We start from the raw sequence: 288,358 nt of genomic DNA on the forward strand, positions 1-288,358 counted from the left end.
ACTACAAATATATTCAGGAAAAAAACTTGGGAATTAGTGGTAAATATTTCGAGTTTTAGAAAAAATAATAATTAGAATTTGGGCCAATTTTTAGTATTTGGGAATTTTTAAAAATTACCCCAAATTTTTATAAAAATTTAAAGTTTTGAACTAAATTTTATTCATAGTTTGTTGTACAAAATTTATATCATTATATACATATTTTATATCGTTTTTATCCGAGTTTGCTCTTCAAAGTTCCTTCCAATTACAAGTAATATAATACAAATTAATGGTATTTACCTTTTGTTTTCTTCCTCTCTTTTTTTTTTCAAATTCATATTAATAATGTTTGTTTTATGGTTTTTTATGGAACATTTTCATTATAAAATGATAATACAAACTTATGAGTACTTTTAATAATTATTAAAATTTATGGGTATAAATCATTTTTTTTTTACATCAAATATTTCTATTAAACCTATGATCAAACGCATGGTGAAACTTCATCCAAAAATAACTTGAAAAAATGAATTATACTCTAGATATGTTAAGATTTTTGTCCTTATAGAGGTGTGTTTAGTAGGTCCCAAAAAGTAAGTGATTTATTTATTTATTGTTATTTAATAAATAAACAGAAAATATTATTCCATCTAATACAATTATGGATAATATTTCTTGTTTAATGTTAATTATCAAGACAGTTAAAATGCTTGAATATGAACAAATTATTTAATTTTCTTGTTTTGATCAAATTTATATTTTCAAGACGGCTAACTCTCAAGGATCAAATTAAACCTATTTTATGTTCACATACAATTTTATTTTTTTAAATGACCCTTTTAAATCACCCTAATTTCATGAATTCTCATTATACTCCCTCCATCCACAATTGTTTGTCAGGGTAAGGTCATGCACATCCCTCAAGGAAAATTTAATACAAGGTGTAATTTGACTAATATAACCCTACTATATCAAGAATACCAAAAGTCCACATAACTTTTCAATTGAACTACACAATCATTAAGGGCAAAATTGGAAAAAAGTGACTAATTATTTCTTGGTTGTTTAAATTGACAATTAATTTTGGACATCTATTTTTAGTATAATTGACAAACAATTGTGGACGGAGGGAGTATTATACATTGTCACGCCGGCAGCTATATATGGCAATTAAGAAGAATTCAACTCAATAGTGTTCACACTAATAAAAACACGTGTCGGCTTTAATTACCATTGTATTCTTATTTCATGTTCTATTGAAATCAAGTTTCAATAAATGATCAATGAATATGAACAAATTACTTAGTTTTCTTATTTTGATCAAATTTATACTTTCAAGACTGTTAACTCTCAAAAATAAATTAAGAAGAATAATTTCATTTATGCATTGATTTTATGAAAGACAAAAATATTAAGGAACATCTATTTTAATAAAGATGACATGTAAACAGAAACGCATAGAATAATAATGTTTGTATTATATTGATCATGGCACACTATATAAATATTCTCGAAATCTCTTATGCAAATTCATAGAATAATAATGTTTGTATTCTATTGATCATGGCACACTATATAAATATTCTCGAAATCTCTTATGCAAATTCATCGCTTATTTATTGCTATATACTTCCTCCGTTTAAAAAAGAATGACCTTCTTTTCTTTTTAGTCTGTTTCAAAAAGAATGATCTCTTTCCTTTTTTGATAACAATTTTAATTTCAATTTTTTACGTGACATGTTTAAAGCCACAAGATTGAAAGGCAATTTAATATATTTGACATAACTTTAATTTAGGACCACAAGATTCAAAAGTTTTCTTTATTTTTCTAAAACTTCGTGTCAAGTCAAACCGGGTCAGTCTTTATAAAACGGATGGAGTATTAATATATCACTTTCAATTTTTTTCTTAAATTTCATACCAAATTAAAATAAAATAATCAAATTAAAATAAATAAAATATCTTTTAATTATACACAACTTGCTAGAGCACCAAAAACCATAGAAGAAATGAAAAACAAAATGTACATAACAAAACAAAAGATTGTGCATCCCAACGCATCCACCAACGGTTGAATTCGCACCACATAAAACCATTTGAGAAAACAACATCATTCACGGCATCATATTATTTTTCAAGGATGAATCATATTGAGCTGATCAGGTTCAATAATATCCTCACATTTCCTTCGTACTCACAAATCCTTTTTACTTGTCCGTGAAGTTATTACAAAATCTTCAACTTCAGAAATTGATGAATCAACAACACTAAAGTAATTTCTTCTAATCAAATAGTATGTTTTAACATATGATCTCAAAAACACTAAAAGCAAAAATTCATTAAGCATTGAATTAAAAAACCAAGCTCCCATTCCATTACATCCACCTTTATAAAAATGCAACAAAAGAACTCCAACATGACAAGCCAAATTACACCCCAAAAACACCAAATGACAATTCATCACGAACGGAAATCGGGCTCTTCTGAGCCCGATTTCCGTCCAAAATCGATACCCATAGACCAAAGCGAAAACTAAAGTCATAAGTAAAATCGCTATAACTTGAAAAGACTGTGAAAATTCAAGCCATAAAAACGACATACAAATGAGAATCGAGTGATTGAAAATTTGAAAAAACGATAAATTACGACGCCGTATTATAGTGAAGAATGTGCGAAAAATATGAAGGAAACGAGAGAGATAAAAAGTATAAGACCAGAAGAACACGCGCCCGGAAGGGCGCGTGCCGATCGGGAAACAGAGTAGCCATTGGAGCGGCGTTTTCGAACGCCGCCATATCCACCGCGTGTCGCGGATCTCCGCGACAGCGGAGGATAACATTCCGAGGAAAATAGTGGCGGAGATTAACGACATGGAAAGGCTATGGAGGGCGGGGATAGGTCCGAGAGGGATAGGGCGGCGCCGCCGTATAAGGAGGAGGAAGAGGTGGAGGGTGGTGGAGGTGAGGATAAAAGCGGAAATAGATAAAATGAGAAATGACCATGTTGACCCTAATATAATTGGACTCCATTGAAATGATGTAATTGATGGTTGTTCTGATAACAAATAGTTGATTCTTTGTATTGTTGTTGATGCTAAATTCATGTTTTTTTTTTTGAATTAATGTGAGATTTTTTGGTTCATTATAAACTATGGGCTATAGCTTATTAGTCTATTGAATAATAAGTTGTATAATTTTTTATTTAGTCTATGGTTTTAATTTTATCTTTTCTATATTGTTCTTTTCAATATTGGCTGTTATGGGGTTTAGACATTGACATTGCTGCCAAGAAGAGTCTCTTCTAGAATTTTAGTAGTACAATTTAAGACCTTGTTTAGTTGAGGAATAAGTTATTTTTGAAACTAATTATTTTAGATTAGTTATTGAATCCTCGATGTAGTATAAAAATAGCATTATAATGTCGAAATAATTATTTTGAGGATAAGTGGTTCGATGATTTTATTTCAACCAAATATGAATAAATTATTCTAAAATTAATTATCTCTTATCTGTTTTACCAAACGAGAGATAAGTATTCCTCGTTCATTGAGAAGCTTAATTTTCATCTCTAATATTAATAGATTTAGGCAGGACATTATTGTATGTAAAAGATAATCCAAGTGAAAGAGACTTTTCTATCAATTTTCAACAAGGAAGAAAAATTAATGCCAGGAATTTGCTATCATGTACTGGTAAACATTGGCGGGCGGATGATGCATAGTAAAATTGAGACTTTTCATTGTTACAATGAATTTAATGACTTATAAAGTTATATAAAAAATGAGTATTGAGTTCACATGAACCTGATATTTTACATATATATTAACATTACTAAAACTTAACAAATATTAGATGGAATAATCTGACCGCATAGTTTAGAAAAACTAATAGGTTCAACTGTAACAACTTAAAGTTTGAATTCATCAAATTAAAATTCTAGATCCATCTATACGTTGTTTGGTAATGCCCGTTTAAGCTCATATGTATGACAATCACAATGCATATGGAAGGCAGAGCAAATATTATGATATGTCTACTTCGATCTTTTGCTTTTTCTTAGCGTGTGCTATTTTCAAGGTGCTGTTCATCTTTTTATTTGAGAATTGAGACCAATATTAGTGGAGTTGGACCCCAAACATAGGAGAGTTGGAATATCATCTACTTTATATAGATATGTGTAGGAAAATGCAAAATCATATCATATATGCACAGTGTGATTTCCTAGTGCCAATCCAGGACTTCACTCAATTGACAAAAAGTTGAGGGACTTGAATTTTAGGTCACAAATTCAAATCCAACATCTTGCAAGTTAAGTTCAGTATTTAAACGAAGATGGTTACGATTGACTCAAAGGTTTGGCTCCATAAATTTGAAGGTTGCAATTGACCCAAAAGTTTGACTCCATGAACAGATTTTGAAAGACTACGATTGGTCCAAATTTCATTTAAAAAGCCCATCATTCCAAGTTTCAAAAGGCTGCACAATTAGCCCAAAGGTTTGTGCTAGTTTTTTGAACACTATATATCAAAAGGGATCCTCTTTTGGTTTGTGATTTTGAGAGGATTCCTTTTGATATGTAGTGTTCAAAAAATGTTCGTTTTGAGGCTGGCCTTGACTCTAGACAAATTTCTTTAAATCATAAAACAAAAGTCCTAGTTACTTGATAACGACGCTGGTGGAATGTAACACATATTAAGTGAAACAATCGAGAGATAGTCAGGACACCATCATAAATGTATAACCAATAACTCAATAGCTCCAATAAATCTAATTGAAAGATATCTTATCCATATATTTCATCATTTGAGAGTCATACATACCTAGGCAAAGGTTATTGTCATTGGAACTTTACTTGTGTATATGAGTGACAATTTCCACTACTCAAAAGTAGGAGGCCATTACTGTCTTTTTATGCACATGGGCTGGTCATGTCACATACCCAAAATTAGTTACTTTCAATTATTTCCAGCACTTATAAGAATTATCCAGTTTGTTGGTGTCCCCAATCTTCAATCATGTTATGTGAGACCATCTCCAACCCCACTCTATTTTACTCTCCATTCTCTATATTTGGAGAGTAAAATAGAGAAAGGGCTCTCCAACCACCCTCTAAATTACTCTCTATTCTCCATTTATGGAGAGGTGAAGAGTAGTACTCCAAATTTGGAGAACTACTATTCACTTCTCTATTTCACTTTTTAATTATTTTATTATTATTTTCTATTATTTTGTAGTTAACATATTATTTTTCATATAGACCATTAATTATATCTCTAATATTAGTAATTCATTTTAAATGTAATATAACATTTTTAAAAAATATATTATTTAATATATACTACTTTCATCCCGAATTAATAATGTTTCAATTTTTTTTAATTTTCGTCACTTTAATATAGATTGATATCATTATTATTTTCACTATGAAGAATGCACAAAATTAAAATGATAAGATGAAAATTTTAATTTAAAAAACAATATATGACATATAATTTAAATACAAGATAACAATACATAACATAAAATTTTTATCACAACGATAATTTAGTAATCCGGTAGGTCATTTTTTAGATTTAACAATATTCGGAAAAAAATAGTGTATGATCTACATAATTAGTGTAGTTGTGATTGCGGTTGTGCTTGTTGATTTCTTTTTTCAATTATTCGTAGTTGTTCTTGTTGAATGAAAATCTCTAATTTGAACAATCTTTTGCTAGACATAAAATGATTAAGGACAAAAATGTTCATTTTAAACTCCGTAATGCATTAATAGAGCATTTATGAGAGCAATGTAATAATCTTGAAAGTAGAGTATTTATGTAATTATATTTCACTAATAATTTCACTTTTATTTGAATTGTCCATTAATTTGTATATTATATAATATTAACTTGCAATTTATGTTATTTATGAATTTAGGAAAAATATAATTTTATATTAAGTAATGAATTTGAAAAAAATAAATTTTTATATTAAGTAATGAATATGAAAAAAATAAATTTTTATATTACATGAATATTAAATAAAGTGATTATTTGGAAAAAAGGAAATAAAGGATGTGTATCATGAAATAAGAAAATAATAATGAATAGAAATAATAATATAATATTAAGGAGAAAAAAAAAAATTCTTTCTTAGAGAGTAAAATAGAGAATTGGGTTAGAGTTGACTATTTGAAAAAATAAAGAACTCTATATTTGAAGAGTAAAATAGAGATTAGGGTTGGAGAGAAAGGGTCATCTAATGAGCTAAAGGTGTTGTATCATATGCTTAACTGTTTTGTACTTGATACCACAACTCATATTTAAGCGCGTTTTTCTTTCTCTAGTATTTTATTAGCTCTACTTTTCTTTCGAAAAGACCCAAAAAAGCATAAAGAGAGTGTCAGAGAGTGCAGACTCTGCAAAAATGATTACAAACTTACAGCAAATTGAAATTTATGCAACAAGATATTTTGGTTTAAAAATAATTCAGGTAGAAATTTGTAGTATAGTAGAAAATAATAACGTGTGAATTATAATGTAGAGATTTAAATATTCCTCCCCTATCAAATTATATACAACTCCCTCCGTCCCTATTTACTTGTCCATATTTCCTTTTTTAGTTGTCCCTATTTAGTTGTCCATTTTGACAAATCAAGAAAGGACAACAAATTTTTTCCTATTATACCCTTATTTACACTTCTTGAAATTTGTAAAAGTGTATGTTGTTTCTCTCCAATTTATTTCACTTGAATTCAAATAAGTGGTTGTAATTTTGAAGTGAAAAGTTGTCATAAGGATAAAATTGTAACTTCACTGTGCTAATCATTGTTGCCTTAATCTGTGTGTCATTTCTAAAGTGGACAACTAAAAAGGGACGGAGGGAGTATGTTTCTTCTTTAATTGTCCATGAAGAATTATTAAATAAGATGATGAATTTCGTGGTAAAACTCGAAATCTTAAATTCGTAGAATTAAAAATTTAGATTTGTCTTTGCTTCATATTAGTTATTATGAGCCATGTGATGGGGTCTATGTAATTAATGACTTGTGGGACTTAAAGTTACATTCATGCTCCGTATACATGCCCTAAATTAAATAACTAGTGATGAAGGGAAACATATCATACGTAATTGCATTTGTCAATTTATGAATGTGAACATGCACAATATGGCTACGTTTTTTCTACATACGTAAATTAAGCATGGAGACGAAGTCGAAACCATGTGCTCGATATACAGATGTATGTCTAATTATGTAGTATACCACATTTTGATATGTTCAATTCGATTCAACTAAAAATCAGGGTAAATAAGTAGTCAAATTGATGCATGTTAAAATGATCTTGTCGGAAAAGGCATTTGTATTTTTAAGAAACTTAATTTCCTAGAGAAAATATTTTTTCCAGAAATTTTGATTACTCGAACATGAAATAATTGGAAAACCTTCGTGCGAAACGCACCTTGAGTGATTTAAAAAATGGAAGGTAGTACCTATAATTTTTGGAGGGTAGAGTTGGTACAAATTACAAAAGGAAGAATGACTTCAAAGATAACCTGGCTTGTAGAAGCATTGTTAGGGTGTCACGTCTTAACACACAAGTATTGGTAAAATAATATCATACTCTTCAATTAATTCACATTGGTTTATAATAGTTCTAGTTATTAATCTTGCAATTAAAGCCACGAGTTTTCAGTACATAGTACTTTCTCCGTCCCATTTTATGTGGCACCATTTCTTTTTTGGTCAGTCCCAAAAAGAATGTCACATTTCCTTATATGGTAAATATTTAAAGGTACAATTCCTCTTTTACCCTTGTTGATTCCACTTAATCTTAAAGACAGTACTCCAATACATTTATGAGGAGAAAGAAAAGTGAGTCTACTTTTTAATATGACTATTTTTTGAAAGGGCAATTTGGTAAACATTTCAAAGTCTTCATTTATTTCTTAAACTCCGTGCCCGGTCAAATGTTGCCACATAAAATGGGACGGAGGGAGTAATAACTTACGTAAATGATTAAGATACCTCTGAAAATGAATTTTGTTTTAGTTTGAAAAAAAAGGAATAGGCGGATTCAGAATTTTATTTGATTGGAATCCCCCCACACCGTGGAGCTTATTATGTGCAAATTTGAATAATTAATTAATTGGGATTAGTACGTAGGTTTCAAATGTCAAATGTCTAAGGTATGTTTTAAATGAGCTTGGAATCCAACTTTCGATTCCAACTCGAGATCCAATCTCAACTCGGGTCAGAATTGGGTGTCGGGTCCTAGATCATGGTTGGGAGTCGGGTCAAGGGTCGAGGTCGAGGTCGAAAATCCGATCCTGGTTCAGGGTTGAGAGTTGAGTCATTGATTGGGATTAAGAGTCAGATTAAGTTTAGAGTCGAGAGTCATATCCTATATGTCAGGGTCTTGGGTCAAGATCGAGCTCACATTCAAATCCCGTATTGAGAGTAAGGTCTTGGATCGCGCATCCAGTTGAGGTCAAAATCTCGAATTAGGCTTAGGTTGGGAGTTGGGGTCGGGTTCAAATTTAGGTTATATATATATATCAAATAGGAACTGGGATCGGGAGTCGAATTTTGAGTCAGAGTCGAGAGTCAGGCCACCAAGAATCTGGTCCTCATGAATCGAGATCGAGAATCAAATTTCTAAAGAACCTACCAATCTTGTCTGAAATCTCAATATTAACAATATTATGACTGTATATTTAATTATCACACACTCTTCAAAATATTTTCCTCAAATACTAAACAAAGAACATAAATATGATTAACAAAGTGAAAAAGATTAATACACCTCTATATGTTTTTTTTTCTTCTCAATTAAATTAATTCACACACATGTAATTCTTATATACCACTAGGGCATTTAATTTTTGATTGGACATGATATGGACCCATGCCATTCTGACATACAAAAGAAAACAAAGTCATTGTTCAAAGTTGTTTGTGTACATAGAATGTGAACGAGGTACAATAACATGATGATACTTTTAATTTTGAAACTTCTAAGAATTTTCACATTTTTTGTGCCACATGGGTGTAATGACTAATAATATGTAACTCCATTTAATATACTAGTACCCCTAAGTTGAATAATATATATACTATCATCATTCTGACATAGGAATTCAATGAATGATGGAAAATACATGTCCATTTTCTTGTGAGATATTTCAAATTGGCAATTTTAACTATGTGGTATACAAAATTCATTCGATCATTATTTCAAATTCATGTCAATTAAGTAGGGTCGGAATTATAATAATAGATAGATATAAATCTGAAATCTAGTTATTTATGTTTAAATCATTATATGTGACATTGATAAATTTGACACGAAATCGTATATTCGTATTGTAACTCGTTCAACTATGTGACTTATAGATTGAATGGTGATAAGTTAAATTAACGTTCTCCATCAAAAATTAAATTATAATAACAGTTATTATTGCATGTATACTTTTCACGTGAAATATTTAAGATCATGTTGCAAACCAATGAACGTGAATGTAAAGAATATAGCTTTGCTTGTGTCTATAATTAGAATGGACCAGCATATTGTAACCACGTGCCAATGGTCCATCAAAAAGTCTTGCTGACCTTTTTTGACTTTTTAGCTACATACATAAAAAATTAATATTCCAATCAATTACTCTTAAGTAAAAGATATGTTTGTTTTTTAACCCAAATGTAATTTATTTTATTTTTTAAAAAAGAATATTGCAAAGCTGAAGGTTAGGTCAAAATTCATTTTCATTGTGTTTAATGTGTTTTTAAGCAAAGTATGTTGCTTATGCTGAATTTGGAAAATTTTAAATCGTAGTTGAAATGTCCTTATTAGAAACTTTGAAAAATTAATTAGTCTATTTTCAAAAGCCTACTTATTTATATTTATTTTTAGGAGCATGGTTGTTTTCACTATATGGCATCATGTCAACATACAAAACTATATATTGGTAGAGTCTTTACTCTTCAATAACCTAATAATTAAGCACGGTTATAAGTGAAATTTTAGGATATTATCATGAATTTTACCCATGATGTTTAATTTGAGATTCTATAATAATGATTATTTTTAATGGTAAGAATGCTATTATAAATAAAAAGCTACTAATAGTTGTATTTGAAGTTTTGAAATTTATCGCATGAACCGTCCCAATAAATCAAAGTTTTGATCAAAACTCATTGTTATTCGAATCGCAGTAATTTGTATATACCTTATTTAAAATTTGAAACGAATAATAAACTAATTGAGATTTTTTTTTATTTGTTTGTTTTAGAATCTATAACGTACATTTTGCTCTGCTTGTGTGAACTAGTATTCAAGTTACTAGTTCTAAACTCGATAGCTAATATAAAATTAATTAATTTATAAGTTTTGGTATACATAATACGATTGTTCATAATATAAATCTTGCACAATTCATTCCTTACGAGCTAAAGGCAAAATGCCAATTTCTTTATATTCAATAATTGTATTTACTTATAGATACAAAATTTACGTACAGGTCTAAACTTTATTTTACATAAATCATGTGTAATATTTTGTTGATATAAAAGGGGTGAGAATGAAATAGAGATGTGTTTATATTATTTTCTTCACGTCTTTTGCTTCCCTTAATTCGAACAACCAATAGCAACAAGAGTTTGTGGTGAAACGCTAAGTACTTCTTCATTTAACCTTAATCAAAGGTCTTGAGTTTGAGATATCTAGATGTTGTTTGTGTTAGGGAGCGTTTTACTCCTAATATGAGATTTTCTGACGCAAATAAGAATGTAGTCGGACTCCAATATATGAATATTGAACACTGGATAGTAAATAAATAAAAATTCCCCCAACAAGGAAAAAAAGAAAGAAACATAGGATTGATTGCAAACGTAAAAAGAACTTATCTTGACTAGTAGATAATTTATCTTTTTTACGTACAAATTAACAAAGTTCACAATGTGTGACAACTTGAATATTGAGAGTATTTTATTGAATAGATGATTAAACATAATATATAGTGCTATACTAATTAATGACCTCATTAAATTCATTTCAATATGAAATCAACCGACTCCCCTTGGCTTTTTCCTTGTTATGAAAAAAGTTACCTTATCATGGATAAAGGAAAAAAAGGTTTACATCCCATGTCTACACAAAATCAACGAATGCGAGAATCTTATTAGCTCAGTGATTAAGCTAACTAAACTTTGATTTTGTTTATGAAGATTCAATTCAGACAAAGAGAAATTAAAGATAAATTCTTAAGTCATATTAAATATCCCATAAGTCGACAATAACTCTCTATAGTAGGTGGTGTACACCTAGCTACATAGATAGACTACTAGTCATTAGCTAGAGGGCAATCGACCTATCAGAATCAAAGACAACCGATAATATTAACGTCCCTTTTAAAAAAATAAAATAATTAGTTGAAACAATGAACAAAATTGAGCGTCTTCCAAGACTGTTGACCTAAAGCTTTGTAAACTGCTTATGGAAAATTTAGGCATATCACCCAGTCCTTATTTTTAATCTCTTTTTTTTAATTTTCATTTCTCCTTTTCATACCCAAAAAATAATAATTAAACTAATAGATACAAGTGTAGAGGCCTCGATTTTACCCCTACATGACCTAAAAATGAGTACTTATATCTTCAAGACACTATTTTTTTCTTTTTAGATTCTATAATTAGTTAAACACCGTCATTTTAAATAAAACAGACAAAACATATATTAATACTAAATTACATTTAATGTCAACAAATATGTAAGTTCATAACCGCATTTGTATTTTTGCACTTGCGTACTGACTAAAAAATTTCTTCTCTGCCTTTGTCCCTTCGCCCCCCCCCCCCCCCTCCCCCCCCAAATTTTTTTTACCTCTATGTAATAAATACTTCATCCGTTTCATATTATTTATCAAATCTTTTTCTTACATAATTTTTCAAAAAATCATAAATAATATAAAACTTTATCTTATATATTTGTTGCGAATTTTTTAAAACTTATTTTACAATATTTATAGTTTCAAAAATTAATTAGAGAAATTTTAATTAATTCTACTTTAATTTTATAAATTAATAAATATTTTTTAAAATAAAATCCTTAATAATTGGACAGGTAATATGTGACAAGGAGCGTCCTCATACTCCCTCTGTCCCTAATTACTTGTCCATTTTTGAATTGACACACCTATTAAGAAAAATAATTATTGACATAGTGAGTTTACCATTTTACCCTTATTAATTATGAAGTGAATGAATTAAAAACAGGGGTCGTTTGGTAGAGTGTATAAGAATAATGAAAAATATAGTGTATTAGTAATGCTTGCATTAGTAACGCTTGTATTAGTTATGATAAGATTTTTTTATACAATGTTTGGTTTGGTGTACTAAAAATATTATGCATTACATAGTTTTTTTTAGAAAAAATATTTGTTTACAAAAATACCCTCAACAAATATAATGGAAAGGATGTAAAAAAAGTTTTTGAGGGCAATTGTATCTTTAATAATGTTAATGCATGCATTAGAACCGATTGCATTACTAATGCATAGAAATAGATGGTATTAGTAAATACACTCTTCAATACACAATAGAGTGTATTACTAATACAAGTATTAGTTATGCATAAGTTAGAAAAGTGTACCAAACAAGGTACTAATAATACATCAAGCTAATGCAATCATTATTTTCTCCAATACACTCTACCAAACGAAAGATTTTCATTCTACCTTTTTCAAAGTAACTAATTGAAGGTATAAAAGGTAAAAGAAAATTTCTTTCTTGATTTGTTAAAATGAATAAGTATTAGAGATAACTAAAAAGAAAAAAAATGGACAAGTGATTAGGAAGAGAGCGAGATTTTTTTAGTAAATAAGATGGATAGGTAATATAAAATGAGAAAAATACTTAATTGTTTTAGTAAATAATGTAAATAGGTAATATGTGACAAGGAAATTACCTCGTTTTTAGTAAATAATGTGGACAAGATAATATGTGACATTGAGAATGCTCACCTTTTTTTAACTCACCAAAAGGTCCAAAAAACCATATCTATACTTCAAAATCAAATTATTCCCCCCTCCCCGACCCCCACCCCATCCCACCTAAAACCCAATGAAATAAATATGCCTCTCTTCTCATTCTCCAACTCTAAAATCATCACTCCCCCACATGAAGCCACAAAGACAGCTCCCCTTACTATTTATTTTCATTTCTTTTTTCATCACCACCGCCACCGCCAGTATTCGCAATGCTGCCGCTGCGCCACCGCAACAGTTCAGAGAAGCTCCTGAATTCTACAACTCAGCTGAATGTCCTTCAATTGAAAATACCCATGAATTAATTTGCTCCGATGTTGCTGTTCATGCAGCAATGACTCTTGATTCCGCTTATATCCGTGGATCAATGGCTGCTATTCTCTCTATTCTTCAACACTCTTCTTGCCCACAAAACATAATTTTTCACTTCGTTGCTTCCGCCTCCGCAGACGCGTCACAACTACGCGCCACCATTTTAGCTTCCTTTCCTTATTTGAAATTCGAAGTTTATCGATTCGATGATTCCTCTGTTTCCGGCCTAATTTCTACTTCTATTCGTTCAGCTCTCGATTGTCCTTTGAACTATGCGAGAAGCTACTTAGCTAATATTTTACCTTTATGTGTTCGGAAAGTTGTGTATTTGGATTCCGATTTGGTTTTAGTTGACGATATTGCGAAACTATCAGAAACTCCACTTGGGGAAAATCAAATCCTTGCTGCTCCTGAATACTGTAATGCGAATTTCACTTCGTATTTTACTCCAACTTTCTGGTCTAACCCATCTCTATCTCTTACATTTGCGGATCGGAAAGCTTGTTATTTCAACACAGGGGTGATGGTAATCGATCTCGATCGATGGAGAAATGGTGATTACACAAGGAGGATTGAAGAATGGATGGAATTACAGAAACGTATGAGAATTTACGAATTGGGTTCGTTACCGCCGTTTTTACTTGTGTTCGCCGGAGATATAGCTCCGGTAGATCATAAATGGAATCAACATGGACTTGGTGGAGACAATTTTCGAGGACTCTGTAGAGATTTACATCCAGGGCCGGTAAGTTTACTGCATTGGAGTGGAAAAGGAAAACCTTGGGCTCGTCTTGATGCTAATCGGCCATGTCCGTTAGATGCTCTTTGGGCTCCTTATGATCTGTTAAAACCTCCATTTTCGTTTGATTCTTGAAGATGGAGATTCGAATTTTTTTGAGTTCAGAACGAACAACTCAACAATGGTGGAGAAAATGAAATTTAATCGCTGCAACTGTAAAGAATTCAGCGAAGAAGATGATGAAGAAGTTGGGTTTAGAAAGAAAAAAAAAACAGAGGATGAAAGTTTTTAAGATCCAATAATTCAAAATTAATGGAAAGGATTAAAAAATATTCATTTTTCTCCTTTTTAAAATAAAATTTACAATACATTTCTGGTTTTAATTTTTTTCTTCTGAATGATGTATGTATCTTTGAGCTTATATTGTACAGGAGGAGTTAAATTTTTTGGCTTCTTAGATGATATTGCTTCTTTTTTTCAATTCCAATTAACAAATATTACTCTTGTTGAACGGTGTCTCGTTTATTCTTCTTTACTATTAATGGTGCTATTTGTTGTATTAACTCTTTGTTCTCTGAGTTTGGTTATTATTTGTGTGTTTTATTCTAGCTTTGATTATAGTTGTACCTTGATATGATTTGGTTGTTTGTTGTATTTTGTCATGACTGTCTCATTTCTTCTTTATACTATTTTGGATTATTTTTTCTTGAGTACGAATTTATTGGTAACAATTTCTTTACTTCTAAGATAACAATAATTAAGGTATGTGTATATTATATTCTTTCCATACTTTACTCTGTGTAATTACATTGCGTATGATGTTGTTATGTGATATTTTCTGCATATTGAAACAATTTAATTAATCTTTGAAATTATATTGAATTAAATTAATTTAATATTTTAAAATTATAAAAGTATATGAATGTATGCTAAGTTTCGTCACAAGGTAGGGTAAGATTATATCCACATATTAACGTTTAGGTAAAAAGAAGAAGATACATTGTTTATATGATGTTGTTCCTTTTCGGAGCTCACTTTTGAGCTTATAGAGTATGTTGTTATTGTTGTATATAGAAATACGATAAATTATAATTCTTCACTCATTCAAATATATTATCAAAATTTATATAATTTGAATCTACGAGTGTCACGTAAATAGAGGTAGAGGGTGGATGAAGTTTCTCCTTAACACTTTCGATGACTTCTCGAATACCAAAGAGAGAAAATAAATGAAAAGGGTATATTTCAAGTTTAGGGTTATTAATTGTATACTTTGCTTTCCCGCAATTGGGTTCCCATTTTGGAAACGATTACTTCGATATTAAGGTATGTTAATTAATGGCATTTTGATAAGTACTTTAGTCTATAATTAGCGTAATAAATCACATTAATGTATCTTCCAAGAAACCTAGTGTGATTGAGCCCAAAATAAGTGTAATTCATAATACTTTCTCTCAAAATTATTTGAAAAAAGGTTTTTGATTAAACGTGTGAATACATATTGTAATGAATTTAATTAGTTTTATTCAACATTTTATACATTCATGTAATTTGACCGATTTAATCCTCTCTCTTTTCAATGATATAATTACCTATATTTATGTTATACATACCATTAACTAATACACACAATAATAATAATAAGAAAAGAACTTAAGTTATATACATATTGAGAGGAGGTTCTAGTAAGGAGTTGTAAGAGTCTAATCAATTGTAGCAGATTAAAGGAGGTAGAGGTAAGCTAAAGAAAAATTTAACGTCATGACACATTTTCAGCTTACTGAGAACATGATCTTATATATGAAGGTCGATGATTATTAAGATAGTACGATAGTAGATAATCGAATGTTGAGTAGTATTTTTTGTGTGAGAGATAGTGGGTAGTCTCATCTTCTCATAATATCTCTTCTTCAATTTTTACTACTACATATTACATTGTTTATTTTATTTTTAATCCTGTTTTGATTACACTTTTTTTAAGTCGAGGGTCTATTAGAAACAATCTTTTTACTTTATAAAGGTAGAAATAAGATCTGCATATATTTTAATCTTCTCAATTCCTTACTTATGAGGTTACGCTCCTCAATATGATTGTTGGTGCTTAAATTTATCATATCATACTTAATAGTTAATACGTACGGAAAATTACTTATTGTTGGTCAACTTTATGGTATAAAAACACTTAAGTACTACTTATCAGTGAACACAATTTGTATTAATCTAAATAATATTTACACTATCATAACAAATCCAAATGAAGACTTAGTCTTAGATATTTTTACAACCAATTAGTAGTGAATTAACAAATATAAGTAAAGAGAAGATACTTTAAAGCTGGCATGTGTTTTGATTTCAGAACCTTCTTTATTTATTTTTAATTTAAGTATCCAAAATATTTTTATAATTATTAAACTATAGAGTATAATTAGCCGACTGCCAGCTAAATTTAAGTGTCTGATTGACTTTTTCCTAGAATTGTTTATACCTTTTTGTCTTCCAATAGACTTTGACATGACAAACCTAATTATATAAGTATTGTTTTTATGTATTATACTCCATAGAACACCATATTCTTTACTACTTATAGTAATTAATGCATCCCTAATAAGGTTAATAAAATGCTCATATTATTTCATAAAAGATAATGTAAACAAGAAAATCTTCATTTGGTTTGAAATCCCATCTACTCCTAAGTTTCAAGTTTTTGATACATTTTTATTTTCTTAAAGATTTACCATATCAAACAATAACGAATGGAAGATTTTCATCAAAAGAGTTCATCATTTATTATGTATATACTAAAAAAATTACCTTTTATACATACTTGTATAATATATTTTCCAGCGAAGAAAGTTAAGATAAAAGTGTAATATATTTTTCGTCATTTAATATCAAGATATTATATGTAACCGTCCAATCTATATAAGTATATACATTTTGAGGGAGGGTACTATGAATGTATATACAATAACAACTTATTTGTATCAAGTGCTTACATCAAATTTATCATAGATCATACACTTGTTGTACTACCTTTAATTATACTAAATGTGTACTTAATTACTTTCATTAGTGAAAGATGTATACTTCCTTCGTCCCAAAATGAATATCATCCTAGCACAAAAAATAATTAAAAATCTTAAAATAAGTGTCACATCAATAATTCAACACAAAAATTAGTATTATTTTTTAAAAAAAATAGTATGTTATTTTAACTATATATCTATTATCTATACCCTCATGGTCAATTTTTTAATAGTGTTTAATTTTTAAAAATATTTATTAAATAAAGATAAAAATAATTAAAAATCTTAAAATAAGTGTCACATCAATAATTCAACACAAAAATTAGTATTTTTTTTTTTAAAAAATAGTATGTTATTTTAACTATATATCTATTATCTATACCCTCATGCTCAATTTTTTAATAGTGTTTAATTTTTAAAAATATTTATTAAATAACTATAGTTTATTCAATTACACATCATATTAACTTATTGTTTTTTTTAATCAACTTGAATTTTGCTAAAATAATTCTTATTTTCGGACAAAAGAGTATGATTTTTTCATCCGGTGTTTGGTATCCGCATCGAAGCCCGATTAAATTTATCTTTATGTCAGGATGAGGGTAAAACACTTCCAAACAAAGATCACTCCGTATCTAACGAGACACGAACCTAAAACATCTTATTAAAGATAAAAAAACACTTATTAATCCATCATAATCCTTATTGGTAGTATATCGGGATTTCATTTATACTAACATGGGAAGTAATTAAATAAAAAAGTTTAACTGTCGGTGAGAATGAATTTAGGATGGACCAAAGGAAACTTCAATATTAGAAAAATCTACTCTATGAATATATAGATTCTATTTAATCTAATTAAAGCATGATATTTGCAGACGTGAGAAACCAAAGACTTTTAAGATCTAAATATACATATAGCATGTACGGCCTGCAGTGTGAGAATGACACTCTCACCTAGTCAAATTATTCAATTATTGTTAGGTGATGATGAAAAAAAATAAAGTCGTTTTTCTTGTGTGGAATTTTAACTAAAAGTTAAATTTATGAATATAGATTTATGACTTATGAGGTACTTTTTTTCGTCTTAATTTGTTTGATTTAATATAAATAAGAAATACAATATTTAATTTTAAATACATTAAAAAAAAATATGTCTGATAAATTGAAACGAAAACTATATTTTTAGTTTTGTCGTGCTTCGTACCACTTGTAACTTACTAAATTTCGTTAGGCATAATGCCTACAACATCTATAAATTATCCTATAATCTTTTCACGCGGTTCTGTCTATATATTATACTATTTATATAATTGTGACAAAAAATAAAATCAAGAGAAATCTTACTTATTGGATTTTCAAATGTTGCAGTGATCTCTTGAACTAATTAAAATATTCTAACAACTTACTTATATTTTTGAGAGGTTTATTACTTATTTCGTTTCAATTTATTTGTCTGATTTTAACTTCTTATACAAAGTTTTAAAAAGTAAAAGAAGATTTTCGAACCTTATGACTTTAAACTAATAATACATGGAGTGTATCAAAATATTCTTTAATCTTGTTGTCTGATGTTAAATACGTTATGTTGAAAGTTGAAACTAAAGAATTTCATAAAAAAATATTTTTTAATTAAAAAATAAATTTAAAAGGAAAATAGGACAAACAAATTGAAACAGAGGAAGTACGATGTTTGACGCCTATATTCCTAGTAGGGTATTTTGGGGAAAAAGAGGATGAATTGGAGGAGTTGCTTATAAATTAAAAAATAATCAAAGTGCAGAACTATTTGTATAATCCAATTCATTTTATCTCTTAGACGTGATTGTTGTTAACTCTTGAGGAGATTTATGGTCTTTTGAAATAACGAGGGACATTTTTTATCCCTAAATATAACGAAGACTATAAGTAATCTATTTTTTACATAGTTCGAGACAATTATGACCCTTTTTTCATTAAATAAATGACTATAATATGTTACACCAAATAAAGAGTAGACTACATGTTTGAAGTCTACGTGCCCCTAGTGAGACACACGCTTTATTAGGTACATTATGTTTGGTTAGGTATAAAGAGGACTTGGAGAAGTTGAAAAAAAAAAAAAAAAATCTATTTTACTTATTTGCAAAAAAAAATAAATTAAAAATTGATCTCGAATTTAAATCTTAAATACACAAAAAGTTTTAGAAGAAAATAGTTTCTTCTTATCTAAATCTTATGCAACACAAATTTAAATTAATTGCTATTAACGGAAATTCATCTAAACCAAATAAGTAAATGAACGTGCACACAAGAATCAATTATTTAATTATTATATATCTACTAGTCCAAGTTAGTGCTATTCAATGAAGACCAATTGCTTAAAATATGCAAATTAAAGTTACTAATCAGTCAAACTGATTAAGTTACTTTTTAATACCTACACTTGGTTTAAATTAAGTTAACTATTAAGATCTATAATCCATTATAAAGCTTAGATAAAGACTTATTTTAGTCAATTACAAGTTAATTTTAATACGTAAACTTGGTTTGGTTGTTGTATTAATAACCTATTTTTCTAATTGTCATGCATGTGATAAGATTTACTACATCATGGTATAATTTTCTTTATTTGAGAAGGTTAATGATAAACAATAACTCTTTTATCGAACACAACTTATAACTTTCATCGTTATAAATATAATGTTAACATGAGATGTATTTAAAGATGGAACAAGTCTAATGAGATCATTTATATAATCGATCTTAAATTATTTGTGAGTATAGTAAGTATGATCAAATATAATTTGATCCATTTGTCTATTTTTTCAAATTAATGCATGCTTAGACCAGAGTTATTGTGAGTTATGACATGTCTAGGATCAATCAATGGAAAATTAAATCATATTTAATACATGAATGGTGATTTTTCTAACAAAAATTAAGTTTCCGATGATGTATCATTTCTTATTCAACAACTAAATGAAAGCTTCATTGCCTCTTATATTCTACTTTGATAGACCTAGATTGTGACAAAGCGATAAATATTTTTTTAATTACATATTTCGAATATGCAATCTTTTGTGTTATAAGAGTGCTATACCTTTTGATGTGGAATTTTCTGAAGGTCAATATAAATTTAAATTTAATCAAACCTTAATACGAATAGCAGACATCAGATGAGAAATCAAAATAAATAAAGCTTTAAGGTAAAAAATCTCATAGTAGATGCCTCTCGCTTTAAGTCATAATATGATGCTTGTTGAAAATTTGCCTTTCACTTCTTACAAAAATTGACATTCTTGAAAAGGAATTGCAACCTAACTTGATTAACTTAGGTCTATTCTAAGTATTATAATTAGTGTACTAAGAAAAAAAATATTTAACCAATACAAAAAGAAAAGATAGGAATTTTTACACAGATAGCTAAACAAATTTATTGTATACTACTTTTTCTAGTCAGTATATATTATATACGTATTTATGTTGGTCATTTATCTTCGCAATTATTTATTATCCAATGATTGTAATTGATGAGTGTGATGAGAAGATTAATAGCCATTCGTCTAAAAGTTTCGAGTTCAAATCTTAAAATTAAAGGAATAATCCGTGGAAGGATTCAAAGATCCTATTGACTCGGCTAATTCTCATGATTAGTGTATTATACAAAAGCTGTCGGTTCAACTTTTATTTATTTTATAATTACTAATAATAACAATATTAAAGTAATCTTTTTACTATCAAAAGGATCTACAAGGAAGTCAAAATGATGATTTCCACGGTTTCAATCAATTACTATTAAATTTTCCATCTGTGTCATTTGATGTGGTACACAATTGAATTATTGAAACGCTTGACGTTTTTTGAAATAAAATTTATATATTTGAAAATTATGTAAAAATTATTATAATCACAATGATTAACAATTTAAAAGACATAAAAAGTTATAATTAAAAAGAACTTGTTGACTTTAGATATTCAACGATGTCATATAAATTGAGACAGCGGAAGAACGATAGTACTCTTTTCTCTCTCTTTATTTTTACATTTTCCTCCCTCCTTTTTAACATAGTGGAGTATTAACTTTAGGAAAAGTGTCAGTTTTAACATAATCATCACCACGTTGCTTATTTCCCATTCGATGTCAGGTAGTTGAATTGGAGTCTGACTAGCTTCAAATTCGTACTTACAAGTCTTGCATTGAGGTTTAAGTGTTCTCTAACAAAGACAACTCCGTAACTATGATTTAAATCCAAAACTTTTGATTAAGAATGCAGGACTACTTACCACTACACCACAGTCGTAACCGGCTATCTTCTTTTTCTTTCTCCACAGGTTTACCTTTACACTTTGACATTTCAATTTTACTATAACTTAACCAATATATCCTAACTCAAATAATAAAAGTGTAACCCAAACACTCATTATTCAAAGGGTAACATAGTATAAAATAACATGACAATGGAGTACCAAAATTGTCCAATGATCATTTTTGTTACTTCACTTCCCCTGAATCCAGTGTGGAATTGATGTTATATAGAATGTCATATGCTTATTGAACTTATGAGAACATACTATGAGAAATGAAAGTCAACTGAAGATTGCAACTTCATGTTCATTGATGGCAAAGTTACATCTACTTACACTGTGAAGATTATCATATATGGGGCAGGGCATAAGCTCGACCCTCTCTTCTCGTAGAGCTTTATAACATCGATGAAATTGGTGTACTGCGCCTGCTTACATATAAGCCTGAAAGAGATCCAGAAACCTACAGCCGGAACATAAATATTAAAACTATCTCCAGGTTCAAGAAGCACTAGGCTCATTGTATATTTGTCAACTTTGATTAATGAATTGAATAATGCCTATGGTTTAAAACTAATGAACTATATAAACACTATGAGCCAACAACTATTAGGTGCATGGTGAAAATTACTGGACGTTTACTTTTGATCAAGCTTAGCTATTTATACATATTTGAAGGAAGAATGATACCTTGGAAAACTGCTCCTTCTGCACTTCACCATCACCTTGTTATCAGTTTTAAGTTTTGTATTATCCTGGTTTAACAGCCTTGAAGCTACACACATAAATAAGACCTTGTTACAATCAGTATGAATTAAGAAAGAAGAAAATGGAAAACATAAGAACTTTTTCGACACAAATTCACAGAAATTTTCCCCAGATAAAACACTGATACACTTCAGATCTCCCTTTTTTAAAAACAAAAACAACACACAGAAAGTGACCTAGTGCCGGATAGACTACATCAGTTATTACAAAAAGCATATGGTTAAAAGATGTTTAGGAAAATGCAAGCCAAAAGTTAACCATCCAGTGATTTTTGAAGAGAAAGTTAAGCACACAGTATTTCACTAGCCTATCTAATCTCTAGTACAGGTTAGAAGAAGGATAGTGGACTTAATAGCTCAAAAAAATTGTTACAAGACCGTATTTGTCATCTGATTCAGAAGGGTATTAGCATACATTGCATGATGACTTCAGTTATGTTCTCATACTTGGGGAAATAAATATTGTTTTAGGACAAAAAGCAAAGGAGTATATCCAATTAGGGGTAGGATGAATTTATATTATCTTTCAGTGATGTGTCTCTTCTACCTCAGGTTATAAATGACGATCGTGTGGACTGTGGATAAACGTGCATGAATGATTGAAGGAAATATTAAAATGTCTTCTGTTCCCCAGAATATTACCTCTGTGAATCGTTTGCTCTACTAGATGCATATTAAACCTGATAGTAATCCAGTAACCAATTAGTAACAATGATAGCAGAAATAACATGTTCTAGCAAGAAATTTGCAATATAAAACTTAATAGCACAGAAAAAGCATTCTGCAAAAGTAGAAAATCAAACTAATAGACTTCATTAATTTTCTAAAAGAATGGATTTTTGCTGTGTCTATTCCTTGTTTGTTGTGTCAAGATCACACTACAGAGGTAGGAAAAATATATCTTTCCTCAACTTCTAAGGTATTATATAATATGGCAATGGTCCAAAGCACTAATATGAATGGACCAAAGCTTCTTTCTTGACAACAAATGAATGTCAGTCTGTTTCTAACCTTGTGCTCAATTTGGAAAGGTTCCTGTCATCCGAGTATGATCCAACATCCTTTCTAGTCCATATTTAAGCACTGCCTGGTTACCAGCTCTGAATCCGTTTCCATAAATTGGCGAGGTGTCTGATTCATTCTGGTGTTTAAAGAAATCCTCGAGTTTCCTCTCGAAAGGAGATCTAATCCCCTGCTTTGATGATGATGACACGCTGCCTGATGAGATTGAAGCACCATTGCTCCTTGAAATGGATTCAATTTGGGTTTCGAATCACATATGTGCTAGTACTGGCAAATGCCTTCTTCAACGTCTTGGCTAAGTGTTCGATAACCTATCATAGATGGAGGACATATCGAACACATTAGAAACTCCAAGAGTCAATGATTGTAACCAATAATATGCACAGATATCAGGATGACAAACTCAAAAAAGGAAAGAGTTTGTGTTCCTACATATGCAGGAGGAGTTTAGACAGTCAACTGAAAGTTTTTTCTTTTCCTTTCCCTTTTTTGCATGTCCGCGCCAAAAGAACTTGTACTGGACATGCTACTTTGTATTCTAGACTTTGTGTGTTACTTCTTTTAATCTTTTTTTTACTATGCCAATGATGATTTACTTTCCATTTATCTAGAAAAAACATCTATGTAACTAATAGGTGTACTTATTAAGTTTTCGAATCATATTGAAAGTCTACCTGCACTTTTCTCTTCTTAATATTTGTGCTTTACAATGTTTTGCTCTAAATATGACATCCCTCGATTCTTTTGCTTTGATTTAGGATATACAAGAAAGTAAGAGGGATGTGAGAAGCAAAAGTGGTTCCATAATAGAATCTTGTGCTATACAATACTGTTATTTACTGCTATTTTGGAAAGCAGACATTGTATTGGGGAACATAGAAAAAGATGGGCACTCAAATTAAGAAGGGAGTAGAAGAAATGAGTGAGCACCTCTTAGTCGAAGCCATGCATGCATCATCTCATGCGCAAGGATTGACCCAGTCAGGAACCTGCAAAAATTCATGTCATATATTGAAACCAAGCTATGAAACTAATGCTCGGTTCCACTTGCAAAAAAGAAAATTAATGCTTCCACTTGGAGCATAAATACATGTACGTGCTGCTTAAACCTAAATTACAGAACAAATCTTGTTCTGTTTCATCCACCTCACCTCCATTCTCTCACAGCTACAGTAACCGGGTGTTCCATCATGAAAAGGACAATACTTCTGGGACCAAAATGGATGTGCACTGTATTCAATAAGTCCAGCTGCATTTGTTGGAATCAGAATTGATTAAGTTATGACGGAAGGTTTTCTTCTTCTGTCATTCTCTTCAGCAGTTGCACGGCTTCACTAGTTTTACCAATCTTATAGCATCCATCTATCAGAGTGTTAAAAGTTATAACATTGGGAGATAACCCTTTCGAATGAAGCTTATTGAAAAGACTAAATGCTCGTTCAATGTTCCCTGCTTTACAAAGGCCATTTATTAGAGCATTGTATACTGCAATATTTGGAACAAGATCCTTTATTAGCATCTCATCACGCAAATTGAAAGCTTCATTAACTTTACCAACCGACGACATGCCATGGACCAAGGTGCAGTAGGTAAACTCATCAGGAGTAAAACCTTTTAGTGAGAAGTGGTTTATAACATCTCTTGCATCATCGATCTTCCCCAATTTGCATAACCCTGCCACAACAATATTATACAGGACATTATTGGGGACAACACATTTTGTTGCATTTCCATCAAGGGAATCTGCAATTTTCTGAGTATCAGGCAGCCCTGTCTTAACGTTTGAGAAACCGTAAATATGTTTCAGGTCGGGATACAACTTTACATCCAGTATTTTCTGCAGGAGCATATTAGCATCATCAGTTCTACCAAGTTTGTATAATCCATTAACAATAGAGCTAACAATTATGACATTTGGATTCAATCCGTTCTCTCTCATATCAAAATATGCTTTAAAAACTTTCTCAGGCAATCCTTCTTTAAACCAACCAGCAATAAGGGCTCCATATGTAACAATGTTAGGGGTTAATTCCCTATCATGCATTTCATTAAGAAGATCTTTGACTTTGCTAAACATTCCAGCCTTTATAAGTCCACTAATAAGTGAATTAAAATTTTCAACCGAAGCAGGAATATTCTGCAGTTCCATGACATCCTTTAATTTTAAAGCTTTTTCAATCTCTCCTGCTTTACAATACCCATCACTTAGGGTCCTATAAGTTACTCCATCCGGAGAACAGCCAAACTCCTCCATTTTGTTAAAAAGGAGCTCGGCTTCAACCATTTTCCCCATCTTACAGAATCCTTTGAGCATTGTATTTAGAAGAATCCTGCTTTTGGTGTGGTGCCCTCTTGCTAGAATATGTTTCCACAAGACCAAAGCCTTTTCAAATTCTCCCATGTTAAGAAATACATCCAAGAGAGTACTATATCCAACTGCATCAGGAATTATACCTCTTTTAAGCATCAAATTCCAAAGATGCAAAGCATCAGCAATGGCCCCTTCCCGACTTAATCCTTTTAGCAGAGTGTTGTAAGTGACAACTGTTGGATCGATACCACTCTGAATCATCTCATCACAGAGGTTGAGTGCATTTTGCATCAGTCCTTCCCTACAATAACCATCTAAAAGGGTATGATAACTATAAGAATCAGGTTTAAGATTCCAGTCGATCATGCTCCTAACAACCTGTTCGGCATTGCTTATTTTACCAACTTTGCAGTACCCATTTATCAAGGAATTACAGATAAACAGATTCATGTTAAACCCTGATCTCAGAAACTCATCCCGAATCCTAAGTGCATCATCCATTTTCCCCATCTGACAAAACCCATCAATTAACACACCATACACCTGCTCATCCACCTCCTTCATTTCTCTGAACACTTTCTCTGCTTCCTCCATCTTACACAGCCTGCAATAACCCTTAATCAATAACGTGAACGTAACTATATTTCTTGAAATTCCTCTTTCATCCATCACCCTCAACACTCTTTCAACACCCTTAAGATCCTTTTTCTCCACATACCCATTAATCAAACTATGATAAGTAGCAATACTCAACTCTAAACCCATCTTCTCAATTTCTTCAACAAAAATTTCAGCTTTATCAACCTTCCCATCCTTACAATACGCATTAACCATTATGGTACAAGTATATATATCAGGAGAGAACCCCATCTTTATCATCTGATCATATACAGAAAACACAGTAAAAAAATCACCTTTTTTCACCAAACTATTCAACAAACTATTACAAGAACCCAAACTAGGCACACGGCCACACTTAGGCATATTATCAAACACGTACAATGCATTCTTGACCAACCCCTTTTTCGCATAGATTTTCAAAACCATATCAAAAACTGTAGGAGAAAACTTGAACTCTCTATATACTGTCATTAATTCGTCCCAAACAAACGACACAGGTTTCTTATTTCTAGAAAGTTCTAGAAGCTCCGATAAATAAAACCTAGCTTCATCGAACATTCTCGCTCTGGATAGTATATGAACTATTCTGCAGTAAGATACTACATGGGGTCTAAAAAATTGCCGCCCTGAAGCTAATTTGAAGAAATGCAATGAAGCATTAGGATGAAGTTTGAGTTTTACAAGAACAGAGTCCACAAGATTGTTGGAGAAATCGAATTTGAGACTGTCAACTGCTGTATAACGCTGAAGAATCAAAAGACGGCATATTTTATCGGCGAGTTCGTGTGGTTGGTTAGTCGCCGTAGAATGGGTGGCATACCGGAGTTGTAGATGACAAGTATAGAAAATTGGTTTTCCTACTTTTACCGTCGCCGCCATTGCCGCCGGCGCCGTCGACAGCTATTGTTTTTTTTTTAGTGTTTTTTATATAGAAACCAATTTGTCAGCGGCAATTTTCAGACATTTACTTCTGCTACTTATAATCTAAAGATAGTGCTTGACTCGATATAGAATGATGTTTGATAAAAAAAACTTTTGGAATTAATTATTTAAAATAAATGATAAATATTTATATAATTACAAAATAATACTTTGCGATAGGGATGGTATTTGAAAGATGTGAGTGATCAACAAAGAAAAATGAGTCAAGAAACATCAAAATGTGTATTTGAAAGATTATGTGAATGTCCTCGCGATTTCATTGAGGTGTTTATGTTAATGTAAAAGAAATATCTTTTGTTTGTTATTGTCATGTTGTAGAGTGAGTGTCCTCATAATTTCGTTGAGGTGTTTATGCTAATGATCAAAGAAATATCTTGTGTGTTACTCGTAGAATTGTCTTTTAATCTTGTTTAGTGTTGTTATTCAAAGTTCTATCTGAAGGTCATTTTCAAAAATAGTCGATAAGGATAAAATTTGCGTACACTTTACTCTCTCCATAGTCAGCCTATGGAATTACATTGAATATGTTGTTGTAATAAACAAAATGGACGAAGGCCAATGGAGCACATTCACATGATCACATCCCGTGCTACACATAGAGCCGCAAGACGGTTTATCTGAATCTACTTCGTTCGGAAATTACACTATACAAAGGTCAAAGCTAAATTTTGTGTAGATATAGCAAACGTTCGACTCCTCTTGGCTTCTTCCAAGTTTTTTTTTTCTTCTTTATATTTGAATTCAAAATTCTAGCTCCGCTACTGACTTACTGCACAATTCCCTGTTGACTGTAATCCTCTTGATCAGATTTTGTCTAATTGTTACATATTCTATATAATAATAAGCATTCTGTGAAAGTAGAAAATCAAACTAATAGACTTCATTAATTTTCTAAAAGAATGGATATTTGTTGTGTCTATTCCTTGTTTGCTGTGTCAAGATCACTCTACAAAGGTAGGAAAAACATAACTTTCCTCAACTTCTAAGGTATTAAGTATATGATATGGCAATGGTCCAAAGCACTAAAATGAATGGACCAAAGCTTCTTTCTTGACAACAAATGAATGTGAGTCTGTTTTCTAACCTTGTGCTCAATAAGGAAAGGTTCCTGTCATCCGAATGTGATCCAACGTCCTTTCTAGTCCGTATTTAAGCACTGCTTGGTTACCAGCTCTGAATCCGTTTCCATAAATTGGCGAAGTGTCTGATTCAATCTGGTGTTTGAAAAAATCCCCGAGTTTCCTCTCGAAAGGAGATCTAATTCCCTGCTTTGATGATGGCATGCCTGATGAGGTTGAAGCGCCTCCATTGCTGCTTGATATGGATGCAATTTGGGTTTCTAACCACATGTGTGCTAATACCTGGCAAATGCCTTCTTCAACGTCTTGGCTAAGAGTTCGATAACCTATCATAGATGAAGGACATATCGACCACATCAGACACTCCAAGAGTCAATGATTGTAACCAATAAATTGCATAGATATCGGGATAGACAAACTCAAAGGAAGGAAAACAAACATGTTCCTATACATGCAGGAGGCATTTAGACAGTTCCCTGAGAGTTTTTCTTTATGTTCCCTTTTCCACATGTCCACGCCAAAAGAACTCGTGCTTGACATGCTACTATATATACTTTATGCGTTTCTTCTTCTTTTTAATCTTGTTTTTACTATGCCATTGATGATTTACTTTCCATTTTATCTATAAAAAAACATCCCTGTAACTAATAAGCGTACTTTTTTGAGTTTTTGAATCATATTCAATCAGACAGTCTACCTATGCTTTTCTCTTCTTATTATTTGCGCTTTACAATTTTTCGCTCTGAATTTGGCATTCCTAGAGGTTGCTGACGTCCCAGGGTCAGCAACCTCTTGAAATAGATGGGCACTCAAGTTAGGAAGGGAGTAGAAGAAATGAGCAAGCACCTCTTAGTCGAAGCCACGCATGCATCATCTCATGGGCAAGGATTGACCCAGTCAGCAACCTGCATAGACTCATGTCATATATCGAAACCAAGCTATGAAACCAACGCTTCCACTTACAAAAAAGAAAATTAATGCTTCAACTTGAGGGCAAAAATATATGTACGTGCTGCTTAAACCTATATTACAGAGGAAATGTCCAATTCATACTGTCCGTCAGAAACACAGAAATCCTTCAAATTTTCCTCAGAGGTAGAAACGTGTGGTAAAAGAATTGGATTATAGCTAGAAAGCATCAGGAAACAGCAACAAGGTTAGGTATGTGGTGTGCACAGATATCAGATGAAAAAGTTACTACATAGTCCAGAGGAATCTAAGAATATTTTATAAGACTGGCGAAGAAGCCAGAGATTTTAGAGAGCCCAAATCACGTCTAGTCCCACGAATGTGATGGAAAGCTGACTCTAAATGCATCTCAAGTGAATTATTATGCCAAACCAGATTACATTGACCATCCACTATTGACATGGTTACATAGAGTAATATAAAATGTAATCAACTTTTTCTACAGCCCTAGTAAGGGACGTGGTATTTTTGTTTTGCTTAATGCCTACTTGCAATGCATCATCAACATTTAAATAAATTAAATGTTGAATGGACACAAGTGATTCTGACTAATCAAACAGGTCTGTTAAAACGGTAGCACTCAGATTCACAAATTTGCAGAGCAAAGTAACAAAATAGTACCTTGGTAGACCATATAAGATAAGAATTGCAGTCACTTCACAGCGGCGTGTCAATTTATAAGGTTCCGTTCTCATGTCCATGACCCGATTTCCAGCTCCTATTCTTGGCCGTCTTTGTATCTGGCAATTAGTGGTAAGTAAGTGCTTCCGTTTACCATTTGAATAAAAGATATTCAAGTTTTCAGTTTCCAAAATCATGAAGAGGGAGAAGAAATGGATATCACTTGAAGTCCTTACAGTGCTGATAGTTTGTTCCTCAGAAAGGCAAAGTCCTCTTGTCTCAGGCATGTGGTGATAACCCTGGCAAAAGGGATGAAAACCAAATATAAGCAATATATTCTTCACACGAAAACAGTATGAATATGGAGAATACAAGAATGAAAGGAGAAGAAGCCGCAGCTAGGGTCAAGATAACAGTTACATGTCTCTCTCCATCCATAGCCTCATTCAATGCTTGTCTCTCAACCAGAAGCAAAGGAACTTTCTGCTCCACTTTCATATTTAGCCCTTCATAGAATTCTTGTATATCATAATAAAGGGGCTGACACTGACTCGTATCCATTATCGCAGAGTCCAAGCACTCTAGACAGAGCTTTCGACCATCATCAAGGGCAATATATCTTGTATCCCGTGGCTGCAGTCAAATCAAAATTGTATTCTTTATAAAAGTTAATCACAAGAATTTTGCTGAAAGCACAGGTTTCTCCAGAAATCTTGTTCTGTTCCATCCGCCTCACCTCCATTCGCTCACAGCTACAGCAACGGGGTGTTCCATCATGCTCATGAAAAGGACAATACTTCTGGGACCAAAATGGATGTGCTCTGTATTCAATAAGCCCAGCTGCATTTGTTGGAATCTGGACAGACAGGAAACACTTCATGAATCTCAAAGAAATGATACATTTTCAGCAGCTAGATGGATTCTGAACCAACAAGAGATATTCTATACCAAGTTCCCAATGATCTGTACTCGGTGAAATATTGAGACACCTACCATACACTTTATTAGTTTGTTTATTATCTTAGGAAGACGCACGATTAAACTATACAGCCCATGGCATTTAGACCAGAAAAGACAGAACAGTCCATGAAGTCTAGACTAGAGAAGACTTGCGTTTGTTGGAATCTGGACAGACAGGAAACACTTACTGAATCTCAAATAAATTATACATAATCAGTAGCTAGATGGATTCTGAGCCAACAAGAGATAGCCTATACCAAGTTCTCACTGATCTGTACTTGGTGAAATGTTGTGACACCTACCTTACACTAGTGTCTAGGACCACTATCATTAGCAGAGCATTTTAATTAATCTGAGCTTCAAGGAAGGCAGGTATTGGAGAACTACATGTTTTTCTAGTGTTTGGTAGTCTTCTACAATCAAAAGAAAAATGAAGACATGTAAGAGGACTTCTGCAGAAGATTTAAGAGAAACAATCATTTTGTACTTACAAAGTGTTTGCACACATCACATTTTGGGTGATAATGCTCCTTGTAGCATGTTTTGTGATAGGGATAGTTCCCAGACATTGAGAACTGCACATTTAATACATCCAAAAGTTAAAACAGATTTCATGATTATACTTGTCATACAAATTGATGTTCTATCACTTTCAGATGGTTGACAGTTGACGTACATTACCCAACACACTATATGATAATTACCAACAACAATATCAGTACTAAGTTACAGTTACAGAAAGTATTGAACACCTTATGGACGATGAGTGCATATTACTAAAAACTATAACTTGCTACCAGATGTACAAAATTGATTCCTGTCACTTCTCTTATTTCCAAAATGAGCAAATTGCCTATTGATGGTCAGACATATTTTCAAAATTGTATTTTATAGCAAGTCATTTACTTTAGATGATTGTTTCCCCAGTAGATCTGTAGTTATTATTGTGCATCTGCTCCCTGCCTCAATCCCACCCTTTTTCGCGTTTGGTTACCTAAATACCCCAAATCAACATGTGCTTTGACTTGGCACCATTATTATGAAAAATGTCGGATAAGCAAAAGCAGTAATACACCAGATAACAAGACTGAACTAGAAAAATTAAAAATTATGCAGTATTGCACCTCATAATCAGATATTGGCTGGTTACAGGCATGGCATCTAAAGCACTCTGGATGCCATACCGCTCCCATGCAACTCAAAAATCGTCCATGACCTATTTCAGTGCTGCAACCTGCACATACCCTACCACAGAAAAAGATAACATGCATTAGGTCTAAAAGCAGTTGTGTTAAATTTTTTTATTTTATCAGTCATGTTGTAGTGTTAATTCTTAATGTCTTATGACAAACATCTGTATTTGCTTATACAAGGAATTTAGAATGTTCACAGCAATCGACAGGCTCACTTAAGATTTCTTACAGCCCACCATTGAACTCTCTATCTAGTGACACAAGTACACACATGAAGCAGAGTGTACAGCTAGGGAGCACTGGAGAAATACGTAAGAATAACCTAAATGCAGAAATACAATGATAGAAAAATCAATGGAATTGTAGTTCCCTTCTCTTGCCTCTGAACATGCCATCCGCTACTAAATAAAGTAAAAGATATATTTAATATTAAAGGGTTCACCATTTTCAAAAGAAAGTTTCAAAATTAAAATGCTTTGTTCCTCGCGTTAATAATACAGATATCCCATGATACAAATTCTGTATAATGACACCTATAACAAAATTTAGAAAGTGAAAAGAAGAAGAGAGAAAAGAAATCAAGTTCATCAAGAAAGAAGCGAGTAAAATATCTAAGGATTTATATTTATGGCAATTAATAAGTAGCAACTGCAACTTTAGCTAACTAACTCACACGCTTTCAAAGATTAGTCCATTTTATTTTGGATTTTCCGAACTAGCTCTACCACTGTACATATCCACGGCTGACTTCAAAGGAAATTTAAGGGAGCCCAATGACATTGAGTAAGAGAAAGTTTGCTACAATTTTATAAAAACATCAACAAAGATTTTGAATACCTAAAGCTTGCAGAATATGGGAAAGGTACTGGATGATAGAAGTTTCCATTCCCATATACATTCCCGCCTCCATGATCATTTCTGCTTACATGCTGAGGTGGAGATTCGACATTCAAGCTCTCCTGCAGAGCTCTTGCAAGTTGTTCATCTTCTTTCAGTTGTGATTCACTATCTGCTAAAAATCAAAGAAAAGGAACAATTAGAAAATCAAGCAAATATAATTTTTGGTCAAGCAAATAATCAAGTATGGCTGATTCTCAAAAATTGTCAAAGCTAAACTAATAAAAAGAAGCAAGATTCCTCATAGAATGAAAAGTATTTCTATAGAACAACACGCTATACAATGGATGAGCTAAACTACACATATATGAAAGTACTCAGTAGCCTTGAACTACATACGATGGGAAGTTTAAATTCCAAATAATGTCAGCAGTTAACTCAACTACAACTGTAACATCTTGCTTTTGGTTATGACAGTACAGGAGAGACCTCGAAGGAATGCAAACTTTCAGTTTTCATTTCTTCAAGAAGCAACTAATACTCACCAATCACAACTTTCCCTTTCTGTTCCTCCTCTGAGAGAGATATAGCAATAGCTCGATCTATTTCTTCAATCTCTGACCAAGAGTCCTAGACACACAAAAGTTCAAACACAGTATAAAAATATCAGCATGAAATGCTAATTTAAAAAAATATACGGACACGGTATGAATATTACATGTTCGAATGATCTTTTATTGTTCAGGGTGGATCTTGATCCTTTATTGGCAATGGTAAGTGACATATATAACCAACATAATGATCACACTGAGCACATAAAATAAAGTATCAAGGATTTGTATATGAAAAGTCGGCCCTACATATTTTAGTGACTTAATAGTTACAAAATTCAGTGAACAAATATTTTGATGAAAATTTAGTGTATCAACACAGCGGATTATCATGGATTCATGGTGAGCAGGTCTAAATTTTAACACGTTGTAAGTCACTCATCAATCCAATTTACCCTGAAAATTTAAAAATACAATGTGAACTTTGTTTTTGAGATTGATATCAATACGGACTTCTAACATAAACAAATTTATTAACGAGAGAAAAAGACGGAGCAAACTACAAGCAGAACTGAATAAAGCTCAAAATGACTATGCAATCGCAAGAAATTGGAGAAATCAATCTCAAAGCATCCGTACCATCAGTCATCATAGGAGTCAAGAAGAACAGTCACTAAAAACGATTACCAAATGGGATTCATATTGTCCAGAGAAAGCTCAGCATCTAACTCAGTTTCAACTCTAAGAACTTATACTTCAATAGCTATAGTTGAGTTTTTTTTATGAGGTTGGTGTCCTAGAGAGCTTGAGCGGACCATGACTAATTCCACCAGATATCTGCTACCTCCCACCAACATCAACACTGCATAACTCTGCTACCAAAACTTAAGCAGATGGAAAGATATCACCTAGCATTTTTTGTCTCCAAAACCTGAGACGTCATAGTTCTAGTTCTCCCCTGACCACTAAGCCACACTGTTGAGTACTAGGCCATGGTCAAGATTTACCAGCCAGATTCCAAGCACCAATAGAATGTGCACTAGTATTATGTCATTATGTGTTCGTAAATTGAACAAGTTTCATCACTCAGCTACACCCCAAAAACCACATTATAACAAAAATTGAACAGTTGTAGTGAAATTTTGCATTATTTGCCTCACCAAAGTCCTCATGTCTTTGTGCCAGTGGTCTTACAAATAGCCAATTCATATACAACATATATACCAATCGTCAACATAAGACAAAGAATCTCTTTTAAATTCTAACAGCTTCATTATAAGCGTACGATTTCAAAGCCTTCTTCACATTGCCGATGAAAGTTAAGACTGCATGGACAGTTAGAGCTTTAGACAATGTCACCCTAGACTTCAGAAAGGATTTTTAGTATTCAAGTAAGTGGACTTGTAACTTTTAGAACCAAGCAAACGCTAATGCCTTTTGCCATGAACAGCATCAGCAGCATGCCATCTACTTGATATCGACACTACCTACCTGTATCCATGGATAAATAACCAACTATACCATATTACCTATTAAGCTGATAATTATAATCCCTTACACTTGCTAAGTTTTGGTAATCTGAATTCCCAAATATTCTGAGTAATATGAGAAATAAAGTAAACAATTCAAAGGTATGTCAGGTGTCTTAAGAGCTTGCTTAGTAAATACATAGGATAGGATGCTAGTTTATCTGGATGAGGAGCTCATTGGACATTAGTTTAATGCCACACTTACCTCTGCTGTAGATGGGTCATCCCCCTCTGTATGTCCTTCACATCTCCAGTCATATTGGCCTTCCGAAACTTTATGGCTAGAGCCTTTGAAAATTTTGTTCAACCAGCCCATGAGGTGAAATGCTATTGGTTCATTCTCGGCAACACTTTTACCTGCAGGAAAACATGAATGTAGTTCCAATTAAATACATACGAAAAATAACTTTTCAACACAATATCCAGCCCAAGATTTGAGCTGTCAGTCAACAACAACAACAACAACAATATGCACCATTTTGTTTGAAAATAATCCTATAAGGAACTTATCTATCTCTCCACTTCAACAACAATCACATACCCAGTGAAATCCCACAAGTAGGCTCTCGGGAGGTTAGAGTGTACACAAACCTTACCCCTACCTCCATCTATCAAAAATTAATGCTATATGCTTAAGATCTTTTAGCACACGGGATTCCCAATTGACTTAAACGGATTATTCAATGTAGCAAAGATACATAAGACTAAATAGAGCTTGCCAATATGACTGCAAAATTAGGGAACTTGCAAATATGCTTCGATTATCTCATCTAAACCAATTTTGTTTTTCAATCACATTGGTGATCAGACCACAAACATCTAACTCAATACATCAATATAGCATTAAATTTACTTCAACATGTAAATAAATTGAAAACAACAGATCACATAAGAAAGAGATAAAAATCACCCACCACCCATAACAAAAAAAAAAGGAGCTTAAAACTCAAGCATTCAAAAAGGGGTTCTCTAAAATTTGCAGGCAAAGCAAAATTCATAAAAAAAAATAAAGTACTTATAAGCAAACAGCTACAGAGAAAAGCTAGATTCTTCCAGCTCAACATGTCCATTGTTAACAATTAAAATCAGATTAAACAAAATATAAATTGCTCACCATAAACCGAAAAGCACCAATAATCTACAGCAATTAGCGAAAAGAAAAAGAACCCAGATCAAAAAAAGGAGCAATTAATCCAAAAGCAGCAAAAGATTGTTCCTTTTTATTGCCCCTTTTGATTTCTTTTTTCAATCCAAAAAGAATCTTTTACTTTTCTATCAGAAGTCAGAATCCCCCATTCAAGCATTTGAAACAATTAATGATTATTCAAACTCTATTTACTTCACCAAATCGAGCTTCAACAAACCAGAAGAGAAAGAAAAAAAAATTATATACAGAGAGACAATGTATACGCTATTGAAGAGACTTTGAAAAAATTTACGCCATTCTTGCAAAATTTATGCCTAATTATGGACTTTGGTCAATGTGGCATTTAGTTGAACTTTACATAACTTTTTGTAATTTACAAAAGTGTTTATGTTAATTATTCAATATTTTAGAGAATTTTGGATTCCTACCTTATGGGGAGTTTGACTAAATTCAGATTTCGTGTTGGAAAGTCTCACATTAAGGGTAAAACGTTTTTTAATAAAGGCACTCTCTACCTAAGAAAACTCAAATTCAAAATCTCTTATTAAGGATGAAGGAGTGTTGATAGAAAGAAAAAAAAATAGACATAAAGCCCGTTTGAATTAGCTTAAAAAGTGTTTATGTTAACTGTTCAATATTTTTAGAAAATTTTGGATTCCTACACGATGTTCGATATCCACATGGGAGTTTGACTAAATTTAGTGTTAAAGTACTATTTAATAAATGTGATTTTGTACCCAAGAAAACTCAAATCAGAAATCTCTTATTAAGGATGAAGAGTACTAATAGAGAAAAAATAGACTTAGGGCCCGTTTGGATTAGCTTAAAAAAAATAGTTTTTAAGTCAAAAATAAAAATTCAAACTGAAATGACATTTAAGTCAAAAAATAAAAAATAGGGGAGACTTTTTGATTTTTGACTTATTATAATTTTAAACTTATTTTAAGTTATTTTTGACTTATTTAAAGTTATTTTAAATATTTGTCAAACACTTTCAGAAGTCAAAAACTGACTTAAAAGTAGATTTGACCAACTTTTAAATCAATCCAAACACCGTCACTAATACATTATATATATATAGTTTGTTAGTAAATTTTTTATATTTATCAACTCAAATTACATTCTATTTTTTGAATGAGCATCTCGACATATGACAAAATATTTTTATTAAATACTTTTAATTCAAATTTTTTATATACTTTCGTGTGTATTGTTAAGCGTTTAGTAAGTAGTTAGATTAAATGCATAGAGTTAATGAATGTAATTAATTTATTTATATATTGTCTCTTGAGAACATGTATAAAGATGAATAATTTATCATATGTTCGGGTATTTAAATAAAATAAGTTTCAATTTGAGTTTTAAATATAATTTATTAATAAATTTAAAAAGTTAATAATGTATTAAACTAAAACATATACTACTCTATTCGTTCATTTTATATTTGTCACGTTTTACTTTTCCTGAGCAAACTTCATAGATTTTGATAAACTATATTTTTTTAATCATATTAATATGAAAAGGATACTTAAATTAGTCAAAGAAAGAGGTTTATGTTTACTTTTCTATTTTAGATAAAATAAATAAATAATTTGACTTAATCCTCTTTTGGAACTTCCAAATTGGAAAAAAGATCACGGAAGTTTATACGTTTTGTGGGTCCATTTCTTCTTTATATCAATGGCAGGCAAATTTCAATATTTTGTATAATTATATATAATTTTGGAAAGATGACACGTCAAGTTTTTTTTTTAAAGTTTTGGATCTCTGATTTTACGTGTTGGTAAGATTTGAGAAAATTTCATTAGCTTGTGGGACTCATTTTAAGAAATGATTAAAAAGTTAAAAATTTCATATTTAAATCATATTGTATGGGTGTGTATATCTTTGCTTTAAAGTATTATAACTATATGTTATAAAAGTATTGGGTTGGGTGCTTTTACAACTTAGAAATAGTAAATTTAAAACGATAGTATGATACACAAAATATGTATTAAGATTAGAGTGACTATGTGGACTGAAGTGTTTGACGATTACCAACATTTTGATATTGACATCATAAGCTCACACTTCAATGTTGCTAATTTGATTTGCTCATCAATTTTTGTAACAACGAATTTGCCTTCACGATTGTGTTTCCTTTGTAGATTTTACTATGTTTCTTTTTTTACTTTTTTTTTCAGTTTGTTTTGCTCTAAACTATTTTTCGATCGTACAAAACTTGATATACATAATTTTTAATTGATACCCTAAATTCCTCAATTAATGCCATGAAAAATAAAGTAGAAGAGGTTGTAAATGGCCAACTTATCAAAAAACTGCATTGGATTCTAAAATTTACTAATTGGATTTCATTATAGTAGGGAAAATTAAATATAGTAAGTTAGATTCAATAATTACTTAATTAAGTTTTTTCCTTAGTTGATTTGAAGTTTTTAATGGTCTAATATAATCTTAAGATTTGTGAAGTTACCTAATATATATTTTTTGTGATCATTTTGTTTCTCACCATAACTATTTTTGTTGCCATAAGTGTAAACATTATTAAAACCAAAATTTAAAAGCCCCAGAGAACCAATTTGAGGAGAGTTGAAGAACGTTTGGTCAAATTTTTGGCAATCGTAATACTTAAGATAAAAATCTTAAGCAAAATATGAAATGTCAAAACAAAAAAAAACTGTTAATTTGGTTGAAGTTTGACTTGTCAAAATAAACCTCCAATACACATATCTAAAAAATTTGAAACTTCAAACTTATCGGTCTAAAGTTGATTTTGAAATAGTTAGTTACAAGAATTTATGAATTTAGACCGTCTTAAATATGGTTACTTAAGTGGCTATTTCTGCAAATGGCCAATATTGTCAATCTTCGTCTTACATGGCCCAATTAAATACGGGCTGGCCTGGTTATCATGAGGAGTGTAGGGTTAGGGTGTGTTTGGTATGAAGGAAAACATTTTCCGGAAAATGTTTTCCAAATCAACTCATTTTCCTCAAATTTAAGGAAAATGACTTCCCTTCAAAACTTAAGGAAAACATTTTCCAAAACTCTCTTCCAACTTCAAACTACAATTACTTTTTTGTTGAAAAAATCAATTTATTTTGTCCCTACCCTCAAACCAGCCCCCAACCAACCCCCCCCCCCCCCAAAAAAAAAAAATTGAGTTTGTTTTTAAAAAATATTTTCAACTTCAAAATTTTATTTTTTTACCCCTACACTCGATCCCCCCCCCCCCAAAACCCACCCACCCCCTACTCGCCACCCCTACCCCAAAAAAAAATAATTTAAGTTTGTTTTTAAAAAATATTTTCAATTTCAAAATTTCATTTTTTCACCCTACCTTGACCCCCCCCCCCCCGCCTCACACACCTCCTACCCAGCCCCCCACCCACCCCACTCCTACCCAGCCCCCCACCCACCCCACCCCTACGAGCCCCCCCCCCCCCCCCCAAAAAAAAAAATTTTAAGTTTGTTTTTAAAAAATTATTTTCAACTTCAAAATTTCATTTTTTCACCCTACCCTTGACCCCCCCCCCCCCCCACTCCCCAAAAAAATTTAAGTTTGTTTTTAAAAATATTTTCAATTTCAAAATTTCATTTTTTCACCCCTATCCTCGACCCCCCCACCCACCCACCCCCTACCAGCCCCCCCCAAAAAAATAAAATAATTTAAGTTTGTTTTTAAAAAATATTTTCAATTTCAAAATTTCATTTTCACCCCTACCCTCGACCCCACACCCACCCCCTACGAGCCCCCCTCCACCACTACCACCCCAAAAATAATTTTAAGTTTGTTTTTCAAAAATATTTTCAATTTCAAAATTTCTTTTTTTTCACCCCTACCCAGCCCCCCACGCCACCCACCCCCTACCAGCACCCCTGCACCACCCCACCCATCCCCTACCAGCACCCCCGCACCACCCCACCCCCCTACCAGCACCCCCCCCCCCACCACCCCAAAAAAAAATTTAAGTTTGTTTTTAAAAATATTTTCAACTTCAAAATTTTATTTTTTCACCTCAAACCTCGACCCCCCCACCCACCCCCTACCAGCCCCCATTCCCAAAAAAAAATTTAAGTTTATTTTTAAAAATTATTTTCAACTTCAAAATTTCAATTTTTTACCCCTACCCTCAATCCACCCCTACCACCCCCCACCCCACCCCCAAAAAAAATTATTTTATTTTAAAAAAATATTTTCAATTTCAAAAATTATTTACCCTAGTAAAAATAAAAGATATTTCTCAAAAAAAAAAAAATTCATTCATAAATCAAACACTAAAAATCTTTTCTGGAAAATATTTTCTATTGACCAACCAAAACATGAGAAAATAAGTCAAAAATCAACTTATTTTCCAGGAAAACATTTTCTAGGAAAACATTTTCCTGCAAATGGCCAATATTGTCAATCTTCGTCTTACATGGCCCAATTAAAAACGGGCTGGCCTGGTTTTCATGAGGAGTGTAGGGTTAGTCTTTCATGACCCAATTCATTACGTTAGATTTGGCCCATTTTGTGTTTTAGTTAAATACCCGAGGAAATTACAATTCAATATTCTGGACCATCTAATTTATAAAAGGGATAATTGTACAGAATGACAAACTTATAATCTAAAATAAATGGAGTAGCTACTATTTGATTTAATTGCGCCCCGTAGCAAACGTTTGCCGGTCGCTCTCTCCCTCCAAATTCTCGCTCGCCACTCTCCCTTTCTCACTCGCTCCCTCTATGCTCGCCTCTCTCGCTTTATACAACAGAATTGTATAAATTGTGTTTATGTTTGTATAAAGCGAGAGAAAATTGTATATACACATGCAAATACATATATATTCGTCTTATACACTTATAATTATACAATAAAAATATTCCCCTGCCCAGTTCTCTTTTGCCTTTCTCTCTTTCTCGTTTTTTACAAACACAGATTATACAATATAATGTAAAATTTATGTTTGTATAATGTATAATTTATGTTTGTATAAAGCGAAAGAAAATTGTATATACACATGCAAATAAATATATATTCGTCTTATACACTTATAATTATACAATACAAATATTCCCTTGCCCAGTTCTCTTATGCCTTTCTCTCTTTGTCGTTTTATACAAACATAGATTATACAAATATAATGTATAATTTATGTTTGTATAATGTTTGATTTATGTTTGTATAAAGCGAAAGAGAGAGCGATTTTTGATATACAAATATTTTTGTCAACGATTTATACAAACGAAAGGCTAACAACAATTTATACAAATGGTCTGCCAGCGAAATTATACAAATCTGAAGAGGAGCCAACGAATTATACAATTGCTTCTTTTTTTATATATGTATAGCGAAATAGACATAGCTTTCAATTGTATATGTATAGCGAATTATACATATATATGTTTGCTATGAAGCGCAATTATGCAAACTTTGATATAACATACAAATATGATTTTTTTGTTTGCTATATGTGAAAGTTGCTCATTATAAAATATGTACACAATGTATAGTAATATTATATAGAGAAAATTATTGAAAACACCACTAAACTTGGCGGGAATTATTAGTTTCATCCCCGACCTATTGACAACCTTAAACACTCTACTTGACTAATTGAACTTAAATACACCTTCGATCTGCCACATGACATAACAAGTGGTCTCAAAACTCTCGTAGGAGAAATGAAGTTCTTAATGAAATACTGAGAAAAGTGTCCGAAAACTCCCCTAAACTTAATGAGAACTTAGGGTTGTATTTCACTCATGTGGCAAGATTAGAGTTGTATTTAAGTTTAGTTAGTCAAGTAAAGGGGTGTTCTAAAGACTGTCAATAGTGCAAGGACGAAACTAATAATTCGCGCCATGTTTAGTAATATTTTCAATATCTTTCTCTAATATATATGTAATATATTTATACATGTACACAACATATACAACCAAAGTATATTATAATTAGTAATGTAATTTTAATTATATTGATAAACTAGACGACCGGAGGATACATTTGCTCAAGTTTTTCAATACTTAAATCTGAGAATTTAGGACCCGTTTGGCCATAGATTTTTCAAGTAATATTTGGGGTAAAATTTGTCAAATAGTGTTTGTCCATACAATTTGCCATTATTTGGCAAATTTCTCAAATTTCCAAATACTAGTTTTTTCCAGTATTTGGGCCAAATCTCATTATTTGGGATACTTTAAAAATTAAAATTTTACACCAAACTTTTATCTTTTACAAAAACACCCTCTATAGTAGTTGTTTGCGTTGTATTACATATTTTTTTACGTGAACACCAAAATAGTGATGAGATATTCGGTGAATATTAAAGCGATGATATGGTTGTTGATGAAAATGATGAACAATCGGCTCAAGGAAACAAAGTCATGTGTTTTGTCTACTTCACGATTTATGGAATGATGCTTGTTGCACTTACTTTAAAGTCTAAACTATCACATTGCTCCAGTGTCATGGACACTACTTGTTATTTGTTGCAACAAAGATTCAATTGACTTGTAATACAAACTTATGAATAGTTTTGATAGTTTTTAAAAATAATGGGTATAAATCATATTTTTCTAAAAAAGTGAAATATGTTTTCCAAATCTTATGGCCAAATACATGGTGAAATTTCACCCAAATAATATTTGTCAAGAATATTTGGAAATCTATGACCAATCGCTAGCTAAGTGTAGGTAATTCAACGAATTCCTTCCCATTGTATGTAATAAATGACACCTATAGACTATACCTACAGCTAATATATTGGCAAAACAAAACTTGACAGCACTAATATAATTATTATTTTCTTATACTTTCATGTGATTATTTTATTCATTTCATTCATAATGATATTATTATAGTACTAAATAACATGTCATATTGTCATTATGGTTAATGTGCATGCATGACGTACTCACATTACCTAGCATTAGAAGCTACGGGTGTTCAAATATTTTAACTTTTAAATATAAACAGATAATAATAAGATTAGGTAAAGATTTACAACCATCCAATGTGTTTATACCATAACAAATTGAAGTAGAAAAACAAACTTTACTAATGACATTTCACGACGTCATTGTTGATCGTGTCCTCCACCCTCTGGCCTCCAACATACCTCATCGTTATCTTCATCCTTTATCACCTCGCACTCCTACCTCCCCACGACCCCACCTCTTATAGTATATGTCGGCTAAAGTGAGCTCAGTGGTCAACCTCCATTCAAATTACTGTTAGGGGATTTTTCGTTTTTGTCAGACATAGAGATACTATAAGTCCTCCGTCCCAGATTACATCGCCGCTTTTAAATTATATAAAATTGCTTTTACAGTGATAGTTTTTGCTTATCTACTAAAGACAAGAAAATAAATAAAAAAACTCATTTTTCTTCGCACCGAACACACCCCTAGATTTCTCTAAATGCACATTATTGACTTATAATTAAAGACAGGTGCGGACCCATCACACAAGTCATTTTACATCCAATTCTTCCGTACAAAAAAAAGATACAAATATATGACGAACAAACTATATATTAATTTAACATGACCAAATAAATAAATGATACATTTTTATGCTGTTTGCCATTAGAGCAAAAACAAAAGAATTTAGTAGAAAAGCAAAGGGAAATCATCTTTCCACTTTACCTTTTTTGTATCTTTTCTTTTCTGATTTTTTTTCTCTTCTCATAGAAAACAACATACTAAAACTTTAAAATAACATTAAAAAAAAACTTTAGTATAAAATTTTATAATAATATATAATTAGATAAATTTTTGGAGTGCAAGTGGGAGTGGCTGCTTTAATTTCCATCGTTGATCTATCAATAAGTATCAAACACTCTTATTCCATTTGCCCATAACATTTAAATAGTCCATGCTTTATTTTGGGCCCATTAGGCCCAATAGATGGGCCCATTGAGGTGCTAGTGGTGGTAATTATGAATTTGTGATACAGGAATTTGCACAAATTGCCGTTTTAAGGACACTTTTTTATTCAATTTAACATTTTTAGCAAGTTGGCTAAAAGTCTTTTAACCCTCCTAAACTATAATAACTATAATAGATCGTAATCATCGAGAATCTTAAAAGATTAGTTGATTGATTATTTAAATATTTTTTATAAGAGTCATCGTTAATATATATTATTGTAGAATGAAAGTATAATAAATATTATTTAATCAATATAAACATCGGTTATATAATAATAAGAATACTTTTAGGGTGTGTTCGGCATTTGATAAATATTTTCTTTGAAAAAATAAGTTTCATAAGTGTCGTTTCATGTTGATCGAGTACTTCTCACCCCTCCAACATGCCTCATCTTCACCTCCACTCTTGTCGCTTTCATCCCCACTACCACAAATATTTTTCTAATAATATTTTCGGATAGCTTCTCATTTGTTATGGCTCGGTCCTTTTATGGCGGATATTGGTGCACAAACCCCTTTCTTCTATATTTTTCGAGAAAGAGAATTGATATATGACCTATTCGAAGCTGTCACCGGTATGCAAATGATGCATAATTATTTTCGTATTGGAGGAGTGGCTGCCGATCTACCCTATGGCTGGATAGATAAATGTTTGGATTTTTGCGATTATTTTTTAACAGGGGTTGCTGAGAATCAAAAACCACTTAATTACATACTGAATATAAAGAAAATAAATTAATATCACACTTAATTTTTAAAAAACATTTTCTCCGAACCGAAAACACCCTTAATTTTTTTAGGGGGGTGGGTTGTGTGGGGATGGATTTGGCTATTATATGAAAAATGGTAGGGCCAAATAATAATAAAGACAGTTCAATCGACATGTTACAATTACCCCTAAGCTACATCTTATATAGAGTTATATATATCATTATCAAACAGAAAAAAAAAAAACAATTTGTTTCATTTTTATATTTCTTTTTTTCATTCATGCGATTGCCTGACTTAGGTTTTTGTCATTATGTGTTCATTTATTCATCTATAAAATTTCTTATTTTTTTTCTCTCTCATATTTTAATGATTTAATTTAAATCTCTGACTTGGTTATTTTTTATAGGTGCCAGCAATAAATTAAATAGGAATTTATTCACAATATCTTGTTTCTTCTAGTTATTTAATGAAGGATATGATGACATTTCATGGGAGATTTTTCAATGACATGTAACTTTGATTATGATGCTTAGCTAACCCTCCATTTATTCTTAATTGTGTTATCATATATATCTCATCCAAGAATTTAATTAACTCGCCCGAACGAATACATTTTTAATTATTTAATCATGTAGCCTGCAAACACAATAGGAGTATCAAGGACAGAGCTAGAATTTTATTTACATGCTTAACATAATTCAATAATTTTAGCTTTAAATCGAGCTCTAACTCTATGCAACACAACTCTTTTTTTGGACAAAACACGTCTAAATTATTTTTCATTACTTGTGTTTGTTCTAATACCATATTGAATTGTATATTTATCTTATTCAAGAGATTAAATTGAGGTTGTGCTAGCTAATGTTACATTTTACACTTTGTTTTTTTTTTTGTCCTTTAATTAAATTTCTCATTTTAAAGTATTTCATTGTTGATTGTGTCTTTACCTAACTTTTACTAGCTCTAAAACACGAGTAACTCGTTAATAAACTAATCTCTCATGATGACAAGCTGGAGTGCTTTTTAAATGAATTTAATTTATATTATTTTAAGACATAAAATATAAGACATGACATGAGAATGTTGTTGTGAAGTTATAAAGTTTTATTTTAAAATGCAATAAGAGATTAATCCAATCAGATCATTACACGAATTAAAAGAGAAATTGAAATAATCCAAAAAATGGACCCCCAATTCACCAACTCTTGTGGGTTGCCAAAACCTATGGTTACTAAGACAACAAGTTGTTCGATTTTCATATACTTTGGATTTTGCATTAACGTATTAGAAGTTTTTTCTCTTTTTAACTCCGTCAGCGTGAGCTCGTTCACATTATCGATCTTAAATTTGAATAAAAGAAGAGAATTCTCGAAGGACAATCGGATACAGTTTATCTATCTCATAAAAATACATATAAAATTACATAGAGTATATTTTACCTTTTTCAAAAATTCACTTATGAGATTACGTCAGATTTGTTGTTGCTGTATTAGAAGTATTTTTTTTAAGTAAGTGCTGACTCGAGGGTGTTAAGGACACAGAAAAGTTCAACGGCTTAATCCCACTGGTGGATTAATTCTTTGTTTATATTTATTGTCTGTGTCATTATATGCATAAAAGGGAACATATTTAAATATGGTAAATGAATCTAATTGGGACTTATAATTAGCAAATGAACCAATAGTAGCGTATATGAAAAGCAGCATTTTTTACTAATGACATTTTAATGTGTGAATTATTGCTTCAAAAGTATAATACGTATCGACTTATAGTTAAATGTTTTTGAGTCCTATTGTTCTTACAATCAAGCTATTAATTATAAGGTAATTTCAAATAAGTATTAATTGATTTTTTTTAAAAAATCTTGTTCGATGTTTCGTACCTATTTCATGGCCCTTATTAATCCAGTTAGAAGTTATATTATTGACCTTGAAAATTGTGGTCTTAAATTTTTGACTCCTACTTACCTCATGAGTCAAATAAACTTGATGCTTTGTAATGAGAACAAAAGTTCAAGATCACGTAATTTTAAGGTCATTCTTGTAAATCACCACTAATTTTGCCGCGTAAGGCCTATTAAAGGAGGAAATATTCCTTAGTAGACTTTTTTTTTTATTCTCATGACCTCTGATTAGACTTTGGAGAAATTTTGTCCTTTTCAACATAATACTTCATAACATTTAAAAATAGTAACTGATAAAAATATGTCACGAGTACAAGTGTCGTATTTTTACTTCATTCTTATAGCTCAATCTCGAGATATCTGTTTAAGAATAATGAATCCGACCCATCTAACACAACCCTTGGAGATATTTAAAAGTGGTACCAAACCTAGTTTTTTCCCCTTTGCAAATGACCAAGGTCTTTCTTTTTTGGCTTTTATATTTTCCCTTTTCCATTGCCCAATATCACGTGTGGTGAGATAATAATCCACGAAAGTAAACATGTGATAACAAGCCAAATTTCATGATATTTTCCTTCATTCATTCAATAAAGTACCTTTTTTTTTTTATAGTAAATAAACTAGATAACCCTATATGTGTTAAACTTATAACTTCATTATAAGCATCAAATTAAATTCCAAAACCTATGCACGATAAGAATAGATGGTGGTTGTCACCATCTACACACCTTTATTAAAAAAAAAAAAAAAAAGTAGTCCCCCACACAAAGGCTCATAATTTAAGAAGAGAGAGAGGGAGAGGGAGAGGGAGAGGGAAGGGCACATATATACAGTTGTAGGTTCATCTGATATAAGTAAGAAAGAACACCTCATGGAATTCTCCGACACTACAAGAGTGGTCCCTTTCTTATGAAAGTTACTCTTATTACTACTGCTCTCGAGACGGAGTCAGTATTTTAACTTTATGAGTTATCAGATATATTAGAACGATAACTTCAAGTGTTGATAATCGGATACTAAACTTAATAGTTATACATATTTAATGTGTTTCTCAATGGAAATATAGCATTTGAATAAAAAATATTGAATTTGATTGAATCTGTATTTGAGGTTCTAGCTCCGCTCCTGACTGGTATTACGCTCTTTGGACAAAGTAACTATTAGTGTGTGCACACCCTTTTATGGTTCACTTCTTGTTTTTGGAACACCTTTAATTTAAGTTGCCTTTCAATAGCCACTATGATTGAGTATTTGAGTTCTTGAATATGGCAATAGCATTGCTTACTTGGAAAACTAATGATGGGGTTACAAGTGGATACAAATTCAGGATTTGAAGTTAATGATATGTATACACAATTTGCATTGACAAAAATGAATTTTTGATTTAGTTTGAAACATCCTAGATTCACCTCTAATAGAAAGAGTAGCTTAATATGCATATGGTATGTTAACCCAAACTTTTGATCATACAAATAAAAAATTTAGAAATTAGAAAATTCAGAAGAATTGAATTTCTAACTATGTATGCAAATGCCCAATTAACTTCTAGATATTTATTGAAGTTTAAAGCAATAGATTATTCTAATTTCATATCATCACTAATAACCACATCTTAATTATTTTTATTTTTCAAAAAAGGGAAACAATAAACAAACAAAGATACGCTTATGTTGTGTCACCAAAAGTGGTGTTTGTATCACTAAAAATCATATTAAAATTAAACTAATGTGTGTGCTTACCTTGTATGATGCGTGCTTACAAAGGAGACTTCCATTAATTATATTAAATTATTATTAGAATAACATAATCATTTTTCTAAACAGAAAAAGGAAAGTTACATATTCTCAAAAAAAAATTACTAAAATTTTACAAAGCCTTGAACTATGGAAGTAGTGCTTTTCATAGGATAACAAAATTTCAACTTTTATCACCAGTGACTTTCACTAGCCCTGTTTCTTTTACATTTTTTACTTTAAAAGCACATATACAAATGATAAGTTGGTAATTATTTATATTTATTATTAGATACATCAAATAAAAAAAATAAAAAATAAAGTTTCTTTGAAAGCGAAGGGAGCTGATAGTGAAGAAGAAGAGAGAAGGCGACCCATTCTCTCTTCTTCTTTCAGTTTTTTTTTTCTTATTAGTATTTTCATTTCCAATGATTATTAATATTATCACTTCGTTCCTATGAAAAGAGATTTCCATCTTGTTCAGAAGCAAAATTAAGTAAGGAAAAAAAAAGTGTGGTGTGTTGGAGAAGAAAAGTAAAATTCCATGTCACACAGTTTTCATCAACACCAAGGATTTTACAATTTCTCAAATGTATATGAGAGATCTGCAACGACGACGAAGCATGAGGAAATGTTAAGAGTACAAGGTTTTGAGCCGCAGCAAGTTGAAGTAACAGCGGTGGCTGTTGAGCCGCCGCCTACTGCAACGGTTTATGACGATGGTGGGATGTTGACGGAGATTATCAGCTACCCATCTGCGTGGCGGAAAACCGCCACGGAGATATTAGATGATCAGATCCAATCGAGTAATTATCGATCGTGGCCACAAAAGGAGCAGCAGCATCTTCAGCAGCAGCAGCAACTTCTTCCACAATCGATAATAAACGATGCTGAGGTAAATAATTAAACTGTTTAATCATTAATTAGCTAATGAATTTGTATTTATGCAGCTTGTACTCATCAAATCTCGGAGTTTAAAGTACAATTAGATTCATTTTTTGAGGAATTATCATCAATCTACCTTGACCTTGACCTGGACCTCGACCCTCAAGAGTCATGTACTCCGAGTCTGATTCCATCTATTGTGAAATGGAATCGCTTTTTGTTCTTCTTTTCAGTTATTGCTAATGAAAACTTTTGGCAATTTTCATGCAGCTTCCTTTAATGAATCCTCATATTAAACCGTCATCTCCGCCTCGTTCTTCATCTTCACTTCACATGTTACTTCCCAATTCAGTAGACACAAACAACCTTCTTCATCATCAAGGATTTCACTTGCTTAATCCAGCACCCGTGGAAACTCCGTCTCAATTCACATGGGTTCCAGGTAATTAATTAGTTATATCTTCAACACGCCTCTAAGATTCGAATTAATACTTTAGTTATTTCTTCAACAGGTAGTAGTAGTGGAGAGGACAATTCTGCTAGAATTGGAAGAGTTGTGGATGGTCAAGGTCTTTCCTTATCACTTTCTAGGAATTTCGAAGCTGCTGCAAAATTGGAAGACTTGAGAATTGGAAACGGTGAAATTTACTTGCATAATAATCAAGGACTATTAGGTCCGATTACTAACAACAACAACCACCACCACCACCATCATCAACTGTTACATTCAGGAGTAATTATGGATCATCGTACTCCTCCTCCTCCTCCTCTTCCTCCTCACACTAGTACGGGTCATCATCAAATTCATGTTGGATACGCAGCATCATCACCAAGAATATCAAATGCTCTAAGAAATTCACGATATGTAAAAGCTACACAAGAGCTACTTGAAGAATTTTGCTGTGTAGGTAGGGGAAATTTCAAAAATCAAAGGGTGAAGAAATTCGATGATGATCAAAACCCTAATTCCAACTCGGAGAGTGAAGATCATCGTGGTCCCTCTAAAGATAATCATCCTCCGTTGTCAGCTGCTGAGAGATCTGAATATCAAAGGAGGAAAATCAAGTTGTTATCTATGCTCGATGAGGCATGTCGTAGTAACTTCCTTTAATCTCTCTTTCTCTATAATTATCAGTAAAACGTCAAAACTTAGCTTGTTAAAAGGTCCATTTCCATAATTATCAAAAGCTGATTACCTAATTACAATAGTCATTAACAACTAATAATGACATTATTAGAATATTTAATATGGTACACTACCTTATACCTTTCATTATTAGTAAGATTTAATTAGTGCTTCACTTTTTAAAGAAGAGTACATGTCCAACAACAAACGACATGCCTCCATTATAGGTTGTAGTTTAGCATTTAGGAAGCTAATACGAAAATTAATCTCTCTAATTAAAATAAGTAATCAACAAAGATTCATTCCACAAAGAAGCAAATGATTTATCATCTGGTACAGTTGGGGACCATTTCTCTTTTCTTCCCGATTCGATGATTCGAGGTCTTTTTTAAATCATGAATTATTGATGCTAAGCCGCGTTTAATCTTTGTTTAGTTGGAAAAAAATAAATTATAACAACTCAGTGACCCAAAGATAAATTGCCCCCCACGTTCATTAATTCCTATTGCAGTACGGTACTAAGGAAGATGTCAGGCAGAGTGATTAATTTTATAGAGAAAACAAATCTGATGAACGGTATTTCTTTAATTTGTGCTGGAAAAGCACAGCACAAAAATGCTTCGTGCTACGCATATTCCATCATGCACACCATGTGTTTGATATAATAATTTTTTTTTTCTTCTTACTTCCGTTCCAGGTAGATGCAAGGTACACGCGTTACTGCGAGCAAATGCAGGCGATGGTGAACTCATTCGATTCAGTAATCGGTTACGGTGCGGCTGCTCCATACACATCGTTAGCTCAGAAAGCGATGTCGAGGCATTTCCGGTGCATAAAGGATGCAATTGTTGGGCAATTGAAACAGACGTGTAAGTATTTGGGGGAGAAAGATGTGACGGGAACGAGTGGGTTAACAAAAGGGGAAACGCCGAGGTTGAAAATGCTTGATCAGAAATTGAGGCAACAAAAGGCATTACATCAAATGGGAATGTTGGATTCTGATGCTTGGAGGCCTCAAAGAGGATTGCCGGAGAGATCTGTTAACGTTTTAAGGGCATGGCTTTTTGAGCATTTTCTTCACCCGTACGCACTCTCTCTCTCTTTCTCTCTCTATATATCTCTTTTTCTGGTTTAATTTCTGTTTTAGTGCCTGCGGGCTGCGGCGCAGATAGTACAGTCTGATACATATCATATGCACACTGAATAAAGGTTACTAACGATTTTCATAATTGATTTCAAACTTTTGTAACTCTCAACATTCTAAAGGGACATCGTTTGGTTAAAGACTTGGGGCCGCCAACCAACTGAATTATTAAGATTCCTCATTACAAAGTTGATTTTAGCTAATGCCTCTCACCAAAAATTGAATAACTTATAATCCTAGAGTTTAAATCGGAATAAAGGACTCTTTACGCCGTCAAGTATCTCTATAAGTGAGTCTCCTTAAAAATGTGAGATTTGTAATATTAAATTCAAGAGAGGTTATTTGTTATAATAGGTAAAGATAACTTGGTGGTTTGATTTTTTTATTTTTTATTTTTACATTGATGATGCATAAATAAACTTCAATTTAATTATTTGAAAATAACTAGAGATTGAAGTAGATTTTGTATTTATAAAATTTGAATTTTTAAATTAAGTAGCTTATTGCGTTTTTGATAAACTAAAGTAGATTCTAAAACATATATACAAAGTTTGAATCAAAATTACAATTTTTTTAGATTCTATAAGCAAAGTTCTAAATCCGACCATTAAAAGAACTATATATGATTATGATTATATAAAATTAGTAATAATCTATGAAATAAGAGAGTCTAACTTGGAATAAGAATCTAAAAACACTGATAAATGAAATGATTTTTTATATATTGTAGTATTAATTTTATTATATACTTGACACATATCTAGGCCTTTTATGTGCATATTTGATATTCCCATTTCTTTCCTACAAATTCGATTTTTAGAGGTAAGTCAGAAAGTCACAGACCCCTGAATTAATGTGCATCTTTTAATTTGACCAAGAAAGAAAGGGAGATTTCACATTTCCTTCTTGGGATTGGGAAAGGACTGACTTTGCATCATCATGCCTAAAATTTATGCATACTCAAAATCTCATTTTGTGTTAAACACTTGTATATAAATAAATTTTTATTATTTTTTCACACCATTATACTAAGTGATTATCAAGAACAAAACTCTACCCCTTCTTCATGAGGAAGAAATATTTTGTTATCATCTGGATTGACATATGGTACGGTGTGTGTAGCAGGTGTAGGGTCTAACAGAAATATTTTATTTTTTATCCAATAAAAATAAGTTATAATTCAAGCGTCTAAATAAAATTTACTCCACATGTTTAAGGAATTATTGATGTACAACAACAACAATAACAATAATAAAAAAGTTTACGCAAACTTTATCCCTACTTTTCGTGAAAGAGATCATGCATTAGATTAGAATAGAATCTTATATATAGATTGGTGCAGGAATAGCAGGAGATATATATATATATATGTTTATTGGCATGCATGAGTTGTATTTAGTATTGTTGTGTGATTATGAAAAAAGAGAAAAGTGATGTCATTTATAAGTATTTTGTTTTATAACAGGTATCCAAGTGAAGCAGACAAACATTTGTTGTCCAGGCAGACTGGTTTATCTAAAAATCAGGTACTCATTACAATCTTTTTTACACTCTATAATAATAATAATATCAGATGCTGTCATATCTCTTGAAAACGATAACTCATCTTTTCTAATTTGAATTACTTGTCTGCATTCTTTTTTCTCTGAACATATGTGTACATGACATATTGCTCTTTTAAAGTCCAGGCAAAAATGATGAATAGTTAATCAACTAGGCCCAGGTGAATTATACAGTATAAACTATGTTTGTGTTCGGTTGAATTCAGTAATTTTACCTCTATATAATAATATATCAAGAAGTTTGTTAAATAACAATAATAATAGTAACATATTTAGTGTAGTCATATATAGGTGAGGTATGAAAAAAAGTAAAGTATAAGTAGATCTCTTTCTATCCTCGGGGATAAATAAGTTATTTCCGATAGACTCTCTAACGTTACAACACATTTGAATAGTATAAGATTTCGAACCCAATAATTCAAATGGTTAGTGAATTCATAGACATTCTGAACTAATTAAAATATAAATTATGAATCTACCTATGTATTGATTATCACAATCTTTTTTTTTTTACCGATTATCACAATCTGAATTACAATGATAGAGTAAAAGATCTCTCTATATTGTTACCATGTATCCTACTCCCTCTGTCCCTAATTATTTGTCCACTTTTCCTTTTTTAGTTGTCCCTAATTATTTGTCCATTTTGACAAATCAAGAAAGGACAATTTTTCTTACCTATTATACCCTCAATTAATTACTTTGAAAAATATAGAACTTCTTGAAACTTTTAAGTTTTTAATTCATCTACTTCATAATTAATATATAGGGGTAAAATAGTAAAGTCACTAAGTCAATCATTGTTTTCTTAATAGATGTGTCAATTCAAAAGTGGACAAGTAATTAGGGATAGAGGGAGTATTTTTTTTAGTTTAATTTATGTGACAGTTTGATTTGATACTGAATCTAAGAAAGAAATGAAGACTTTTAAAACTTATGGTTGATTAACGCTCAACCACACCTCATCTAATACTAGGTGTGGGCGATCGTAATCTAGTATATAACCCAACGAAAGGTTGGGGTCGAACCCACAAGGAGCGGTACCGTATCGAATTCTATTAGGAAGTAAAGATGCGATTCTAATCGGTTATAGAAGTAGACATTGTCGAAATCAAACAAAATAAGTCAAAGGTTTGACAACGAATGTCAGATGAGGGTTTTAAGATATCAATTAACAACTACAATAATCACTAAAACAGGGGATTAGACAAGTAGGAAGGAATTCTCAGGATGTGACCGATTATAAGCTAATTTCAATATATGGGTAATTGAAGTTTATTAATAAAGTGTTGAATCACTGTGGGTAGGCTAGACTATAGGTGCAATAGTTTTCTCACGAACAACAATTACAGTTCAGGCGAGTTCTCTCGAACCTCGACAAGCTTAACACTACAAAACAACTCAAAACCTTAATTTATCTACTCTCTTAAGCTAGATAGGTAGGAATGAGTCAAGATTCACTCTCTCGAGCTGAATCCATAATGACCCACACACTACGATCATCAATCGATAACCTTGGTTTTAGAACCTCTCTCTCGAGCAAGCCCAAAACACTAAGCTAAAACTGTATTTGCAACTACAATTCATAAATTACTACTCAGCTATTGATCAAACCCACATTAAAACAACATTTAAATCATTAAACAACAATACACATAAGCTAATTAAGCAAATAATCACATGATGATCACACCGCAAGAATTAGGGTTTAGCCAAGCATCATAAAAAGATAGAAATTAATACCAAAAACATTTTCCATGGTCTGGATATTGCAATCCAAGTCTTTAAAATGATCCAAAGTGTTACAAATCAAATACCCACTTTGAATTTTCTTGAAAAATCCTTCAAAGTTGTTTTCCAATGGAAAATACTAAGAAAACTCTCCAAAAACTGGACTTCAATAGTAAAAACCATGTCCCTTGTGAACTCTGTAAAAAAATTAATTTATAGTTTCCCAAATTTCAGCTGAAAAGACCATTAGGCGAGGTAAGTTGAGCGTCGCCGACCAGGTCAGCGACGCACCAATCGCTTCATCTCATCGCCGGTCTTCCTTGTCTTTTAATCCTCAAGGTTCTATGACTTTAGGTGATTCAGAATGTGTCGTTGATCCAGTTGGCGGTCCGTTGAATGTCCAAATCCATCGCCAAATTGGCTTCTCCCCAGGTTGGCAATCTGGAACTTTAGGCGAGCTGAAGTGCCACTCGGCGAGTCGCCGAGTGGCTTTGGCGATTCTCAGCAATGTCAATCATTGTTTTCTTAATAGATGTGTCAATTCAAAAGTGGATAAGTAATTAGGGACAGAGGGAGTAATTTTTTTAGTTTAATTTATGTGATAGTTTGATTTGATAGTGAATCTAAGAAAGAAATGAAGACTTTTAAAACTTGTGGTCTTGTATATGTTGTGACATTTGAATCTTAGAACGTTTAAACCTCGTGGCCTTAAACATGACATATTTCCTCTTTTTCAATTTATGTGTCTTTTTTTTTTTAGTATATTTAGAAAACAATCACTTTTTATATTAATTTATTATAACTCTTTACCCCAATATTCTACCAGACATATTTAATAGCATAAGATTCCAAAAACATTTTATATACGCATCTTTATAAGATCTTAAAATTCAAAAAAATTGTACTTTTTAAAATTATGTGCCCGAATCAAACAAAGACACAAATTAATATGGAGGGAATAATATTAAACAGCACTATTTATGAATTTGTTTGAATAATAAGATATTCTCTGTTATTTTTTTTTAATTCTTCTGCTTACATATGATGTGTCATGTGTGTATAAAACTAATATGGATCTTTAACTAACTTCCTTACCAACAACATATATAGGAGTAAATAATTGATATTATAAATTACATGAAACCCTTAAAACACGTAGAAGATTTATTATTGAATAGGTAGTTAGGATGTGCATGTTTGATTTGACAATAAATATTAGTTTATAAAATAAAATATTTAGAGTAGGAAAAATATGTTTATAAATTATTACTAAATTGTGGTCGAGTGTGAACACATAAAGTGAGCTTGTGGAATTTTTTTTATTTTAATCCCACCAGATTAATCTTAAATATTAAAGATTGTTTAGTTTATATAATTAGTGCTAATACTATTTGCATGTGTCATCTTGTGGAATGTGGAATAACAACTGACATACCTATAAAAGTTAATTAATTGTATCTCTATAGATAGGAATTCTTTTTTCAATTTGATATGAAATATTTTTTATTTTATTTTTATAATATATATGTTTATCAAAGATATAAATACAATTTCTCAAATGTTTTGGTTCAATAATTGTGTTGTCAACTTCTTAATGTGCTATTAAAACCTCTCAAATAAAACTTCAAAGCTTTAATTTGAAGTTAAGGCAAAATGACATTAAAAAAGTGAATATATATTCTCTATAACACAATGACTAGCTTATAATTTTCAAACTTGAACTATCACCTAAGTATTTCAAACATCTACCAAATTAAAATATTGTTTTTAGTCTAAAGATATATACTTAGGCCTTGTGTGTCTTTTTAAGATTACGGCATTCAAATTTAAATAATATGGCAGTGATTGTGAATGTTGATTACTAATAGTAATAGTTAATCATGATAATTGCGGGTAGTATGTAGCTAGTGATAATAATTGATAACAAATGGTTAACAATTGTGATTGTTGGCATTAGTTAATGATGACAACTAATAATTGTGATGGATTATTGTAATAGCATCAATAATGATAATTGACAATATATGACAGTGGTACGTAGTTGACTGTGGTGATTAATGATAGTTATGATAATTGTGTTTGGTATTAATGTTTGTAAGTGAGTGTTAGTGATAGTTATAAATGATGAGGTGATCAAAGGTGATGATTATGGTTAAGAATGGTGGTTGTGAATTGTGGATGGTGATAGTTAATAGTGGTGTGCATTGGCATCAACATACTACATTAAAATAGATGGAATGACAGTGAAATGCCTTGTTTTTGTAAATTTTTGAATGAATAACATCTTAATAATATTATTAGGAATTAATCTGTTGGATCTATTCACATACATTAAGTGATTGTAAAAGAAAATAACAAATTCTTGGTACTGGAGATCTAGATAATTAAAATTCAAACATAAAAAACAATCACTTAATTACTGAAAAATCTAATTTATTAAGATTTATATCTTTATTAGTTAGTGTAATTAAATAAATGAAGTTTTTGGACTTATTTATTTGCACTTAATGAAAATGATAATCATTATAATTAAGATCTCAACCATAATTATTGTCAGTAACTACAATCAATTGTTACCATTACTAATAATCATTTACAATCATCACAACCGACTACAACAACCACTAATCACTATCGACAATATCACCATCAGTCTCTACTATATACAATTAACTACCTTCATCATTCCTCACCACATTAACTATATATCACTACCATTCACTATAACTAGCGGTTATCACCACCATCAACCACTGATGTCAACTACTACCTACGACACCACTATTAGCAAAGATACCATCATCAATGGACACCAACATATATTGTCCATTGTTGGTGTTTATTTAAAAGATTTCTACAAAAATGTTAGTTTATCAATTTTATCTATTGGTGACTACAATCATTATTATCCATCATTTTAAACTATGTATCACCACTCTTAGTCATAACCATTATCATTGTCAATTACTACAATCAATAATCACTACCACTAGTCAACAAATACAACATCACCTTCCACCACTAGTACTGAAACAACAATCAAATCACCATCATAAATTGTTGTTATCGCTTATAACCAAATTATTCATAATCACCATAAGTTATCACTATTATCCATTGTTATTCTATGTTGTCACCTAATGTATGAAGAACCAGTTCCTCCGGACCCTATTGAAATTTGGTTAAGAGATCTAATTTTATCTCCTTATTTCCTCTAACCTCCATATGATTTCTCTTATTTTTTCAAACTCTTTCCTTTTATGCAAGTACATCAATATTTTCTTATTGACCATGAATTCGTGATGCAACACATTTTCTCCAAAAATCAAATTCTTCAAGAAATCAACCTTATAATAGGATTCACTTATGATCAACAGTCTTTTAAGGATCTGATTCTTTTATTGATTGTGTAATACTTCTGCAATCTAGTTATAAGAATAATCAATTTCTCCAAGAGATTTTTAAGTTGTTTATCGATCAAAATAACTATTAAATTCTTATCTAAAACATGTCAAGAATTTGAATCTGGTATAATATTTTTCAATTATCAAAACTTTAAATTCCAGATAATTCGGTTTGACTCAACATCCATCATAACTATCAACCTCCACCACCATTAACCTCTAATACTGCCAATCACCATCACCAATAACTATTACCTACGCCTTGTTAGCCAACACCATCCCTAATTGACGTCCACAAGAATCACTACTATCCATCATCATCATGATCAATCACCATATAATTTTCAAAAAATATTTCCTTGATATTTAATATTAGACTAGATCTTAAAATAATATCTTAATATTTGAATATGTATTCAAATTTAGACTTTAAATCTATATAAATATCTTAATATTTAAATGTATGATAAAATTCAAATGTCTTACCACTAATGGAATCAAATCAAATGAGGCCTAAATCTAATGCCAAACTTAGGAAGACTCCTCCTTTATAGTGTGTAGCCTTATAAGATCTCAAAAAAATAACCTAAGTTATATAGATTAACCACGAATGCTTTAAGCTCCCTTTTTTTGGTCTGATTCCTAATGGAGATATGTTCATCTGATCCACTAAGAATCCCTTAATTTGTTAATGACACTTTTATTGATCCCTTGACATCTAGGACATTTTAATTTTGCTTTAGGGACTCAAATGCTTATTATTCTTGTATTCGGTCTAAACTTTTTAATATTGAGGGATCGTGAAAATATTATCCTACATTTCAAGAACTTATCTAGATAGTTGATAATATAATCGGTGTATCTAAATCATTAGGACCATAGTTTCCTTCACCATATGAACTTATAGTATATAATTGGATGGCGTATATAGATTCATATTTCATTAGAACTATTAGTGTTATAGCTCTATGAATGTGTTGGTATTATGTAATATTTTCATTAGGATATGTTGCTCAGATTATGAATAAAAACTTGTGAAGAACGAACGATATTTTAGTGTTAAATAGACCTCGAGTCTAACTCTACCTAATATTAGCTCATGAGGGAGAATTGTCAAGACCGTATAAAGAGACCACGCGATACATCTCATATACAATCGATATGTGAGATTCTCACACACTCTCATGCCCAATAGGCTGGATATTTGGAGCGTTGACAATTTTAATATGAGAGCCCAACATCGTGAAATAAGAATGGAAATCAGTCCTGCTCCAAGACTAATACCATGTTATGAAATCGATCTTAGGCATAACTCAATCCTAAAAGTTATCTCAACAGGTGAGGATCGTCCAAGTCGTATTAAAGAGTCATCCCTTAAAAGATCGATATAAGACTCTTCTCAAACACACATATCCCTCACGTTCAAGACTGATTATCTGATATGTGAGCAATTAACTATGAGAGTGTAACATCGAAAATGAAGATTAGAAAGAATCTTGCTAATACCATTTAAAGAAATAAATCTAGAACCTAACTTAACCTCAAAATTTAGCTTATCAAAAGAGGATTACTTCAACTAATTGATCCTGTTTGAAAATGGAAAGGTAAAAGACAGCTAATTGACAAATACATCCAACATTTCCTCAGATTTACTGCATATATTTGTATCTTGTAGGGATAGATACAAATTTTTTGTCTGATTTTACACGGTTGACAGTACCCACCAATTTAGTATAGGACATTCTGACTGTTGATTTTAAATGTTGTGTCATTATTTGCATTGATTTGGTCTCTTGTAATCAATGATACCTTCAACAAATTGAGTGCAGTAGCTAACATTTATGACTCCATCCACTTTATTACCCCTACTCAAGGGTACATATTAATGTAATTTAATACTCCATGTTCATTCACTTTTATTTGTTTTATTTCATTTTTAGACAGTTAAATTAGAGAAGTGCTAAATGGCCAGAAAATTTGGCCAAAATTTGGTCAGAAAATTAAAAAAACTATCATATTTTTTTTTATTTTAAAATAAACTGATCTTTTTTTCATTTTTTAGTTAAGAGGTATTAAAGTTAAAAGGGTAAAAATATTTTAAAATGTAAAATAACATAGATAATATATCATTCTGGCCAAATTTTCTGAACTTAGATCAATATTTTGAATATGTTTGCAGCAGTATCTTTTAGAGAGAAATTTTGAAGATATTTCTGAACTTGATGTAGATTGTTAAATTCGTCTTCGAATTATTGACAATCTTAAAAACACCCTTTTATGTAACTAATTAAACATAGATACACACCAATTTGCTATATGACATAACAAGTGGTCTCAAACTCTTGTAGGAGCATGAGACTCTTTATAAAAAATCAAGATAAGTATTAAAAACACCCTAAACTTGGGGAGAATTTAAGAGCGTGTGTATTTAAGTTCAGTTAATCAAGTATAGTGGTGTTTTTAAGGCTGTCAATAGTTTGGATATTAAACTAATAATTTGCGCCGAGTTTAAGGGTGTTTTCAATATTTCTCTCTATTTTTTATATAGTTTTCTTCAAACATGCATCTACCTTCGAAATCTGAAATATTGAACTAATTTGATTCAATCTAACTCTGTAAACTAGTCAAACTGATTCTCGTAAAGCGAAATGTAATATTCTCTCTTTATTATACTCAAAATAGATATTCATTTTTACTGGTACGTTTTGCAGGTATCAAATTGGTTCATAAATGCTAGGGTTCGATTGTGGAAACCTATGGTGGAAGAGATGTATCAACAAGAAACCAAAGAAGAAGAAACAGATCAAGAGCAACAGCAACCAGAAAAACAAGCACAAATCCCAATGCACGACAAGACTACCAACATGGCCACGTCATCAGCAACAACAAAAGCAATAACAATGCCATTATCATCAGTAAGATCCGAATTTAATGCTAATGAAAGAGACCCTTCAAAAAACATCATCAATTATAGGCAGTACGCCTTGGGAAACCAACTAGTAATGCTCCAATCAGACGACACCACAACCGCGTCCACCTCTAATCATCATTACTTCACTGCGGTGGACGCGGTTGATTTGGTGGCTAATTCAAATGCGGCTAATACGGCCGCATTTGGATCTCAGCAAGCTAGGGATGTATCACTCACATTGGGACTAAGGCACTCGGAAAATGTACCAAGGAAGCCAGCCCAATTCCAATTAAGAGACTTTGGAGCTTATTAATTAGTATTATTACTACTTTTATCAACAATTTTAAGTTTAAAGAGTAGAAATAATTAAGAAATGGAAAGTAATGTTATAATGTATGAATTTACTTTATAATAGTATTGGGATATCAATTGTATAAATGGGGAATTTGTAATCGTATTTTAGTACGTAGATTATGTGTAAAAAAAAAGACGTGTTGCGGGTAATTTATGGAAATCTAGTGAGTTGAGTGCTATATTTACAAGCTCTTTTTATATTTCTTATTATGAAGCTATTGTAGAAGTGTATGACACTCTCATCTAAAAGATTACGTAGCAATTCTTTTTAATTTGGATGACGGTGAGATTCAATCTCAGAACCTCTATCTGCTCTGATACCATATTAAAATATGTGACAATCTCATCTAAAAGTTTAAGTTGTTAGAGAGAGCACACTTTTATTAGTTAATGATATTCTCAACAAATATAGCTAGAAACATATGGTGCTATAGTTGTTTCCTCCCCATGTTGTGATACTTGGTTTGAGGCCTCGATGAATCCAAATTTACGCTGGCAAAACTTATTAAAAAGAAAGCGTTTTCCTTACTTCTGATTAAAAATAGATGAATCTAGATATATGATCGATATGATATGAATGGCAGATACATCTTCAATTCTCTTTACATCAAATTTTCTAGCCAATCATGACATATATAAGTACATGATTACTAGAGTGATTCATTCTTTGATTATTCATAGTTATATTTGTAGAATCTAGTAAAAATGGGCACTTTTTGGATTCATTTTATTTTCCTAGCTAGAATGGTCCCTGCTAGTTGCTAATACTGTAAATAGTTTATCAATTCCACATAAGGCATTAAGCAGTTAAATATCCAACGTATTTTATTCGTACGTAAGTGTCGGTGTCCTCTATTTTTTTTGTATTTTTTTTTTTCTTTCCTCCTCTGAACGTTCTCCCATGATAACTCAAATTCACAATTTCAATACAGACTCTAAATATCGAGTAGAAAACAAAAAAAAAATAGTTTCTAAAAGTTATGAAACTTACTTAGGATACATTTTTTAAAATTTTATAAAAAGCATGACAATGGATTAATTAACACAAAATCAGTACATATGTCATTGTCGGTATTAATGAATCTTAATTTTATAATTGTCCTGCCTTGATTGGTTACTTTAGTATTCACATAATAATTGCAGCTTTTCTCAATTTAAGATTAAACTATAGGTTATCCCAGTGGGAGGTTGCTTTCAACTTGCATATATAGGAAAAATGATTATTTGAGTCGATGGTTTAACTGAAACAATTTATTTATCTTTATAAGATAGAAGTAGGGCAGGATCAACACAGGAAGCACAAGTTTATTAGATAGGAAGACAAAAATATGTTGGTTATGATTAATACATGATCAAAAGATCTTTATAAGATACGAATTTACCTGAAACTACTTTCAACCCGAGGCATAAATTATGTGTAATATCTTTACTTATTTATTTGGGTGATATATACTTGGCAATAGTATTGGTGCATTTTCATATAGATGCATCCAATTAATAATGTTGTCTTTGAGAGTACAGTGTGTGGATGGATAATTCAATGCAAAGAAACAAATTTTATATATCATACATCCCATCTATAACTGCGAAAATTAAATTGTATCACTGAACCATTCATATGTTCCCTCACACACGCAAAAAAAAATAAAAAATCCTGACAAAATCAGAAAATTACAACCTATCGTTGCAAACAATCTCATCATAAAATCATAACTCATCCATTCCATTAAGTTTTGACTCAAGTAATTTTTGAGCGAGTTATTAGCTATCAACATATTTTTACCTGCTCAAATTTGGTTCAACTCGCATATTTGTCACCTATTATTATTATAGTAGTAAAAGTTATTCCTTTAAGAAATTAAAGTTGTAATTTCAAAGTACATGGAGATAGTAACAAACTCTATTGTTAATTTGACCCTATCAGAATCTTAAAACAACAATAAAGAAGAAATTGACATCGATTTCGTAAAATTTCTACAAATTTTAGATCAATATTTTGTTAATATATAATAAAAAATTGTCTAAATATGTAAGCATTCAAGTATTCTACGTATGCAAGAGTATGAGATTACTATAACTAAAAAAAGAAGAAGTTAAAGCTATACACATTAGCACTTGGCAGTATAAAAAAAGTATTTACACAATCAGATCACTTATTAAGTAATTAGTAATTACATACAATCTTTTGATAATGTGTAAAAAACTCTTTACATTTTAGGATGGCGGTAACAAAGGTTTAAATTACATTCATAAATTATAATCAATCCAATAGTAACTTACATTTTCTTTCCCATTTGGTGTCCAAAGCTCACATTAGAGCCCTGATTAAATCCAGATCGCGCACTCCAAACCCCATTTGGGGGTGGTGCTCCCAACATGATTGTCTCCGTATGCAAAGTTCAAACCCGAGACATTTAGTTAAGGGTGGAACAGTTCCACCACTCCGAACAGTAACTTACGTTTGGTCACGTACGAGGAAGCAAAGAAAAAGTATGTTGAACCCATAAACGAACAACAATAAAAGAATATTTTCACATGGTTAATTAATTAATTAATTAATTAATCATTCATTAATGTACTTAATAAAAACATTTAATTTTGGAACAAATCGATTAATGTTTATTTGTTGAGGAATATGAATACCAATTATTTGTTCAATTTTAAGCATAGATGAGCTTTGACTGGCTTATGATCAGAGCTTTGAATGCTTTCAATGGCTTCATAAGAATGTAACGTTGCATTTATATTGTTACTGTCTATCTTGAATAATATTCTGTCTGTCCATGATGGTACTCTAACCTGTTCAAAAAAATTAAAACAAACAATTAATTTCAAATCAAAATATATATATTAAGAGAACACACAACTTTATCTTAATTTATATGACGCTCTTTTTCGTTTTTTGTCACTCTAGGAAAGTTTCACGGTGGTTACATAAAAGAGCAAGCGTTAGACACTAGTAATGCATTTTAAAGTTGTAAAATCCTAGGTCAAAGCCAGCAATATTAATGAGTTGGGCTACTATTGATGGTATTAGAATCACTCTGCGTGTAACTTAAACTTTGATGGGACAAACCTCAGTGTTCAATTGAATCTAGACGAATCTCATATATTTGAAATAATGGTGAGACAAATCTCAAAGAGGAAAAACTAAGGCCCCAAGGGGTATATATATGTGACACCCTAAATGAATTTCATATCGATTAAACACATAAGCAATGCTAGATATATAACTAGTCTTATACTCTAATGACATATTTTAAAATTGTGTGGACTTAGGCCCAAAGCAACTCACTAGTGGGCTAGGATATTACAATATTTTAAAAAAAAAAATGAGAAATATTACAGTTTAATGTCTTTAGCTCATATATTTTACAACTTATATACATAGTGTGTATAGGTAGTGTATCATTTATACTATATACATATGTATATATACACAGTATATACAACCAAATGTTATAGTATATACTTAGGCCATTTTCATCCACTACTATACAAGTCAAATTAAGTACTACATCTTGAACTTAACTACCTCAAATGATGAAAAAAAGATGGAATAAAAGGAGCAATTATAAATATTATTAGACTTATAAATTAATTAATTAATTAATTTAATTACCTTGTGACTTGTATCATAACTGCTGCTTCCAATATCATATTTATAAGTTGGTTTGAAATCTAATGCACCTTCACAATAACCATTAAAAATCTCTCCTCTTTCTGCTTCTTGTAAAAGTTGATCTTTACTAGTTAGCATCTACAATATTAGTCAAAACAAAATATTCAAATCTTTATACTGTCAGTGTATATAAAATAGTATAACTTAAATTCGTAAAAATAAATATGCATACTTGGTGGAGATTTCCATGGATGAGATCTCTAGCAGGATAGGAATTTATGCCTTGGAGTCTATAATTTAAATCTCCTAACCATACAGTAAGTTGTGCTGATTTAGCATAAGGATTCCTATTCTTTGAGAAAAGTGAATTTGATATATGTTTGAACTGCAAATTCCTCTCTTCTACATTACGAGCATGAGCTGTAAAACGTAAAATTGAATCGATTAATTGTGTATAATCAAAATTAGACTTGTCTGAGATGATATGAACTATAATATACACATAACATTGCACGTTTTGTCCTTCAAATGACCTGTTTTTTTTTTACCCTTTAGCAATCAAACTAGTTATATCTAATGAGGCATAAGTTCTTTAGAAAGTAGAGACATGTCGGAAATAAAGGATATTAAGATATGAAAATATAAACTTAAGTCATGAAAAACTTGTTTCGTAATAGGGGCAAAAGTTAAAGATCAACACAAAATAAGGCCCAAAGTGCAAATGACCCAAAGATATATTTTACATTGGGCCTAGTGGGCCATACGTATGCCGGAACTATTTAAAAAATGACCCCAAAAAGGTGGAGGCAGTTATACAGTTTGAATTTTTGTGTCACTAACATTGCGTAATGAATTTGAAAACAATTTTTTATGAAAATACACTCCCTAAGTGTCGTCCGTATTAAGTGTCCACATTATTAAAAATAGTTATCCTAGTTACTTATCAATTTACAAAATCGAGAAAAAGAATATAGAAAAAGTGAACAACTAATATAAAACGAAAGAGAATATTTCTTATTATATTTGTCAACGTACTCTAAGCAATTAGGTCCATTATGGGTCCAATCTTTTTACCTACCTAGCTACCACTCTACATACAAAGAATATAAAGCATATACAAGTTAATTTAAATCTAAATATTAAGAAGGCAGATGAGTCAAAAGGTTTTTTGGTTGGATTGTTTGGCCAGCACTTTAATTTATATATATATATATATATATATATTATTTTTTAAATGATTATTCTTAAATTTTCTGTTCAGACAAATACCATCATAATAAGTATATTAGATGGATCGGTGTTGTGTACAACTAAAATTCCCTTCGTTTATATGACGTGAAACATCAATCAGCGAGTGTTTTAAATTTAATATATTAGAAAGAGTACTATATTTATATTTGAAATTATTTAATTATATTCCGAACAGATCAATACGTTTGAGTAATGATAAAGAATGTATATAGATTTAGGGAACTTACCAGAGAGGTGGCAAGAAATAAAAACCATTTGTATGCCTTTGTAGCTAATTTTAATAGCCACTGCTCCTTTTTTTCTTCTGATTAACCAACCCAATCCTCCAACTTCATGCTTATCCACTTTTACTTCTATATAAAACCACATTTATTATACATTAATTAATTAATAACCTCATTTAATCAATTACAATAAAGTTTAGTAATATATATTCTTGGGATAAATAAAAGAAATTAAGAAACTATATACCTCTTGTAAATTGCTCTGAATTCTTGGGGCCAAACACATAGAGTTGTACAGATTGCATTACCGATTTTCCTAAAAGCCTTCCTCACCAAAATTAATGAAAGAATGTCAAAAATATTATAATATTTTAGAGTTATATTAGTATAAAAATTAACTTAAATATAGATATCATGCATTAAGTTACATACATAAGTGAAGGTCAGAATATTTACCGATAACATTATTTAAAAATGTAATTTATAATAATCTTGTGGCTGAATTGAAGCCATAATAAAACTAAATCCACATAGACCTATGTATAATCACAACAATAACATATTTAGTGTAACGTAACTTTACAAATAAGATTTGAAAAGGATGATGTATACACACAGTTAAGATAAATAGATTATATCTGAAAGATCATCAATATACGTAAAACAATTTAAAAAGAAAATACTATAATAAAAAAGTCATATTGAAAAGAATAGATGAAAGAATCATAACAATATAAATATTATATGTCAAGATGCAATGTATATTAGTACTGTTTTTTCCTAGAAATTTAAACATGACCACGAAAATTATTAGTACCGAATATCAAGGAACACATGACTTTTCTAGAATGAAAAACAAAATACAAATTGAAATTGAAACTTAATAATAGAGGGAAAACACGTCAATATTAGTAACTAGTCATTGTCAATATGCTTCTTTATTGTCTTGCTATATTTGAACTTATCGTCTTTGAATTTATTTCCAAAAACATTTATACAACCTAGCTACCCTGAGAAAAACTAATTTAGTAAAAAAAGAAATTAAAATTGATACATTTGAATAATAGAGAAAACGAAAGAGCAAGAGTTTAAATTATATGCACTAGATTGAATTACTTTTACATCATCGAGTTAAGTAACTAAGTAACTTACAATGACAAGTACTTTGTCTGTTCTACTTTATTTGTCTAATTTTGACTTTGTGCTTAAATTCAAAGTGAATATAATCTCAACAATTATTTATTCTGATTCGACATATTAATCATTTTGAAAGTATTTTTTGAATTTTGTGGTCTTTATAAGACAAAGATATTGAAATGTGAATTAAAATATTCTTTAATTTTGTGATCTGAAATATATATGTCAAATAAAAAATTGAAACTAAAGAGTTATTAAAAAAAAGGAAATAAACATTTTTTTAAATGATCTTAAAAAAAACAAGTAAGAAAACAAATTGAAACATAGAGCAACTCCTTTTAACATGTCAAACCAGAATAGTAAACTGAGCAAATGATCATTTGGTACAAGTTGATAATGCAAAAATACCGTATATTATCAGTATATATATACATAACTTAAATTTTTCCTAAAGAAGTGAAAATTAAATAAATTAAAGATATATATATATATATATATACATGCAAAAATACCATATATTATCAGTATATATAACTTAAATTTTTCCTAAAGAAGTAAAAATTAAATAAATTAAAGATAGATATATATACACATACATATGAGTATCAGCCAATGTGTTCTTCAATAACTTGCAAATATTATTTCGAGGTGCCTCTTGCAAACCCATCACCAATAAATCATATTTTCTGTCTTCACCAACTAATTTTGCTATATCCTCACAAGGTACCTTCACATTACACAAAAATAATATATGCAAAAATTATCAAAAAATCACTCTTAAAAGAAAACAGAAATTAGCGACAGACAAATAATTTATACGATTCATAAACAACAATATTCATTGCTAATCCAATCCCTTTAGCAATGAGCTAATTAGTCACAAAATGCTCGTTATTTCTTAAAGAACATGCAAAATTTAAATTGAACAAGTAAAAATGAACGTACGTACCTGACCGTTCATATTCCAAGTGACGAAATAGATGCAAAGATGAGAAGTTCCAGAGAACTCACAACGTTTTTGGATATCAACAGTTTTGATCCCTTCATGACTTGCCTCAAAACTATCTACCATTCCTATTGCTTCAGCTTTATGTCTCTTCATTTTGTACTTTCTTTAGAAAAAAAAATTAAATTTCATTAAAAGAATACTATATACTAATAATATAGCAAAAATGGAAATATTTAGAAAAATTATTAATTACCTTGATGCTTCAAAAAGCTTTACACATAGTCCCTCCATGGAGAAAAAAAAAATGTTGTTTTCTTGAATATTGAGTATTAGTAGTGTTCTTGAATGGGAAACACAATTTTTGTTTTTTGAAATTGTAAGGTATCAAAGTTTTTTTCTTCTCTTCTCTCTCTATATATATATAATAAAATAAATAAATATAGTATAAATATAAATGGGCGGTGAGAAAATATAATTCAATTCAAGAAGAAGAAGTCAAAGGTTTGGCGAAAAGTAGATATAGGAAGTATTTCTTTAGTAATTTCATGACCCGTATTAATCATGGTTTGATTACAAATTTTGAAAATTTAAAATTTTGAAATTAAAAGTTATTATATACATGCATATTTTACTTGGAAATTGAAATTTTATGAGTGATTATTCCAAAAATCTAAAAACTGATCAGTTAATCAAGTCAAAGGATAATATATTTTAAGGTTGTCAATAGTTTAGAGATGAAATTAATAATTCGTGTAGAATTTAAAAGTGTTTTCAATATTAATATTTTCTAATTAAGAAATTCATGGCTAAAACACTAGTTTAGAATTTGTTTTTTCATTGAGTTACGCTTAGATGCCGTCGACATTATGACAAACTCGTAATGACAGCTTCAAGGTCAAGAAAACTCTAGTAGCTTTTTCATGACCATGCAAATTAGATTTATATTATAGACTATTTTTTCATATTAATACGATGAAAGAATACATTTTAAAATATTACTTATAATGACAAATAAATTATTAAATATGTCTATATTGTCAACTACAAATACAAATTATAAAGGAGGGAGCAATTTAAATACTCTTCTGACTTTTTGAGTACTATTTTGTGGTTGAGTTGTAATATATGTTCATACTTGAGATTAATTAGACCTTTGAATTATCAACAAGGGTTGTGATGGAGTAATAAGTATTTTTTCATTCTTATTCAACAGGTCTCAAGTTTGACTTTTGAATCCTCTAAGTTACGGAATTGTCTTTGTTAGGAAACACTTTACCCCATAATATAAACTTTTTAATGTAAATTTTAATTTAGTCGGACTTTAATATGGTACCAAAGCCGGATATGAATGAAAAAAAAATAAAAAAAATTCGACCTTTGAGTCTCAATGCTGTTGCTTCGAGTCCCTCCAAAATCTAATAAATATAGGTAGGTCAATGGGGAATCAAATATAATAGGACACGTGTTCAATTTTGGGTGGAGTAACGTGAGAAGCTATCATAAGTTAATTCATTAGCCTTCTTCAATTTTGAAAATTAATATAGTCAAGAGTCAAATTCATCAAAGCAGTACTTTATTTTCTATTATAGCCATCAAAACCGATACTCAAAGGATATTATACTATTTGTTATCTAGAATTTTTAAAACAATATTTATTTTGAGTTATTATTTTTAAAGCGATACTTATTTTGAAATGGAGAGAATACACATGTACAACAACTCTAGTATCACGTTTGTATTGTGCTTGTATGAACATTCTTTGCTTTAACTAAATAATAATGTATTTCCTCTAGCGATTAAAATATTTAAATAAAATAATTATACAGTTCAACAACAAACCTCTTTAAACTAAAATTAAAGTTATCACTCAAGGTTGAAGCGTAACATCTAAAGGAACAACTTATAGTAGCGCACTCATTCACACCGAAAGGTTATTAGTTTAACATGGCCTTTCATTTAAAATTAACTATACCGTCATCAATATAGAAAGTTATAATAATTATAGGTTATTTTTTTGTAAAAAATAAAAGAAGTGTAATTATTTTAGGGAAAATTTTCAAAATGTCAATATTTTAGTATTTAATAGGACCTCTTATCAACATTTTCAATATTTATTAAAAATGTCAATATTTTAGTTTGTTATTCTTTTAATTTATGTATTTTTTATTTGTTTGAGTTGAAAGAATACAATTATTTAATAACATAACGGAGAAAATCATGGGAGAAAATATTTTTAAAAAAGGAACATATCACTTAAAATTCTCATCAGTTACAATTTCAAAAGTAATTGATTGTATTCATTCCAATATAATGATATGTATATTTGTATTCATTATGATTTTCATGTTTGAGTTTGTATAATAGTATTTGTATTTCTTTATTAGTTTGTATTCATTTTAATAGGTATACCAAATGGATTTGTATCCACAAACAAAAATATAAATAAAATATTTATATCCATATATACTTATGTAATCTATGTTCATTCAGAAAGGATACAACATTGGTTTTGTATATTTTTTAAAAACGTATATTCTTTCTTAAAATTCCAATAAATTTGTATTCCAATTATCAAAACATACAAATCTACAATCTTAGAGACAATAAAAAATTGTATTTCAAAAACTATTGTATTTCATGACAAAAAAATGTATTTTTTACAAATGTTGAGTTAAAAAAAAAAAATAACAAACAAAAAATAATATGAATACAATTTTGTTGTGAATACAATTTTGCAACATTGACTCTCTCTTTCTTTTTCTTCTTCTTCTATGTTCCTTTTTTTCCGATTTTTTTTTCACCAAATCCAAATTGAATCCGTATTCACTTGTGCATTAGTAACCCTATAAGAAAAATTTGAAATTATTAAATATGAATGTATAAAAAAGTAAACAATATATGATGTATGAATGCTAATGTAGATTATTACAATCTACTGAATCTCAAATATGTAAACAAACTCACAAAAAAATGAAAAGAGGACAGAAAATCAGAAATACATAAAATTCGAAATATAAAAATATTTGGTGAATATGAAAACAAAATCAGAAGAAAACTCACAAAATATTTGGTGACTTCAAAATTACCTTTATCAATTGAGAGATTTCTTGAACAAATTGGAAGAAAATGGAAGAGTTAATTTTTCTTGAACAATGAATGAGAGAAAAATTGGGAAAACGTGAAGAGAGAGAGAATATTGACTTGAGTTAAAACCTAGAATGGGATAATGGATAATAAAAGTTTTTTTTTTTTTTTTTTATCGGTTAGTGGTGTAGAAATTGATCTAATGTGGGACTGTTTTGAGAAATAAATAGAAAGGAAAATAGTTATATTAGGATACAAATCATTTTCTAAAATATTGACATTTTAATATTTTTAGTAATTATTTTAAAGTGTAGATGTTTTTACTAATATGTTAGGAATTGTGACTATTTTGCTAATTTTTCCATTATTTTATGTTTAATGACTTATGGTTATCAAGTAAATACGAGCAATGAAGACCATCCAGTTCCTAATGAAGTTAGAACTGGGCTGGGATGACAAATTGTTACATGTGGGCCTTTCGGACTATCCATTTGGATGATTTGCATAATACGGATATTTTGAGTTGCAATTTTTATCCCAAGTTTTGACAAATTCCATCGGTCTATTTTTATTTGTCTGATATTGACTTGACATATCTCTTAAGAAATAGTAGTAAATATAATAATAATTTTATGATATCATTATTTGAATATAATAAATTTAATATTTGAGAAATACTATGAGATTAAGAATAAGGGTAATTAATTAGAAACTAAGTAATCAATTAATTATCTCTTAATTTTTAGAACTAAACCAATAAAAATACATATATGTTTCATTCAATTGACAAGTAAAAGTGATCTTAGACTAAAAACTTAATTAGTACACTCACCTTTTCTTCACCATTCTTAAAACTAGTTGACAATTCAATGTAAATGTTATGCATAGATAACATAATCTTAAAATAACCATAAAAACATTTTTTTTTTACCCCTTAATTAAAGGTTTCAAGTTTGAGCCCTGAGTATGAATAAAATCTTATAAGTTGACAATTCAATGTAAAGTCATGTAGTGTGCGATCTAAATTTAATCGAAGCTCTAATGTGGGCTATGAAAACCGTTAAAAAACAAAATAATTAAGATAAAAATATATCATATTTAAGGAAATACTGATAAAAAAATTATAATGATGCACGTCTTTTATGAAATCAAGCTCCAAATAATTACATCCTAGAAATGTTGAAAAGCAAAACTAAAACGTGTTAAAAGTTATAATCCAACCCAAGTTAAAATATAGTTTTATGTTTATAATTGTACCAATATGTAGAATTTTGTAACTTACATTACAATTATTTATTGTTTGTTGGAACTTGGCATATATTATAGTAGTATAGAACAATACGATATTCTTGATGAATATTCGATAACTCTAATACATCATGTAATAATTATTTTCTGTCTATTACTCCACTGATTCCATGACTATTACTAACATTTTTAAAAATATTGAGAAATATTTTCGAAAATTCATATAATAAGAGTAAAATAGAAAAAAAAAAACATGTCTTCCTTTAGATAGGTTAAAATGAATAAATAAAAGCAAAAATTAGTTTTAATATACTGAATAAATAAAGATAATTGTTTCTATTCAAATTTACCTCTCTTTAGATGTATAAATTTTTATACAACCAAAAAGTATAATTAAATACTTTACACTTTTTACTTTCAAATAAATATATTAAAAGGTGCATTTAAACTAAAAACATCATCATTTAATATGAACCCGAAAAATTAAAGATTTGCCTATTAATATTTATAACTATAATCAATATAAATTCTAGTAGTATGATTGAAATTTCTTCATCCTTAATCAGAAATATCAAATAATACTTTGAGTATAAAAATTTTTTTGTTAAAATCGTCACGTAAAATGGACTCTATATACACAAATAACAAATCGAGTCGACTCCAATACGAATACGGAACATACTCACTATATGATTACTCGGTTAAACAGGACGGGGAGTACTATGCTTAGTAGTTCACACATCATTTGCTTCCATTTTCTCCGGCTGTAACAGATTTATCAAATTCATCAGCCTAAAACAAAGGTATTCTTCTTCTTCTTCTATCTTCTGATTTAGCCCTAATTTTCTGTTCAGCAAGAAAATTGTAATCTTTTTCTTGCTCCATTGTGTTGAAGTTCCATTTTAGGTTAATTTTGGTGTGATTTGAATCATTGATAGAGTCTATAAAACAAAGGGTGTTTGTCGGTGATGTTTTTTTGAGTTCTTATTTGTGTTAATTTCATTTTCTAGGTTATTAGCCCTATAAAGTTTGTGTTTTTTGGGCTATTGATGTGTTTTGTAAGACATTGTTGAAAATTTATATGATTCTAATGTTTTTTTTTCAGAATTAATGATGGTTAATTAGAGGGTTATAGCTTCTTATGTATAACTTGTTCGTGATCCACAGCCATTTGTTCTGCCATTGCTCTACGTGAAGTGATTTAGGTGAGTCATAAGCAGATGTCTAAGTGCTACTATTTCTTTTCATTGACTAATTGCTACTGATTTAGTGTCAGTCAGAAGCTGCGAGTTGCTTCATTTGCCTTGTATCTTGCTGATTTGTTGTCATATTATTCTTGCAATCCTGCTTCGATTACATTTTTTTTGAGCTGGAGGTTTGTCGAAAACAGCCTCTCTACCCTTACAAAGATAGGGGTAAGGTATGGTACATCTTACCTTCCCAGATTCGACTTGTGGTATTACAGTGGGTATGTTGTTGTTGTTGTTATTTTACATAAATGTTGATAAATTGAGTGGCACAATGTACTGGAAGTATTTTAGTGTCAAAATCAAATGATCCATTTGAAGATTGTGTTTCAATTAGTAGAATAACAAGCACAACACCTATTACAACTGAATAAAGAAAATTTTAAGGTGTTTTGTTTTTCTGAAGTTCTTTTGGAATCTTGCGAAGAAATTTTCCAAAAATTGTGTTTCTTTGAATCTTCTGAAACACTTTTTTAAAAAAAATATTTTTTTATGAAGTGTTTTTAGGGTGCTCCCACTCACAGATCTTCAATAACCAACTATCCATAAACATTTAGTCTTTGCATGTTTTAAAAAGAAGATTTTTTGAGAAAACTCTTTCCAAGATCATCTCTAAACATGCAAGCCGAATAGCTCCTATAAATTTCTGTAATGAAAACATTAACTAATTGATGAAATTAGTAATTAGAGCATCTCTTTTCAAACCAGCATTTAAAGTGTTTGCATCTGTTGATGGATGAATTCAATATGCTAATGAATTCTAACTCAGCATTTTTGGAAGATCAGCTTTCGTGGTGAAGGAATAAGCAGTTCTTTTGGAAAATAGTAAGGAGCTATGGCTTGAATGTTTATGCGAAGCGAATGTGTACCTTCTGTTTACTCTATGGATGCTAAAAAATTCTGCTAGTTGCTAAAACAGGATGAGGGCTATGGGAAATAACTTATTTTGTTTGATCCACTCATTTCTTCTACCACTGCTCTCTGTAAAGTGATTTAGGTGCACCAGTTTATTATCCATGTTATAAGCATCTGTCTAGGTGCCCCCATTATGTTTCTAGGATAAGTAGAAGTTCTTGCAATTGACTAGCTGCCACTGATTGATGGTAAATACTTACCCACATTGGGTGTTTATACTTAAATAAACAGTTAACCTTTAGAATTAGCAAATTAAAGTGAAAATGCATATCACTTAACCGTGTTTAAGTGTTACTAAGTGTATATGCAAGATATATGTGTATATTCATTGTCTTGGTGTAAGCACCCATTCGGGTTAAGATTTTACCTGATTTAGTGCCTCTCGGAAGCTTTTAATTGCGATTTATGTTAGGGATTATCCATAAATGTTGATCAATTGAATGTCACAGTGGGATTTGAAGTACTTAAGTGTCAAAATCAAATGATTCACTTGAAGACTGTGCATCAATTAGTAGAAGAACAAGCATAACACACTTATTACAACTAAATAAAGAAATATCTAAGGTGTTTGTTGTGAAAGTTTCTTTGAGATCTTGGAAGAAGTTTTCGAAAATGTGTTTCTTTTGGAGTCTTCAGAAAAGCTATTTCTTGAGCAAGTTATTTTAGGGTGTTCTCCATTCACAAATCTTCAAAACCAACTATCCAAACACATTTTCTGTTTGCATGGTTTTAAAGAAAGGATTTTTCAGAAAACTTTTTTCAAAAGTTATCCGTTCAACTCTTATAAAACTCTGCGATGAATACATTAGCTAATTGTTGAAGTTTGTTATTAGACCATCTGTTTTCAAACCACATTTAAAGTGTTTGCTTCTGATGATGGGTGAGTTCAACATATTAACAAATTCTTACACAACATTTTTAGACCATACGAGTTTGTTGGTGAAGGAATGCACAGTTCTTATGGAAAATAATAAAGAGCACAGTTGAATGGATATGCAAAGTGGCGGTGTGTCTTCTGTTACTCTATGGATGCTAAAAAGTTTTTCTACTTGGTGGCATATTGTTACATTTGTCCCTTTTATATGAATCAGGTGGACCGGCAAAAATCCTCAAAAAGAGCCTTATTTGGACCTTTGAGGCATGACATCTTTTACAATCTCATTACAAAAAAATGAGTGTTATGGTAAGTCATGTGCTTCTTTCATAGTAACTGTGTAATGTGATAAAATGAACCATTTAATCTACTTTCTTTCATTGTTTTCACTGATGTGTGCTTCTTTCGACATTTTCTGACGATAATTAGTCCCCTAGTTTTCAATTTATGTGCTACAGTGCTTGACAGAGTAAAGTACAGCATTTACCTTTTCAGTTAATTTACTATATTTTCTGGCCCAATTTTAGTGGTCAACATCAAACACACTGCCTTGATTGCATGATGACGTTGTGCAATGGGAAAAATAATTGCAATAGCTAAATGGTGATGTGAAAGATCAGCCATCCCTTAACTCTGTGTTTGTGGATGAAATCCTCTCTCAGAAGAGTTCGAATGGCCATTCCTGCCCCTTGAGCATTACCAAGTAAATGACTACTTAAATCGTAGACATTGCTCATAATTGGTCAAAAATTGGCCAGCATATCTGTAACTATTCTCTTAACACAAATTATAGTAGCATCATTTAAAGAAAAACAGAACTCTGAGTGCTCTTACCCTATGTCGTTCTTTGTCAGTAAACCACAGTGATAATTTCTCTCTCTTGGGTTGTCACATTGACATCTTTGCATTTTTGTAAGCACTCTTGTATGCATGTATGTATTTTATTGTTAAAGAATGACAAAAGTCTCACTCGGTGGTTAATGAGATGGGTGGACTCCTTATAAGGCTTGGGCAATCCTCCTCCCTTGGAGCTAGCTTTTGGGGTGTGAGTTAGGCCTAAGACCTAATTTAACATGGTATCAGAGCAGGGCCCATCTCACCCGATGTTGGGGACCCCAAAATCAAAATTGCCCACGCACCAGATGCTAAGCACTGGGCGTGAGGTGGGGTGTTAAAGAATGACAAAAGTCCCACATCGGTGGTTAATGAGATGGGTGGACTCCTTATAAGGCTTGGGCAATCCTCCTCCCTTGGAGCTAGCTTTTGGGGTGTGAGTTAGGCCTAAGACCTAATTTAACAGTTATAAACTAAAAATACACATTTTTCTCATTTGGATGAATGTCTTTCTTCTTTGTTACTATGCAGAAGCAACATATACCATCCAACTTCCTTTGCAATGCAGAACTTGAGGTGGACAATATCAGCAACTTACCAGCACAAATTGTTGACAAGATTCTGTCCCATTTATCACTTAGGGATGCTGTGAGGACAAGTGTCTTGTCAACTAAATGGAGAAACAAATGGGTTACTCTTCCAAACCTTGTATTTGACAATCAATCTCTTTTGATCTCATCCCAAGACCAAACCTTCATAAAAAATAAGATAGTAAACATTGTTGATCATGTTCTCTTACTTCATTCTGGTCCCATACACAAGTTCAAGCTTTCTCATCGGGATCTTCAAGGGGTGTGTGATATTGATAGATGGATTCTCTTTCTATCAAGGGGTGCTGTGAAGGAATTTATTCTGGAAATATGGAAAGGCCAACGCTACAAACTCCATTCTTCTATATATCTTTGTCAAAAGTTGAACCACTTGGAGCTTTTTAATTGTCTTCTAAAACCACCTCTCACATTCAGTGGTTTTAAAAGCTTGAAAAGTCTCGATCTTCAGCACATCACTATGGAACAGGATGCATTTGAGCAACTCGTATCGAGATGCCATTTACTTGAGCGGCTTACACTGATGAATTTTGAGGGTTTCTCCGATCTTAAAATCCATGCACCGAATCTCCTCTTCTTTGACGTTGGAGGCGTCTTTGAAGACATCAATTTCATGAACACATTCAATCTTGCCATCGTTTCTATTGGGCTATATGTAAATCCTGGATTTGACAAAAATCTTGCTCTAGGCAGTGCTGGAAATTTGGTCAAGTTTTTTGCTCATTTGCCTCGTCTTCAAAGGCTTGAAGTACAGAGCTTTTTCTTAAAGGTATTCTTCATACTTACCTTTTGTGCTATGATTGTAGAGTTCCAGAGAGTTGATGGCAACTTCTCTTCCCAAGCATTTGTTTCCTGTAAAATTTAGCATAAAATGATGTTTGACAACCAAAAGTATGGAGCTGGATCTTTTATTTTGCGGTGTTTGCTTGTCTAACATAATGCAATATCATTAGGGTCAAATCATTTAATACTACCATGTGAAAATGACTTGTGTCCTGCAGTGCAACTCATATTTTATTACGAATCTCCAACTTTCACTGTCCATTAGTACTCGCGGGTCCTTATTTGAAACAATTGTAATCGCTCTTTGTTATCTACTATTTCAAAATACACCATCATCATATCTTGCCACTACTTTCTACCACTGTCATTGGCTTCATTTAAATTCACTGGAAAATTGTTAGGAATGGGTTTTCTATTGATGAGATTCCTCCCTTGTTTTATGATATGTCTTGTGCCAACCTAACAGAACCTTACTGTTCTTATTTTCTTAACTAAAATGTAAAATTTCTCTAATGGATGCCTTTGCCAAGTTTATCTCCCCGCATTATTTATTGGATGCTTGAAATGGAGGAACTCTGTCAATCTTTGGAGAAAATGTATACTAATCATTGTTATGTCTGCAGTATCTGGCTGACAATAAAGTGCCAGGAAGACTACCTACGCCTTGTGACGAGCTAAGTTTTCTTTCAATACGCATAAATTTCAACCATTTGGATGAGTGTCTGGCAGCACTTTGCCTTCTCAGAAGTTCCCCTAACCTACAAGAGCTTGAGATGTTGGTGAGTTTCAAATATCACTTGAACTTCATTAGGACCAATCATAAACTGGCTTCAACATACTTCACTGCATGGATAATATTCACGTACCCAACCTATTTTGCAGCATGTAAACTTTTCACAGCAGCTGCCGAACTGTCTTTAAGCTCTGTACATTCATGCCATTGTCATTTTGTAGGCACGCACAGAAGAACAAAGTACTTTGAGAACAGCTGCCAGTGTTATGGAAGAGAATTACCAGAATTGTATGTTCAATCAATTGAGGCATGTTAAGATTGCTGGTATAACTGGGCTTAAACAAGAGCTAAATTTCATCAATTTTCTGCTTTCAAATTCACCTGTTCTTGAAAGAATGACAGTCAAGCCAGCTTCAGCTGACGGTGCATGGGAGATGCTAAAAGAGTTGCTTCGCTTCAGGAGAGCTTCTGTACAAGCTGAAATTGTTTACATTGACCCTTAATTTATAGCATATCTAAGCTGGGGAGCCTGTGGTCTAGTAAGATCTAGGCTTATTTACTATATTAGTGTAGCATCTAGTGTAGAAACTAAGCTAGACCGTCTGCTGAAATGGAAGCACCAATGTGATCGGTAAACAGAAAGATGATTATAATACTGAACTTGTTCGTTCAGTGTTGTGAACTTTTCAGACATCCTCGTAGAAGTCTTGGTTTTTCTGAACAATACAACTAGTTGCGTAGTTGTACTTGTCCTGTTGATAGCCCTCTGATTGTGTCTTGTTCTTCGGTACAACTGTACAAGTATTCTAAAAAATGTGTTAATTGTCTTGATGAAGATAGCTGAACTAATGCTTCTCAGTATTGTTTTCTTACATCCTTATATCTGAATATTTGCCCTCAGAATGGATCCTAATGCCTTGAGGGGCCTTTATGAAGCCAATTTTTGGCTCTGCCTATGAAAAATAGTCATTATTGTGAACTTAAACATTGCAGAAATTGGAACCAATATTAACCATCGTTAACATAAAAAGACTTATCAATTTAATACATACAATTTGAAATTTCAATTGTGCAATGTGGTACGGCATTGAGAACTTTAGTTCAATAATTTTGATTTTCGGTTTCACATTATATCAATCATACTTAATCAATTTTCATTCGTATGGTATGGTAAGTCGATAACCATGCTTTTTTTTTTTACCCTTGGATTTTATCTTTTACCAATTTTGTAATAATAATATACTAATATGTATGAATATTTATGTATTTGGGTTACCAAACAGGCCTTTACCCGTTTCCTTTACATTATCCATTACTCAATCTTCACTGTAAACAACATCGACCAAGAAGATAGACGGATAGAGAGAGTCGAAAATGGCGATTTCCGTGGCTTCTCTCGCCTCATCTTTTGCTTCTCTTTCATTTTCTTCTCAGATTTCTCAAAAACCCTATGCTGTATCCCTTGCTCATTCAAAGCAATTCTCTTTCTCTCTCACTTCCAAAATCCCTAGGCTCGTTGTGTCAGCTTCCGTTGCCGAAGCACCGGAGACGGAGGAATTGGAAACGAGAGAGAAACTTTTGAAGCTTGTGAAAAGTAGACTTCCTGGAGGTTTCGCTGCACAGCCTATTTTCGGAACTGGTAGACGTAAAAGTGCAAGTGCTCGTGTTGTCCTTCAGGAAGGTTCTGGAAAAATCATCATCAATTATCGTGATGCTAAGGTGTTTGTCTACCTCAATCTCACTTCTTTACTTGCACTTAATGTATGATTTGCTCAATAAAAATTGCATTTTTATAATTGGGTATTCAGTTTGGCAAGTACAATTGCAGAAAGTAGGATTGCATTGTTCTCGTTACCGTTAAATTAGGTCTTGTGATAACATTGTTCTCCAGGATTTCTGTGTGTTGAATAGATTTTGAAGGTGAAACTTGAAAATATTGAGTTTTTGATTCAGTTGTGTTTGGACATGCATTTTACTTGGAAAAAAATTGAATTTTTGTTAGTGGAAGTCCCCAAAATTGGTCTGAGCCGGTTTCTGGGAACTTGAATATCTGATCAAGTTTCATGGCCGAATGAATATTTGAAGATAAATTTTTGAACCTATGGTCAAACGCTAGCTAAATGTGATATTTAGAGAACCTAATGTGCCTTAAATGCTAAAGTGATTAGTATTTGATGAAGTGGATCTATTAGAGCCGAATGTTTGCAGAAGCTTCATATAGCCAATCCCAACTAGTTTGCCATGAAGCTATGCCGTGTTTCTGAGGAATTATCTGCCATTAGGGAAAAAAATGATAAGAAAAAATAAAAGATTATTGCAGATGGTAATTTGAAAAGGTTTCCGGTGGTCTCTAATATGTGCATTAGGTAATATGATGCTCAGTTTCATATATGACACGGGTAGTCAATTGGTTTACCTGGTTTGACCATGATTCTCATGTGTCTTATTTAGAAGTTGCTGGTTGCTGAATTGGTCACTTTAAATCAATGTAGATAGAAAGCTTTAGAAAGGCATATAGTACTTCATAATGTTCTGTGTGAAGAAATTCATTTATCGAGGGACAACTCTGTTAAGAGTGTATAGAGATTGTAAAGTAGGAAATCTGGCCTTGAAAAGCAAATAGAACATAGAAGCAGGAAGCATAACTGATACCTTTGAGTTTCTTGGGAAATGCATGCATAAACTATTTTTGTGGATCAGTGGTGCATATAACAGAACAATGAGAGGAACACAACTTCTCCGTTTCAAGTTCCATAAATAAAAGCATAGCAGTAGAGGAACAATCAAATTAGATAAGTAAAATGTGCTAAGTTAATATAAAGAAGTAAGTTGTGTTTGCCTTCTGGGTCGAGCTCGTCGAACCGGGCTTGCCTAGTGCGGGTTACCTCTCCTATGTGGTTTGCGAGCTATTGCATAGGAGCGGGGGTTTTACCCTGTGCGCACCCAAAGGGTAGCGGCTATGGGTTTCCCTTGTCATTAAAAAAAAAAAAAAACTCCCGAGATCCAAAAGGTGTGTGAAATTTGCACTTTTGTGATGTTGCTATGTGAATAGGAAGTGTTGTAATATAATTTTTTTGATAAGGAACCACACATAAGTGTTTTTAATATTATTGAGGTCTCTAATTTTGTATACTCGAGGTCCGATGAAGCAAGTCATCAACATTCTTATTAATGCTGGCAGCGTCCCTTTTTATTCATTGTTTTGTTGCTTTTGACTATTTGAGACTTGACATGTGTCATGATTTGCAGGAATATCTTCAAGGAAATCCATTGTGGATTCAATATGTCAAAACTCCACTGGCCACTTTAGGATATGAGGCTAGTTATGACATTTTCGTCAAGGTGGAAGGTGGTGGTCTTTCTGGGCAGGCTCAAGCAATTTCCCTTGGCATTGCTCGTGCACTCCTAAAGGTTAGTGAAAGTCATAGAAAGCCATTGAGGGTGGAGGGTCTGCTAACTAGAGATGCCAGAGTTGTGGAGCGGAAGAAAGTTGGTCTCAAGAAGGCTCGCAAGCGTCCACAATTTTCCAAGCGTTGAGGTTACACTCCGAATATTATTTTCCATTGTGTGCTATTCCACTGAACGACACATGTATGAGAGCTTCTAATGCAATTTACTCACATTTTATTTGCTTTCTCTGTCCAGGTTGGTACTTACTCACTGTGGCAGCATTTGGTAGAAAAGTATGTAAAACCGTCATACGTTATAGCTGTAGTGAGTTAAAGATAGATTAAGCAAAAAACTGAAAATGAGGATTTACATAGGTGTAAGCCAAGATTTGTGTTTGTAATCCTTTTTCTACTTTTGGTTTGCAGATTTGGTGGTTTATTGACTCAGATTGGGGGGAAAAGAGCATATCAATGATCTGATTTGACTGTTTAAGATGAGGAAATGCTTCAGATTTATCATCACTCAATTGCTTCTTGTAAATTTTGTATTAGTCCCTACTCAGAATTACAATTTGTTCTGTTGAAGGTATTTTTTGAGTTTAGTTTCTTGTTCAATTCACATGGTAAACGTACACTGCGACAGTTTGATATAATTCTGGAGATTTTTGTGCCAAAAAAAGGGAATCCTTTGTCCACTCGTTGAAAAGTGAAATGTGAATGCTTTTAGTTCCAAATCCATTTTTTCCGCAATTTAGGGACAAAACTTCATCTACAAATTTGAGAAAAATACCTAAAAAAAGTTGCTTTAAGACTAGGTTCCAACTCAATATCTTTTACTCCCGAAACTTCGATGTCACGATAATAATAATTAATATATGATTAACACTACTTCGTTTAACCATATTATTCACAACCATCTTCATTAAAAAAAAATTAGAAGGCAAGAATTAGTTGTTGAGTTAAATGGTTAAGCGCCTTTTCTTCGACTTTTTTATCTTTATCCTCCACACGATTTACGGTCCACCTTCACTATAATTTAAAAGTTTTACATGGTTAACCAATGACCAAGGAGTTCCACTAAACAAAGAAACTATATAAGGCCAATAATACCACAACAATCAAAATCACTCTGCTTTTTTCTCATTAAGAAACAAATAACAGTAAAAAAAAAATTCTCTCTTTTTGGAGGGGTTACTTGCTTTCCCCTCCAAAAATTTGTCACCAACATTTCCATTGGTGACGAATTAAAAAAAAAGAAGAGCAAAATCCCATTCTAATTTTTTTTTTTTCGAAGTTTCCATTTTTCTGCAACTTTGAGGTATTTTGACTTTTGGGGTTCTCATAAATATGGATGACATGTATGGCAGTGATGAGGAATACTATAATGGAGAATACGAGGATGATTATGATCGTGACCCGGAACCTGAATCTGATGATGATTTATCTTGTGGCAAAGCTCCTTCATGCAGGGTATAGTCAAAATTGTTTCTTTTCCTTTTGATCAAGTCAAGTTCTTGAGTTCTGCTCTATCTGCTTCGATTTGTTTGTCTTACTTTTCCTTTTTATTATGTTTCGAAAAGAATGTTTCTTTCCTTTTTGGCAACTTTTGATTCTAACTTCTCACATGACTTGTTTAAGACCACATGTCAAGTCAAAACCAGACAAAGAAATTGAAATGGAAGGAGTATATTAGTTTTAACTTCAAGCATTTTGCCATTGATGAAATGATTTATAGTTGCAAAAAAAAAAAAAAAAAACTTATTTTAGACCATAGTTGTGAACTTCTGGTAAAATGGCAAACGACTCTCTCTAATTTAGTCATAGTAATAAGGTAAGTTCTTTTACACTTTACAAAAAAAACACTTGTATGATGGCATGGAGAGTCTTGGATGCAAATACTAATTGACGAAAACGGAGAAAGCAAATTGGCCTTTCAATTATGTGATATTTGGTACTTAATGTGCTGAGAGTTGTGTGTAGTTTTGAGTCATTTTAATGTGATAATTTGGTTCTCCTTTTCTGGATTTTGCAGGTAATAAGGAAGGAATCCCTTTTAGCAGCACAGGTTAGCACATCGTTTGTCTCAATTTTCAATTTTTTTACTAGTGTCAGAGATGTGAATCATTTCTATAAAATTTGTAGAAAGAAGATCTACAGAGAGTAGTAGACTTGCTTTCTCTGAAGGAACATCATGCACGAACATTGCTTATTCATTATCAATGGGATGTTGATAAGGTCTTTGCAATTTTTGTTGAAAGAGGGAAAGAAAGATTGTATGTAGAAGCTGGTATAACACTAGAGGAGCAAAATGACAATCCTTCCTCCGACCCCTCAACTGAATATACATGTGAAATTTGCTTTGAAGATTTCCCTGATGAGCAAACGACGTTGATGGAATGCAATCATAGGTTTTGCAATGATTGTGAGCATCTACCATCCTTCATTTTGATCGAATTTCATCTTGTTCTTAATTTTATGAGTGTAGTCACTCCTATATACGGATGATGTAGCTTAAAAGTTGTTGTTTTTTCTCATTATCTTACCTAGGTTGGACAGAGTATTTCATAGTAAAGATCAATGATGGTAAGAGTAGACGTGTAACATGCATGGCTCAAAAGTGCAAAGCAATATGTGATGAAGGAAAGATTAGGGATCTAGTCACTGCAAAGGATCCTAATTTGGCGGAGAAGTTTGATCGTTTTATCCTAGAATCATATATCGAGGATAATAAGAGGGTTAAATGGTGCCCTAGTGTTCCTCATTGTGGAAATGCAATTCGTGTTGAGGATGACGAGTACTGTGAAGTTGAATGTGCATGTGGTCAGCAATTCTGTTTTAACTGCTCGTGCGAACTGCACTCACCTTGTTCGTGTGTTATGTGGGACCTTTGGCTTAAGAAGTGCGACGATGAAGCACCCACTGTCAATTGGTTGTCAGAGAAAACCAAGCATTGCCCAAAATGTCATAAAATTGTGGAGAAGGATGGAGGATGCAACCTGGTACAGTGTATATGTGGACAGCCATTTTGGTAAGACGACTTATGAAGTTGAGTTTTTTCTACTTGTAATTTACATTTGTGCAAATGATTTGTTTTGTTCTTCGTAGTTGGCTCTGTGGTGAAGCTACTGGATTTGAGCACACATGGAATAGTATATCAGGTCACACTTGTGGCAGATACAAAGAAACTCATTTGAAAAGTGAAGATTCTGTAGAGGACTATTGGCGTCTTACTCACTATTATCGTCGTTATAAGGCTCATATTGATTCGTTGAAGATTGAAGCATCTGAATCGAAGAAAAAAATACTTGATAAAGTCCATAGCCTTGAAGCAAAGGAGTTCCAGTTAAAAGATTTCAGCTGGGCAATGAGTGGATTCCATAGACTCGCCTTATCAAGGAGAGTTGTCGCCTGTTCCTATCCATTTGCATACTACTATTTTGGAGATCTGTTTGCGAATGAAATAACAAAAGAAGAAAGGGAAATAAAACAGAACCTTTTTGAGGATCAACAGCAGCAACTTGAAACAAATATCGAAAGACTTTCAATGTTCTTGGAAGAGCCATTTGGTAACTATGCTGAAGATAAGCTTGTTGAGACAAGAATGAAGATTATTACTCTATCCACAGTAACTGATGACCTCTGTAAAAACTTGTGAGTGTAAATTACATCTAATTTGCAGCAGCGCCAAGTACTTATCTTGCTCATTACTCAATTTGGTATTGTTTTCCAGGTACGAGTGCATTGACAATGATTTGCTAGTTCCTCTACAACAAGCAACTCATACAATAGTTCGTTATAGATCCAATGGTGTGGAAAAAGCATCAGAACTATAGGTAGGTGCAGATATACTATGTAATGCATCTTTACTATAGAGCGCGATCTCAAGGCATGGAAAACAATGCAGGTTACATTCCTAACTTGAAATGTCAAGCATTGCTGAGTGAAACATTGCAAGCTTTGATCATATTTTTGGATCGTGTCGTTTTTGTGAGAAATGTTTCCAACTTCAATTCTTAGCTTTTAGTATAGTTAGGTTTCTATTATTTGGTACAAAAGAACAGGTTCAATGTGATTTCTTTGGACAAGTAAAAAGTAATTTCAGCTTTTGTCTACAGATTGAACATAGTAATTACCAGAACTACAAATTTGAACTAGATTTGGTGGGGTGTGCCAGGCCTGGGCTGTAGTGCAACGCCCAGGCGACGCGTGAAGACCCAAGTAGCAAGCTACTTTGATGGGTCTTCCCCCTTAAAAAATTGAGTTAATATCGTGTGAACCGATGGTTCACATATCAGATATTAAACTGATAAGAACAGATACTACACTTGATCTTAGCCAAAAGGCCGAGAAAGGTATGCTTTAACTGGTTGATGGGTTTTGCGTTTTAAGGCTCCTCTCAGCTGTTGACTTATTTGCTTGTTTCGATGTGGGAATATGAGAATATTGCAATGGTTCCTACAAGAAAGATGGTAAAGACAGAGTAAGCCTAAACATATTTAATCAACTATGCAAAATGTAGAATAGATTTTGCACCAATGCTTTCTTTTTCTGTAAATGAAAAATGAGCACGAGAATATCAAATGAGTTGAAAACTTAAATTAGGAGTAGAAGTGTAACGTTCTTTCGTATAATAACAATATATTAAATATAATCTCACAATTAGGGAAGTGTTATTTAACTTACTCTCTAATTAGTTTCGATTAAAACTTCAACTACATAATCAAGAACTCATCTTTAATTGATGCAAGTTTTAAATTTTTTAGAATTACATGTAATATTTCTTGAGTTAATAGTAAAAAGAAAAGGTTAGTTTTGGTTTTGCTTGGAGTACTATCTTTGTAGCTCCCCTAAAAAAAAATATTATTAGTTTCATATTCGTCTAGAGTTCACTCTAAAATCACAGGCATCATGTCATTACCGTCATGTAAATGTCATAAATCCCTTATCCATCATCGAACAACAGCCGAGAAGCAAACACAACTAGAAAAAAATAATCATATTACACTTAGGGATAATCAGAGTTAAAATGATGACTTCCACCACATCGAGATGACACTTTATGGCTGAATTATATTCTTTTCTCCCTCGTTTTTTCACGTTTAGAATGAATAATCGAAACAAATAAGTTTTCGATTTTTTTAATTTTTTTTTTTTTGAAAAAAAGCAACAAAAAAAATCTCTGTCCAAGAGGCAATAGGGAGTAACATTCTATCTTCACTACTTTCTGAAAGTCTTATCAATGATAAGGCAGTAACATTAAGTATCGTATAACATAGAAAAGTCTCGACTACTTTCGTTCAGACTTCTAATGAAAAACACTCTTTCTAAGATGTTGATAAAGTGGTAATTCGAAACCAGTAATTTAGTTTTTGCTATTTTGGTGATTCAAATTACAATTTTAAGATTGAAACGTAAAGGATTTTTGTCATCTAAGCAATTATTTTGTTTTGTATTAAACCACTTGAAGTGAAATGTATTACACCTGTTATGAGAGGTAATCGTGTCACCTAGGACTCGAATACATGCAACAGGTGAACGGCATAAACGAAATGTCTCAATGATGCCTTCACCCCCGACCGGAGTCCCTTAGTTATGATGCAAAAGGGCTCTTGGTTTATCCTTGATCAGAGATTTCTCTATGAAAAATATGAATCAAAGTTTGTATTAGATTTTTTAACTCCTTGATTCATGAAATTTGGAGAACCATGCATATACCAAATAGAATTTACGAAAACAATTGCTTATAAGTGGATACATGAAAAAATTGTAATTCATCCGTTTCAATTGTATAATATTATTTACTTATAACTTGTTTTATACTTTCTATGTTTCATTTTACTTGACTCTAGTTGATTTGTCACCGTTCTAAAAAAAAATCTAATTAAAGGTATTTTTTACTAATATTATAATAATATTTTAAAACTTTAAATTTGATTTTGGTTACTACTGATTGTCATCTTATGTGACTATTTAATACCAAGGGAAGTATAAAAAACCTTTCTTGTTTGTTAAAATGGACAATTAAATAAATAAATTACCTTTTAATATAAGAGTTAAAAAGCTTGTGGAATAAACAATGAAAAAAAAGCTAATGAAGCAAAAAGAAAATTACTCCACAAGTAAATAATAAATGCGTCGGTCGGCTAATACTACTACTCCTCTGTCCCATTTTATGTGGCAACATTTCCTTTTTTGTCAGTTCCAAAAAGAATGTCACATTTCCTTATATGGAAAGTATTTAAAGGTACAATTCCTTTTTTATCCTTGTTGGTCCCACTTAATCTTAAAATAATACTCCAATACATTTATGAAGAGAGAGAAATTGAGTCTACTTTTTAAAAGGGCAATTTGGTAAACATTTCAAAGTCTTCATTTATTTCTTAAACTCCGTGCCCGGTCAAATGTTGCCACATAAAATGGGACGGGGGAGTATTAAGGATCATACAGAAAGCTACTGACGACGTCGTTCCGGCTGCACTGCTAAATCTCCGTCTAGTCGCCGCCGTTCAATGTCGTCGTCGTCGATGTTAAACAACAGTGTCTCTATTACTGTCTCCGACGACGAGCCCGACGAATTTGTCAACAAGCTTAGGGCACGAGCTCGAAGGAAGAGAAAGAAAATTGGCCTCCGAGGCAAAACCAGTTTCTCTCATATTGTCCTGAAAAAGCTCCTCAGGTGGTGGCCTTTTCTGCTATTCTTACTTGCAGCAGGTCTTCTCATATTTGAAGCCTCTCGAATTGGAAGAAGACCTAGTTCGGTTGTTAAAAATTCGAATCCGGTGACTGGAAATAAAACTAATAAGGTTGTTGAGAAGAAACCGCCGACGAACTTGAATCGCCTGGATCTAGTGACTCATGTTGTCCATGGAGTTAGAGAACGTGAGTTTATTTTATTTTTTTCCTGAGAAGTTTTTGCAATATGATCTAAATTATCTAAGTGCCTAATTGCTTTTTGCTGTTTCGATATCAGTTTATGCTGAATGATGCGCATTACTTGCTTTATTGAATTTCACGGCGTATAGTTATTTTAGGATTGGCCTGCTTGAAATATGCATATCTGTAGTCTTTCGTCCAGTATCTGATTAGAACCTCTGATTGATACTGATTGTTATATCTATAAATTGATGAATCCTTGTGCCAGGTATAAGTACAATGATAAAATATCTGGTCTTTACTATGTCAGTTCCCTTATTCAGAATCTTCCACTCCGAAATGATATCCCTTGGACTTTCCAGAGCTAGAAATTGATCACTGATCCAATTTGAGTACCTCTGCAGGATAGACCTCAACAGAAAAGAGGGCTGATCGTTGGGATATTGATCTATATAGAAAACTAAAAAGTTTGTTTTGAATACGACACTATCTTTCGGATAATACAAATGTGTTTTCAATGAATAGAACACTAAAGAATTGTTTTGATTATGTACATGGGGATTTTGTACTTGCTTTGGAGAGATTTAAAATGCTCTGTACTCAAAATTGAGATGATTAAATTCCCCATGCGAAAGTATGTTTCAATGTGAAGGTATTGATAAATGTACACTTCCTTGTGGTTTAAACAACCTTGCTTTGTTCTTGCAAGAAAGAGACTGTACTCGTACTTGTACAAAAAGGAGTATGTTGGTCAAGTAGCCAGACGGAACTGGTTGGTACTGCATCTATCAAAAGTCAGTAGCCTCTGCCAGCCAGAACATGTTAAGGGGTGCATTTCTTGGAAACACAGATAGCAGTAAAAATTCCCTGCCTCTTCATAAATGCCAATAGGACTCTTCACCTTTCATTACCAACCCTTTAGGTGGTTTCATCTGAGGCAGCTAAAGGATTACTTTTTTCATTCGGCTAGCAACTGAGTTTTCCTAAGGGTATGACAATTGGATTTAGTCTCTATTCTCTGCTTACCCTAAATATACTGTTATTAGGATCCCAAACCTCAAGCAAGTTGACTAAAGTGTAGACAATGTTGTTGTTGAGGTCTTCCAGCATAACACGTGTTCAAGGTAAGGATTTTAAGTACAAGGGGAGTAAATAAAGCTTAGTTTGTTTGCAAACTAGCTTTTCTTTGTGTACAGATGATCGAAGCAAAAGTGAACTATTAAAAAGAAAAATCTAATCATTGTTATGGCTCATGTGAGACGCGGGGAGCCACCATTTACTCCCCCCAGGTAGTGGGGTTTAGGTGTTGGGACATATGACCACTCAATCATCCTGATTAGCTACTGCATGCCTAATTCCAAAGGATGAATTATCACGTAACAAAGAGGCACCTAAAAAATGTTCAATTGAACACCTAAACCTAACTATTCACATGATTTTACTAGAAGAAAACAAACGAATGAGGAAAATATATTTTTAGAGGGTGCGGAAAGGGGAAGAAGGATATGGGTATTTCAGTTAAGATGCCCCTTTTCGGTGGAGTTGGACGAAATGTCCTGGTTATAGCAAAACCCATGGAGGAGGATCATAGGTAGATGCCCCTCTAAATGAACCAATCTCAAGGTATATCCTGACCCTGCTGTAGAACTAAATGACTCTGTTGTCAAATTCTCTATCAATCACGAAAAAATCAAATCCAAATGATAATAGGAGTTAATATATGAGAATCAAAGATATTGAAAGAACCACAAATTTGGTGCTAAAGTGATCTAGTTGACATATGGGACAGATCATTTGGTTTCTCTTCGGGTAAAACTACTGTATTCAGCATTTCTTTGTGGCTAATTACATAGTGATTTTTCTTATATACAAGATATTTTACATGCTTGTCAAAGTGCTATGTTGTTTGACCCATTGTCTTCAATACTGTGTAACAATTCATGGATCTCACAGCTTGCTTGAAGTTACTACCAACTGAAGAACTTGAGCATCTTGATTTCCCCATGGATAAAGTACCTGCCGATCCTATTAAACAGGTGGTATACATCACAGAGGCCAACCCTGCTTCTGTAGATGATGGTATGTCATTCGAGCAACACTCGGGGGCGTCAAGATTTAATTTATTCACAGGAAACCAATCTCTTAAGCAAAGGGATGAAAGTTTTAAGGTTGTCGACCTGCGTCTTGCTTTTTAGTGATCACCTATTTATCTATGAAATGATTTATGTATCTCTCTTTCTTCTTCTTTTGACAAATTGCTTAAGCATTATCTCAGGTGAAAGTAATGGATGCATCCATCCACTGTGGTTTTTACAGTGATAAAGGAGGCTTTAGGATTTCTGTTGAAGATAGAAGTTATATGGAATCCTGCAAAGCTGTGGTGTCAACTTGTGCATTTGGTGGTGGAGATGATCTCTATCAACCTATAGGAATGTCAGAGTCATCTCTCAAGAAGGTTATTTTTTTGGATGTTAATGCTCATGATTGATTTCCAGTCTTTAGTTTACACTAAGTAAAATTACACTTTATCACAATGTAGTTGGGTTTGGGGATTTAAAGTGGTGCAGGACACCTTAATTAATATATGTCATTGGATTAAATGATGCAGGTTTGCTTTGTGGCTTTTTGGGATGAAATTACACTTGCATCACAAGAGGCAGATGGCCATAAAGTTGGCGATGACCATTATATCGGAAAGTGGCGAATCATCCTTGTTAAGAATCTACCATTTACAGATCAAAGGTTGAATGGTAAAATCCCAAAGGTATGCTTGTCGCCTGATTCCTCAATTTCTTGTATGCTTTTCCATTTTACAATGAACATATCCTTATACTTGAAGTGGAACTTCTGGTGATCTTGTCCTACTCCCAATATTCTTCTCCATGAGTCGTCAAGAAATATGGTGCCTTACAAAGTTGAAGTGTGATGAAGCAAATCAGAATGATGAACCAGTTTTGAAGATTAGAAATGTCTGGAAAAGAAAATTTGTTGTCTTTTAATACATCCTCTTAAGATTAAAAGTACGAGGATTGAATTAGTACGAGTGTGAACATTTTACTACCTAAATGATTTATAAGTATTTAATCCATGTCTAATTTAATCAGATGCTGGCCCATCGTCTCTTTCCGAATTCTAGATATTCCATTTGGGTAGACTCAAAATCCCAACTGAGGAGGGATCCGTTGGGTGTGTTGGACGCTCTGCTCTGGCGTTCAAACTCTGTACTAGCAATCTCAGAACATGGAGCTCGGAGTAGCGTGTATGATGAGGCAAAGGCTGTTGTCAAGAAAAATAAGGCCACTCCAGAGGAAGTGGCCGTGCAGATCGCTCAGTACCGTCAAGATGGACTCCCTGAGGATAAGAGATTCAATGGGAAAAAAGGTAGAATTTCTCTTTTCCTTGTCAGCTGAAATGAAGCATATACCGTGATTGTTATCCACTGCATACTTATAGTACTGCTATTCCAAAATTGCTCAAATGAGATGATTGTTTTCTAATCAGTAAATCATTCTCACACTCACTATATCGGTGCAGCTCTATCTGAGGCTTCAATTATTGTGAGAGAGCACACACCATCGACTAACCTGCTCATGTGCCTATGGTTTAATGAGGTGGTTCGCTTTACATCCCGTGATCAACTGAGTTTTCCATATGTCCTTTGGCGGTTCAAAGAATTCAGGAATATCAACATGTTTCCTGTTTGTACACGCAAGGATCTCGTCAATAGCATGGGTCACATAAGAAAAGCAAAGCCTCTAACAAGTTGATGTATATTTATGGTTTGCTCAAGAAAGGATAGCCGAAACAAGAACACTCAGGTCTTTCTCCAAGTTTCGAGCATATCTGCTTCCTCTATGATATGTGCTGATGACATTCAATAGAGAGAGATCAGATAGGATTAGCATATTCCTCTTTATTCTTCAGAATTCAAAGGGCACTGTTTTTGCGTAGCCCTGGTGGTATAGTGAGAGCCCGAGAAGGTTTCATCGAACGGAAGAAGAAAAAAGCAGTGATGGTATGTTGTGCATTTGAACAAACTTGCCTTCTTTAGGAGGTCTTTTTTTTAACCTATTTATAATTCTTTTGTTGGTCTACGTACACTCTGTTACAATTGTGGTGAGTTTTATCAAATGTGAAGCACAAGTTTAGCTTCTCTTGAATTAGTGCTGATTTTGCTGTAAACTATTATGTAAAGTATTTCACTGGATATTTAGTTACTTAATTATGCCTAGAGTAACACTTCTATACAAGCAACCCCCTTTGTATAGTGTCAACAACTCAAGTTATTATTTTATTCTTTTGATGACCGTGGTATCCGGATGGAAAGAATCAACTAGTATTTTTGTCTCCGCTGGAATTTGAACTTGAGCCTCATGACTTTCAACCATTGGTGCATCAACAACACAATGAAACTGTTAGCACCCCTTTTAGTCTACCAATGTTTTAAACACATGGAAGATTTAAGAAAATTAAGTTATTTATTTTTTATTTCTGTTTGCAGTAATTACTACAGCTTTTTAGTTACTTGTTTTTCCTATTTTTACTTCCTTGTTTTCATATGGGTGGTTAATTCCCCAGTGTTGTATTTAATGTTATTTGTATTTAGTGAAATGATAAGCAGAAAAGTATTTCAAACTCAAGAGATCGTAGGTTCTCTCTTAACGAACCAGCACCATAGGTAGAAAAAAGAAAACTTCAGATTTTATCTTGCAGCGTCCCATAATTAGATTCATAATTGGGGACCATAACAGAAACTCATTTACTGATTTGAAAAATATACAAAAACAGATATGAACAAATGTATTTTAATTGTTACAAATTGAAAAAATATTTAACAATAAGGTCAACTATAACAAGTCCTAATTGTAGACTAGTATACAGACCTATTTTTTTTCTTACAAATGAATTATCTTAGTTTCCAGCCTTTGTGTTAGTGACAGCAAGCCTAGAAAGAATGAAGACACATATGGAGGAAACAAAAACAGCAGCAGCAAAACAAGCAAGATCCAATCCATTAACTACAGGTATATTCTTGAACTTCTCCAATACTCCCACTTGAAGTAACATTATAAGTGCATGTCCTATTCTTGATTTGGCTTGCATTACTGATTTCATTCCCATCAATGATGGAAGTGTTTGAAAATAATACGACTTTTTGCCTGACATTTGATCATCTCCTTTAACATTAATATTTCTTGATCCCACAAACATGACATACAACCCCATTCCAAATGTAAGCATAGCAGTCCCCAATAGAAACATATCTGAAAAATAAAAAAAAGAACGTCAGTTTAACTTCTTTATGCTGATAATGTAAACAATTGTTCATTCAATTCTCGATTATTAATTTCAAAGTTTAAGAGAGGGAAAATGTACCAATAGCTTCGATCAATAGCTGCACGACATGTCCAAGGTCTGACTTATGTGAGATTGCGATAAAATAGTGGACGTATGACTCTATGATTAAGTAACAGCCCTGCAACAATGAGAATATTTATTTAATTTATTAGTCTTAAAATTGCATAAAATCAATTATTTCTTCATGATAAAATAATAATACTAGTAATTAGTACTAATATATTACCTCGATAAAGCATAATAATGAACCAATCAATGTCCCTGCGACTGCAAAAAGACTGAAGAACCGGCAATCCAAAATACCCTGCAAAACAGAGTTCCAATAGCCATTCAGAAAAAAGGAATAAAAAACAAACTTGAGCTGAACAAAAATATTAGATAGGAGTGTATGTAATTAAATTAAATATGTCATGTAATTATTGGATCGGTGTTAGTCTCGCTCCAGATCATGAGTGAATAGAAAAAAAAAATGTACATAGCTATTCCAGTTGAAATATTTGGAATAATTCTACTATGTACTTTATAACTTTTAAAGACTTATCAACACTGTGTTTACACAAATCATATTTACCATGAGCAATTATAAATTAAGGTGAAAAATTAAAGAAAAGTCATACCTTCTCAATGGAGGACTGTAAGTGATGCAATTTCTGCGGCATTTGTTTGAGTAAATTTTTCAAGTTTTGAAGTATCAGATCTGATACATTATTATCTGCGACTAAACTTAGATCTGAAATCTTCCAATTTTGTGTCGTAATTAGTTCAGACACAACCGCAGTACCAACAGCCTTAGTTGCAACTGCCTTCTTCTCTGCTCCGCCAACAAAGCCACCTTTGTTTAAACACTTAAACTTTAACGAATAATTATTCATCAACGAATAACAACGTTGCTGCTGATTCTGGTTACCATTATTGTCACGTAACCCCATTTGCTTAGAGGTACGTAACAATCTACCATTTATCACCATTTTAATTAATTTCACCTTCTTTTATTTATTTTTCTCTCTTACTTTTTTCTTCTTTCTCCATTTGAGCAAGTATTCATATTTATATATGCAATTTGAAAAAAGTGCAGAAAATTCGTGGTATATTAGTTAGTATTGTCGTAAAGTGAAATAATAATAATGTGTGTGACCTTTATTTTGGCTATTTTCTCCACTTTTCTTGGAGAGGTAGGCATAAAGGTGCATGTTCTGAATTTTTCAATGATATTTTTACATTTAGCGTGTAGGGTCATAAGCATTCTCCTCCGAACACGTGGCACTTTTGCGACTTTCTATTGGTGTAGACAAATATTAATATTTACTCTCTCCGTTTAAAAAAGAATGACTCAATTTCCTTTTTAGTCTGTTTCAAAAAGAACAATCTCTTTCCTTTTTTTGGCAACACTTTAACTTTAACTTTCCACTTGACATATTTAAGGCCACAAGATTAAAAGGCATTTTGGTACATTTGATATAACTTTAATTTAAAACCATAAGATTAACTTTCTTTTCTTAAATTTCGTTCCTAATCAAACTAGGTCATTCTTTTTTAAACGAAGGGAGTATCAATTTTAGAATATGGAAAGAAGGATTCGTTTTTGGTTTAGGTATATACGTGGCTGAATTTTAAAATAGCAGCCGCTTCCAGCTTTGTCACATTGAGCAAATCAATTAGGAGTCTCAAATAGACACAAGTTGTTATTCTTATACTACATTTTAGACGGTCATTATATTAGCATGAGACATTTCAACTTCTTCCTTGCCTATGAAGTTTGTAGTCCGTTAAATCAACTTCAAATTTTATTTAGACATGCCATTTAAATTTTTTAAGTTATATTTCATAGTTATAAAAAAAATAAAAATTATCAAAACTTTTTCAATTTCTATTCAGTCTCTTAGCAAATGCGCAAATTATATTAGTTCATACTTCATATATAAGATATCGGAATATCTTGATGTACTACATTAAAAAATAACATAATTCTATAATTCTTTTATAGTAGAATATTTGTCGTCATACGTTGTTATAAAAACGAAGTTCAATATTGAAATCACTAATCAAACTTGAAATTATACATTTTAAAAAGTTTGAAATTGAATTTAAAATTTTGCTTATTTACATAAATAAGTTATAATTTCAAATCAAAACTATAAATTTAAGCCGTAAATTCTATGACCAAACGTCTACTATATCTCTTGCTTTTATGATGGTCATCGGTTGCTTGTTTGATTGGGAGGACTTGCACATTTATATTCGTTTTGTTCTTTTGGTTCATCTATTATCAGTTTCGAGAAAAAGTTCACCCATGTCATTATTTGTTAATTAAAAATAGTTTCGGTTATACAAAATTAGTTTTTACACATGGTCAATTATGATTTGCATTAATTAAATTTAAACTTTTCACATATTACATTTTTAAGACCACAAGATGAAACTATGAGATTACCTACTTTTAACTTTTTTCAAATCATTTTAAACTTATTCTAAGTTATCTTTGATAAACTTTTCAAAAGTTAAAACTGATGTAAAAAGTATGTTTGATAACTTTTAAGTCAATCAAACAGACTCTAAATAATTTGGCAAGTCAAAATAGATCAAATAAATTAAAACGTCTATCTAAATTGAAAAGTAATTAATTAAATGAATTTAATAATTCGTATACAAATCCAAGCGGAGGGAACAAGAAGCCGTGATCTTTCTTAATCTTAAAAGAACAGCGAGTTCAGTTCAGATTAACACTTACAGAATCTTCAAATATCCAATCTTTTTAATCTTTTGATTACATTTTTTTCTCCTAATTTTTGTATAATTGGGATTTTTTGTTATTAATTGGTTTTGGTTCATCGGTTTTTACAGTCTATATATTGCAGAAATGGTTGTTTTCACAAATTCGATGTTCTGTTCAATTCCGACATGGAAACTGGGAAACCCAAAGACTAAGCAACATTGTAGTACAGCTATACTCAAGAGCCCGACTTTAACAAGCTGTCAAGCCAAAAGATGGTAAGATTTTCTTGTTGGCATTTTGACAAACACTTGTTGTGCAATTTAAGGTTTTTCAGTAGATTAACTCTGTTTGACTCTAGCTGTGATTGTTATGATATGTACAAAGAGTTAGTTCCATATGCTAAAGCGTGGTCCTGGCAAAAGACTATTGTCGATGAGAGGAAAGCACAAATTGAAAGGGATGAGGATCTTGCTGACACACTCATTGTGTTGCAGCATCAGCCGGTTTATACGTTGGGTTCTGGTAGCTCTGAAGAGAATATACTTTTTGATGTAAAGAATGCTCCTTTTGAATTGTATCGAACAGAACGTGGTGGTGAAGTTACTTATCATGGCCCTGGTCAGGTACATTTCTAATTTCACTTGTTGCTGCCTACTTCCTTAACTATCTTGATATAGTTGATTACTAAGCCAAGTATATAGGTTGTTCTCGATGCTTGATGTCGTTGGTTCAAAGGCTGGCAATGTTTCTATTCTAAGTTGTCTAGTCAGATGTATCAGTAACCAGATTTTGATGGGCTATGATTATCTTGACATTCTACAAATTCCCGTATCAAATGTGGTTTTGACAAGACTGCTGTGTTATACTTCATTGGGTGGCTGTTTGTATGCGGGATTAGGATAACTCATGTGTTTGTTTGAGCTATTACGTTTCTGACATATAATGCTTCTATCTGAAATTGTAGCTAGTTATGTACCCCATCATCAATCTTCGATATCATAAGATGGATCTTCATTGGTACCTCAGGAGCCTTGAGGAGGTGATTATACGAGTTCTTTCTTCATCATTTTCTATAGAGGCTTCAAGAATTGATGGCCTAACCGGTGTTTGGGTTGGTAAGTACTGATTCTCCATATCATTTGGTTGGCCATATTAGTCTTTCAGTGGTATTATCTGATATTTCTGAAAATGACTTGGGCGTTATGGTTTTAGAAAACCTTTTGGTAAGGTGATAGTTCATAAGATATTTCTTGTTTGAAGATTTCCCATGTGCCTAGGGGTATATGAATGGCACTTGTGACTTGACCTGCATAGTGCATCCGGCCATATTTGAAATCTGTTACACTATTAAGCTGATCAACAGTTTAGTTGTGCCTGGATTTGTGTATTGAAGGGATTACTTTTCTTACCTTGGAATAAACCTTTTATAGGTTTTACAATGATAATCTTCAGATAAAAGCATTCTGATTTGTCAATGCTTATTACCATTCATCTAGAGCGTTTATGAATCTTTTGAAGCATACTTGATACAGACTGAAACTCGCAGAAGTTATCTCCAATAATCTTATTACCAATTGCATGTTCCATTCCAGGAACAATTCTGGAGATAGCTTTACAAGTCGCTCCTTTTTAAAAAAAAACTAAATTTTGAGAAGTAGCTTAACTGCACACTTTCTATATATCTCCTTGTCAAACAGAAAAATAGTTGGTTGGGTGCTTTCGAGAGAAATAAGAAGTGAATAAAAGGTATTTCCTGGGCGAACAAACAAACTAAGCAAGATTTGAGGGAGGATTAAATAAGGAATGGACTTTTTTAAAGGAGATAGAACTGTTTCATTGTAATCTAAAATTGCTTTACTTGGCTTATCTGGTAGACTGTTTTAATTTTCGTAGTTTGAGAGGTAGAACAGTCTTAAGAGTCCTAATCAAGAGTACATTGTTATTCTCCTCCTTCCACCCACCTCACCAAAGAACCTTTTCGTCCTTCCTCAACCATAAGTATGGTGTATTATTATTATTATGCCTTTTACTTCTGAAGGAAGGCATGTAATATTTTGATCCAACACTGGCTTCTTTCAGGGGGGCGGAAATTAGCTGCAATTGGCATTCGAGTATCTCACTGGGTCACATATCATGGCCTGGCACTGAATGTCACCACAGATCTGTCACCCTTTCAACAGATAGTTCCATGTGGGATTCGTGACCATCAAGTTGGAAGCATAAAAGGATTGCTGAGGGAGCACTCCCACTCTAATGGCCGTGGTACAGAAAACCATCAGGACATTGATGATGTCCAACTTATTGATATTACTCATAAATCTTTAGTCAAGGAGTTTTGTGAAGTTTTTCAAGTTGATCTCCAATGTAAACCTTCACCTGTTTTAATTTCTTGAGAAAATCCTTCTCCTGGCTTGATTAGGTTAAAGACTTATTCTTGGAAAGTGAATTATTCAACAGATTATACAGAAAGATCAGATTTGTAGCAATTATATCTTCAAGTGCATTTGTCTCTTTGATCCAAACCATAACCTTGTACCTTTTCCATTAACAACTTAAAATGGTGCAGAGCAATTTGCTTTTAGGACAAATTGAACATGTATGAGACAGATTCAAGTGTCTATCAGAGATTTGTATATGAACCTTTGTTCTGCTGCTTGATACTGGAGTGTCATTCAGATAACGTATTTATCGAACAGCCACATCTAATTAAATTTACCAGGATAAAACCATAATTGATGAACTGAAAGCTAAGGCATATCTCTATTATTTAGCTCAGAAAAGTAGGACTAGATACTGCACTAGATCATTTAAATTAATGCAAATCAAAGTTTCTATAAAGCAAAAGAGAAAAAAGATCAACATCTTCATCTACAAAGATTAGTAGTTCTCAGAAACAGGTCTGGAAGGAAAGAGCCTTTGAAGAAATGTAAGCAAGGACCATAAGCAAATTACTCCTAAAACTTGGAAAGTCACTATCATAGCAACCAATGCACCACTTCTGTCAAACAACTCGGGCGTGACAGGAGCTCCGCTCATAGAAAACATCAACTTCTCCACAAAATGGACGGATCTCGTCAACTGATATATCCTATAAATCTGCAAAGATTTGAAATCCTCAGTTCCATGTTGACTTGCCTTTACCCCGAAAAGAAAAGGAAAAAAATTAGCAGTTTGCATACCTCAAAAATAATTGGCACCAAGGGCCAAGAAGATGATCCGTGTCTGTCAAGAAATCTCTCGAATAAATACTGTACCAAACAGCCAACCAAAAGAGGAGCCACTGCAACCAAGCCTGGCAAGCCAAGTGAAGGCCAGGTAACATATAGAGCGAAGAGTGGGGCAAAAATCTTAAACCCCATTACAAAGAAAGCAGATGTTATATATCCCTTAAGCCCAGTTATGAGGCTCCATCTCTTTGCACTGAATTGTAGATATGGCTTCTGAACGCTGTCAGTGACCCGAAGATATGTCGCAAGGCCAATGTAAAACATGACCTCAGAGAAAAGTGAAGAAACAATTTCTGCATAGACAGATGTAGATTTCAGTAATTTTTCACATGAATAACTGTAAGTGCAGCTGAATCGTGTGCATCTAGCTATAATTTTCACAATCTCACAGCTCGTACAATTTGGAAAGTTTTTGTTCTTTAAATCTGATAACATGCTACATTCTAGTAATGGTAAAATGGATGAGATTCTATTAAATGGTAAACCATTTCGACCAACAAGAAACTTTTGGGGGAGAAAATTGACTATAAAACTGTTATATAAGATTTGTAATGTTGTTGCTTAACAGCTTAAACAAACTATCTACACATCAACCTAGTTGGCCAATTGAAAACTATCATAAAATCTATCCAGGTATCCAAAAGTAACACCTTTAACGTACACTTAAAAGTTGACCATTTTTTACTACTACTAACATTCAGTTGAAACAAAAATTAATTCATAAGAGTAGGGGAATCTTCTAAGACGTTAAATCTTATTTTTCACCCGTTTAAGCATACTTCAAGTTTCATCTAGTGTGGGTGTATCTTTTTTTTTAAAATAAGACAAGGGCATTTAGTGTGAGTGTATGTAATTACCCATTATAATTGTCTGAACCATTAGATTCTACTCTCCATGATTGACTAGAATAAATGAATGCTAACAAAACATAGAGAATTAAATGCATTATACCAAGACAGACAGACCCCGTTCATGGCGGAGTAAATCTCCCTTGAAAACTCAAATATCAATATATATATTCTAGCTGAAAACATTAACCTTGTCTGACTTCTCTGTTAATAACAAACTAAAATAAATTGTTGATTAAACTGAAAGTGAATTATCCTAAATTATGTTAAGACTAAGGACTAAATCAGTCCTCACAATATCATCAAACATTCACAGGTAATGATTAGTTAATATCACTTCTGCAAGTTTACATATCCAATCACCAGGTTAATCAACATTAATGGTTACAGAAACAGCACATAGAAAGTAACAACCAACTCCTACTCTACTTTCACATACCTGCAAGAGTTGCATTCTTAATCAAGTCATCAACGGCAACCACAATGAAGAACCGAGGAAGCACCAAAGAAGAGATCAATGCAATAGGAGCAAGAACCCATAGAAAGGAGCCTCTTTTTTCCTCAAAAGGGGCCGACACCAACTTACTTTCTTCAACCATTTGGTGAGTAATCCCTTGGAATGAAACAGAACCTGATTTACCCCGAAACGGTTCAGACCCATTACTGGTGATCCTGCTCACATCCCTACTTTCCCCACCATCATAATTCAACTTCCCTGGAGAACTCGAATTAGAGGCATACGCTATCAATCCCCTCTTCGGTGACGGACTAACTGCAAAATAAAGGAAACAATGCCATAATCAAAGAAATGTATACATCCTCGAAAACGGAAATTGGAAACAAAGCCAAAGACTGTCTTTTGTAGCAATATAGAGGTACCCAAAAGAGGAAATTCAAAAGAAAGCATCATATCATAACCAAAAGAGGAAATTGGAATGAAACATGGATGTTTAAATTTCAAACCAAAATTCTATCTTTAAAGCAGTACTTACAAAACCCAACAGAGGAAAATTAGAAACAAAGCAAAAACTATCTTTTGAAGAAATGTAGAGGTACCCAGAAGAGGAAATCAGAAACAAAACATGAATATCACAATTTCAACCCAATATTCTATCTTTAAAGCATTTTTTCACAAAACCCAACAGAGGACATTGGAAAGGGGGCGAGAAAATTTACATTTTACATCGTTCTGAACCAAAGGGGGGGTTCTTTTATCCAATCGAACATAGCTTCTTCTACCATGATTCTTCCGCACCACAGAAATCTACACAGAATTAATAAAATTTACGAGTGTATATATATACAGATACCGAAAATGCTAAAACAAAAAAAAGATCAAATACACAGAGAAATGAGAAGAAAATAATTACATTGCGAAACTGGAATTGAGAAAAATTGGGGATTGAAGCGTCATGCTGAAGCAATGAACAAGCAGATTGAAGATTCATATTTTTGTTCTGGATTACAGTACTAAACCCTAAACCCCCATTTGAGCTCCTTCCCTTTTTTTTCTTTTAAATTTCAAGTTTTTAAATGTACAAAAACCTCCCCACATGTTTATGTTAATGACACATGGACTCGTGTAGTTTGCAATATTACGGATGATCTCTATTTCTTATGTAAAGTGATTGTAAAATTGATTTTGAGTCGAGCTAGCTTAGTTGAATTTGTTGCAATAACGAGTTGAATCGAGCTCAATCGAACTTTTTTAAAATATAATTGAATTCAAATCGAGCCCGAATCAGCTTTTTAGTTTTTAGATGACAATGTTCTTTGTTATTATAAACTATAATTTATATATTCATACCCATCATATATAAAAAGAAAAAAATCAACTATTACAAAAAGGATTTTAAACATACGAGAAGTAATTCATGTCAAACGATCCAAAATCCCACCAACAAAGATTAATATAGATCGGGTGACTAGATTTTACTAGAAAAAGAACAAGAAATTCCTAAAAATAATTCTCTTGATTTCTTTGGGAAGAAAAAAAGATACGTAAATTTTCGCTTCATAAGCTAATATATCACCAAGTAGAATTTGTTATTTTTATGTATATTTTTTTTATAGTTTTGGAGTTTTTCGTAGTGAGTACAGGTTTTGGGCAAAAAAAAGTTGAATACTTCAAATCAAATTCCTAAAATAATGCTAGTAGTACTATTTACATGGGCAGTTGGCTTCCTAACGTAACCAATTCTTTTTTAGAGTTAATATCTTAAAATGTCATTCAACTTTGAGATATTATATTCTAAAGTCATTAAATTTTGTTTTGTATCAATAAAATCACTCAACTTAGGTATTTGTATCAATAAAATCATTCAACTTAGATATTTGTATCAATAAAATCACTTGACTAAATTTTATTATTTAAATCAATTTAACATGCCAAAATAATTTATTTTTTTTGCCACGTTCATTATTAAAATAATAAAAAACCATCGATTCCAACGTTCACATTGAGGATCAATTGAAATTTATCCCGAACCTCACTAATTTACACATTGAGGTTTTCAGTCAAAACTCACATGAAAGTTGAAACGTCCAAAAACCACAACTATGCATGTGAATTATTTTTGCAGTAGTTATTTTTTTCATTTGCATATATGGGAAAACGCAAACAGAAAAGCAGTTTGACATCGGTGCAGAATGCAGATAGAAAAAGCATATAAAATGTATAAGTAGTAATATAATAGGTATAATTAAAAAAAAAATTGGAAACAAACAAAGTTGAGGTGGTGGGGTTTTAATTTTTAATCTTAGAAATGAGAGTTGTAGAGCGATTAAAAATATGTAGAGTTGAGCCATTTCTTTATTATTTTAATAATGAATATGTGATAAAAATAATTTATTTTAATAATAAGAGTTCTGGTTTATTTACGTATTATTTTAATAATGAACATGATATAATAAAATAATTTATTTTATCATGTCAAATTTAATTATTTTAATAATAAATTTAGGTGAGTGATTTTATTGATATAAATGTCTAAGTTGAGTGATTTTATTGATACAAAACAAAGTTTAATGACTTTGTTAGATAAATTCTTTAAATTGAGTGACCTTTTGAGATATTAACTCTCTTTTTTATGAACTAGTCATGACTCATAATATTAATTGGCTTATAGTTAGTAGTATACTATATGGTAATATAGTAACTCCACTTTCCTAATAAGTTAAATTACATTAATGATATGCGTATACTTTTGCATTATATATATAAAAATTCACTATATTATAGTACAGTTTGTATCGATCCTCTGAAAGTTAAGTCTTTGATTGGATTCTATAGCAATTGATCATAAATGTTTTAAGAGGCGGGGTGCAAGATGAAGCAATTCTTGATAAATAATTACATGAAAATCTTAGGAATTATACTTTTATACATAGGGCTAGCTTATGCTTTTGCATTCAGAACTTAAGTCTCAAATTCTAGGACATACGCTTTATAGATCAACATTTTCATTTGCGCCCCAAAATATTTTTAATATGCTCCGCCTCAAAATATGCCTAAACGTCTTTGAAAACACCGATCATAACTAGGTATCTATGTTAATGAGGCATGTAACTAGTTTCTGGGCTCCAAAGGCTTAATAATAGACGGTTCAAAGTTGTTTGTAAGATATGTTCCAAATTAAAGTTTACATATACTCTTAACCAAATACTGATTAAAGAGACTCGAAGACTTAAAACTCTTACTTTGTCCTATTGCTAAAATTGTTTATAATATCAATTTGTTTCCTCTCTCTGTCACGGTTCAATCATATAGTATATTATTATTATTTTTATATATTTTATACTATATTATATATGACAGCAACGGTACCAACTCCCATGCAATTGTATTTTTTATATTATAAATAGCGTGGGGGCTTTAAAATACTTATACACAAATCTTGAAATAATATGAGGACAACTTTTTTGTAATTTTAAAATTCTAAGGTTAAAGTCTTTTGCTATTGAAGTAAATTAGATAGATATTTTCTTTCATAATTAAATAGATAGATACTCATGTAGCGTGAATTTAAATCTGTTGATATATACTATTATGTAGCTTAAACTTCAACTTGATTGACCTTACTTAAACTTCAAATCTGATGATATGATTGACCTTTTTCTCAAATAGTAAATATCCTTTATCTAAATAATTTGTTCGGTTAAATCAACTCAATAATATTTTTAATATGATCCCCCCACACGATTTCGCTCAAATAATTTTAGTATTTTTATATCTTTTATGTAGCTCCTTAATCCATTGATCAACTATGAATTTGGGACTTTCTTTGCATGCTTTACAATCAACAATATATTTTCAATATGATATGATATTATTCGTTTTTAATTTTAAAAAATGAAAGGAGCACACGTAAGTATAGTATGGACGGTAGTGGGAATAAATTAATGTGCCGGCACAAGCACAACATCTTAGGTTTGGATCAAAATGTTTGACCACTGCAGTCTTTGACTTCCGTCCTATAATACGTTACCAGGTCAATTCAACGCCGTCCAGATGGAAAACTAAATACTCCTATGTGTTACACATAACGGAAACTTGTTAATTTCACGTTTAAACATATCATGGTGACTTTCATTCGAAAAAATCAAAATAATTCGTCTAATAAATGGTTAAAGTTATACAGATACTAATAATGTAGGAATTACTTATGAGTAAATTTATGTAGATATTAGTTATTTTATCTTTTATTTTGTATAAAATGGTATATAGATTTCCTCATAATTTATGTATGTATTAGTTATGTTTGTTTCTAAATTGTCAACTAAATGTCATATTAATGTTATACGTGAATAACTTATTTTCTATTTACGTACCAAACGTTTATATAAATTTATTCAAAATACGGGAAATAAGACCATTCGTTGACTATTTAATTTATTATTCTTATTATTGTTTAATGTAAAGCTTTCAATTAGGTAACTACAGGTTATAGAATATAATAAGATATTATATATTATATAACTATAGTATAGTTACTAACAAACTGAATATGAACATAAATGAAAAGAGAGGGAAATGTTCTTCAAATGTATAAAAGTATTTTTGTTGTTGTTGAATAAACATATTGACTAATTTAAAAGAATAATGTCATCAACTGGTCTAATTTTGAAAACTTAATATAAAATGTTAGTATTATTCTATATAGACTATTCGATTTGACCTTAATATTCGTGTTTAACGCATCACTCTCCCACATCGTGGAAAGTATAAAAAAATTCATAAACGAATATTGAAACATTAAAGTTTATATTATAAGTGAATTTGGATCAAGTGCCTAATCTCTTTTTTTTTGGTTTGTCAAGGTCAAAGTATGGAAACTGGATCATGATATGACAATATGAAATATTTAATCTAGAATTTTCTTTTCAGTGTTTATCCTTGTTGAAATCAATTTCAAACTTTACTAGTTCACTATATATTAAAAATAAACATCCATTTTTACCTATTTAGTTTGAAAAATTAAAAAATAAATATATTACTTAATTACTAATTTACTCTTTTTTGTTAACTATAATCATTTCTCAATATATTTTTTAAAATATTAAATTTATTATATTCAATAAGTGTAAAATCATCATTTTACTTACTTTTCCTTAAGACATGTATCAAATAAATACTAGATAAGTAAAAATAAATGAAGCTCGAAGGAAGTATCACATTGCATGCTTGACTAGAAACTAGCAACAACAACCAAAAAATTAAAATTCTAAAAAAGCAAATTTGACAGAAACCACATGTCAAAGTGGACGGAAAACGAAAAACAAGCCAACACGAGAAAAGCAATCTGTGTACAATTATTAATTTAGTAATTTTAAGAAATTAATGAGGAACAAAAGGAATCAAAGACGGTGGCATGAAAAAATAAATAAATTATTTCTACTTAGATCCCAAAAACAAATAAAACACGAGCCAGATCAATAATAAAAGCACCACAGAAACCAATAAGAAAGTGCCGTTTTTTTTTTATATATAATTTGTCGCACGCCTTTGTTATGCGTATTACTATATTTTTGTGCCATCAAGCCCACCCCACAAACCATAATATATCATTAATATCTCATGATTAAGACTCGAGGCGGACTCAGGATTTTTTCTATGAGTGTTTAGAATATGAAGAAGTAAACACATAATGAAGGATCAACATTTATTATAGATACATAAAAATAATAATTTTAACCAAATATAAATAATATAGTTTTTTTTTGTTGTAGAGGGTTCGAATTCACTCGGGCCTACCTGGCTCCGCTAATTGATTGAGACCTCAAATGTCATCACCTTACTTTTGACATCACACATTTGTTTATTTATAGGCAAGAATACCCACAGAGATTTCTCATTCTCATTCAACTATATTGAACTCCCCTTCTCTTGTTGAAGAAAAGTCAACGAGTTCAATTCTTGATTTCTAACAGAAATGGCATCAACTTCTCTTGCTCTTCCTTCTCTTAAGCTACAATTCCCCTCACATAAATCATCTTCTCGTAAAAATTCATCGTCTCATCGTGTTAGTATTCGTCCCATTCAGGCTTCGGTGTCTGAGAGACCGCCATACATTTCATCACCATCGACATCGCCACCTGTTAAACAAGCAAAACTCCCAACCCGAAAAGTCCCTGGAGATTATGGACTGCCATTAGTTGGTCCATGGAAAGACAGACTTGATTACTTTTACAATCAGGGCAAAAATGAGTTTTTCAAATCAAGAATTCAGAAGCATCAGTCTACTGTTTTTCGAACGAACATGCCACCAGGTCCATTCATTTCATTCAATCCAAACGTTGTTGTTTTGCTGGATGGTAAAAGTTTTCCCATCCTTTTTGATGTTTCTAAGGTTGAAAAAAAGGATCTTTTCACCGGTACTTTCATGCCCTCCACTGATCTCACAGGCGGTTATCGTGTTCTCTCCTATCTTGATCCTTCCGAACCAAACCATGCCAAATTGAAGAAACTCATGTTTTATCTCCTTTCATCACGGCGCAATGAAGTTATTCCAGAGTTTCACAATAGCTACTCCGAGCTATTTGAAACTCTGGAAAACGAACTCTCCACGAAAGGGAAAGCCGGACTCAATGCAGCTAATGATCAAGCTGCATTTAACTTCCTGGCTAGATCCTTATATGGCATTAATCCTCAAGACACCAAACTTGGAACCGATGGACCTAAGTTGATCGGCAAATGGGTGCTGTTCCAGCTTCATCCTTTGCTAATTCTCGGCCTCCCGAAGGTTCTTGAAGACCTTGTTATGCATACTTTCAGACTTCCCCCTGCCTTGGTGAAAAAAGACTACCAGAGATTGTACAATTTCTTCTATGAAAACTCAACTTCCGTTCTTGATGAAGCAGAAAAAATTGGCATTTCTCGCGAAGAAGCTTGTCACAATTTGCTATTCGCAACATGTTTCAATTCATTCGGTGGAATCAAAATCTTTTTCCCCAATATGTTGAAATGGATAGGCAGAGCAGGGGCTAAACTCCACAGCCAATTAGCTCAAGAAATTCGTTCAGTCATTTCATCAAACAGTGGGAAGGTCACAATGGCGGCCATGGAAAAAATGCCATTAATGAAATCAGTAGTCTACGAATCCCTCCGAATTGAACCCCCAGTAGCATCACAATACGGCAGAGCAAAACACGACATGGTAATCGAATCCCACGACGCATCATTCGAGATCAAAGAAGGTGAACTCCTTTATGGATTTCAACCATTTGCAACCAAAGACCCAAAAATCTTCGACCGATCGGAAGAGTTCGTCGCCGATCGGTTCATCGGAGAAGAAGGGGAGAAGCTGTTGAAACACGTGTTATGGTCAAATGGATCGGAAACAGAGAACCCATCGATAAATAACAAACAGTGTGCCGGAAAAGACTTCGTCGTACTGGTTTCAAGATTGTTGTTGGTCGAATTGTTCCTTCGATATGATTCGTTTGAGATTGAGGTCGGTGCATCTCCATTAGGAGCTGCAATTACCCTAACTTCTCTGAGAAGAGCTAGTTTTTGATTAACACTGGCTTAATTAAGTAATTAGTAAACTTGTTTAGTGTATTATATTTCATTGTTATTAAGAAATAAGAATTTACAGAACAGAGCATGCCGGCCGGAGGCGGGGATTGAGGAAGAGGCCGGTGATGTGTATAGTTTAGTATAGTAATTATTTTTTGTTGGAAAATGGAATGTGCAACTATTTTTACTCTTTTCAATGATCAATGTAATATGTTGTTCTCAATAAATACAATAGTTAATTCACCCTCGAAATGACATAATTAAATTTATAAACGTGATTTAAGAACAACGTATTAAGATGATCAAAATATATGATTTTTGTATTGTAATGTGGTTAAGCAATGTGTATAACATAGAAGAAACAATAATAAAACAAAAAAATACTGAGGCGAACCAAAAATTTCTAACTTTATGAATTTTAAATTTTATAATGATGATTTCAAATATTAATAAAGTGGGCTCTAAACTTTATATTTCTCCACGTTTAATAAACTTTTTAATACAAATACATTATTTAAATAAAAGTTATTGAATTTTGACTGAACATACACCCAAACATCTAGCTCCGCCTTGAAAGAATAGAATGAGTATGAGGTCCGTTGATGCCCGACAAATCATAGGGCAAAACTTGATGTTAGTAATATAATTTTTAGAATAACAAAAGATGGAGCACGAGAACTTAAGAGCATAAAAAAATAATTTATTGAAAAAATCCTACGGAGCAACTTCCATGAAACTCGACCTCATGAAGACTCCCACTTACTCACATTTGCATATGTTGCGCAACTTTTTGAAACTTGTTGCGGTGTAGCCTGAAAGACAAATTCATGCATGCCTAAATTCAAAACGAACAATATGTGTTATGAACTTAACGAGCAATATATGTTATGAACTTACCGTATGACACAAAATCAACATAATTTCTCACTCTTTCTTCCTTCACCATGAAAATGAATATATATATGAGCAACTTACAAAAATGACTATATTTATAGGGTTATTGAAGTTCAATAGCTATAAGTATGTTATTTATAAAAAATGACTACAATTTATATCTTTTTCTAGCTGTATTTCTTTATATATTTTTATTTTTCTATTTATACACTAATACAGTTTTAATTACAATGAACTAAATAAGGAACATATATTAATTGTGTAGCATATGAATACTTTGAATTCAAATTGATATCTCTATTTATAAGACTTAAAGTATTAATATATCAAGGATACAAGTATTTATAAAAACTTAATGTATTAATATATCAAACAAGGTAAAGTATGACAATTTGAAAAACGAATACATTTTTGTTATTAAAAAAATGAATACAATATAGTATATATATATATATATATATGAATACATTGTTGTTGAATAAAAGATGGATACGTGGACAACATAGAAACAAGAAAAATGGAAAATAATAAAATGTGTAGGTATCAAAGTGTGTAAGTATTCGCTTGTATAAAAAAATTGATAAATCCAACAAACGTCAATCTCTTTTTGGTCAAGTTTTTTCTGTAATACTTGAGATTTGGTGTTAACTCATGTATTTGTTTATAAAAAATATAGAATTAATGTATTCAATTATACTTGTATTGCCTAATCAATCTTTTAAATTGGATAGATTACTTATGTATCCAGATATACTTGTATGTACAAATCACCATTTCAACTTGTGTTAATATTACAATACAAGTATCTATGTATATAAGTATTCTACTATATACAAATTTGACAATCACACAAATCCCAATCTCTTTTTGCTCGTGTTCTTCCTTTACTATTTTTTTTTGTATAACTATAACCATTGTAATGGAGAAAGCAAAACAATTCTTCAATCGAACCCTTATATATAAAAATAGATGAAAATATAGATGGATACAAATATAATCTTCATAAAAAAAAAGAGAAAAAATCAATTAAAAGATACTTGATGAAAATTCAAATCACAATCACACAAACCTCAATCTCTTTTTGCTCATGTTATTCCTTTACTACTTTTTTTTTTATAACTATAATCATTGCAATGGAGAAAATAAAATAATTCTTCAATTGAACCCCTATAAAAATAGATGAAAATATAGATGGATACCAATTCAATCTTCATAAAAAAGAGAAAAAAAAATCAATTAAAAGATACTCGATGAATTCAAATCACAAAAATTGCTCCTAGAATCATCAAAAAGATCTTAAATTAGAAGGAATATGGGAGGAAAATATTGAGAATATGTGATATAGGAATATTGATGAAAGAGAAAGTATTAATGAGGATAAAATTGAAAAACTGACCACATAAAATGTGCCTAGACATAATTAATTATCCTTGTGATAATAATTTTCCTATTTAATATTTAATAACTTTCCTGATTATTTGTATATAATTAACTTTGCTATTTATTGTATAGTTATATCCATATAACATAAAAATAATAAACTATAGCTATTTGTTTTAAATATATATTGATGTTTGCCATATTCTATAGTTTTTCCTTAAAAAAGAAATAGTACATTTCAATGCTTCAACATGGGCCTAGAAATAAAACAAGTGAAAGCCCAACTATATTTCAGTATTAGCTGACTGGTGCATTCGTATAATCTGAGAGCTGGATTTTAAAGCGCGGTTATGGCATTTCACTAGAGAATTTAGAAAAACTTCACTGTACTATTTTTTAATTACGAACCAAAAAGTGTCCGGTGAATGGTACTTTTCATTTTTTTAAACTTCATAACAATAACTTTAAACTTGTCATTCTAAACCCCGCGTCCAAACAAACAGCTTCACATAAATTGAGACTGATGAATTACTAATTGATATAAAACAAATAGAAATAAAAAGAACATTTAGAAGTACAGACCAAATTTGGCATGTGTAGTAGTTCTTGCTAGTAGTAATATTTTGCTAGGATACTACATTTTTAAATGTTCTTGTAAGTAAATTACAATGAAGAAATTTAATCCTTTACATAATCACTTAACTATATGATTAAGCAAACTACTACAAGATGGAGAGCTTTGCTCACTACTCCATGGATCTTGTACTGATACAGGGGAATAATCCTTTATTTTACTCTCTGTCGAAAATATATCCATTTCTTGCTTCTTAATTGAAAGATTCAATGGTTTTTCACTTGCATCTGAAGTTGATGAAATTGAAGATCCCTCTGATGAACCTGTTATGTTATCTTCCGAATTCGTCCATCTACTTAGCCTAAGTTGTTCCAATTCAATCGCTACTTCCATCATCGATGGCCTCATATCGCGATGAAATGCCAGACACCTGAATGCCAACTCTGCTACCTTGTGAATAGATGAAAGTGTCCAAGCATCCATATGTAGCTCGATAAATGGATCGATGATTTCATCTAAGTTTCCCTTTCCTATCCTGTCAATAGCAAGTGCAGCCAAGTTTATTTCGTCTTGAGGACGAGCAAAGTCTACTGCTTTTAGTCCTGTGATGATCTCAGCAAGAACAACACCAAAACTATAAACGTCGCTCTTATCAGACAACTGAAAGTTCTGATGATACTGAGGATCAAGATATCCTGGAGTTCCTTGTGGTGCAGTAGAAATGTGAGATGATTCAACCATACCGAGTCTTGAAAGTCCAAAATCTGCTACTTTTGCCTTGTAATTGTAATCCAAGAGTATGTTACTTGACTTAACATCTCTATGATATATTGGAGGGTGCGTTGCATTATGCAGATAAGCTATAGCTTGTGCAGTTTCTGCACCAATTGTAAGACGAACGGGCCATGGAAGCCCGTTCCCTTTTTCTCTTTGTATATGTTGTGACAAAGTTCCATTAGGCATGTACTCATAAACAAGAATCTGTTCACCATTTTCGATTGAGCAGCCCAAGAGACGAATGAGGTTCGGATGATTGACAGAGGAAAGGAGCTTGATCTCATTGATGAATTGTTCAATGCTATCAGTATCTCTGTGTCTAATTCTTTTGATAGCTACCCAATTGTCATTTTGAAGTTTTCCAGAATAAACTGTTCCATACGCGCCATTTCCTAGTCTCCGTTTCTCAGAGAAGAAATCGGTTGCCTTTTCCATTTCTTTGTACTGATAAACAGGGATGCTGATCCCTGTAGTCTCACATAACTCGCGGCTTCTTCTTGTTCTGTTTTGGAAATTCAATCTTCGTCGAATAAAGCAGCATATTAGGCCTATACTAACCATTAACGAAGCACCTGCTACAATACCTGGAGAAATATATATAGTTTTGATCACTTTAGATTAATGTGTTGTATAGCGAAATTGAAATAAGAAAGGAATACGAAAACAATTTCATTTCAACTAGTACTAGATGTTGAGACTCTGCACTGTCAGCGTATATAACTTAAATCAACGTAGAATTACCTCCAACAAGTACACCAACTCTTGTGGTTCCTCCACATTTGCCTGATAGGTACTTTGAAGGGTTGCATGATGTTTCATCTGCATTCACAAAAAAAATAAAATGGAATTAGTAATTGGACACATACTACTCAAGTGTTGTGATGGGACCTGAGGTATCGCGTTCAAGCCTTGGGTATGGAAAAAATCCTAATAGGGACCGTTTCTTTTTAATAGGTGATGCAAATTTGAACTAGTTCAGACTCCAATACAAATACAGAACATTGGATGGAAACAAAAAAAAAGTAATCACGAATTCGTATATATTCCTTTTCAGCTTATATGTGGAGGGTCCATTGATATTGTTGAGTTACTATCTTCACGTAATATGATAGTGACTTTGTTTCCATTGTTCATTCAAAACCAAATGGAGTTTGATAGAAAATGAAGAAAACAAAGGAAAAAAAGGCCTCTTCCTTGACCAAACGATGAAACAAATTTTGGCAGGATATCTTAATGGAATAACATGAAAGGACATTATACCAACCAATCAAAGTATTCAAAATTTGAAGTTTGTGAGTTTTTGCAACAATCTCAAGTTAATATACCATAATAACTCGTTCACATATAGGGTATGGGTATGGGTATGGGTATGGGCAAAAGGTATTAAGTCTTCGTAAACCTATTAATTGTGATTTAGATGTCTGATTGAACAAACACTCGATTTCAGAAGCACCATTTAAGTGATACTCGTAGTGTGTGAACATTTACAGGATTACCCACCTCGAATAACTTTAGATATGCATAAACATTTAATCATTTTTACGTGAACTTCAACTTAGATTTGCCTTTAATTTTGGCATTGATAAGTGACATTAAAGGCAACAACCATCACTATTCTTGGGTCCTACCTAGATAGTCACGAGTTGTTCCGCTGATGAAGCAAACACATACGTGATTGTCTTTCATAATGTTGCCATTATTACCTTAATTTATGAAAAACGACAATCACAAGTTGCTCTAATAAACAATTATAATTTGCTTTTTTTTTCTTGATTTTACCTTTACTTAGTATGAACATGAGAAAAAAAAACTCTTCTTCTATTATATTTTATTAATAGTATACACTATTGACTTCCTAGTTCCTTAACATGCACTCCATGACCCTATAGTTGGAGAAAATTGAACTTGTATAGGAATAATTTGTTTTCATATTTCTGATTGATCGAAGAAGGTTTGATTATTCAATTCAATCTTACAGTTTTTCATCAATTATATGTTACTTTACTTTTAGGCCGCCTCAGCATGCCATCTTTTAATAATATATTTATACTTGGACCCATGTTTTTAAAAAAAAAAATCTAATTATGATGTTCTCCTCTCACCAAATTTGGTTAAAATTCCCACTCATAAACTTCAATTTCATTTAGTTAAACCACCCAACTCATAACCAAATTAGGTGACTTGAAAAAAGTTGAATATATAAAATATCACATTTTTGTATATGCAACCTAAAATTTCTAATTTTGAAAAGTCAAACTTATTTTCATTATATTATTTCTTTCTTTAAACTAGAACATGTTTTTATTTAAAAAGTTGTTGAATAAATAGTTAACTAATTAAAGCAAAATTACCTACAATGAAGGCGGATTTATGATTCAAATTTGAATGCAATTTTTTTGGTAATACAATCCTCCACGGATAAAATTTTAAATTTTATATGAAATTGTTACATATTTTAACATGATATGTCGAGTTCAAATCTCCTTGTTACTCATAATTAGATAGATTTTAATGTGTTTGACACCTAATTAAGTAATTAAAATTGTGTTCTGCCTGACGTACCTTTCCGGCAGCCGGAGCCGGCTAAGAAGCCATCTCCGATGAACCCTTCAAAACACTGACATCGATATCCCCGTTTCCCATTAATGGGGGACGAGATTTTAGTACAATTCGCATTAGAAGAACACCGACAATGTCCATGAACCCACCACCCCAACTGAACCACCTGAACATCCAACGAAACAGCCGAGCTATTCACAGTTGACTCCACAGAAATTGCAGAAAACAGAGAGCCGCACCCTGTTTTCGACAAATTCTTCAAATTGATAAAATTGTTCTCACTATTCGGCTCAGAATAGCAGCTCATGTTTTCTTTCCCACAATCAAGAATGTCAAAATGGGTTTGAATCATCGTAGAAGGAATCAAACAGCTGGATTGTGAAGAACTGCAATTCTGGAAAAGTATTCCGTTTCTTGAAGTGGGTGCGTAATTTGGGCTAAAAAGATTGTGAATTGCTGAAAATGGTCGGCTGCATTTTGCTAAAAGATTGATTAAAATGGTATCTGAAGTTACTGATTGAACTGGGAAATCGTTCATGAAAATTTCTTCATTTGAGGTACAGTTGAGCTGAATTGGGCAGCCATGGGAAAACCCAAAAGGAAATGGAAGGAATCTGTTTCCACATGAATGGGTACAGTTTGATCCAAGAACTATGTTTGATGAAAAATTGAAAATAAACAAACAGAAAATTGTTCTGAAATGGAGAGGAAAATTCATGTTTTGGGGGACATGTGAACAGGGGATGAGGAGAAAGAAGAAGAAGAAAGACAATTGGTAAATTGATAAAGAAGTGAATGAAAAAGGGGATTGGGGAAGAAATAAAGTAATGAGAGCACACCAATTAGAGTTGGGCCGGAGTGATAACTAATCCTTCTGTTTTAATTAGAGTTTTCGAGTTTAAGTAAATATATAATTATTTTGTTAAAGAATATTTTATCTTTTCTAATAAATATACTAAATATTAAATGGGATTAAAAAAACAAGTACTTCCTCCATTTTATGTTATTTGGCTCAAATTGATTTGACATATTTCTTTTTTTTAAAAAAATTAAACAAAGAATAAGAACGATTTTTTAAACTTTAAATTTGATTAATATTACTTTACATAGTTATTAAAACATTTATTTTTAATATATGGGTCAAGGAAAATGAAATAGAGGGAGTAATGAAAATACACCTAACGATTATTATTCACTCTCCCGTTTCATTTTGTTTTTGACAACTCTTTAGTTCTAACTTTCCACATGATTTATTTAAGATTATAAGGAGTTGTTTGGTATGAGGTATAAGGTATAATAATCTCAGAAGTAAAACACATGACTATTTTATCATGCATTTGGTTGGAGGTATTAGGTTGTCCTAATATTTTTTATTCTACTATTTATATCATAGTGATGATAAGTTATCACTCATACATGCATGGTAAAATAACTTATCTTAGAATAACTTATTCTGAAATAATTTGTTTCCAATCAAACAACCCCTATTATTAAAAGACACTTTCATACATCCTAAGTATTCTTAATTTAAGATCATAAGTTTTAAAAGATATTCTTATCAATTTAACTAAGTCAAATAAATTAAAACAAAAAAATATATTTAGATGAACTACTTTTATGTTTAATATTTTTATATATGAAATGCTTCTTGATACCCTTTTTTTCTTAATGAAAGATGACAAAACATGTAGGGTAGCAAAATGATATGTCTAACGAACACTTATTTGGTCATTGACTTGACTTATCTACAAGTTGGAAATCTAAAAGCATCCACAATTTATTAGTCATAATATGATATAAATGTTGCAACTTTTTCTTTTTGTAACGTTAGACAGATGTACATTTCGACGATTTATTAGCCAGTGACCCACCATCAATCTTTACCCTGCATTAATTAAAATTTTAGGTCCTTTAGTTTCACTATTTGGACACTTTTTTTCCCAGCAGTATAAGAAGGTTAGATCAATTAAAATATGAAACCTATGTAATTCATAAAAGAGTATTTACTAATTATTTTTCATATAGCGAAAGCAGAAGAGTAGGATGAATCATAATTGAAATTTATTGATCGATGGTGATTATTACAATATATTGAAGCAATCTCATATATCACAGTCTAAACACTAAATGATAGAGAAGAAAATATAGCGTAAAATTGCTAATTTTTTTGTATTTGTTGTTTTTCTTTAAGCATATTCCGATTTTTCTACAATAGTCCTTTCCTTATGATTTAACTTTTAGGTGAGTTGTGTCTGTAATCCATTTTTTTTTTAGTATGATATTAGAGTTAGATCCAATCCAAATTATTATTTTTGATGTTAGTTCCTATTATATATTGTTCACGCGTCAAATATTCAGTTTTGGACAGGAAAGGAAGGTCATGTGTCCATTTCTTTATCAGTTTTCCCTCTGATTTCTTTTATTAATGATCATGCATAATGTTGACTTGACATGTTTGAAAACACATAACTACCAGCTGTCTAGACATTAGAAAATTTTTACTATATTACCATGGAATATCTTTAGAAAATGATTAGAACTCCTTATGTTCCTAATTAATTGTCATCTTTTGAATTGACACATCCATTAAAAAAATAAATTGACACAGTAGGTTTATCATTTTACCCCTATTAATTATGAATTGGATGAATTAATAACTTAAGATTTTAAAAAAGTTTTATCTTTTTCAAAGTAATTAATTGAGGGTATAATAGGTAAAAAAAATGTATCCTTTCTTGATATGTCAAAATGTACAAGTAATTAAGACAACTAAAACAAGAAAAATGAACAAGTAATTAGGGACAGAAGGAGTAATTCTTAATATTTTATCTCATTAATAAAGTAACCCTTGAAAATTAACAAGAAGGATGATTTTCAATGGTAGATTTCAGACTTATAGCTCTATAGGTTACAATGTGAAAAGTTGAAAAAAATGACTCGAAATTACTCTTTAAGTACACGTAAGGTTAACCCTATATTTAGCTTCTACTTAATTAGGTATTAATAAAATTAAATGGAAAGCTTAAGATCCTCTTTTTATTATGTGTTCAAACAAATTGAAGTTGTTAAGGTGGGTGTAAAATATGGGTCCCTATCGTTATTTTTAACAAAAAATTGTACAAATTTTTCCAGTAATAATGGTTAAGACTTGAACCATTAAAAACATATGTAAGGACAAAATTGGAAACTTATTTTTTGTTTTTCTTTTTATCAGTTGAATATTGACAAATTTGCAATGCCACACACGGCAATCAATCTTATTTGGTCCATCAATGGCCGATATTTGTAATGTATTGAGGAAAAAATTCGTTTGGACAGTTCAAATTTATTAGCCGATAGTTGAATCAAGTCTGAAAGATTAAAAAATTTATTCGACGAAACAAATTATTTTGAAAGATTATTATCTCATCTTTAATAGTCATACCAAACTAGTCCTAAATGCAATTTCGATTTTTGAAATAAGTTATTTCATAATTTTATTTAATAAATACATCCTAAAACTAATCATGCAATTAATTATACTTATTCTTCATACTAAACAAGCTCATAATCAAATGCTTTTTTATTTTTTCTAGTAGTAGTAGTATTAGAATCAATGTGCTTCCCTATTATTATTTCATCGACTACAAGAGTGGAACTAGAATTTTGGATTCACGGCCCCAAAATTGTAAAAAAGACAACTTATTGAATTTTCGATAAATTATTTACTTATACTAATTATATTAATCGAGGCCAGAACTATTAGCTTAACCGATACACGTACTATAGGGGAAAAAAGTCGCACATTAGGCCACACCCAAAGATTTAGTAGGTACTTAGAGAAATATTCCACACTCACTAATCATGATATTAAATATACTTAAATAAAACAATCTTAAGAACGCCTACTTACTCCAATCTTTCTGAGACACAAACTAGAAAAAATGAATCTAACAACAATAATGATAATATATTTAGTGAAATTTCATTAATGGAATATGAAGAGGATAGAGCGTACACATATTTTATCCTTATCTCGTGAAAATAAAAAAACATCCTCAGAATTACTGCACTGAAAAAAAAGAGAGAATGTAATTCAAGGGATACTAATAGGTTACATTGTACCTCCAAGGCGTTTAATTATGGTTAATATGTTAAATCATGAGTGACTATGTCTTAATCATTATGGTTAATTAGAAATGTTGGATTAATTAACAAGTTTAATGATGGACAGACATGTTTCATGCTACTTAAGAGTTCTACACAAAATTTATTACTTGTAACTAATACAACATTAAGATTATGGAGAAATTATGATGTTGACTAGATAAAACAAAGAAATAACAATGTTGCTACACATGTTATATGATGTCTTTTCTAGTCTATAAATTAATAATTACTTTCATAATTACTAAATAGTGTAATTTATAATACCTAATCTTAACTAACCCTTTCATTTTCATAACAAATTATACGTGGAGGCACGTCTTGAAAGACATGGACGAATTAAAATACAAATGTAATATCCTACAATAAAATAATTAGGGGGGCAAATATTATCTCACCAAATAACAAATGTAATATTCTCATTGATTTCTTTTGTAATATTTAATTTCATTGGGGTTTGCTTTATATATGTTGGACTTTTCAGTAGAGGTAATCATGAAAACAATGATTTGGTTGAATACTTTTTAAATGGATTTCTAATCTTTACTTTAATAATAGTAAGTAATGGACATGTCAACTGTCAAGTTTTTATATCAAATCATCTAAACACTACTTACTCTTTTCATTTTTCGAAAGTCATACAGTTTAAATTTGACAAAAAATTGTACACATCTTATAAAGTCCTACAAAATTTTAATATCTTCAACGGTATCAATAAATCACTGAGAATAATATATCATTTAGAGTAAAGTTATGGAATTCGTCTAAATGATTCGTAACATACACTAGCTTGCCACATTTGGGCTCAATGCATCAGTTTTTGTTTATGTTTTGTTTTGTTTTCATTTTTACATTTTTCTTCGATCACACAAATAACTTTTATTTGACCTTAAGCTCATTTTATTTGTAGATTTAATTCTTTTAGTAAAGTTCATTAAACTGTTAAATTTGAAAAGTAAATTGATTTATTAAAATAAGATATTTTGAAGAGCGACCAAAAAGGAGTTGGCAAACTATACTCATTGACGAATTATGGACGGGAGAAACTAATAGGGCCACAATATGCTAAAAGCCCAAGTCCACTAGTAGTTTTTGTTCGTGAAATTTAAATAAATCTCACTAGTTTATGATCTATTTACTTAGATACATTCTAGTTTGTTATATTATAAATCTTACTTGATTTTAATGTGTTCAGATACATTCAAATACATACATAACAATTTTCTTCATATCATAAAAATAAATAAATTAAAATGATAATCACATTAAATTTACATAGTTTTAATTTCGATTAGCAAAAATCAAAGAATAATTTGAATTAATGTAGAAAGTGATATTTTTATTGCCAACAATAATTGGAACCATAACTTGAAATATATATCATATAATCAGCTAAAACATATTAAATTTCAATAAAACTTGTCGTAATACTGTACTCCAATTAACGTGACATTTTGTGATTAGGACTTTATTAATTTAAGTTTTGTCCTTATTATTGAAATTTGGAACCCTAAATCCGGAATGCTGCCGCTAATGCAATTTGAGTATTTATTGAACATGAGAGTAAAAGAGGTTACGCCCACATTTGGTGCAATGAATTGATTATTAGAGTCGGGTGTCAAAATTTGAAGTTTTTGGATTTGGAATCGAGTTATATTAAGTTATTAAATTCCAAGTTAATGATTTGCACCGTATCAATGAATTAACTAAAATAAGTATATAATTTGAATTAAAGTTATCGAATTCGACTGAATACGTAAGCGGACCTACACTAACTTGCCACTTTTGGATTCAATGCATCAGTTTTTGTTGTCCACTAAAAAAAAGTAAAAATCATCAGGTATTGTTCATCATTTTATTTTTTTTCATTTTTCTTCAAACAAATTACTTTAATTTTCGTACGAATTTAGAACCTTCTTGCATAAAATCTTGATCAATAACTTTAATTTCCGTATGAATTTGCTTTATCAAAATTCGGAATTCGTCACTGTGTTTGGTATTAACATCAAAATCAAGGCAGTAATTGGCTAATTGATGTGAGGAGATTATTAATAGTTTTTTTTCTTTCTGGTATATCCTAATTCATCCCACATTTCAAATTTTCAAGCTTAGACATTATAATATTAAGTACTATATATCATGTGACATCAATTGTCAATATATAACAGTGTTTCTGCAATACATAATTCCTAATCTATGAACATTTAATTTAAACAAAACATAAGGGGAATTAGCCAGATTAATTAAACAACTAATAAATGATATAACTACTTGATTTTTCTCTTATATATCCTTCAAAACAAAAAAATAAAATAAAAATCATGTATTAAATTAATCCCAAAAAAATAAAATTTGCATAACAATCTAGGTCTGCACTACAATCTTTTGCACAACTTGTATGCCAATTGAATATAATAACCTAATTGTATGCATTCAAATAAGACATAATAGTAAATAGATAAGATACTCTAACTTAGTCTAAATTAATACTAGCATCTAAAATACTAACTTTGAATATGCATACTTCAACTTATCTCGATCGTATCAATCGAACACTCCAACTTACAAAATCACGTATTCCTTAGCAATTGAGGTCAAACTTGGGAAAGAGTCAAATTGTCTTGCAATTTTGGTTGGTGAGCCAATATTTTCCAAAGGAAAGAGCCTTTCACTATAAGTGTAAATGTTTTCAGCCCAATTACAAAAAAATTGTACTTCATAATGTTAACAAACCAAAACATATTTTATGTTTATTGCAAATGCAATTTCTTCACCACCATACTTGCAAATATTATTGGCACTCAAGTGCATATCATTAAGTTTCCATCCTAAAGGAAATTGAAATATTTGATGTTCCCATTCTTCTTCTCCAAATATCCATAGATGGATGTCTTTAGTACGTCTTAACTCTGAAAAATTCAAAAATCCTAATTTTCCATTCACTCCTATTAGCATATAGTCCTTAATGTGTATTCTTTCATGTAAATTATTACCAAATTTAATTGGCATTGTGATACTTGTGAAAATTTCAGATTTAACATCAAACGCAACTATACAAAACTCTGGATAATAGCTAATCCGATAGATGATTCCACTAATGCAAATTCCAGATCTGTATGGAATAATATCATAATCATGTTTTTCATATTTAATCATCTCCCTCCATGATTTATCTATACCTAAAGTGAAAACTCATGCTCTTGATAATCCTTTGTGAACATCAATAGTCAAAACAACTTTATACTTGTTTTCTTCTGGCTCAAAACCTATTGAACATGTAAACTTCTCATTGAAACATTTCTAGTAGGGAAGATATCTTAGTTCTCTCGTAGCGGGATTGAAAATTGCAATATATAGCATATTCCATATGCAAAACAAACCATTATCGTAATCAAAACGAACACGTTCATCATCCCAATCACAGTTAACGTGATCATACAACTTATTAAAATTCTCAATTTGACAGAACTTCTCTTCATTAGAGTAACAAACGTCGTATAGGCATGCAATCAACTTGGTATTACCATGATTGATACCAATTGAATTATGAAATTTTGAAACGCACCTGAAACAAATTAAAGACTTAACAGGAAGCTACGAGAAAATTTGAATGATAATACCTTGAGGAATTGACTGTTCTTTTGTATTCATCGACATCTTTGGAATCAATATCTTCATCATGCTCTTTTATAGAGCAAGAAACATCGTCTAGGATTGCAATCAATTTGGTATCACCACGATTGATCTTAGAATAATTGGAGATCCACAAAATTTGGTTCCAACACAATTGAATCATAAAATTTCGAAAAACGTTTGAAACGCATTAAAGACATAACCGGAAGCCATGAGAAAATTTGGATGGTAATATCTTGAGGAATTGATTGTTCTTTTGTATTCGACTCCATCTTTGACGGCTGAAGTTGTCCTTAAAATTTTGAACTTTTGGGCTTCCATTCTTGATCCAATAAAGCCACTAACAGGGCCTTAATCTACTAAAGCCCAAGTCCACTAGTACCGTTGTTTTGTCATAAGAGCCCAAATAAGTTAGGCCAGCCCGATATGTAATTTTTCATAAATTTTCCTTTGATGCAAATATAAATAGAGCCATAGATCAGGATACTATTCATTTACGCTCTTTTTATCTATTTATTTTATAGAAAAAAATTGTTTATCATGCACATTTTCATGATAGTTCAATTTTTATACTTTTTTGGATACTTGTCTTGTCTGGTGTTCGACATTAAAATTGAACTTTAATTAATTTGAATCCGTACCGTGTAAGGCCTATTTAGAGAAAGTCTTCCTATCAAGAACTTTTATTCATATAGAAATCGAAACCTCTAATTAAGAAAGACAAAATTCCATCCATTACACCACATCATTTGATGGAATAATTCAACTTCATAATTAAAACTCATGCGCATATTGAATGATAAGAGACACATAGAATGAGTTGAGATCAATCTTGATTCCTTCGATTCAGAATATATAAGTCAAATATATTTTAAAAATTAATCAAAGTTAAAAGACGAATAAAAGAAAAATGCTAGTGGAGCTAATAATAATTTATCTTAAATCTATTTTCCTAATAAAGCTCATAGATTCTTGCACAATTATGTCAAAGATGAAAAGATATTAAACAAACGATTCACATAAACTTGAATATTTTGAATTTCTTGTCTCTTTAACGAATAAGTACTAGTATTTCTAAAGTAACTTTGAAAGATACTCCATGAAAGCAATAATTTTTTTCACTTTTTTTTTGGCCACGTGAATATATGCATTTATTTTTAGAAACCACTTTAAAATACTGTTTTTTATATATATGGCCTAACAATTGTGCAGAATCCCACTTACCAATTTTTTTTTATAATTATAAATTAAAGCGACCGAAGTGTTTCTTATTCAATTCTTTAATTTGTTAATGACATCCATATTTAGCCACAAGTGAAACTTGCCCTAATAATATTTTTTTTTCAAATAGTAATAACAATCACTTTTTAGTTAAACGATCGCTTTCTGATTAAACACGAGTTAATTTCATGAATGATCATTCAATTTTTATTCACTTTATTAAAATTATCAAGACTCAACTTTGTCTAAATATAACACGGTAATATATTAGCGAAAATAATTGAGACATTTTCTACCATAATTGGACAAAATTAAGTGATTTTTAGTATAATGTTTTTATTAATGAAATGCAATACAATTAAATTGAAAGATTGCCTTATTGGAGCTCAGGTCTTCTTTATTAAAAAACAAGAATCAAATTGAAGATGATTAATCATTTTTTTTTTAGATAAATGTTATAGCTTCTTTATTAAAACAAGAATCAAATGGAAGATGATTAATCTTTTTTTTTTTCCTTTTTTCCTTTTCTTTAAGGCCAATAATTTCTTAATTACTACTTCGAGACAGGGAAAAACCAAATTAGTGTATTCATGTACTACAACAAGAAGCCACGACTTCATTATTTGATACAACAAAGAAGAACAAATTAAAATTTGTTCATAAATCTACACTAAAAAAACGAAAAAAAAAATACAAATGAAGTACTACCAAGTCATATATTTACAACGCTACATTTGAAGCACTTTATTCGTCCTTTCATAAGGATGCTCGCGAATCTAAATTAGTCAGACTAAGGTGCAGCAAAGGCATCATCGACCCATCTAATGATTTGAGAATTAGTACTAATATTACTATCATTTTTGGAAGAAGTTTTAAAATTAGGAAAGGCAAGAAAAGATTTAAATTTGTTGAGTTGTTTCCTGTGACGTATTCTTCTTAGTGCTACATCTTTGTTCATAATTGGCCCTGTTGATTTCAAGTAGATTTTGCTACTTACACATCTGTCTTCATCTTCCTCTTGAATAATTTCTTCTTGAAAATCATCTTCAATATTATCATTTCCATGACAAGAAATAGTACTAAATTTCTTGTCTCTTTGTGGAAAATGTTTTTTTGGGATTATGGAATTACTAGACATTATAAATATATGGGATGTAAGAAAAGAAAAAGTTGTAGATTTTGATGATGTTTTTGTTAAGAGATTTTTATTAGAAGGGGAGATGTATGTATGTGGTTTTAATAGGGAAAGTGATGGTGGCTTAATAATAAATGTAGATTAGTATATATTATATTTAACTGTATAAGTCGGTGGTTGGATTTTTTTTTATATATAATATGGTGGTGTTTTCAATGCAGATGTTGAGTTGTTGGATGGGCCTATATGAATTTTCATGGATTTTTGGCCGTGTAAGTCCAAATATTGATTGTGGTCCAAATATTATTGTTCATTTTTGCATTGATCTGTATGATTTTTCGTAGAAGCATAGAATGGGTTGGGCTTTGGCCATGTGAGAATTGAATTATAATTTGTAAATATTTTTTAACTTAAAAGTCCTATAAACAATCTAAAGTTGTTAGTTCTCATTTTGTCTCAAATTATTTGTTGTGTATTTCTCCGTAAAAAAATATATAATAAGGAGGTGTATTTGATAAATTTACATTTGTTTATATTTTAAGATATGATCTTTTTTCATTGAATATTTACGGATTTGGCTCCCCTCCATTTCGTCAAGTACACATCTAGATGGGAGACATGTGTACTATTTAATTGTTAAAGGTCAATATTATATTGCATTAACTAGTATCATAACCATAGTTAAGTGAATAAGTTTTGGAAAAAAAATTCTCCAAATTTAGTAACAGTAATTAATTCTTCTCAATTTTTGATATCCACTATCCATATATTTATATCATTAATTTTATTTTATATTTAAATATTAAAATGATAACAACGTTTAGTTTGTTTAGCCTAACAGTAGTCTTACAAAATATTTTGCCTTTGAATTGATGTTTTCTTTTGTTTTATTTTTTAAAAGATTTTTTTTTTGATACTTTCACATTTGTAATTCTAATTATGCATTTTTTACTTCCCATTTTTATTATATGATTTCTATTTCAATCTAATATTTCACATTTGTAATTCTAATACTTTCACAGTAGCCTAATTATGCATTTTTTACTTCTCAACCTAATATTTCAAGAATAAATTTGCTAGCATAGGAAGCAATTAAATAATGTACAATATTAATATTTGAATATAGAAATATAAAATGAAATCAAACGGTTCTAAGATTTGTAGGAATATTTTTCTTATCAAAAGTTAAGAAATTATTTGTTCAAAACTTATTTCTTAAGTATGGTTATGATACTAGTAAATGCAATATAATCTTGACCTTTGACAATTAAATAGTACACATATCTTTTATTTAGATGTGTACTTGACGAAATAGAGGGAAAGGATAATGGAGGGGAAAATCCAATATTTACTTTGTTGATGTGTTGTCAAACTATAATTGTCAATTAATTGAAGTATGAAGTCCTTAAGATTCAATTACTACTAAGGTGAAAATGAAAAATTACCTTTAAGGCCTCTATTTCACCTTCCACTATAGGTCCGTAGAGAATTGGAAATTGTTAATAAACTTCTCATAGTATTCACAACAATAAGAAAAATGTTACACACTATTTAAAAGAAATAAATCCAAATATTCCTACGTTTGATTACAAACCAGATACTACTTTGTGTTAAGTTAAACTTACCTTAATGATTATATTAACACTGTATAAAACACTGATCTTTGGGCAGATTGGTGCATTATTTCTTAAAAGTGCTCGATCAAGCATAATTTAAAAGTATCACTACACGTTATATTTTTAATATTTTGTCAACTTTTCTACGAACGACACCTAGCTAGCTAATTCATTGCACATAATGTCCGTTATGTCATGCTTAGATATGTTCTTTTTTGTGTTCCAAAATGATAACTTTTATATAACCAAATAAAAAAGATAGATAAAATTTCAACGATCAACAAAATATGAGTATGGTCTTGAAAGATATTTTTGGAATAAACTTTAAAATATCACAAACGTTGAGTCTCGATACTTGAATTGTTTAGGTTGTTTTAGAACAAATTAAGGATGAAGGAAAGAGTACTTACCACACCATCACAACCTTAATTTGTTCACACCAAAACAATTATTCTTATAAAATCTTAACCGTCAAGATAATGGGTAACTTTTTATTACTTAACCCAAAATGTACAAAAAATATTCATTGCGCAAGCAAATTATGTATTTTTTTCTCTGTTTTTTTTTTTTTTGAGAACTTAACCATATTAGCAATTCGTGTATGTGGTTAAAGTTGGGATTGGAGTGATAATGTTTAGCATACTATGGAAATTAAAGCATAATAAAAGTGTAAGAGTGTATAAATACAGTAGTCTTTCTCTTGCGTTTCAACTTCTATATAACTATAAGGACACAAATAAATCAAATTAAAGGGATTCAACGGTAGAGAATTACTTAAAGATAATAAGTTTGTATAACTAAACATATTGTTGATCAGGATTAATTGTATTTCTTGTTTTCCAACAACAACGTACAACATATATATCCAATATTCCATAAGTGGAGTCTGAAAGGATGGTGCATATATATGCACATAACCTTACTCCACCTTGTGAAGATAGAGAGATCATTTTCGAGTATTTCTCTTATTTTCCATGGTTCCTACCATCCGAGAGTTTGAATTCATAACTTGAAATTTATGAATTCAAAATTTTATTATTTTGAGTCGGTAAAAAATGAATAACACTTGAACTATGAATATTCTTAAAAAATAACCTCTCTACATCTACATATACACTGTTCTTTTCAAACATTATTTATGATATATAATTTCTACAAATAACAAATACAAAATTTAGATTAGATTTACTATTCTGTCATTCACACTATACTCACCATGCATTTCACCCAAAAAAACAAAAAAATTTAAAAAGGTTAAAACATAAAGCGTATGGAACTCATAGTGCCTTCACATGCATTAGATATCTATAAACAACATATAGGTAAAAGAAGATTGAAAAAGTACCATATATTAGGTTGCAAAAAATATTGAATGATCAAATGTTTCTTCCATTATTTACTTTCCAAGATTGTGTAGGACGACAGCATAGTCCTTTCATAATTAATAATTAAACTGTTTAGAAAGGCCCTTTCACACGGATGACCCAGGATCGATTTTCCATAATGTCTTCTAAGTCGAGCCTATCGCATAAAACTTGCCTAGTGCAGTTTACATTCACTGTGTGGTTTGCAGGTTATTACACACTTGGGGTTTATCCAGTGCGCACAAAGCACTCACCCGAATTAAGGTAGAGACTGTAATAGAGATTGTAACGGCTGCGGTCCTGCGAATTATCGTGGGTTCAAAAACAAAAGGCCCTTCCACATGCTCCCTTTTTTCATTTTTACCCTAAACTACTTGACCTAAGTATCGTTAGCCCCTACCATTTTTTCTTATAATAGGCCTATATTATTTATGACCTATTTTTTCTATTATAAGATTCACTATATTACTACGTGGCAGTATATATAGTTTTTTAAAGAAAGTGGGACCCACTTGTATACTTTATGTGGGCCCTATTGTTGCCGAAAGGAACCGAGGAAAAATATGATACTTTTAATCGTGGCAGGTAATTAACGGATAACTGGTTGTATACGTGTCAGTTGTCCCGCGGCAGTTTATTTGGCCGTTGAATTTGAAGGAAGGGGTATAATACAAGACTATTTTATTAATATTGGTGAGACTAATTATACTTACATTATTTTTTATCGAATTTCTGAAATATAATGAATAAAGTGTATTAGAATGTATATAATATGTGTTGTTAATACTATGATTTATTATGTGTAAGAATAATACTGGATATGATGCATGTATCAATTATGTCAGACTTAAATTTGTAAACGAACATTGTACTATAATTTAGTATTAGGAGTACTATATTTATACACTGAGGCGAATCAGATTCAAACCCTGGCCTCATGGATCGTTCATCTACCTTGTACCAGCAGCACAAGAAAACTTTTATGTTCCTTATGAATGCACTGTTAATTATATCTTATTTTCTGTCAGTTTTTCAAAATAAATGGATATATAAACACATAATTTTTTTCGAAGCTAACGGGTGCACTTGCCCCCACTGATAAAAATGGGTCCGCCTCTATTTATATACCAAACATAATTAAAAACAATGCAAAAACTAAGGGACAAGGTTGGTCCAAAAAATTGAAGATCGATATAATCTTTCGATCTTTTATTTTTTTTTAAAGCAATTTTTAGTAATGCTACCACAATTCCTTGATTAGAACAACGGAAACCCTAAGATAAATTATTGATGGGCTTGTCGTTATCCATGATTTGGTTGTAATTTGTAAAGCCCGTTCGTTTTCCTATTGTGTTTGTTGTGAGTGTTTAATTAGTCCATTTTAGTGTCCATTTTCTTTTTATGGTGAAACAATATGCATGACATGACATTGGGCGGCATTACACAAATTTATATAATTCAATTAGAAAATTTTGTTTGTTAGTACTCTTTTTCATATATTTAGTTTATTAAGTTTTGACTTGATGCATGAAATGTAAAAATATATATATATAAAAAAAAGATAGAATATAACATATATTTGCTTTTAAAAATTTAGAACTCGATAAATTTTAAAAAATTAAAATATTTTTATATTCATAAGCTTTAAATTTTAATTTGCGGATAAGGATAAATTGCCAAGCCCTCAGCTTATGCGTTTAACTTCAAGGCATATGGATAAGCATTAGGATAAATGCTTCAATTTAGAATCATTGAGTTTGAGATTCTTTTAAAGATAATGTTTTATAGAGTTTGAAACCTTGAGAACACGATTTCATTTTTGTTTAAATACTAATATATATCATAGGATATATTCTTGGATTTTTGTTAAGATAATTGTAAGGTTCGAGTTCTTCCTTATTCATGGGGCAACTTTTAAAGTTTGTATTTTAGCAGCCGACCACTATAAGCCATTAATATATTTGGATCTAATATTTTCTTGTCCTTACATTTCAAATATATTTAGTAGGTTTAAAGATATATATCATTTATTTATTCCCTTTTGGCATATTAAGGTTGCGGAGCTTCAACTTGAACACTAAAAACATTACTTAAAAGAACAAATTTGTCCTTTTCATATTACTCCCAGTTTTATTTCATGTGATATCATTTGATTTGACACGATGTTTAAGAAAAAAAAGAAGACTTTTGAAACTTATGGTTTAAAACAATCTATACATATTTATGTGGTTGGAAATCATTTTATTAGGGGTAAAAAAGATATTTTAAAGTTTAAATTGTTTCTAATTATAGTAAAGTGACACTCTTTTTGGAACTAACTAAAAAGGAAAAAATGTCACATAAAATGAGATAAAGGTAGTATAATTTTGTTACTTTTTGGTACTATTATTTTGTAAAATTAACACACAAGTCTTCTACCAAGAATCATTACTCAAACTAACACCTCTTTTGCTCCATAAGTAGCCCATAAAAAGTTGTTAAATGTTTTGGTAGGGCGTGGGGAGGATTTCCTTTTGATCAATATACGGTTTAACATCTCATCACACTATTAATTTCTTTTTGCTAGTTATCATTCTAAAATTCAGAACCTATGAAATTAAGGAAATATCCTAATTCTCCCTATGTTTGAGTTACTGGGATCAAAATGTAATATTTATTCATATTTAATAGATTTGTTAATTTTAATATACAACTATACTAAGAGTGAAGCAAAGCTATTGGATTCAGCTGAATCCAAATTAATACTATATATACATTTTGCAAGATTGACAAGTTATAAATATGAAAGAATCAATTCGACGCATGGTGAATGTTATCAAGATTCAAGGGAAGCAGTACTTGATAATCTTTGCTGCCGAAGCACATTCCACAAATGGCCAGAAAATTCAGAATTTATTAAGGATAAGATGCTTCCATTTATGTGAAAGAATAAGATGTTTGTTTCAATATTCTTTTTGTATACTATAACAGAATATTATTAATTATGAATCTTAATAAATGTTTTGCTGAATTCAAATACCACTCATTTTTCAAATTATTCCTAAGCACTCAATACTTCAAGTCTCGTGTCACATTTTCAGAGGTTGAGTAAAATTAACAAACCAATTAATCCCATTGTCATGCGCCAAGCAATAAGATGTTGCAAATTAGTACGTCTAAAATGAATGTACCAAATCATACAAACGTAAGCAAATAATTAGACTAAGCACTAGGATCTTAATGTCTTAATTAATCTAAAATAAACCTTAATCATTGAAGTGGTTTGTATCTAATTGGGTAAGTGCGATGTTTAACTTTAATTTTAAAGTATTAGAACTCTTAGATTAATTATTAGCGAAAATTTTAAAAATGGCACTTCAAAATGTGTGTCATATATATGTTCATGAGTGTGCTAAGTTTAAAAAAAATGTTTGGTTATAGTAAATTACAAGTACTTTTCACTTTATATATACATTTGGTAAACACTAAAATTAAAATACTTATACCTCAAGATCAACCATAAATCATAAAGTAATACGTTGGTCATTTCTAGGAACATATATAACATTTTTATCCAAACATGTAACTATTTATTTATTTAATCATCTTCCATTTTTCAACACTTAATACTTATTAACTACTTTGTATCAGCTAACTCAAACGAGCTAGCTTTATGTCATATTATGATAAAACTAAATCATTATTTTGAAGAAAAAAATAGTGGCATATATATATATATATATATAAAAGCAAGAATCAACTAAAAGTAAATTGTGAAAAAAGATTAACAAGTTGACATGTGGCTGCAAAATTCTTTAAGTTCTCTCCCTGTTTATGACTTTATGTATATAAGCATGTTCTTATGTTAATTAGTTGTCAAACCCCTAAAATATAACTTTGTTGGAATCTTATTGGAGAACCGTGCATAAACAGTTTATTTAAATTCCATATATTTTCTGTTGCCAAAAAGTTCCACGGTGTCTGTCAATATAATTTATTTTGTTTGTTTTAAAAAATAAATAGAAGAAAATAACTTATGGACATATGTAAAAACGAGAAAGTGAAATTTCTTGTCTTCTTACAATTTAAATTAAAAAAAATAGTTTTTTTTTTCAGATTTCTTATATCAAATCATTTCTCCTAATAAAAACGTAGTGATATCAAATATTATATCAAATCCATAAATGCAAGTCAAATATTTACATATATATACTTTTTCCCCTTTATCATAATTGGTAAATGGAGTATAAATTTGTAGTACTTCATAAAATCACTTAACTATGATAGTAATAAATAAGTAAAGTTTAATATAGACGCTAATAAAATTTTATCTATGTTATATATTACAACAACAACCGAAAATCGAATCAAATCCATAATAATATCCACCGTACACGTGTCAATATCTTTTAGCAAGATCTTATATATATATATATATATATATTCAATTCCCTACAAAACCTCTCAACCATTCTCCCTTCTATCCTACAATTTTCTCCTCATCTCCATTTTTCTCCCTTTGCCTTTTCTCTCTCATAAGTCATATCATTCTCCTCTTCTTGGAAAAAATTCGAAAAATTAAATTTGTAACAAAGAAAAGGCCAAAAAAATTACAAGTTTAACCTCAAATGTTAGTTGAAACTTGTCCCTATAACAATAGTTTTCTAAACAACATGGTACACTCCGTGCCCAACATGTCGTCAACTGCTGTGACGGACGCCGATGATTTTGACGTCCGTCACAGCAGTTTTTATGACCCGAATCGCCTTAGCGAAGACGGGTCCCCTACAATGTTGTCTCCATGGAACCAAAGTTGTTCCCCTTATACTAAATCCCCTTGGTATAACTTCGATGATGATTTTCCAAAAAACTTGCCACAAAATGGACTCATTGGGTCCCTTGTTCGTGAAGAAGGACATATTTATTCTTTAGCTGCAAAGAATGATATTCTTTATACTGGTTCAGATAGCAAAAACATACGTGTTTGGAAGGATATGAAGGAATTTTCAGCTTTTAAATCAAATAGCGGTCTTGTTAAAGCTATTATTATCGCCGGAGAGAAGATATTCACCGGTCATCAAGACGGAAAAGTTCGAGTTTGGAAGGTGCAATCGAAGAACCCTAACAACCATAAACGTGCTGGGAGTTTGCCAAAACTCATTGACATTTTCAAGGCTTCCATTAAGCCTAGCAACTATGTAGAGGTAAATTTACTCACCATTCAACAAATAATAACTTCTTGATTCTACGTTTCATGACACATTTTTTTAACCAGTTTTAAATGAGAAATGTATTTTTTTTAACTAAATATGTTCAATTTACTTTCAATGACGACTTGTTAGGACCTTTCATAATTTAATGATTTGATTCTTTTTTACGGGCGGGCCAGTCAAATATTTTAATGTAAAAAGTGTACTTAATATTATTTTGTCTTAACGTACTTCCTCACTTATGTACATGATTTTTTCACGATCTTGATATTTTTTTTATTTTTCCATGGTAATGAGATTTGAATCAAACTCTTTAAGTCTATAATGTTATTTTTTACATGATTAAACATAATATGCTTTTAATTATTTAATTATATTATGTCTGAACAGGTAAAACGCAATCGGACCACTCTTTGGATCAAGCATTGTGACGCAATTTCATGTTTAAGCATGGACCATAGTCAAGGCCTTCTATACTCAGCTTCATGGGATAGAACATTTAAAGTATGGAAAGTTGATAATTCCAAATGTTTAGAGTCCGTTAAAGCCCATGACGACGCCGTTAACTCCGTCGTCGCTAGTGTAGACGGAATCGTCTACACCGGTTCAGCTGACGGAACCGTCAAAGTATGGAAAAGAGAGTCAAACGGAAAAACCGTAAATCACGTTTTTGTTGAAACGTTACTTAACCAAGAATACGCCGTTACGGCTCTAGCGGTTAATAAACCCGGTTCAGTGGTTTATTGCGGTTCATCAGATGGGGTTTTAAATTTTTGGGAACGTGAGAAGAAAAATTTAACACATGGTGGGGTCCTTAAAGGGCATAAATTAGCGGTTCTTTGTTTAGCCGTTGCTGGAAATTTGGTTTTTAGCGGTTCAGCGGATAAAAATATTATTGTTTGGAAGAGGGACGGTCCGGTTCATATGTGTTTGTCTATATTAACCGGTCATAATGGACCGGTTAAATGCTTAGAGGTCGAGGAAGATAAGGAATCTTCCTCGACCGGAAGTGAAAAAAAATGGGTGGTTTATAGTGGGAGTCTTGATAAATCGGTTAAAATTTGGAGTGTTTCAGAAATGGCACATAATTTGCATCAAATGACCACTATGCAACAAAGTGGCCAAGAGGATAATAGTTGGGATTCAATCCCATCCGTTAAATATTAATCGGACGGTCCGAGTGTATGACACGTGTAATGTTGATGCATGATTTTAATTAGTATAATTTGCATGGTATTTTACACCGTTGTTAATTGACATGATAAGGTAATTAAGGGATTAATTATGGTGTAAGTGATGTAATTAATGTAGTGTGTATATTTTCTTTTGTGTGAATAATTTCCTTCTTATAATTTCTTAGTTACTTTATACCACTTTCCTATAAAATAGCATGTAAAATATTTGCTAACTAAAAAGAGTTTTTCAGATCTATTTTTCATTACTCTGTTGGAACAAAATAAAAATAGCGAATGATCTTCTTTTAGTAATTTGGTATTCGAAATTTACTAATTTAATTTCTATCTTTTTATTTTAGTTTATATATATGCTATTCGAAATTTATTGATATGATTAATACAAATTATGTTGATTAAGTAGGTCTAATAAAGGTTGAAACTTTCTTAATAAAAGTCGAGTTCAAACCTATATTTTTTAATTAATGGTAAATGAATCTCAATTGTTCCTTCTTTTGCTTAGGATGCATTTGCTTATCTGCTTTCAATTATAACAATAATATACTCAGTGTGATCTCATAAGTCGAATTTAAAAAGTGTAAGATGTACACAAATATAATAGCAAAGAAATTATACTGAAAAATAATAAAGAAGAGAATAATAACAACAACAAATAATATGATAATCAAAACAAAAGAAACGAGAAGAATCATTTACCTTCAATCCTTTACTTTAATTTGATTTTTGCTAAAAGAATTTCGTTTATAAAGAATTAGAATGTTCTTATTGACAAAGGAGTAGTTCGATCATGTCAACAACAGGATGAAGTGTGGCACTATTCCTTCTTTTTCATGATTCTATATAGATAAATAAATATATTTGGAAACTGGCAAATCAGATATCACATTTATTAATTACGATTATTTGTTTATTTCAATGATACTGCGAAGCATGTTCCATGAACAACTTCTTTTTCTTAACGCAACTATATTTTTATTACGCATTGAATAAATTTACTGTCTAAGCAATAGTTCACAAATCAAATAAGAGGTGTGATGATGAACTCGATTTAAATAGGTGTTGGTGGGGGAAATTGATCAATAACCTCTCTCATGAGATACAATTTGTTGCACCAACTTAGTCATCGAGTACACGACTTGACTTTTTGACCCTTTTAATTTGATAAAAATAAAAGAAAAAAAGATGTATGAATGAATTTCTGCCCACGTTCTCTCATCACTACCAGCACTAAAAGATTCTCTCAAGGAACAAATCAAGAAAGTATTAAGTTAAGACAAATTTGAAGTGAATTTACTAATACACATGCCAAACATGTACTCATGAAGTCTTTTATTTTATATTTAGAAACATATCTGATATAATTATGTATACGAGAGTTGAATACTGCGGTATCAACCACTAGGTACACAATATTTTAATTATTGTGGAAGACATAATAACTAACGTTTAAATTATTTACACTACATAATTTTCGTCGGACGAAGGGTGTGCATCGAACCACACCATGTGCCTAAAGTAGCTCTGCTTCTCTTTCTTCATTGGTACCGTCCATTATTTTCTTCTTTTCTACTGCATGTGTAGTGTGTTAGGTGAGAGCAGGAATCTTGACTCTTAAATGTCATAACACTTTTGATGACGAAATAAAAAATTTTATTAAGAAAATTTAAAATATACTAAATTAAATATATTGAAGTTGATGACCTTTGTATATTGTAATTTTTTGACGAAGGGGTTGAGATGCCTAACTTCGCCCCTGATTGCGATGACTTGTGGACACCTCAAGAAGCCCATCAACCACTTCTATAATGATGAATATGAAAGTAAAATATCAAAATTTCTTGTTCATAGTCATCAAGTATACCTGAATGAATAAGACTTGTTAAATCGAACAACATTTCAAAACCAGCCTCACTGACTGGCTAGTGCATACAAGACTTTTTTCAATTATCTTCTTAATAACTGTTAACTGATATTCATTAGTGCATTTCAAAGTTGACAAACTTAAACAAATATCAGAGCCAGAGCCATCCCAATTCTGGGTTTACTGATCAATGTTACGTTGGACCCCATATTATGTTGTCCACACTTAAGTTGGCAGGCCTGGCTTCTGAGGGGTGTCAAGTCGTCCCACGTCGATGGCCAAAATATCAGTAGACAAACTCAGCAGCTAATTTTATCTCCATAGAGAAATTATAACAAAGCTCATTGTCCTTGCAAACAGAAGTAAAAACAGACATTGGACTGAATTGTGAAGGAGTAAAAACCAATGCTGTATTTTTTAAACAGAAAGCCAAAACATGTAATATTGACTACTGTGATAGTCTCCATTACACCAAACATCTTCTCACTTAAGAGAAAATATGAAAAGATTTAAATTCAGATAGCTTCGGTCAAAGGGTTCAAAGAAGTTACACGAATGACCTTACATCTATATACACCAGAAATGTGATACAATGAGAGATGAGAAAATTTTAAATTTTACAAAAAAGTAAATAGAATTGTATGACAACTTTATCTATCTTAGGTTGGAGTTATTATTTCTAGAGTATGAGGCGAAAACGTCTACAAGAGGATCTAGGATTCACACCACTCTTAAGTAAAAACCGCTTTCCGATAATCTTAGTAAGATAACCTGCGAGAATGTCTCTTTGATACAGGATGGTTATTAGAATTTGGTCCCTGCATATAACCACTTCTACTGCCAAATGAATTTGAGTCAAGAATGGCACTGCCTCCTTCTAGTATTTTAAGTACCTGGGAATTTAACGAAACAATGAATAAATTTCCCACCATGCATCAGGTGCATTAGGCCTACGAAATGGAAAATAATACACTAACCACACATCTCTAATACAAAATAAAAGAAGAAAACAGAACCTTTGAAATGGGAGGTCGCAGATGAGGATCTTCCTGTAGACACATATAAGCAGCATGACTCATTGCCTGTAGTTCATAAGGGAAGTTTTCAAGATGAGATGACGTCAAGTTGGAGTCGAGCAGCTGATTTTTAAAAGCTGAAAGATATTGTCCCTTTCCAGATATAGGGGAAAGGCATCCTGGAAGTAGGTGCTGACCGCTGTAGCATTGCAAGTCAGTGGTTTTTCTACCAGTTATCAACTCCAATACCACCAAGCCAAAAGCATATACGTCAACCTTTTCCGTGACCTTCCCATCATTGGAGTATTCTGGGGCAAGATACCTGGAAAACAACTCCAAAACAATTTTCATCAAGTAACCATCAATCTATCTGTCAACGATGAGTCTGAAAAAAGAAAGTCAAACATAAGCTGTCTTAGAGCTTGGGATCTCTGTTTAGATGTATATGACTCTAGGCTGAAAGTTCTAGTCTATCAATAATAATAAGCAACAATTAGAGGAAGATTGATATGTTGTTAGCATAGACATAACGATAAACAAAAATTACCTTGAAGTTCTAATCAGATGTTCATCATCTTCAGAAACTTCCCATTCATTGTACATTTGTGAAAGCCCAAAATCAGCAACCTTAAATAAATAAGCCATATGATTAGGCTTTTTATAGAAGAATAAGTGTTTATCCATAAACACACACAATTATAGATAGCTTCAGAACTTACCAAAGGTTCAAAATCGTGAGTTAAGAGGATGTTTTTTGGTCTGAGATCCCGGTGAACTATGCATCCCACTCTGCAATCTTCATGAAGGTAACGTAAGCCTCTTGCTGTCCCGATAGCTATCTTAAGACGTGAGCTCCAATCTAGAGCTGCTTCTTTTGTTCCTGCAATATTTATTTGAACTTCATATAAAGCTGCATCATATAGGTTGGATTGCAGATGAACTTAAAAGAGAAATTAAACAGAAAATACCATGCAAATGGAAGTCCAAGGACTTGTTGCATATAAACTCATATACAAATAGTCTCCTATTTCCCTGAATGCAGTAACCAACCAGCAGTACAACATTCCTATGCTGGGCACAGCTCAAAACTCGAACTTCTCTACGAAAATCAGCGTCTGCTTGAGAACCAATAAACTTCAGCTGCTTCACTGCAACGACCAATCCATCCCTTAAAACCCCTTTATGAACCAGACCGAACCCACCTTCAGCTAGAAAATTTCTGTCTGAGAATCCGTTTGTTGCTTCTTGTAGCTCTTCATAGTGAAATAGTTTCGGAGGCTTTCCAAAAGATGGTGCTTTACATTGACAGAATGAACATAGAGGAGGAGGTATCGAGGAAGTTCGACCTAAAGAGACTGCTTCTCTGATGCTGGAGTTAAGATAGTCCATGTCAGTGTCTCGATTTAACTTGCTTCTTTGGGTACTCAGGTTTTTGTTGTACCCGATAAAATTCTGATTTTCATTTCTAAAAGTGACTGAATGTGAGGTACTTTTGCAGTTTTCTACAGCTGAATAGTTGTCAGCAATGATATCGTTCTGCGGAATCCAAAGGATTGTTTTATGATTATGAGTTTGAGATTTAGGAACAGTTGAAAGAGTTATTATCCTTTCCCCAAACGAGGGCAGGTCATTTACTGGATGATCACGCCCACTTTGCTTGTGGACCGGTGAAAATGTTTCTTTATCGAGCCCTTCATACAGGGGATTCCGTTCATATAGAAGGAATGTGTCTGGATCCGTCAATGAATTCAGCAATGAAGTTCTGATATAGGATGTTCTTTGATCCTCGGGACTGCTCACCGGAGTAGAATGCTTCATTCTTTCATCCTGTAAGTGTCTACTATCCAAAACAGGAGAGGAATTGGCAGAAAAGAAAGGAGTTTGTAGTTCCTCTGAAGATCCTAGATTTAACCTGAGAACTTTCGGTTTGGAACCCTTCATCACTACAATGTTGCAACGAAGTTCTTCCATGCAATGCTTAAGCTCTAACTTTAATTTTCTGTAGAACAAAAGTGATAAAACAAAAAGAAAATGAGTCCACTAGATATTAAAACAGGGGAAAGAGAAAAGGAAAAGAAACATATTGCCTTATGCACAACAAAGAATAATGAGATAGCCCCATATAAAAAAGTAGAAAAAAACTACAAAAGCAACTAACAATTACAATTACAGTATATAAGGTATATGAAGAACATATAGAAGTAACATACACCTCCTATGTAAATGTCTCGGTGAGAAATTAGAGGAGAAACAACATATGGTATACTACAGCTTTTCCATAATCCAGCAATATGCATGCAAATCAACTTGAAGTTATTGTAAAAAATCCATTTCGCGTTGGTAACAGAGATGAGGCAAGGAGAGAAAGTGAAAAAGGATATAATACATTTACATGCTATTACTTGTCCAAAATGACCCAGCTGACTGCATTGCTTTTTGCTTCAGCTGCCACCACACCAATACACAAAGCTGAGACAACCTTAATTCGCACCCTAACCTACAAACAGAAGATGATACAAATTACAATTTCATTACTGTTAAGCATGCTTGTTTGCAAGGGTAATATCATATTTCTCACTGCAATATCTATAGTTTATGTCTAAACAAGCGTAAATCTTAATCTTTAAAGGAAAGATAACTACTTTTCAGCGTACTTTCTCCTTACTCGACTCCATATTTTTCTCTTAATTTCATTAGTCCAGGAAAAGATAGAAGTCCACCGGCACATTGTAGTGCTAATGATTGATCACCAAAACTATAACTGAGTTATCAGGCCTAAATTAGCAGAAGTACCAAAAGATTCCTTCAATATTTTATTACCTACCAGCCATTGATTCTGCAGAGCACATGCAACTCCTTACAAATTATTAGCTTTAAGTACAACAGTTTACATTGGATCCTGACAAGCTTAGAATCTTCTTTAATCCACAAAAAACTCAATCATATGACAATTGACATAGAGATTGAAGAACAATTTAATATAGATTAACTACTGAATTACACACACACACACACATATATATATACCTGCAATTGATTTTCAACTTACACCGAATTCCTAAATGTTTAATCTACACATTTACCTGGAATTTTCTACGTAGGTCCACTCGAACGACATGGTTATACACATACATCAATCTATCATAGGGCTAAAAGTTCAAAAAATTTCCCTTCTAGTAAAGCAAATGCAGTTCCCAGCGAGACGGGAGGACGGTTAAAACAGAAGCCTAAGCTCACTCTGTGCGGGGAGATTTCTGCAAGAGGTTGTTTCCACAACTCAAACCGTGAGCTCCTGATCACGGGAAGCAACTTTACCGGTTACGCCAAACTCCCCTTCTCAGTTCTCTCTTACTACTAGTAAAAAAAAAAAAAAAAAAAATTTACTCACATCTATGCGATCGTGAAATTGAAGAACCATCTGAGAACAAGACTCCGTGATTTGTCCAATCCGATCATGTGAATGCGTCCGTTCATTACTCCGGCAATCTCCTCTCATCCTCGGAAATCCCCAGAATCTTCTTCTCTCTGTAATTTTTTTTTTATTAAAAAGGTGAAATCTAAACGATACATACGATTAATTACTAGCTAAATTCATCGGAAAATATACCTGATTTCTCATCAGAAAACACGGCTAGCAACGTAATGCAATCACCAGGACGAACAACGTGAGTTATAGCCCAAGCTAGTGCGGTCTTATTGATCACCTTCTCCGCCTTCACGGCGACGATCACTTTGTCGGCCAGATTAGGAGAAATTCCACGTGGCATCGACTGAGTCCGGCGTTGAGGTTTTGGCGGGAACATTGTATGATGTCAGATTCCGGCGACCGGTGAAGCTTACACTACGGCGAAAGCAGAGAAATTTCCCTTTGAGGTTGAGCGGTTGGTTAACTACTTGCCGGGAGAAGAGAGCTTTGTGGTCTATACTCTAAATAGTATGGGGAGCTAAAAGTGGGGCTAGCTTGATTGTGATTTTAATTTTGGAATACTTGCTTAACTATTTTTTTATTTTTCATTATATCATATCTGATGTCACCTATATTATAGCTCGACTAAATTCGATTATACTTAGGAAAATTCCACATGAAGATCAAAGTACATGCGAATCTATATCTAAGTAAGAAGATTCAAATCTAAGATCTCCAATTAAAAATAAAATAATATTTATCACTCAACCACAATTTTTATTGATCTCACCTAACTATTAAGATAATGATTTTAAGTGGGAATTAAATCGTATACTAATAATCAGGGTAAGTAGCATGAATCTAAATGAATAAATTATCAAATATAATATGATTAATTGAAGTAGACGTATGAGGTGCAAATTCAAATTACTGTAGTGTAAATTAATTCCAATTTTAGAGTCTAATTATTTGAAGTGTCACCAAAAGCTATTAGTGAGAATTGTATAAAATTATATTTCTATGGTAAAAGAATAAATAAACTGTAACAGAGTAAAATAATTTGCTAAAACATTCTAAACTATTGATTAATAGTAGGAGATAAAAAGATTTTGACTAAGAGTATTCAAATATAAAATGCAAGCACACGAAGGAAGATAACACAATCCATAAACTACTTTATATAGTAGTAGTTTCGGTGAATTTTTGTGCGCCCCCAACTCTGATTGAGATGTTGTTCTCCTTCTATCTAGTATTGATATGGATTTTTTTTCGAAATTCAAACTATGTAAATTTTTATTACTACTCTAATATATTGTTTATCATATTGACATACAAAAAGCTCTCGAAAAATGAAAAATGACGGTCGAACATTTTAAGTAATATATGCGTATATATGAAGGAATCATGAAAGCTCAGGGTGTAAACATAAACAGCCAAGCAAAAGGGGGTAATTGGGAGTACAAGTTCATGAAAATGATGTGTGGAGGACAATGTAGGGCTGAGATGAACAGATGAGGACTAAAGATTCAGAATACTTTTAGAGTGTATATTTGTATTTATGTTAGAAAAAAAAAATACCCTATGAATAGTAATAAATCAGAATTGATAATTTCAGACTTTAGAGTAAGGGAAAATAAAAAAATTAAAACAATTGCATTGGCATGCATGCCATGTTGTTTTCAAGACAGCTAGCTCAGGTCACACAAAAAATCATGTGATTACACTTATTATGCAATTAATGCATGACTTTCATTCTCCTACTTAATTATTACTCAATCAATATCCTAATCATAATTAAATATCTTTTTTGAAAAAATCATATACATTCCAAATCTCAATTAGTGAAGTACTCTTCTGTACGCAACATGTAATAATTAACTAATTACTCCAAATCGTTTACCATGAAGACTTCAGATTTCAACCCATTGTGTTGAAGAGTGTCAGATCGGATGAAAAAGAGATGAGTGGTTAGAATTAGAACACAAAATGGCTATATTTGGTTTCCTTATATAGTGTTGGATAGTTTTTCTCTCATCAACTAACTTTTGAAGTTAGGTATGCTAGAGATTCATGTATTTATATGTTATCAGAGCAAAATATTATTTACCAATGACGGACTTTCATATTTAATTGTCTATACTCCAGATGTTCATTCATGGACATGAGGTCAAATACTAAAGAGTTTCATGTTGAATAAACAAAGAATGAGTAATTAATTCCTCGTATGATTTTGAACAATTCTTAACCTAGAAATCATGAATGAGAGAGAATCACTTCAAAAATTCATTGTCAAGACTGATTCAAATCAGCTTTATGATTTCAAGTGAAATTTTAAACCGAAATATAATTATTGGTTATTAAAATAAACTATTTGTACTTTATCTCTTGTTATTTTTAATTCATAGTTAGATCTAACTTCCGAATCAAAATAACTGAGTTCAGATGAATCCATAAGCAACTCTACATCCCACCCATGGGCCATTATACTATTGGAAATGTGGTATCAATCACATGGAGGGCAAGCTGGCCTGGCCATGAAAGGGTCAACACATAATGCAAGTCATAAAAAGCTCACCTATTTTCCCAACACTTCCTAAGTTTAATTTTGGTTTTCTTCCCAATGCTTTTGCATTATCTCTGAGATCGACCATTTCCATCAACCAATTGAACGACCTGCCGTAATGTCCCAACTAATTCTTCAAAGTTTTCATATGAATTATTGGGATCGAAATAATCAAGTGTCATTCAGAAACTAATAAAAGAAAACCTCAAATAATCACGAGTAAGAAGATAAAAATAAAATAAAATACAAATAACGTGGTAATACATATGGTGGTAAAAGTATAATAAGCACTTATTCACATCGGATATTTAATTATATTGAATTAATCAATTTAAAAATTAAAATTTAAAACGAAAATACATAAATAGAACTACGGTTCAATAATAAAAATGTATTCAAGACACTTGTCATACAATGCGAATTTTAACGATAACCGTGAGTTGATAATTTGAAAAAAGAATGTACATAATCTGCTATAATTGATAGTGTAATTTTATTTTATTTTATCTTTATATTAATATACATAACTCAAATATTAGATTTATTAGTAGTCAAAGAGAAGAAGAGAAAACAAGACAAGCTTTAAAAAAATAATAGGGGGAAGGACAGGACAGAAGTGGCTCCACTCCAGCTGGGTGGAAACAAAGGCAGTAGTACCTTGCGAGCTTGGCTTGCAAATCAATTGCATAATAGTACTTATCAACGTGACTAGTGATCAATGAAACAAGTTGACGTTTTCGTTCCCTTAGGAGTTATTTTTTCGATTGAAATAAATAAAGATGAAGGTAGCTCTCCTTATTACTAGCATGATTCATCAGTAGGTCCATAACACAACATTTTTTAAAAAGAAAAAGATCAATTCACAAATTAACACATAAACAAAGACAACGTGAAATTGTTGGTGGGCTTGAGGGAATGACAAGACATTGTATTATGCGCAAAAAAAGCTCCGTAACTCATTCAATGGACAAGGTTTGAATTTGTTTTTGTTCGGAAATGACAAAAAAAGATTTTATATAGATTTTCTAGATACATTACAAAATAATGATTCATTAATGTAAATAAAAAAATATTATTATAACGAACCTGAATTCTCAACACAAATACTCAAGTATTATAAAAGCATTGATAGCTAGAGGCGGAATCAGGAATAGGTGTTTGGGGGTTCTAAATTTTAGAATAGAGGAGAAAAATATTTTTCAAACCCGGAACACTAGTGTGGAAAACATTTACAATCACCCCTTCTTTACTATTGAGCCTTCAATCAATTTTATTAGGGGGTTGACAAATTAATAGACATATATTTATTTAATTTTCTATTACAAATACAGGATTTACGGAAAAGCTACAGAGTTCATCCGAACCCACGAACCTCCACTTAACTCCACCTCTGCTGATAGCTAAATTACAATGGCAACACCTCAACTATTGAATTACAATAGAAATACAGAAATAACAAGTAGCTAGAGTTAAGAATATGGATAAGAAACTTCTCTAGAAAGAGATGAGAGGATCAAACAATTTCTTTCACAATATATGAATCCCAAGCAAATCTATTGTTGGGCTGTCTTATTCTTGGGCCACTCCCTGGTTTTCAGCCTTGGGCCCAACAACTTGTCCAGCCTCTGGGCTATTTGTGTTCACAACTAGTATTGTCATTTAAAACTTTTTTAAAAGTAAAAATTAGGCAAATGACATAGTATAAGAAAGAAATTACTTCCTTTCCCTACTCTTTCATTAATTACCAAAAATCCCTTTTTTTAGTGTTTTTCGGATACTTAATATAGCAGTGCGGATACTTTAATTAATAATGGGCGAATACTTAAATTATTAAGTTGTTAGCAGCACAGATACTTAATTAACGGGCGGATGCATAATATAGCAGCGCAGATACTTTAATTAATAACGGGCGGATACTTAAACTAATAAAGTATCCGGTTAAGTTGAATTGGGAGAAAATAAGGGATTTTTGTATTTTAGTAAAAGAGTAGGGAAATATTGAGAATAGGTAAAGAAGTGTTGTGTATTTAAGTAATTTTTCCTTTTTAAAACTTAATCTCTCTCTCAAACTTTAAACAATAATCAGTTTTCCTCATGTCCTACCTAATGTACCAGCAACAATTGCACACAATAACTTTGTTCATTTGTTTAAATGGTAATTTACAGAAATCTCATTAGTTTAGGAGTTAATTACTTAGATTTGCGTTTGTTTGCAATATACGAATCTTACCAGATTTCGATGTGTCCAGATACATATATCTCGAGATACATGGTTCAAAACTAGGTGTAATTTGTTCTAGATACACTGTATCCAAGTGAATTCGCATGTATATGGGATACATAGACAAATCTCGCTCGCCTCCCTCCCATCGCGTTCGTCACTCTCATATCTCACATCTCAAATACATGTTAAATCACACCAGATACATGTATATAGTTGAAATATTTGAAATCCCCATTGCAAGGCTCTAAAAATACTTTTACAATCACATTGCAAATGTAGGAAATTTGAAGTTGTGTTATAGTTTTCACTTCAATATAACAAACTAGCACACAACAGTGGCATGATCCACAATTTTTTCCAGCATTATTTCATTCATAAAGAACGGGAGCCAAGCGAGGAGCAAGGAGAACTTCAAGCGGAGAAGCTTTGAGCACTGTCAATCCAAAGATCTCACTCATATCAATTGGTTCATCTGAAGGTCTCTTGATGTTAAACCCCTGCAGCAACACTGCTATTACAAAGGGCACCACTTGAAGGGTCAAAGAAATTCCAGGGCACATTCTTCTTCCACTACCAAATGGTATCAACTCAAAGTGATTGCCCTTTACATCCACATCCTTGTGGGTCGTCAAGAACCTCTCTGGTTTAAACTCGTGAGGATTTGGCCATATATTAGGATCGTGATGAATCTTCCATATGTTCAATAATAAGCGAGTACCTTTTGGTATATCATAGCCACTGATGGTACAATCCTCCATCGACTCGTGTGGTACAGAGAGCGGTCCAGCCGGATATAAACGTAATGCTTCTTTGACAATAGCTTGAAGATAAACCAAGTTCTTGATGTCCGATTCTTGGACCCATCTATTCTTGCCAACGTGAGCATCTAGCTCATCTTGGGCCTTTTTTAGTGATTCATAGTTGTTTAGGAGTAAAGATAAAGTCCATGTTAAAGTTACGATCGTGGTGTCTGTACCTGCCGCTAGTACACTCTTATAAAAAATTCAACAATCAGCTACACACAATCAATAGATAATTAGTGACACTACAAGAAATCAGAGCTTTTATGATGTCTTTTCGTAGCGACTTATCTTATTGCCTCAAATTGAGATGAATCAGCGGCGACAAATAAGTGTTGCCACAAAATGTATAGGTTTAGCGGCGATCCTTAAAATCGCCACGAAAGATTAGAAATTAGATATTAGTGGCGACTTAATCACCGTTGCCACAAATAATGTTACTAAAATATGGCTGAAAAATTTAATTAGTTGCGACAAAGAAATTATCACTATTTTAATTAATTTATCCCCTTTCAAAATTGTAGTCATATACTGAAAAGTTTTAATAGTTGTAGGGTTATTTATGAAGTATTATGAGTAGTTTTATTACATTTTGTTAATTATTTTAGTAATATATTCATCCTACTTTAGTTGTCACATTTTCATTTTAGATGGCCTTTAAAAATTATAAATGAGAAATTTACTCACTAATTTATCCTTAACTTTTTCTAATGTAATAAATATTTAATACTTTAAAATTAACTACTTTGACACATTTACTTCCCTTTTTCAAAAGCAATATATGTATATATTTGTCCATTAATTTTTTGGATACTTATACTAACCGTATATTATCAATTCTATTGAAATATTAATTGAGTATATATAAATTGATGATGTTCAATACTAAAATAAATAAGCAAGATATGTAAATATAATTTAATTAATGATAATAATCAAAACTCTAATATACATTTAGACAAGTGAAATAACAATGAGCTATAACTTTATAAGTATGTTTTAATCACGTTATACAAAAAATAATTAACAAAAATAATAGTAGACTTTATAATAATTTTTAAAATTACCTATTTATAGGATAAGTAAACTTTAAATAATAATTAAATTATATTTTGTAAATGACAATTAAAACTCATTTATCTATATAAATAATATCAAATATAAAAATGTTTTTCTTCATATCAAACACACGTGTACATTTTTTTTATTTAGTTAATTAATGTATAAGAAGAGAGATTGGTATCACAACGGATAGAACAAATAGAATACAGAGTTTATATTGAGAAGAAATTATCGTGCAAACTCTTATTCGATATTGACAAACATCAAATCTAATCTATATTTGAATGAAATGTGGGTGGTAAATTTTGTGCATTTGTGTATATGATGATACAATATAATAATATGAAATAAAATAAAAGTTGAATGAAGAAACGTACCATGCATGTGGCTTTGATAGCAGTGTCAGCATCAAATTCAGGCAGACCACTGTTTTCACAAATGGAAAGCATGACATCCATGAAATCTTCTTCTGCTTCACCAGATTTTATAATTCCTCTCTTCGTTTTGTGCTCTGCTAACCATTCTTCAACAACAGAGTCCATTTCTCTAGAAACCTTCTTCATTGCTTTCTCATGGCCTCCTATATCCAGCCATCTTAAATAAGGTAAAAAATCACCCACAACAAATGCTCCTAATAATTCGAAAAATCTTCGAATTGCTTTGTGTGCCTTATTTATTCCTTCGTCCTCATTACTCCTTCGCCCTTTTCCGAATAACATTTTCCCCAGAGTGTTCATAACTATATCCCCAAACCATTCCTTCATCTCCATCTTCACAACACCATTTAAATTATTCTTCGCCCAATTATTATAAATCACTTTAATACCTGATTTTACCTCAAATTCTCTGATGTGTTTGAGCATCTCGATTCGCCGATTGGAGAGAAGTTCAACAATGGTAATCTTCCTTGTTTCTCGCCAGTAAGGACCATAAGAACAAAGTCCAAACATGGCGTCTTTGTAGCACATGATTTCTGAACCCATTGATTTAGGCCGGCCGGCTAGGGCTAAATCGTTTGTTGTGAAGCACTCTTTGGCTAATTTGGGATCGCTCACAACTACAACCTGATGAACTCCAAGCTTCATTCCGAAAATCGATCCGTACTTATCTGCCATGCGGCCTAAGGTTCTGTGAGGCAATTGATCAGTTTTCGATCCACGGAGGAAGTGGAGATGACCGATAATAGGCCATGCTCCGCCAGCTTCAGGTACTCTTCTAATTCTACTCTGTGATTTATCTGTAAAAAATTGTTTGCGAAGAAAGAAGAAAACAAGCAATGAGCAAGTTACTGTAACGGCAATCAAAAATAAATCCATGGCTGCTCTGTGAAAGGAGCTAGTTACTTCGGGGAAGATACTCGTTGATCTGATTGATGCTAATTTATTTATATTTAGAAAGAGCCACAAAAAGAGAGGAGTAATTTCCTATTATGAACCAAGAAAATTTTTATGGTGATAGAGGCATAAGTTAGATATGGTGTGCGAGGAATTATTTTTCAATTAAAAAATGTATGGATCCTACTTTTTTATGTGCATTGTTATTTCTTTCTCCTATTTTTATTTAATTTTTACGAATAAAAAATTATTCCCTCTGTCTCATTTTATGTGGCACCATTTTCTTTTTGGTCAGTCCCAAAAAGAATGTCACATTTTCTTAAATGGTAAGTTTATAAATGTACAATTTCTCTTTTATTCTTGTTGGTCCCACTTAATCTTAAAATAATACTCCAATACATTTATGAGGAGAGAGAAAAAAGAGTCTACTTTTTAAAGGGCAATTTGGTAAACATTTCAAAGTCTTCATTTATTTCTTAAACTCCGTGCCCGGTCAAATGTTGTCACATAAAATGGGACGGAGGGAGTATCATGTTTGAATGATAAGTGGAGGCCTTTCTCTCTCCTACTTTGCTTCACACACTTCTCTTTCTCAATTTCTTCCCTTTAACCTTTTTTTTTGTCCTTTCTAATTCTTTGAGTTTAGATCATTGTTTTTCAATTATGAATTTAATTTACTCAATTCTTCTTATATTATATATCTTTCTCCATTTGATAATTGGCCTGTAGATTTTATTTTATTTTTTAAAAAAATAATCAAGAATATGAAAAGGAAAAATCTAGGAGAAAATTATAAAATGAAGACTGAAATTTTAATCTACGAGATGAACCCCTAGGTAGTCAATTAACTAAGTTATGAAAATTCCTCATTTGGTACATATATATACGTTGGATTAATTAGTTTTTTCACTTATCAAACCAATCGAATCAATAAAATTAGGTTTCTTGATTTTCTCAATTTTTAAAAAAGTTTAATTGCGTATTACACTAAAATTAATTTAATTTTTACAAATAATGATGTAAATGCCACACTTCCATACAATTATATCTAATTCAATTTATTAAAAAGGAAAAAAATATTTTGTATATACAAATATTTATCATATAATATATTTTTCCTTTTTTTGCGCATTACAGTTGATATTTTTGTATATATATAATTGTTTACCAACAAAGATTCTGGTGGAGTGGTAAGTACTCTTTCATCCTTAACCAAGAGGTCTTAGGTTTGAGTCTCCTTGGGTACGGAGTTGCCTTTGCAGAGAGTTTTACCCCCAATGTGGGACTTTCCGACGCGAATCCAAATTTAGTCGGGCTCCAATGTGGGTATCAAATACCGGATGGAAACAAATATATATATATAAAAAAATTTAAATAATTGTATAAAATAGTGTGGGTATTTACACCATAAGTCATAAAAAATCAAATACACTTTATTATAATATGATTCAAATCAAACTCAAAAAAATTAAGAAAATAAAAAAATCTATTAAAAAAATTTGGTGTGGTTTATTGTTTTACTCGAAAAATAAAATAAAAATGGACTTGTTTCGAAAAATCGACTAAACTTATGTTTTGAAGAGAAATCGATTTTTCAAATAGAGTCGCCACTTAATTTTTAAAATAAATTAAAAAAACTTATAATTTTTCAAATGACTTAAACAAAATAAAATCAATTGAAATAAAAAGGGTTCGAGTTCAATGTACAATCCGAGAAGGTGTTAGGCACTCGAATTGTCCGCGAACTTGCGGTTGACCAACGATTTGACTAAAAATATTTGACTAACTTTAGAAAATTAAATAAATAATAAAAATCCATTTTTACTTTTTGAAAGGAAATAAATCTAAGGAGTGTTTAGGGAAAAATAACTCATATGTTGCAAGACAACTAAATAATAAATAAAAATAAAAATATTTTAATTTGGACATAAAAGAAGAAATGACTATTTTTTTTGGGAATTAATTAAGTTAAACCAAAGTCAAATAAAAGGATAAATTACCTATATACACACCTTTTTATTCCTCATAATTCCCATTATTTCCTACCAGTTCTAAAATTTTCCAAAATCCCTTATTTTACTCCCAAACTCCCAATTGCCAGATACATAAATCCCAACTCCCAAAACCAACATTTATCCCTTCCTTATTTCACTCCACAAATTTCTCCTTATTTTTAATCACATAATCTTGATAGTTATTTCTCATTCATGTTTGAAATTCAAAATCAATCTCTTTTCTATATGTTAAGGATATTTTTAGACAAAAAAAATTTAAAAAGATATTTATGAGTCTTTTACCTATTTTTAAAAATACTCCAAAATTTATAATAAAATAAAATAAGTGAACTTCAAATTTTCAACACTAAAACATAAATTAGAAGGAGAAAAAAAGAAGTAATAGTAGTTATTATTTGTTAATAATCAATTTTTTTTCTCGTCTTCTTGTGAAACCCTTAACCTCGAAAAGGTTCAATGGCGACAATACCAGTTAATCCGAAGACTTTTTTGATCAATTTGACTGGAAAGCCTGTGATGGTAAAGCTAAAGTGGGGATTAGAGTAGAAAGGGTATTTGGTCTGTGGATTCATACATGAAATTGCAGCTTGCTAATGGGCAACAATATAATACCTATCAATTTAAACGAGATACATAAATATTAATATATCATGCACTATTTTTTTTAGATATGATACGTAAATTCGACTTTATACTAAATGTATCAATTACGTAGATACTATCACACGGTAATGTATCGATCTCAAATCTAACATCTTATGGGCAACAATTACTTTTTTAATGTATCTAGTATAAATACAATATATTAATTTAAACGAGATACATAAATTGTAATGTATCACGCACTAATTTTTTAGATATGATACGTAAATTCGAATTTATACTAAATGTATCAATTACATAGCAACTACCACACAATAATGTATCGATCTCAAATCGAACATCTTATGGGCAACAATTATTTATTTAATGTATCTAGTATAAATATAAAACTTATCAATTTAAACATGTCTCTAGGTGTTGCTATGTATCTTCTATCTTATTCAAATTTAGATATGCATTCAAATTTTGACACATAAACTTAATTAGTTTTGATACTTGATACAAAACTTCTACCAAATGTATCATTTATCATGTATCTAGATGTTGGTATGTATCCGTAAACAGTACATGATACATTAAAGTGTCACACAAGTATGTATCAGATTCATAAATGGTGATACGAAAGTTATTATCAAAAGTTTGTTTAGTTTGAGGCAAAATGTTAAGATCTTCCAGCTATGTATCTGATACAATAAATATGGAGCGCATTAATACATATGTGAAATCATGTATTAGATACACAACATAATGCATCATGTACATAATGTTCTGTCTTTTAAACAGTGCTAATATCAAATACAAGTTTTTATCAAACCCAGCTGTACAAATTGTGTGTTAGATACACAATTTTATGGAACACAATGTTACATCTACTAAACCATATAACTGATACATGGTATAATGTATCGGATACACAATATTCTATTCTTGCATGAACAAATACACAATTTTTTAGACATGATACGTAAATTGGAATTTATACTAATTGTATCTAATACGTAGCAACTACCACAAAGTAATGTATCGATCTCAAGCCTAACATCTTATGGACAACAATTACTTATTTAATGTATCTAGTAGAAATACAACACTTATCAATTTAAACGAGAATAGTAATGTATTGATTGTTTATTTATGTATCTTGTTTATTGGCACCAGTTGGGTCCTTCTTGTCAACACTGACATCAAAAGTTTGCCTCATGTCTCTCATGGTAAAACGGCCCACTGTTGGGTACTCAGCAAAGGTCTCAACAACCATAGGCTTGGTGGGAATCATCTTAACCATACCAGCATCATCATTCTTCAAGAACTTCGCCTCCTTCTCCAGTTCCTTACCTGAGCACCTGCCAATGTTGGTCAAGATCATAGCAAATTTTATAGCAATGTGGGAAGTTTGGCAGTCGAGCACTAGTGAATATCCAATTTCAATCCGATTAGGATAATTCATGATGATGACCTGAGCACCTGTCAATGATCCCCTCTTAATTACTTAATTTTCAATGGAGATGAGTTATTACCTTCACCGATGTATTTGATTTTCAAGATTTACCTAATCTCCTCAATCTCCAACTCGATTGAAATGACGACTTTGAGATTCATAAATAAAATTGATTGTCCAACAACAATTTCATCACTTTTGTAACCTTCATAACTCATCTCGCTTACCCAAATATATGATTCTCTCAACAAAATTGATATATATTAATATTGTATCAGCCAATATTGTCGATTAATTTAAATTCTTCACGATTTGGGTTACAATAGTGGCTTAACGGAGATGATAGAAATTTGAATTTTGAAAGATATGAATCTGTTACAAATTGGGATGGATTGATAACAATCACTTATGCTTGAATTGTGGGATATAAAATCACTTTTAGGTTAATTTTCCTAATAAAGCGCAACAACCAACTATTTTCCTTAAAAGGTGCTACTGCCAGCTTTTGCAAGTATCACATATAATGTATCCGGATGACTTCTATTTTAAAGGATTTTTGTAAAATAGAAAAAAGTAGGGATAAAATGTAATTTAGATTTATACTATGAGATTTATGTAAGTTATACCAAATAAAATGGTTAGAGAGTTAATAATTAATGTATAAATTATAGGAACCACATATTATAAGTATTAAATAACATCATATCCCTTCTAGTTTTCTATTTACCAAAAATCCCTTAAAAATGATGTTTGTGGGATACATAGCGTTGTGCACGGGATACATTAGATTTGATACATTTCACATAACGGGATACATAGCGTTGTGCACGGGATACATTAGGTTTGATACATTCCACTCACTTAGCGGGATACATAGCGTTGTGCACGGGATACATGCGGGATACATAGCGTTTGATACATTCAACAAAGCGGGATACATAGCGTTGTGCACGGGATACATGCGGGATACATAGCATTTGATACATTCAACATAGCGGGACACATAGCGTTGTGCACGGGATACATGTGGGATACATATGTAAATAAGGGATTTTAGAAATTTTTGAAATAAGTAGGGATAAATGGATATTAAGGTAAGTAAAGGAGTGTAGTTAAGTAATTTGTCCATAAATAATAGCAATGACAAGAGAATGCCCAAATTTAGGCCAAATCTGTTGGACCCTTGGTCCACACCTGTCCTATTTTATAAGTGGGCTGCTGAAAATCCAAATGAATTCTCAGCCCGTTTGTTTGTTCCTCAACCTGCTACTTAATCATATAGGACTGTTGCACAAAAAGAAATGGGTTTTAGGCCCATTTTGCTCTCAAACACTGGTGTATACAACAAATGTATATTACTATATATGGGCCATATTTTGACCCATTTACGTGTATATCAGACTGTATTCCATCCGTATACAGCATACTTAAGCCTTCAAACACCTGTATCAATTTTTTGACCCCGTCCTTCTGTATTCTGACTTGTATACCAATGTACACCCGATGTATACATATCCATTTCTGGACTTTTGAGATTTTGCAAACTCCCTTTGGCCCTTTGATTTAGACTCGAAAAGAATAAGATTTGAGCCTCCTTGGCTCAAAATGAAATGCACGGGAGTAAATAAAAGAGTCCAATGGACTCACTCACGAGTTCATGCAAGAAAAACAAAAGAGAGAATAACTAGTACATGACTAAAAGTAAACTGATTCAAATATAATTATCAACCAAATTAAACAAAAAGATATTTAAGCACAATGAGGTCTCCACAGTGAAGGAATAAAGAGACACAATTCTCAATCAATCACTTTAAAAGCTAAACATTTCTATCCCATGAAAGTTATTAAGAGATGGCAGCAGAGATAACAAAATATAATAACAAACTTTAGCACAATTTTATGCACTTAGGCATGCATTCAAAATAAGCAAGCAATATACTGATTTGAGTATGAACCGACCAACTGAAGTTTTCGTCAAACTCTAACTTAACATCCCCATTCTAGCCTAAATAAATAAAACCTTTTTTCACTAGAAAAGCTAATAACACGATGTAGGCAGTCATTCACAAGAAGATGCCTCAATTTTGACAAATTTAACACAAGAGAAAATGTTCCAGCATCTTGAAATAGATAGCTTTTCGACTCATTTTAAACTCAGCTTTAACCAAATCGAGCTCATCAAAAACTAACTAGGCGTGAAAGTTAACAAGGAATATACAACCAATATTATTAGAAACAACATTTTAGAGATGCGAAATACTAACAGAGGGACTATGATATTTAATTTTGAATGTAAAAGCACAGGCATACCAAAAGGAAAATAAAGCAGTAAGGCATCCGACTCATACAAATTATACTAACTGAAACAAGTAGAGAATGAGAACAACCTGTATATTAGATTATGAAAACGAAAATCACCTATAAAAGGTGATTCTGAACTTCATGACTGACTCCCCAACTTTCTCAGCCAACCAAACAAGACAATCAGTGAAATAAGAAAACCTCATGAGCTGACGACAAGTCAAAATGCTTTCAAAATTTAACATTTTGAAGCCTCTATGCAGCCCAGGATCAAACATTCATTATATTAAAATAAAGAGACATAAATCAAAACGAGTAAGCGAATAGAGATTATGTTCTAGCAAGAGTGAATTCTACCACAATGAGCTCAGTTCTGAAAAGCAGGGTCGACGCCTATTAGGAAATAGAGCTAAACTTGTAATTTTTGACGATTTTCAAGGGGTTCAAGTTGCTCTTTACTTGATGAAAAGTCTCTATATTTTGAGAATGAATATATGTGTTATTAGGGGAGGAAAGTCGTGTATTCATGGGGACCAAAATATCTCCCTCTCACAATGAAGATGAAGAGTATATATACATATGAGAAGATAAAGGGCAGAATTAGGGGGGAAAACGGGAGGAAATTTGAGGGTATTTTTTCAATTCAAAATTTGAATTCTCTTTTGGATAAGGTTTAAGGTGCTGTAAATCATACCAATTCCAACAGAAAAATGGTGAGGGTTGTTTGATTGTGAGCAAAGGACGAAGTAGCAACACGATTGCAACAACTGTCCCAATTCTTGAATTTTCTCAGTACAGAGAGGATAATGAGAGAAGGATAGAGCCCACGCGAACGGGTTGCTGGAGCTCGGGTCACGATTCTGGGCTGCTTTTCTGGGTTCTCGTTGCACTGGTTCGCAGAGAAGAAGAAAGGAGAAATGAACATGGGTGGGGTCGGTTTTGCTGGGTTGTATGTAGGTAAAATTACTAAAGTACACTACATATGTTTACCTATTATCAATTAATCCCTTCTCTTTCATAAAAATTCAAAAATCCCTACTTTTTCCCCAATTCCTATTTTTCGGATACTTTATTGTTAAAGAAATCAAACCCATCTTCCTCACCCCCAAAATCTCGCCTCTAATCTCTCTCACTACCAAATCAGTTACCGCTTTCAAAGCAATTTGATTTCCAAACGATTCAGCAGTGTCAAAGTTCAAAATAGGTATTCTTCTTCTTCTTCATTTTTCTTTCAAAATCAATTTTTTGTTTCGATCGATTTTGGATTATTTGTCACAATAGATCATCCCTCTTTTAATATTGGGATTTCCCAGTTAATAACACCTAATAATGAACAAATTTTTGAATCTGAACACCGAAACTTGAATGAACAGAGGTCTAAAAGCTTGCATGTAACGCCATTAATGACGAATCGAACTTCTTCCAAGAGAAAATCGAAAACGAAGGTGGGGTCATCATCTAAAGCAAAGAATGCAAAAACTAAAACGAAAAGGGGTAGAAAGGTTGCCCCTCCCATTTTACGACCAACTCTACCCATGGTATGTCTATCTTTTGCTTTTAATTTTACATATTGTTGAAAAATAAACGTATCTAGTGTATATTGTAATCTGTAGAAACACTGATTTTTTGGGTTTGAGTTTTACTTTTAAATTTGTAGATGAAAGATATGATTGTTGAAATAAAGTATCTGTTACTTGTGATTCATATATCTGTTTATCAATTGCTGATATCTTATTGTTGATTTTAAGGTTTCATTGTTGAAATAAAGTATCTGTTACTTGTTGATATTAAGGTTTCATGGTTGAAATAAAGTATCTTTTACTTGTGATTCATATATGTAGATGATAGAAAAATAAGTATTTGTTTTATATTTGTAGATGAAAGACTAGTTTAAGGCAAGTTTTGTATTTAAGATAGGCAAGTTTTGTAATCTGTAGAAACACTGATTGTTTGGGTTTGAGTTTTACTTTTAAATTTGTAGATGAAAGATATGGTTGTTGAAATAAAGTATCTGTTACTTGTGATTCATATATCTGTTTATCAAATGCTGATATCTTATTGTTGATTTTAAGGTTTCATTGTTGAAATAAAGTATATTTTACTTGTGATTCATATATGTAGATGATAGAAAAATAAGTATTTGTTTTACATTTGTAGATGAAAGACTAGTTTAAGGCAAGTTTTGTGTGCTGCGATTTGTATTTAAGATAGACAAGTTTTGTAATCTGTAGAAACACTGATTGTTTGGGTTTGAGTTTTACTTTTAAATTTATAGATGAAAGATATGGTTGTTGAAATAAAGTATATGTTACTTGTGATTCATATATATGTTTATCAATTGCTGATATCTTATTGTTGATTTTAAGGTTTCATTGTTGAAATAAAGTATCTTTTACTTGTTGATATTAAGGTTTCATGGTTGAAATAAAATATCTTTTACTTGTTGATATTAAGGTTTCATAGTTGAAATAAAATATCTTTTACTTGTGATTCATATATGTAGATGATAGAAAAATAAGTATTTGTTTTACATTTGTAGATGAAAGACTAATTTAAGGCAAGTTTTGTGTGCTGCGATTTGTATTTAAGATAGGCGTTCAATTCGTTGTATGATATAGAGGTTATTTGTTGTACAATGTATCATATTCGTAAATATGCACATGAATGATGCGAAAACAGAATTTAACATATATGTTAGTTAACATTTTGTATCATGTTTAAATAGAAGCCAATGTATATACATAAGTAATATGATTTCATGTGTCAGTCATGCAATTTTGGCATACTAAGTATAAAATGATCTGAAACATAATATTTTGAATCAATTATGATATTTCCCTTTTAGTTATGTATGCATCATTTATCTTTTTGTAATTGCAGAATATGAAATATGTGATTAAACATATTCCAAAGCAACCTTTAAAGTTTGGTCCTACTTACAATTCTAATTTTAAAGAAAACTTAGAATTGTCAATAAAGGATGAAGGTATGAACATGTTTAAGAATACCATATTTGGCCAGTACCTTAATATCCCCAAGTGCCACTACCAAGGACAAATTACGAAATGTTTATATCTTCTAGAAGTTGAGCATGATAATTTAGACAAAGAAATCCATATTCGACATGCTAAAGGAAATGTATTGCAATTTTCTATTAGAGAATTTGCAATTATTACTGGTCTCAAGTGTACCGGAAATGTTAAAGATTTTACATATCCTATTTCAAAAATCAGTAGGCTGGTTCAGCGATACTTTCCAGGTCCAAATTATAGCGTAACCAAAGGACGGCTGGTAGATCGTTTTGAGTTAGGTATTTGGGACAGCAGTGATGATGCTCTTCAGATGGCTATATTGTATGTCATTCATACGTTTGTTTTCTCCCAACTCGGTGATGCACCAATTCCTATAGAAGATTTTTTATGGTAGAAGATGGCAGCTATAAACAATTTCAGTGGGGACAACTTGCCTTCACGAAGTTAATGAAATCATTTAAGAAAGAGTATAAACCTGACAAACAAATGTATCGGTTGAATGGATTTCCATACGCACTTAATATTTGGGTATATTAATGTGTGTCGGCAATGCATAACGAGATAGCTGTTAGAGAAGGAAATGGTATACCAAGAGTATGCAATAGGAAAGTTGTGGGTGCAAGGCCTAAAAACGAGATGTTTATTGAAAACATCTTTACTGAGGTAATTAGTATATAGCATTCGTTTTTACTTTATTGTTTTATTTGTGTTACATTATTTAAATAGTTCTAATGATGTTTTAATTTTTGTTTCTATATAATGATTGTTCTAACGTGCAGCCAACTCTAGAGGAACTCGAATCACTTGATTTACCAAATAATAGTCATGTACCTCCAAATCGGTCAGCCACATTAGTTGCTAATCAGGAAGAGGTGCAACCAGACGACGTTTCTAGTTTTGAAGAGTTTTCATCAAAACCTCTGGAGCAACTGTTAAGGAGATGCACATGTGTTTCTACCATAGGATCCACCCCACCCCCCAAGAGAAGAAAGGTTGCACATCCAACAAACAATAATGTGCCAAAGACAACACCAAACGTGCAAAAGAATCAGCCATTTTAAACTCCGATTTCACAACCCCTAAAGTTTGATAATGTATCTGGTGTTCATCTTAATACAGTTCCCCGAAGAACATCATCGGACAATGCAAGACTCGAGGATCTGGAGGGTCACATTAAGTCTTATGTAAGTAAACATAACTATGTCATTTAAACATTTTCATTGATATTTATAAACTCACTTACTCTGCTTAATTTGAATCCAGGTTGACAAAAAAATTGGAGCTCTTGAGGCGTTAATTATAAAAAATCATTCTGAGTTGATGAAAGCAGTGGCCGCGAAAGATAACAAAAGTGATAAGGTAGTATTTTTATTTTTTAGATTATCTTTTTAGTTTTGTGTTATACTCAATTTTTGCATCATGAAGGACATTGGTGGCATTTCTATGCCACATATAGTGGATGATGAAGTAGTCAAAGGTAATGTTGATTTAGAATCTGCTTCTGATCAAGTACTCCAACAACCCATTTCATCTATGCACATGGATTTTGCAATTGTTGATCACAATGGTAATGCATCTGCTGTGGATGTTGAACAACGACTTGTTAATGGAGAAAATGTTGCAAAGGTATGCATATGATACTTAAATTTACATATACTTTATAATTCTTTTCTTATATTTTGTTTTACAAACATAGATTGAAGAGCCATTCAAAAAGGATTTTGCAACTGTTCATTATGATGTTGATGCAAATGAAGTGGAGGTTGAACAACGACATGTTAACGAAGAAAATGTTGCAAAGGTATGCATATGATACTTGAATTTAATTATACAACTTAATGACTTTCAATCATTAGTTAATTTCATTAAAATTAAATTATTAACAATGTATAATTTACAAATGACTGATACTTTATTAATATTAATTCATATAATGAAATAATCATTGTTTTTTTGTGTATCATTGGTGTACAGTAAGCACTTAAATCTCGGTTGATACTATATTTTTTTTTGAATCACTAGTAACAAATACTTTGTAATTGCATCTTAATATATCTGTTTACAAACACAGATTGATGAGACATCCATTAAGGATCAGACTATGGAAGATTCAACAAATGTTATACCCACAATACACCATAGTGATTTTCCGATAGAAGAGTTTGTTCATAATAGGAAGTGGTAAGTTAAGAGCTTTTGAATTGTTATAATTAATTATCTTTGAAATTAAATCGTAATGCTGTGTAATATTCTGTTTATTAGGAGGATGCAGTACATAAGGTCACACAATTGCACACAAAAGTATTGTGATGTGATAAAGTTGTTGCTGATTCAATTAAACAAGACTCCAAAAGACATGTTTCAGATCTAGTAATTGTTGATACATCTGTCTGATTCTAAATTGTTTAATGCAAATGTCAACAGTTGCATATAAATTGTACTATTTTTTTTATAATTTACTGATATCATGTAGGATTCTTCCAAAGCGACATCTATTCCATCTGGCACTGAAACAGTCATAGATGCAATTGTCTACAAACTTCCAAACGAGTCAATTAATGTCGCACCACTGAGTGTAATCAGTCCTCCACAGCTAACCAACAGTGAAGATTTTCTATCTGATAGCCAGCTACCCACCCAACTTCCAATCAAGGAATCTGCACACAATTTTGATACAAAGACTCCAGCTCCACGTAACAGAATCCCTTCAAAGATTTTGCAGTCTCCTAATGTGAATACTTTTGGATCCAGCGATAAGGGCAAGGGGAAAATAGACGATGACATTCGCCCATATACTCCATTTGAAGGATGTGGCATCACCTACCAAGTTTCTTCACTTTTAATGCAAGAGTACTCCCAGTGGATACAAAAGGGACTCCTCAAAACACATGCAAACAAGTAAGTGTTTTTATTTATGTATCTTGTTCTCAAAGCATATTCGAATAAGTAAGTTTTCGTTTTATATTATTTCTATACTATTATTTTGTATTAGCTTATTCCTATGTTGCTATAATCATTCTCATAGGAAACCTTCGGATGATAAATATAGAGGCAAAAATGCTCTATTTGGCTTTTGATTATATGGATTTTGTTGTCGCATTTCCTTTGGACAAGAACTGGTTTTATACTATGTCACAGCCAAAAAATGTTGGACTGATCAGGTACAATATACAATACAATTATGTATTATAACACAATTAACATGTGTAACTCAAAAAAAATAGATTACTAATTTTGTTGTATATTTGTTACATGTATCATATACTTTTTATCATATATTGTTGTTTTATGTATTGTGTTCTTTTTTTCTTTAATTTTGCAGCACATAGATGTAATTTTTTACTATCTACGCAAGAAGTCAAAACTAAGAAGCATGGATTAATACAAATACACTACATACCACTGCTTGTTCAATACCTATATAAAATGCATACAAAAGGTACTATTGCAGTCCTGCAGATGATACTCTCAGTACACAACAACACATTGCCCGAGCTGATGTTGTATCTGTATATGAAAGGTCCATCAAAGACGTCATCAATGGTTTTTATGTCCCTGCTGCTTTACCATGGCATCTAGTAGATGAGGTATATATTCCGATCAACTGTGACGAAGAATTTCATTGGGTGTTGGCTGTGGTTGTTTAAAGGAACCGGTTAATCCGAGTTTATGACTCAAATTTGGGAACAAGGAACACAAGTCAATCTGATGAGATAAAACAGTTGTCTATCATCCTGCCTAACTACCTTCATGATAGTGGATTCTTTGATAAAACCGACAGAATTGATTGGGCAACATTGGATGCATACAAAGACAACAAAACTGGTGAATTGATTGGTCCACAACATCCGTTTGAAGTGGAATTTGCTTGAGGCATTATGCAACAAAAAAGCGATAGCCTGTAAGTATTTAATCCACCCAGCTTTATTTACACATTTCCTTCAATTTATAATGTATCTTCTTTATATTTTTAGCGACTGCGGAACATATGTAGCTGCTTTTGCTGAATTTCTAAGCGATGAAATCAAGGTCCCATCGATTCCTTTTCAAAGTGAATATCTTCGCTCAAGATATGCAACACTGTTATGGAAATATGGTACCGGCAAGGCCAATGCTGGATACGTTAGCGAGAATGATGATCCTATAAGGCTAAAGGCTGCTTCCATTCTATTGCCAGATGAGCAATTGTTTAATGTAGATTAGTTGTTTATTGACTGACTTACCGTAAATATGTGAAGTTTTACTGTTTTGAAGATATATTAAGTGTTTTGTAGTATTCCTCTCCAGGTCTACATTATATTTCTAAGTAATTAATTATTATATTTTTGAAGAGCAGTTATCTTCACAATTTTTATGTCGCTTCTAAATTAGTTTTCACTGCATTTTAATACCGTACATTAATTTTTCTATATTATAAGTATTATACATGTTAATGCAGATTTTACAACTGTGAATCCGATACAAAATTTCATCAATCATATTAAGTATATGATACAAAAAATAAAGTATCTTAAAATGACATAATTTTTGTTCACACAACACTGTACAATTTATATTTTATAAGATTATAAGATGATACTAAATTTTTTTTACTTACATAAATATTAGGTATATGATACATAGGTGCCTAAAACATTTCAAATTGATACAGTTTTATCATTTCATGACAAAGTTTCAAAGATATAAAGTATCATATACATATTTTATACTAAAATCAAACTAATTTTTTAAATATCTTATACTTAATTTCCAGAAAACTATTTTGTGCATGAAAACTCAAATTTCGTCCATAAATATCGAAATTTTATGTATATGATATATAATATTGGTAAAAAAACAAATTCTGATACTCTATTATTAGTAGATACAAAATTTAGAAAATAATATTATGTATATGATATATAATTGATTCATATGATACCTTTTTTAAATGTTGTCTCTATTAACTTTGGCACACATCACAGCTATTTGGCACTATTAATCGATGTAAAAATTATAAAAAGCACATAGTATACCAATCTAATTTTTATAATAAATTGACAATCATATAATGTTGCCAAAAACATAACATTATTCATTTATTGCATCAGAAAATAGTAACCATTACGAATCTTTCGGGAAGAAAGTACATGTTCTTCTATTGTGACCTTCATGTCCACATTGTCTACAACATTTCGTGTTTGTGGTAATCTTTTCATCTGGATTTTTCTTCCTCTTTTTTCTTGGCCTTCCAGGCATTTTTTTGTATCTTGGTGGCAAGACTACTTCTTCCAAAACAGATTCTGGAGCTATCCAATCACTTTTGTCTGGCATTGGTTCTATTGGAAGTGCATAAGTGTTTGTTAATGCATCATGTTTATAGTAATCAGAGCAGTAGGGATGTACATCTTTAATATTCTTCTTCTTCAAAACAGTCATTGCGTGCGCACAAGATATCTCGTCATGTTGAAATCTACCACATGAACAAGTTTTTCTTTCAAGACATACAATGTATCTTATCGCACCTTCATACACTGCAAAGATATATTCAGAAGATGCAACTACCTGCAAATGTTTAAAAATTACAGATACATCAAACGAATTTGTAATTGGTATACTTAACAATATAACGAGAAGAAAAGTTAGAATCATAAAAATTGATAATACAAATATGTACCTTCATTTTCACACATTTGGACGTGTTTATAATCAATATTTCTTCAAATCTTCTCCCTAATGTTTCCTTTGTATAAGGTGTTATTTCTCGATTTTTGCAATTCCAAGTACCAAATAGAATTCTAACTTCTTCCAGAAAGTCTATAATAGGTAATTGTCGTGCATCAACAAGGCAACCATTTATACATTCCGCTATGTTCGAAGTCATCATCCTCCCCTTGTTCACAGTTGCATGAGATCTAGCCCACCTTTCATACCCAGCATCTTGAAGATACTTCTTAACTCTTCCATCTATTTTTTCCACTTTAGCCATTAATTTTTCAAAATCATCTTTCCGATAAGCCTTTGCCATCTAATAGAAAATATCACTTAGTATGGTTCTGCTTCTCTTGTAGTATGTACACACATTTTTCCAGAGGTGCCATATGCATGCGAAATGAGGAATACTTGGATAAACAATATTTACACTCTTCAATTTCGATCTGATACAACACACATTTGTTCTCTATCACCAAATACATTTTTAAAGTGTTGGAAGAACCATGTCCATGAACAATCATTTTCCGTGTCTACAATTCCATAAGCTAACGGCAAGATACAACCTTCAGATTGAAACACATACCATTACGATTCTTTATATATGATTGTTCCATTATGTTATATTACTATCTTGAAAAATCAAATTAATAAACAACATGCCATACCTATCCCATCGAGTGTACTTGCCGATACAAATGTCCCTCGATAAGATCCGCTAAGATGTGAAGCATCAACAACAACAACAGGCCTACAGAACTCAAACCCTCTCATCATTGGCCTTAATGGTATGAAGAGATACATAAACTCATTTTTTTCCAACTTGTGCATACGTATATATGAATTTGGATACACAATGTTCAGCATATATATGTATTTTGGCATCTATTTGTATCCATCTGCAGGTTTACCCCTAACCATCTCCAATGCACGTTCTTTTGCATGCCATGCTTGTTGGTAAGAAATTTCAACTCCATATAGTGCCCTAACATCCTCAATTATATCGTTTGGAGTATGTTTTCTTTTATGATTCACTAACTTTGGAGCTGTCACACCACTAAGAAACCCAACAGTAGCTTGAACGTTACTTAATACCTTATTCCTCAATGGACATGTATGTTCACTATTGAAGTATCTCACTTTGAATATGTCCGTATTTTTCCTAACGTACGCCTTCAATTTCCAACAACAAGCATCTGAATGACATACTAATACGTAGCTGCAATAAAATAACAGTACACCATACATTATTACAAAGACTTTTAGTTAAATTTGTAATCTGCACACAGTTCAATGACGACTCATATTATATATTTGATATACAAATCAGATAGCACATTCAAAATTCAATTAAACTGTCAAGCAGAAACCCTTATGATACCTAACAACTACAATTGCACCATACACACGTTATTTGTGTATCATGATCAACACGATATCAAATAAATCTTAAAAAATCATCAATTTTATAAGATTGAAGTATCACATACCTTTTGCTATCAGATCTCTTAACTCTAAAATTGAAGCTATGCTTAATTTTATATTTTTCCATAACAGCCATTAGAGTTGCCTTATCCTTGTACAATTGCTTCACATCCACATTAGAAATATTTGTATCTGATATATAATTTTCCACCTCCATCTCTGGTATGTAATAACAATCACAAATTTTTTATTCAACAATGCTTAGAACTTTTGTGTCCATTTTTCCACCTTCAACACACACAATTGCACCTGTTGTTGCATAAAAATTATGTATATCTTCATCACTTCTATCCGATATATAAATGCATAGTGGATACATACCAAATTCTACCTCATGTTTCTTCACTTCTATGTACAATTTCACCCCCATATCATTCCGAATACACAATGGACATGAATTACCTTCTACAACGTATCTGATCTCCATATTTTTTTTTATTCATCAATGTTCAATTCTACTGCAATTGCTGATTTGAGATTAACCAACGAAATATTTTCCCCCACCACTATGCCATCAATTTTGTATTGCTCGTACCTAACATCACTTTCCCATATACCTGAATGCCTTAACAAGATGGAAATATTCATTACAAATCTTCACCAAAAAAAAAATGTTGGAATTTCCAGAGCTTTTCGTAAAATAAGAAATAAAAATTTCAAAATTTGAATTTCGAAATTTTAGTTCAGTAGTGTTTTAAGATTGAATGATTTGCAGATGCATTAAACGTATGCGTTAATTGCGGCAGTTAATTTTTAAATCCCTTAATTAACGCATAAATCTGTTAAAATCCCTTTTTTAACGCACTAACCTGATAATTACAGCTTCTTAATTAAAGTATCCGGCTGCATATTAAAGTATCCGCAACACAAAAAAAATAAGAAAAATTCATAATTTATGAAAGAGTAGGGACAGGAAGTAATTTGTTTATTATACTATGTGCTTTATATAATTTTTACTATGTATGTATGTTGTTTGTATTTCTATGGATTTCTTTGGTATTGATTGGGCTGGATTTGAGTAACGGGCTGATTGGAATTAAGAAGGGAATGGGAAATACGCTCGAAATTGAGTTGGTTTTGGTGTATCTGGAAATCAAATTGAACTAGGCAGAAAATATAGCCCAGTTTTGGGTCTTAAAGAATTGGGAGGCTAGGATAGCAAGTCGCTAATTTTGCAAGTGCCGAATAGAATTTGAAACTTAGCCAAAGTTAGCTAATGAATTAAAATTAATCAATTAACAAGTTTCTTAAATTCAACAAAATAAAATAATTAAATTGATTATAAAATAACTAATTTAATTACAAACTAATTAACTCAAAATTTATAACTATCATTTAAACTAAACTAAATTAGTAGAATATTTAACTAAAATTAAAATCTTTTTGAGATGATTTTCGAAATGTTTATAAAATATACTAGCTATATACAAAATTATATAAAACATATATATTACTTAAAAATTATAAAAAATGATAAAATTAATTAAAAGTAACTTGAAAAATATTTTGAACTTTATAAAAAAAATTAATTATTTCAAATCGTTTGGGATTTAAGAAGCTCTGAAATTAATTATTATCGTGGAGGGTCAAAATTGGGTGTCAATATTTATTAATATACAAATTGATAAAATAGTTCAATTTAATAAGTGAAAAAAATTGATCAATCAGACTTAAATACACATACCAAATGGGGATATTAAAAGTATAGTTGATTGTCTAACCTAAACTTTTTAGTTCGTAGGTAAAAAAATTTATTCTCATTTTCTTCCATATTTTTGATATAATTTAAAATATAAAAAATAATATACCTGCTAATTATCAATATAATTTTCTTCCATATTTTTGATATATTTCTTAAGAAATAATAAAGATAATTTTACTATATCAATCTTTGAAAATAATAAATTTATATTTTAAAAAATGCATTGGCAAATAACTATAATTAATAATAACATTGAATTAGAAATTAAGTAATAAATTATCACTTGATTTTCTAAAATAAACAAGTAACAAATGAATAATTATTTATATTGTAATGAATAAATAAAAATGGATAGAGGGAATAGTTGCTAGCAAAAAATCCGTAAAAAGAGTTAGTTAATATAATATTTTGATTTTTTTTAGTACGTGAAAATTGTTCTCTAACATTACTTTTTTTTTCTTTACTTTTAGTTGTTTTTAATGTTCACCTTGCGCATTTTATAACAACTTAAAGAATGAATTATTTGAAAAATGATTTAGAACAAATAATTAGTGTTTGTCATAATAACATAAAATAAATATGAGTTTGTTTAAAAATGTTCACTTTGCGTTATGTAATTATTATTTTTACCGAGTATATCATATAGGTTGATTTAAAAAGTTTTTTTTTAAATTATTAATAAAAATGGAATAATATGACATGTTATTCATTAGGAGAGAGAAAAATGTCTTTTTGTGTCGAGTATATTTTGAGAAAAATATACAAAATTGGGTGATATTAAATTTTAAAACAAATAAAAATAATATTATTAGGTAATTTTATAAACATGGGTGACTATCTAGGAAAATTACTCTCGACGATGAGAAAACAAGACAAGCTCAATAAAAATAATTAGGGGAAGGACAAGACAGAAGTGGCTCCTCCAGCTGGGTGGAAGTAAAGGCAGTAGTACCTTAAGTTTGCAAATCAATTGCATAATATACCGGGTAATGCTAAATGATCATAAAATTAAATAAGTCTATAGTATTTTTTTTTTATCTAAAGTTAAACTGATTTGTTTTTCATTTTTTAATTAAAATGTATTAAGGTTAAAAGGGTAAAAATGTTTAAAAAGGTAAAATTATGTTAGTTCGAATAACACAAAAAAAAATTGTATAGATTTTCAAGACAAATTACAAAATCATCTTATTTGCTTAAATAAAAAATAATATTATTGTCATTTTAAAATTATTTAAAAAATTAATTTCACTCTCGAACTTTAAACAATAATCAGTTTCCTTCATGTCCTACCTATAATGTATTAACAACAATTGCACCCAATAACTTGTTCATTTTTTTAAAGCCAACGTACATAAATTCCACTAGTTTAAGAGTTAATTACTTAGATATATGATAGTTTGCAATATTATGGATTTTATCAAATTTTGGTGTGTCCAAATACATCAAAATACATGTATTTAGGGATAACGAACTCAAAATTAAGTGTAATTTTTCTATATACATTGTATCCAAATGGGTTCGCATGTATCATGAATATATAGACAAATCTCGCTGGTCTCTCTCCCATCTCACTCTCCACTCTCATATATATCTCGCTCGCATATCTGATATCCCAAATACATGTGAATCACACCGGATACTTGTATATAGTGTGTATCTAGTTTGATTCACATGTATCTAGTATAATAGATAAATCTCGTCCGCCTCCCTCTTATCTTGCTCACCATGCTCATATCTCTTTCACCTCCCTCCCATCTCGCTCACCACTCTCATAGTGTGTATCTAGTATGATTCATATGTATCTGACTTAAAATCTGGTATGAAATTATTAAATAGTAAGATAAAATATATTTATTTCAAACTATAGAGAAAATTAGCAAATATGATAAAAGAATGTTTATGTAACAAAGTAGTTTCTCCTTTTATTAAATTGCTTTCCAAACCCTCATTACTTCTTTTGAGAAGGTAATATATAGGCCTAATGTCACAGTTACAAGTTGAAATTCCCATTGTAAGGGGTCCGAAAATACTTTTACAATCACATTTCAAATGTAGGAATTTTGAAGTTGTGTTATTATTTGCACTACAATATTAGGAACTAGTAGTGTACAACAGTGGCATGATGCACAAATTTTGTGAGCAATATTTTATTCATAAAGAACGGGAGCTAAGCGCGGAGCAAGGAGAACTTCGAGTGGAGAAGCTTTGAGCACTGATAATCCAAAGCTCTCACTCATATCAATTGGTTCATCTGAAGGCCTCTTCATGTCAAACCCCTGCAGCAACATTGCTATTACAAAGGGCACCACTTGAAGGACCAAAGAAATTCCAGGGCACATTCTTCTTCCACTACCAAATGGTATCAACTCAAAGTGATTGCCCCTTACATCGACATCCTTGTGGGTCGTCAAGAACCTCTCTGGTTTAAACTCGTGAGGATTTTTCCATATATTAGGATCGTGATGAATCTTCCATAAGTTCACTAATAAGTGAGTGCCTTTTGGTATATCGTATCCCCCAATAACACAATCCTCCATTGACTCGTGTGGTACAGAGAGCGGTCCAGCTGGATATAAATGTAATGCTTCTTTGACAATTGCTTGAAGATAAACCAAGTTTTTAATATCCGATTCTTGGACCCATTTGTTCTTGCCAACATGAGCGTCTATCTCATCTTGAGCCTTTTGAAGTGCTTCGTAGTTGTTTAAGAGTAAACATAAAGTCCATGTTAAAGTTACGATTGTGGTGTCTGTACCTGCCGATAGTATACCCTGACAAATTCAACATGATATTCAGCAATCTTCTTTGAAATATTAGGTAGGTTTTAGAAGATAATGAAGAAACGTACATACCATGCATGTGGCTTTGATAGCAGTATCGGCATCAAATGCAGGCAGATGTTTGTTTTCACAAATGGAAAGCATGACATCCATGAAATCTTCTGCTTCACCAGATTTAATCTTCTTCGTTTTGTGCTCTGCTAACCATTCTTCAACAACAGAGTCCATTTCTTTAGAAACCTCCTTCATTGCTTTCTCATAGCCTCCAATATCCAGCCATCTTAAATAAGGTAAATAATCAGCCACAACAAAAGCACCTGACAATTCGAACAATCTCCTAATTGCTTTGTGACCCTTATAATTTATTCCTTCTTCCTCGTTACTCCTTCCGAATAACATTTTCTGCATAGTATTCATAACTATATCCCCAATCCATTCCTTCATTTCCATCTTCACAACACCATTTAAATTCATGTTCTTCGCCCAATTATTATGAATCTCTTTAATACCTGATTTTACCTCAAATTGTCTGATGTGTTTGAGCATCTCGATTCGGCGAGTAGAGAAAAGTTCAATTGTGGCAATCTTCCTTGTTTCTCTCCAGTAAGGACCGTAAGAACAAAGTCCAAAAAAGGCTTGTTTGTAAGCCATGATCTCTGAAGACATTGATTTAGGCCGACCTGCTAGGGCTAAATCGTTAGTTGTTGTTATGAATGGGCCTAGACCAGTATTGACAAAGCAGCCCAAAGCCGAATTAAAAGGCTATGTGTGGGATCCGGGTTGATAAATAGAGACTTGGGAGAGCAAAATAGGTTTATGCAAATTATGTGAAACTTTGGCTTTCTGATCCTCTCATCTCCTTTCTATGGTCTAGAATTTCATCCCCTTCTAGTTACCCTCTTCTATGTTATCTATCTATAATTAGTGTGTTGTTACTTTGATGTGGGTATTATACGTTGTAACTTGTATTCCGTAATAACAATATATATATCAGTGTTTGTGTTGAAAATTGAGTTTGTTACATTGGTGCTTTCATCCAGACAGAGGTTTCTCATGGAGGACCAAAGACTCAAGGCTCTCATCAATGAATCCATTAAGGAGGCGAAAGAGTCATTTTCCAAAGATATTGCAGACATTCGCCATATGTTACAGGAGGTTACCGGAAAGTTCATTCCGACAGGGCCTCACATTCGAGATCCAACAATGGAGGTTGCTCGTCGTCCTCATCACGGGAAAGACACTCTTGAAGCCCCCACACTCCGTCATAGGCCAGCTCCGGTGGAACTAGGACAATTTCGTGGTGAAAATCCAGAGGCGTGGATTTTCCAAGCTGAACGCTATTTTGATTTTTACGGAATCGCAAAAATGCACAAGCTAACCTTGGCATCCTTTTATCTCAACGGTGAAGCTTTGGAATGGTATCAATGGTTGTTTTGCAACAAACAACTGGCTGGCTGGGACCATTTTGTGGACAAATTGCTTATTCGTTTTCGCTCCCGTACTAGTGACAAACAACGCGAGTTCTTACCCATTCCCAGAAACAAGAATCATAGGACAGTGGAGTACTCTCAGGCGATTAGTCCATCGTTGGTTAATATTGAGACTTTGGGTCCCATGTTGGACTCCAAATATGACTTGAAGAACAACCCAAACGGCTATTCCTGCAAAGTGTTCGCTGAAATGCCCGATAAGAAAATTGACATGGAAGTCGAACATTCAGTGATAACTGATTCAACAAATCTGGCATCCCATATGTTTGATGAAAATTTTCAAACAGTTTCTGCATTTAAGGGAGAGTACGGTGAGCTTATCATGTTTGATAATAATTGTCTTGCACTCCCTTGTTTGCCTTCGATTTTTAGTCGCACCTAACTTATGGGAAGATCTATATTTGATTACTTCAAGGAATTCGGTCATGCTAACCTCCCATTATCGTTGTATCGATTTCCACCTGATCATTTCGGGTTCAGCTTTCCATTTGATCCTGGTTCTAGTTTGCTCCCCGTAATTCTTGGCACTGCAAACAATTATTCACTCATGGTTGTGGATGATTTCAAGGAACTCATTGCGATTAATGACACTAAGAATATGGATACACCATTGGTGTCTCAAAATAAGGAGGCCAATTCAAGAAATTGTGTAGCTTGGGTCATTGACATGTCTCTTCATAGGGATACAACTAGCTTTCTGATTCCTTTAGCTAACAAGGAATACATAGTAACAAAGGGTTATATTGCACCAAAAGGGCATACAAAGTTGCTAATGAGTGTTATATCACATATCTACAATGTTGAGATTATGTTCTTTGAGTCACTTTATCTCCTAAAAGCGGAAGGTTGGAGTCGCCCTGTGATAATTTGGAGCAATGTACTGCTCATCGGTAAAGTTGTAAGAGAACTGCCTACACCTGCTTCTAACTTGCTGCTGTTAGTATGTATAGCTTCCTTAATAGCTCCAATGAGAATTCTCACAATGATATCAAATTGGTACTACTTGAACCTTGAGGACAAGGTTCTTATTGGGGCTGAAGGTATTGTTATGAATGGGCCTAGACCAGTATTGACAAAGCAGCCCAAAGCCGAATTAAAAGGCTATGTGTGGGATCCGGGTTGATAAATAGAGACTTGGGAGAGCAAAATAGGTTTATGCAAATTATGTGAAACTTTGGCTTTTTGATCCTCTCATCTCCTTTCTATGGTCTAGAATCTCATCCCCTTCTAGTTACCCTCTTCTATGTTATCTATCTATAATTAGTGTGTTGTTACTTTGTTGTGGGTATTATACGTTGTAACTTGTATTCCGTAATAACAATATATATATCAGTGTTTGTGTTGAAAATTGAGTTTGTTACAGTTGTGAAGCATTCTTTGGCTAATTTGGGATCGCTAACTACAACAACCTGATGAACTCCAAGCTTCATTCCAAAAATTGGCCCGTACTTATCTGCCATGCGCCCATGATTTTGTGAGGTAGTTGATCTGTGTCGGATCCACCCAGAAGGTGGAGATGGCCGATAATAGGCCATGCTCCGCCAGCTTCAGCTACTCTTCTACTTTTACTGGAAACTTTTTTGCCAAGAAAGAAGAAAAGAATAAAGGAGCTAGCTACTGTAACAGCAATCAAAAGGATATCCATGGCTGCTCTGCTCTGCTCTGTTTGTGAAAGGAGCTAGGAATCTTATATACAATACAAATTGTTATTGTTTTTACAATATCACATGCTCTTCAAGATTATTTTAGGTAATGAGATTTGATTTGAGTACGCACCGAATTAATAAATTCACTTATTATATGCAATAGCTCTTAAAATTATACTAGGTGTGTACGTTAAGCTCGATTCATTTAATACAGGAAAATCATATTCATAACTTCCCATATCACATGTTGTCCAACTCACGAGTACAACTTGGCCTTTTTGAGAGGTAGGATGAATTTCTCCCCACGTGATCTCATCACTACTGGCCCTAAAAAATTCTCACAAGGTACAAATTAAGAAATTATAAGGCGTCAAATATTAAGTGAATACTGTGGCCTCAACCACTAGGTACAGAATATTTTGGTCACCAGGACAGACATAATTAAAAAAATAAAAAACATGTTCTATCTCTTTAATAGTATCTTAAATTATTAAATGCGTTGATCATATATTTTAACGTTAAATTGTAGATTCAAATTACTAGGTACAGTAATATTCATGATCAAGTTCTCGAACCAATTTCTCAGTTATATTTTGAATAACATTTGATATTGAGTAAATCGACTACGAATGACCAATGTCTCGTTCGTGAGGAAGTATACGTTATTTCTACACGATGATTTTGAGTAAATCAACTAGGACTCTCTTTTTGATATCTTGCCAATAATGAGCCATAAGTGCCCAAGCACAAAAGGGAGTAGTTGTTGCCCAAGAGTTCTACTGTCAAGGCCTGGTGGTTAAGCAATCTTGGGCTATCTTATTATCATTCACCACCAAAACTTGATGGCCCTAATGTAGGACTCCTAAAATACTTTTACAATCACATTTCAAATGTAGGAATTTTGAAGTTTTGTTATTATTTGCATTACAATATTACAAACTAGTAGTAAACAACAGTGGCATGATGCACAAATTTTGTTTATCATTTCATTCATAAAGATCGGGAGCCAAGCGCGGAGCAAGGAGAACTTCGAGTGGAGAAGCTTTGAGCACTGTCAATCCAAAGCTCTCACTCATATCAATTGGTTCATCCGAAAGCCTCTTTATGTCAAACCCCTGCAGCAACATTGCTATTACAAAGGGCAAAACTTGAAGGGCTAACGAAATTCCAGGGCACATTCTTCTTCCACTACCAAATGGCATTAACTCAAAGTGATTGCCCTTTACATCGACATCCTTGTGGGTCGACAAGAACCTCTCTGGCTTAAACTCGTGAGGATTTGGCCATATATTAGGATCGTGATGAATCTTCCATAAGTTCACTAATAAGCGAGTGCCTTTTGGTATATCATAGCCACTGATAGTACAATCCTCCATCGACTCGTGTGGTACTGAGAGTGGTGCAGCCGGATATAAACGTAATCCTTCTTTAACAATAGCTTGAAGGTAAACTAAGTTTTTTATATCCGATTCTTGGACCCATCTGTTCTTGCCAACATGAGCGTCTAGCTCATCTTGAGCCTTGTGAAGTGCTTGATAGTTGTTGAGTAGTAGAGATAAAGTCCACGTTAGAGTTACGATCGTGGTGTCTGTACCTGCCGACAGCAAAGCCTAAACAAGACAAATTCAGCAATCAGATCCACATACAAGCTCAACAAAGTGCATATAGTTGATACGAGATCAGAATAGAAACAATTTTTGAGTAATTTGATCTGAAGAAACGTACCATACATGTAGCTTTGATAGCGGTATCGGCATCAAATCCAGGCAGATCTCTATCTTCACAAATGGAAAGCATGACATCCATGAAATCTTCTTCTTCACCAGATTTAATAATTTCTTTCTTCGTTTTGTGCTCTGTTAACCATTCTTCAACAACAGAGTCCATTTCTTTAGAAACCTCCTTCATTGCTTTCTCATAGCCTCCAATATCCAGCCATCTTAAATAAGGTAAAAAATCAGCCACAACAAAAGCTCCTAACAATTCGAAAAATCTTCGAATTGCTTTGTGAGCCTTATTTATTCCTTCGTCCTCATTACTCCTTCGCCCTTTTCCGAATAACATTTTCCCCATAGTATTCATAACTAAATCCCCAATCCATTCCTTCATCTCCATCTTCACAACACCATTTAAATTATTCTTCGCCCAATTATTATAAATCTCTTTAACAGATGATTTTACCTCAAATTGTCTGATGTGTTTGAGCATCTCGATTCGCCGAGCGGAGAAAAGTTCAATTGTGGCAATTTTCCTTGTTTCTCTCCAGTAAGGACCGTAAGAACAAAGTCCAAACATAGCGTGTTTGTAGCCTATAATCTCTGAAGCCATGGATTTAGGCCGGTTCGCTAGGGCTAAATCGTTTGTTGTGAAGCACTCTTTGGCTAATTTGTGATCACTCACAACTACAACCTGATGAACTCCAAGCTTCATTCCGAAAATAGACCCGTACTTATCTGCCAAGCGGCCCAACACTTTGTGAGGCAACTGATCAGATTCAGATCCACCGAGAAGGTGGAGATGGCCGATAATAGGCCATGCTCCGGCAGCTTCAGGTACCTTTCTACTACTACTACTCTGCTTTTTAGCTGAGTAAAATTGTTTGTGAAGAAAGAAAAGTACAATAAAGGAGCTAGCTAATGTAACAGCAATTAGAAAGAAATCCATGGCTAATAAAATTTATCAGTCGTCTTCTCTAATGTGGATCTATATGAAAGCGTTAGCATTTTGACATAACTTTATGTGGAAAAGATATATGGATCCTCTCCTATTTTTGGAAGACTCTTATTAAGGAAATAATAATAATATCCATTAGACAAAGGGACAAATTTGCATTGGGAATGGTGATAGTGATGGCGTGTGGACAAATGCCAAATTGTATTATATGACTTTTTGGTACACAACCCCTAAGTTATTTTCCACGCCTTTGCTGTCATTTTCTCTAGCGTACCAACAATGCTTTAAATTTTTCTTAAGTACTAAAACATTTGATTAGTTGATATATCAAAATCAATGTAATTTCACGTGGAGAGATTAAGGACTCTAGTTATATTTTCCATCATACATAACACATAATCTTGATCATAATTAATCAGTCATCTAATTAAGCATTCTCCCTCTAATTTCCTTAAGCCATGGATTTCTCTCTTGCCATTACTTATGCTAATACATTTATTATTTTTCTCTATTTCATTTACATGCCTTTTGGGATTTTTAGTAACAAAAAAGGCAACATTAACAGCAGAACACCCTCTAAAGTTGCTGGATCCTGGCCTGTAATTGGCCATCTTCATCTTCTCAGTGGATCTAATCTGCCTCACAATACATTTGGGCTCATGGCAGACAAATATGGCCCAATTTTCACAGTAAAATTTGGAGCCCATCAAGTTTTGGTGGTGAACGATAGGACGATAGCCCAAGATTGCTTTACTACCATCAAGATTTTATGGAAATAATGTTGTCCCTTTTTGAAGATGCTATAGATGAAGATCTTGATGGTTTTGATGTTGGTACTATTATAAAATCTACATGCTTGGTAAGGCTATTTTAATTAAAGTACTTTCAATATTTCTTTTTTTTTTCTCCGTGTCCGGTACCCATATTGTTGCCCCGTAACCCGATTAAACTGGGATCGGGAGGTCCCACATTATTGAGGGATAAAACGCACCCTAACAAACGCAACTCTATATTCAGGGGGATTTGAACCAAAGACATCTGGTTAAAGATGAAGAAGTACTTATCACAACCCTCGTGGGTTACTTTCAATATTTCATTTTGAAATGACATTATAATGTTTACTAATTTTTTTATTTATTTTTGGTTAAATTCCTCTTCTCAATTTTTTTCTCTTAATATTTTGGAAGGCTATGCTAGCAGGAGGATCTGACACCACAGTTGTAGCACCTAACATGGACTCTCTCTTTGTTACTCAACAGCCCTCATGTAATGCAAAAGGCCCAAGAAGAACTAGACATTCAAGTTGGAAGAAATAAACTTGTTGATGAGTCACATATAACTAACTTGGTCTATCTTCAAGCTATTGCTAAAGAATCGTTACGTTTATATCCACCTGGACCACTCTCAGCGCCTCATGAATCCATGGAAGATTGAACTATTGGTGGCTACAATATCCCTAAAGGTACTCGAGTACTATTCAACTTGTGGAAGATTCAACGGGATCCGACTGTTTGGCCAGAATCGGTTTATTCAAGCCAGAGAGGTTCTTAACGACTCATAAAGGAGTAGATGTAAAGGGAAATAATTTCGAATTGATTCCATTTAGCTCTGGAAGAAGGAGTTGTCCGGGGATTTCTTCAGCACTTGTGTTGTTGCACTTGACTTTGGCTAACGTGTTACAAGCGTTTGAAATTACAAGGCCATCTGATGAACCAATTGCCGTGACTGAGAGGCGAGAGCTTTGGTATGACTAACCTTAAAGCTACACCACTAGATATTTTCGTTGCTCCAAGACTCTCTCCAAACTTGTATCAAATATGAAGCAATGCTATATATATATTGAAATTTTAATATAAGCTTTTAATCTATAAATGTCAAGCTTCAATGTGCATTATTTAAGTGCACGCTTTCAGTTTCATTAAAGGTTCTCTTATCTTGTATATCATGCTCTAGAAAATGACATTTATTTGTATTATTTTTAAAAAATATATATATATTATGTGATTTTGAAGCTTGTCTAAAAATTAACACAAAATTTGTTCTTTATAAACCAAATATCTTTGATAAGTACGTAGACATTTGAACATAATAATTGTACAAGATATTTTGTGAATCAAACCAAGTTGCGTAAACATTACAGTATTATTTATCAGTCAAAATTTTCATGCGTGTCAAGAAAAAAAAGGAAAAAGAAAGATGTTGATCTTTTTGTAAACTTTGAATGATTCAATTTAGTTATTTGGACACTAGCGACTGTAGCTAGAAGTCAGAAGATGGGAAGAATAACTAGTCATGGCCATTGAAAATAAACAGAATTCATCCCAATAAAAATAACTACTCCCTCCGTCCACTATTCCTTCTTTTTAGAGTCAAACTATAATCAATGTATTTTTTCATCATAATGATATACAAAAAATTATAATTTATGATACTTTTCGTATAATTTTTGTATATCTAAATTTTTCCAATAAATGTTTGTCATGTGACAGTTAGTAACCTCACACGCCTCATCTCTTCAATAATGAAACTTTATCTTAAAAAACATAATTTATTATACATAGAGAGAGAGACATAATTTCAATATATATAGACATACAATTTGTTCTCTGGTTGTTGGTCTTGTTCTTTCAAAGCTACCGTCTGGCTTCTTCAACTACTATTTCATTGGTAACGTTTTCCTTCTCACTTATTTTCTTATGACTAAATATTCCGACCCCCTTTTGTTGGCTTTGTTTATTTGTTTTTTCGAGTTAGATTTCTTGTCGGATCATACGTAACTCATCTAATAATTACTATTTCATAAAGTTATTTTCTTTGTTGAAAAACAAAAATCATAATCAAGAAGTAATATATATACTACTGGTTGAGTGATCATCTGATAAATCAATCATTCGTTTCCTTGTATTGGATTGAATAATTGTTACCTCGATTATTCTGGTCTGGTGTTCATCTTAAATTTTGTTCGACATACAAAGAAGGTGAAATTGAATTATCATCAGAGAAAATCAAAGAAGGTGAGATTGCAACACAGCTAGGATTAGTTACATATTAAGTAGAATTAAGAATCATTAATTATGATTTAGGTAACACTACTAAGTAGTAATTAATAGGAGTACTTTTTTCGTTCGCTTTTACTCGTTTACTATTCCAAATATTTTCATGGAAATTAAATAGCACTTGAATTGCTTAGTCTTCTCTTGACTACTCAAAAATGTTGAAATATTACAGAAGCAACAGAGGAAAAACCAGCAGAGAATTAAAGGTGCACATTTTGCCAAATTAAAGCAATGGATTACTCTCTTGCCATTACTTATGCTACTACATTTGTCATTTTTCTCTACTTCATTTACATGCTTTTTGGGATTTTTAGTAACAAAAAAGGTAAAACACGCCCTAAAGTTGCTGGATCCTGGCCTGTAATTGGCCATCTCCATCTTTTCAGTGGATCTAATCTGCCTCACAAAACATTTGGGCTTATGGCAGACAAATATGGCCCAATTTTCACAGTAAAATTTGGAGCCCATCAAGTTTTGGTGGTGAACGATAGGAAAATAGCCCAAGATTGCTTTACTACCAACGATAAGGCTTGGCAAGCCGGCCTAAAGCGTTGGCAGTAGAGCTCTTGGGCTATAACTACGCCATTTTTGGGCTTGGCCCATACGGCCCATATTGGCGAGAAATGAAAAAAATAGTCGTACTCGAATTACTCTCCAATCATCGTGTACAAATGTTAAGACATATTCGAGAATTTGAAGTGAAAACATCTATCAAAACAACGTATGAAAGGTGGTCGAAGGAAAAGATAAATGATTCTTCAAATTTCGTCAGAATAGAAATGAAACAATGGTTTGAGAACTTGGCCATGACGATTATTATAAGAATGCTTTTTGGAAAAGGACACGATTTTGAAGAAGGAAAAAGGGCTAGAAATGTAATGACAAATTTTTTTAAGTTACTTGGTGCATTTGTCGTAGCTGATTTTATACCATCACTAAGATGGTTTGATATAGGAGGATATGAGAAGGAAATGAAGAAGAATGCTAAGGAAATAGATTATATTCTTAAAAAATGGCTAGTAGAACACAAGAAAAAGACAAGTTGTGGAGAAAATAAATGTGAGGATGATAAAGATTTTATGGATATACTGTTGTCCCTTTTCGAAGATGCTATGGATGAAGATCTTGCTGGTTTTGATGCTGATACTATTATCAAATCTACATGTTTGGTAAGTTTATTATAATCTACTCTTTCTACTTTTTATTCTATTTGTGTGGCTATAAAAGTCCGTCAATTATTAGAGGTAAAATGAAGATTTTGAATTAATGGGCGGGGGTTGTTTTTACAAAATATAAACTTGTGGGTCAATTTTTATATTTGAAAAATCTCAAATCATGATTTTTGGAGGCTTTGAAATTTCATTTCATGATATGAAATCAACACAAAATATGTCATTTTTTCGAAACGGACTAAAAATGAAAGAAAGTTATACAAATTGGAATGGAATAGAGATAGTATACCTTTTCTTTTTAATCTGACATATATTATACACCATATATGCTATATCTGAATTTTAGTCTTTTCATTTATAAAAGTCATTATATAATTTAGTAATTTCTTTTTCTCCTTTTTCCTATTTTGGAAGTCTATGTTAGCAGGGGGATCCGACACCATAATTGTAGCATTAACATGGACTCTCTCTTTGTTACTCAACAACCCTCATGTAATGCAAAAGGCCCAAGAAGAACTAGACATTCAAGTTGGAAAAAATAAACTTGTTGATGAGTCACATATAAATAGCTTGGTCTATCTTCAAGCTATTGCTAAAGAATCGTTACGTTTATATCCACCTGGACCACTCTCAGCGCCCCATGAATCCATAGAAGATTGCATTGTTGGTGGCTATAATATCCCTAAAGGTACTCGAGTACTATTCAACTTGTGGAAGATTCAACGGGATCCGATCGTTTGGCCAGAACCCGATTTATTCAAGCCAGAGAGGTTCTTGACGACTCATAAAGATACAGATGTTAAGGGAAATCATTTTGAGTTGATTCCATTTGGAGCTGGAAGAAGAATTTGCCCCGGGATTTCGTCAACACTTGTGTTGTTGCACTTGACTTTGGCTAACGTGCTACATGCATTTGAAATTACAAGGCCATCTGATGAACCAATTGACATGACTGCAAGTTTTGGGACGAAAACTACACCACTCGAGGTTCTCATTGCTCCAAGATTGTCCCCAGATTTGTACTATTAATAACTTCTGTCACTGAACTTAAATCAAGACTTTTGGAGAGCTTTTTTCTTAAGACATAACTTCTATCACTAAACTTATGTCCTGTGACATAATTTGTGCCCGAAACGTATGTTGTCCTGTGGTATAACTTGAGTCATTGAACTTATCTTAGAGCATAATTCGGGTTATTAAACTTATGCATTGAACTTAATCTATTTTGCTTCCAAGGATGTTTCCCCTCTTTCCGTCCATCGTCTTTTCCCCTTTATGTCTTCTTCAGAGAGGGATGGGCTCCTTGCTAGAATTGCTACCACCCTTTCTCATGACTTTTCTTTGCCAAAAAAAATCCAACGTATGAAGCAAGCAGAACTTATGCCTTGGGGCACAATTTATGTCTTGACTTATTTTTATTTTGCCTTGGTGCATAACTTATGCCTTGCGGTTATTTTTTTATTTTTTTCGTTGTTAGGGACAATTCCTATCATTTTTTATTTCAAATTTTTAAAGATAAAAATTAAAAGCCATCAATTTTAAGGAGAAAAAATTAAAAAACACTCCCAAAAAAAAGTATTTGTGTGAAGGTCTTATTATTGCCTTCTTGGATCCTAGTTTATGCTACTAAAATAAAATATCAATCCTACTCTCTTATTATTTAACGCTACTTAGCACCGCTAATTATGTGGTTGTGTGAGAGGAAAGCATGATCAATTAGAGTTAAGTAGCATAAAGTAGGAATGACAGAAAGGAAGAGGAAGACTGCTTTTAAGTACTCCCTTTATTTTATATTAACTGAATTTTTTAGTCTTTTTTCATTGTTCATAATAATTGAATTGTTCAAAGTTTAAAATGAATATCTGAAATATTTTCTATATTTGCCCTTTTCTTTAAAAAAGTTTGATATCTTCTAAGAGATAAATTGCACTATTTACAAAGTTACGCTTATGATTTCACAAAAGACAATAATAGAAATTATGATTTAATAATATAATTAGTGTGCATTGTCTCAAAATTCAGTTAATATGGAATAGAGGGAGTATCGTTCATAAGTGTTAGGTAAGAGGAGAACAAGATAAATTAGAAGATTGATTAAGTACATGTTATTAAGTGGCGTTAAGTATAATTAAGTACCTATCATTAAATAGCGTTAGGTAAGAGGGGAGTAGGATTATTAATTATATAGAGTAGCATAAAGTAGGAATAAGGAAGACGTTTCAAGTATCTATCAAGTATTAAAAAGTATGTTAATTATGATTTTATGATTAAGTAGCGTTAGGTAACACTAATAAGTAGGAATAATTACTTCTACTGTTTCACTATTTCAAAAATAGTTTTTTTTTTATTTGTTACTTCTTCATGTTGTACTCTTTCAACATTAAATACTTACTCGCAGTGGTACAATATTATAGAAGCAACACACCAAATTGAGGAAAAAACAGCAAACCATTCTTTCAAATTAAAGCAATGGATTTCTCTCTTGCCATTACTTATGCTACTACATTTATTATTTTTCTCTACTTCATTTACATGCTTTTTGGGATTTTTTGTACCAAAAAAGGTACAACACCCCCTAAAGTTGCTGGATCATGGCCAATAATTGGCCATCTCCACCTTTTCAATGGATCTAAGATGCCTCACAAAACTCTTGGGCTCATGGCAGACAAATATGGGCCAATTTTCACAGTAAAATTTGGATCCCATCAAGTTGTGGTGGTGAACAATAGGAAGATAGCCCAAGATTGTCTTACTACCAACGACAAGGCCTTGGCAAGCCGGCCTAAATCGTTGGCATTAGAGGTCTTGGGCTACAACTACGCCCTTTTTGGTATGTGCCCTTACGGCCCATACTGGCGAGAAATGAAAAAAATAGTTGTACTCGAATTACTCTCCAATCATCGAGTACAAATGCATCGACACATTAGAGAATTCGAAGTGAAAACATCCCTCAAGCAAATTTATGAAGTGATGAATGGTTCTCCAAATATTGTGAAAATAGAAATGAATCAATGGTTCGAGAACTTGACCATGAACGTTATTTTAAGAATCCTTTTCGGTAAAGAACATGATTTTGAAGTAGAGAGGGCTAGAAAAGCAATTCGAACTTTTATGAATTTATTTCGTGTATTTGTTGTAGCTGATTATATGCCATCACTAAGATGGTTAGATATAGGAGGATATGAAAAGGAAATGAAGGAAAATGCTAAGGAAATAGATTATAATCTTGAAAAATGGCTAGTAGAACACAAGAAAAAGAGAAGTTGTGGAGAAAATAAATGTGAGGATGATAAAGATTTTATGGATATAATGTTGGCCCTTTTTGAAGATGCAATGGATGAAGATCTTGCTGGTTTTGATGCTGATACCATTATCAAATCTACATGCTTGGTAAGTCTATTTTAATTGAACTACTTTCTACTTTTTATTTTTATTTATAAGGTAATAAAAAGATGAAATGAAGGAGGATATTTTCAATACTTCATGCAAATTTACTAATATTTTTTTCCTATTTTGGAAGGTTATGTGGGCAGGAGGATCTGACACCATAGTTGCAGCACTAATATGGATTCTCTCTTTGTTACTCAACAACCCTCATGTAATGAAAAAGGCCCAAGAAGAAATAGACATTCAAGTTGGAAGAAATAAATTTGTTGATGAGTCACATATAAATAACTTGGTTTATCTTCAAGCTATTACTAAAGAATCGTTACGTTTATATCCACCTGGACCACTCTCAATCCCTCATGAATCCATGGAAGATTGCACTGTTGGTGACTATACTATCCCAAAAGGTACTCGAGTACTATTCAACTACTGGATGATTCAACGAGATCCAACCATTTGGTCAGAACCTGATGTATTTAAGCCAGAGAGGTTCTTGACGACTCATAAAGATATAGATGTTAAGGGAAAACATTTTGAATTGATTCCATTTGGTGCTGGAAGAAGAATTTGCCCCGGAATTTCCACAACACTAGTGTTGTTGCACTTGACTTTGGCTAACGTGCTACATGCATTTGAAATTACAAGGCCATATAATGAACCAATTGACATGTCTGCCAATTTGGGGATAAAAGAGACACCACTCGAGGTTCTTCTTGCTCCAAGATTGTCCCCAGATTTGTACTACTAAATATAAACTCCTTATTAGTAAACTCTAAATAAAAAAAATATGTCATTTAACAATAAACACCATTGAAACGTACTCTTTTAAAAATACATATTATCAAAGAGTACTAAAGCCTTTACCTGCATTAATTAATTGTCATTGGATCCAATGTTGCTATAACTATGCTTTAGGGACATTTACAAAGAGTACTAATTGCCGTTAAAAATACATTTTAGCTATAATTAAGCTATTGCCGTAATTAACTGCTGCTAAAGATCATTTGTAGTATCGTGCATCTTCACTATAGTGTTCATAATTAAACAATTCGCTCATCTCTATGTTCACAGCACCATATTTGTTTGCGAAGATAGAAGAAAATAAAGAAGGAGATAGCTAGTGTAAGGGCAATCAGAGAGAAAACCATGGCTATATTAAATATCGTATAAAATTAATACATAAGTTAGGAATGAATTTATACACATAATTAATCAGTGCATCAATTACTTAAATTTCTTCATGATGTAACTTTATTCATGTGTTAGTAAAACATGCCATGTGTTAGTAAAACATGCATGATTTTAAGTAGTTATCAAATGACCCCATATTGGTTACGTTTGTCTGCCATTATATTGATAAGTAACTTCTCATTGATGAATCCAATATTTGAAAACGAAAAGACAATTCTTCTATAAGAGCTTGTTTGAATTGATTTATTTTAACCGTTTGTAAGTTAAATGGAGTACTATTATTATAAAGATCTCTTCGTTTCAGATCTCATATATATATATATATATATAGAAATCTTCCGTAAAACAAACATAAAACTAAAATACAACATTGTAATTATCAAAAAATTATAGCATAATTATAGCCTTAATTTACTGAAAAGGATCAGCTTTTCATTCATAATAAAGATTAGAATTCAAGCGTGGAGTAAGGTGAACTTCGAGTGGAGAAGCTTTAAGAATTGTCAATCCAAAGCTCTCACTCATATCAATTGCTTCATCTGAAGGCCTCTTAATATCAAACCCCTGCAGTAAAATAGCTAACACATTGCACAACTTGAAGGGCGAACGAAATACCGGGGCAAATTCTTCTTCCAGTACCAAACGGAATCAACTCAAAGTGATTACCCCTTACATCAACATCTTTGTGAGTAGTCAAGAACCTCTCTGGCTTAAACTCGTGCGGATTTGGCCATATTTTAGGATCGTTATGTAACTTCCATACGTTCACTAATAAGCGAGTCCCTTTTGGTATATCATATCCACTAACAACACAATCCTCAATCGACTCGTGGGGTAGTAAAAGTGGTCCTGGTGAATATAAACGTAACGATTCCTTAACAATAGCTTGAAGATAAACCAAGTTCTTGATGTCCGATTCTTGAACCCATCTATTCTTGCCAATATGAGTGTCTAGTTCATCTTGGGCCTTTTTTAATGCTTCGTAGTTGTTTAGGAGTAAAGATAAAGTCCATATTAGAGTTACGATTGTGGTATCGGTACCTGCCGATAGCATAATCTACCAATCCAAAAACCAAAAAATTCAGCAGTTCATTTCACTAAATATGAACATAATGAGTGAAAAAATAATACTACTACTCCCATGTGTCCTATGAACACTACTTATTCCTTTATTTAGTATTTCTTAGTTTCAACATTTGCACGTGACATATTTAAGATCACAATATTTAAACAACATTTTGATGTGTTTTTAACTAGGAAAGTAACTAAGAACATACCATACAAGTAGTTTTGATAGTGGTATCAGCATCAAAACCATGAATATCTTTGTCTTCACACATGGACAACATGACATCCATGAAATCATCTTCATCCTTACATTTATTTCCCCTTAATTTCCTCTTTCTTCTATGCTCAGCTAACCAATCTTCAACGATAAAGTCGATTTCTTTCGCAGTCTCTTTCATGGCCTCCAATATCCAACCATCTTAGATAAGGTAAAAAATCAGCCACAACAAAAGCACCCAACAATTCAAAAAGTCTCCGAATTGCTTTGTGAGTTTTACTTTTTTGTTCATCTTCATTACCTGTTACATAGGCGGATCTAAGATTTAAAAATTCTTGAAAATATGAGCACAAAACATAATACTTTTTACTATTACTTAATAACATAAATACAAAATTATATATATATATACCTTTATATTGTACTCCAAATAGCATCTTGACCATAGTGTTCATAATTAAATTCCCAAACCATTCCTTCATCTCCATCTTCACAACACCATTTAAATTACTAATACTATTATTATAAATCTCTGTAACAGCTGATTTAACTTCAAATTGTTTGATGTGTTGGAGCATTTCGATTCTCCGAGCTGAAAAGAACTCAATGGTGACTATTTTTCTTATCTCTCTCCAGTAAGGCCCAAGCCCAAACATGGCGTAATTGTAGCCCAATATCTCTGAACCTATGGATTTGGGCCGAGTTGCAAAGGCCCTGTCATTTGTAGTGAAACATTCTTTGACTATTTTGTGATCACTCACAATTACTACTTCATTTACTCCGAGCTTTAATCGAAAAATAGGACCGTATTTTTCTGCCATTTGGCCATAGATTTTGTGAGGCATTTGAGGTTCGTTGAGGAGGTGGAGATGACCGATAATCGGCCATGCTCCGGTAGCTTCTGGTACATTTTTACTCTGCTTTTTAGCTGAGAAAAATAGTTTGCGAAGATAGAAGAAAAGAAGGAAGCAGATAGCTAGCGTAAGGGCAATTGGAGAGAAATCCATGACTATGATGATCAATTTGTTAGCCTTCTTTTTAAAGTGAATGAAAATGTATTAAAATTATTATCAAATAAATTATGAATTATTTCATACACAGATAATTAATCAGTGCATCAATTACTTAAATTTCCTTATGATGTAACTTATTCATATGTTTTATCAAAACATGCATATATGATTTTATGTAGCTATCAAACAACCCTATATTGGTTAATGGTTACGTTTGTCTGCCTTTATATAGATACTTAAGCTTTTCGAAAAAATAAATAAATTATACACGTCTGAATTCTGTGCACCGCATTATTGACTAGTGGGCCAAAAATGACCTACTTTAAGTTTAGGATGAACCATTTTTTATAGAAAAACTACCTAAATGGGCCATAAAACTCAAAATAATTACATGTTCATACTTTAATCCAAAGTAATTCAAGAAATACTCATTCTCTCTCTCAAAAAAAAAAGAGCAACTTTCACATATAGCAAACATAAAATAATATTTGTGTGCTATAATTATAGTTTGCGTAATTGCGCTCCATAGCAAACATAAATATGTATATTTCGCTATACATATACAAAAGAAAGCAATTGTATAATCTGTTTCGGTATACATATACAAAAGATCAATTGTATAATTTGTGTTTGTATAAAGCGAGAAAGAGAGAAAGACAAAAGAAAACTGGGCAAGAGAAGATCGTATTTGTATAATCATAAGTGTATAGGACAAAAATATATGCATTTGTATTTATATATACAATTTTCTCTCGCTTTATACAAACACAAACGCAATGTATACATTTGTGTTTGTATAAAGTGAGAGATGTGAGTGAGATCTGGGAAAAGGGAGAGAGGGGAATGGAAATATATGTATATATACAATTTTCTCTCGCTTTATACAAACATAAATACATTTTATACATTTGTGTTTGTATAAAAGCGAGAGAAGCGAGGGAGACTGCCCAACGAGAACGAGAGTGGCGAGCGAGATTCACCAGGAGAGAGGCGAACTAACAACAGTTTGCTATGGGGTACAATTAAATCAAACTATGGTTATAACATTTAATTTGAATTAATAGTTTGCTATTATATACAATTTTCCCAAAAAAAAATAGTTACACCCTATACCCCATTCATTAAGGCAGATAATTTTCGCTTAACTGATATTAAATCAGTATCACATATTGTATTGATATCATTAAGGATGATAATATCACTTAACAAATACTAAATCAATATATATATATATATATATATATACTAAATTAAGTTTTAAGGCTGATAATATCACTTAGCTGATACTAAATCAGTATATATATATACTAAATTAAGTTTTTTTTTTCATATTTGTTTTTTCAATCAGATTTGTAAATCATATTTCAAGAGAACTTAACAACTAATAATGTCTAAGATTCACACTGAAAATGGAGCAAAAATGTATTTTCTTAATATGTATCCGAGATATTTGTATTTGGAGATCAAAATAGGTGATATGAATGACAATATCGAAAACTCATGAAAAGATAGATTATTAGCAGATAAACTAATGAGATATGTATTTACCACGGGAAAATACTGGAAGTTACATGCTGATATTTAACTTTCACCATTATGGTGGATCAATCCAAAATTGGATCATTTTAGGGCAACGTGTGTAATTTCTACTATATTATAAAAGGGAGTTTAGGACCAAGTATAATATATAATATTCAAGATTGAGACTTTCTTGAATATTATATATTATATTTATTATATAGTAGAACTTGGGCATAAACTCCCTTTTAAAATAATATATATATGTCACAAATGGAAAAGTCTCAATGTTGCTTATCATTTACAAATGACTTAATAAGTATTAAAATTACAATAATTACCAATTTAAAATATTTAAAAGCTATTTAATAAAATAGGTTCACTCTCAGAATTCAGGCTCACATATATTGGGACAGAAAAAATAACACATATCATTTTAAAATTACCAAAAAAGTATTATAAATAATAATAATTAACAACTTAAAATATCTGAAAGACATTTTAAAAGGGTTAATTTTGTAATTTTATCCATATCACATAAATTAGGACAAAGTGACCAGTAATGTATGTTATTTCAAAGTTACATAAAAATATTATAAATCACAATAATTAATAACTTAAAACATTTTTAAAAAAAAATATTGAAAATTTGGATGACTCTCCGAATTTCATTTGTGTCACATAAATTGAGACAACAAAAATAACATATATTGGGTCCATTTTAATTTATTTGTCTTATTTTTTTTTGTTTTTTTTTATATTTAAAAATTGGGTAAAAATACTATAAATCATGATAATTGACAACATAAAATATGTTTTGAAAAAAATACAAAAAATTCCATTGATTCTTGAAGTGAATCTATCGTAAAAATACTATAAATCATGATAATTGACAATATAAAATATTTACAAAATGTTGTATGTGGGTAGTCTTATTATGCCTTAAATAGCGTCAAAGAAAGTACAGGTTTGTGATAAAAAAACTTAATCCTTTATCCACGCAAACAATTGCTTCAAAAACTCGGTTATTAGCCCCAAAACATACCATTTATATTATTGGACCCGTGCATAGCACGGGCAACATTATCTAGTATTTTTATAAAATGTACTCTGAATTTACTTTTACGTGTTTCTTCAAAATTAAATAAAATTATATTAATTTAATATTTAAATATTTAAAAACTATTCAAAAAATGTGTCCATGCATTTGTACCCTATGATTGCAAAGTAATTCGAGTACAACTATTTTTTTCATTTCTCGCCAATATAGGCCATAAGGGCCCATACCAAAAAGGGCATAGTTGTAGACAACGCTTTAGGCTACTTTGCCAAGGCCTTGTCGTTGATAGTAAAGCAATCATGGGTTATCTTCCACCACCATTGTGAGTAAGTATTAAACGTTGAAAAAGTACATTATGAAGAAGTAACAAATAAAAGTAAAAATTAATTTTTGAAATAGTGAAACTGTAGAAATACTTATTCCTACTTATTAGTGTTGCCTAACCCTACTTAACCATAAATCAAAATTAACAATACTTAATACTCCCTCCGTCCAACAATAGTTATTCACTATACTATGTTGGGATCAGATGTCCAATAATAATTGTCCATTTTATGAAATCAATGGATAATTTTAAACTTACTCAAAGGGTAATTATAATACGTAATTTCTCTATTACATTTTTCAAGACATTGTATTTATTTTATTCGAATGGTGATATAGTAAAATTACCCTTCTTTCTCCTCTTCCTTATTTACTTTATGCTACTCAACTCTATATAATTAATTAATCCGTATCCCCTCTTACCTAACGCTACTTAATCATACTTAACGCCACTAAATAATAGGTACTTAACCAGTCTTCTAATTAATCCTGCTCTTCTTTTACCTAAAGCTACTTTACAATAGGTACTTAATCATACTTAACACCATCTAATAACATGTACTTAATCAATCTTCTAATTGATCCTCCTGATCTCCTCTTACTTAACAATAGTTACTTGATCATACTTAATGCCACTTAATAACATGTATTTAACCAATCTTCTAAAAAAATTACTCTCCTCTTACCTAACGCTACTTAATAGTAATAGATACTTAATTATATTTTATACCACTTAATAACATGTGCTTATTGCTTAACCAATTTAACTTTCACCATCATGGTGGATAATTTTTCAATCCAGGAGCGGGCCATTTTAGGCCCACCTGTGTAATTATATTTAAAAAACGTACTATGAGTTTACATTTACTTGTTTCTTAAAAATTAAAATTTAAATATTTTAAAACAATTAAAAAAAAATACTATAAATTGAAAAGAAGGCTAACTACGTAACAAATTGATCATCATAGTCATGTATTTCTCTCTGATTGCCCTTACACTAGCTATCTCCTTCCTTTTTTTCTTCTATCTTCGCAAACTATTTTTCTCAGCTAAAAAGCAGAGTAAAAATGTACCAGAAGCTGCCGGAGCATGGCCGATTATCGGTCATCTCCATCTCCTCAAATGCCTCACAAAATTTTCGGCCAAATGGCAGAAAAATACGGTCCAATTTTCCGATTAAAGCTGGGAGTAAATGAAGTAGTAATCGTGAGTGATCACAAAATAGCCAAAGAATGTTTCACCACGAATGACAGGGCCTTTGCGAACCGGCCCAAATCCATAGGTTCAGAGATATTGGGCTACAATTACCCCATATTTGGGCTTGGGCCTTATGGGCCTTACTGGAGAGAGATTAGAAAAATAGTCACCACTGAATTCCTTTCAGCTCGGCGAATCGAAATGCTTAAACACGTTAGAGAATTTGAAGTAAAATCAGCTGTTAAAGAGACTTATGAATATTGGCTGAAAAATAATTTAAATGGTGCTGTGAAGATAGAGATGAAGGAATGGTTTGGGAATTTAATTATGAATACTATGGTCAAGTTGCTATTTGGAGTACAATACACAGGTATTTAATTTTGAATTTAATCATCAATATGTTATTACATATATATGACTAAGTAAGTATTATTCAAAAAATCTCGAAATTCCAACTGTCACAAACATAGAATTAAGTTTTGAGTTCATATAGTACTTGTAGAAATCTGGATGTTGAACGAAATTTAAATTTTGGATTCACCTACCTCTGTAACAGGTAATGAAGATGAAGAAAGGAGTAAAGCTTACAAAGCAATTCGGAGACTTTTTGAATTGTTGGGGGCTTTTGTTGTGGCTGCTTTTTTACCTTATCTAAGATGGTTGGATATTGGAGGACATGAGAAGATCATGAAAGCGACTGCTAAAGAAATTGACTTTATTGTTGAAGATTGGTTAGCTGAGCATAGAAGAAAGACGAAATTAAGGGGAAATAATTGTGGGGATGAAGAAGATTTCATGGATGTCATGTAGTCAATTTGTGAAGATAAAAATCTTCATGGTTTTGATGCTGATGCCATTATCAAAGCTACTTGTATGGTACGTTCTAAAAATGCATAAATAATATGTAAACCTGTCTTTTAACTTGGCACTTATAACATTAGTGATTATTAATATCTTGCTATATATTGTGAAATGTGGAGTTGATTGCTGAAATTGGCAATTTCTGCAAACGGCAGGTACCGATACCACAATCGTAACTCTAATATGGATTTTATCTTTACTCCTAAACAACTACGAAGCATTAAAAAAGGCCCAAGATGAGCTAGACACTCATATTGGCAAGAACAGATGGGTTCAAGAATCGGACATCAAGAACTTGGTTTATCTTCAAGCTATTGGATTGACAATTCTCAAAGCTTCTCCACTCGAAGTTCACCTTACTCCACGCTTGGATTATAATCTTTATTATGAATAATAAAATGTTGATCTTTTCTAATAAATTAAGGTTCTAATTATGCTATATTGATAATTACAATGCTGTATTTTAGTTTTATGTTTGTTATATGGGAGTGTAGACATAAAAATTCTCGTCCAGAAAATAATAATCAAGATAAAAAAATATTGTAATTATTGCGTATTTATTTGTTATTAAAATATGAGTGTTACAATTCTCTATGAATCTTCTGATTCATTTTTTTGAATATAAATTCAAGGGCTCTTGAGCTTTATCTTGAATTCAGCGACTTTGATTGTTGTGAACCAAGTTAACTTTGTAAGGGCGTATGAGTTAGAAGTGGTGAACGAGATTGAAGTGTTTTATTTGGGATCCAGGCCCAATTAACATTTGGTTAAAAGGGAGAAAAAGTTTGAAAGAAGGGTTAATGGATATTGAAGAAAAATGCCCATCCTCTTCTTCTTCGAGAGTCACTACAAGAAAGTATACTTATTGCTACGAAATTTAAGCTATGAATTTTAAAATTGTAGCTATTACCTAGTAATAGCCATAAAAATTTAAATTTTGTGGCTATTTAAAAATTCGGTCAAATTTCTTTGCCACGAATATTAAGTTGACAAAGCTAAATCCTTATTTGCTATATTTGCTAACAATAGTGGCAATAACTATCTAAATTGCTACAATTATATTGCTACAATAAAATTCTGTAGCTAATTATAACTTTTTTGCTACGCAATAAAAATAATTGTAACAATAGTAACTCTTTAGCCACAATAAGTTATTTAAAATAAAATATCGTAGCAAAATAAATAATTTTGCTTCAAGTTATAAAATGATGTGTCAATAGTTAAATGAAATAGCCATAGAATTTTTGCTACCGCAAAATTTCGTAACTAATTACTATTTTTTGCCACAAATTTAAATTTATCATAGTAATAATAACCTTTTAGCCACAATAACTTATTTGAAGAAATATTTGTAGCTAAATAAATAATTTATCTTTATAAAATATTGTGGCAAAAATTAAACGAAATAGCCATAGATTTTCTTCTATAATAAAATTTCATAGCTGATAATTAATTTTTGCCACGAGTTTAAATTTATCATAGTAATAATAACCTTTCAGCCACAATAAATTATTTGAACAAAAAAATTGAGGCTAAATATTTTTTTTCAAGTTATATAAGTTATGACATATTAAAAATATAATCATAGATTTTTTGCTAAAATACAATTTTATAGTTAATTATTATGTTTTTTCATGATCATGTTGAAACTTGTTGAAGCAATAGTCACCGTTTATCCATAAGAAGTAATTTAAAATAAAATCTTATAACTTAAAAATATTATGTTTCGAGTAGCACAATTAGAGATGTTAATCTTTCTATCAATTCAATTTTACAAGATCTTAATTTTTCAGTTGTAAGTATAATTTAAATAAATAGAAGTTATACAAAAATTAAATTAATAAATAGACGTTATGCCTAATTAATTTGATGTAATTGTACTTTTTTTAATAGAAAAAAATATGTATAAACAATTTACAAATCATTAAATAATGTCATATTTATTGAAATATGCCATATGAATTATTCTGGAATATAGTTAGATAAATCAATTTTTTATTGAATTTATATTTATATATATATATATATATAATATAATATGAGAAGTCAAAAGTATCATATGTGAGCACCACAAAATTTCTCAATTATTTTATTTTTAAAAAATCAGATTTTTTTTAAAAAAGTAAAAACTAAAAAATTATATTACAAATCCGTTAAATTTTTAAAAGTAAAAAAAAAACTACGTATTTATTTAACATAATCTTTTTAAAAAATAGTTATCACAGTTAATATAACTCTTTTTTTTTATAAAAAAAAAAAAGGATGATTGATTGTACATGAGGCTAGAATTTATATTATTTTGAACTCTTATTTTTATCATAATTAGAATACTTATCTTTATTGATTGACATTTATTTAATTATTTTAAAAATAATAAAGAAGCAAATGAAAAATACAAACACAAAGATAACCTATATGTAATAGTATATAATTATTAATTAAAAATCTCTAGATAATATGCATTATTTAAAAATAGAAAGTAAAAAAAATTGTTAATCCAAAAAAAAAAAGAAAACTCACGTCCTTGGAAAAAGCAAAAAGTTAGCCATGATCAACTACCTAAAATTTAAAATTGAAATTTCAAAAAATAACTAACCTTATCCTTAAAAATCATTTAAACCTAATAAGCACGTCTTTGAAAAAATACTACTCTTAACTTCAACATCTATACCTTCTTAAAATTAACTCTTCAAAATACGATTCCAAATTTGTGTTAAGAAAAAATAACATCCAAACAAAAATATGAGTACAATTACTAAGATCATAAAAGAAAGAGTTAGTATATTAATGTATTGTTTGGTCTGCAATTATTTTTTATGATTGAAGGGATCACCACCTAATTTTTTTATTTTTTATTTTTTATTTTTTAAAATGATAACTGATTTTACATGTGGCTAAAGTTTGTGTTATTTTGGACTCTTATTTTTTTTTTTATCATAATTCAAATACTTATCTTGTTTGATTGACATCTATTTAATTATTTTAAAAATAATAAAGAAGCAAATGAAAAATACACACAAATTTGTTTTTTAACAAAAACTACACATTAATATGACTCCAATAAATACTACTTTCTCATTCAAAATCAAATCATATAGAGTATTATTAAAATTAATTTAAATTATAAAAACAAAAATAAAAATAAAATTTGAAACACTAACTTTTTTTTGAAAATTACTACCAATCTAATTTTTATTATTGCTTTAACTTTCTTCCTAAAATATGCTCTCAAATCTTAATTGTTTATTGCAATATACAATTCAAAAGAATGTTAGCCAAATTTGACTATATATATAATAATAATAATAATAATAATAATAATAATAATAAGCAGTGAAAAATGTAATAAAAAAAAAGAGAAGCATATCAAAATTATTTGATGAATATATGATGTTCTTATTTTATTTTTTAAAAAACGAAATATTTTTGAATATTATTCAGATCTAATGTATTCTAAAAATAGAATTGAATTGTGATATCAAAATAAAATAATTCATGGTGATTGAAGGTTTATGTATAACTAAGAGCCTGCTTGGTGTAAGATTATTTCGATTAAAATATAACTTTTATATTTGATTTGAAAAATAAACATATCTCTAAAAAAATAAAAATAAAGAGACAAAATAAAATAAAATGTAAAACTAACTAAAAATAAATTAATTTTAAAATATTAATTTATGAAAGTATATTCATCTGAAAAAAATATATTGTACTAAATTTTAGAATATAATTATACAGTTTTATTTTTAACATATCACATAATTGATATACGACTTTCTTTTTAAAAAAAAAGACAAAATACAAAATTTTGAATAACATGCCTACATTTTGATTTTACGTGATTAAAACTTTTTTGTTATATGCTTAGCATTGTAGAAATCTCACATCTAGGATTAGAGAAATCAAGGATTGTATTAATGAAAATAATGTTGAGTTACAACCTCCTTATATAGGGAGAGAATTGTAGAGTCCTAAGTTAATTATACTTAGAGTCCTACTACAATACCTATTACTATTATAATAATAATAATAATGCAATTATAAATAATCTAATCCTAGTCGTAATATAATCCTAATCATAATATAATTCTAGTCGAAATATAATCCTAATTAATATAAGTAGTCTAATCGTAGTGCGACTCTAATTCTAGAGCAGTGCTGGAAACTCGTCAGTCAGCTTCGTTGGACCTGTTCCTTTGACATGTTCCAATCGTCAGCTTCCTTCTTCTTCAACACTTCCCCTCAAGCTAGTGAGTAGAGGGAATGGTTACTCCTAGCTTGATTCGAATACGCAACAAAAAAAAACTTTGAAAACCCAGCAAAAACTTTTTTTGTCAATGCTTCAGTATGAATGTGATGTCTATTCATTGCTTGTGATAGTTCATCTGCAGATTGATACGGGTAGTTCCACCAGTAAAAACACTTAAGAGTAGTATGATTATTCCTACCACAAATTTGACATGACTCAATATTATTCCTCTCCTTATTTTCACTTTGAGAACTTTTATTGTTCAGAGAACCTGGTCCATATTGACTGTTCTGAGAACCTGTTCCCTGTCCAGTAGGCTTGAAACCTGTTTCTTTGGAGTTGATGTTGTTGTTTCCTCTTCCCCTGCCTTTTTGGGTAGAGAATACCATGTTATGATTTTGTTGTGACACCTTTTCTTCATCTTCCCTTATATCAAAACTTGTGAGAGTATAAACAAATTGATTAAGGGTGGAATATGGTGTCTTAAGATCAAGCAAGCGGATGCAATCAAAGAGCATCACCACTTTCTCCGTCTTAGACATTTTTGACTACTTCGAATGGAATGCTACCAACCAACTCGACAAAGACATTCATATATGAAAAAGATAAAGAAAGACGTGTTAAGCTTGTGTTTTCCCAGCCGACTCACACACGACCTTCTTTTTTTTCGATTGAAGAGTCGGACTCCTTGGAAAAATAGCATCTCGTAAGTTTTCGGAAGAAAGACACAAAAATAGGTATCGGTAAAGGAAAAAACTTCATTCTGCCTAATATGACAAAGGTCTTGTATTTGAGACCTAAACCTGTAGCAAAATTAATTATTTTTGTTGCTTGAATATAAGCTTTTTCCAAGCATTCCCACACCTCCTTAGCAGTTGAGCAACCCACAGTTAGGTACATGTTTTCTTCGGTTAAGGTGTCTGAGATCCAACTCCATAGCAACATATCTTTCTCTTTCCACTCATCAATGGTGCCACTATCTTTTGCATCTTTCTCAACCGTTACAACTTTCCCAGCATTCTGTCCAGTGGAACAACTACTTTTACTTAGTTCATTCTCTGTGATTTGAATCAATTGGGATATGTGTGTCCTCTTTGTGAGGTAGTTTGCTGGCTTAAGTTTAATGGAGCAAGCGACAATGAGTTGGTGAAGTAAGGAGGTCGACATATTTTTGGTAGAAGTGGTCATTGCAATGTGTGGTTTTTTATTTTTTTATTTTTATCAATACTCAGAGAGCGGAGGAGCTTTTATGCTCTGATACCATGTAGAAATCTCACCTCTAGGATTAGAGAAATCAATGATTGTATTGATGAAAATAATGTTGAGTTACAACCTCCTTATATAGGGAGATAATTGTAGAGTCGTAAGGGGCCGTTTGGTTACTGATTAGAGTTATGCAGATATTAATTATGTAGGTATTAGTTATGCATGTATTAGTTATGTAGGTATTAGTTATACAAATATTGGCTATGTAAGTATTCGTTATGCAGGTATTGATTATGTAAGTATTAATTATACAAATATTAGTTATGTAGGTATTATTTATGTAGGATTTCGTTACGTAGAAATTATAATACATATATTATTACTTATTGATTGTTTAATTTATTGTAAACTAATATACATTTAAAAAAAAATAAAAAATTATAAAGCTTGAATCAAAGATAAAATGCAACAGGCCCTTGAGGGGGTGTTGGTAGGGGGGGGGGGGGGGGGAAGCAGAAATCTATAGGTTGATGTGCACAAATAATAAAATGCAACAGTTCGGGTGGGGGGTGGGGGCCAAACAGTTTTCTGGGTTTGTTTGTGGGGCGGGGTGGAGGGAGTGGGGGAGGCAATCATGAAACTAAAAAAATTTGAGTTAGGGGCGTCCTTTTTTTAAAAAAAAAAATGACTCCTAAATCTTGTGAATTAATATTAATATACATTATTATTTACAAATAAATAATTAAGTAAACATATTCAGGATAAATATGTAATTTTATTATTTTAATCCATGTATAACTAATACCCTCATAACTTATTCCACCTCCTACCCTGCATAAAATTATACATAGATTTCCTCATAAGTTATGTGAGTATTAGCTATGTAGAATTACAAAAATGCAACCAAACACCACATAAATCAATACATGAATAACTTTTATACAACATTTGGAGACACACCAACCAAACATTGTATAAAATTTATACATGAATAATTTTGATTCTATTTACAAACCAAACATGGTATAAAATTAATACTTGAATAACCAAATTATTCATGTATTAACTTTGCCCTTATCCAGTAAACAAACGGCCCCTAAGTTAATTATACTTAGAGTCCTACTACAATACCTATTACTACTATAATAATAATAATGCAATTATAAATAATCTAATCATAGTCGTAATATAATCCTAATCATAATATAATTCTAGTCGTAATATAATCCTAATTAATATAAGTATTCTAATCCTAGTGCGACTCTAATTCTAGAGCAGTGCTGAAAACTCGTCAGTCAGCTTTGTTGGACCTGTTCCTTTGACATGTTCCAATCATCAGCTTCCTTCTTCTTCCACAAGCATTATGATAAGACTTTTTGTATTTTTATTTTATTTAAATCTAACTATAAAATTTTCTTATATCTTTATTATTTTTATAAGAAGATAATATTTATAGTGATTATTTATCATTTTAAATAAATTAAATAATGTTAAAAGACTATTATTTTTAAATTTAGATAACCAACTAAACTTATATATTGAATTATTGATATAAATATTCTATGATAACGCATCAAGATGTTAAATGTTAACATTCTCAAATAAACTTTACAATATTATCTTATAATAAGTTAAAATTTTAAACTGTCAATAAATTAATATTTATGATTACATTTATCAATTAACCGCACAATGCGCAGACACGTATACTAGTATAATTAATATACAAAGAAGTGATATTGACATTCAATTCTTGTTTTAATTTTCTGTATTGGCAATTTTTTTAATTTGTGAATTTCTTATTTTAAATCTGAACTTCCTAATCCATATAAATTTTGTATTTTCAATTAAAACTATAAACTACAATCCAAAATTCACATCTCCATCTAAATTCAAATTGAAATAACCAAACAATATGGAAGTATAGTTTCACTATAGTTGAACAATTTGACTTGAATTTGAATTCACAAGGTTGATAAAAAAAAAAATTGAATTGAGTTTCTTATTTTATTTTGAAAATTATATTCCATCTTAAAATAATTTTCAAACTTGAATCATATGGTAATTGACACTTTCCATCACAATATTGTTTTGCTTCTCCAATTCTATATAGATAGATTAAATATATTTTCCGATTTTGACAGTTTTATTTTATTTTAAAATATTCTATTTTTAACTTGATGTTCGAATACATATATCATTGTAAATTCATATAAAATAAAAACAATATAAAATAATATTAAATACCCAGTATATTACTACAATATGAGATTTGAAGAGAAAATAATTAATTGTAAGGGAAATTAAAAAAATATAATTAATTCTATCTTGATTTTATAAATTGACAAGTAATTTGGGACAAATATTTTTATTAATATAAGTTGATGGTCTCTCTACCTTCACGAGATAGTGATAACGTCTGTGTACATTATATTCTTCTTATACCTCACTTAGGAGATTTCACTAGATAGACATAAGGAGTTTAAGTTAAAAAATTTATTTTGAAAAGGATAATAGATATAACAAAACTAATAAATGACCAAAGAATATATATATTTTACAATAATATTTATTTATATAAATAATTGACCTTTCCCATTAACTTAAAGCAAAGTATATATATTTTTTTTATTATTGTTAATTTTATTAATTATTTTTATTTCATGAGATAATTTTCTTTGTTATTATGTATAACAATTGTTAATCTTATATAACAATTGTTGTATTTAGTTATATGTAAAACAAATGTTGTATTTGTTAATTTTAAAAGAAGCGAAAATCATTATACATATAATAATTAGAGATGATAACTATAAAAGTAAAACATAAATATTCACCTAAAATAACTCTCCACCGTACCTTCTCCCTCCCCCTTCCCCATTTAGATCCCAAAAAAACTCCCCCCAAAAATTAAAAATTGCAAGAGATCAAAAGTTCCCCCCAATTTTTTAATGGGAAAATTGTACATAATGGCAAACTATTAATTCAAATTAAATGGTATAACCATACTTTGATTTAATTGTGTCCTGTAGCAAACTGTTTGTCAGTCGCCTCTCTCCCTCAAACTCTCGATCGCCACTCTCCCTCTCTCACTCGCTCCCTCTGTGCTCGCCTCTCTCGCTTTATACAACAGAATTGTATAAATTGTATATACACATGCAAATACATATATATTCGTCCTATACACTTATAATTATACAATAAAAATATTCTCATGCCTAGTTCTCTTTTGCCTTTCTCTCTTTCTCGTTTTATACAACAAAATTGTATAAATTGCGTTTCTGTTTGTATAAAGCGCAAGAAAATTGTATATACACATGCAAATACATATATATTCGTCATATACACTTATAATTATCCAATAAAAATATTCTCCTACCCGGTTTTATGTTTGTATAATGTATAATTTATGTTTGTATAAAGCGAAAGAGAGAGCGATTTTTTATATACAAATATTTTTGTCAACGATTATACAAACGAGAGCCTAACAACAATATATACAAATGGCCTGCCAGCAAAATTATACAAATCTGAAGAGGAGCCAACAAATTATATAATTGCTTCTTTTTGTATATATGTATAGCGAAATAAACATAGCTTTCAATTGTATATGTATAGCGAATTATACATGTATATGTTTGCTATGGAGCGCAATTATGCAAATTTTGCTATAGCATACAAATATGATTTTTTTGTTTGCCATATGTGAAAGTTGCTCTATTTTAAAACCCAATTAACAAAAACCTACATATCATTTCCCCTCTTCCCGTATCCTATTTGTCCGCCCCTCCCCTCACCCTTTTTTATCCAAGTTTTTTGTTTAATTTTTATTTCTAATGTTTTGTTATTTTTTCTTTTGTAGGTTTTATCTAGCATTCTCCAAGCAGTTGAGATAAGTTTTTACAATATGAATTTTTTATTTTTATTTTACTCAGTTGTATATTCTAAATTTTCTATTATTTAAAGATTCAAGAAAAGGTTGGACCATAAATAATTTATCATACACAATTATATTTGATATTTTTGCAAGAGATTGTTTTAATAGATTGAATCGATGGGTATTACAATGGATTGTATTTTTTTATTAATGTAAAAGAAATCTTCTGACTAGGTATAAGTTTTATAATTGATACTAAAATTTGAGATCTATATCTACAGGTTTTTTTAAGAAGTTTAAAAGTTACAGGTTTGCTTACTTTGTGTTTTGTTTTTTTGTTTTTAAGTTGCTAAACATTTTTGCAAAAAAATATCATAAACATATATTTTTTTCTCCTTGAAATTCTAACTCATTATTTTTTTTAGTGCTAAAATATTTACTATTATTGATAGGCATATTTATGGAATAAGAGCATATAAATGACAAATACAAATCGATGTTGATCAAGCTAAGGTGCATTTGAAGATTATGAAAGGAGAGATAGGAGAAGACTATGCTACTTTGGACTCAAACAAGATGATGTCTTACCAAAATTGTATATTATGATTATTCTCAAAATTGTAAAATGCAATTATATGTAACTTGAGAATTATTTTGAAATCTCAAAAATGTAATTGTGGTTACATTATGTAACTTTTTTTTACTAACAAAGCTTGTGGAAAATCCTTTCATTTGTAGTAATAAAATTATTGAGATCTAATTTTTAGCTACATTATAAAAATTCTTGTGATTAATAATGTTTATGACAATATTCTTCAATCTGTAGCAATGATTTTTGTAGTACTGATTAAATCTGAATGTAATTATCAAAATAGGGCGATACATTTTCACTTTTCATAGCACATTTTAAAAAAATTAGCTACAATTTTTGTATGTCATGGCAAAAAGTTTGAATTCTTAGCTTTGTGAAAGAATATTTGTGGCAAATACTTTAATTTTATAGCAATAAATTTTCTAATTTGTAGCTAAATACAAATATCATTGCCACATATTAAAAATATAAAATAGACACAAATTTTAAATTTTCATAGCAAATAAATCAAGACATTTGCCATAATAGAATATATTGTGTCTACTACAATATAAAAATTGCTATAGATTTAATATAGGACAAATTACTTAACTACACTCCTTTACTTACCTTAATATCCATTTATCCCTACTTATTTCAAAATTTTCAAAAATCCTTATTTACCTATGTATCCGCATGTATCCCGTGCACAACGCTATGTATCCCGCTATGTGGAATGTATCAAATGCTATGTATTCCGTGCACAACGCTATGTATCCTGCATGTATCCCGTGCACAACGCTATGTATCCCGCTAAGTGGAATGTATCAAACCTAATGTATCCCGTGCACAACGCTATGTATCCCGCTATGTGGAATGTATCAAATCTAATGTATCCCGTGCACAACGCTATGTATCCTGCAAACATCATTTTTAAGGAATTTTTGGTAAATAGAAAACTAGAAGGGATAGGATGTTATTTAGTACTTATAATATGTGGTTCATATAATTTATACTTTAATATATTATGGCAAAAGAGTAAACATATTTGCTATAAGTATATCTTCCGTAGCAAGAATTTTTTTACTATTAAAGCTACAACACAAATTTTTAGTAGCTATAAGTATTAGTCCTTAGCCACATACCATGTAAAGTCTGTAGCTAACTTTTAGCCACCCTACATCTTGCCAAGAATGCTATGAAAAAATATTTCATGGCTAAAGTGTTTAGCTACGAAAAATTTCAAATTTAGCTACAATGTATTTTGTTGCTTTAAGTGCATTTTCTTGTAGTGTCTAAGTTTCTCATCCTCGTTCTTATCTCTATTGTTGTTACTTGTTATTTTCATGCTTCTATTGTAATTCAGTAGTATGGGTATTGCAATTACGATTCTAAAGTTGTAATCGCGTTTCAGTTCTCTTATCAATATAGTGAGCAATTTAGGTCTGTTACATTGGTGCTTTCATCGATCGTACTCCAACAATGGCCATGTTTCTACCTAGATTCAGTGGTGACGACAACCCATAAAGTTGGATTTTTCGAGCTGAGTTGTACTTCACATACCTTGGCTTCTATGCGAATGACTGGCTTCTGCTTCATTCATAATGATCTTAAGGGTGAAGCTCTGGCTTGGTTTAATAGCTTATTTTGCAACCATCTATTTTTGGATTGGATGCATTTCAAGGATAAATTTGCTCAGCATTTTCACCAACAAACCAACAACGATGTGTTGAGGCGTCTAGCTAATTCCTTTTAACGAGTTCATTTTGACGGTGTTAATTTTGTTCCTATAGTTTCACAATCATTTGTGGTGTCTTCCCTTCCTGCTCTGGGTTGTGTTCCAAAGTCCTCTACGTCTGTATTAACCTACAGCACTGGAACCAAAAAATTTAATTAAAAATAAGTCAAAATGGGATATCCCATACTTATTACAAACTATTAAGTGTATATACTTTTTATAAGCCTATTCAAACATACTCTAAAAAAAAATTATGTTGTTTGGTTGCCGTGTTTGGAATAACTTATCCCACCATTTATATCATGGTGATGGGTTAAGTTATCCCATATACATAGTGGGATAAGTTATCCCAGGATAGCTAACCTCAGGATAACTTATCCTGTAATAACTTGTTTCCAACCAAACGATCCCTTAAGGGCATCATTGAATCGACTTAAAATCAAGTGTTTATAAACACTTCCTTAATTTAATCAAACACTCCAAATATATTTAAAAGTTATTTTTAACTTAAAAATAAGTCAATTCAAACAAACTCTTAATTGATTATGAGAAGAATTGTCTTATCGTTTCCAAATATTGGATTCATCAATGAAAAGTTGATCATTATGGTGAAAAGGACGAAGAAGGGGAAACTAAACAAATATCTCATAAAAGCAAAATAATTATAAACATATACCACTTTATAGTCATGCCCCACTAAATAATTACACTATTTACCCCCAACTAATTTCGCTTAACTGATACTAAATCAATATCATATATTGTATTGGTATCATTAAGGCTGATAAATTCACTCAATTGATACTATATATATATAATTATTAAAAGTGGGAAGCTCCAACCTTCAAAGTTGGATTACTATTTTTTCCTTACATTAATTATAAAATATCTAATTAAATAAAATATTTAATTGTAATTCTAATGAAAATAACCAAAGAAGAAATGTTTAATAAGTAAATATAAATGTGAGTTAAAATTTTAGTGACTTTTCATTTTTTCTTTGTAAATCCAAAGAGCACGTTTGCTTTAGTGTAGGTAAGATTGTTGTTACTCCATTAATGCTATAATAATGCTATTGAAACACGGCATTCACCTACCAAAATAGTGCTCATACGTTGCAAAAGTGATTACTATTATCTACTTATTGCTACTTTTATTATGAAATTAATTCATTCACATAATTTGTCCAATATGCATGTGAATTTCAAAAGGCAAAAACATTCATATATTATGTATGTGAAGAAATAAATATGCGGGCCTAGGTAACCAATATTTTTTCTTTGTAATTCTTTGTGGTTATGAGATAAAGAGGGTAAACTACAAAAATCCTACCTATTAAGATTCTTGATAGTTTCAAATATTGCTTTCTCTGCCATATTTCATGCTTAGATTACATGAGTCTAAATCCGCGAGATACATGTATCTGTCGGCTTTTAAAATCGAAATACATATTTTATTTGTTTAAATTAATTAGTTGTAACTGATTTCCTTAATTAGAGGAGTAATTAAGGATTTTCAGAATACATGGACAACTAATTCTGGAAATTTAAATAATCAAATCCCTTAATATAAGGTGGAAATCAAGGAGTGTATATATGTTTAATTAATTTCATTTTTTTTATTCTTTAATATAATAAATTTATTATTATTAATAAAAGATAAAAACATGTATATATTGGTCATGTAATTTGATCAATTTCATTGTATTACTCTTAAAATAATAATTCATTAATTTGATGTATCTATTATCAATATATGATGTATCCAACAAACTAAATAGTTAGATACATGAGTATCATACAAGTATATTCATATGTATCATAGAAGTATCAAATATTAATTTATGTATTTGTTATATCATGTATCTAGTATTAATTTCATGTATCTATTTATATGATATAATATTAATTTCATATATATATGTATATGATCTAATATTATTTCATGCATCTTTTATATGTATAATTTAATGAATCAAGTATCAATTTCGTATGTTTTATCCAAAAAACATGTATCTCAAACACATAGTAAGCATATATATCTAATTATGTGTATCTAAATATGGAATGTAACTTAAATTCATGAGTTTAGGAACAAATCACGATTGTAAAGTATCTTATCGTATCATTAAAAAAAAAGTAAGAAGTTTCAAAATTTGTCCAACATCCCTTGTGTATCAACTCTAACAAATTTTCCTAAAATAATAAAATCATAATAATTCTCTAATTGTAAACTTCATCTTCTTCATAGTAATTCATCGATTCCTTTCTTTGTATCTATCCACTGTGTAGTGTTGCACTTTATGCGTATTTCTGTTAAATAAAGCTTGGCGTAATTCTTCCATTTTGATTGGATCGTTCCTATACTTAGATCTATTCTCGTCTTGAATGTTGACCGATGAAGAGTCAAACCCTACAACGACAAATTCATGAGTGAAAACAAACAAATAAATGGTTTTTGATTTGGTATATTATTGTTAATGTTAATGTGTTGTACCTTTAACAAGGATAATCCAATTTTGTGAATGGTCAACCATTAAAGTAGTTTGAAAACTACAAAATTCAACAATATAAAACCTAATTTGTAAAACTTTTTAAAATTGAACTTTACAACAATAGAAACTCTATCTTGGATACATGAAAGGGATGAAGAGCAAGATACATGTATTGAAGTGTTTTATTTGGGATCCAGACCCAATTAGCATTTGGTTAAAAGGGAGAAAAAGTTTGAAAGAAGGGTTTATGCATATTGAAGAAAAATGTTCGTTCTCTTCTTCTTCTAGAGTCTAAGTTTATCCCTATCGTTAGTTACTTGTTATTTTCATGCTTCCATTGTAATTCAGTAAGTAGTATGGGTATTGCAATTACGATTCGAAAGTTGCAATCGCGTTTCAGTTCTCTTATCAATATAGTGAGCAATTCAGGTTTGTTAAATTGGTGCTTTCATCGATCGTACTCCAACAATGGAGATGTTTCTACCTAGATTCAGTGGTGACGGCAACCCAGAGAGTTGGATTTTTCGAGCTGAGTTGTACTTCACCTACCTTGACTTCGATGTGAATGATATTGACTTCCGCTTCCTTCATAATGGCCTTGAGGGTGAAGTTCTGGCCTGGTTCAATAGCTTATTTTGCAACAATCTATTTTTGGATTGGACGCATTTTAAGGATAAATTTGTTGACGGTCATTTCATGTTAGTGGTTATATACCTTGATTATTATTTTGGTGTACCAGACCAGATATTTCTTTAAATTGTTTCCCCTCATTAATTTTCCATCAAAGAAAATCTTATAGAGAAAAATGATACATATTCTCAGTGGAAGGAAATCATTAGACACGTCAAATTTGTCATCTAACTTTAGTTAAAATGATTTAGCAAAATCAACTAAAAAAGCTTTAACCTTTTTTGGTCAAGACAAAATTGAACCATATTCCTGCAGTCACGTACAGAGAAAACTATAGTCTAATAGTTAGGTCAACTTAATTAATTATAATTACTCTACATAATCCAAATTATTTAACACTTGAGAAGATTCAAATCATTTGAGGATGATCCAGCTTGTCCCATTTTCCAGCTTGGTCTTCCTAGTGTAAATTCAAGATCAAGCAATGTATCATTTGAAGATGAGTTATTGGCTGTCTCAATTTCATCCATCTGCATAAATTCAATTAATATAAAATTAATACTCATTCTAATTTAATTAATTACCTCTATGTTCCAATAATTAATTAATTAATTAATTAATGTAACTTACATTTGTATATATGTGAGGATAATTAGCAAATGTCCTTTCTCTAGTTGAGTGGCTCCATGCATTTGTCTGATCAGGCATGAATGATGAAGGATCCCTGATAATTTGTTTAAGATAATTAAACAAGTTAGTAAGACAAAATTCAAAAGAAGATCAATAATTAGGGTTTTTGTTAGACTCATAGAGATTAATTAGATGTTGGTGCTACAAGTACAATATTCATATAACTCTAAACCTTTCACCAATAAAGACATAAACGGCATGTTAGGATTAGAAAAAATTAGGGCATTAATTAAAATTCAGATAATTATAATGGCCTTAAGAGAATTTAATTAGGTAATACGTTTTACTGATTTAGCTAGGGAGACTAATTGTGGTGTGATGGTATCGATAACATCCCTCCACCCTTAATTAAAAATTAATCGAGTTTGGGCCTTAAAATGATCAATCAAGCGTTTTACCCCCTTAGAGGGTATATATATTTCCCTAGATCTAATTAACTAAGACTAAAGCATGGATAATTAATTATGATCATTAATAAATAATTGATTTATTTGTCGTGATTTGCATACATTCTACCTCTTCACACTTTACATATCGACAAAAATCTTAATAGCTTAGTTGGTTGCCTATCTGAACTCCTCCCACCTTATCGGTAAGGATTCGATTCCTGGCATTGTAATCCCCTTTCCATTTCCCCTTCCCCTACTCACAAATTCTTTTTTTTAAAAAAATAAAAATTTACATGCATATCGAATAAAATTGGATTTGTTGTGGTTATTGTTGGCATGGCCGTCCATGAATGAAGTCAACAAAGTCGATCCAAAAAGAAGATTGAATTAATATAATAGGGACTCGTATAATCATATATTATAAGGGTAAATACAAGACCCCTACCACTACAATTTGGAGATTTGAGCCAAACGGACTAAAATTTGACTTTTTAGAAGCAAAAAAGTACTCACATATAGAGATAGGTGCTTAAATTAATCCCTCTTCCCAATAAAAACAAGTGCTTTACTTTCAAAAAATAAGAATCCATATGATTTGGCAGTTTTATTACCAATTAAATTTAATTTGTTATGGTATATTTGAATCAATATATCTTAAATTTTGAATTAACTAAAGTGTGTTTTTACCCCTTTATGTAGGAAACGTATTATATTTGGATTGCATTTAGAAACTCCATTAGAAAAGTCCCACATTGGGTCTTTTAGCAAAGGCCACTCCGTACTAAGAATTAGAACTCGAGACCTTTAATTAAAGATGACATAGTACTAATCACCTCATTACCACCCTTATTGATAAATATGAAATATGATATCACAAAGACTACAATCAAAATTTCTTAATAAATGAGGGATATATTGTTGTTGATGGGATTATTTTTGCAGTGTAGTGTTAGCTAAGTTTGGCTTTTAAAAGAGATGAGTAGTAGTTTAGACAAATAATCTCATGACATAAGTGACAAATAATATGAATTGGGATAGTAATAAATACGACTAATAGATTTTGAGTTCCTTAACTTTATAGTACTAGCAAATAAATAGGATTTCACACACACAATATTGCTTTCTCTGTACCTAGCTAGAAGACCTTATTCATTACATTTACCAAGCTCAATGTACTTGGAACTGTTGAGTATTTAATCTCATCCCCCACACCCCCCCCCCCCTCCACACACACACACAAAAAAACATTTATTATGAAACGAATTGAGTAACAATGCGAAACACCATTATGTACACAAATAAATTCCACGGTCAAGGCATTTTTGGTTGTGCATGTCTGCTTCCCCCTCCAATTGATTATTAATTTATTCACATGATGCTATTAATTACTTCACATAGTATTATACTATATATAACTATATATACATGCCTTAAAACAGTTGTCCACAATACTATATTTAAGAATTCGTAAAATAAGAAATTAGCAACTGACAATTTTTATCGTTTGATAGACAACTTCTACCATTAAATTTATTTAATGATAGATTAACTATTACCAACAAGTTATTTAGTAACAGATTAACAACGAATTTCATTATTGATTGATATACCTAGGTTGGTCCTTATCTTTTTCATATGCGTACATGTCAGTAATCCATTAATATATATAGTAGAGTAGTAGCTTGTTTTCCAATTTGTAATGATGGAAGATATGAAAATGTTTGTAGCATATAAATGTAATATAATAATTTCAAACAAAGTCAGAAGATAATAAAAAGTCATATGGTTGCAAATGCACTCACCTCAAATGAGACATATTTTGTGATCTGGTACTTGGTTGTGATAATGCATCAATCTCCTCAAAAGATTTTTCATATTCACCATTATTAATCCCATTGTTTTGGTTCAAAAATATATTAATTTCTCCCTGACCTTTAGCTGCAAATTAACAAGCAAAGAACATGAATTAGTGACAAACAAATTCTGTAGTACTTAAACAACAATACTCGCCCCCTAATCCATATTATTAAAAGGTCCTAATAGCTAGGAGCAATTTAGCGACGAAATTCGTTTTATGAAAATACAAAATTTCAAAGCTTGCAAACAAAAAGAATGATGGAAGTGAAAAGTACTATGGGCTCCCTTTAGGAATCGAAAAATTCCAAATATATTACCTGTAGCTTTGTCAGTGCTCTTCACTGTTCTATACATCTGCATGAAAACCCACATAAAAAAAGTATTAGCTGAAAAAGTCTATATTTCTAAGATTACTTCTTTAGATGCCTTTTTGTCCTAACCCCTTTGTACTACAAATTCTCCAACACCCCATCCCTACCCAAATATTTTTCACATGGATTTTTGCAGTGTAAAAATACAAAATATCCATAGCAATCAATTAAAGAGATCTATTTTTTCTTCTTACATTCAAAAAACTATTGATTAGAAAATAATTCTAGTAGCTCAGTTGGTTGGTTACGTACCTGTAAGTGACTCTTCACATGAGCTAAGGTTAGATCTTTCACATTCATCAACTCTAGCACGGATTTTGGTGTTGCTCCTATAAAATTAAAATTTAGGTTAATTTAAACAACAATTGAAATCAGCTATATAAATTCTCACTGTTCGACTTACGTTCATGTCCACCTAGGAGCTGAACGGCATGAACAAAATGAGCATGAAGAGTTGAAGTCCATCTCATTCTCGGAGCTCTAACGCTTCTTTTCACTCCACTAATCAATCTCGAACTTCTCTTGAACTCGCGCCCGTATATTTGTGGCTGATAATGCTGATGATGATATTGAAAATTTTTATTTATTGGTACTTGTCCGAACCCTAAACTTAGGGTTGGCTCAAAAGACGGAATAAAAGGAAGATTAAACACTTTTTTGATCTCCGGATGAAAAAAACCGGTATTTTCATGGCTCAAATCGCTTCCTCCACTAGCACTGCTACCCGAATCTGTCGTGGAATCGAATCTCACCGCTTCTTTAAACTGATTACTTTTTAAAATAGAAGATGGTAAGCTGATCTGTAAAGAAAGATCAGGGACCGTTGAAAGTACTGTATCCGTCGTCATATCGATTTTGAACTGAAAAAAGGGAAGTTTTAATTTTCTTGAAAAGAGAGAAAATCAAAGCTTAAAGGTTTATGTGTTGTGATTATATCATGAGTACCTTATGATTTGCATGTATTCATGTGTATAAAAAGGGAGGGTTCAGAATAGGCTTTTTGTTAAAGAAAAAGGTATATAGGGGGTTATAGGGATAAGAACATAAAAGTAGAAATGTGAAGAAGAATAGTAGAGACTATTTGTAATCTCTAGTCAATATAAAGTAAGAGGTTTTCTTGGGAGTTTGAATCTGAATAAATTAAAGCAAAGGAATTGTATTTAAGAATAGAGAAAGAAGGATCAATATTACACCTTTAATTAATTTCGTATATGTGTGTGAGTAAATGTTTGTTTGGACTTTGGGAACAAAGAATTAAGTGGTGGGGGGCCAAGGGCCAATGTGCCCGAATTTAACTATTTATACATATTAAGTGAATTTTGTCTGAGTTTGATCGAACGACTAAACTCATACCTTACTATGATCGAGTTATATTAAAATCCTAATACATGTTAGTAGATTTTACCTCATAATTTTAACGTTTGAATGAGTTTAATATTGAAAATCTTAAAAATTGAACTCATAAAATTTAAATTCCGACCTACGTGTGGGGTCATTAGTTTTGCAATTGGGAAAATGGTGTGTTGTATTCTTTGGAGGGAATGGTTGGAATTCGAGAAAACAAATTAGTGTACTGTTCAATGGAATATTGGGAAAGGAATTGCTCTTTTATCTTATACACACATTCTCTTGTTCTCTCTAAGTGTCCATTGATTGTGACCTACTATTATTAAAATTGAGAATTTTCAAAAAAAATTCTCTCTCCTGTTTTTATTTTTGGTGTTTTTTTTAGGTATTTTTCTTGAATTAGTATATTCCATCAATAAATTTGTGAAAGAGGCTTGAGTGACTCTCGAAGGCAAAACATCCATTTGCCTCCCAATAATTTTAATTTCTGTCATTTAGGAAAAAAATGAATAGTCATGTCTTGTTCGTTTCGTTTAATTATAAAACTTTTTAAATTTATAGTCTTACATGTGTTATAATATTTTGATATAGTTATTAAAAATTATTTGAGGTTAAAATATGAAATTATTTAAGTCATTTTCAATTTTAGAGAAATGTTCCTTTGAATTCAACGGGAAAAAAAGAAAGAGTATTGGTTGTCAAATATTCTTTTATTCCTTATACATAAAAATTATTTTAAATACGTTGTCCTTTTGTGTAATATTTTTCCTTTCTGTAAATTCTACAAACGAGTTTTTTTTTTTTTTATATTCATAGATTTTTTTGACAATTTTTTTGCCATAATGGAAAACATAAAATCATGATTAGTAATTAATTAGGCAAGAATTTTAAGTTGACGCGGTGAAATACTACCCCCACAAATCCAAAAGTTCCACACAATATTATACTATTTTCTCTGTCCCTAATTACTTATACATTTTTCCTTTTATAGTTGTCCCTAATTACTTGTCAATTTTGACAGATCAAGAAAGGACAATTTTTTCTACCTATTATACCCTCAATTAAATGACTAATTACTTTTAAAAATGCAAAACTTTTCATCCACTTTATAATTAATAGGGGTAAAATGGTAAACTCACTATGTCATTAATTGATTTCTTAATAGATGTGTCATTTCAAAAGTGGACAAGTAATTAGGGAGAGAGGGAGTACATGCATGCACAAAGTCAGGTTAAAATGGGAGTCTTTAATACTCCCTCCGTCTCAAATTAAAAATTAATTATAGTGTTTCTTTTTTACACATTATTTAAAAAGTATTAATTTTGATTATCTTATCTTTATTTATGTTTTTAAATGCAATTTTTCTTTAGAATATGTATTTTATTTATGTGTCATAATCCCATAATGGATAAATTATTTAAACAAATTGTCTTGAATTTCTATAATAACAATCAATTAAAAATAATTATTATTAAAAATCACGACAGATAATTTAAGACATAAAAACGTTGTCAATGCAACATCATAGCATATTGATTCATATTCCATCTATCCCTAATTACTTGTCTATTTTTCTTTTTTAGTTGTCCCTAATTACTTGTCCATTTTGACTAATCAAGAAAGGATAATTTTCTTTACCTATTATACCCTCAATTAATTATTTTGAAAAATGTAGCACTTCTTGAAAATCTTAAGTTTTTAATTCATGCACTTCATAATTAATAGGGGTAAAATGATAAACTAACTATGTTAATAATTATTTTCTTAATAGGTGTGTCAATTCAAAAGTGGATAAGTAATTAGGGACGGAAAAAATACGAATTACATTGTTTTTTAATTAATGCATTGATACCTTACAATTATTCCTCGATCTATCCATCTTTATCACACAGCAATATACTCAACGAAAAGAATAGTAATGACATCCATACTTTTGACTTTTACACAATATTGGATACATCTAATTTTGCATATTCATATGCTCCATAAATTCTTAAATTAATTCATATGCCCCATAAAAAGAATAATTACATTAAAATGATGTCTTGAACATTTATATATCTGCTACATAGCTATCAAAGTTGTCCTGTAAATATATTTATTCATACTCAATGTTTGAATTAAATAAATCGATGATATATGTATAGTAGATTATTTTTTTTAGAGTTGGAACGTTGGTGTACACGTGGTAAGTTTGCAGAAATAACGGGATTTTATTATTTGTGAGAAAAGGGGAAATGAGAAGAGAATGGGGTGGAGTGTCAGAAGGGTGGTTAGGACTTTCGGCGACACCGGCGCTTCAGTCCCACATGTATCTGACACTGCTCCCATTCTTATTCAACGCCCCTACTCATTTTTCATATACGATTAGTATCTTTCAACTAACCTTTCGATTAAGATATCAACGACAATAACGTGTTCAGTGTAATTTTATAGGTAAAGTCTGATGAAATTATAATGTATGTAAATTTTATTTCTATTTCATGGAGACAGTGTTATAGCTCTGCTAGTGAATTTTGCTTAATCCTCATGAAATCACTATATTTGAGACAATCTAGAAGGTTATTTGTGTTTTTACTTCTAGACTTCTCGTACAACAATCAGAGGCGGAACTAGATAGGGATTCGTGGGTTCGAATGAACCCAGTAACTTTTCCATAAATCCTGTATTTGTACTAGAAAATTAATTAAATATACATGTCTATTAATTTATGAATCCCTAACAAAATTGATTGAATGTTTTAAAGGAAATTTAGAATCCACGAACTCTTTATCTTGTCTCCGCTTCTGAATCTGTCTACAATACTACATATGTTAGGGTGATTGTGCTCGCTCCTTTACTCAAACTACGTTAAAGATAATAACTCGTACCTTACTATTCAAAAGTGAGTGCTTAAAAGTAATATTATGGATAAGGGATAGCTATTGGCTGATCACACCCATCGTCCTCTCGATGCTTACACGAACCTATGTACTAAAAATATTCGTTGAATGAACACACGATAAAATAAAGTACTACATAAATAAGGTAAGGGAATGCATTCATAAAGAAATTATTATTTATGAAATAAAATGATCATCACTTTTCTTTTTATCTTTTGATTCATTTTGAGTGAAAAAAGAAGATGCATATGGTTGTGTGCATATAAAGGGAGGTCCAAAAAGGCAAATACACTTGAGTTTAAAGGGAGTAGATCGAAATAGAAAATTGATTGAGTAATTAGTGATGTTTTGAATAGGCAACACCAATATTCCCTCTCCGTGTCCAAATATTCTTAAGTATTGGACTTACCTTCTCATCTTGTCTATTGTCGAGCCCTTCTTCTTGGCCAACCAAACATTATATTATAAAAATAGCAAAGAGAGTAATGCCATCCATATTCCTCGGCGTCAACCCACGTGACTTGTGGCCGTGACTCTATCCTCCTTCCCTATTACTACTTGTTTCTTTTCACCTATTTTTTTAATTCTTGTTTAGCCTTTTTAAGAATATCATCTATGATCTCACACACTATTTTTTAACATTTCTTATTTTTTGGCACTAACCTCTCTGCCTCCACGAGATAATGGTAAGATCTACGTACACTCTAGTATCCTCTTTAAATCCCACTTAGTGATATTTTATTGAATATATTGTTGTTGTTGCTATTTTTTGGATTGACATTCTAGTGTACAAAGCATTATTCGTTCATGTAAGGTTTGAGAAAGGTCTTAATTCAAGAACCGTGTAATTTAGATAGCCTATTCCCGATGCAAATATCATTGGTTGATTATATGGTCCGAACTTATGAACTATAGGCCACACGATAATAACTTATCATTGCTCCAAGCTAATAATTCAATGTTCATGTAGGATCATATGAAAGGTTGCGATCTAACATAAACAGTCTACCTAGACGTTAAGCATCAATAATGAATTCTACAGCTTAAACCTATTGCGTATTAGTACACGATCAACTTTAATGTTGCTACCCTTCAATTTTTTTAAAATAAAAAATGTTTTGATTGAATGAAAAAATTGGATATAAAACTATGACATGTTAATATTTTTGTAATTATTCTTTTAATGGAACTTGAGATGATTTGGTTGATGAAGTACGTCACCCAAAATAGATTCTGAAAAATCAATATATTTGAAAGTTTTTAGCCAATCAAATTCATATTTTTGGAAAATCTTTCGATATTTTCCAAGATTTTTCACATCCAAACGCCTTGAAATTCAATTTCACTTAACTAATCAAATTTAAACAACTTTGATGATGATAAAGTTTTATTAAATCAAATTATATTATAATAATAATATATGTGTACGTGGGGTGTGTGGGTGGGGGGGTGGGGTTATAAAAGGGTTGATTTGTTTAATAATAGAATAGAGAAAGCAGGGAGGGTCAGCGCCTGATGCGCTCTAGATTCTCCGGGAAATGAGAATTTTCAACCTTATTATATAACTCTCTCTCTCTCCATTTATATTCTTCTTACCTCTTTTCTATCTGTCTTTTTCTCTCCCGATCCTCTCTCTTGGATTACCCATTCCAATTATTATTTTATTATTACTACTTACTATAACAACAACTTATTTTACTTTTTGTTGGAGTTATTAATATTGTTAAATATCCTAATTAATAATATACTACCTCTGGTCAACATGTTTTGTTAAAAAAAATTAAATTGCTTTAAGCTAATATTCCATATTTATTCTTTACTTTTGTCTCATCTCATCACACCTAACCCCTCTTTCTCTTGTTCTAATTCCCATTTATATGTACTAATAATTAATAATTTGAAGTTGTGTACAGTAATTGTATATCTTTTTAAAATTATTATTATGGTCTTTAATTCGAATGGTATAAGGCAAAAATTTGTCCATGTTTAAATAAAAATGATTTTAATTTGAACCACATGCAAATTTGAGATGAATTAAAATGTCATCCGATGAACGTTATTACTTAAAGTAAGAATATAGCAAAGTGACCTCCAAGAGATACAAAAGGGTTTTCAGATCTCTTAAGCATGTTCTTTATTTCATAGACCTAAGTAAATAATAACTTAATATGGAATTAATTAATCCCAAATGCATAAAAGGGAAATTAATTAATTAAATATATAGTCGATTTTTAAACGACATGGACGGTCAAGCATTAAGGACATGACTCATCACACATCAAGTACTAGCTTCATAGATACTCCATAATTCATACTATACTAATGAATAACTAGCTATAAATTATTATTATTTTTATAATCATAGTTTTGGATCAGTTTGTACGCATCTCAACTAATTCTAATACTAGGTAATTCATGTCACCAAGATTAAGACATATGGAAATATATCACTTCTATCGAGATTTGAATTTGAGACTTCATGATTCTCAATCCTTTTAACCACTTCATTGACTACTAAATCACACCTTGAACAAATAAATCAGCTATATTCTACATTTATACTCATCTTTTTGTCGTTAACAAGTTAAACTATAGTGCTACTTGAACACATCAACTTAAAATAATGAGAAGAATAATAGTTCTTCTATAGTTATTCGTAAAGGGGGTACGTTAGAATAATGTTATATTACATATTGAGAGAGCTAGTACGTAGAGACATGTTTGCTTCGAAGTTTGAATAGAATCACCATATAATTTAATTATACTATATGTTATATATATTATTTCTTCCCAAATCCCCTTAAGAGTACAGAATAGAAGACAAAAAAGAAAGAAAGGAATCAGCGGAATCAACGCCGTTTCGACTGACGTGTATCATGAGCCACGACATTGCCACCTTAAAAATATTAGCCATTAAAATATAAAGGAAAATTAATTATATTAGTCCTTCGAATATCAATAAATTCTAATTTTAGTTAAAACACATTTAACTAGGAGTGGAGCTAGAAGGTTAGGTATGTGTTTGTTGAACTCAGTAACTTTAGTTTAAACTTTATATTTGTATTGATAAATCAATTAGATACGTTTATAACACCTGATATCGCTATTTTAGAATTCAAAACCCAAATTTTTTTTGGGTAACTTACATGAATTTCACTAGTTTAGGAGCTAATTATTTAGATACACTCTAGTTTGCAATATTATGTATCTTACCAGATTTTGGTGCCTCCAGATACGTCTAGATACATGTATCTCAGATATATGAGGTCAAATTTAGGTGTAATTTATTCTAGATACATTACATCTGCATATATTTGGGATACATAGCAAATCTCACTCGCCTCCCTCGCTTCTCTCCCATCTCGCTCGCCACTCTCCCGTGTATTTAGTATTCTAGATATATGTGAATCACTCCAGATGCATACAAATATGCATGTATCTTGTGTGTATCTAGTGTGATTCGCATGTAACTCGGATATATACAAATCTCGCTTGCCTCTCTCCTTATTTTTGTGTATCTAGTAGTAAAAATACATGTATTTAAGTGTAAGATACGTAGGAAACTTTTAATTAGTGGTAAGCTACGTAACATTTTAAAAATATAAGTAATAATAATAAATATGGTAATAAAGTGTCTAGTTATATAATTTTTCCTAATTTATATCATGAACCAGGTTCTACGTGTAATTCAAATCAAAGGTTCATTTCGTTGTCTTTACATTTTTAGTGTACATGAGGCTACTAGTCTAAATTATTTGATTTGTAGTAGTATTAATTTTGAATTTTGTGGAATGGTATGGGGCGTAGAAGAAGATGAGAAAGAAAAGACAGTCAAAAAGGCTACACAAACAAACATAAAAAAGGTTCAATAATTGAGAAGCTAAAAATAGGGTAGTTCATCGCTTTCAATAACAAACATTTTGATAGCAACATATATGCATTATTCTACCCCCACCCACCCACCCACCCACCCCTAGTGCTGCATGTGTACGTATTTCAGCAGTTGTTCTCAACTACTCGACACTCTAGCTACATTTCATCTTTCGTGAGATGTGACAGATTCAAAATTTTAATTTGACGAATATCAATTTTTAAAAATATCTTACACAATTAAATTATTAAAAGAATAAAAAATAGTAATTTGTTCATAGTAGGTGAAACTAGTTATTCAAAAGATTTAAATAAAAATCTTGTTATTGTGATAGTGTAAAATAATAGACATAAATTTAATCATTTGTGGAGTACAATTTAATGGCTGTTAATTCAGAACGAATTTATGGAACATATGGGTCGATCACACTTTATAGCAATATTATAGCTACTACTGCCTCTCTCATTGTATAACTTTTTAGTACACTTTATAGCAATATTATAGCTACTACTGCCTCTCTCATTGTATAACTTTTTCTGTCTCAATTTATAGCACATAAATGTCATTTTTCTATAATGAAAAATAATTTAATTATATTTTTATTTTTATTTTTTATAAAATAATTTATAGTCATATCAATGTCTAAGATTTATTTTATACCACAACACTTAGCTCTCCGATAGTCATTTTGCTTAGATTGGGTGTTGAATCACTATTCTTTGTCTAATAAGGTTTGTTGATACTTCATTATCTTGTTGACTATGAATCTAGTCTGTACGAAATGAATTGCTTTGTTTTTGGTGTATCCTGGTTTCGTCAATCTCACTTGCTCGTTTAATTTGTTGGATAGACTGAGACTAAATTAATAGAGCATATGCTAATTGCTTGTTAATAATCTGATTCAAAATCAATAACATGATTTAAAAGTCTTCTTTTTGAGAAAAAATCTTTATATCTAATCAAACGTGCCAAATAAATTGAAACAAAATAAATAAGGCTTACGTTGTTTGTTCATGGAACCATATATACTAGTCAAAAGTATCTTAAACAGGTCGTACTAGAAAATCCTATTTGTAAATTGTAATATTCATATATTAATAGGGCCCTCCCTCTTTTTAACATTTCAAGTAGGTACTGATTAAAATTGCAAGTACTTTATGATTTTACCTGTAGACCAGGGGAAAAAAGGATATAATAAGTTTTGAACTGTTGGACCCCATTTTAATATTTGGAACGTACGTAGGTTTAGAAGATACGCAGATAAAAATTTGATCGATTTTAGTATTCTTCACAGTAAATCTTTTTTTACAATATCTAATTTTTGCGCGAACAATACAAGATAGTTTTTTCTACAAAGAAATTGATCTTAAATTTAACTCAACCTCATTAGCTAATTTATGAGAAACAATACAAGACAGTATTTAAAATTTCATATATATAACTGAAGTACAGTTATTCTTACTTGAACGTTATGTACATATATATCTGACTTAAAAATAGTGCATTTAATGTCTACCAAATAAGGGAGTAGATAGAAGTGAGACAATAAGTAGTGTATGTGTGTTTTATTTCCTAGAGAATACATTAAAAAGGCTTAAGTATGCAAGACAAATAATTTGACAATAATAGAAGAGCAATCATAACAACTATTTAATTCACAAAAGGTACAATCAAGATCAAGTTTGACTGTATCAAACTCTTTATTATTTTCTTTCAAATTATTATTACTGTATTTGAGAATTAAATGTTTGGCACTTTATGTAGGAAATGATTTTCTATTTTATCTTTTTCGCCGAATTGCTGGATGTTAATGTTTTGTCAGAATGCAATGTTGCATTATTCACTGAAGTTATAGTACAATGTGATTAAAAAAAATTAAAGATCAACCACATATTTTTTTAATTTTTTTTTTCAAACAAAATTTCAGAATTATTTTATTTGACAGATATAATAATGTTGTTGAAATTAATTCAAAGATTTTATTGTCTGTGCCCTTTAACATAGCGGATACCCACCGGCCCACTACAGCTAACCAATACAACCCAACAAAAGTTACATAGGCCTATAATCCAATGTGTCGGCCCATTTATCAAATTGCAGTTTAATTGATGGTGACTTTTTGTCATTTTTTTCCAAATTCGGTGTCCGGTATCCAATTGGAGCCGATTAATCTAGATTTACATCGTGCTAGTCCTCATTCATGGGGAAACGCTTCCTACTAAAAAAAAATCCATACTCATATTTCAAACCCAAGACTTCTAATAAAGGAATGAGAAACCTCATATATTGCACCACATTCTTTGATGGTGCCACAATCGTATCACTAATAAGATTCCAAGCTGTGACACGAGTTAAATTATAACTTTTTCCCTATAATAATGCTCTTTGAACACAATTTGTTTCGACGTTGAAGTTTAGTTTATTTTCCTACTTTCCACAGTTGAGGTAAAAGCATTCAAAAGCAAAACAGTGTCATTATGACAAATTAGTTAAGTAAATAGTGTCATTTATAAGGCATAATAATATCATAAAGTATAATTAAAAACTAGAATGATTTAGGAACTATTATACTTTATATAGTTGTCCATCAAAAAATATATAATTAGTTTATTTCTTTTCAGGAAAAATTACCTAAATACATATCTTATTTTACCATATTTTCGAAAATTTCCTATCATTTGAAAAATTACAAAAATCCATATTCTTTTCTATTCTCGGACATCACTCTTACGCGATGTATCAGGACAGGTGTGTCTTGTATCAACAAGATAATGTATTGAGACGAGATATATCAGGACATTGAATGATGTATCGGGACAGGTGTACTGTCTTGTATCAACAAAGATAATGTATAAGAATGTGATGTATCAGATGTTGAGTGACGTATTCGAAACCGGAACACAATGTATCGGGACGTTGGGTGATGTATCCGAAATCCTTAAATTTTAATAAACTTTGGGTAAATTACAGAAATCACATACTTTTAAAGCAAAATTATAATCTATCCCTTAAAAGTTTATAATTACAGAAATCCCTCAAATGGATACAATAATATAAGCGTTGATACATTAATCTGATGTGCGAGATACAATAATATAAGCGCTGATACATTAATCTGATGCGTGAGATACATAAATCGTTAAGTAAAATACATTATATTTTATACATGATACACTAATCTGATGTACATTTTATACATGATACACTAATCTGATGCGCGAGATACACTAATCTGATGCGCGAAAATGAGGGATTTTGGAGATTTGTAAAACTTATAGAGGATAATGGTAATAAGTAAACTAAAATGTGAGATTTTTGTAATTTTTCCATAAATTTTTGTAATTTGAAAAGTGGCCCAATAACACGTAAAAAGACCCATCTCACTATACGCATATGATTTTCCCCATCCAATATTACTTCTATACTGATTGTTTTTTTCTTCTTCTAATTTTTATGTGCTATTATGCAATTGAATGAAATTGTAAGTTTGTTCAGCTATCTATATATTCCTTGGTTTCAATTTATTAGTCTGATTTGATATGGACTTTAAGAAAAACAATTTTTTTTTTTGAATTTCGTGATATTAAACATGTCAGTGAAAAGTTAAACAAAAGAGCTGCCAAAAAAAGGAAAGAGACATTCTTTTAGGAAAGGACTAAAAAGGAGAGTAAGACAAATAAATTGAAACGGAGGAAGTATTTGATAATGTTAAGCTGGGATATAACTATCTAATTCCAGATTAGTCTAGAGTTGATTTGTTGAGTGTTAAACACATCTTTCTGTCAATACACTCTTATTTGTAAAGTAATTGGTTATGTTTAATTCTTATTTGTTTTTCTATTTATCCAACAAACATTTTTTGCTTATAAAGAGCTAAGCTCAAGGATTATGGCATTGTGGTGGGAAATTATTTTTTGTCTTAATTATTTATTTAGGTCCATTAGCAATACTAGATGCATTGAGAATGTATCAGGATATTCCCATGTTTAGATTTTTGGTCTACTTCTCAAACTTGAGTGCTTGAATAGGATTTCTTTTGGAATGATGTTGGAGTGAGCTGTTCTAATATATTCATTTTTGTATAATATTTTCTTTTTATGGCTATTTATTCTCCATGTTGTCAAAATATGTGTCACTTTTATATTCATTTATAACACTATTCCATACATGGAAGGGAGGAGTTATGACAATATCACAACTTTGAACCTTAGTTTGGAATAATGCTCCGCACCTTGCTGTTGTTACGGATTTTTGCATATATGCTCCGCACTGCTTTGCTATTAATTAGCTGTCATATTTTTCTTTTTAATTACGGCTTGATTTGTTTGAGCCGGTAGTCTTTCAAAAATAATTTTTCTATCTCGGAGAGGTAGTGGTAAGACCGGCGTGTACTCCTCCTGTCTTTAGACTCCACTTTATAGAATTTCACTGAAGTTGTTGTTGTTGTGTGTAATTCTTAATATGACACACACATAACATCGATAAAAACAACAATTCTAGAAATGTTTGAGAGGTTAGAAATTTATTGAATTTTACTAATACAATATCGGTTGGCTACTAGCTAATTTGTGGGGCAGTGGTTTGTTTGTTGCTATTGTTTAGGAGTCAAATGAGTTATTTTGTTTCCTAGGCCACAACAGGATTAGTGGAGTCAGTTTAAATCAGAATAATTAGGAGTAATAGATCTACTATTCTGTCAGTAGTAGTTTTTATCTATTTAAGGACTTGTAATTAAGAAATAAAGAGCACTTCTATTTGCTTTTATCAATGTTACTATAGGGGAGATGAAGTCTCCAATCTCTGATAGATGAGTGATATTCCATTCATAAATATATTTACGTTATATTTGTCCTTACTGTCCATTACTTCAATTGAAAAATTAGCCTTGTGCCTTGATTTTTGACTTGCTTAGATTTGATGCATATACGTAATACACACATTGTGTACATTCTTGAGTTTCTTTGATGAAATTGTTTTCATAAGAATGAAATATACCCGTACATCTTCTCACTACTGCTCTATTCATCATTGTTAACATTACAAAATACAAATAAAAACAAAAATTAGAACAAAGAGTTGGCATTGCCACTTGCTTCAGCAATTCATGCCTCAAGGGAATGGGCGTTCACAAATTTTATCCACTCATTCTTGAGGAATAATGTATCGCCAATTTTGGTCAATTCTACCTTCCAAGCTGAAGCACTTGGACCCATAAGACTTACATAAGCTTCTACCTTATTCATCAAACTTTTAGCAATTTTCTGGGGTATGACTTGCTATTTCATCATTCCTAATTAACATTCACATTTTATGTACAACAAGAAGACTAGCTAAGATCACACAAATTAAAGATGTATCTTCATTATCTCTACGAGCAACGTTGAACACGCATACATAATATACATAATGACACTGAGATTCAATTAAAGAAGGAAGGCTTACTTTTGATTTCCCTAGACCGCATATTGACATTAGCTCGACGAGGACCCCGTGCTCTAGATGTTGTAGCCGATGCAAGCTTATTGTTCCTTCTTTTAGTCACCACATAATCATCATCTGAATTTGATGAATTGGTAGTGTGCGCAGAAACTGGAGTTGATGCCTTAGATTTGTTTGTTGCAGGGGCCTCATACTCACGTGAAAAAGATTTACTATTGTGCGATGTTGGAGTCAATGCCTTATATTTGTTTGTTGGTGGGGCCTCACGCTCCTCACATGAAAAAGATTTACCAGTGTGTGATGTTGGAATCCATGCATGATTAGATTTCTTTTTCGCAGCAGCCTCAGACACACCATTTGTTGTATCGTTATTTACTGCTATAGACCTCTTTGTCCTGCTTCCACTAGCAACATCAGTGTGCTCACATTTTTGCTTAGAATGTATCGCTAGTTGCAGTCAATTCTACCTTCCAAGTTGAACCACTTGGACCTGTAAGACTAACATAAGCTTCTAGCTTATTCCCCAAGCTTTTAGCAATTTTCTGGGGTAGGAACTGCAATTTCATCAATCCTCGTCAAGATGCACATTTTATGTATAACAAGAAAACTAGCTAAGATAAAAAAAATAAATCCAAATAACTATCGATTATGTGGATGAGCAATTATAATCTATTAATATCCTTAATATGTTTATTTTTTACCCTTACATAAGTGTAATTAACATAATATCAAACTATAATTTATAATTGAATTTTATAAAATTTCATTATTGTCTATTTTGGTAAATTAAATAGTCAAAGTAAAATTATAAACAAATATAATTTTTTGAGTCTTTAAATTATTTGTCCTATTTTATGGTATTTCCTTGAAATTATTAAATTGCTTCAAGACGTCACCACTATTCATTCCTCTTATTTTTGTCCATTCTCTTTCTTTCATGATATTCTTAAACAATAATTTATTTGTCCATTAATTTTTATTTTTATTTCTTGCCCCCATTATAATATTTAAGTTGTAAAATTAAAGTACACTAATATTTAAGTTATAAAATTAAAGTACACTATTATATATATATATATATATATATATACACATAATTTATGAATTCTTTTTAATATATTATATATTTTTCAACAAAGATCATTTATAATCCAATAATATTTAAATAGCGTATTAAAAATTCAAAGAAAATTCAACCTAATTTCCAACCCTAATCTCAACTAAGACATTTTCATTTTCGCCGCTTTTATTTTATTGGTTTTGATGATTGACTTTTTCTAGGAAAGGAAAATGGGAGCTTCAAATCGAATTGAATAAACTTATCAGTCCATCTCTCAATTTTTCGTAAAAGTAGAAAGGAAGAATAAATTCATTACCAATAGGAGATCATCCACACAACAAGCCTCATCAAAAATTTAAAAGAGCTTAGTCACTTACAAGTTTTGATCAAAAGCTCCAGAAAGAATTTGAAAAAATTGGATCATTTGAAATTGCATCCAATACATGTACTCTTTCCATTTTCTGCAGTTGTTACAGTCACTCCTCATTCTGCTAAAGGAAAAAGATTTGAGGGGAAAAAACAAATACAAGAGTTATTCTTTTTCAAATATTTTTATTAATGTATTAGAAATAGAATTGAAACGAAGAAATTTTTTTGAAAAAACACAATCCTTTTGAAGAATAAAATATTTTTAATTAATTTATTAAGAATTCACTTGATTATAGGTTTGTTGATTATAAACACAAGAAATAGAGACACTTGAATTCTTGAGCGTATTAACGGCACTACAATTGAAAGCAGCAAAAAATGTATTAGGGTTGAAAATGACAATAGATTTTATACTCTTTTCAGATTTTTGTTGACCATTTAATATTTTATATTTAGTGGTGTATTTATCTGTATTTGTGTGACGTAAGCATCTATAAATGAGAAAACACTAATTATAAGAATCTTTTCATTTTCAAAATTTGAGTTCAAAAAATATAATTAATAATAGAGAGTTCATCAATGTCCCTATATTTTTTAGTGAATTTTCATTGATCATTCATCATTGTCGTTTGTCATGCATTGTTTTATGTTATGCTTTAAAAATATTTTAAATTATTAATTATTTTAGGAAAAAATGATGAATATACCCTAAACTACATATCAAATATGGTATATGAATACCTTCTTTTATACTGTTTGGACGCTAGAGTCCCTATCGTTCAAAAGTAGAGCATTTGTGTCCTTTACTCTAATGGAAGGACACATGTCTCGACCTTAAAGGTCTATTCGAAATTTATTTAATTTTTATCAATAATTAAAAAAAAAAACACCCCTAATTAAAAATTCACCCAAATAACTTAAACTCATCCCCAAATTATAACACAAATCCCCCTACAGTAAATTAGTAACACAATCAAGAAACCAAATCAACGTTTTTTTTTTCAAACCAAAGGAATCAATGTAAAAACTCACCTAAGATTCATCCACCACAAAAATGGTCAACATCCATTATTGTATTCACAATCTTTGCGTAATATTCCTTCTTACACTAATTTCCACTAACCCCACTTCCTCATTTAAGCCTAAATCATCAAACCCACATTCAAATTTGGTTCATTTTGATGAAATCTTGTCTAAGCTACCTCGATTAGCTTACTCGATTTCAAGTACTACAATCGACGGTCTAAAGATGAAACGATTCCAGCTAATTCCTCTCTATAGGTCATTAGTTTTTATACCCTGAATTGAATTTTACTTCTTTCATTAATCATTCCTTCCTTTTTGTGCATCTTTTTTGTCCTTAACATTTCTTGATGTAACTAAAAGTGACAGTTTTGATCCATATCAGGTAATTTTCTCTCTCAATGGGTTTGCTGGCATTGTTCTTATGTCTCCTTTGTCATGAATTCTTTATATAATTCATATTTATTGAGTCTCAGCTTAGAAGAGGTTTAGGGTTCTACTCTAGTTAACTACAATTTTTAAACTTGATTACCAAAAATAAAAGAAAGTTGACATTGAGGTTCTTCCTTTTGAATGTTGATTTTCAATAATGGAAACTTATCGAGTATTTGGGCCAACAAACAACAAAGTGTGGCTTTTAAAACATTAAATGCCACAACATCCAAGGGTGTGGCCTAGTGGTCAATGATGTGGTTGAGAACCCTGGGGTCTCAGATTTCTAACTTAGCAGAGACAGAAAACTCAAAGTGATTTTTCTCATATGTCCTAGTGTTGATGGACAGAGTTACCTGGTACCTATTGTCGGTGGGAGGTGACAAAACTAATGCCCTTTCACCGCTTCTAAGTCCTATTCTTTCAAAAATAGTCGATGTCATTCTATGACAGCAAGATATGGGGGACACATTCGAGAAATTGGTGACATGAAAGGCTTGGTATTCATATAGTGTCACAAAGAAGTGAAGACAAAGAGTCAAGGACTAGTATGCACACTAATGCAAAAAGAGGTCCTAAATTAGCCAAATGGTTGCTCTGAATCATGTTTGAGCACGTTTTCTGTCAATGTATAGCATTAGCAAGGACACATTAAGAGATAAGACAACTAGCTGAACTAAAAAAGTTTGGACACGCATACATCAAATGCTTTAAGGAGATTATCGATAAAAAAGTTTCTCCAACCACCGGTTAGTGCACCACCATGATCTGTGAGAGTGTATGTTGCCAACCACGTGATCTCATCATACCGAAGAATCACATATTGGCTCTTGCGAGGGAGAAAGAGCCTTGCCCACTCTGACTATCGGCGGATCCAAAATTTTTATATTGTAGATGCTCAATTAATTTTAGTTTAAAATTGATATATAAAATGGCTTAATTAATATATTTAAATAAATGATTAGATATTATAAACAAATAATAGTGTTTATTATAAAAAGCCATAACCCAAACATACGTCCGCCGCTGACTCTGAAGGAACTGTAAGTCAATTGATCCCACAGAAAAATAACACAATTAAGTTAAATTTCTGGTGTTCTTTTATTCTCTATGAAAACATAAATTTAGAGATAAAGGATTTTCCACTGCATAACCACTACATAATTGTTTGGTGTTGCAGCAGCGTTTGCCAATTCTAATACTCTTTGCTTCTTAGATGCATCCCCACCAGTTTTAGTACTCAAAGTCATTAAATCATGAATAGTTGCACCACTCAACTCGATAAAATAACAACTTAGAGAAAATCTAGGTAATAGGAAAACCTAACTACAATCCTAAAGATAAGAAAGTTGATAAGTACACAATTAATATAATTAAACTGAATGAAAAAAGTTCTACAAATGACAAGAGTCCTAGATATCTGCTACCCTTATTACCCCCCGCAAGTTGGCGTCGAGGTCTACTACGCCCAACTTGGAGAAATGGTTACTGAAAAGAGCAAGCGGAAGGGGCTTTGTGAGAAGATCTGCAACTTGATAAGTAGTCTATAGATGGGTAATTTCAAGCTATTTGCATTCAACCTGCTCACGGACAAAATAGAAGTCGATGGCAGAATGAAGAGTGACTGTAAGAACGGTAGAGAGTGGAAAGAGCAAACGTACTCGACACAATTTGTAATCTTTCAATTTTTTCATATTCTTTTTGGAGTTTTTGATAAACAACTTGTAAGTGACAGATTCTTTAATTTTTTTTATGAGGCTTGTTATGTGGATGAAATTTTGCGAAATCTAAATTCTCTTTGATTTTTAAAAAAAAAAAATGATTTTCAAATTATATTTTCTGAAAAGCATGGCACTTAACCTTTCTGACTAATTGTACTTTTAAAATCATAATTGTGGTATGCAATTCGTTAAAAAATAGAGATCTTTTATTGGTAATGAAACTATGCTTCCATTCTCCTTTTACGAAAAATGAAGCGATGAATTAATAAATTTATTGAATTTGATCTAAAGTACCTATTTTCCTTTCATAGAAAAATTCAATTGTCAAAATCAATTAAAAAACGGCAAAAACGAAAAATAACTCAACTAAGATCAGGGTTGGAAATTAGGTTAAGTTTTTTGGGTTTTTATTTCCTTGCTTAAATTTAAATTATGAAAAAAAATTGAAAAATATATAAGACATTTTAAAAAGTTTCACAAATTTTTATATAGAAGAGTGAAGCCAACCAGGACGACCAGGGGTATAAAAGTAATTTTACCTCTAGGTTTATAGCTCTAGAACCATCAGCTTATACTAATGGGGACATTCTAGATATTTTGCTGTACCTACGTGGCAACCTATCATCCACACATTATTCTACTTATTATATAAGAGGGAGTTAATAATGTCCCATCATAAACTTCCTATATAATAATATAATATAATAAATCATTTTTTCTACTATATAATATATAATATATATATTTATTTTTCTACTATATAATAAAATGGAGTTTATATAATATATAATATAATATATACATAAACTCCCTTTTATTATATAGTAGAAATAAATAATATATATGTATATATAATATAATCTAATAAATAATTTATAAATGACTTAAAATATTTAATATTTAAAAGATATATAATAAAATAGGTTGACTCTCAAAATTCTATCCGGGTCACATATATTGGGACAGAAAAAATAACATATATCATTTTAAAATTACCAAAAAAGTATTATAAATAATAATAATTAACAACTTAAAACATCTGAAAGACATTTTAAATGGGTTAATTTTATAATTTTATCCATATCACATAAATTAGGACATAGTGACCAGCAATGTAGGTTATTTGAAAGTTACATAAAAATATTATAAATCACAATAATTAATAGCTTAAAACTTTTTTTTTTTAAATGCAAATTTGGAGGACTCTTCAAATTTCATTTGTCTCACATAAATTGAGACAACAAAAATAACATATATTGCGTCCATTTAATTTATTTGTCTTAATTTTTTTTATATTTAAAAATTGCGTAAAAATTCTATAAATCATGATAATTGACAACATAAAATATGTTTTGAAAAAGATACAAAAAATTGCACTGATTCTTGAAGTTAATCTATCGTAAAAATACTATAAATCATGATAATTGACAACATAAAATATTTTTTTTAAAAATACATATAAAAATTTCGATTGATTCTTGAAATTAATCTATCGTTAAAATTTATGTATAAAATACAATAAATCGTGATAATTGACAACTTAAAATATTTATTAAGAAAACACAAAAAAAAAAATTGACTGATTCTTAAAATTAATCTATCAATGTCACATAAAATGAGATAAAAGTAGTAATATGTATTATAAATCTTAACAATTAACAACATTTGATTGACTCTTGAAATTTTATCTATGCTACATACAATGAGACACGCGGAGTAATATATATTAAGTATTTAAAAATTATGTACAACCATATTGCTTTCTGTAGGCTTCGAATTATCGTGGTCATTTTTTTAAGCTGATATAAGTTTTGTACATTTTCTATTTTTTTAATATTATAAATTGCAATAATTAATAATTTCAAATATTTTTAAAAATATATTAAAAATTGAGTTGGTTTCGAGAATTTTATTTATACTATATAAAATGGGAGAAAGGAAGCAACATATATCATTTACAAATGACTTAAAAGCATTAAAAATTATAATAATTACCAATTTAAAATATTTAAAAGCTATATAATAAAATAGGTTCACTCTCAGAATTCTATCAGGCTCACATATATTGGGACAGAAAAAATAACACATATCATTTTAAAATTACCAAAAAAGTATTATAAATAATAATAATTAACAACTTAAAATATCTGAAACACATTTTAAAAGGGTTAATTTTGTAATTTTATTCATATCACATAAATTATGACAAAGTGACCAGTATTGTTGGTTATTTGAAAGTTATATAAAAATATTATAAATCACAATAATTAATAACTTAAAACATTTTTTAAAAAAAAATTAAAATTTGGATGACTCTCCAAATTTTATTTGTGTCACATAAATTGAGACAACAAAAATAACATATATTGGGTCCATTTTAATTTATTTGTCTTATTTTTTTTTGGGTTTTTTATATTTAAAAAATGCATAAAAATACTATAAATCATGATAATTGACAACATAAAATATGTTTTGAAAAAAATACAAAAAATTCCACTCATTCTTTAAGTGAATCTATCGTAAAAATACTATAAATCATGATAATTGACAACATAAAATATTTCAAAAATGTTGTATGTGGGTAGTCTTATTGTGCCTTGAATAACGTCAAAGAAAATACAGGTTTGTGATAAAAAAACTTATTCCTTTATCCACGCAAACAATCGCTTCAAAAACTCCGTTATTAGCCCCAAAACATACCATTTATATTATTGGGCCCGTGCATAGCACGGGCAACATTATCTAGTATATATACACACACGCTAGTGTACGAACGTGCGTTGCACGTTACTGTGCTTGTAAGGTATTAAAATTATAAGGGATAATTGTATAGAATGACAAACTTTTTATCTAAAATAAATGGAGTAGCTACTGTTTGATTTAATTGCTCCCCGTAGCAAACGTTTGCCAGTCGCCTCTCTCCCTCCAAATTCTCACTCACCACTCTCCCTTTCTCGCTTCCTCCCTCTGTGCTCGCCTCTCTCGCTTTATACAACAGAATTGTATAAATTGTGTTTCTGTTTGTATAAAGCGAGAGAAAATTGTATATACACATGCAAATATATATATATATATATTCATCCTATACACTTATAATTATACAATAAAAATATTTCCCTGCCCAATTCTGTTTTGCCTTTCTCTCTTTCTCGTTTTATACAAACACAGATTATACAATATAATGTAGTAAAATTTATGTTTGTATAAAGCGAAAGAAAATTGTATATACACATGCAAATACATATATATTCGTCTTATACACTTATAATTATACAATACAAATATTTCTCTGCACAATTCTCTTTTGTCTTTCTCTCATTCTCGTTTTATACAAACACAGATTATACAAATATAATGTATAATTTATGTTTGTATAAAGCGAAAGAGAGAGCGATTTTTTATATACAAATATTTTTGTCAACGATTTATACAAATGAGATGCTAACAACAATTTATACAAATGGTCTGCCAGCGAAATTATACAAATCTGAAGAGGAGCCAATGAATTATACAATTGCTTCTTTTTGTATATATGTATAGCGAAATAGACATAGCTTTCAATTGTATATGTATAGCGAATTATACATATATATGTTTGCTATGGAACGCAATTATGCAAACTTTGCTATAGCATACAAATATGATTTTTTTGTTTGCTATACGTGAAAGTTGTAAATAGTAATCTATTTTAAATTTGTATACAAACAAACAATTCAATTATGAAAAGTTTTGGTAATGTAATTATTATTCATCATAATAATTCAATTCTAAATGCAGGTTGCACAAAGAATAATTTGCAAATAAACTTACCACATTGTGTACTTTAACTTTACAACTTAAATATATAATAGGAGAAAGAAACTAAAATTAAAATTAACGGGTAAACAAATTATTATTTGAGAATATCGGGAAAGAAAGAGAAGAAACAAAGACCAAGAGGAATGAATAGTGGTAACGTCTTGAAACATTCAATGATTTCGAGGAAACACCATATAATAGAACGAAGAATTTATAATCTCAAAAAATTATATTTGTTTATAATTTTATTTTGACAACTTAATTTATCAGAATGGCCAATAATGAAAATTTTAAAAATTCAATTATAAATTTAACATTAAAAAATATTTTCTACTCACCAACCAAACATGAAAAAATAAGTTAGAAATCCATTTGTTTTCCAAGAAAACATTTTCCTTCCTACCAAACACACCTTAAGTTTTTCAATTTTTCAATACCTACTATTACCCTTAACATTAGCTCATACAAAAATTTGAAAAATACTCACAAAATTGAAATTTTGGGGTAGGAATGTGAAAAACAAAAAGGACTAGAGGTGGTGTTGGTTTGCAACAAAATAAGGAAATTTTGAGAAAATATTTGGGGGTGGGACAGTGATGTAGGGGCATTAAGAAGAAGAAGCGGGTTAAAATGGTGGGTGGATCCAATGGAGAAGGAAAGAAGAAATTTGGTTGGGTTGGGTTGGGTTGGGTGGGAGGAGGGGGATGGCGTGTTGAAGCTTTGAAGAAGACGACTTCTTTTTTTGGCATTTTTCATTTATTTTTAAAAAAATCATGTCTTTAATATAAAATATTATACTCACTCGCTTTAAAACACATGAAATCACGCATTATTCCAAATCAGCAATATTAGAGCCACATGTGTTCAATCAATGGTCAAAGGTGTTTACAATATTGTATTTCAATAAAGTTTAAGAGTTCTGTTGACAAAGTCGCAAGTACAAGAATCCAATTTACAAACGGAACCAAGTACAAGAGCCTCTCATGTCGTTCCGCCTTTATAAAATATTTTTTTCTCCATAAAAGGAACTTTTTAAAGTTAAGTTATATTTAATTATAGAAAAATCATATTCCTTCTATGTACTTTTATTCGTTCACTATACTAAAAATAAGGTGTGATCCAGTAGAGTGAAACTTTAATTTCTCATTCTAGAATATGTTCTGTCTGATTACTGTTTATACATATACAGACCAAACAGCAGATGTTTCAGGACAATTGAACTAAAACACAGAGACTTATTTACAAAGAGAAATCTATAACACGAAGAAAATAAGAAGCTTTTCTGGCAGTACTTATACAACACAAAGTCTGAACAAGAGTGCTCAGACAATGCCAACAGCAAAACATCTAAGCTACTGAAAGCATATGTCCAACCTAGTCAAATGTTTGATAATCTACTTTTAAGTACTTCTCCATAACATTGATGTGTGTTCCTTTCCAGATCCCATGTACTCAAGTTTCGTTATCTTCCAGCGAAATGTCAAGGCTGAAACTAAGAGTAGTTAGCCACCAGATGATGGAATTGAACAACAATGTCCTTATGTTGATATAAAGAAAGTACAGATACTGAAATAGTAAACGTCTTCAGGGAAAAGAAAAGAAAGAAACTGAAACAGTAAAGGGAAGGGAAATCATCATTTCATCATCCAATTAGCAGAAAATTGCAACTATATTTTTTAGGTCAGCACCATAACTCCCTTCATATTTCAAAATTTTGTGGCGCTTTGTAATAGCGCTACGTAAGCAAACTGTAAAAAGGCATTTGACACTCTATCAAATGCGATGGGAACCATAATTATTAGAATAAAAAGAGAGCTTACCCCTCACCTTGTATTAGGCAAAAAGTAATCTTTCCTACAGTGTTTCACACCAAAGGTCTCTAGCTTGTCAAGGACGCAAGGATATCCGACTCTTTAGGAGTTATCCCATTTTGGTAATCTAAACCCTTCTTCCCAATTGCACATATATGTACACGCATTTCATATTTCCCAACGAGCTCAAATATGCAGATATCTCCCATATGGATGTCATTCTCTCGGACAAATGCCGACCATCCTCCGCAGAATGTGTGCAGCATTTGTACCTTTACAGTCGGAATTGAATTTACAGTCCAACATTCTCCCTTCAAGTTCTGAAGCACAATCTCCGTTCTGCAGTTTGGGAGGTGTTCCATTGAAAACCGACATGGAACTTTCTGTGAATGACGTAGAAGGCTCTAAGAACATGAATTTAAAGCAAAGAATAGCATGAGAAACGCCATAACATCCAACACCTTAAACTGGCCTAAGGAACAAGTATCAGCAGAAATGAAGAAAATGCCATAGGTGTAATCTATTCAAGACCAAAATAGTCAGTTAAGTGATGCTTTTACTTAATATTATGTTTTCTTTAATAAATGAAGCAGCTTTACTTATAGCACATCGAGATAGTATCAAAAGTACGCATGTTGATCCATACAACAGCTAGACTCACACATTTAATCTTTACAAATAACCAGTTAAACCAGTTGAATTTCCTTCTTGAGCAATCTCGATTCAGTTTCATGCCAAGACTATTTATTTCAATTGTGCATTGTTCTTTTTTCGGGTCAAATACGTAAAATATTTAGTTCAAATTTTATTTATCTCTTTTTTAGATGCAATGATTATTCGTTCAAAGGTGTATTTCTTCTTTTCTTGGCCTTGATTGGAATATAATATCTTTAGCCAAATAAAAAATTTATAGTCAAAATATTGTTGTTCCATTTTATTTTATTTCTTATTTGTTACAGGATAGGCTCCGAAAAGATGATTTATATAATTAGTAAACTTAAAAAGGTAAAATATATATTTTATTCTAAAGAAAAGCCACATGGATTAAAAAAAATTATCCATGTAGCAGCGCGTGTGTCAGCGTTTAAGGGGATTGTGACAATCAAATTACCAAGTTGATGGGAGTAATTAAGCCAATGCCAAGTTTAGGTGTGCACCGAATAAGACTCGACAAGTTTAGGGGGGTCACCATCTATTTACTTTGATGTAAGCGCAATAGAATAGACACCACTAAATTTATAATTAACTTTATAGGTCACTGATGTAAAAACAAAAGGCATCACTAACAAGATTCACATCATTTACACGGATGTCTGGAGCACCTACAACCTACAATTGTCTTGACTTGGTTATATGCAAAGTCATAGATTAACACTTTGTATAGGGGCTGAGAGAAATACTCTCTTTTGTCAATCTGTTGCTTAACTATACCTCTTGTATATTTGCATCTACTTAATGCTTTTTTTAATGAAACATATTAATTACTTCATCAAAAAAAAAAAAAAAAAAGATTCACTCAGACAACAATTTTGTTTTGACTTGATTTAATGTTCTGTTAGAAGGCCCTTATCAAACATGAATTATCTGCTAGAAGGCAAAGAGGGGTCAAATACCAAACACATCAACTCTATAGAGAGACAAAACTAGGCTTCAAGTCCAGTGGGAATTTAGTTTCTACCTATGAAATAATTTTTAAGTTGGGAAATAATGTTTTGACATATATTAAACATTTGAGAAAAAATGAACAAGCTCCAATAGAAAATATTGAAAAGGAAAAATATTTCGAAGATGATCATGAATGTTTGGAATCCATATTATGCAACCAGATGGAATGGAAAAGGTTGGGACAATAACAATAAATAAAAAGATAAAACATGTAAAAGAACTCACCAAGGTGTAAGAGCCACTAATGTTGAATTTTTTCATGAGTCGCACGAAATGAGGGAAATTGGAAATGAAAGATTCAGCAGCTAATTTCTCTTCAGGTACTGATTTCATGGACATACAACTCTTGGTGAAAGAACCCTGTTTATCTTGAGAACTAGTAGGTTTCCTGATTGCTGTTCGATCACGATAGTTGAAAGGATTCAATACAAATTCAGTGTGAGGACGGACAGCTAAAATAAGTTAGTTAATTGTCCTTAAATTACCTGAATCTCCACTGCTAATCTTTGACTGAGAATGGACCTGATGATTCTTCAACATATTACCATGTTTCTCTTTGTCAGGAGCACATCCTTTTTTATCGTATGTCATAGCCTTCGCTTGATTAGAATTTGATCCCACTTTCCTGGACTTACATCCAGAATTTTTTGCATAATCAGTAACTAGTCCTTCATCAACTACCTTACTACTGTAATCACTTCCTTCCTTTTCCACCCTAAGAACACGCACACGCAATTCACACTTGCGGACAAGCTCAAAGATGCAGGTATCTCCCAAATCAATGTTATTGTCGCGAACAAAGGATAACCACCCTCCGCAAAAGGTATGTGATGTTTGTACTCTTGTAGTCGGGATTGAATTCACAGTCCAAGTTTTCCCTTTTAAATTATGAAGTAAAATCTTCACCTTGCAGTTGGGAAGGTGTTCCGTGGCAAATTGGTAAGGGATGTGCTGCCAAAGAAAATATGAAGGAGATCAACAAACCAAGTGATGCACATGCAGGAGTGGTGAAAGAAAAAATAACCTTGTCTAATCGTTGCAATATTACTCCAAACCAAACATCAAATAAAGGCAATGTCACCAGAGCGATTCATCTCCTAAGATGAAGTAAATCCACATGGAAAAGCACAGGCATACCATAAATCAATCACTAATGATACAGAAGACTACAAAGGCAACTGAATGCCACAACGCCCTGGCGGATAAGATTGTTGTAATATATACTCCCTCCATTTCAATTTGTTTCTCTTACTTTTTTTTGATAAAGGTGAAATTAAATGTTTGTCTTACTTTACTTTTTAGTCCGTTTCAAAAAGAATGCCCTTCCCCTTTTTGGAAACTCTTTAATTCTAACTTTCCAGCACGTTTAAGACCACAAGATTAAAGGGCATTTTGGTACATTCTACATGTCTTTGAATTAAAACCACAGGATTCAAAAGTTTCCTTTACTTATTAAACTCGGGCAAAGACCAGACAAACAAATTGGAACGGAGGGAATAGATAACAACAACATCAACCATATCAGGCAGGTTAAGGACAAATATGCAGTTAGTAAAACAAACAGAAACATCAGTAGGCAGCTCAGATATTGTTGGCAACAAAACTATAACAACCAAAACAACTTTACCATGCTGCACATAATCCTCAACCACAACATTCTTTAAAAAAATCTATGCAAAATTCTGATTGGTCAATAAAAATCAATTTCAATGCTATTTTTTTATGAGTTTAGCCAATTCATCATGAAAGGTAAAAGGGGATAAAGGAATCGTGTATTGATTATCTTGTAAATATAAGTTGTCATCCTCCATAAAAGCTCTTTTGATGCACTTATTGATAGTAAGATATGTTGAAGCAATGCATTACAGTAGCTAAGACTACTGTAAGATTTTGTAGTTCAGCAAGACATTTCAAGAAATGTTAGTTTAAAGTAAACAGAAGACCTACTCACCAGCGTGTATGAGCCACTGATGTTGAACCTCTTCATAACTTTAGTAAAGCTGGGGAAACTTGAGGTAAACAAGCGGGCAACCTTTTCTGCTTCCTCTACAGGCAACCACATGTCTTTCTCGGAGGAAGCATTGCCTGTTTTCATCTTTGCTTTAGATTCAAAATACCAGTTACTATTCCAAATCAATACTAAAAAATTTGTTATATAGTTATTTCTAACAGCTGAAATTTCATTGCCATTATGAAAACAACAAAAAATTTGGTTAGGAGAATTGCAGGGCAAAAATGTATACAAACACTTTGCACAGTAAGAAATATTACAAAGTTGTAAAGAATCAGGCAGCACATGAGAAAAGTATGTTCTGAACTTAAATATACAAATAAAAGTGTCGGCTCTCTAAACACGTAGATTTTCGCCGAGGCAGTTGCACAATTCAATGGGAAAAATTGGTGTTTACTAAATGTCTGTGCATGATTAAAATGAACTGTAACATCAAATTGGCTTGATTAAACTTATGGGCAATTCAAAGAACACTTCTCAAACTAGAAAAATTGAACTGAAAACAATAAAAATAAACAATATAACCATTCACCTGGATTGCTAAAGATTATCTTTGCTTGAGCTGGCACAGCAATGGTAACTTTACTGTTTAATGCATCTCCAGCATTCTCCATTTCATCCAGAAAACGAGCAGCATAATTTCTTCCTGCATATGAGCAAACTGCATCTTCTAGAGTGTACCCATCCTTGCTAGATGCAAGACAATGGGTATCCTGGCTACTTGTGCATTCGGAAGGAATCTCAGTGCTTCTCATTTTCTTCGGTACACCGTCAACAATGCAATCTAATAAAACGGAGTTCCCTCGGTCTCTTTTTTTCAGAGCAAGATTGTACAAGTCAGTTGCTCCTTGACTGCAGTCAGCGTTATAAGAAGCCTCCTTCTCACATGAACTCTCGTCAAATACTTGCACAGTGAAATGCAAATCACCATCATATCTGAAAACCAAAGAATCCCCTGTTTCAAGGCAGTGATCTTTAACAAATGAAACCCATCCATTGTGGAAGAATAAACTATCATCTTGCTGTATTAAGTCCACAGGCCAAGCATTTCCACTGGGACCCACCAAAACTGTTGGTCCGGAAGCTCTTCCTTCCATTTGTTTAATAAATTTTGATGGAATTTTCTGCAATATAGAAATCAAAACAATTAATAAACTTTGCAAGAGTTGATAACATAAAGTCCTTCAGAAGAGTTTGTTTTTAAAATAAAATAACTTCATTTTAAAATGCATAGGCAAGTCGTTCCAAGAGCAACGGTTACTGATCTCTGTTACAAAACTCTTTATATTGCCTTGAAATAACAATGTTGGCATGTTGCAAAAGTATCACACGCCTGATGTAGCTCATTCATATGGAGCCTGTACACACCTATGCAGGGCCCTAAGTAAATCCCCCCCTTATACTCTGAACGCTAAGATCTCAGTTTATAGCTTCTGAAGCTCGTTAAACTTAAACAATCAATGTACCATTTGTCTGATATGTAGCATATCAAATAATCATATCTCTATGACACAATTAAGGCTGGACACCGGAACGGGTTGTACCGGTACCATTCCGGTCCGTTCCGGTACCATTCCGGTCCGGTAGTATTCGGGACGGGATGGGATACATTGAACCGGTACACGGAACGGAACGGTACCATGATTTGGTACCGGTACCGGTACCGGTTCATTCCGGTTCCATTCCGGTCCGGTCCGGTACCGGTCCGGTCCCGGTAAATCATTTTTAATTAAAATAAAAAATAATATTTTTGTCATTATTTACTTTTATTAGCATTTCTTTTATGTTTATTTAATTTTTTTAAAATTACAAACTTAAGTTATTTAACTTACAAGTTATAAGTATAACTTAATAACTTATAAACTTCAAAAGATTCAAATCTTTAAAACTTATAACATAACTACATAAGCTCAAAAACTAAAAAAAAAAACTTTATTAAACTTAACTTACAAACTTATATACGTAAAAATTAAAAAAAAAATCTTTAAAATAAACTTAAGTAAAATTATTATAAATTTTAAAACTTAAATACTATAAACTAATATAACTTAGAAAAATAAAAAAACATTCGAATTTTCGTAATTCAAAATAACTCAAAAAAAATAATTATTTTTTGAAATAGCTATATGTGCCGTCCCGTTTATCCCATCCCGTTCCGTTCCGGTCCATTCCGGTTCTATCCCGGTATATAGTGGGACGGGACGGAACTGAGCCTCCATCTCGGTAGTTCCGGTCCAGTTCATCCCGGTACCAGTCAACAACCCGGTCAAACCGTCTCGTTCCGGTCCGGTACCGGTTCGTTCCGGTCCGGTGGTCCCATTCCGGTCCGGTGCCCAGCCTTAGACACAATTATTTACTAAGTGAAGCAAATGTAGCTCAAAGTACTAAAAAACAACTACTAAAACAGCCTAAATAAAACACAATCTCAATGCTGCATTCACTGTCATCATGCATTTGTTATAGTTTCACTAAAGTTTGTTGCTTTGATCCAAAAACAACATTCTTGGCCAATGAATAGTCCTTATAGTTACACTAAAGTTTGTTGCTTTGATCAAAAACAACATCATTGGCCAATGAGTAGTTTTTATAGTTACACTAAAGTTTGTTGCTTTGATGCAAAAACAACAATTTTAGCCAATGAATAGTCCTTATAGTTACACTAAAGTTTGTTGCTTTGATCCAAAAACAACATTCTTAGCAAATGAATAGTCCTTATAGTTACACTAAAGTTTGTTGCTTTGATAAAAAACAACATTCTTGGCCAATGATCAGTTTTTATAGTTACACTAAAGTTTGTTGCTTTGATGCAAAAACAACATTCCTAGCCAATGAATAGTCCTTATAGTTACACTAAAGTTAGTTGCTTAGATCCAAAAACAACATTCTTGGCCAACCCCTTTCTTCAAAACACTTTTGCTCATTTGTTACAATTAGCCCAAATGCAGTAAGAATAGCAACAAACCCAACACAGTAAAAAGATTTAAGTCTTTTTTTGACAGAATGATATATAGAGGAACAAAAAAGAAAAATTCAACAAACATGAATGTACCAACAAGTTGTGAAGCTAAGAGCAATATGGCAATGTGAAACAATACTTACCAATTTTTCAGAATTCATGGAAGGGTTAAAACCCACAAGAAAATGAGGCCTTCTTGCACCCAACATCTCTATTTCCTCTCTTTTTCACCTAAATTTTGAAGCTAAAACCCTAAAGAACCCCACAAAATTCCTTCAACCCCATTTTCTTAGAATCTGGGGATGTGAAATTAAGCAAGTAATCAAACACACAGCAATCAAAATTCAGAAAGCAAATGTTGAAAATCGAGAAAAAAAATGGAAAGTAATTGACTCGTAAAGAAGAAAGTTTCAGATGAAAATTAACAATTTCTGCACAGAGCAATGTGACCCGAGCGAGCTGGTGGGGATGGGTGGGCTGGGGTGGAGTGGGGTAAAGGAATTCCTGAAATACCCCGTGGGGTAAAGCGTGAGTTACACGTAGAACAGAATGAGGAAATCAAGGCGCGTGGATTAAGTGAAGAAAGAAAGTACAAACACTAGTCATTAGGATATAATCCAAATGATAATTAAGATTTAGGATGAAAAAATAGAAAAATTGAAGCATTCGATTAGTCATGGGAGTTAATAATTATTTCAACAGTTTTTCTTGGCTTAATTTTATTTTCCTTTTAATTGATTCGAATTACTTCAACCAATTCTATTCACATCTATTGAAATTTTAAAGCAATGTTTTACATGATCCTACATAAAAAAGGTACGGAAATTGTTTTTAGATGTCCTCCTGTATTTATAGTAATACGTAGAATTTAATAATTATGTAGTTTCTCATTTTTATTTATGCTTTTTATTGTATGTCGTTCTTTTTTGCTTTGTTGCTTGAAATTTTGTTGTCTTAAGTGGATGATTTATGCATATATATATATATATATATATTTCATCATCCTCAGATTCCACTTATGAAATTATAATGAGTATATTGTTGTTATAACTTCTGCTTTTTGGGAAAATATTTAAATGTCTTCTTCATAGTTAAATAGACGTAGTTTTTTATATTCTCTTAATAACCTTAGCTTCTTTTCTGTTCTAAATTTGAATGCTCTTAGAACCATATCATTTTCTTGTAATATATAGTCTTCCATTCATAGCATACTCTAAAAGTGTCAAGTCATATATAATTAAGTAGATATTGCACACATCTATATTGTGTATATATACTGTTGCATTTTTAAACAGTCTATATGAATATTCCACTGACAAAATTCATTTGTTGTATATATGTGTATGTGTATGTGAAAACATTCTATTTGATTATTACTATCTCAGCCAATGGCAGAGCCACATACAACTGAGGGGTCGGAAAATTATACTGCATAGCTAGATAAAAGTATATTTTTTATGTATATATATTACATATTGACACTCCTCAATTTCTACACAATTTAACTTCTTTATATTTTTACACTCCTTAGTTGAAATTCTGGCTCCGCCATTGATCTCAGCATAATCATGTAACACATAATATATATGAATCACTTATGCACGGCAATTTATCTTATATCTCCATTTTTATATTAGCATGGGAGATATATATGGTATAATTAACCCCACCACCTCCGACGATCCATTAGCAAACTTCTTCGCTAATACATCGCTATTTGTGCTCGTATAGATAACATAAATTCATTGATAATTTGTTGCTAAATAAAATTAGCGAGACAAAAAATTAGTAGTGGAAGCTGCAATGGCTGATGGCTCAATTAGAGAAAAGTAAGAGTAATTTTTATAATTTCTTTTTAGCAAAAGTGACCTATTACGTTCACAGGCTACGGCCATACAGTGCAATAATAATTAATAGCTAGTAAGGGCATGCGCACTGCAATTTAATTTTAATATTATTTAAGTAATATAAAGTCACGCAGGAGAAAATAAAGGATAATTATATATGATATTTGAACAAAATTGAATAACTTTTTAGTTAAAGAAAATTTATCGTGACTCGACGTCCCGCCAGTACTGAAATGATAAGTAACTTTTATATTACAAAATATAAATAACTTCGATATTAATAAAATAAAAAAAATAATGATTTTCTGTGAAATCAACTCACAATGATGCTAATTTATTATACTTTTCATGTGTGTCCAAATCTTGTTTTTTTGTATAGAGAGAATATAATTTTTTATCCCTTTTCGGCATACGTGGCACTATCTTGTGGGTCCAGTGCTTGTTGACAATTTTTTCAAGGATAGTGTCACGTAGATCGAAAAGGGGTAGAAAATTAATTAAAAAATAAATTCGAAGAATAATAGGACCTTAATAAATATTAGATGTGTCTCAGAGATTTTGAGCATAGGTTGAGGGTACATTTTCTCTAATTAATAAGTTAATTTGTCTTCTTATTCATCAGTTTCTTTGAAGGCATCAATTTCCCAAAAGGTAGAATCTTTTTTTGTTGATATTGACACATGTTCTTCCATGCCTATACATAGTCACCAACTTCTTTTTTTTTTTTTTTTTTGTGATTTCAAGTTATAAAGTTTCATATTTTTTTTGGTTCTTGAAAACAGAAATTGTGTAAAATCAAAAATGGATGCAATTTTGAATCTTCAAGCAGTACCATTAGGAACTGCTCTTACTGTGGGTGGTCCAGTTGTTGCTCTTGGTGGGATTTCATTCTGGTTACTTAAGGAATATGTTAATGATCAAAAAAGGAAATCTTCAAATTTTCTCCCACCTGTTCCAGGTAAATCCACTACTTTTGAGTTTTTTTGTGTTCAATTCTCCGGAATCTTAGTAGCTTAGTTGATTGACTGTCTAAATTTGTGGTGATGATTTGATTCTCCACCTTGTAAACCTTGCCCCCATTTTTGGATTGAATTTGATGGGCTGTAACACATGTTGATTCAGGATTTGAAGTTTATGGGTGTGTTTGGTATGAAGGAAAATATTTTTCGAAAAATGTTTTCCAATTTTTTCATGTTTGGTTGGGTTAAATGTTTTGGAAAATGTTTTTCAAATCAACTCATTTTCCTCAAATTTAAGGAAAATGATTTCCCTTCAAAACTTAAGGAAAACATTTTTCAAAACTCTCTTCCAACTTCAAATTACAATTATTTTTATTGTTGAAAAAATCAATTTATTTTGTCCCTATCCTCAAACCAGCCCCCAACCACCCAAAAAAAAAAAAAATTTAAAGCTTGTTTTTAAATTTAATTTTTTTACCCCACCCTCACCCCTACTACCACCCCCTCCCAAAAAAATATTAAAAGTTGTTTTTAAAAAATATTTCTAATTTTAATTTTTTATTTTTTTACCCCCACCCACTACCCTCCCCCATCAGCCTCTTATCAGCCCCACCCCCTTCAAAAAGAAAAAAAATTAAGTTTGTTTTTAAAAAATATTTTCAACTTCAAATTTTTATTTTTTCATCCCGATCCTCGACCATCCCCCCTCCCCCTCTCCCAAAAAAAATTGAGTTTGTTTGTAAAAAATATTTTCAACTTCAAATTTTATTTTTTCACCCCTACACACGACCCCCGCCCACCCACCCACCCACCCCCTACCAGCCCCCCCCCACCCCTCAAAAAAAAAAATTAAGTTTGTTTTTAAAAATTATTTTCAACTTCAAAATTTCATTTTTTCACGCCTACCTCGACCCCCCCACCCACCCCTACCCAGCCCCCCTACCAGCCCCTCCCCCCCCAAAAAAAAAAATTAAGTTTGTTTTTAAAACATATTTTCAACTTTAAAATTTTATTTTTTCACCCCTACCCTCGAACCCCCACCCACACCCTACTAGCCCCCCACACTCAAAAAAAAAATTTAAGTTTATTTTTAAAAAATATTTTCAACTTCAAAATTTCATTTTTTTCACCCCTACCCTCGACCCCCCCACCCACCCCCCACAAACCCACCCACTCCCCTACCAGCCCCCCCACCCCCCAAAAAATAAGTTTGTTTTTAAAAAATATTTTCAACTTCAAAATTTCATTTTTTTCACCCCTACCCTCGACCCCCCCCACCCACCCCCTACCAGCCCCCCACTCCCAAAAAAATAAATTAAGTTTGTTTTTAAAAAATATTTTCAACTTCAAAATTTTATTTTTCACCCCTACCCTCGACCTCCCCCCACCCACCCCAAAAAAAAAATTAAGTTTGTTTTTAAAAAATATTTTCAATTTCAAAAATTATTTTCTACTCTAGTAAAAATAAAAGATATTTCTCAAAAACATTTTTCATTCATAAATCAAACACTAGAAATATTTTCTACTCACCAACCAAACATGAGAAAATAAGTCAAAAATCAACTTGTTTTCCAGGAAAACATTTTCCTTCATACCAAACACACCCTATATGTTTGTTGTAGTTACCTCGAGTTAATTGTGTTTATAATCAAACATTTATAGATATTTAGTGGATTTTATTTAATGAATTTAGAATATCAAAAAAAAAAAGTTATTGGGTTCACGTGAACAGGTTTACTAACCCTGCCCCCAATTTGTTGAGTTTGTAACATATAGCCAGAGGAGGATTCGTGATTTAAATTTGATGGTTCAACCTCTAAAATTATGTTTAAAATGTTGAATCTTTAGCAATTTTCTATATATATGTATGTCTATGTTCTGTGTCGACGTGAGATTCGTCTGCGTAGCATGTAGATAGGTAAATGTTGATGAGAAGTATGTGTTGATTTGGTGCAGAGGTTCCAGGTTTACCAGTGATTGGGAATTTGCTGCAGATGACTGAGAAAAAACCACACAAGACATTTACAAATTGGGCTGAAACTTATGGACCTATTTATTCCATCAAAACCGGCGCAAATACAATTGTTGTACTCAGTTCTAGTGAACTTGCTAAGGAGGTAATCAAAATAATCACTCTCAACCTCTTTTCTATGTTAGTAAGTTAGGAATCAAGCATTCGAGCTCTAAGTTTGTCACTAAATATGGCTCGGTAATATCAACAGTACAGTGACGAAATCACCAATAGGTTGAGGTATAAGCGAAACACATAGAGGCATGCTTGCTGCTCGTTTTTAATTAATCGCTTTGTCATTTGTGTGGCTTATATATCATATATGTACTCGCGATACTTGATATAGAGAAATTCTTTTTGAAATCTTGCTATTGTGCTTGTTCATCTTTTTAGGCTATGGTGACTAGATTTTCATCCATCTCAACCAGAAAGCTAACAAATGCATTGAGAATCCTTTCTTGTGATAAGAGCATAGTCGCGATAAGTGATTACAATGAGTTTCACAAGACAGCGAAGCGCCACGTACTGACCAGTGTTCTAGGACCAACTGCTCAGGTTTGTCATTTAGAAATCGGACTCCATATTTTGAATTATAATTTGATTCTCTTCATTTTTTTCATAGACTCCGTATCTAACGGGAAGTACTGCTTAATATGCAGAGGCGCTACCGTATCCACAGGGACACCTTGGCAGAAAATGTGTCAAAGCAACTACATGATTTGGTTAGGACTGATCCTAATGAAGCAGTTAATCTCAGGAAGTCATTCCAGTCAGAACTTTTTGGTTTAGCATTAAAACAAGTGAGTTTCATCAGTATGTTGTTATTTTGGAAACTCCTTTAAACTGCGCGATCATTTTAAATGTTTTAACTTCATTTGCAGGCTTTGGGAAAGGATATCGAGGCTATTTATGTAGAGGGACTCGACGCCACTTTGCCAAGAGAGGAATTACTCAATATCTTAGTGCTTGATATAATGGAAGGTGCAATTGATGTGGATTGGAGAGATTTCTTCCCCTATCTAAAATGGGTTCCTAACAAAAGCTTTGAGCACAGAATTCAGCATAAACATCTGCGCAGGGAAGCCGTGATGAAGGCCCTAATAGCAGATCAAAGGAAACGTATCGATTCGGGAGAGGTGATCTTCTTCCTCCGTTTAAGCAGACACTTATTTCCACTCCATAGTCATGTTTGGACCTGGGCTAATTATCTAACGTGGCGGAATCTATATACAGGAACTGAACAGTTATATCGACTACTTGTTATCTGAAGCCAATACGTTAACAGAGAAGCAAATTCTGATGTTGCTTTGGGAGGATATTATTGAAACATCAGACACCACACTAGTGAGTACAGAATGGGCAATGTATGAATTGGCGAAAGATCCCAAACGACAGGTAGTATCATAATCATGCCCACTTCTTGTTTTTGCTATTCTATTTCTCCAAAGTTTGGTTGTATCTCACGGCTGTTAATCGCGTAGGAACAACTCTTTTTGGAAATTCAAAATGTTTGTGGATCTAACAAGATCACAGAAGAGAAACTTTGCCAACTTCCATACTTATGTGCTGTCTTTCATGAAACATTGAGGAAGTATAGTCCTGTACCTATTGTTCCTCTAAGATATGTCCACGAAGACACGCAGGTAGGAGGGTATAATATTCCTAAAGGAACTGAGGTAATTAACCATTTCCCCCTACTTCTTGTAAATTAAAATTTTATTATCTTATCAAGTGATGTGAACTCCGCATGTGTGAGCTTGCTTACATTGTCAGTCCCAAGCCCGAGAAGGGTTGTGGTTGGCTGGCAGCCAGTGTAAAACTTGTCAGTTCATGATCAATCCTGATAATACAAATATCGTTGGGACGTGCCCACCTAGGCACACATTTACAAAAAATGAGCTTATATGAAGATGTGGGAATTCATTGTCGTTGTTATTATTTCTTATCTAGGTAACTGAATTAGTTGTCCATATACATTTTGTACGCAGATCGCAATAAATATATACGGTTGCAATAGGGACAAGAACGTGTGGGAGAGTCCTGAAGAGTGGAAGCCTGAACGATTTCTTAACAGAAAGTATGATCCAATGGAATTGCAGAAAACAATGGCGTTCGGGGCTGGAAAAAGGGTATGTGCTGGTGCTCAGCAAGCAATGACAATTAGCTGCACAGCTATAGCTAGATTGATACAAGAGTTTAAATGGAGCTTAAAAGAGGGAGAAGAGGAAAATGTTTCAACAATGGGTCTTACTACTCATAAACTTCACCCAATGCTAGCTCATATCAAGCCAAGAAATTGAAAGGGAGTCTTTAATTAGTGTAACAGGTAAATTTATTGTCATATGATCAGGAGGTCACGGGTTCAGACCATGGAAATAGTCAGAAATGTTAGATAAGACTGCGTATATAAGCTCTTGTGGTTCAACCGTTTTAGTGCAGCTGGCTGCCCAAGATTTGAACTTTCTACTCTGTATTAGCAGAGCTTGCTATTTTGTTTATGAATTTGAACATCTTTCTTTAACTTATCCAGTTCGAACTTAGTCCAAGTAAATTCAGTATCATTATGATGATAATTTTTAGCATTTCATTGCACCGTCTGTCCTTCAAACGGATCGATCTTTAATTTTTGCCTTTTGCAATTGAATCTATGTCTCACAAGATATAAGTTCTTTAAGGGCATAAGACATAACTTATGATGAGAAAATATAAACTTATGTCTCACGAAAAAGTTATTTGCCTCGAGGCAAACCAATATACATAGGTAAGATTTTCAATAAAGATAAACATCATATTTTTTCACAAATAAGGGGAGAAAAAAAGGTTGAGTCAGTAATTTGTGTGTTATATAAAGAGATGAAATCGACAATGCGTAAAAAAATAGAAGTGAGCAGAGGGAGATCACATCAGATAAGTGACTGATTTCGTAGTACTATTTCTGGGATTAAAGCACAGGTTTTTGTTTGTAACTATCTCTAATTCTGAAACAAACAGACACATAGAGATTAGAGACTGGTTACAATTTTAAGAAAACTAAACACTAAGGGGTCGTTTGGTAGGGAGTACTAGGAGAAATAGTCCATGTATTAAGTATGGTATTATTTCGTACTATGTTTGGTAGGAATTTTAGGCTAATGTATAATCCATGGATTAGTTATACACCCTACATGGTATTATAGGATGTATAACTAATACCTTTCATTTGGTGGTATTATTAAGGCTTAAGTCATCGGCAGCCCCTTAAAGTTGTCCGCATAATTCATTTAGACACCTCAATTAAGACCTTACATATTAGACACTTTAATATTAACGAATATTTATCTATTGGACATAAAATGACAACTATCATTAAAAATATTGTGCATGTAATTCACACATAATTTTGACAAAATCACGAATAGAATTACGACACGTGGCACATGGGGGACCATAATTTTAATTTTGAAAAACAAAAAATAATTTTCAACCTTTAATAATAAAGAAAATTAAATTGACAAAAAAAAATCTCTCCCCCATCCCCACCCATCTAACATATTGCCCTTACTCCTTCGTCTTCTTCTCTGTCACTCTGCCATCTCCATCTACCACCGATTCCTCCGGCGATAACAAAAAAGAAATATCTCCCCCACCCCATCCTGAACACACCCACCAAATCCTTTCATCTTTCTTTTTCTTCCCGTGTTACTCATTATAAGAATAATCGACATCGATAAATTATTTTGAAATCGATAATGAAGAGAAATCAGAATTATATAAAAAAAAAATTATTTGAGGATAAATAATTGTTATCTTAGTAAATTGATCACTTACAAAATGTAAATTTTCAATTTAAAAAAAAGATAAACTATCAACTTTTAAAATTGAAAAGACGGTAAATAATAGTAAAATTGAATAAACCATCTACATTTACACATAAAAATTGCAAGTTGTAATTTTAAAATATATTCAATTCTATAAATTGTTCAAAATACAAATAATTAGGAAACCGCACAAACAATATATATATATATATAAGATCACAAACGTCATGTGGTGATATATTTGCCTTTTTAATTAGTTAATGTTAAATAACTCACATTTCAAATATTGTATTATTTGTATTGGATTTATTTAGTAACGAACAACTCTCTCTAAATAATTTGTAAGCTAATTTATTTAAATAAATTTACTAGTACAAATATAAAACATAAAATCAAGGAAATAAACAAAATAATTAAAATGATTTGAGGGATATTTTTGTCTTTACATAGACTTATACCATGGTATTATATCCCATGTATTACTAATACCTCAAAATGGAAGGTATTAGTAATACATTCTATTATACCATGTAGGAGGTATAACTAATCCATGGATTAGTTATACATAGACCCAATTTCCTACCAAACATAGTACTAAATAATACCATACATAATACATGGACTATTGGTTTAATGCAGCCTACCAAACGACCCCTTAATCTTTACAAATAACCAGTTAAACCAGTTTTAATTTCCTTCTTGAGCAATCTCAATTCAGTTTCATGCCAAGACTATTTATTTCAGTTGTGCATTGTTCTTTTTTCGGGTCAAATACATAAAATATTTAGTTCAAATTTTATTTATCTCTTTTTTAGATGCAATGATTATTCGTTCAAAGGTGTATTTCTTCTTTTCTTGGCCTTGATTAGAATATAATATCTTTAGCCAAAAAAAATTATAGTCAAAATATTGTTGTTCCATTTTATTTTATTTTATTTCTTATTTGTCACAGAACTGGCTCCGAAAAGATGATTTATATAATTAGTAAACCTAAAAAGGTAAAATATATTTTTTTTTCTAAAGAAAAGCCACATGGATTAAAAAAAATATTCCATGTTGCAGCGCGTGTGTCAGCATTTAAGGGGGTTGTGAGAATAAAATTACCAAGTTGATGGGAGTAATTAAGCCAACGGCAAGTTTAGGTGTGCACCGAATAAGACTCGACAAGTTTAGGGGGGTCACCATCTATTTGCTTTGATGTATGCCCAATAGAATAGACACCACTAAATTTATAATTAACTTTATAGGTTACTGCTGTAAAAACAAAAGGCATCACTAACAAGATTCACATCATTTACACGGATGCCTGGAGCACCTACAACCTACAATTGTCTTGACTTGGTTATATGCAAAGTCATAGATTAACACTTTGTATAGGGGCTGAGAGAAATACTCTCTTTTGTCAATCTATTACTTAACTATACCTCTTGTATCTTTGCATCTCCTTAATGCTTTTTTTAATGAAACATATTAATTACTTCATCAAAAAAAAAAAATCACTCAGACAACAATTCTGTTTTGACTGTTGATTTTATGTTCCCGTTAGAAGGCCCTTATCAAACAAGAATTATCTGCTAGAAGGCAAAGAGGAGTCAGATACCAAACACATCAACTCTATAGAGAGACAAAACTAGGCTTCAAGTCCAGAGGGAATTTAGTTTCTACCTATGAAAAAAAATTTATGTTGGGAAATAATGTTTTTGACATATATTAAACATTTGAGAAAAAATGAACAAGCTCCAATAGAAAATATTGAAAAGGGAAAATATTTCGAAGATGATCATGAATGTTTGGAATCCATATTATGCAACCAGATGGAATGGAAAAGGTTGGGAAAATAACAATAAATAAAAAGATAAAACATGCAAAGGAACTCACCAAGGTGTAAGAGCCACTAATGTTGAATTTTTTCATGAGTCGCACTAAATGAGGGAAATTGGAAATGAAAGATTCAGCAGCTAATTTCTCTTCAGGTACTGATTTCATGGACATACAGCTCTTGGTGAAAGAACCCTGTTTATCTTGAGAACTAGTAGGTTTCCTGGTTGCTGTTCGAGCACGATAGTTGAAAGGATTCAATACAAATTCAGTGTGAGGACAGACAGCTAAAATAAGTTAGTTAATTGTCCTTCAAATTACCTGAATCTCCACTGCTAATCTTTGACTGAGAATGGAGCTGATGATTCTTCAACATATTACCATGTTTCTCTTTGTCAGGAGCACATCCTTTTTTATCATATGTCATAACCTTCGCTTGATTAGAATTTGATCCCACTTTCCTGGACTTACATCCAGAATTTTTTGCATAATCAATAACTAGTCCTTCATCAACTACCTTACTACTGTAATCACTTCCTTCCTTTTCCACCCTAAGAACACGCACACGCAATTCACACTTGCGGACAAGCTCAAAGATGCAGGTATCTCCCAAATCAATGTTATTGTCGCGAACAAAGGATAACCACCCTCCGCAAAAGGTATGTGATGTTTGTACTCTTGTAGTCGGGATTGAATTCACAGTCCAAGTTTTCCCTTTTAAATTATGAAGTAAAATCTTCACCTTGCAGTTGGGAAGGTGTTCCGTGGCAAATTGGTAAGGGATGTGCTGCCAAAGAAAATATGAAGGAGATCAACAAACCAAGTGATGCACATGCAGGAGTGGTGAAAGAAAAAATAACCTTGTCTAATCGTTGCAATATTACTCCAAACTAAACATCAAATAAAGGCAATGTCACCAGAGCGATTCATCTCCTAAGATGAAGCAAATCCACATGGAAAAGCTCAGGCATACAATAAATCAATCACTGATGATACAGAAGACTACAAAGTCAACTGAATGCCACAACTCCTTGGGGGATTAGATTGTTGGAATATATACTTCCTCCATTCCAATTTGTTTAAGACCACAAGATTAAAGCGCATTTTGGTACATTCTACATGTCTTTGTTTTAAAACCACGAGATTCTAAAGTTTCCGTACTTATTAAACTGGGGCCAAGACCAGACAAACAAATTGGAACATAGGGAATAGATAACAACATCAGCCATATCAACAAAATAGGCTTGTGGTTCACTATAAAACAAGCAGGTTAAGGACAAATATGCAGTTAGTAAAACAAACAGAAATATCATTAGGCAGCTCAGATATTGTTGGCAACAAAACTATTACAACCAAAACAACTTTACCACGTTGCACATAATCCTCAACGACAACATTCATGTTTAAAAAGATTTATGAAAAATGTTGATTGGTCAATAAAAATCGATTTCAATGCTATTTTTTTGAGTTTAGCCCAATTCATCATGAAAGGTAAAAGGGGATAAAGGAACCGTGTGTTGATTATCCTGTAAATATAAGTTGTCTTCCTCCATAAAAGCTCATTTGATGCACTTATTGATAGTAAAATATGTTGAAGCAATGCATTACAGTAGCTAAGACTACTGTAAGATTTTGTAGTTGCAGCAAGACATTTCAAGAAATGTTAGTTTAAAGAAAACAGAAGACCTACTCACCAGGGTGTATGAGCCACTGATGTTGAACCTCTTCATAACTTTAGTAAAACTGGGGAAACTTGAGGTAAAAAAAGGGGCAACCTTTTCTGCTTCCTGTGCAGGCAACCACATATCTTTCTCGGAGGAAGCATTGCCTGTTTTCACCTTTGCTTTAGATTCAAAAACCAGTTACTATTCCAAATCATAACTAAAAATTTTGTTAAATAGTTATTTCTTACAGCTGAAATTTCATTGCCATAACGAAAACAAAAAAAAAATTGGTTAGGAGAATTGCAGGGCAAATATGTATACAAACACTTTGCACAGTAAGAAACATTACAAAGTTGTAAAGAATCAGGTAACACATGAGACAAGTATGTTCTGAACTTAAAATATACAAATAAAAGTGTCGGCTCTCTAAACACGTAGATTTTCGACAAGGCAGTTGCACAATTCAATGGGAAAAATTGGTGTTTTCTAAATGTCTGAACATGATTAACATGAACTGTAACATCAAATTGGCTTGATTAAACTTATGGACAATTCAAAGAACACTACTCAAACTAGAAAAATTGAACTATAAACAATATAACCATTCACCTGGATTGCTAAAGATTATCTTTGCTTGGGCTGGCACAGCAATGGTAACTTTACTGTTTAATGCATCTCCAGCATTCTCCATTTCATCCAGAAAACTAGCAGCATAATTTCTTCCTGCATATGAGCAAACTGCATCTTCTGGAGTGTACCCATCATTGCTCGATGCAAGACCATGGGTATCCTGGCTACTTGTGCATTTGGAAGGGATCTCGGTGCTTCTCATTTTCTTCGGTACACCTTCACAACAAGGCAATCTAATAAAACAGAACTTCCTCTGTCTCTTTTTTTCAGAGCAAGATTGTACAAGGCAGTTGCTCCTTGACTGCAGTCAGTGTTATAAGCAGCCTCCTTCTCACATGAACTCTCGTCAAATACTTGCACAGTGAAATGCAAATCACCATCATATCTGAAAAACAAAGAATCCCCTGTTTCAAGGCAGTGATCTTTAACAAATGAAACCCATCCATTGTGGAAGAATAAACCATCATCTTGCTGTATTAAGTCCACAGGCCAAGCATTTCCACTGGGACCCACCAAAACTGTTGTTCCAGAATCCCTTCCTTCCATATGTTTAATGAATTTTGATGGAATTTTCTGCAATATAGGAATCAAAACAATTAATAAACTTTGCAAGAGTTGATAACATAAAGTTCTTCAGAAGAGTTTGTTTTTAAAATAAAATAACTTCATTTTAAAATGCATAGGCAAGTCGTTCCAAGAGCAACGGATACTGATCTCTATTACAAAACTCTTTATACTGCCTTAAAATAACCATGTTGCAAAGTATCACACGCCTGACATAGCTCATTCATATGGAGCCTTTCACACACCTATGCAGGGCCCTAAGTTAATCCCCCCCTTATACTCTGAACGCTAAGATCTCAGTTTATAGCTTATGAAGCTCATTAAACTTAAACAATGAATGTACCATTTGTCTGATATGTAGCATATCGAATACTCATATCTGTATGACACAATTGTTTACTAAGTGAAGCAAACGTAGCTCAAAGTACTAAAAAAGAACTACTAAAACAGCCTAAATAAAAAGCAACCTCTATGCAGCATTCACTGTCATCATGCATTTGTTAATGAGTAGTCCTTATAGTTACACTAAAGTTTGTTGCTTTGATCAAAAACAACATTCTTAGCCAATGAATAGTCCTTATAGTTACACTAAAGTTTGTTGCTTTGATCAAAAACAACATTCTTGGCCAATGAGTAGTTTTTATAGTTATACTAAAGTTTTTTGCTTTGATGCAAAAACAACATTCTTAGCCAATGAATAGTCCTTATAGTTACACTAAAGTTTGTTGCTTTGATCCAAAAACAACATTCTTAGCCAATGAATAGTCCTTATAGTTATAGTTACACTAAAGTTTGTTGCTTTGATGGAAAAACAGCATTCTAGGCCAATGAGTAGTCCTTATAGTTACACTAAAGTTTGTTGCTTTGATCCAAAAACAACATTCTTGGCCAATGAGTAGTCCTTACAGTTACACTAAAGTTAGTTGCTTTGATCAAAAAACAACATTCTTGGCCAATGAGTAGTCCTTATAGTTACACTAAAGTTAGTTGCTTTGATCAAAAAACAACATTCTTGGCCAACCCCTTTCTTCAAAACACTTTTGCCCATTTGTTACAATTAGCCCAAATGCAGTAAGAATAGCAACAAACCCAACACATGAAAAGATTTAAGTCTTTTTTTTGACAGAATGATATATAGAGGAACAAAAAAGAAAAATTCAACAAACATGAATGTACCAACAAGTTGTGAAGCTAAGAGCAATATGGCAATGTGAACCAATGCTTACCAATTTTTCAGAATTCATGGAAGGGTTAAAACCCACAAGAAAATGAGGCCTTCTTGCATCCAACATCTCTATTTCCCTCTTTTTCACCTAAATTTTGAAGCTAAAACCCTAAACAACCCCACAAAATTCCTTCAACCCCATTTTCTTAGAATCTGGGGATGTGAAATTAAGCAAGTAATCAAACACACAGCAATCAAAATTCAGAAAGCAAATGTTGAAAATCGAGAAAAAAAAATGGAAATTAATTGACTCGTAAAGAAGAAAGTTTCAGATGAAAATTAACAATTTCTGCACAGAGCAATGTGACCCGAGCGAGCTGGTCGGGATGGGTGGGGTGGGTTGGAGTGGGGTAAAGGAAATTCCTGAAATACCCCGTGGGGTAAAGCGTGAGTTACACGTAGAACAGAATGGGGAAATCAAGGCGCGTGGGTTAAGTGAAGAAAGAAAGTACAAACACTTGTCATTAGGATATAATCCAAATGATAATTAAGATTTAGGATGAAAAAATAGAAAAATTTAAGCATTCGATTAGTCATGGGAGTTAATGATTATTTTAACAGTTTTTCTTGACTTAAATTTATTTTTCTTTTAATTGATTCGAGTTACTTCAACAATTCTATTCACATTTATTGAAATTTTAAAGCAATGTTTTACATGATCCTACATAAAAAATAAAAATAAAAAGAATACAGAAGTCAAGAATTAAGATATATAGAAGATTAATAGATAGTTGAGTATGGTTATTCGTAAGATGTCCTCCTGTATTTATAGTAGTACGTAGTATTTAATAATTATGTAGTTTCTCATTTTTATTTATGCTTTTTACTATGTGTTGTTCTTTTTTGCTTTGTTGCTTGAAATTTTGTTATCTTAAGTCGATGATTTATGCATATATTTCACCATCCTCAGATTTCACGGCAAATTATCTTATATTTCCATTTTTATATTAGCATGGGAGATATATATGCTATAATTAACCCCACCACCTCCGACGATCCATTAGCAAACTTCTTCGCTGAATCATCGCTATTTGTGCTCGTATAGATAACATAAATTCATCGATAATTTGTTGCTAAATAAAATTAGCGAGACCAAAAATTAGTAGTGGAAGCTGCAATGGCTGATGGCTCAATTAGAGAAAAGTAATAAAAAATATTGACTGATTAGGAGTAATTTTTAAAATGTCTTTTTAGCAAAAGTGAACTATTACGTGCACAGCCATACAGTGCAATAATAGCTAATAAGGGCATGCGCACTGCAATTTAATTTTAATATTATTTAGGTTTTGATGGTAATTAAAATAGTGTTCAATGTTCATTTGAATATTTTAACAACTTAAAAATAGATCGACTGTATAATTAATTGGAGTTTAATTTGCTTAGATTTAGATTATTAATTTGATTTGAGTATTGTTGTCTTGAGAAATCAGGGGTTATAAAAAGGTGGAGACTTGGGGGTTTACTTAATTTGTAGCGATCATAAATAATAACTCAATTTTCACTTTATTGTATTGAAGTTGATAAATTATTTTTCTATGACTTAAAGTCTTATGAGTTTATTTAAAATAATATAAATTCATGTAGGAGAAAATAAAGGATAATTATATATGATATTTGAATAAAATTGAATGACTTTTTAGTTAAAGAAAATTTATAATTCTAAAAAATATATTTACATTATAAAATATAATTTTGTGACTCGACGTCCTGCGAGTACTGAGTACTGAAGTAAAGTTGAATAACTTTTATATTACCAAATATAAATTATAACTTCGATATTAGTAAAATAAAAAATTAATTATTGTCTATGAAATAAACTCACAATGATGCTAATTTATTAAAGTGCTTTTCATGTGTGTCCAAATCTTGTTTTTTGTATAGATAGAGAATATGGAGGGAGCCAATTATTTCTTTACGAATTTGGCAAGACTTATAATCATTTTAACATAAATTTCATATTTATATAAAATAATTTATTCAATATGTATATATATAATTTATTAAAAAAAAATCACTAAACTCAAACTACTAACAAAGGCAAACACCACTATATAAAGTGAAGGACAAGATAATATACACACCAACACAGATAACAGCAATGAGTGAGCAATTAGAAAAAACGCACTTGTTTGGCCATAAATTTTTTAAAAATATGATATTAAAGCTATAATTTTAAAAATTTGAAATTATGTTTAAAAATGCATTTTATATGAAAAAAAAATTATAAATGAAATTCTCAAAAATTCAAAAACTAGTCTAAGTCAAATTTTTATAATTTGAAAATATTTTAAAATAAAAATTGACCAAATTTAATTATAAAATAAATATTTAAGAATCATCCAAAAGTTACTATTAAATAGATATTTAAAGAAATTCTCTTAATAACTATCCAAAATCATGGTCAAAAAGACATTTAAGAATATTTTCTTTTAAAGATTATCCAAAATATATAGTCAAACGCTATCAAAATTGATGCATGGTAACAAACTAACAGGACAGAAACTGTCTAGCCAGTCTAAACACCTACCACCACCTCTGTTTTTACCTTTATGTTGCTTCTAAAGAAACCTCCAAAGATTGCTACTTTTGATAACGGAAAATATAAATGGCAAGACACCAATTTGTCACGAAATGGCACGAGGAACAAAAATGTTGTTTATTTCGAAATTTGTGTGAGAAGTTGAGGGTGATTGGGTAATTTCAATAATTTCTTGTACCCAAATTACCTCAAAAGTAAAATTACTATTCTTAAAAAGTAAAACCACTTTTCAGTCACACTTTCCAAGAGGTGGCTGACCATTGGCTCTACTTATATTGTGCCACGTGGAAAATGTTGGGTCCCATTTCAGAAAATGATTTTCTCGCTCTTCTTGAACGTTTTTTTTCCTCTTTCCTACTTTTTATCTACTTCTTTTTCTTTGACTTTTCTTTTCAAATTAATGTTTCAAATTTCTCTACTTCCATAGTTGTATAATTTTATTCATGGAAAATATAAAAATATGAAATCCAAAAAGAAAATATTCGTTCAATTTCTAACATTTTAAATTAATTATTTATATTACTAAAACTAGTTAGATAAAATTGTTTGTTAATTTACAAAATATAATTAATTACAATTTTTTTATTATAACATTTTTCTTCTTTTTGTAAGTGTAAATAAAATTTATAAATTTTAAAAATTAAATGTAAATTAGTAAAGCAATCATTTTATTTATAATTTCTTACGAAATTTGTAAAAAAAAAATAGCATAAATTTTGATACTAATTTCAAAAAGAAAATATAACGGAAAGAGCATCAATGTTTTTGATAAATAATTACATAAGTTTTTATACTAATTTCATGAACTTAAAAAAACGGAAAGCATCCATAAATATCTATATAAATACATATTCTTTCCGTCAATTTATACGATATTTTATTCTTGATATTCAAGCTAGGTGAAATTTTTCATCACTTTAACCTTTTTTATTTTTCTTGCTATTTAATTTTTGTGGACTTCTCAAAAATATACGATACTATAAAAATTTTATAAGGTACATCTATATAGGATCCTTCAAAAAAAAAACAAATTACACATTATCTAAGAATTTAATCATTTTAAAGAAATATGATAAATTATTTTCAATGATTTTATTATTTAACAATGATATATTAAGATGTCTTGTTAATATTTGATTTAAATAAAAATAATCAATAAAATTACGAGTCATATCAACAAGAAAAAGCACTATCAACATTATCAAAATTAAACTAAAAATTAAACTACAAAGTAAATGCAATAAAATTTGATTATTATAAAGAGAAACACATGAATACTAACAAAGAGAACAATTTTTTTTTTCTGTTTTGAAGAGGGTTATACGTAAAATCATTACGGACCATTTATTAATAAAATAATAGAATATAAAAATTTATCCTAAAAAATCAATGTCTATTAGTACTTAAATAATTTTTAATTTTATATTACTTTGTGGTAAATATGATTGTAAAAGTTTATATTTGAATTGTTTCACAAAAATTAAGATTTTTCACTATTATAAGTCGAATCATTATGATGAAATAAATGTAATAGATATAGTATTATATGAGTTATGCTCTCTCACAAATACAAGTCAGTTGAATGCGATTATATAAGCATGATCAATACCGGATAATACAATTAGTTATGGTACATGTCAATTTTTGATCAATTTATCTTCGCGTATTATGGGCTATTAGAGTATATTTATTGATAATATCACATTTTAAATTTTCTAGTGATATCCATTAAACAATTGATATGAAAGAGAGTCAATAAATTTCCTTTCGTAATTATGAACGAATGATATTGCAACACGAATGGTTAAAGCTTAAACGAATAGTCTATAGGGCACGAGTTCGAATCTAGGTTATGTTCCAATTTTAGGTCTTTTAAAATAATTAGACTATTTGAAACTTTTATGATTTAAATAATTTTAAAATTCATTTTATTTGGTAAATAAGATTGTAAAAGTTTATATTTGGATTGTTTCACAAAAATTGAAGATTTTTCATTATTATAAGTCGAATCATTATGATGAAAATAAATGTAATGGATATAGTATTACATGAGTTATGCTATCTCACAAATACAAGTTATTTGAATGCGATTATATATGCATGATCAAGTTTTAATTGGGTAATACAATTTAATTATGGTACATGTCAACCTTTGATCAAATTATCTTCACATTTAATAGTTATTAGACTATATTTATTGACAATATCTCATTTTAAATTTACTAGTGATATTCAATAAACAACTACTATGAAAGAGAGTATATACATTTCCTTTCGTAATTATGAATGAATGCTATTGCAGCGCAAATAGTTAAAACTTAAACGAATAGTCTATATGTCATATAAGTTTAGGTCCCCAATTTTAGGTATTTTTTAGTTTTTTTTTTAAGTCTATAGGTCACGAGATTTTTTTAATTTTTTTTTCAAGCCTATCGTATGCACCATCAAAATCTTCATGATTTTGGGACAACAAACTATCATCCTCATCTAAACCCAAAACATTATTCAATACGTCGTTTAATTGACTATTTGGATCCATCTTATTAAAATTATATAAATCTAACAACAAAAATAAAATAAAACTAATGAGTGAAGTAAAGAAAAAAAAATGAGTAAAGTAAGAGAGAGAGAAAGTAAGAAAGAAAAAGTCAAAGAGTGGTTTTGTATTTTGGAGGGAAACCCACAAGTGGTTTTGTCACCTAAGGGCTATTTGGTCATTACGTCGTGTCTTGCCAATTCATGCCAAAAAAGTGTCTTGCCATTTAGCACTACTCGATTGATAATTAATACTCCCTCCGTCCCCTTTTAGTTGTCCACTTTAGAAATGACACACAGATTAAGGCAACAATGACTAGCACAGTGAAGTTACAATTTTACCCTTATGACAACTTTTCACTTCAAAATTACAACCACTTATTTGAATTAAAGTGAAATAAATTGGAGGAAAACAACATACACTTTTACAATTTTCAAGAAATGTAAATAAGGGTATAATAGGAAAAAAATTGTTGTCCTTTCTTGATTTGTCAAAATGGACAACTAAATAGGGACAACTAAAAAAGAAAATATGGACAAGTAAATAGGGACGGAGGGAGTAAGTTAATTTGTCTTGCTATTCATCAGTTTCTTTGTAGGCATCAATTTCCCAAAAGGTAGAATCTTTTTTTGTTGATATTGACACATGTTCTTCCATGCCTATACATAGTCGCCAACTTTTTTTTATTTGTGATTTCAAGTTATAAAGTTTCATTTAATTATTTTTTGGTTCTTGAAAACAGAAGTTGCGTAAAAAAATGGATGTAATTTTGAATCTTCAAGCTGTACCATTAGGAACTGCTCTTACTGTAGGTGGTCCAGTTGTTGCTCTTGGTGGGATTTCATTTTGGTTACTTAAGGAATATGTTAATGATCAAAAAAGGAAATCTTCAAATTTTCTCCCACCTGTTCCAGGTAAATCCATTACTTTTGAGTTTTTTGTATTCAATTCTGTGGAATCTTAGTAGCTCAGTTGATTGACTGCCTGAACTTGTGCTGATTGTTCAATTCTCCACCTTGTAAACCTTTCCCCCATTTTTGGATTGAATTTAATGGGCCCCAACACATGTAGATTCAGGATTTGAAGGTTATAGGTTTGCTGTAGTTAGCTCAAGTTAATACATGATAATAACTGTGTTTATAATCAAACATTTATAGATATTTAGTGGATTTTTTTAATGAATTTAGAATTTCAAAAAAAAAAGTTATTGGGTTCACGTGAACAGGTTTACTAACCCTTCCCCCAATTTGTTGAGTTTGTAGCATATAGCTAGAGGAGGATTCGTGATTTAAATTTGATGGTTCAACCTTAAAAGTTATGTTAAAAATGTTGAAATCTTTAGTAATTTTCTATATATATGTCTATGTTCTGTGTCGACGTGAGATTCGTCTTCCTAGCATGTAGATAGGTAAATGTTGATGAGAAGTATGTGTTGATTTGGTGCAGAGGTTCCAGGGTTACCAGTGATTGGGAATTTGCTGCAGATGACTGAGAAAAAACCACACAAGACATTTACAAATTGGGCTGAAACTTATGGACCTATTTATTCCATCAAAACCGGCGCAAATACAATTGTTGTACTCAGTTCTAGTGAACTTGCTAAGGAGGTAATCACTCTTAAACCTCTTCTCTATGTTAGTAAGTTAAGAATCAAGCATTTAAGCTCTAAGTTTGTCACTAAAGTAAGTCATTATCCATTTCTTAGTTGCTAGATAGCTTCTTCTGTCTTAATTTTGTATGATGTCAAAGGGTTTTATGTCAAGTTTTTCTAGCTAGAAAGATACTATTATATGAGATATCACACGCATAGTAAAAAATAGTTAAAATGGTTAGCAGAAAGAGGAGAGTGGTGACGGAGAAATGTAGACAAATATGTGTTCCTTCAGGACCACACCATTTAGTAGGAATTATATATGTTTCTTTACTAATATATGTAGTGAGAGTCAGAAATATTTTACTTTAGTCTGACTGGACCAGGGGGATAAAGCTTATAATCTGACTAATGCTGTATATGAGCCCCAAATTTTCCTGATAGCTGCAGTTGCATAGGTTTCAGTACTATGTAGTTCTATCTCCACTAACCTATAGGATCCAACTTAAAGTACGTGTCCCTGCCTCTCGATGATCACTAAATGGATTGTATTCCTCAGTGCCTCTTTGCTAAGACTAGGCCATACTACGAAGGTGAAGCAGTTGGTGATTTAGACAACTGCTATTTCCATATTTGGTTTCTATACATCACTGGATTATAGGTTGGTTGCTCTCTGGAAAGACCTCAACTGTTCTACTGGAAAAGCTTCGGTTGTTGAGGTTCTGAATCACCGTACTAGATATGATAAAGTAGTGTCATGTACCACCTCAGTGGCGGTGTATCAGCAAAGTTCCATTATTACTATACAGCTGGTTGAGGCTTTATAAATTTCTGATAATATCTGAGAAAATACATAAAATATGAAGATCTTATAAACTAATGTTGAGGTTGGACGACTAATCGCACATTGTTGCACAGAGCTTAAAGTATTTAGCTCCAGTTTCCTTGCAAGAGGAAAGCTTTTGCAATGTTCAAGGTATTGTAGTTCTTTATCACGTAGAATAAGCATCAACACCAAAGTAACGACTCACATGTAACATTGACACTACTGGGGTGTCATCACCAATAGGTTGAGGTATAAGCCAATATATAGAGGCATGTTTGGTGCCTATTTTTTAAATCACTATTGTGTCATTTGTGTGCTTATCATATCGATACTGATCACAATACTTGATACAGATTTAAATATTGTCCTTTTTCATCTTTTTAGGCCATGGTGACTAGATTTTCATCCATCTCAACTAGAAAGCTAACAAACGCATTGAGAATCCTTACTTGTGATAAGAGTATAGTTGCAATAAGTGATTACGATGAGTTTCACAAGACAGCGAAGCGCCACGTACTGACCAGTGTTCTAGGACCAACTGCTCAGGTTTGTCATTTAGAAATCGGCCTCCATATTTTGAATTATAATTTGATTCTCTTCATTTGTTTCATAAACTCCGTATCTAACGGGAAGTACGGCTTAATATGCAGAGACGCTTCCGTATCCACAGGGACACCTTGGTAGAAAATGTGTCAAAGCAACTGCATGATTTGGTTAGGACTGATCCTAACGAAGCAGTTAATCTCAGGAAGTCATTTCAGTCAGAACTTTTTGGTTTAGCATTGAAACAAGTGAGTTTCATCAGTATGTTGCTATTTTGGAAACTCCTTTAAACTGCGAGATCATTTTAAAAGTTTCAACTTCATTTGCAGGCTTTAGGAAAGGATATCGAGGCTATTTATGTGGAGGGACTCGACGCCACTTTGCCAATAGAGGAATTACTCAATATCTTAGTGCTTGATATAATGGAAGGTGCAATTGATGTGGATTGGAGAGATTTCTTCCCCTATCTAAAATGGGTTCCTAACAAAAGCTTTGAGCACAGAATTCACCATAAACATCTGCGCAGGGAAGTCGTGATGAAGGCCCTAATAGCAGATCAAAGGAAACGTATTAATTCGGGAGAGGTGATCTTCTTCCTCCTTTTATGCAGACACTTATTTCCACTCCATTATCATGTTTGGACCTTGGCTAATTATCTAACGTGGCGGAATCTATATACAGGAACTGAACAGTTATATCGACTACTTGTTATCTGAAGCCAATACGTTAACAGAGAAGCAAACTCTGATGTTGCTTTGGGAGGCAATTATTGAAACATCAGACACCACACTAGTGAGTACAGAATGGGCTATGTATGAATTGGCGAAAGATCCCAAACGGCAGGTAGTATCATAATCATGCCCACTTCTTGTTTTTGCTATTCTATTTCTCCAAAGTTTGGTTGTATCTCACGGCTGTTAATCGCGTAGGAACAACTATTTTTGGAAATTCAAAATGTTTGTGGATCTAACAAGATCACAGAAGAGAAACTTTGCCAACTTCCATACTTATGTGCTGTCTTTCATGAAACATTGAGGAAGTATAGTCCTGCACCTATTGTTCCTCTAAGATATGTCCACGAAGACACGCAGGTAGGAGGGTACTATATTCCTAAAGGAACTGAGGTAATTAACTCTATTTCCTTACTTGTAAATTGAAATTTTCTTTTCTTATCAAGTGAGGTAAACTCTGCGTGTATGAGCTTTGCTTACATTGTCAGTCCCAAGTCGAAAAGGGTTGTAGCTGGTTGGCAGCTTAGAGTAAAACTTGTCAATTCATGATCAATCCTGATCATACAGATATCGTTAGGACGTGCCGACCTAGGCACACATTTACAAAATGAGCTTATATGTAGACGTGGGAATTCATTGTTGTTGTTATTATTTCTTATCTAGGTAACTGAATTAGTTGTGTCTATATACATTTTGTACGCAGATCGCAATAAATATATACGGTTGCAATAGGGACAAGAACGTGTGGGAGAGTCCTGAAGAGTGGAAGCCTGAACGATTTCTTAACGGAAAGTATGATCCAATGGAATTGCAGAAGACAATGGCATTCGGGGCTGGAAAAAGGGTATGTGCTGGTGCTCAGCAAGCAATGACAATTAGCTGCACAGCTATAGCTAGATTGATACAAGAGTTTAAATGGAGCTTAAAAGAAGGAGAAGAGGAAAATGTTGCAACAATGGGTCTTACTACTCATAAACTTCACCCAATGCTAGCTCATATCAAGCCAAGAAATTGAAGGGGAGTCTTTAGCGTAACAGGTAAATTTGTTGTCACGTGATCAGGAGATAGAAATAGTCTCATCACTCATGCAGAAATATTAGATAAGACTCTGTATAATAAACTCTTGTGGTTCTGCTGTTTTAGTGCATCTAGCTGCCCAAGATTTGAACTTTCTACTCTGTATTAGCAGAGCTTGCTATTTTGTTAGTTTTAAGTTATGAATTTGGACATCTTTCTTTCGAACTTAGTCCAAGTAAATTCACTATCATTATGATGATAATTTTAGCATTTCATTGTACCGTTTGTCCTTCAAACGGGTCAATCTTTAATGTTTGCCTTTTGCAATTGAATCCATGTCTCACAAGATATATAAGTTCTTTAAAGGCATAAGACATAACTTATAGTATATTATGATGTGAAAATATAAACTTATGTCTCATGAAAAAGTTATTTGCCTCGAGGCAAACCAATATACATAGGTAAGATTTTCAATAAAGATAAACATCATAGTTTTTCACAAATAAGGGGGAGAAAAAGAGGTTGAGTCAGTAATTTGTGTCTTATATAAAGAGATGAAAACGACAATGCGTAAAAAAAACAGAAGTGAGCAGAGGGAGATCACATCAGATAAGTGACTGATTTTGTACTACTATTTCTGGGATTAAAGCACAGGTTTTTGTTTGTAACTATCTCTAATTCTGAAACAAACAGACACATAGAGATTAGAGACTGGTTAAAATTTTAAGAAAACTGAACACTAAATATTGAACTCTTTTGCTCATTCATTAAACACAGGACTAACCAAGAGTTGTCAAATGTCCTTTTTCGCCTGCCACTCCCACTAAACTTTTCACACAATATTGGTATCGTTAGGAGGTGAATTATTTATGTATTAATGAAATCAGCAGACGTCCTTCATCTTAAGTGAGGCGATTTGTTGGTTTCCTAAATTGATTTATCTTTTTTTGACATACTCAAATCTGTTAAGTTTAGATTAAAAAAAAATGTGAAAGTATCCATTAATTTTGACCCTCGATTTTCTCTAGTGTTCGATTAACAGTTTATAATTCCAATATAATAGATTGTGTTATTTTTCATGTTACGAATAATATTTGGTGAGTTGTAGTGAGCACCGATTTGATAAGAAAGGATGAGTGGAGGTGAAAAGGGGGACCCACAAATTGCTTCCCACGCTAACCCGACAACCTCAATTATACTGTCGGCTTCTCAAATCCCTAAAACATAAAATCTCCCATTATTCTTACTTCTCCCCATGCGTTGCGATTTGATTTTCTATGTGTTGTTTCGTATTATATTAAAGTTCGATTATTTTAAATATATGTTTATATAAAATTTTATTTGTTGTAATTTTTTATTTTTTATTTGATGTACAGAATTTATATTAAAATTGAACTATTTTGAATGTGTATCACTTAAGACTTTATTTAATAAAAAGAGTTGAAATCTCTAATTAAGAAAATAACGATCTCATCCACCGAAGACTCTATCTTCCTTGTCCTTTTCCCTTTTAAACTATTTTATTTCACCCCACCCCCACTCGTTAGTCTGTAATTAGGATGTTCATGATTTGGTTTCAATTTGAATTGATTTTTAATATAAAAAAAAAATTAAATTAAATATGTATTAATTTATTTTATTGATTTAATTCATTTTTTACTTATTACATGGGTAAATGTAGCTACATGTTCAAGTAAATCAATAGCTTTTGTTTATTTCGTATATGATACATATAAAAAAATACGTTAATTATTTGTAAATATTTTATTAAAAAACTAATTTTATAGTCACAAAAGTCTCTACCAAGTAACGATAAACTAAAAGAAAAAAATTGAAAGCCATAATAAAATTTAGTGGCACTACCATTTGTAAATGTGAAAAATAGATATTGTAAATGTAAACATTTTTAGTTGAGTGAGCATAAGCCTATCTACCTTTTTTGTTGCACGTATGAGGAAAATGACTATAAATGTAGTGGAGTATACAGATAATTTTTTTAAAATTACAGGTAAATTTTATACGAATATTTGAATTATAAGTTGATTAATTTTTTAAAAGCTTTTATGTATATTTTCAAATACACATTATATTAGAGTCAATATTAAGAAAAATGTCATTCAAATACAAAATCAAAATAAATAGTAATTTAAATATCTAAATGAAACTTTACGTCGTCGTGTATTCTAACTTATTTAATCTGTTGACTTAGTATATTTGTAGACTTTTTAGGGGCTAAATATAAAGTCGTTTTTTATACACAAATTTTCCAAATTAATTATTTGTTAACTGTCATTTCCATTAGTCAAAAGGAAGTCCTGATCAAATATGTTCAAGGTGGTCAGTCCTATATATTGTCATGTCCATATTTTTTTTCATATCTGCTTAAACCATCTCCAATCCACCTCTATTTTACTCTCAATTCTCTATATTTGAAGAGTAAAATAGAGAATGGGCACTCCAACCTATCTCCAAATCACCCTCTATTCTTCAAATTTAGAGAGGTGAATAGTAATTCTCCAAATTTGGAGACTACTATTCACACTCACTATTTCACTTTTTCATTATTATTATTTTTTTTTATTTACTTTCTAATTAGCATATTATTTTACATATAATTCCATTAATTAAATATCTAGTATACATAATTCTTTTTTAAATGTAATATAATATTTTTAAAAATATTATTTAATATATGCTATTTTAATTTCAAATTAATAGTATTTTATTTATTTTTCTAATTTTCGTGAATAGTAAAATTTTATTTTATTATTAATTTTAATTATAAAGAATACGCAAAATTAAAATGGCAAGATGAAAAAAAAATTAATTTAAAAATACAATACATGATATGATAATTTAAATACAAGATAACAATACAATACATAACATAATCATTTAAATACAAGATAACAATACAATACATAACACAATAATTTAAATACAAGATAATAATACAATATAATACATAACATAATAATTTAAATACAAGATAAAATACAATACATAATTGATCACAACAATAATTTAAAAATGTAATCTTCATATTCACCATTAGATGGATTTCATCTTATTATAAACAGTTGGATGAGATTCTCATCAGTACATTTAATATTTTTTAGATAAAACATTACATATTATATAATGAACACCATTTACCACTTGAAGTCTGCACATTCATTTCATTTCAAAACATATTCAAGTAATTTGGTTTGTCCTTTGAAAACGAATTTCAATCTTGGAGATTGTTCTAATAATAATGATGAAGATTTTTCTTCTTCGTCATCATCTTCGTTAGATTTGAATTTTTTTCCCAGTACAAAACATCATGATAATTTAATAAATCAGCTACGTATGAACAACTACATGTTCCAACAAGTTCTACAAAATCATACTAAAGAAGTTTTCATAAGTGGCTCCATTCCAGGTCATGTGGTAATCAATCGTGATCATGAGGCGGCTGATGATAATTTATTTCGTGATTATTTTTCAGCCACACCACGCTTTAATGATGCAATATTTCGCTATCGTTATCGAATGTCCCGCAATTTGTTTCTTCATATCGTTGATGCAATTAAAGATCACGATACGTACTTCGAACAACGCATTGATGCGCTGGGTAGATTTGGATTATCTACTTTGCAAAAAATTACCGTTGTGTTTAGAATGTTGGCATTAGAGATCACGACACGCACTACATGATATAATGAGGATGAACGTGATCTCAATGCACTAATTCAAGATGTCGTAGAGGCTCCAACTCCAACTATAAAAATGGTGGTAGATGAAAATCTCCGGTTTGAACAATTTTTAGCTAGACATAAAAAAATTAAGGACAAAAAATGCTCATTTTGAACTCCGTAATGCATTAATAGAGCATTTATGGGAGTAACATAATAATTTTGAAAATTGAGTGTTTATGTAATTGTATGTCACTTTTATTTGAATTTGTCCCCTAATTTATGTATTATATTATATTTTCTTGCAATTTATGTTATTTAAAATTTTAGAATAAAATATAATTTCATATCACATTATAAATTATATTAAGTAAGTATTTGGGAAAAAAGAAATAAAGGATTTATATTATGAAATAAGAAAATAAGAATGAAATAAAAATAATAATATAATATTGAGGTGAGAGAAAAAGATTCTTTTTTAGAGAGTAAAATAGAGAATTGGGTTGGAGTTGGTTGTCTGAAAAAATAGAGAACTCTATATTTGGAGAGTAAAATAGAGAATTGGATTGGAGATGCCCTTAGATAGGGCAAAAAATAGTTTTAAGAGATTGTTCGGTACGATGATGAAATAGATAAAGTTATTTTATAAATTTATAATATTTTATGAGATTAATTATTCATTTTATATATAAAAAAAACTTATCCCATCATTAAGTACTCGCAATATAAATTAATTTAAATATAAAATAAAATAATTTTATATGTTATAGCAAAATTACTACTCATCTTTTATCTTTCATACCAAACGATCAGTAAGAGCAAGAAAGTGACGGGTAAGTGGTGTGCATTTGGTAAATCCAAATTGTTTTAATCAATACTCTTAATAAATTTAAGCTTAACTCTTTTGTTTATAATATGTAATTCATTATAATCAAGTCTGATATGATAATTTTAAAGATTAAACAAAAATATGCTATAGCTAGAATATTATATATTTTTAATAATATTTGCATATATGTAGTTAAATTCTTCGTAGATGCCATATGATAAAACCACACGTTTTTTTTTTCTTACATCACATGTAATATTATTGTCCAAACAAGATAAGGTGAACCTAAGAGATTGTCAAGTAAATTTTGTGAAAAGTTGCATATGGAATTAAATAGTGGTAGATAATATGCATAAAAATGCGCCGCTAACATCAAAACAATCACAAATCATGAGAGCACTAACTAATGGTGCAAGCTATACAAAATATATGCACCACTAGTTTAATTTTTACTATATATAAAACTATCATGAAAAGCTTTTAGCATTATATATAGTATACTCATAGAGACTCAAAAGTTCAAATACTAGATTGCAACTAAAAAAATTCTAAACACATTATACTCCAAGAAAAACAGTTCAAAAGAACTAGAAAAAATCAATATCTATAATATATATGGAAAGAGAGTATTGACGTAACTGGTAAAGTTATTGTCATATGATCAGGAAATCATAATTTTAAGCAATGAAAACGACATTTTACAAAAGTGTACCCTTGTGGTCTTGCCATGATCTCCGGACTCTATGCATAGCTAAAGCTTAGCAGCTTTATATACATGAAAAATAATTTTAACTTTATATATCTATGTAGTATTTTTTTATGAAGAAAGTTCGGATTGATGAATATAATTAACTTATGCCCTTAGCTCCACTCCTACTAGATTGTGACTGGATATATTATTATTATTTTTATTTAATATTCATATTAGAGGTCTGACTAATTCAGATTTATATGCACAGTGTAGTGTAGTGATGGCAAATGGGCGGGTTAAAAATGGGTCAACATAAAATGGGTAATAATTCAATCCGCTCATATTTGATATGGGTAAAATTGGATTGGGTAAAATACTAGTTTATCCATCTTTTCATGAGTAAATAGTACTCTACTTAAGAATTCAACATGGAGAAAATATTTAAGTCTTTTTTTAGATGAAAAATGTTGAAAATGCTTCATTTAGTTTTATTGTATCATAAAAGTAAAAAAAAAAAATCCTATAACTTTTCAATATAAAATAAAATTATGTAATAACTAGGGGAAAATATTTTTAATTTCATAGTAAATGAATATTTGCATTTTAGAACTAAAACATGCTTAATGCACTTTAAGCAATGTCAATACTAATACATAATTTGCTATTTTACACTATTATTTATTATCCAATGTAAAATTAAACAAATAAAAAAATATAATTATAAGTAACAAAAGAAATTACATTTAAAATATATATTTTTGGAGGGCCAAAGACTTCACCTTTTCAATTATAGTGAAAAATAATTAGTTCTATAGAAGAACATAAAAAGCAAGAGAAATTACGATATTTTTAGTGATATCATGAATTTATAGTGAATAAAAGTTAGAATTTTAACCATTTGACTAATCCATACTTTACCCATATTTTATGGGTTGAACATGGGTATCAACCCTTATTTTACCCATTTAAAAAATCACTCTTCCAATCCATTAAAATATGAGCGGGTTAGATGGGTTACCAAAATATGGGCTCATCTTACCGACACTAGCACAGTGTAACACACATTTTAGGGGGGAAATGTTTTCTAGCAAAAAAAATTAAACCGAAGACCTTTGATTAAGGATGAAATATGAGTTGGAGTGAGAGTGAAATAAGTAGGTTTGCACCGGTGATTTTGGAAATCAGTCAACTGATTCTAGCATGTTCTAAAAGTTACAATGATAATCTTTGGTTATCATCATTTGGAAACATCTTTACAATTGATAGATGACTAAATAACAGTAGCTCGTGGCTCATGCCATAATTTTCCATTTTTTGTGTGACCCATAATGACCACCAAAACTAACCAAGTATTGATAAAAGGGAAACAAAACATACCAATAAAAAAAAATTGACTTAATTTTTTTTAATGATCTACTATTTCAAATTTATCAATTTAATTAATTTAAATTTGTGTCAAATAAAGATCATGATTGACCAACTTTCACATTAAATTGTAGGAGTATATTTTTGTACGTACTCCAAAGGTATGAATATTACATCAAACTAATTTTACATGACTCGTGTTTTTCTTTTGTTTTTTAGTACTTAAGATGGTATATAAAACGTGCTTGAATATGTGAATGTTAATTTAGATAAATTTGTTCTTATCACTACTTGTTTGATTTACTATGCTTGAGGATTTCGAAAGAAACCTCTCTATCTACGCTAAGATATTGATTATTCCATTTTTTATTCTATATTATTTCTGATGAAAAAAAAGTATCAAAAGTTAAATAAGTGCCTTCGAACTGCGGTTAACTGTTTAAGTATCATGCAGTGATGTCAATTTTAATTCGACAAAAGTAATATATCTGATCAAAAGTCCAGTATAATAGGCAGTGAACGTGGATCTCAAGGGGCCTTAGTCTCTACTTAGTTGAATGATAATGAAGTATGCGTGAGCTCGTAAACACAAAATTCTCCACCAATCTTACTTGTTATCAGATTACACATCTATTGATAACAATCATTTTTACTTATTATAGCTATTAGAATATTTATACTACTATCTCCGTTTAAAAAATAACCTAGTTTGACTTGAAACGGAGTTTAAGAAAAGAAATAAGACATTTTAATCTTGTGATTTTAAATTAAAGTTATGTCAAATGTATCAAAATACTCTTTAATCTTGTAGTCTTAAACATACCACGCGAAAAATTGAAGTTAAAATGTAGCCAAAAAAAGAAAAAAGAAAAAAGAAAAAAGATCATTCTTTTTTTAAATAGAGGGAGTAACATATATAAAACTCAAAGCTCATTAAATGTTAATTGTGATTTCCTTATTAGTAAATTGTCTACTTGAATACACTATGTTTACCCAAGAAAATCCCAAGTGCTTGTTATAATTATGACAAGATATTAGAAATGTTTAGTATAATAAAATCTCGCTAAATCAATATTCAGTAAATTAATAATTTTTTTAAGATAATATTTTTTTCAGTTTCGATTAGGGCCAATGGAAAATTTTTTACATATTTTTAATAAGATAATATATTTTCAGAAAATCCCTATATAAATATATGGTCCAATCAATATTATAAATTAATAATTTTTTAAAAGTATAAATATATCTAAGACAATTTAGTGAAATATGATTCTATTGTGTTTTGATTTTTGTTAAAATTTAAATCTAGGTGAATTTCATCTTTAACATTTCTTATTGCATTGAAAAGTTCTGGTGTTGTCTTTTCGAACTACATCATAAAATTGTGAAGAGTTCTAGATGTGATAATTGTCTCCTAATGTGTAATTGGTTCTAAAAGTATTGTACAATGAATCATACAAATACATTGTACTTTATGTATAAAAAAAATGTAAAAAAATTATTTTTTTTCATGTGAATTCAATAAATATGATACATAATTCAGTAAATAAAAGAATTTTGATGTATTATACTATATGTATAATAAATTTATTTTTTCATGTGACTTTAATAAATATGACAAATAAATTAGTAAAAATATAATGAATTTACACTCTGTTTGGATAATTGTTACCTATTGTATTGTATTGTATCGTTACTATACCTACAATGTTTGTTTTGATTGTTACTTAAAACATATTGTATTGTATAGTTAAATTTCGTTGTTACGTAACAACGAAAACCCCTATTTTATGGACCAACCGATTTGGTGTGTTTCCATTGTTACTTAATTTCTTTTTCCAATTATATTTTTACATAATATTTCAAAATATTATTTTACCCTTTACCTTATATTATTTAATTCTAGCTAAACTTCTTATCGTAGAATAATTAAGAATATTTTAGTTAATTTATAAATTACAATACAGTACGATACAATCAAATCAAATAATTAAAATGTTATTAAATAACAACAAACAATACAATCTAGTCAAATATTATATTTATCATACAGTACATTATAATAAAGTATAATATAATATATTATAAAATAATGAATAACAATTACCCAAACAGAGTGTTAATGTAATCAAAATTTAGTTCAGTGAGGTTTTAATGTAACGACAAAACCATTCTGTAATTTCAAAACCTTCCCCATCCATATATATATATGTGTGTATATATAAGAATCCCACTATTTCACGCCAAAACAAAGATTTCTCTTCTCTTTTAGCTCTCTTTCTTTTATCTCTCTCTCCTTTAAAAAATCAAATCTTTGTCCTCTTTCAACGTACTATCTTACATAAAAGAACACACCCTTTTTTCACCTGAACAAAACAAGCTCAAAAAAAGAAAAAAAAATGTCTTCAGAAATCGGCGACAGACGTCCGGCGAGACTGCCGGCGCCGGTAAACGGAACACGGCCATCGGAACCAGAGAACTTGCCGTGTCCACGTTGTGATTCTACAAACACAAAGTTTTGTTATTACAACAACTATAATCTTTCTCAACCTCGTCATTTCTGTAAGTCCTGTCGCCGGTATTGGACACGTGGCGGCACCTTAAGGAACGTCCCCGTCGGCGGCGGTACACGGAAAAACTCCTCCCATAAACGCCCCCGTATCAACTCCAGTACCGGCAACGTTCAAGAACACGCCAACCCGATCACAATGATGGGATCCGAGTCGGGTTTGGGTTCCGGGTCGGGTTCGATGTCGTTGATGGGTTGTGAAGTGAACTTGAATGAGTCAGTACATGAAGGTGGAAATGGTACGTCGTCGTTTACTTCGTTGTTGACAGCTCCAGTGGGGGTGGGGGTGGGTGGGTTTGTGCCATTAGGTGGATTTGGGCTTGGGTTAGGCGGGTTCGGGCTTGGGAATCTTGATTGGCCCATGGAGCAAGTAGGCGGCGGAGGGAATGGCGGTGACGGCGGTGAAAATGACAAGTGGCAGCTGAGTGACGGTGAGATGGAAGGCGGCGGTGGTGGCGGCGGCGGAGGAATAGGTGGTGATGATGAATGTTTTGGGTGGCCTGATCTTGCTATTTCAGCACCAGGGACAAGTCTTAAATGAAGTAGAAATAATATTATATTATATTATATACTTGTTTCATGGAAGAAATCGAAAAAAAGGAGGTGTTTTTTTTTTTTTTTTTGCACTTTATTAATGGTCTGTTGTCTTTTTGCAAGTTTTTTGGGGTTGCATGGATTGGTTTGGCTGTAGGAATTTTTACTAAAAACTGTTACAGTAGGCAAAGCTATTTTTGCTTGTTGGGCAAGTGTTGTTTTTGTTGTTGTAAATGTATTTTTGGGAGTCTTCCTTTTTCTTTTTGACAGAAATAGGTCCCAACTTTCATGAAATGAACAATATATTTTCTTTGTTAGTTTTCATGAATGTTGTTGTTCTACATGCGCGATTAAATAGAACAACTAAAGATTCATATGGTTGCATTACGCATAACTTAATAACTTGAAATTTGAGTGATTTTACTGTTTTGTTGTTTGTTTTGCCTTCTTCCATGGTGTGGTTATGTTGCAAAAAGTGTAGTACTTTTGGTGATTTTACTTTTTTTCTTTCTTCTTCTATTGGGTTTGATGGGTCCTTCAGTTTATTACTAAAAATGTTCCTATAAATCAAAAGTATTTTGTAGGTTTGTTAGGGAGAGAGGGGGCCTGTTAGGGTTGTGTTATTTCAAAAAGCCTTTTTTCCAGTTTTGAAGGGGGCCCTTCCCTATCCCTTCGACCCCTGTCACATAATTGTCTAAAGTTGACTTTTAAAAAACTCCTGATTATATGACATTATCTTTTTGATAAGTGTTAAATGTTTGAGTGAGTGATTAATGAAGTTGGTTGAGAACGATGAAATTTTATATTTAAATTTGGGTAGAAGCGTAGGTGATTTTGTTGCCATTTTGTTCAAACTTTGATAGATAGGAATTATTTGATGATGAATAACAAATATTTTATAAAACTATCCAAGATAAGTGCAAGTTATTTGAATATTATAATTTTATCATTGAAGTTATTCAGATGATAAGTATTCTTCGATCTATAAGACGGACAATTATAAAGTAGTAGTAATTAATGAATGGCTCCAAAATGAAGTGTCAGCGCCTGGGTTGATATGCACCACCGACCGTGGCCGATATAATGGAATTTGATACCCAATCCCAAACGAATTTCTTACTTTTGCATCCCAACTTTTCCACTAACAATTAGATTCCATTAATATATAGGATAGTATATTTCCTCCGTTTCATATTAATAAAATATTTGTCATTTTACAATACTAAAATAGAACTAGTTGAATATTTCATTTAACTCTTATAACTAATTCTTCTTTCTATTCTTTTTGGTTTTAAACGATTTTGTAAATTTCAAAAAGTTTTCTAAAAGATAAATTAGTAAAACTGTCATTCTTGTTCATGATTTCTTAATGAATACTATATAAATAAAAGAAAATAGATAACTACTATGAAACAAATAAAGTATTGTATAAACTTTTTTCTCGGCTAAATATGGATCGACACTGCAGGATGAGGGTGGCGTTTCTAACACATTTTTTCTCTTACTTTTAGAAGTTCTAACTCAAAACCTCTAATCAATGATAGAAATTTTTTATTCATTTTATCACAACTCTATTTTGATTCCTGTGCAAGCTAGCCTAATTATGTACGTTCGTTTCCAATTTGCTTCTATACTACTTCCTCTATCCTATATTAGATAGACATCTTGCTAAAGTATTTGTATGTCCCATATTATTTGATTACTTACTAAATCAAGATATAATTAATTAAATTTCTCATTTTATTCCTACAATTAATATAATCTTTGGAAGTTTAAACAAATTTGGAGGATCTATTTTTTTTTTCAAGAGGCTAACTAATATAAATAAAGGACAAAATAGTAAGTTAATCAATCTATTAATAATTTTTTTAATAACAGTGTAAAATAGAAAATATCCACCTAATATTGGACGGAGGTATGCATGCATGAGTTTGTCAATGTTCATACCAAAAGTCTTCTGCAATACACAGAATAAAACCACTAAATTAATTGAGAAGCAAATTTAAAATTTTGAGTTTATGGGTGTGTTTGGTACGAAGAAAAATGTTTTTCATGGAAAATGTTTTCCCGGAAAACAAGTAGATTTTGGACTTATTTTCTCATGTTTGGTTGGTGAGTAGAAAATATTTTTCGAAAAAGATTTTTTAGTGTTTAATTAATGAATGAAAAATGTTTTTGAGAAAATATCTTTTATTTTTATTAGAGAGTAGAAAATAATTTTTGAATTGAAATTGAAAATATTTTTTAAAAATAAACTTAGATTTTTTTTGGGTGGGTGGTGGGGTGGTGGGGTGGGGGGGGGGATAGGAGTGGGATGGGGTAAAAAATTGAAAATATTTTTTAAAAACAAACTTAATTTTTTTTTGGAGGGAGTGGGGGTGGTGTGAAAAAAAAAAAATTGAAAATTGAAAATAGTTTTTAAAAATAAACTTAATTTTTTTTTTGGAGGGGTGGGAGATTGATGGGGGTCGCGGGTAGGGGGTGAGGTGAAAAAATAAAAATTTAAAATTGGAAATATTTTTAAAAAAGAAACTTTAAATTATTATTTTTGGGAGGGGGGTGGTATGGGGCTGGCCGTGTGGGGGTTGGGTGGGGTGGGGTGAAAAATAAGAATTTGAATATGAAAATATTTTTTAGAAACAAACTTTAATTTTTTAATTTTTTTGGAGGGATTGGAAGGGGGGATGGTGGGGGGAGGGGTCGAGGATGGAGTGGGGTGGTTTGAAAATAAAATTTGAAATTGGAGATATTTTTTATAAACAAACTTAAATTTTTTTGGGGGTAGGGGGGTGGGGTAAAAAATAAATTATAATATGAAGTTGGAGAAGAGTTTTGAAAAATGTTTTCCTTAATTTTTGAAGGGAAGTCATTTTCCTTAAATTTGAAGAAAATGAGTTGATTTGAAAAACATTTTACCCAACCAAACATGAAAAAATTGGAAAACATTTTTTTTCGAAAAATGTTTTCCTTCATACCAAACACACCCTATGAGTTATGATTTTAGAAAGATTTGAACCGAACCTCAATACTAATCGAGAGATGGATTCAAACTCTTAAGAGTATAAATCTAGAAAGAAAAAAAAAAGGATTCTTGCTAGATTTTTTTTTTTATATATTAAATGATTTCTTAATCCAAATACAAAATTTTGATTAGAATTATTGAATTCTAGCAAACTTGTAGCTCGAACCTAGCTTCGCCCATGCAGGGGCAGAGCTATAATTCAGTAACAATGTCATAGTTGTTTTCAAGTAATAATTACAATAAGGTGTAGATGTCAAAGTTAACATTTGATTCAACAACAATATACCCAATGTAATCCTACAAATAGGATTTGAGAAGGGTAGCGTATACGAAAACTTTACCTGAAGCAAAATTAATATTGATGAGAAACTAAAATCATCTACTCTACAAAGACTAATTCCATCTCAATATCCTTCTTCAATACTGCAAATGCAACAATGCAAGAACAACTTTTGAACATGAAATTGCTTTATATGTTAGCTTTATATGTATAACAGTAGGGATATATGTGAGTCATTTGTATAACAGTAAATGTATATATGAATCACTTTCATAACGAGGAGGAGTATATCAATTCTAAATGACAAAGTTGAGGGGTATATCAAACCCTTTTCCCATTTATCAAATAAAGACCTAGTGCATTAACAAGTTGAAAACTGAATCATCCTGCAAACATTCTAGTTTCTATAAAATGTGACTTTCGAGCGATTTCATAAGCATACAACACCAAATTTCAAAGGTAGAAAACAAGAACATGTTTGTACCTATGGCTTTTATACATATTCTTCTTCCTCCCCTCCCCCCCGAACCAACCAACACACACGCACACGTTGTTTCTCCACTTCACCTTTTCTCAAGCCTAGAATAGAAACACACATTAAAAACTACTACTAGCAAATACAAGTTTACATACCAAAGCGCGCTTTTTATTCATGATCTATCTCTTAGTTGGGCTTGAAGAACCGGAGTTTAAGTCCATTATTGACCATACTCCAAATTCCTCCAATTGAAAAAGCCAAGCTAAAAGCAACTCCTAACCATCCAAGGATCCAGTTGAAATACCAGTTAAAGCTGTACTTTGTAGGCTTCTTTATGAGGACCCACATGAAGCAAGGATAAGCAAACGTTACCGGAAGTGTGAGTCCTCCTAACAACCCTGCAAGACTTGACAGGAACGGAAGTGCAACTCCGATGAAGAATGAAACAAATCCGAAAAATATTCTGAAACCGGAACGGACCCAAATTGAGCATGGTTTGTTGGTACGGCTAGTGTATCCAGCTTCGAAACTGTCAAATGCTGGCATTGAGTATATTTGGAAGCTACTCAAGCAGTTGAACACGACTAAGAGAAATGTCATGGCGAGAAGTCCTCTTGGAATATCGTGAATGTGGAAGGCGTATAGTGCACTTAGCATTCCTCCAGATGGCATCTGTAAGGAATTAATAAGTACGCGAGCAAATCAGAAATAATGAGGAAAACATATATAGTCTGAGCAGAGGAGTACACCGTTCTACTAAGGATACATGGCCGTGGAAACAAATGCAACAAGAAAAAAGGTTTGTGGATAGTAAAGTAGCAAGAGTACTACCAAAACATATACTCCTTCCGTCCCAATTTAAGTGTTTTAAATTGATTGGGCACAAAGTTTAAGCAATAAAATGAGACTTTTGAATCGTATGGTCTTAAATTAAAGATGTGTGTAGTCCTTTAAATCTTATGTGCTTAAACTTGTCATGTGGAATATTGGAATTGAAAAACTTACTAAATATAGAAAGAAACATTGTTTTTGGGATAGACAAAAAAGGAAAGTAAGACACTTAAATTGGGACGAAGGGAGTATTATAATACTTTGGAAAAGCTTTTTCAAACGCAAAAATGAAATATATATTACACTGTCAAAATAATGTGACTGATATCAGTAGTTATGATTTGGTTGGCGGAAATAACAGAAAGATAGCTATACTTACAAGGCTTCCATAAGCCCAGAAGCCTCCAATGGCAATAGGGAACAGGCACAAGGCTATGAAGAAATAAGCAACTTTTGCTCCCTTCCACATTGGCACATGAGCTGGGTGCTTGAACGTTGACGGCATTGTTGACTGCAAATATGACAGAGAAGATATTAGTGGATATCTTTACAATCGCAAAACTGAAATGTTTCTTGTGACTAATCAAAGAAACAGTTTGTGTTTGCACATGACGGAAAAAAGGGTAAGAAAAATTACCTGAATTTCAAGAACTAAATTGTGTCCTCTAAAGGTAAATGCTATGATACCCATGGCATTCAAGACCGAAAAGAGAGAAGCTGAGTAGGAAGGCAAAGAAATGGGTTCATATGAAATGGAAGGTGGTCGTGGTTGGCTTACAGAAAGGACCCATGCCATAGTGGCGTATGTTATGGCTGTCACTGCTCCAACGAGGGAGAGTCCAGCGATGGAGTTCAGGTTCGGGAGCTGGGACAGAACAATGCAGAGGGAAGTGAAAACCAGATACCACTCCACAGTTGTTAAAGGATTCGAGGAACAGAGCGGACCACAAACAATTTGAAAGAACAGCTTCATGGTTTCTCCTCCTACAAGAATCAATGCTGTTGCGGTTCCTGCAGATAGGTAAACAGTAGGGAAGAGAGCAAGCCAAACACCCAGTCTTTCACCTGAAAATGTAAAATGAATACAATAATGTTATAGCAATTAAAGTGAACTATTTAAGATTTCCAACAAACTATGTTCATTTCCCTTTTCTTCAATGGAAAATAGGAGTTATACAACTCTATCAGCTTTTCATGCATCTTGCTCATTACCTATAATTAAGCACTCTCTCCGTTTAAAATTATATGACGGTGGCTGACCAAACACGAAGTTTAAGATGTTCATTGTGACTTAGGTGGTGTATTAGTGGTAGTGAAATAAATACTCATCTATTTCAATTTGTTTGCCTGGTTTTGACTTGGCACAAAATTTAAGAAAGTAAAGAAACTTTTGAATGTTGCGGTCTTAAACTAACGATAAGCAGAATGTACCAAAATGTCATTTAATCTTGTGGTCTTAAACATGTCATATGGAAAGTACTTGATTTTCTTACCAAATGCTGCTTGCGCAAGTTCCACATATCTATTGTATCTCTTTCCAGGAACTGCTTCATGCAGCTGAACAAGGATCCATAAAGTATAGAGTTGCCAGAAATAAGCTATAGTTAAGGAAATTATTCCCCAGCTCCTGCATCCAAAAGGAAAGTTAAAACGCTTTACATTCTGGTATTTTCTGACACAAGATTAATAAAATGGAAACTTAATGACATCGAACGAACGATCAGTTATTTACGACGTACACTTCAGATAATAAAAAGGTAACTTGGCTATTAAACACACAACAGTGATTGGATTTGGTGGAAAATTCAATAGTAAAATAGTTCTCTCCTATTACTGAAGATGGAACATACTGTAATAAATGCACAATAGTCCACTTTGAAATTCCAGTAGCATTTAGAGATATTAGATATTAAAGTCAAAGTGATAGGTCAAAATCATCAAAAGCAATTTCTGGACCAACTGTTGACTAAATTGTAGTGCCAAGAATGTAACAAAAGGAGTGTGTGATAGCTACAACACAAGGCTAAAAAGAAAGATATCTCCATCAAAAATAGATGAGGAAAATCCTTATATATTTATGGAATGAATGACATTACGTTTCAAGAATATCAATTTCGTGCACAGGGTCTAATCAAAAACAGTCACTCTACCTACCTCCCAAGGCAGGGGTAAGATTTGCGTACACACTATCCTCCCCAGACTCCATTGTAGGATGACACTGGGTATGTTGTTGTTGTTGTTGTCATAAAAAAAATGCTCCCAAAACTACATTAATTCTTTTTATACATTTATCATTTGAAGATTTAACTAAACATGTATCTGTATTTAATTTTTAAAGTGAAAAATATCTTTAGGTAAATGTACAGAACTTAAATACTTTGATGTACCATGGGACCATCTTTCTTAAATGATGTGGAAATGCAAAAGGAAGATGGAATAAAAGGAAATAGGCAGTCTTATTTCTCAATATATGATAACAAAAAATGAGAGAGGACCTAGGAGATGTATTTTAATGAAAAGGCAAAGTAGTATGAATGCCAACAATTAGTACGAGTATCATATTTTTACTAATTTCCTTTGAGATCAATGATGAAAGTTGAGAAAAGCAAGAAAAGTAAGTCCATAGAGACAGATTTAGAAGATTTCTTGTTGGTCCACAAAGCGCGATAATTTTCTTAAATAACATATCAATAGATGGAGGGGTCCGTTTAGATGAGTGCAGTATAGTCAATCAAAGACCCCATTTTCAAAGACAACTGATATGCATTTAAAAAAGCAGTACTTAGAGGTCACAAATAGCTGAAAGATCAAGACTTTCGAGACTGACGGTTGGCTTTAAAAAAGTTTATGAAGAACAAATCCCTAATTAGCTGAGAGAGCTCTTCAAACAAAGAGAAACAAAGATTCATTGACAAACCATAGTAGGCCCAAAATTTGCTGAAAGCATGCAGCTTTGCAAGCAAATTCAAATAGAATTCTTACATACAGATCATAAAACAATAAATTTCACAAAGAAATGTAAGAAAGGTCAAAACTTTAACCAATTACACTATCAACAATAACAAGCACCAAGCAGATGGAAAAGAGAGTTCTTTAAACCAACAAAGCAGAAACCAAAAAAAAAAACAAAGCAGAAACTTTATAGACACACCAGAATATGCCCAAATTTTTTTCTGAAAAAGCAGTCAAAAGCAGGCAGCTTTTCAATCAAATTTGAATATAACTATTACATATAGATCATATAACAATAAATTCCACAAACAAATGTAAAAAAAGATCCAATCTTTAACCTAACACAATCAACAATAGCATTAACCATAACACAATCAGCAATAGCTCATCTAACCAACAAAGCAGAATCTTTATAAACAAATTGTTTTTGAAAAAAACAGTCAAAAGCAAGCAAATTTGAATATAACTCTTACATATAGATCATACTACAACAAGTTCCACAAGAAAATGTAAAAAAGATTCAATCTTTAACCAAAACAGCACAAAAGAATAGCAATAACAAACACCAAGTAAATGAAACAGAGTAAAGGGAGAGTAGCACTACCATCCAAGAAAAGAGAAAGCAACAGGCAAGACCAAAGCTTGAAACCCAATACCAGCATTAAGATTATGAAAAGCAGCATAATGAGCATTGCCATTTCTAGATTCAGTAATTGGAAGCCAAGCATCTTGAGGGTTAAGCTTAGTCAAATGCCCAACTTCTTCCAAATAACCCTTCATATTAACCAACACCCTTTTCATTGGAGTCCCAATAGGGCTCAAAAACCTAGGTGAAATAAATGAAGTTGGTGTCCATGACTTAGCATCTTTTGATGCACCAGTAGATGTATGTCCTCCACCACCCCTTGGTGATCTTTGACCTGACGGTGTTAGAATCTCAGGGGTTGATGCACGCGGCGTTGCTGGTATTGAAATAAGCTCTGTTTCTGGTCTTTCCTCCATCAATGGCAAAAAAAAAAAATGTTGGGAAAAATGGAAATGGACTAATGGGGTTATGGCCTTATGAGTCCCTTTTCTTTTTGTTGTTTAGTTTGTGTTGTTTAGCTCACTGGGGCTTTGGTTTTGGCTTGTTCTTGTCAGAGTAAAGCAAGTAAGAAAAAAGAGGTTTTTTCTCAAGAATATATAGAATGAGACTGAGCACCACATGCAATGTGTGTGGGATTGTGCAAACAGTCAAGGTGAAGTTTGAGTCTTGGGCTCTTGGCCATTGATGGAGCAGCAATCTCGAGGAGGTTTGGGTACTCAGAGATGGTTGTTTGAGAACAGAGAATGGGGGATTTGAGTTAGTTTTTGAGAGTGAGACTGAACAAATGACTTAACAAATATTTAAAGCTGTTAATACACAGGTTTTGACACTTCAATTTTTTTTTATTAAGTACAACTTTATATTATGCTCCCTCCCGTCCATCATTATTCGTTCACTGTATTAAAAATAATTGTTAAATAATACTTATTTAATTTTAAAAATTAAGAAATGGTTTACCCTCTTATGTCTATTTTGCTATTAAATATAATTCAATATCTAATATATTTAAAGGATACTATAGCAATATTATTTATATTATTAATTTTCATAAAGTATGTGTGAAGTCAATAATAAATAACTATTATCGAAAGAGAAGGAGTATTATATATGTTGAAGTGGAAGTGGCGTTAATATCTCTAAAGAGATGTGAAGGGAGTAACAATGATGAAATGAAATAATTGCTAGCATGCTAGTAAGTGTTGAATTTGGTCAAATGGTGAGAGAGATCAATCCAATGCTAAAAGTGAATATAAAAGCAATAACAAATTTAACGTAATTTTACGGGTAAAATATAGAAGAGCTACTATAATATATATTCTCTTTCTACCGTTTATAATTACTTGTTCATTTTTTTTCCAGTTGTCTTCAAGAAAGAACAATTATTTTTATCTATTTTATCCTCAATTAATTACTTTGAAAAAAGTAGAATTTCTTAAAAATATTAAGTTTTTAATTCATCCACTTGTTTGAGCAGCAAACGGTGTTCCTCTTCTCGTACCTTTGAATCTAGAAGTACCAGCGGAGGACCAAGAAACTACTCGACCCCGTACATTTGTAACAATGACAATAATATTATTGAAACTTGCTTGCACATGACTTCATAATTAATAGGGGTGAAATGGTAAACTCACTATGTCAATCATTATTTTCTTAATAGGTGTCAATTCAAAAACATACAAATAATTAGGAATAGAGAGAGTACTTTGATTATTCAGTTCAAAAAGAGATGATAAAGAAGTAGCTTAAAGTGGATATTAACACATTAGGAACTTGAGAAATATACTACGCACTATCAATCAAAAGCGAAATTTTACTACTTTAGAGCCTAATTAATTCAAATTTTCATCATTTTAGAGAGTAAAGCATTTTTATTGAAAAATAAATAAATTGCATCACGATGCCCCACTATACCCATATTTTCTTTTTAATTGAGGACAAGAATGTAAGCAAGAAAATTAATGTTTTCTTCACTATACCACTGTTACTTTGACTGGCAGGGGTAACGGATGCCCCACTATAACCCATATTTTCTTTTTAAAAATATTTATTTACAGTGAACCATATTTAATTACTCCATAATCAAATAAATATATATATATATTAATTAATTAATAATTTTGTGATAAATTGTTTGTGAAGACACTGTAATATACTCTTTCTATTTCATATGTGAATTTGTGAGGCAATGCACTAAAAAAGAAAAGTTTAAACATAAATTAAACATTACTTTCCACTTTTGTTGTTTTAGTTATTATCCAACTTTTCTTGAAAATAGAATTAATTCCGAGTAAAATCATAAATATGAGCAAATAACTTTGTTGAACTTATTACCTAAAAAATTGTAAATGAAAGCCAAAAAAAAATAAAATTCAAACGTTTATTTTGAACTTAAACGATTCATTTGTCTTGAACAATGAAAAGCCCCCAAAATTTCAGTTAATATGAAATAACAGAAGTATTTATTATGTTGGTGTAATCATCCGGTGCAAAGAAGTACTTATATTTTTTGGTCCACATAAAAAAAATCACTCTCGTTTCCGTGAAGATATTTATTAAGAATGTAATTTCAGAAATAAAAAAGAATTTTAAAATTTATAATTAATCTTATTAATGAACATTTGGTACCAACATGAGTTGTGGTGCAATGATGAGACCATCTCACCCTTAATCAGAGGTCTCGAATTTGAGCCATGAATATGAAAAATATCATGTTGGAAGCGTCACCCCGAATGGACCTGCAATGTGCGATGCGTATTTAGTGAATTGCAAGTTTCTTACCTAAGATAAACACTCTTTATTGTTATGATGCGTAATTCATCCATTTCGAAATCTAAAAAAATCAAGAAACCATACATCTTTATCTTTAAAATATTGCATAATCTTTTAGGTATTAGCTCCAATTTCCCTAGGTCCAATATGATATGCAGCGACATTCAAGAAATATCATCATATATTATGTAATTAGGAGATTAATTTGCCTATCAAAATTAACATAGTTACTAACAACACAATATCATCATATGATATGTCAAAAGAAGATTACTTTTCCTAGGAAACGTACATAATTTAATTACACGTTTTGCTTTTCAATAAGTTATCTTTAATTTTTATCTTTTAACAATCGAACTTTTTAAAAAAAATCATTTATTACGACGAACAAAATAGGGGAAATGAACCAAATTAGAGAATACATTCGTTAGTGGAGTCACAATGATTTTGTGTGTTAATTAATTGTTACACAAAAAAATGGTCCCGACAACACTGGCAACAGTGTGAATCTATATTTGATTTCATTGTTTCTTGTGATCTTTTCACTTTCTTTAATAAAAATTAGTCTGCCACTATATAATTATTCTGAAAAAATCCTTATAAATAGCATTCGTTTATGGGAAGTATTCATTTGGTTAGAATTTATGTGATAATATTTGATTAAATACATTGTAACAAACATTAAAATGGTTATAGTGATTTTCTCAATTCCATAACAAACAACAGAGAGAACAAACTAATAAGTTTTGATTCATAAGAAATGAGCAATTACAATATGAAGAAAGCGAACAATAACAGTAACTATAAAGAAGAAGGGATGAGAGGACTAAGAGAGAACTGGGGATGAGAAGCACAATCCTTGCCTAAGCATAATTATAATTCACATAAAACCTATTTTGCTCTCAAAAGACTCTATTTATCAACTCGGATCCCACACATAGCCACTTAATCTGATATTAGGCTTCTTCGCCAATAGTGATCTAAGCCCATGCATAACAAATACTCCCCCTGTCATTAATTACTTGTCTACTTTTGAATTGACACACCTATTAAGAAATCAATTAATGACATAGTGAGTTTACCATTTTACTCCTATTAATTATGAAGTGGATGAAAAGTTCTACATTTTTCAAAGTAATTAGTCATTTAGTTGAGGATATAATAGATAAAAAAAAATTATCCTTTCTTGATTTGTAAAAATGGACAAGTAATTAGGGACAACTATAAATGAAAAAGTTGACAAGTAATTAAGGATAGAGGAGTATAAAATAAAATAAAAAAATGAAGCGCGTGACTTTGAAAATATTTATCTGTCAATAAATTATTTCATCGATAAAATATCTATATTTACTACTGTAAAGTGATTGATGATGACTAGGTCAAAGTCAAAAGAGGACATAAAATACAAATGAGAAGCTGACAATTTTCTCATTGCAGTTACAATAATTTATATCCAGCAGAGACATTCATTCAACCTATTCAAAACCAATTGAAAATATAATTATATCTGTTTAGAGAATAATAACCCCTAATTAAGGTTTAGATGCTAAAATCTACCAAAAGGATCGAGAATGGGACATCTAATTATAACTAATGTAATTGAAGTTAAATAGTAAAATGATGAATATAAGTATATAACAGTTTGTGATGCATTGTTGGAACTGTTCTATCCTTAATAAGAGGTCTCGAGTTTGAATCTTGGATATAGAGAAAATCTTGTTGGGAGCCGTTATCTCCAAATGAACTCTGCAATGTGCAATTTAAATTCAGTCGTGACTTTAATGCAGGTTCTGAACATCGGATAGAAAATAAAAAATAAAGATCAATATAAATATAAATATAAAGTATATAGAAGATAGAAAGAGAAAAAAATGAGTGATATTATATTTATGAGGTAAGCGTAAAAAACACACCTAAACTATCTTTTTTTTTTAGTTTCATACTTAAACTATTGAGAGTATAAGATTCATACTTAAACTATCATTTTTTACTTTGAGAAACATATCTCAGTGGTGTGTGTAATGCACTCTCTCTTTTATTTGAAAAAACTTGACACATGACATTCCACATTGATAAATATTTTTTTAAAAATAAAATATCAATTATTTTTCTTACCTCACTCCACCACCTCCTCCACGTACCTTCCCCCCCCCCCCCCGACAATCCCACATCCTTTTAAAAAAATAAAATCTTTTATAAAATATTTAAAAAAAAAAATCATACTTCACCCTCCCCCTCCCAAAAAAAAAAGACCACCCACTCAATCCCCCACCCCCCCCCCCCCCCCCGCAAAAATTGATATTATTTTATTTTAAAAAAAGTAAAATTTTACCCCATCCTAATTAACCCTTCGCTCCTAATGTATTTATTTTTACATTTTTCTCATTTTGTGTTAGATATGTTCGCACATATATTTTTAGAAAAAAATTCTACTAATATACCAAATATAACATAAATAAATAAGAAATTAGAAAAAATCTTGTGACAGCAAGTAAAAAATATTTTCGATGTGTATATATCTAACACAAAAATGAGAAAAAACATTGGAAGCGGAGGGTTAGTTGGGGTGGGTAGAATTATTTTTAAAATAAAATAAAATAATATCTAAATTATTATTTGAGGGGGAGGAGATGAAGTAAAAAAATTTAAATACTTTTATAAAAGAAATTTAAACAAAAATATGGTCGGGGTGGGGGTTTGGGGGGGGGGTGCGGTGAGAGAAAGTGATGGAGTGGGGTAAGAAAAATATTTTACATTTTATTTTATATAATAAATATTATTTTTTAATTTTTAATTTTAATTAATATTAATAATTTATTTAATTTTTGTCAAGGTTGAATGTTTTGTCCATGTTGAGTGTGATGTGATAATTTTTTAAAATAAAAGAGAGAGTGTATTACACACATCATGATGAGAGTGG

General features: G+C 31.4%; 30 protein-coding genes, 1 non-coding gene and 4 pseudogenes across 43 annotated transcripts; 17 read left to right on the top strand and 18 right to left on the bottom strand.

Moving 5' to 3' along the window:
- Positions 1 to 2,176: 2,176 nt before the first annotated feature.
- Positions 2,177 to 3,085, bottom strand: LOC125827910 (elongation of fatty acids protein 3-like). Its single transcript, XM_049507245.1, has one exon. The coding sequence runs from the start codon at positions 3,083 to 3,085 to the stop codon at positions 2,177 to 2,179; it is 909 nt and encodes a 302-aa protein (XP_049363202.1).
- A 10,052-nt stretch (positions 3,086 to 13,137) lies between these two features.
- LOC125827784 (probable galacturonosyltransferase-like 1) lies at positions 13,138 to 14,623 on the top strand. The gene has a single exon (XM_049507118.1). It carries the CDS (start codon positions 13,138 to 13,140, stop codon positions 14,188 to 14,190), a length of 1,053 nt encoding a protein of 350 aa, XP_049363075.1. The 3' UTR covers positions 14,191 to 14,623.
- A 7,483-nt stretch (positions 14,624 to 22,106) lies between these two features.
- LOC125827774 (putative pentatricopeptide repeat-containing protein At1g19290) lies at positions 22,107 to 26,969 on the bottom strand. 4 transcript variants are annotated; one of them, XM_049507101.1, is made up of 4 exons: positions 24,249 to 26,969; positions 24,089 to 24,147; positions 23,147 to 23,469; positions 22,107 to 22,143 (listed from the first exon to the last, which is right to left on the bottom strand). In XM_049507101.1, the coding sequence occupies exon 1, from the start codon at positions 26,967 to 26,969 to the stop codon at positions 24,438 to 24,440; it is 2,532 nt and encodes an 843-aa protein (XP_049363058.1). In that variant the 3' UTR covers positions 22,107 to 22,143; positions 23,147 to 23,469; positions 24,089 to 24,147; positions 24,249 to 24,437. The 4 variants fall into 4 exon arrangements, with proteins under 4 accessions (XP_049363058.1, XP_049363060.1, XP_049363061.1 ...); XM_049507103.1 differs by lacking the exon at positions 22,107 to 22,143 and having other exon boundaries at positions 22,928 to 23,469; positions 24,310 to 26,969; XM_049507104.1 differs by lacking the exon at positions 22,107 to 22,143 and having other exon boundaries at positions 22,928 to 23,469; positions 24,255 to 26,969.
- Positions 26,970 to 27,890: 921 nt separating this feature from the next.
- Positions 27,891 to 36,203, bottom strand: LOC125827779 (protein DA1). Its single transcript, XM_049507109.1, has 12 exons — positions 35,886 to 36,203; positions 34,977 to 35,128; positions 33,237 to 33,321; positions 32,692 to 32,863; positions 31,786 to 31,906; positions 31,153 to 31,236; positions 30,438 to 30,557; positions 30,122 to 30,334; positions 29,938 to 30,000; positions 29,702 to 29,820; positions 28,958 to 29,016; positions 27,891 to 28,437 (listed from the first exon to the last, which is right to left on the bottom strand). The coding sequence occupies exons 2-12, from the start codon at positions 35,085 to 35,087 to the stop codon at positions 28,124 to 28,126; spliced, it is 1,461 nt and encodes a 486-aa protein (XP_049363066.1). The 5' UTR covers positions 35,088 to 35,128; positions 35,886 to 36,203; the 3' UTR covers positions 27,891 to 28,123.
- Positions 36,204 to 48,578: 12,375 nt separating this feature from the next.
- Positions 48,579 to 61,409, top strand: LOC125827775 (BEL1-like homeodomain protein 4). Its single transcript, XM_049507105.1, has 6 exons — positions 48,579 to 49,077; positions 49,338 to 49,509; positions 49,580 to 50,158; positions 50,895 to 51,276; positions 52,803 to 52,863; positions 60,746 to 61,409. Exons 1-6 carry the CDS (start codon positions 48,727 to 48,729, stop codon positions 61,256 to 61,258), a joined length of 2,058 nt encoding a protein of 685 aa, XP_049363062.1. The 5' UTR covers positions 48,579 to 48,726; the 3' UTR covers positions 61,259 to 61,409.
- Positions 61,410 to 63,846: 2,437 nt separating this feature from the next.
- On the bottom strand, positions 63,847 to 68,864 carry LOC125827785 (type IV inositol polyphosphate 5-phosphatase 11). Its single transcript, XM_049507119.1, has 8 exons — positions 68,736 to 68,864; positions 68,483 to 68,645; positions 68,130 to 68,260; positions 66,644 to 66,720; positions 66,400 to 66,525; positions 65,154 to 65,341; positions 64,922 to 65,059; positions 63,847 to 64,098 (listed from the first exon to the last, which is right to left on the bottom strand). The coding sequence occupies exons 1-8, from the start codon at positions 68,771 to 68,773 to the stop codon at positions 63,946 to 63,948; spliced, it is 1,014 nt and encodes a 337-aa protein (XP_049363076.1). The 5' UTR covers positions 68,774 to 68,864; the 3' UTR covers positions 63,847 to 63,945.
- A 4,633-nt stretch (positions 68,865 to 73,497) lies between these two features.
- On the top strand, positions 73,498 to 79,437 carry LOC125827781 (F-box/FBD/LRR-repeat protein At1g13570-like). 4 transcript variants are annotated; one of them, XM_049507112.1, is made up of 6 exons: positions 73,920 to 74,019; positions 75,899 to 75,982; positions 76,068 to 76,159; positions 77,216 to 78,061; positions 78,699 to 78,854; positions 79,030 to 79,437. In XM_049507112.1, the coding sequence occupies exons 3-6, from the start codon at positions 76,148 to 76,150 to the stop codon at positions 79,309 to 79,311; spliced, it is 1,296 nt and encodes a 431-aa protein (XP_049363069.1). In that variant the 5' UTR covers positions 73,920 to 74,019; positions 75,899 to 75,982; positions 76,068 to 76,147; the 3' UTR covers positions 79,312 to 79,437. The 4 variants fall into 4 exon arrangements, with proteins under 4 accessions (XP_049363070.1, XP_049363069.1, XP_049363071.1 ...); XM_049507113.1 differs by lacking the exons at positions 73,920 to 74,019; positions 75,899 to 75,982 and adding an exon at positions 73,498 to 73,617; XM_049507114.1 differs by lacking the exons at positions 73,920 to 74,019; positions 75,899 to 75,982 and adding an exon at positions 75,039 to 75,058.
- Positions 79,438 to 80,097: 660 nt separating this feature from the next.
- Positions 80,098 to 82,813, top strand: LOC125827791 (30S ribosomal protein S9, chloroplastic). Of its 4 annotated transcripts, none has more exons than XM_049507126.1 (4): positions 80,098 to 80,527; positions 82,058 to 82,346; positions 82,454 to 82,491; positions 82,624 to 82,813. In XM_049507126.1, the coding sequence occupies exons 1-2, from the start codon at positions 80,183 to 80,185 to the stop codon at positions 82,343 to 82,345; spliced, it is 633 nt and encodes a 210-aa protein (XP_049363083.1). In that variant the 5' UTR covers positions 80,098 to 80,182; the 3' UTR covers position 82,346; positions 82,454 to 82,491; positions 82,624 to 82,813. The 4 variants fall into 4 exon arrangements, with proteins under 4 accessions (XP_049363083.1, XP_049363082.1, XP_049363084.1 ...); XM_049507125.1 differs by having other exon boundaries at positions 80,160 to 80,527; positions 82,454 to 82,487; positions 82,622 to 82,813; XM_049507127.1 differs by having other exon boundaries at positions 80,160 to 80,527; positions 82,058 to 82,345; positions 82,448 to 82,491.
- A 537-nt stretch (positions 82,814 to 83,350) lies between these two features.
- Positions 83,351 to 91,042, top strand: LOC125827778 (probable E3 ubiquitin-protein ligase ARI2). Of its 2 annotated transcripts, XM_049507108.1 has the most exons (7): positions 83,351 to 83,667; positions 84,230 to 84,262; positions 84,340 to 84,619; positions 84,745 to 85,225; positions 85,303 to 85,848; positions 85,928 to 86,030; positions 91,024 to 91,042. In XM_049507108.1, the coding sequence occupies exons 1-6, from the start codon at positions 83,545 to 83,547 to the stop codon at positions 86,028 to 86,030; spliced, it is 1,566 nt and encodes a 521-aa protein (XP_049363065.1). In that variant the 5' UTR covers positions 83,351 to 83,544; the 3' UTR covers positions 91,024 to 91,042. The 2 variants fall into 2 exon arrangements, with proteins under 2 accessions (XP_049363065.1, XP_049363064.1); XM_049507107.1 differs by lacking the exon at positions 91,024 to 91,042 and having other exon boundaries at positions 85,928 to 86,077.
- Positions 86,358 to 86,553, bottom strand: LOC125827985 (U2 spliceosomal RNA). The gene has a single exon (XR_007443031.1). It is a non-coding gene; the product is annotated as a U2 spliceosomal RNA (small nuclear RNA).
- Positions 88,629 to 93,290, top strand: LOC125827780 (probable hexosyltransferase MUCI70). Its single transcript, XM_049507111.1, has 6 exons — positions 88,629 to 89,076; positions 91,024 to 91,238; positions 91,346 to 91,525; positions 91,679 to 91,834; positions 92,175 to 92,451; positions 92,605 to 93,290. The coding sequence occupies exons 1-6, from the start codon at positions 88,707 to 88,709 to the stop codon at positions 92,835 to 92,837; spliced, it is 1,431 nt and encodes a 476-aa protein (XP_049363068.1). The 5' UTR covers positions 88,629 to 88,706; the 3' UTR covers positions 92,838 to 93,290.
- Positions 93,291 to 93,844: 554 nt separating this feature from the next.
- LOC125827788 (uncharacterized) lies at positions 93,845 to 95,435 on the bottom strand. The gene is made up of 4 exons (XM_049507122.1): positions 95,046 to 95,435; positions 94,655 to 94,732; positions 94,447 to 94,546; positions 93,845 to 94,334 (listed from the first exon to the last, which is right to left on the bottom strand). Exons 1-4 carry the CDS (start codon positions 95,394 to 95,396, stop codon positions 93,982 to 93,984), a joined length of 882 nt encoding a protein of 293 aa, XP_049363079.1. The 5' UTR covers positions 95,397 to 95,435; the 3' UTR covers positions 93,845 to 93,981.
- Positions 95,436 to 97,274: 1,839 nt separating this feature from the next.
- On the top strand, positions 97,275 to 99,602 carry LOC125827787 (octanoyltransferase LIP2p, chloroplastic). Its single transcript, XM_049507121.1, has 4 exons — positions 97,275 to 97,416; positions 97,500 to 97,764; positions 98,106 to 98,256; positions 99,221 to 99,602. Exons 1-4 carry the CDS (start codon positions 97,286 to 97,288, stop codon positions 99,532 to 99,534), a joined length of 861 nt encoding a protein of 286 aa, XP_049363078.1. The 5' UTR covers positions 97,275 to 97,285; the 3' UTR covers positions 99,535 to 99,602.
- Positions 99,603 to 99,863: 261 nt separating this feature from the next.
- LOC125827783 (uncharacterized) lies at positions 99,864 to 102,726 on the bottom strand. Its single transcript, XM_049507117.1, has 5 exons — positions 102,587 to 102,726; positions 102,393 to 102,480; positions 101,656 to 101,988; positions 100,321 to 100,661; positions 99,864 to 100,237 (listed from the first exon to the last, which is right to left on the bottom strand). The coding sequence occupies exons 1-5, from the start codon at positions 102,662 to 102,664 to the stop codon at positions 100,019 to 100,021; spliced, it is 1,059 nt and encodes a 352-aa protein (XP_049363074.1). The 5' UTR covers positions 102,665 to 102,726; the 3' UTR covers positions 99,864 to 100,018.
- A 4,774-nt stretch (positions 102,727 to 107,500) lies between these two features.
- On the top strand, positions 107,501 to 109,485 carry LOC125827776 (allene oxide synthase 1, chloroplastic). The gene has a single exon (XM_049507106.1). It carries the CDS (start codon positions 107,648 to 107,650, stop codon positions 109,229 to 109,231), a length of 1,584 nt encoding a protein of 527 aa, XP_049363063.1. The 5' UTR covers positions 107,501 to 107,647; the 3' UTR covers positions 109,232 to 109,485.
- Positions 109,486 to 112,151: 2,666 nt separating this feature from the next.
- Positions 112,152 to 116,158, bottom strand: LOC125827755 (wall-associated receptor kinase-like 14). Its single transcript, XM_049507080.1, has 3 exons — positions 115,421 to 116,158; positions 113,600 to 113,677; positions 112,152 to 113,442 (listed from the first exon to the last, which is right to left on the bottom strand). The coding sequence occupies exons 1-3, from the start codon at positions 116,133 to 116,135 to the stop codon at positions 112,202 to 112,204; spliced, it is 2,034 nt and encodes a 677-aa protein (XP_049363037.1). The 5' UTR covers positions 116,136 to 116,158; the 3' UTR covers positions 112,152 to 112,201.
- Positions 116,159 to 133,184: 17,026 nt separating this feature from the next.
- Positions 133,185 to 134,921, top strand: LOC125827616 (protein JINGUBANG-like). Its single transcript, XM_049506923.1, has 2 exons — positions 133,185 to 133,715; positions 134,112 to 134,921. The coding sequence occupies exons 1-2, from the start codon at positions 133,185 to 133,187 to the stop codon at positions 134,886 to 134,888; spliced, it is 1,308 nt and encodes a 435-aa protein (XP_049362880.1). The 3' UTR covers positions 134,889 to 134,921.
- A 2,410-nt stretch (positions 134,922 to 137,331) lies between these two features.
- LOC125827615 (inactive protein kinase SELMODRAFT_444075-like) lies at positions 137,332 to 141,699 on the bottom strand. Of its 3 annotated transcripts, XM_049506921.1 has the most exons (9): positions 141,399 to 141,699; positions 141,180 to 141,316; positions 140,194 to 140,288; positions 138,760 to 139,790; positions 138,511 to 138,671; positions 138,339 to 138,418; positions 137,989 to 138,113; positions 137,792 to 137,857; positions 137,594 to 137,668 (listed from the first exon to the last, which is right to left on the bottom strand). In XM_049506921.1, exons 1-9 carry the CDS (start codon positions 141,592 to 141,594, stop codon positions 137,661 to 137,663), a joined length of 1,899 nt encoding a protein of 632 aa, XP_049362878.1. In that variant the 5' UTR covers positions 141,595 to 141,699; the 3' UTR covers positions 137,594 to 137,660. The 3 variants fall into 3 exon arrangements, with proteins under 3 accessions (XP_049362877.1, XP_049362879.1, XP_049362878.1); XM_049506920.1 differs by having other exon boundaries at positions 137,332 to 137,668; positions 137,792 to 138,113; XM_049506922.1 differs by lacking the exon at positions 141,399 to 141,699 and having other exon boundaries at positions 137,332 to 137,668; positions 137,792 to 138,113; positions 140,184 to 140,288.
- A 4,653-nt stretch (positions 141,700 to 146,352) lies between these two features.
- Positions 146,353 to 149,162, bottom strand: LOC125827833 (cytochrome P450 CYP82D47-like). The gene is made up of 2 exons (XM_049507181.1): positions 148,224 to 149,162; positions 146,353 to 146,976 (listed from the first exon to the last, which is right to left on the bottom strand). Exons 1-2 carry the CDS (start codon positions 149,160 to 149,162, stop codon positions 146,353 to 146,355), a joined length of 1,563 nt encoding a protein of 520 aa, XP_049363138.1.
- A 3,768-nt stretch (positions 149,163 to 152,930) lies between these two features.
- Positions 152,931 to 153,254, bottom strand: LOC125827911 (elongation factor 1-alpha-like). Its single transcript, XM_049507246.1, has one exon. The coding sequence runs from the start codon at positions 153,243 to 153,245 to the stop codon at positions 152,931 to 152,933; it is 315 nt and encodes a 104-aa protein (XP_049363203.1). The 5' UTR covers positions 153,246 to 153,254.
- A 3,686-nt stretch (positions 153,255 to 156,940) lies between these two features.
- LOC125827912 (uncharacterized) lies at positions 156,941 to 162,772 on the top strand (annotated as a pseudogene).
- A 900-nt stretch (positions 162,773 to 163,672) lies between these two features.
- LOC125827843 (uncharacterized) lies at positions 163,673 to 164,576 on the bottom strand. The gene is made up of 2 exons (XM_049507190.1): positions 164,226 to 164,576; positions 163,673 to 164,113 (listed from the first exon to the last, which is right to left on the bottom strand). Exons 1-2 carry the CDS (start codon positions 164,574 to 164,576, stop codon positions 163,673 to 163,675), a joined length of 792 nt encoding a protein of 263 aa, XP_049363147.1.
- Positions 164,577 to 169,594: 5,018 nt separating this feature from the next.
- On the bottom strand, positions 169,595 to 173,377 carry LOC125827841 (cytochrome P450 CYP82D47-like; annotated as a pseudogene).
- Positions 173,378 to 174,219: 842 nt separating this feature from the next.
- LOC125827829 (cytochrome P450 CYP82D47-like) lies at positions 174,220 to 176,059 on the bottom strand. Its single transcript, XM_049507176.1, has 2 exons — positions 175,089 to 176,059; positions 174,220 to 174,973 (listed from the first exon to the last, which is right to left on the bottom strand). The coding sequence occupies exons 1-2, from the start codon at positions 176,025 to 176,027 to the stop codon at positions 174,350 to 174,352; spliced, it is 1,563 nt and encodes a 520-aa protein (XP_049363133.1). The 5' UTR covers positions 176,028 to 176,059; the 3' UTR covers positions 174,220 to 174,349.
- Positions 176,060 to 176,494: 435 nt separating this feature from the next.
- On the top strand, positions 176,495 to 177,857 carry LOC125827913 (cytochrome P450 82A3-like; annotated as a pseudogene).
- Positions 177,858 to 178,491: 634 nt separating this feature from the next.
- On the top strand, positions 178,492 to 181,453 carry LOC125827830 (cytochrome P450 82A3-like). The gene is given in 4 exon segments (XM_049507178.1): positions 178,492 to 178,703; positions 179,265 to 179,615; positions 179,618 to 180,261; positions 180,679 to 181,453. Coding segments are annotated over 3 exon segments (1,551 nt in total). The 5' UTR covers positions 178,492 to 178,703; positions 179,265 to 179,323; the 3' UTR covers positions 181,294 to 181,453.
- A 1,280-nt stretch (positions 181,454 to 182,733) lies between these two features.
- On the top strand, positions 182,734 to 184,399 carry LOC125827914 (cytochrome P450 82A3-like). Its single transcript, XM_049507247.1, has 2 exons — positions 182,734 to 183,654; positions 183,785 to 184,399. The coding sequence occupies exons 1-2, from the start codon at positions 182,734 to 182,736 to the stop codon at positions 184,397 to 184,399; spliced, it is 1,536 nt and encodes a 511-aa protein (XP_049363204.1).
- A 798-nt stretch (positions 184,400 to 185,197) lies between these two features.
- On the bottom strand, positions 185,198 to 187,134 carry LOC125827834 (cytochrome P450 CYP82D47-like; annotated as a pseudogene).
- A 3,997-nt stretch (positions 187,135 to 191,131) lies between these two features.
- LOC125827915 (demethylepipodophyllotoxin synthase-like) lies at positions 191,132 to 192,049 on the top strand. The gene is made up of 2 exons (XM_049507248.1): positions 191,132 to 191,609; positions 191,796 to 192,049. The coding sequence occupies exons 1-2, from the start codon at positions 191,132 to 191,134 to the stop codon at positions 192,047 to 192,049; spliced, it is 732 nt and encodes a 243-aa protein (XP_049363205.1).
- A 15,154-nt stretch (positions 192,050 to 207,203) lies between these two features.
- On the bottom strand, positions 207,204 to 211,425 carry LOC125827842 (probable transcription factor KAN4). The gene is made up of 6 exons (XM_049507189.1): positions 210,576 to 211,425; positions 210,425 to 210,501; positions 210,119 to 210,155; positions 209,747 to 209,882; positions 207,496 to 207,589; positions 207,204 to 207,395 (listed from the first exon to the last, which is right to left on the bottom strand). Exons 1-6 carry the CDS (start codon positions 211,018 to 211,020, stop codon positions 207,258 to 207,260), a joined length of 927 nt encoding a protein of 308 aa, XP_049363146.1. The 5' UTR covers positions 211,021 to 211,425; the 3' UTR covers positions 207,204 to 207,257.
- Positions 211,426 to 233,941: 22,516 nt separating this feature from the next.
- Positions 233,942 to 240,915, bottom strand: LOC125827826 (putative B3 domain-containing protein Os03g0621600). Its single transcript, XM_049507173.1, has 6 exons — positions 240,701 to 240,915; positions 238,134 to 238,725; positions 237,542 to 237,675; positions 236,076 to 236,541; positions 235,816 to 235,985; positions 233,942 to 234,308 (listed from the first exon to the last, which is right to left on the bottom strand). The coding sequence occupies exons 1-6, from the start codon at positions 240,764 to 240,766 to the stop codon at positions 233,994 to 233,996; spliced, it is 1,743 nt and encodes a 580-aa protein (XP_049363130.1). The 5' UTR covers positions 240,767 to 240,915; the 3' UTR covers positions 233,942 to 233,993.
- Positions 240,916 to 243,192: 2,277 nt separating this feature from the next.
- On the top strand, positions 243,193 to 247,825 carry LOC125827832 (ent-kaurene oxidase-like). The gene is made up of 8 exons (XM_049507180.1): positions 243,193 to 243,362; positions 245,320 to 245,480; positions 245,768 to 245,929; positions 246,034 to 246,174; positions 246,256 to 246,510; positions 246,608 to 246,769; positions 246,856 to 247,050; positions 247,363 to 247,825. The coding sequence occupies exons 1-8, from the start codon at positions 243,206 to 243,208 to the stop codon at positions 247,672 to 247,674; spliced, it is 1,545 nt and encodes a 514-aa protein (XP_049363137.1). The 5' UTR covers positions 243,193 to 243,205; the 3' UTR covers positions 247,675 to 247,825.
- Positions 247,826 to 260,865: 13,040 nt separating this feature from the next.
- On the top strand, positions 260,866 to 265,128 carry LOC125827831 (ent-kaurene oxidase-like). Its single transcript, XM_049507179.1, has 8 exons — positions 260,866 to 261,061; positions 261,594 to 261,754; positions 262,949 to 263,110; positions 263,215 to 263,355; positions 263,437 to 263,691; positions 263,789 to 263,950; positions 264,037 to 264,231; positions 264,542 to 265,128. Exons 1-8 carry the CDS (start codon positions 260,905 to 260,907, stop codon positions 264,851 to 264,853), a joined length of 1,545 nt encoding a protein of 514 aa, XP_049363136.1. The 5' UTR covers positions 260,866 to 260,904; the 3' UTR covers positions 264,854 to 265,128.
- An 8,556-nt stretch (positions 265,129 to 273,684) lies between these two features.
- Positions 273,685 to 274,528, top strand: LOC125827844 (dof zinc finger protein DOF3.4-like). The gene has a single exon (XM_049507191.1). It carries the CDS (start codon positions 273,817 to 273,819, stop codon positions 274,525 to 274,527), a length of 711 nt encoding a protein of 236 aa, XP_049363148.1. The 5' UTR covers positions 273,685 to 273,816; the 3' UTR covers position 274,528.
- Positions 274,529 to 278,172: 3,644 nt separating this feature from the next.
- On the bottom strand, positions 278,173 to 283,249 carry LOC125827828 (lysine histidine transporter-like 8). The gene is made up of 5 exons (XM_049507175.1): positions 282,688 to 283,249; positions 280,625 to 280,758; positions 279,769 to 280,196; positions 279,511 to 279,642; positions 278,173 to 278,972 (listed from the first exon to the last, which is right to left on the bottom strand). The coding sequence occupies exons 1-5, from the start codon at positions 283,083 to 283,085 to the stop codon at positions 278,487 to 278,489; spliced, it is 1,578 nt and encodes a 525-aa protein (XP_049363132.1). The 5' UTR covers positions 283,086 to 283,249; the 3' UTR covers positions 278,173 to 278,486.
- Positions 283,250 to 288,358: the final 5,109 nt, after the last annotated feature.

The sequence above is a fragment of the Solanum verrucosum genome, unplaced genomic scaffold, assembly GCF_900185275.1.
Source record: "Solanum verrucosum unplaced genomic scaffold, falcon-dt-bn FXZP01000064.1, whole genome shotgun sequence".
Taxonomy (NCBI): domain Eukaryota; kingdom Viridiplantae; phylum Streptophyta; class Magnoliopsida; order Solanales; family Solanaceae; genus Solanum; species Solanum verrucosum.

Excerpts from the sequence above, each read along its gene's own strand:
- LOC125827910 (XM_049507245.1), bottom strand. The coding sequence starts at position 3,085 with ATGAATTTAGCATCAACAACAATACAAAGAATCAACTATTTGTTATCA.
- LOC125827784 (XM_049507118.1), top strand. The coding sequence starts at position 13,138 with ATGAAGCCACAAAGACAGCTCCCCTTACTATTTATTTTCATTTCTTTT.
- LOC125827774 (XM_049507101.1), bottom strand. The coding sequence starts at position 26,969 with ATGGCGGCGACGGTAAAAGTAGGAAAACCAATTTTCTATACTTGTCAT.
- LOC125827779 (XM_049507109.1), bottom strand. The coding sequence starts at position 35,087 with ATGGGCTGGTTGAACAAAATTTTCAAAGGCTCTAGCCATAAAGTTTCG. Across the intron at positions 33,322-34,976 it reads ATGACCCATCTACAGCAGAG|GACTCTTGGTCAGAGATTGA; the intron begins GTAAGTGTGGCA and ends TTGTGTGTCTAG. Across the intron at positions 30,001-30,121 it reads CTATGGATGGAGAGAGACAT|GGTTATCACCACATGCCTGA; the intron begins GTAACTGTTATC and ends CCCTTTTGCCAG.
- LOC125827775 (XM_049507105.1), top strand. The coding sequence starts at position 48,727 with ATGTCACACAGTTTTCATCAACACCAAGGATTTTACAATTTCTCAAAT. Across the intron at positions 50,159-50,894 it reads ATCTATGCTCGATGAGGCAT|ATGCAAGGTACACGCGTTAC; the intron begins GTCGTAGTAACT and ends CGTTCCAGGTAG. Across the intron at positions 51,277-52,802 it reads TTTGAGCATTTTCTTCACCC|GTATCCAAGTGAAGCAGACA; the intron begins GTACGCACTCTC and ends GTTTTATAACAG.
- LOC125827785 (XM_049507119.1), bottom strand. The coding sequence starts at position 68,773 with ATGGAGGGACTATGTGTAAAGCTTTTTGAAGCATCAAG. Across the intron at positions 68,646-68,735 it reads AAGCTTTTTGAAGCATCAAG|AAAGTACAAAATGAAGAGAC; the intron begins GTAATTAATAAT and ends TTTTTTCTAAAG. Across the intron at positions 68,261-68,482 it reads CTTGGAATATGAACGGTCAG|GTACCTTGTGAGGATATAGC; the intron begins GTACGTACGTTC and ends TGTAATGTGAAG.
- LOC125827781 (XM_049507113.1), top strand. Across the intron at positions 78,062-78,698 it reads TACAGAGCTTTTTCTTAAAG|TATCTGGCTGACAATAAAGT; the intron begins GTATTCTTCATA and ends TTATGTCTGCAG. Across the intron at positions 78,855-79,029 it reads TACAAGAGCTTGAGATGTTG|GCACGCACAGAAGAACAAAG; the intron begins GTGAGTTTCAAA and ends GTCATTTTGTAG.
- LOC125827791 (XM_049507126.1), top strand. The coding sequence starts at position 80,183 with ATGGCGATTTCCGTGGCTTCTCTCGCCTCATCTTTTGCTTCTCTTTCA. Across the intron at positions 80,528-82,057 it reads TCAATTATCGTGATGCTAAG|GAATATCTTCAAGGAAATCC; the intron begins GTGTTTGTCTAC and ends CATGATTTGCAG.
- LOC125827778 (XM_049507108.1), top strand. The coding sequence starts at position 83,545 with ATGGATGACATGTATGGCAGTGATGAGGAATACTATAATGGAGAATAC. Across the intron at positions 84,620-84,744 it reads TCATAGGTTTTGCAATGATT|GTTGGACAGAGTATTTCATA; the intron begins GTGAGCATCTAC and ends TATCTTACCTAG. Across the intron at positions 85,226-85,302 it reads ATATGTGGACAGCCATTTTG|TTGGCTCTGTGGTGAAGCTA; the intron begins GTAAGACGACTT and ends TGTTCTTCGTAG.
- LOC125827780 (XM_049507111.1), top strand. The coding sequence starts at position 88,707 with ATGTCGTCGTCGTCGATGTTAAACAACAGTGTCTCTATTACTGTCTCC. Across the intron at positions 89,077-91,023 it reads TGTCCATGGAGTTAGAGAAC|CTTGCTTGAAGTTACTACCA; the intron begins GTGAGTTTATTT and ends TGGATCTCACAG. Across the intron at positions 91,526-91,678 it reads CAGAGTCATCTCTCAAGAAG|GTTTGCTTTGTGGCTTTTTG; the intron begins GTTATTTTTTTG and ends TAAATGATGCAG.
- LOC125827788 (XM_049507122.1), bottom strand. The coding sequence starts at position 95,396 with ATGGTGATAAATGGTAGATTGTTACGTACCTCTAAGCAAATGGGGTTA. Across the intron at positions 94,733-95,045 it reads TACAGTCCTCCATTGAGAAG|GGTATTTTGGATTGCCGGTT; the intron begins GTATGACTTTTC and ends TCTGTTTTGCAG. Across the intron at positions 94,335-94,446 it reads GCTATTGATCGAAGCTATTG|ATATGTTTCTATTGGGGACT; the intron begins GTACATTTTCCC and ends TTTATTTTTCAG.
- LOC125827787 (XM_049507121.1), top strand. The coding sequence starts at position 97,286 with ATGGTTGTTTTCACAAATTCGATGTTCTGTTCAATTCCGACATGGAAA. Across the intron at positions 97,417-97,499 it reads AGCTGTCAAGCCAAAAGATG|CTGTGATTGTTATGATATGT; the intron begins GTAAGATTTTCT and ends GTTTGACTCTAG. Across the intron at positions 97,765-98,105 it reads CTTATCATGGCCCTGGTCAG|CTAGTTATGTACCCCATCAT; the intron begins GTACATTTCTAA and ends CTGAAATTGTAG.
- LOC125827783 (XM_049507117.1), bottom strand. The coding sequence starts at position 102,664 with ATGAATCTTCAATCTGCTTGTTCATTGCTTCAGCATGACGCTTCAATC. Across the intron at positions 100,662-101,655 it reads TAAGAATGCAACTCTTGCAG|AAATTGTTTCTTCACTTTTC; the intron begins GTATGTGAAAGT and ends CTGTCTATGCAG. Across the intron at positions 100,238-100,320 it reads TGGTGCCAATTATTTTTGAG|ATTTATAGGATATATCAGTT; the intron begins GTATGCAAACTG and ends AAATCTTTGCAG.
- LOC125827776 (XM_049507106.1), top strand. The coding sequence starts at position 107,648 with ATGGCATCAACTTCTCTTGCTCTTCCTTCTCTTAAGCTACAATTCCCC.
- LOC125827755 (XM_049507080.1), bottom strand. The coding sequence starts at position 116,135 with ATGAATTTTCCTCTCCATTTCAGAACAATTTTCTGTTTGTTTATTTTC. Across the intron at positions 113,678-115,420 it reads CGGCTCCGGCTGCCGGAAAG|ATGAAACATCATGCAACCCT; the intron begins GTACGTCAGGCA and ends TTGTGAATGCAG. Across the intron at positions 113,443-113,599 it reads AGTTGGTGTACTTGTTGGAG|GTATTGTAGCAGGTGCTTCG; the intron begins GTAATTCTACGT and ends ATATTTCTCCAG.
- LOC125827616 (XM_049506923.1), top strand. The coding sequence starts at position 133,185 with ATGGTACACTCCGTGCCCAACATGTCGTCAACTGCTGTGACGGACGCC. Across the intron at positions 133,716-134,111 it reads AGCCTAGCAACTATGTAGAG|GTAAAACGCAATCGGACCAC; the intron begins GTAAATTTACTC and ends ATGTCTGAACAG.
- LOC125827615 (XM_049506920.1), bottom strand. The coding sequence starts at position 141,594 with ATGTTCCCGCCAAAACCTCAACGCCGGACTCAGTCGATGCCACGTGGA. Across the intron at positions 138,419-138,510 it reads CTCACGATTTTGAACCTTTG|GTTGCTGATTTTGGGCTTTC; the intron begins GTAAGTTCTGAA and ends TATTTATTTAAG. Across the intron at positions 138,114-138,338 it reads CATCTGATTAGAACTTCAAG|GTATCTTGCCCCAGAATACT; the intron begins GTAATTTTTGTT and ends GTTGTTTTCCAG.
- LOC125827833 (XM_049507181.1), bottom strand. The coding sequence starts at position 149,162 with ATGGATTTATTTTTGATTGCCGTTACAGTAACTTGCTCATTGCTTGTT. Across the intron at positions 146,977-148,223 it reads CTATCAAAGCCACATGCATG|AGTGTACTAGCGGCAGGTAC; the intron begins GTACGTTTCTTC and ends ATTTTTTATAAG.
- LOC125827911 (XM_049507246.1), bottom strand. The coding sequence starts at position 153,245 with ATGAATTATCCTAATCGGATTGAAATTGGATATTCACTAGTGCTCGAC.
- LOC125827843 (XM_049507190.1), bottom strand. The coding sequence starts at position 164,576 with ATGGCAAAGGCTTATCGGAAAGATGATTTTGAAAAATTAATGGCTAAA. Across the intron at positions 164,114-164,225 it reads CCAAATGTGTGAAAATGAAG|GTAGTTGCATCTTCTGAATA; the intron begins GTACATATTTGT and ends AAACATTTGCAG.
- LOC125827829 (XM_049507176.1), bottom strand. The coding sequence starts at position 176,027 with ATGGATTTCTTTCTAATTGCTGTTACATTAGCTAGCTCCTTTATTGTA. Across the intron at positions 174,974-175,088 it reads CTATCAAAGCTACATGTATG|GCTTTGCTGTCGGCAGGTAC; the intron begins GTACGTTTCTTC and ends TGTCTTGTTTAG.
- LOC125827914 (XM_049507247.1), top strand. The coding sequence starts at position 182,734 with ATGGATTTCTCTCTTGCCATTACTTATGCTACTACATTTATTATTTTT. Across the intron at positions 183,655-183,784 it reads TTATCAAATCTACATGCTTG|GTTATGTGGGCAGGAGGATC; the intron begins GTAAGTCTATTT and ends CTATTTTGGAAG.
- LOC125827915 (XM_049507248.1), top strand. The coding sequence starts at position 191,132 with ATGGCCGATTATCGGTCATCTCCATCTCCTCAAATGCCTCACAAAATT. Across the intron at positions 191,610-191,795 it reads ATTTGGAGTACAATACACAG|GTAATGAAGATGAAGAAAGG; the intron begins GTATTTAATTTT and ends CCTCTGTAACAG.
- LOC125827842 (XM_049507189.1), bottom strand. The coding sequence starts at position 211,020 with ATGACGACGGATACAGTACTTTCAACGGTCCCTGATCTTTCTTTACAG. Across the intron at positions 207,590-209,746 it reads CAAAATATGTCTCATTTGAG|GGATCCTTCATCATTCATGC; the intron begins GTGAGTGCATTT and ends ACAAATTATCAG. Across the intron at positions 207,396-207,495 it reads ATCCTCACATATATACAAAT|ATGGATGAAATTGAGACAGC; the intron begins GTAAGTTACATT and ends GAATTTATGCAG.
- LOC125827826 (XM_049507173.1), bottom strand. The coding sequence starts at position 240,766 with ATGTTGGGTGCAAGAAGGCCTCATTTTCTTGTGGGTTTTAACCCTTCC. Across the intron at positions 237,676-238,133 it reads GATAATCTTTAGCAATCCAG|GCAATGCTTCCTCCGAGAAA; the intron begins GTGAATGGTTAT and ends AGATGAAAACAG. Across the intron at positions 234,309-235,815 it reads TTAGTGGCTCTTACACCTTG|AAAGTTCCATGTCGGTTTTC; the intron begins GTGAGTTCTTTT and ends CGTCATTCACAG.
- LOC125827832 (XM_049507180.1), top strand. The coding sequence starts at position 243,206 with ATGGATGCAATTTTGAATCTTCAAGCAGTACCATTAGGAACTGCTCTT. Across the intron at positions 246,175-246,255 it reads TTGGTTTAGCATTAAAACAA|GCTTTGGGAAAGGATATCGA; the intron begins GTGAGTTTCATC and ends CTTCATTTGCAG. Across the intron at positions 247,051-247,362 it reads ATATTCCTAAAGGAACTGAG|ATCGCAATAAATATATACGG; the intron begins GTAATTAACCAT and ends TTTTGTACGCAG.
- LOC125827831 (XM_049507179.1), top strand. The coding sequence starts at position 260,905 with ATGGATGTAATTTTGAATCTTCAAGCTGTACCATTAGGAACTGCTCTT. Across the intron at positions 263,111-263,214 it reads TTCTAGGACCAACTGCTCAG|AGACGCTTCCGTATCCACAG; the intron begins GTTTGTCATTTA and ends CTTAATATGCAG. Across the intron at positions 264,232-264,541 it reads ATATTCCTAAAGGAACTGAG|ATCGCAATAAATATATACGG; the intron begins GTAATTAACTCT and ends TTTTGTACGCAG.
- LOC125827844 (XM_049507191.1), top strand. The coding sequence starts at position 273,817 with ATGTCTTCAGAAATCGGCGACAGACGTCCGGCGAGACTGCCGGCGCCG.
- LOC125827828 (XM_049507175.1), bottom strand. The coding sequence starts at position 283,085 with ATGGAGGAAAGACCAGAAACAGAGCTTATTTCAATACCAGCAACGCCG. Across the intron at positions 280,197-280,624 it reads ACTTGCGCAAGCAGCATTTG|GTGAAAGACTGGGTGTTTGG; the intron begins GTAAGAAAATCA and ends TTACATTTTCAG. Across the intron at positions 279,643-279,768 it reads ATTTAGTTCTTGAAATTCAG|TCAACAATGCCGTCAACGTT; the intron begins GTAATTTTTCTT and ends TCATATTTGCAG.